Genomic DNA, 239,961 nt, shown 5'->3' on the forward strand with positions numbered 1-239,961 from the left:
ACAGGAGGAACAGTCTCCCTGCTCTCGGTACCAGTGCCTGGTGCCAGAATAGCCTCTGGCAGCCAGGAGGAGCAATTGCAGGGAAAGGTGTACTCAACTTCTGCAGCCTTCAGATGAAACATCCTCAGTCACTCTGTGGATATAGCACATGCACAGTCTGGTTGGTTTGTAGGGGTGGTGAGGAGATGAAGCATGCTCACTGCTTGGAGAATTTAGCTGCCAAACTCTCACATCTGCACTGAGCATGTGCAACTAAGATTTTTTGGAGGCCCTATAATTTGGCCAAATTATAACAGGAATGGCAAAAGGCATATCCCTGACACAATTGCCCCACCGCCCAATTTCAAGCCCTTGCTCCAAAGCATGGAGGCTCTACAGTTTCTCAATGAAACTTGTAATGTTTTTTAATGTGGGCAAAACACTATTTTTCTTGTTCTCAGAAACAGCTGAACCAATTCAGCAGGAACTTCCCCCAAAAAATCAGCCTTACGCAGACACCCAACATGCCCAAATAGTTTGGCAAAGTTATAAGCAAAAGAAAATAGGGTCTTATAATGGAACATGTTAGGCAACTTTAATTATAGGAAGCACTACCTGAGCTGCCTATAATCATGCAACACGTGATGGTGTGGTATAAAGTTTTAATTGGCAGGACTCAAGAATTGCTACATTGTTCACAAGTGGCAAAGTGAATGAGACCCAGTAGGATCTCTATATTACACCTCTCCATAATGTATTACGTATGTGCCACAGATTTTAAAGTATTGCTATTTTACAAAAGAGTTTCAAAAACCATGATTGGGTCTATTTATGTATCCCTCCTCTTGTAAAGCCAGATGCCTTAGTTACCCTTAGAAGGAGTCACGCAGAACTTCAAAAATGACCTAACATACCTCTGAATGTAAAATTGCCACATATTTAAATGTTTACATCACAGGCTCTTGCAGGTCTACAAATAACTCCTGTGTGTCCTATTGGAAACCTGGCAATCTCTCCCTCCACTAAAGTAAACATCCCATTTCTAGCTCTATCAGGAGTGGCAGAAGTGCCCTAAAAGGGGGGGGGCACAGTCGCCTGAACCCCAGCCCTGCCCGTTCCCGCCAACACCCTGCCCCCGCACCGCCTCGTCTCCTAAGGCTCCAGTCCCATGTTGCCTCTTCCCCCCAAGACCCCACCCTTGCATGCTCCTCTCTGCCTCCTCTCTCCGGTCGCTTGCCCTTAGGGCTGGTAAAAAGTGGCGGGGCCATGGCCTCCTGGCCATCCCCTCTCCCCCGTTCCAGTATGAATCTTGTACGTCCTGGAACACTTGGCCAATGTAATTTTTGCAGGGAAAAAAATCTGCTGATTGCTTTAAAACACAGAAACAACAATGTGGGGACTGTTTGAATCTACTCGGAGATTTAAAATTTTAGAAGTTCCAATAACAGGGCACGTCTACACTACCTGCCGGATCGGCGGGCAGCGATCGATCCAGCGGGGATCGATTTATTGCATTTAGTCTAGATGCGATAAATCGACCCCCAAGCCCTCTCCCGTCGACTCCTGTACTCCAGCGCCGCGAGAGGCGCAGGCAGAGTCGACAGGGGAGCGGCTGCAGTCGACTCACCACGGTGAAGACACCCCGGTAAGTCGATCTAAGTACATTGTGTGAAGTTGTGTAACTTAGATCGATTCCCCCCCCCCCTCCTCCAGTGTAGACCAGGGCACAGAGATGAATTCATTCACCGAGTGCAGGTGAGATAGTTTTATGCCAATATACATGTAAACTCTAGTAGAAATTTTAACTGAGAATAAATTATCTGACAAATGTATCCTTTTATCTGTTCACAAACCATTTGTCAACCTGACTTCTATGAATCTATTAGTTATTCATAAACAGTAACCAAATGTTTTCTTCAAAGCATTTCAGACAATCAGTTGCTTATTAATGCTCACCTCAACTGTTAACTTCACTTTATATTATTCCTGATATGTGGTTGGTCACCTAAGTCATACTGTATTGCTTCTGCTTCCTGAAACATTAATCACTAAAGAACAGCAAATAACAAACAAAGCACAACAAATAATGCATTCTCAGTATGACTTTTCAGAAGAGGTTATGCTAAAATTATCAAACCTTCAGGATTCAAACATTTTCATAAATTAACTAGCGAGCTGAATACTCACACAAAAAATATGACCCCATAAATAACTCACCATTATGAAAATATTATAAATCACTTTTTGTATTATTTGACCACTTCTAGCATATATGCACATGCATACACATGCATACATACACAAGCATGCACAGAATCATGGATAGACACATGAAGACACAATTGTGATTATTTTTGTTTGTTACATTATTTAATTTGTCTCAATTGCAAGAGTTCTGGGAACAGTCATTTCTCAAAATGTTAATTTGCGGTTAATTTCAGGTGGTGAGAAAATGTCATCCTCTTTAGGAACCCTCTTGTTGTCATCAATGATTGCTTCACAGTTCAGTTTTCTAAAATCTGCAGATCTATTCTGTGACTTATGCTCTGCCACACTGTGATGATTTTCAGGTGTGGGGTCATGAGCCCCAGATGGGCAACAAGGAAGAGGCCATGGTGTCACAGCTAAAATCTCTCCTTTTAAAAACAAAACAACATGCCTGCTTGCTGGCAAATTGTTGGACAAAGAGGGAGAGTAGGGGAGAGAAGGAAAAAATTGCTTCTTCCTGCTAATGATCTGCTCCTGCAGCCTCTCTAGCACCTGTTATTCATTTTCATCTCCTTGCACTGTACTAGACTCTGGATTCAGCTGCTGTCTATGGCCCCCCTGCTCTCAGTGCTAAGCCACTTTCTTTAAGCAGCTTCTTGTACAAGAGCAGAGCACACTGCAGAGGAGAGAAGTAAGCTAAGTTGACGCCCTTTCATCCAGTAGCACCTACCATCCTCCAGCACCCCTAACCCATTTTTAATTTTGCATTAGTTTAATTTGTGCAGGGGAAAAGGATAGAATATGACCCTCATACAAAGTAATTAGTGATGGACTTACTCATGCTGTTTACCCTGTGCTAGGACTAAATACGTTCCTACCTTCCCATCTCCATAACCTGTATACACCACCGAAAGAGAAGAAGTAAAACCTTGGGGCCAAATCCTGCTTCCACTAAAGTCATTAGAAGTTTTGCCACTGATTTCAATGGCAAAGGGTTAGGACCCTGGCCCCTTTCTACTCCCTGTAGGCTGATTGTCCACTCCCTTGCACCATGTGTAGTCATTTACAGTTGGGCAAAGTGAGTGCTTAATGGAGATAAACCACTTTCAGATTAGAATGGTAGCACTTTACACCCACTTTGCTGAGATGTAAATGACTACACAAGGTACAGAGCAGCAGAGAATCAACCCCGCAATATTCTCATTCTTTATAACACAAAGAGTTGTATACCTATAGGGACAAATCGTAGTCCTACTGAAATCAATGGGAAAACTCACAGTGACTTTAATGGGACCAGCTTTTGGCCTCTATTTATCCGTCTGTCCCTCTGTCTTAGATCTTTGTAGACATCCGACACCAGTATCTAAGTATTTTAAGCGCTGTGTGTGGGTTTAGTCACTGAATATCCTGTCTCCTCAGGGCCCTTTCCACTTTGAGTACTGAGAGCTAGAAAAGTACTGCCAAGTCATCAAACTTGGGTATCTAAACTTGGGCAACTATGATAAATCCATATTTAGACACTTAAAACAGGTATTTAGCCAGCAGGCAGTTAAAATGACTAAATGTGTATTTAGTCCCTTAAATCTGAATCTAGTTGCCTAACTTAGGCACCTAAGTTTAGAATTTGGGCCCTCAATTTATTGCTGCAATTTTCAAATTTTCAGATTTCTGGGATTTGTCTTTAAGCACAGTAGGTCAAGGATTCATGCATGGAAAACATGACTGTGCCTCAGGCGTAAATACTTTTCAATAGAAGCAAATCATTTCCCAGTGTCAAACAACAAAACAAAATCTTCTAGCTCAGCAGTTCTCAAACTTTAGCAACCCGAGGACCCCATTTTGATTTTAAAATTGTGCGGACCCCCAAACCCCCACTCAGCCCCAGGCCCCGCCCCCACGCCACCTAACCCATTTTTAATTTTGCATTAGTTTAATTTTTTTTTAAAAATGCGTGATGGGAAAACAGAATGACTAACAGGATTAGGGTGACCAGACAGCAAGTGTGAAAAACAGGATTAGTAATGAATTGAGATGCACATATCTCTAAGGATCTCTTCACTAGAAAATTACAGCAAGTTAGGATACAAGCTTGAGGAGTTATGTTAACTAACATGGCATTGACCACACCTTTGCAGTTGATATTTACCACCACCCAGTTGGCATGATGACAAATATGACTTGTCCATCTACACTGGCTGCAAAGTCATGGCCAGCATAATTTAAAATTGAATAAGTCAACAACCTAAGAGGGTATGCATCCAAGAGTGCTCATGGAGCGCAAGTATGAAGCACCTGAGCTGCTAACAATAATAAACAATATCTCATTAAGAAAAGCCACCCAAAAATTGGAAGGTAGCAAAATGTTGTATTTTAAACAGGGCTGTGATCCAGGACCTGTAAGCTGTACATCCTACCTGGTAAATTGGTTGGAACAGCAATTAAAAACAGAATAACAAACACCTGAAATTAGCATGGGTTCTGCAACAGAATATTATTTCTTACTCATCTCTTAGGAATCTTTGAACTTGTCAATAAAGTAGTAGATAAAGAAGAATCAGTTGACATAATTTATTTAGGACTTCCCAAAGGCTTTGTCCCACACACGAGGCTACTAAAGAAGCTAAGTAGTCACAGGGTCAGAGGCAAAGCATTGTTATGAATCAAAAATTGACCAGAAAGCAAAGAGTATTAATCAGCTGTGCAGCCTCATCTGGAAAACTGTGCGCTGTCCTGGTCACCACATCTCAAAAAAGGATATTTCAGAACTAGAAAGGGGTTCAGAGAAGAGTGACAAGAATGATCAAGGGCATGAAAAAATATGAAGAGAGATTGAAAAGAGGGAGACTGTTCACCTTAGAAAGGTGGGGACATAATAAAAGTATAAAAGTAAAGTTGGAGCCCATTTCAGAACCCATTAATCCCAGCTGCAAAACTCAATATTCGGTATATAATCTGCCCCAAACTCCAGTTTGTGCTAGCATCAGGGGGGCAGGATAGTAGGGCGGTCCAGTCCCACTAAGGGGAGATAAATAATGTGAAATGATGTATGCGTTTTTGGAGTGAGTTAGATGAATAGTAGATGGAAGTTAATTGTTAAGCAGTGTGAGCTGTCCCAGAGGGACATGGCACTGGAGTGTGAGTAACAAATAACTCAGTAGCTTGGTAGGAGGCCAGGTCCTAGAGGCTCCATGCAGCTACAGATTTGGCAGCATTTCCTGGCAGCATCCTGCATGGTATGAAGTCCTCAGAATGCTCTCCTATGTTTGCATTGTGACAATACACTATTACATGAATTGTGGGGATGCAACTTCATGATGCAAACATTTCAGCACATCAGCATGCTGTGGCGTTATTCTTTTGTGGCTTTTTCTGGTAGCATTTAATAAAGAAGAGGCTCTCCAACTCATCAAGATTTAATCTGAAGAAGTGAGGTTTTTACCCACGAAAGCTTATGCCCAAATAAATCTGTTAGTCTTTAAGGTGCCACCAGACTCCTTGTTGTTTTTGTAGATACAGACTAACACGGCTACCCCCTGATACTTGACAAGATTTAATACTGTTGCTAAGCTGTTATTTATTTGCTAAAATTATTAGGAGGTATAAATAAATGCTGATTGTGGGATTAATCCTACTTACATTGAAGTCAATGACAAAGATCACATTGACTCTAATGGTGCCGGATCAGAGCCTATATTTGCTATTTTTTCTTTACCAGAAAATAATGGCATGTGTTTAATAATTTTCAATAGATTTTCTGGTAATAGTATGCAATCTCCTCCTGTACCAAAATGCAAAAGGAAGTGCCAGTAGCACTTGCCCCAAACAGACAACACAGCAATATTATTTATAATTAACATTTATGGCCCAGAATCTCAGCTAGTGTAAATTGGTAAGGTTTCATTGAAATAAATAGATTTATACCAAGAAACATCAATGAGGATCTGGCCCAGATCTTTAAATTGCTATACAAACATTAATTAATCCTCACAACATCTCTATATGGTGTACAAGTACATATTACTATCCATATTTTCCAGATAGGGAAACTGAAACCAAGAGAATTTAAGTGACTTGACCAAGACTACACAGCACTTAAAATGTGAGACGAGAACTCAGGATTTCTTGTTTCCTAGTCTTGTGTTCAATCCACTAGAGCCCAGCAGATAATGAAAAAAAATCAAACAAGGAAAGTGAAAACAGAAAATGGATTATTCATGTACCTTATATGCTTTTAAAAAAAAGATTTATTGTAACCATATCTCTGTGGATAAAGTTGAAAAGCCCTAGAAGATATTTAGGGACTGAATTTAGTGCCTGTGACAACAAAAATGTTATCTCAGGACCTTAGATCAAAATTTTATATTTATCCACAGAACAGCTAAAATGAGTGCATTGATCCCCACGTTGTCTTGTCGACATGCCTTGCTCAGATCCACAGAGCACATAGATTTTTATACATTCTTTCGATGAGTGTACTCTGTTAGCGCTAGCCTTGAGCCTCCAATTTTTCGCAAAGAGGAGACCCACAACTCCACTACTCCAAGATTGATCCCCTTGGCTTCAGCACTGCTGTCTCTCACTGTGGCTCCTCCAGCAGGCCAAAATGAGTGTAGACCGCTGTCAAAGATTTAGGGCTGTCTACACATTAAAATTAATCTGGAATAAGGGAGAGTGTGAATTTAAAGTGGATTAATTCTTCCTGATTAACTACATGTGTGGATGCTCTTATTCTGGAATAAGACTACCATATTTCAAAAGCTTAAACCACTGCCAAAGCAGAAAAAAACTAATTTGGAATAAGGCACTCTTATTCCAGAATAGGGACATTCACACATGGAGTTCATCAGGAATAGTCAATCAGAAATAGCAATTCTAGAATAACTCCCAGCGTAGATAAGCCATTACCCTGCCTGGGAGTCATATAGCCAGCAGATATTTATAGTGACACAGGACAGCCTTTTCAAAACAAGCCAGCATTTATTAGTCAAGTAGGGTCTTTAGCTTAGAATGGAAAAGCAAAGCTTATATATATGTCGATGATGGTAGCCCAACCAGCCCCACTTGACCAAACTTCCAGGATTCAAATCTCTCTCACTGAATTGGGCAGCAGTCTACTTAACCCAGTCTGCTCATGCTTCTGGTCTTGTTTCAAGTTATAGTCATGCTGTTTTCATATGTTCTGCCTCCCTTGGCTGACAATCATGAAGTTAATGTCTGGTTATTGGTCCTGAGGCTCCATCCCTGGCCCCGCTCCTGGCCCAAGACCCACCCCCAGCTGCAACCCCAGCCTCAGCCCCCTTACCCCTGTCCACACACCCCCAAGCTGCTCCCAGCATGCAGGATTCCCCCTGAGAACTGGCCTCTGGGGACCTGAAAGCAAGGTCCCTCAGCTTGGCCCTTTCCTTCTCCTAGGTGACTCCCACTTTGTAGAGTTTTCCTGGGAAAACTTCTCCCAGCCAGGCTAAGTTAGCCTTCCATAGGGTGACCAGACGTTCCGATAAAATTGGGACCGTCCCGATATTTCGGGGTGTGTCCCGCGTCCCGACCGATCTTTGGTCGGGACGCAAATTGTCCCGATATCCGCCGGCAGCGCTTTTTTTTTGCTCTGCTGACAGGGACTGACTTGGCTTTTTTTTTTTTTTCTTTTTGCTCCGCTGGCAGGGACTGACTTGGCTTTATTTATTTTTTTGCCCCCCGCCCCCCATGTGTCCCGATTTTTTCTTTCCCTCATCTGGTCCCTAGCCTTCCAGCTCCCTACAGGATATCAGTCACCACATGGCCACTTCTGCTCTGGCTGCTAGTCCAGGGCTGCTGCCTGCTGTGAGTGTATCTGAGTGTTGGGGTGGGAGACTAAAGTTCAGATTTTAGTATAGTTTCGTAATCTGCACCTTGAGCCCTGCACCCCTAGGTGGTGAGGGCAGGGCCGGCTTTAGCAGGTGCGGGACCCCACGCCGGGACGCAAATTGTCTCGTGCCCCCCCCAACTCCGCCCGGCCCCGCCCCCTCCCTGCCCCATTGGATCCCTCCCCAAATCCCCGCCCTGGTCCCGCCCCCAGCCCCGCCCCCTCACTGCCCCAATGGATCCCTCCCCAAATCCCCGCCCTGGCCCCGCGTCTTCCCCAAGCATGCCGCATTCCTCCTCCTCACCCCTCCCTCCCAGGCTTGCGCTGATCAGCTGTATGGCAGCGCAAGCGCTGGAGGGAGGGGGGAGAAGCAGGACGTGGCTTTTATTTTTTTATTTTTTTTTCCGCTCCACCGGCAGCCCCGGACATTGCGGGGCCCTCTTAGGCGCGGGGCCCCATTCCGGGGAATCGGTTGAATCGGCCTAAAGCTGGACCTGGGTGAGGGGAAATCCTGGGAGCAGAAGCAGCCTGACTCCTGCATGAAGAGGATGCCGGCCAGCAGTGACCATCAGCCCCTCTGCCCTGACTGAGGAATCCAGAGTCATCTCTAAACCTGAGGATCATTCACAGAGTTTATGAGTGCACCATCTTTTAGTTAATTAGTCAGGGAAATTGTTTGGGAGACCCCTTACTCCCTGAACTGTGTCCTCAAGCCAAGGGGTCAGGGTTTTGGTATTTTATTACCTGCTGCCTATGAACCCTGAGGAGGGACGTACCACCTTATCCCACTTGTGAGTCCTTTGGGCTGTACTGAACCCAGTCGCCACATTGCTAACTGCTGCACAGACATGGTCATAGGTCCTCAAGGGCCCCAACAAAGTATATGTACCAACAGTTCACTAATTTTCCATTTGCTATATCAGGTCATGCGACTGGGGAAATGGATATTATCAGCATGGGCACTGGTGATCATGAGAATAGTGCTTTACCTTGTTATATTTATCACCTGTTTAATAAAATTATTGTGTTGAATATATTGTATGTATTTGTGTTATTTCTTGGGAGTATCCAACTATTTAACAAGTAAGCGGGGGTTACCCTGTGGTTAGAATTTTCCTCCCAAACTGCCCCGGTGACTTTGCCAGGAAGGAGCAAGAGGGATGGAGGCACTGCCACATAAATTCATATGGAAAGAAAATAAAGCAGGTATAGCCTGCCAAGTGGGTGGCAGGATCCAGAAGAACCCAGGCCTGTCCATCAAAACCTGTAAACAGATTGGCATTAAAGGAAGTAATCAGGTGGAGAGGGGGCACTACAAATATGTTAACAGTGCTTAATAGTTCATTCATACCAACCAATATGCCTCCTGCCTACATCCTACCCAGTTCCCTGTCGCAGGCAAGAAATTAACCCCTCCAATCCCAGCTGGTAACAAAACAAAAATGAGCAGGGAAAGCAAGTAATGACTATTTTTCCTAAAAATAATATAGAAATTTCCCACAATCTCCACAATGCCAGAAGGTGGCCAGGAGGGAACACCTCTTAAAGTAAGGAAATAAGTCTGTTCAGCTGTCCATTCAGTCCCTGGCCTCTCTGTTGAGACTGCCAATTTGTGCCAATTGTGATAAAGACACTTATCTCACTGAATACTGAACATATATGACTGAGCAGCCATCAGATGGTAATATCTTAATAGGCAGTGGGTTTAAAACAAACAAAAGGAAGCATTTCTTCACACAAGGCACAGTCAACCTGTGGAACTCTTTGCCAGAGGATGTTGTGAAGGCCAAGACTATAACAGGGTTCAAAAAAGAACTAGATAAATTCATGGAAGATAGCCATTGATGGACCTATTAGCCAGGATGGGCAGAGATGCAAAACCATGTTCTGAAGCATCCCTAGCCTCTGTGTGCCATGACGACAGGGGATGGATCACTTGATGATTACCTACCTGTTCTGCTCATTACCTCTGAAGCACCTGGCATTGGCCACTGTCGGAAGACAGGATACTGATCTAGAAGGACCATTGGTCTGACCCAGTAAGGCCGTTCTTATGTTCCGGTGACTACCAACCTAAATAGCCAGCAGGATAACAATTATTGTAGTGATAATGGAGTATAATGTAATGATAATATTGATTATGTGAATATCTGTCCTCTAGACACTGGACTGAAACCAATTAATTTCACAAAGCCCACTGAACAGCTATCAGATGGAAACAACTTCCTTCCAGTATCTGCATGGGGCTTCACTGATTCATCACTATATCACTAAGATTTAGAATGGTGTGACTCCACTGAAATCAACAGTCATACTGGCATACAACTGGCCTAATGGAGTGGTGAACCAAGCCCATGAGCTACATGTAAACTAGAGACACTGAGTTGGAAAGCTCCATAACATATTAACAATTCCCTGAAGTCTCCAGTCCTCCAGCTATATACACCTCTTCCTCAATATAACGCTGTCCTCGGGAGCCAAAAGATCTTACTGCGTTATAAGTGAAACCGCATTATATTGAACTTGCTTTGATCCACCGGAGTGCGCAGCCCCCCCCCTCCCCCCCCCCCCTCCCGGAGCACTGCTTTACCGCGTTATATCCGAATTCGTGTTATATGGGGTCGCATTATATAGGGGTAGCGGTGAATATACATATATGCATGTGTGTGTGCGTGCACACACACACATACACACTTTGACCAGACAGCACCTTTAATTTAATTAACAATCCTCAACACTAAGCATGAAATTTTCAAAAGCACCTAAATCAATTGGTGCGTCTAAGTCCCTTAGCTATTTCTGAAAATTCCACCCTATATTATATAATAGTTCTGGGCCCAATCAAAGTTGAGGGCATTCATCATCTCACAGAATCAATGACCACTGCTAATACCTATTATGAAAGGATATTAAAATAGAAAATACGTGAAAAAGGTATACCAGATAGAAAACTAATGTGGAAAAATCATAATACTTACCATCCTTGTCAAAATCTAGAGCAAATAAATAAATAACAGAAAATAAAATTGTAATAGTCTATGATCAGATATCCAGTAACTTAATTATAGGGATTGATCCCTCAAACCCTTACTTCTTCTGGTAAGCAATTATTCATGAAAATATTCCAATGACAGTGTGAGTGAGAGCAACTCAGATGAGTAAGGGACATAGGATTGTGCCACAAGTTATTACAAAATGCACTTTGCTATAGCAAAAGTATATAATGATGCTTATGTATTAGAAAATGAAAGACAACTTCCTGACATGGAGTCCTTACTCTCTTAAGTAATTCTTACTCCCATGAATAGGCTCATTTAAATCAATGGGACTAATCGCATGAACATAGTTGTATAAGATTAGGCCTGTGGGGATGACTATACTACTTTAAGTTAAATAATATTATGGGTCAGTGGTAAATAGCATAGCTCCATTGAAGTCAATAGAGGTAAGCCCATTTATACCAGCTGATGATCTGGCCCCATTTTTTAAAATAAACTTGGTATTATAATTGGAAATGTTTCTCTTCATGACTGAATTAGTAAGAAGAAAGAAGATTATTTGATCAGAAATCCTATTATTTCAGTCATTTATATTTAGTATAAAGTACATAAAAATCTTGATACACTACTGATCATCCTACTATCTCAAGGAGATATTTTTGCTCTTAAACATATACGGTTCATGTGTTTAATGATACACATACAACATTCTTATGTGACACTTAGGAGACTGTTTTCCATATTTCATTTTCTCTCTTGAGATTTGGTCAGTATTTTAGACTTCTAAAACCTTTAAAAGAATTGAAAATGTAAATGTAATTTACTCTCAGCTGTACAGAATGAAAGTCCCATCATGCAGGGGAAAAGGATAGAATATGACCCTCATACAAAGTAATTAGTGATGGACTTACTCATGCTGTTTACCCTGTGCTAGGACTAAATACGTTCCTACCTTCCCATCTCCATAACCTGTATACACCACCGAAAGAGAAGAAGTAAAACCTTGGGGCCAAATCCTGCTTCCACTAAAGTCATTAGAAGTTTTGCCACTGATTTCAATGGCAAAGGGTTAGGACCCTGGCCCCTTTCTACTCCCTGTAGGCTGATTGTCCACTCCCTTGCACCATGTGTAGTCATTTACAGTTGGGCAAAGTGAGTGCTTAATGGAGATAAACCACTTTCAGATTAGAATGGTAGCACTTTACACCCACTTTGCTGAGATGTAAATGACTACACAAGGTACAGAGCAGCAGAGAATCAACCCCGCAATATTCTCATTCTTTATAACTCAAAGAGTTGTATACCTATAGGGACAAATCGTAGTCCTACTGAAATCAATGGGAAAACTCACAGTGACTTTAATGGGACCAGCTTTTGGCCTCTATTTATCCGTCTGTCCCTCTGTCTTAGATCTTTGTAGACATCCGACACCAGTATCTAAGTATTTTAAGCGCTGTGTGTGGGTTTAGTCACTGAATATCCTGTCTCCTCAGGGCCCTTTCCACTTTGAGTACTGAGAGCTAGAAAAATACTGCCAAGTCATCAAACTTGGGTATCTAAACTTGGGCAACTATGATAAATCCATATTTAGACACTTAAAACAGGTATTTAGCCAGCAGGCAGTTAAAATGACTAAATGTGTATTTAGTCCCTTAAATCTGAATCTAGTTGCCTAACTTAGGCACCTAAGTTTAGAATTTGGGCCCTCAATTTATTGCTGCAATTTTCAAATTTTCAGATTTCTGGGATTTGTCTTTAAGCACAGTAGGTCAAGGATTCATGCATGGAAAACATGACTGTGCCTCAGGCGTAAATACTTTTCAATAGAAGCAAATCATTTCCCAGTGTCAAACAACAAAACAAAATCTTCTAGCTCAGCAGTTCTCAAACTTTAGCAACCCGAGGACCCCATTTTGATTTTAAAAATTGTGCGGACCCCCAAGCCCCCACTCAGCCCCAGGCCCCGCCCCCACTCCACCTCTTCCTGCCCCTCCTCTTCCCCATCTCTTTCTGCCCCCTCCCCCGAGCTCGCCCTGTCCCTGTTCCTTCTCCTCCCTCCCAGCGCCTCCTGCACGCCACGGAACAGCTGTTCCGTGGCGTGCAGGAGGCGCTGGGAGGGAGGAGTTGATCAGCAGGGCCGGCATCCCTGGACATGACTCGCAGAACCCCTGGAGTACCCTCGCAGATCCCCAGGGGTTCACGGACCCCAGTTTGAGAAACCCTGTTCTAGCTGAAAACAACTCTGGCTCTTGTAAGTCTGGCATCTTTAACATCAGCTTAAGCCGTATTTTTACTTTGTTTTGGAAACTAATTTAACATTTCTCCCTTCAAAGTCAGTTATGGCAATCTGAAAGTGTTGAATAATAATTGCACATCCTAGAGTGTTGCTTCCGCATACATTAATCATTAAATAAAAACTCGGACTAAATGAGAAATTTATATCATGCTACTAAAAATACAATGAATTATATATTTAAGATAGTGCTGCTTATTTCATATGCAAATAATTCAAGTACTTTTTCATCCTTCTTACTTTTAGATTTGAACAGCAACTAATGTGTTGTTTGACATTAACGAACATAATAAAAGATACATTTTATGTAGGACTGAGTCAAGTGTTTGACAACAAATATGGATTCAGGTGAGATTTGACAATTTCAGATTCAGATAAGCATTTGCTAATTTGGAAGAAAAGGTTTTGCTCATCTGTCTGTACAAATGTGACCACTAAAGACTTGGGGCCTCATTCACTACTGTTTTACAGGATCATCTTTTTGTTTTGTGTTTATATAATACCTGGAAAAATGGGGTCCTTGTCCATGAGTGGGACTCCTAAGCACTAATGCAGTACAAATAAATAATAATAGTTTTACACAAGTGTATCTCTATTGAAATCCAAGGATTAAGGTAGTGCTTAATCAGGCCTATACAGTTTTGATATGTCCCAAATTCTCTCAGATAGGTAAAATTCAAAAACCATGCTAAATGAACAAAATTAACATTTCACAGTATTTTATGTTAAATAAAAATCTGCCTCCTTATTGACCTGTAGGCCTGATTCTCATTTACACAAGTGCCATTTTACACCGCTCTGGCAGTGCAAACTTACAACAGAAGAAAAATATATTTATATCCACTTTAAGACCTTTCTACAGGTCTAAAGTGGCAGAAGGTGGCCTTAGTGTAGATGAGAATCAGGCCCTCTATTTTAAACAGTGTTCCTCATTTTACTGAAAAGTACACATGGTCATATACATTATTATGAAGTTTTTAACTAATATATAATTGTAATAAATAATTTTAATTGAAAATAGGTTTTTATCATTTAAGCAGAAACTGCAAATACTAATTCTGTTCTCAGCTTCAGTAGTGTTAATCTGGAGAAACTGTTGATCAGATTTACACCAGAATAAATTAGATCAGAATTTGGCTCATAATTTCACCAAAAAAATCCAATCCTTTGGCTGTTTCAGGTAAAACTCCTAATTACTCAAAGTGACAATGATATTGCTGTTGGAAATAAAATGTATTACTGTACTTAGAAACAACTGAAAGTTGAGTACACTGCACATACCCTTACCATTAATATGGCTGGAAAAGGGTAGGACTAATATGGTTTACATTTACCCAATGAATATTTAAAACTGTCTCCTTTTGTAACTGTGAGAAATACTTCACCCTGGAGAGAGCTTGTTTTGAACTGTGTACTTCTAAAAATTCTAGAAGAACAAAAAATTATTGTAGCACTATAGTTTTAATACATGCACCTTACGTCAACAGGAGTTCTACCAGAATGAGGATTTAATATTCCAAAAGCCGTTGTATTTAGATGATCAGAACTGTTTGCAGAAAAAGGGCACAATTCAAATTCAGCTTTTCAAGGTGGAGTATTTATCACTGTCAAAAGAAGGCAGTTTTACCAACTACACAAATGCAAGCCTACTAATTCCTACCCCTTATAAACATTACAATAAATAATAAATAACATAAGAGATTTTGTAAATATTTGACTTATTATCCCAGCAGCAGTTACGCTGTGCACAGGTTTACCTACATCGTTTACATAAGACAGGCTCCAATCCGCTACCTCTCTGATAAGTCTTTTATACCTTGGCATTTGACCTCCATGTAATTATCCTTGTTACAGCATCATAATAGCTGGATTGGAACCGTTGATTATCCAAAAATACAACTGAAGGCCTGATTTCCCTGGCCTTATTGGGTCTGATTCAAGTAAACATGCCCACCCTCCCCACGCTGCAAGACCCAGAATCCACAAAGTGACCTGACCTAAATGCCTACGCCATGCCATTCATGAGGGAGAGAGTCAAGGAAGTTTGGTTCCTCAGAGGAAGGACGGATAATGGGCCTGAGTCAGCACTCTCTACAGTGGATTTATACCAGTATAACAACTGTTATAATGGTAATGGAGTGGTGAATCAACCTAGCTTGCTGTGTCTAAAATTGGTATGTAAGGGGAATAATGGATGAAAGTTCCCTGTTAAAGAGGAAGGGAAGGGAACCTGCAATGTGTCCAAGTCATGGTTGTGGAAACTAATATCTGTGTAAATAAATGGAAAATTTTGATTTAATTATACTTTGCACAAGTGTAAACGACCACACACGGTAAAGACAGTGGAGACCAGGTCCCTGTTTCCCCCCACAGGGGCTCAAGTTATTACCCCACAGAACTTTCAGGGCTTGTCTACACTGGCAATTTACAGCGCTGCAACTTTCTCGCTCAGGAGTGTGAAAAAACACCTCCTTGAGTGCAGCAAGTTTCAGCGCTGTAAAGCGCCAGTGTAGACAGTGCCCCAGCACTGGTAGGTACGCCCCTCGTGAAGGTGACCGCACAAGCCATGTTAAAGCGCTGCCACGGCAGCACTATAGCGTTGCCAGTGTAGACTAGCCCTAAGTCAGCACAAAACAGCTCCTATTCCACAGCACTGAAGTGTATGCTGAGCAATAAAGAGCACCCTAGCAGTGATGGGCCTGAGCCACCTGCAGCCTCAGAACTAGTCTTAGCCCTTACCTTAACAACGTTTGCACTGGCTTCAGTGTGTAAAGTGTGTAGTTTCTCTCTCTCTCGCATATATTCCAACTTCAAAAAGAACTGTAAAACTGTGCCCTCAGAGTGGCAAGATAGTAGAATGAACCTTTTCCATCAAGCTCCATGGTTCTGGAATTCTCTCTCCCTACCTCAAGATATTTTTTATTTTCACTTTAATTTTGGTTTGTTGTTGTTGTGGCTTTGATTGTTGTTATAGTGCAGGCATGATGGGAGTTTATTAGTGGTTTTGCTCGTCTTTGCTTTTACTGGAATACGATAGTATGCTGCTTGTTTTTCATAATCAGTTTTTTTTTAATTTCATGCCTATAGGCCATTTGGGCAATGGGCTTTAAGAAATTTAAAATATTATAATATTCAGCATACTATTAGAGCATTCAAAATGCTTGGCTCTCAGGAGTGGAATTAGAATGAAGGAGGTGAACTAGAAAAGAATGAAAGTATCCTGTGTTGTGTTGTTTAGAAAACACTAATTTAGGCCCCAATCCTGAAGTGAAAACCATGAGAGCAGTCCTTTGTGCCCATGTGGAGCTCCATTAAAGTCAATGGGTATCTCACTGCAGGATCAGGGTTTCAACTATAAGAATAATAACTGCATAAAATAATAACAAATATGTTATTTCCAGTCAATTCTAAGACATAATTTAATCCTACATTCTTAGCTACTGATTTGGTATTATATCTGCTTCATTCTTCTGTATTAAATTAAATAATAAAAAAGATAAAAATAATATACTTTACCTTTTTAAAATTTGAGGGAATGTTAGTGTTCATGGAAAGATTGGTCTGATTGCACATGCTAGCAGAAAGAATAACAAAGATGGGCTGTCTGCTTTTTTTCCAAGCAGCTTTGACAATTTGCTTTAATCCTGACATGCAACATCTCTGCTATGTTAGGGGTCCTTGCCTAAGAAAACATTAAGGCACCTAAAGATAGGTTCCAAGTGAGATTTCCAAAAGCAACTAGGTGCCTAACTCGAAACCTCACTAGGCAGCTATCTACAGCTTTAGGCACCTAAATACCTTTGAAAATCTGGCCTTTTAACTTGAAGCAACTTTAAGCTCTAAAGTCAATGGGACTATTTATGTGTTTAAGTACATGCTTAAATACTTTGCTGAAATGGGGATTTGTGCAAAAACCTACAGTCCTAACTCTGCAAACTCTCATGGTCTTCAGCTTTGTTTGTGTAAAGGCTACTGGATCAAGCCCAGCAAGATGAAAAGAGTAATAAATAGGTTGCCTCACTTAGGCCTCTGGTGCTATCCTTTTGAATTATTAAGATAATAGTTTAAAACTGTAATTTGAACTATTCCTTTGAGGATTTTTTAAATAAATGTTTTATTTAAACTCTTTTGTGTATTAGCCAAGTTATATGGCATTTTCTATAATTGCTGGGGTCATTATCCCATTAAGATCCAAAGAATTTATATGCGCATCTCTTATTAACCATCTTAGCAATATGCCTCTAGACAAAACCCATATATATATATATAATCGCAATAGTTCTTGAAAATATATGCATATACACTTTTGTATGTATACATGTTTGTATGTATGTACACATACAATTTTAATGTAAAGCAGAGCTACTGGATTGAACTTCACAGGATTGTCCTTGAACCATTAGCTTTGTTGGATTTTTGCTAACTTTTAGCTAGAGCTGAGCGAATACTCTTTAGCAAATAATCTGTTAGATAAATTGAATCAGGGTTTGTTTTTTTTCTGTTCCTGAATTGCCTCACAGCAAATTTCAATTTTATTCAAGATTTATTCACCATTTGACATTTTGCTAGATAATTTCTATGAATAATTATTGGATAGTAGGTTTTTCAGGAGCAGTCAGTTATAAATATTCAACACAATATTGTAAATTCAAATTCCAAGATGTATTTAGTTTGATTGGATACCCAGATCACATGGGATTGTTTCTGTTCCATGACTGGATTAGCGTAACACTTAAAAGCAGATTTCTCATGTTTACTTGTTCAAAATAAATTTTCTGCAAATATTTTTTAACATTTGCCTAAAAAGTGCTGTTTCTGCAAACATGTCTGACAATACATTTATTGGCTATAATATCTGTGAAAATTGAACACAAAAGGGGGATGAACTCAGCTAAAGCAAATTCATATTTTATTTGAGTGAATATTTATAGGATTTTTTAAATTATTCATTCAAATGTTCTTTTAGCATACTTTATGTAGACTGCCACACAAGTGCATCTTGATTAGGAAGGAAAAACAGAAGAGCTCATTTGTATCACATTTTACATGTGGTAGCAAGGTGTTCAGTAGAAGAGGATTTAAAAAGACATTAATGAAAAGAGATAACAATATCAGAGAATGGTACAAGATAATGTGTTGACCTGAAATGACAGAGCCAAGGTGCAAATTGGATGACATAATCTGGGGTTATACAAGGGAGGATGTTCCTGCCATGGCAAATGTCCATGGTGTTCAATTTTTCAAAACTGATGAGCTCCCTCTCACAAATTGTGTACTGCTTGTTTACCATGATTACTATACTTTATTGGTCACCATGACAATCCCACTACTACATGAAAGATTCATTTTCCTAATCAGCTTGTGAAGAGAGACAGGAGATATATAAAGGGTGGTTTTACCCTCAGTCCTCAATGAAGGTGACACAAAAACATCAAGGAAAGGAAATAATGAAAGCATGCCGATAGAAGTCAAAGTTATCTTTGAGTTGTTTCAAAGACTATAATATTTGAAATCCCAATTTACTCAACTGTAGCCATGAAAATAACAGAGCTGTAAATATAGTATCCCTATTACTACTTATTTTGAGTGTAATCTTTCTGAAATAGAAAGGAAAGAATAAAAACAACTTTAGCTACTAGAAAATATTAACATTTACTTTTAGTATTTTTATTTCTTCAGCAGTTACAAAATTAATGTTCAAATAAATGGGCCCCAAGTTTCCTTTGCCTTTTGCCTTTAAAAATGAGTGTATTGTATATTAAATAAATGCACTGGTTATAATAATTATTGTATAGTGAATATTGTCTTATGTATCTTAACCTTCTCTACACTAGGAAAGTTTTGCAAAAATGTTTCATCATTGTTAATGCATCAGTTAACACACACATCAATTTCAATGCAACACTGGGAACTCTAGGATAAAGGGGCCACCGGATGCCATCACTGTTTTAAGGACCACGTTGATTAGAGCTGTTCTGAGCATGGTTTGATAATGCAGTGCTTAAAACACTGGCAATTGCCAGCAGGCCATCTAGACCGGGGTGGGCAGCGGGGGGACCGCTGGGGAGCTGGGTCTGGGGCATGCCGCGCTCCAGCCGGGGCTCTGGGTAGGGGGCCACACCACATAGTGCAGCCCCGCTCCGGCCGAGGCGCTGGGTTGGGGGCCGCACCACGCAGCGTGGCCCCGCTCAAGGGCGCTAGGTCAAGGTCTGCACCATGCAGCTCGGCCCTACTCCAGCGCTCCAGCTAGGGCGCAGGATTGGGGCCGCACCACCCGGCTGGGCCCCACTCTGGCGCCACTCCATGCGGCTCCCGGAAGCCACGGCATGGCCCCGCTCTGGCTCCTAAGCGCTCCAATGGGAGCTGCAGGGGCAGTGCCTGCAGATGGGGCAGCATGCAGAACTGCCTGGCCGCGCCTCTGGGTAGGAGCCGGAGAAGGGACATGCCACTGCTTCCGGCAGCCGCTTGAGGTAAGCGCCGCTCGAAGCCTGCACCCATGAGCCTCTCCCCATGCCCCAACCCCCTGCCCCAGCCCTGATTCCCCTCCCACTCTCCAAACCCCTCAATCCCAGCCTGGAGCACCCTCCTGAATCCCAAATCTCTCATCCTCAGCACCATCCCAGAGCCTGCACCCCCAGCCGGAACCTGTACCCCTTCCCGCACCCCTGACCCAGCCCTGATCCCCCTCCCGCCCTCCAAACCCCTCAGTCCCATCCCAGAGCACCCTCCTACACCCCAAACTCCTCATCCCCAGCCCCACCCCAAAGCCCGCACCCCCAACCTGAACCCTCACCCTCTCCCATACCTCAACCTCAATTTTGTGAGCATTCATGGCCCACCATAAAATTTCTATTCCCTGATGTGGCCCTCAGGCCAAAAGGTTTGCCCACCCATGATCTAGACTAAGGCTCCTAACATTGCTAATGATGGTAGAGCTGAATTGGAGTTGGCAGTAGTTGGGGAAAATTTTCCAAAATTTGATAGACAAGGTTTATTTGTATTGTGACTGTGCCCATACATTATTTGTGGCATTTCTGGATGCCATGTACTGTCAATTCAGGTAATGGGGTGAAGAATTCAAATCTAGTTTTGGGTCCTTAAAAGGAAAGTTAGAGGGATATGTGTTTTTTGTTTGTTTTTATTTGGGTGGGGGTGTTTGTTTTACATTTACTATTATGTTTAGCTTTAAGGTGTTCCTGCTCCCACTAAAGTCAATGACAAAACTTTCAAAACCTCTTCCACAGTTTATTTTTAGAGAGAAAGAGAGAGAGGGAGAGAGAGTTCATTTTGCAGGGCAAGGGTTTGAGTTTGGAGTCTTTTTCATTAGGTCTCATTTGCATTTGCTTTTAAGACATTATTGTTGAGCATAATGAAAACCAGAATTGCATGGGGGATAAAACTGCACTCCCTAGGAAAAATAGTTCACTTCATTAAAAATCAAACAAACAAAAAACAGGGCCTTATCCCCTAAGGTGCTCTGTGCCCTCACCTCCTATGGAAAGCAACAGGCCCCTTCATTTCAATAGGACTATTTGCAAAGTAAGCTACTACTCATCCTAAGGAAGGGGTGATGAGACCAGATTCCCACCCAATACTGCATGCACTTTGCACCTTGCAGGCTGCCATCCGAAGCATGCATCCTCAGGGCAGGTTTGACTAGCACTCAATAGCTGTTCAGAGATGGGAAAGCTGAAGGAGGACCTGGAAACCATTTGGATCAAATCTGATTCATTTATACACGCGCGCGATTGTCCAAATACTGTACTTTACATGTGGCCTAGAAGTCCCATGGAAAGTTAGAGGCGCAGGGGCAAGCGCAAGGCGCTGCAAGATCCCGTGCGGGCTATTCAAACCTTGGGGCGCAGAGAGGCAGGCGCGGAGCTGGCGGCTGCTGGGGCAGGGAGCAAGCTGCTCGGAGAGGAGGCTGAGGAAGAGCCCCGCGTGGCAGCCCCAGTGCTTGGCGCATTAAGATTACAGAGCGAGCCTAGGAGTAAACCCGGCTAAACGAACAAGGAGCTCGAGGGCTTTACTATTCTGTTAAGTTCTTTCCAAGGATCAGACTGTCAAGCAATTGGTTTGTGCGAGGCACAGCTGTGGCCACCCCGAGGGGAGGGTGAACCAGCCCCAGCTGTTAGCACCTCGCCACGATCGAAGTGCCCTGCCGGAGTGAGCCCCCCACAGCACAGCCGTGCCCGGGGCTTTCCAGTGCAGGGCAGAGGGAGCGTGCTCAGCCGGGGAGCCGCCGCCTCGCCATTGCTGCTTAGGAAAGGCAGGGGGCAATTTGTACACACACAGAGCTCTCTCACACACACAAATAAATACACACTCACAGAGCTCTCATACACACACAGCTCACACACACAAATAGCTCTCTCTCTCTCTCTCTCACACACACACAAATACACACACACATAGCTCTCATACACACACAGAGCTCTCTCTCTCTCGCACACACACACACAGAGCTCACACACAAATACCCACACACAGCGCTCTCTCGCACACACACACACACACACCCCCCTCAGCGGGGTCTCTGCGCGGAGCTCCTACCTGGGGGTGTCCGGCCGGCGCACAGGGGCTCCGCGTGTCACCATCTCCCCGCGCGCGGCGGGGCGGAGAGAGGCGCGGCAGCCCCGCGGTGCCCGGGCAGCAGAGCCTCAGTCGCTCCCGCGCTGAGCGAGCCCCGCCGCCGCCATCCCGCGCCGCTGCCCGGTCCCGGCTCACAGCGCCCGCCGCCGCGCTGCTCCCATGACAGCCCCGCCGCGAAGCCCGCTCAGCCGGGTCGGCGGGAGGCTCGCAGCTTCGCCACAACAGCCCATGCCGGGCGCGGAGCTCGCCGCGCTGCCCTCAAGCTCCGAGGCTGCGGGGCTCCCTGAGGCGCCCGGCTCCGGGTCAGCACCAGGGGCGGCGGACAGCTCCAGGCGGGGAGAGAAACCCGGCTCCCAGCCGCAACCCCAGCCTCCCTCCCCTCTGCCCCGCCCCGCCAATCCCGGCTCGGCGCTCACGTCCCTGCTCTTTAATCGGCCGCGGGAGCGCAGAGCAGAGCCGGAGCGCGCTGCCCGGGCCCAGCCAACCCGCCGGGGCTGCTGCGCGCTGCTCTCCGCCAGCAGCAACTCCCCTAGGCCGGGAGAAGTGAGTCCCCCCCCCGGCTTAGCGTGCGGAGCTGGGGCGCGGGAGGGGGCCTCTGAGGTGGGAGTGGAGCGGGTGTCCGGGGGGGGGGTCAGAAATTAATTGAACCACGCTCTGGCTGAGCCTCCCCTCCCCCATGGCTACAAACTCCTGCGATGCCGGCCCCGGCCCTGAGGGCTGGGGCTGCTTGGAGAGGGCGTCTCGCCGCCAGCTCAAGGGGAAGCTGCGGCACGGGGCCCACACTCCCCCTTTGCAAAGTTTCTGTGGCTGTCTGACGCGACAGGAAAGCCCGCGCACTGAAGCTACTTCCACGCTCTGTCTGCTAAGAAGAGAGTTCAGCCCCGGAGCTGAGTACGGGTTTCCCTGAAGACTTGGCACTCTTGCTGAAATCCTAAAAGGAGCCCCTCCGCCGCCTTGACTTTGCAAGTGTTTAGGTTTTCATGTTTGAGTGGCCGGCAGGCTTTCATGCTCCTCTATAAACGCTGGTTCTGCAACTTCCTGTCAGAGACATTCAAAACTACTTTGAGAGCCGGTAACAAACGATCAGAACATTAAGTACAAAAACTCCATACAACTAACGTTCAGGTTGGAAAAGGAGTTGACAAAAGCCACTCAATTCACCACTGAAATAGGCTTCGGCACAGCTGCATGGGTGTCAGCTGCAACTTCCTAGAGAATCTTAATTCAAATGGACTGAACATAAGGATGTGCCACGTACACTAGGGACCCCATTTGTTTATTTATTATGATTTAAATAAAAGGAGACTGCTACCCACAGCTCTAGGTACCCTGACACTTATTTTAAATAACAAAGACTAACTGCCCAGCACCATAACAAAGCCCCAACACACAATGAGATTAAGTTAACCATCCAATAAGTTAAGTAGCAAAAACAAAAATACCACCTACATCCTAAATGATACCTTACTTAAACCCTTCAGCCCTTTCCAAAAGCTCTAGCAAACAGATGGTTGTTGCAGCATGTCAAGCCAAGGTCAACAGACTCAGGCTATTCTGGATTAATATGAGGGCAGTTCCAGAAGCCTGGGGCATAAAATATACAAAGAGCATCTTTTCTTTCCATACCACTCCTCCTGGTAGTATCTTGTAAGTGATTGGTATTGTAACCAGCATTACTGGAGTTAAGGCTTAAGTGTTAGCCTACAGTTTGCTCTCAGGAGCTTGGGAGTGTTCGTAGACAAAGGTACTATTCAAAAATTCATGCTGGTGAATGCAGAGTAAGTGTAAAATCATCCATGATTTAATAAAGAACAAGGCCTGATCTTACATGTATTACTGATGATTCATAGGATAACACTGCTGCACTAATTTAGATATTAGAGGCCCCAACAGGAAATTTGGTAAAGCATGAAGCTAAGAGGGATAGCTGAAAAAGTACCATGGCTGTTCTGTTTGCATCCTACCTGTAATAAAGGAGATTGTCCAACCCAAAACTGGATCCAGGATGGTTGTTTGAACTTAGATTAGAGATGGGCAAGAGTAAATTCTGCCCATATCATAAAATGACCATTGTCTTCTGTGGTTTGAGGTTGGGTTGCACCTATTCTTACTGTTTGGATAATCCACATTAAGAGGTTCATGGATCCCAAGTGTTTCTAGAGGGTTCTGAAGGAGATTATGATTTCTCTGACAGACACTATTAATGGATTGGTTGGATTTTATAAAGATCTTTGGCCTTTAATCTTCAACATCTTGGTTCATGCAGAATCTGCAACAAGTGAAGTGAGCAGGCAGATGGCTAGAGTGCCCGTAGGAGTATCTTGTATAGTCTGACCAGCTCTGTCAAAGATTTTTGTTAAAAGATTTTATATTGTGCCTGTGTGGGAGGCAAAAAGATTTCTTTACCTCAACCAAAACCTTCATAAAATCTCAGCTAGAAAATTTGTTTCAGGTGGTAACATCCTGGTTAATCTGGACATTGTCCTCTGACTCAGTGGTTCATATGAGTCCTTCATTCTGAGGGAATTGTTTGTTACTAGATTCAGAGTAAATGTCTGTGACTATAGGAACAGAGCAGTATCTTCAGAGGATTAATACTAAGTCTGCTCTGCTTGTGCTCTCTGGACCAAAAAAAGAAAAAGAGAGAATTAAATATGAACGCCTAGTTAAAATGAAGTGGTTAAAAAAAAAGAAAATATTGTAAAGCATAGAATAATGTATTTTGAGACTTCTTGTTTTCTGCTAAACTCTGTTCTTTCATTACCTTGTCCTCCTACCTACACCCATTTGCTTGTTTCATCTACCTGTTGCATTCTTTCTAATATGAGATTGTAGGCTCTTTGGGGCAGGGACCATCTTCTTTTTTATTTGTCTGTACAGCACCTAATATAATGAGGCCCTGATCCTAGACTCTACAATAATCATGAACAAGATATTGAAAGGAGGCTGTTCATTTTGGATCCCTCCATTAAGAACATAAGAATGGCCATACTGGGTCAGACCAAAGGTCCATCCAGCCCAGTATCCTGTCTACTGACAGTGGCCAATGCCAGGTGCCCCAGAGGGAGTGAATCTAACAGGTAATGATCAAGTGATCTCTCTCCTCCCATCCATCACCACCCTCTGACAAACAGAGGGTAGGGACACCATTCCTTACTCATCCTGGCTAATAGCCATTAATGGACTTAACTGGATAAATTCATGGAGGTTCTCTTTTAAACCCTGTTATAGTCCTAGCCTTCACAACCTCCTCAGGCAAGGAGTTCCACAAGTTGACTGTGTGCTGGTGAAGAAGAACTTCCTTTTATTTGTTTTAAACCTGCTGCCCATTAATTTCATTTGGTGGCACCTAGTTCTTATATTATGGGAACAAGTAAATAACTTTTCCTTATTCACTTTCTTCACATCACTCATGATTTTATATACCTCTATCATATCCCCCCTTAGTCTCCTCTTTTCCAAGCTGAAAAGTCCTAGCCTCTTTAATCTCTCCTCATATGGGACCTGTTCCAAACCCCTAATAATTTTAGTTGCCCTTCTCTGAACCTTTTCTAATGCCAGTATATCTTTTTTGAAATGAGGAGACCACATCTGTACGCAGTATTCAAGATGTGGGCGTACCATGGATTTATATAAGGGCAATAAGATTTTCTCTGTCTTATTCTCTATCCCCTTTTTAATGATTCCTAGCATCCTGTTTGCTTTTTTGACTGCCGCTGCACACTGCGTGGATGTCTTCAGAGAACTATCCACGATGACTCCAAGATCTTTTTCCTGATTAATTGTAGCTAAATTAGCCCCCATCATATTGCATGTATAGTTGGGGTTATTTTTCCCAATGTGCATTACTTTACATTTATCCACATTAAATGTCATTTGCCATTTTGTTGCCCAATCACTTAGTTTTGTGAGTTCTTTTTGAAGTTCTTCACAGTCTGCTTTGGTCTTAACTATCTTGAGCAGTTTAGGATCATCTGCAAACTGTGCCACCTCACTTTTTACCCCTTTCTCCAGATCATTTATGAATAAGTTGAATAGGATTGGTCCTAGAACTGACCCTTGGGGAACACCACTAGTTACCCCTCTCCATTCTGAAAATTTACAATTTATTCCTACCCTTTGTTCCCTGTCTTTTAACCAGTTCTCAATCCATGAAAGGATCTTTCCTCTTATCCCATGACAACTTAATTTACATAAGAGCCTTTGGTGAGGGACCTTGTCAAAGGCTTTCTGGAAATCTAAGTACACTATGTCCACTGGATCCCCCTTGTCCACATTCTTGGCTGCCCTGCTGAAGACACTTTAAAGGGGCAATATTTTCAGAGTTCTGAACAACCACCATTTTAAAGGTACCTCAGGTTGGGTACCCAAGAATGGAGACATCCAAAATTACTAGCCCTTTGAAAATCTGGGCCAATAATAATAAGTCACTAAAAATATATCCACATGCCAAGTTACATTTCTAACCCAAATTCTCGGCCTGATCTTGCAGCCCTTACTCACACAAGGAACTAATTCTGTGAGTAAGGGCTGTAAGACTGGGTCCTCTGTCTCAAGTATTCTCACTTTGTAAAAGTTAGTAATGCATCTTCTATTGTTGGAATACTTGGACTCTATGACACTTACATATACATAGACTTTAACATTACTCATTCCATGCACTGTACAACGTTTGTTATTAAGTTCCGTGAATTCATATTTTTTCATTCCAAAATTTGCCTTTTTAAAAAATGGCTGAAACACTAAATATCCATATGTGTACATCCAGTATGCCTTAACAGTATTTACCTATTTACAAGGTTTTATGTTGGTAGTTTTCAATACTATGGCCTTGTAACAGGGTGCAGCCCTCACTGCCAGACTGGACACCTCCTCCTGATAGTGCTGGGGATTAGCTCGAGGCTGATGCCCACATCCACGGTCTGCACACTGGCACTCTGTCTTTGCTCCCACCTATGGCTCCTCTCTCACCTCCCAGAACCACACCATCCTCTTTGTGATTCAGCCTTCTGGCTAGTTCATCATCTGTATTTCCCCCTTCTGGAAACAGTCCAGCCACTTCCCCAGTGGCAAGTGGGGGGGGGGGGGGGACCCAGGCCAGCCCACTACTCTAGGTCCCAACCCCAGGACCCTGATAAATAGAATCCTCCTGCTGCTCCTCTGTAACCTCTGTCAATGTTGCTCTATTTTCCTGGGCCACTACCCCATGGCCCCAGAACCTTCTTTGCCCTCTCCTCAGGGCACTCAGCTGCTCAGTCCCAAGAACCAGCCACTGCTCTGTCCAAAGTGCTTACAGTTCTCTCTGCCCTCCATGGACAGAGTCCTTACTCCCTGGGCTCCCAGCAGCAACTCACCTTCTCTGCCCTGCAGCTCCCTTTTATCTGAGCTTGCCAGGCCTGGATTGGTTGCTCCCTGCAACTTCTTCCTGATTGGCTGTGCTTCATAAAGCTTCTCTGGGCTGCTTGGACGACTCACCTTTATTGCACTTTCTGGGGCAGGGCACAATTTAAAGAATTAATCGCGATTAATCGTGTGATTAATCACACCGTTAAACAATAATATAATACCATTTATTTAAATATTTTTGGATGTTTTCTACATTTTCAAATATATTGATTTCAATTACAACTCAGAATACTTTATAATTATTTTTGATTACAAGTATTTGCACTGTTAAAAAAAACAAAATAAATAATATTTTTCAATTCACCTAATACAAATACTGTAGTGCAATCTCTTTATCATGAAAGTTAAACTTACAAATGTAGAATTATGTACAAAAAAACCCGCATTCAAAAATAAAACAATGTAAAATTTTAGAGCCTGCAAGTCCACTCAGTCCTACTTCTTGTTCAGCCAATCGCTCAGACAAAGAGGTTTGTTTACATTTGCAGGCGATAATGCTGCCCGCTTCTTGTTTACAGTATCACCTGAAAGTGAGAACAGGTGTTCTGATGGCACTGTTGTAGCCGGTGTCGGAAGATATTGTTGCAGTGGGGGAGGTTTAGGTTGGATATTAGGAAAAACTTTTTCACTTGGAGGGTGGTGAAGCACTGGAATGGGTTACCTAGGGAGGTGGTGGAATCTCCTTCCTTAGAGGTTTTTAAGATCAGGCTTGACAAAGCCCTGGCTGGGATGATTTAGTTGGGGATTTGTCCTGATTTGAGCAGGGGGTTGGACTAGATGACCTCCTGAGGTCCCTTCCAACTCTGATATTCTATAATTCTATATTTATGTGCCAGATGAGCTAAAGATTCATATGTCCCTCCATGCTTCAACCACCATTCCAGAGGACATGCATCCATGCTGATGATGGGTTCTGCTCGATAACAGTACAAAGCAGTGCAGATTGATGCATGTTCATTTTCATTATCTGAGTCAGATGCCACCAGCAGAAGGTTGATTTTCTTTTTTGGTGGTTTGGGTTCTGTAGTTTCTGCATCAGTGTGTTGCACTTTAAAGACTTCTGAAAGCATGCTCCACACTCATCCCTCTCAGATTTTGGAAGACACTTCAGATTCTTAAATCTTGGGTCGAGTGCTGTAGCTATCTTTATAGATTCATAGATTCTAGGACTGGAAGGGAACTCGAGAGGTCATCGAGTCCAGTCCCCTGCCCTCATGGCAGGACCAAATACTGTCTAGAGACCATCCCTGATAGACATTTATCTAACCTACTTTTAAATATCTCCAGAGATGAAGATGCCACAACCTCCCGAGGCAATTTATTCCAGTGTTTAACCACCCTGACAGTTAGGAACTTTTTCCTAATGTCCAACCTAAACCTCCCTTGCTGCAGTTTAAGCCCATTGCTTCTTGTTCTAACCTTAGAGGCTAAGATGAACACGTTTTTTCCCTCCTCCTTATGACACCCTTTTAGATACCTGAAAACTGCTATCATGTCCCCTCTCAGTCTTCTCTTTTCCAAACTAAACAAACCCAATTTTTTCCTTCATAGGTCATTTAGAAATCTTACACTGGTACCTTCTTTGCATTTTGTCAAATCTGTAGTGAAAGTGTTCTTAAAATGAACAACATGTGCTAGGTTATCAGCCAAGACTGCTATAACACGAAATATATGACAGAATGCAGGTAAAACAGAGTAGGGGACCTACAATTTCCCCCCACATAGTTCAGTCACAAATGTAATTAACACATTATTTTTTTAACGAGTGTCATCAGCATGGAAGCATGTCCTCTGGAATGGTGGCCAAAGCATGAAGGGGCATACGAATGTTTAGCATATCTGGCATGTAAATACCTTGCAATGCCGGCTACAAAAATGCGCAAATATCTGTTCTCACTTTCTGGTGACATTGTAAATAAGAAGTGGGCAGCATTAGCTTCCGCAAATGTAAACAAACTTGTTTGTCTTAGCGATTGGCTGACCAAGAAGTAGGACTGAGTGGACTTGTGGGCTCTGAAGTTTTACATTGTTTTGTTTTTGAGTGCAGTTATGTAACAAAAAAAAAATCTACATTTGTAAGTTGCACTTTCATGATAAAGAGATTGAACTACAGTAACTGTATGAGGTGAATTGGAAAATACTATTTCTTTTGTTTATCATTTTTACAGAGCAAATATTTGTAATAAAAATAATATACACTTTGATTTCAATTACAATACAGAATACTATATATTTGAAAATGTACAAAAACATCCAAAATATTTAATAAATTCCAATTGGTATTCTATTGTTTAACAGTGTGATTAAAACAGCGATTAATCACAATTAATTTTTTTAACTGCGATTAATTTTTTTGAGTAAATTACGTGAGTTAACTGCCATTAATCGACAGCCCTACTATAAAGGCTCCCACCTCTATACTTCACAACCCTCCTGCTGCATTGGGAAGATTAACTCCCAGCGCCAACATGAGTATATTTTGTACAAAAAAACCCGCATTCAAAAATAAAACAATGTAAAATTTTAGAGCCTGCAAGTCCACTCAGTCCTACTTCTTGTTTATTTTAAATGTTCCAAATTTTCTTCTCACCTTCCTCTTCCACCTTGCCTGAAAATGAGTATTTATCCCATTTGAAATTATTTAAAAATAGAGGAATTGGAGAAAGGGACTGGATTTGCCTTTCATCAGTGCTGCTGCTAAGGAAGCTGAGGTAAAGTAAGAGCTGTTCTGGGTGGGGGGTGAGTGAGGAGAACATAAGCATGTAAAAAGCTGAGGGAGCCATGTTTGTTATAAAAAGAACAGGAGTACTTGTGGCACCTTAGAGACTAACAAATTTATTAGAGCATAAGCTTTCGTGGGCTACAACCCACTTCTTCAGATGCATATAGAGTGAAACATATATTGAGGAGATATATATACACACATACAGAGAGCATGAACAGGTGGGAGTTGTCTTACCAACTCTGAGAGGCCAATTAAGTAAGAGAAAAAAAACTTTTGAAGTGATAATCAAGATAGCTCAGTACAGACAGTTTGATAAGAAGCAAGTGTGAAAATACTTACAAGGGGAGATAGATTCAATGTTTGTAATGGCTCAGCCATTCCCAGTCCTTATTTAATCCTGAGTTGATTGTGTCTAGTTTGCATATCAATTCCAGCTCAGTAGTCTCTCGTTGGAGTCTGTTTTTGAAGTTTTTCTGTTTTAAGATAGCCACCCGCTGGTCTGTCATAGAATGGCCAGACAGGTTAAAGTGTTCTCCCACTGGTTTTTGAGTATTATGATTCCTGATGTCAGATTTGTGTCCATTAATTCTTTTGCGTAGAGACTGTCCGGTTTGGCCAATGTACATGGCAGAGGGGCATTGCTGGCACATGATGGCATATATCACATTGGTAGATGTGCAGGTGAACGAGCCCCTGATGGTATGGCTGATGTGATTAGGCCCTATGATGATGTCACTTGAATAGATATGTGGACAGAGTTGGCATCGGGCTTTGTTACAAGGATAGGTTCCTGGGTCAGTGTTTTTGTTCAGTGATGTGTGGTTGCTGGTGAGTATTTGCTTTAGGTTGGGGGGTTGTCTGTAAGCGAGGACAGGTCTGTCTCCCAAGATCTGTGAGAGTAAAGGATCATCTTTCAGGATAGGTTGTAGATCTCTGATGATGCGCTGGAGAGGTTTTAGTTGGGGGCTGAAGGTGACAGCTAGTGGTGTTCTGTTATTTTCTTTGTTGGCCCTGTCTTGTAGGAGGTCACTTCTGGGTACTCGTCTGGCTCTGTCAATCTGTTTTTTCACTTCAGCAGGTGGGTATTGTAGTTTTAAGAATGCTTGATAGAGATCTTGTAGATGCTTGTCTCTATCTGAGGGATTGGAGCAAATGCGGTTATATCTTAGAGCTTGGCTGTAGACAATGGATCGTGTGGTGTGTCCTGGATGGAAGCTGGAGGCATGTAGCTAAGTGTAGCGGTGAGTAGGTTTCCGGTATAGGGTGGTATTTATGTGACCATCGCTTATTAGCACAGTAGTGTCCAGGAAATGGACCGCTTGTGTGGATTGATCTAGGCTGAGGTTGATGGTGGGATGGAAATTATTGAAATCACGGTGGAATTCCTCAAGGGCTTCTTTTCCATGGGTCCAGATGATGAAGATGTCATCAATGTAGCGCAAGTAGAGTAGGGGCGTTAGGGGACGAGAGCTAAGGAAGCGTTGTTCTAAGTCAGCCATAAAAATGTTGGCATACTGTGGGGCCATGCGGGTACCCACAGCAGTGCTGCTGACTTGAAGGTATATATTGTCCCCATATATACCTTCAAGTATAGACACAATCAACTCAGGATTAAATAAGGACTGGGAATGGCTGAGCCATTACAAACATTGAATCTATCTCCCCTTGTAAGTATTTTCACACTTGCTTCTTATCAAACTGTCTGTACTGAGCTATCTTGATTATCACTTCAAAAGTTTTTTTTTCTCTTACTTAATTGGCCTCTCAGAGTTGGTAAGACAACTCCCACCTGTTCATGCTCTCTGTATGTGTGTATATATATCTCCTCAATATATGTTTCACTCTATATGCATCCGAAGAAGTGGGTTGTAGCCCACGAAAGCTTATGCTCTAATAAATTTGTTAGTCTCTAAGGTGCCACAAGTACTCCTGTTCTTTTTGCGGATACAGACTAACACGGCTGCTACTCTGAAACATGTTTGTTATAGACACAGGGATGTGGAGTTCTGAGGGCAATATTCAACCAGAGTGCAGGTAAATGAGACATAACTGTACAGTTGTCAGTCAGTAACTACAGTATCCCTCCCTCTTACTGATAAGACAATTTTCAGAGTAGCAGCCGTGTTAGTCTGTATCAGCAAAAACAACAAGGAATCCTTGTGGCACCTTAGAGACTAACAAATTTATTTGGGCATAAGCTTTCATGGGCTAGAACCCACTTCATCAGAGTGGAGTGGAACATACAGGAGCAGGTATAAATACATGAAAAGATGTGAATTGCCTTACCAAGTATGAGGTCAGTCTAACAAGAAAAATCAATTAACAGCAGGATACCAAGGGAGGAAAAATAACTTTTGAAGTGATAATGAGAGTGGCCCATTTCAGACAGTTGACAAGAAGGTTGTTGACAAAATTGACAAGAAGGTTGACTAATTTCCTCCTACTGTTACTCACACCTTCTTGTCAACTGTCTGAAATGGGCCACTCTCATTATCACTTCAAAAGTTAGCTCAGTGGTTTGAGCATGGGCCTGCTAAACCCAGAATCGTGAACTCAGTCCTCGAGGGGGCCATTTAGGGATCGGGGGGAAACTGTCAGGGACAGTACTTAGTCCTGCTAGTGAAAGCAGGGGACTGGACTCAATGACCTTTCAAGGTCCCTTTCAGTTCTATGAGATAGGTATATCTCCATATATTTTAATTTTTTTCTTTCCTGGTGAGGACACTCACCACTGACAGAAGGAGGGTAGCGTGGACATCAGCCAGACTTACAATATGGGAGACACTTTCATGTTTGTATAATCACTCAGGTGTGTGCTGAGCATTGGCACTGCATGTACCCATCAGGATTGCTTGTGTTGATGCAAAGTGCGGTGCACTACAGGTAGGTATCCCAGTGTGCCATGAGCCACCATCCAGCACAATGCCCTTTGGGAGATTTTTGCAACGAATTGTAAGATAGAAGTGACTCACCCAGGGATCTCTGGGAGCAGAGATCAGGTACCCAGCATGCAACTTTCTCCATCCCATAATGGCATCCATATCCCATAATTTCTGCACCATAAAATCCTACAAACCCACACAGCACTTTTCTGTCTCCATCATCTCTGACAGAAGCATAGAGTCCACAGAGCTCTGCACTATTCTCATGAATGTTACAAATACAGGATGCACAATTCTTCTGTATTTGCAGACCTGTGGGAATTACTGCAGCAATGGGGGACATGATGGTTTCTTTGAGGACAGTTTAAAAAAGGACATAGTGAAAAACAATTCAAGTTTGTTGGTGGTGTTCATGGAGCAGCTGCAAAAGGTGGAGCTCCACTTCTGGGCCTGAGACACTAGCACTGCCTGGTGGGATTGCATCATAATGCAGGCTTGGTACGACAAGCAGTGGCTGCAGAACTTTCAGATGCAAAATGCCATATTCCTGGATATGTGTGCAGCGCTCATCCCAGTCTTCCAGTGCCTGGACAACAGAATGAGAGCTGCACTGACAGTGGAGAATCATACTACAGAAATTTGCAACACTGGATTGATACCAATCAGTAGGAAATCATTTTGGAGTTGGAAAATCCACAGAAGGGCCATTATCATGCAAGTGTGCAGGTCCATTAGTCATTTCCTGCTATGCAGGACTGTGACTCTCAGTAATGTGCAGGGCGTAGTGGATGGATTTGCAGTAACGAGGTTCCCAAACTGGTCTGGGGTGAGAGATGGCATGCACATCCCTATTTTGGCACCAGACCAGCGTGCCACAGAGTACATGAACAGAAAGGGCTACTCTGCTATAAGAACATAAGAATGGTCATATTGGGTCATACCAATGGTCCATATAGCCTAGTATCCATTCTTTCGACAGTGGCCAATGTCAGGTGCTTCAGAGGGAACGAACAGAACAGGGCAATTATTGAGTGATCCATCCCCTGTCGTCCAGTTCCAGCTTCTGGCAGTCAGAGGCTCAGGGACACCAGAAGCATGGGGTTGCATCCTTAACCATCTTGGCTAATAGCCATTGATGGACCTATCCTCCAGGAACTTATCTAATTCTTTTTTGAATCCAGTTGTAGTTTTGACCTCCACAATATCCCATGGCAACAAGTTCTACAGTTTGACTGTGCGGTGTGTGAAGAAATACTTCTTTTTGTTTGTTTTAAACCTGCTGCCTATTAATTTCACCGTCTTTCTTCTGTTACGTGAAGGGTTAAATAGCACTTCATTATTCACTTTCTCCATACCATTCATGATTTTATTGACCTCTATCTTATCCCCCTTAGTCATCTCTTTTTCCCCAAGCTGAACAGTCCCAATCTCCTCATATGGAAGCTGTTCCATGCCCCTAATCATTTCAGAGTCAGAGCACTGTACTTTACCAACTTCTCTCCTACCCTCCTTATCAGGATATAGAGTTGCCCCTTTAATAATTTCATCCCTAAAGGATGTCTCCTGAACAGTGTGCTCCTCCGCATCGGTTAGCTTTCCCCCAGCCCTTAATTTAACAAATCCTCTGCAACCTTTTTAATTTTACATCCCAGCAGTTTGGTTCCAATTTGGTTTAGGTGAAGCCCATACTTCCTGTCTAGGCTCCTCCTTTCCCAAAAGGTTCCCCAGTTCCCAATAACCCTAAACCCTCCACCCTACACCATGGTCTCATCTATGCATCAAGATCTTGCAAGTCTGCCCATCTTCCTAGCCCTGTGCATGGAACTGGAAGCATTTCAGAGAATGCTACCATGGGGGTCCTGAACTTTAATCTCTTTCCTAGCAACCCTAATTTGGCCTCCAGGACCTCTATCCCTATGTCACTGGTACCTACATGTACCACAACCATCAGTTCCTCTCCAGCACTGCACGTAAGTCTGTCTAGCTCTCTTGTGAGATCCTGCAAGGTGCAAAGTTCGTGGGTATTTACCGTGCTGTTCTCATAGTCATCACAAACCAAACTATCTATATTTCTAATCCAATCCCACATTACTATTACCTGCCTCTTCCTGGGGTTCCCTCCCCAGAAGGGATATCCTCCATGCAAGAGGATACCATGACATGAACTGGAAGGAGGGTCCCAACTATGTGACTGTTTCCCTCCCCTTCAGCTTGCTGTTCTCCTTCCCGAAGACTTAACAGTATACAAGCTGTCAGACTGGGGTGGGACCATTCTATTGTGTCCCTAAAAGTCTCATCTCAGTACCTCACAGTCTCCTTTAGATCCTCCAGTTCAACCACTCCGGTATCAAGAGCAAGTACTGTGTCTCTGAGGGCCATGAACTGCTTGTACTGCATCCACACATGCCACTTACCCACAAGGCAGGTAACCGTACATGCTGCATTCAGTGAAATAAGCTGGATAGTCTCCACTCTGCTGTCCTAGGCGCTGCATGAACACCGAACAAAAAGACAGTCCCTGCCTCATAAAGCTTACATTCTAAGTATAAGACTACCTTAAGAGACAACAGATGGATAGAGACAGACTAATTGTAAGAAGATAGCCTAGCTTAGGTAAAGGTGATAAGCAGGTCTGTCCTAGATAAAGGAATGTGCATTTACCTCAATTTACATATTAGCCATAAATAAAGCTATCAAACAAACCAGTGGGGGTTGTCTTGCACCTGAACTTGAGTGACAGAGAATTAACATGGCTCCTGTACCCCAGAGACACACAAGAGACTGAATCCCATGGCGGGGGGCTTACTAAGTTTGAGAACAAAGACAATTCTTTGGGAAAATAAGGAACACCTAAGATGACAAGGGAAATCAGCATCCCTCGTACTTCTGTGGAAGGTGCTCACTGAGGGACAGTCAGCAATGCCGGACAAAGTAATTGGTGAGCAAAACCATCTTAGACAAAGACTGTGCCTTGCTAGATACATTTAGACTTTTAGATGTGTGTTTTCACTTTTATTTACTTGTAACCATCTGTAGTGAGTCCATATTGGTTGACCGGGAGGTGGGCGGGTTCACCCGCCCACTGCTAAAGGCCCCTCCCCCAACTTAGCGGGAGGGACCACTGGACCCAGAACCAAGTAATTCCGTGGGACAACTAATAAAAAAACAGGAAGTAAGGTGACAATCAAAGGTTCAAAATCAGTAAACCAAATGGGGACACCGAGCAAAGAACCCCGGACAGCGCCCACTGCTCCTCAAAGGAGGCAAGGGAGCCAGCGGACGCTGCCCAGTGGAACTCCGCTCGGAGACGTGAAACCAAAAAGGTACGAAAGTAGGCCTCACAGTCGCAGAGCACCCCCTCGGCCAACATCTTCTCCCTGGTATTATAGATGGTAAGCTTGGCTAGAGCCAGGAAGAGGTTGACGAGGAGGTCCCGCGACTTCGTGGGGCCACGAATAGGGTGAGCATAAATAAACAAGTGAGGGGAAAAATGCAGCCAGAACCTCAACAAGAGGTTCTGGAGGAGCCGGAACAGGGGCTGCAGCCTGGCGCACTCAAGGTAGGCATGCGCCAGGGTCTCCCGTATGCCACAAAATGGGCAGGCTTCGGGAATGGGGGTGAACCTCGCTAAGTACACGCCCGTGCCCACGGCTCCGTGAAGGAGCCGCCAACCAACATCCCCGGCGGGTCGTGGAACCAAGGTGGAATAAAGACTGGCCCACCGGGGTTTCTCACTCTCCACAGGTATCAAATAGTCCCGCCACTTGGTGTCGGGGCGGGACACGAGGGTGAGAAAATGCAACGTGTGGAGCACGAGCGTGTACAGGTGGTCTCTGGGCGCGGTTCGAAACCGGACCGGCTGCAGAGCATGCAGCTGGCTCGGATTATGGGATCGTGGGAGCTGGGGGGGCTCACGGAGCAGGGGCCCAATAAAAAGATCCGGAGGGCCCGGGGTGAGGGGTGGGCGGGGAACGCCCTCCCGCAGGGCCCGCCACAAAAAGCTGATAGCGGGAGGTGACAGTGCAGCGCCTACCTCCTGGAGCACACGCAGAGGGGTCGTGAGGGTGGAGAGCCCCATGCGCCGACCAAGCGCACGGGGATCCACCCAGTCCCCTCCGGCATAGTCCAGGAGGTCTCCGACCCTAGTGATTCCCGCCAGGATCAACCTCCGGCTCACCGAGGGTGACTCCGCCACCTGCACACGGAGAGCAGGATTGTGTAGCAGGGGCTCCGCGAGGAGATCTGCGCCCTCGGTGGCCACAGTGGACCTGGTCGCCGAAAAAAGCTTCCATGTCCGGAGAATGTCCTGGTAGAAGACCGGCAGCTCCGAGAGGTCACGCGGAAGACCTCTCGGGTGAAGAAAAAGGAGCTGCCGGTCGTAGCGGAGCCCTCGAAGGCGGCGGAGGAAGGCGTGCGCCAACGTGCTCCATGCCGGACTACCCGCACCATAAAGGAGCCTCTGCAGGGCCTGGAGGCGGAAGACATGGACCTGGCTACGAAGGCAGATCAGGCCCTGTCCCCCCTCCTCCAGGGGAAGACTCAAAACCCCCGCAGAGACCCAGTGCAGTCCCGGCCAGAAAAACTCCAGGGCTAACCTCTGGAGTCTGGCCAGGATCCCCGGGGCCGGGCTCAGGGTGTTGAGCCGGTGCCAGAGCATGGACAGGACGAGCTGGTTCAGCACCAGCGCCCTCCCTCGCAGGGAGAGACACCGGAGCAGTCCCGTCCATCTCCGCAGCCGCTCACCCACCCTGGCCTCCAAATCCTGCCAGTTCTCCGGCGGAGAAGGATGCGTGGCGGAAAGGTAAACGCCAAGATAAAGCAGCGGACCCGCGCTCCACCGGATGGCTTGAAGCGCGGGTGGGAGGGAGCTCGCCCGCCACCCGTCCCCGACCACCAGGCCAGAGCTCTTGACCCAGTTGACCCTGGCGGAGGAGGCCGCCGAATAAACGCCCTGGCAGGCCTCCACCCGCACCAGATCCTCCGGGTCCTGGACCACGAGGAGCACGTCGTCGGCGTACGCCGACAGGACCAGCCGCATCTCCGGCTCCCGGAGCACCAACCCCGCCAACCTCCGACGGAGGAGGCAGAGGAAGGGCTCGATCGCCAGAGCGTACAGCTGGCCCGAGAGGGGGCACCCCTGCCGCACTCCTCGCCCGAAGCTGACCGGCTCGGTCAGGGTCCAGTTGAGCCTGACCAGACACTCCGCCTTGGCGTACAGCACCTGGAGAAAAGTCACAAACAGGGGCCCGAAGCCGAACGCCCGCAGGGTGCCCAGGAGATACCCGTGGTCCATCCTGTCGAACGCCTTCTCCTGGTCCAGGGACAGGAGGGCGAACGACAGACCATCCCTACGCCCCAGCTCTAACAGGTCCCGGACCAAGTACAAGTTATTAAAGATACTACGGCCCGGGACGGTGTAGGTCTGGTCAGGATGGACCACGTCCGCCAGCACGGACCCCAGCCGCAGCGAGATGGCTTTCGCTACGACCTTATAGTCCGTGCTGAGGAGCGAGAGGGGACGCCAATTCCGTAAATCGCGAAGGTCCCCCTTCTTCGGCAACAGGGCGAGCACAGCTCGCCGGCACGAGAGAGGGAGGACCCCGCCCTGCAAGGACTCGGCCCAGACGGTAACGAGGTCCGGGCCGAGGACATCCCAGAACACGCGGTAGAATTCCACGGTCAGCCCATCCATGCCCGGCGACTTGTTAGTGGGCATGAGCTGGAGGGCTGCCGAGAACTCGGCTAGGGAGAGAGGCAACTCCAGCCGGTCTCGGTCGCCCGCGCCGACCGTCGGGAGCTCGGTCCAGAGCACCCTGCGGGCCTCAGCGTCGGTCGGATCCGGGGAGAAAAGAGCGGCGTAGAAGGCCCTGGCCCTGCCACGCATCTCCTCCGGATCCGTGAGGGGGGAGCCGTCCTCCGCCAGGAGGCAGGTGACATGCTTTTTGGCCCCCCTCCTTTTCTCCAGGGCGTAGAAGAAGCGGGAGCCACGATCCATCTCCCGAAGGAGACGGATGCGGGATCGAACAAACGCGCCCCGGGCTCGGTGATCTTCCAGGGCCCGGAGCTCCTCCCGCTTCTCCCGGTACGCCGCGCAGAGGGATGGATCCTCGGGGCCGGAGGCCAGACGCCTCTCTAACTCCAAGACCTCCCGCTCCAACTGCCCTATCAGCGCACCCCTTCGCCGGCTGGCGCCCCGGGTGTAGTTCCGGCAGAAGAGCCGCGCACGGACCTTCCCCACGTCCCACCACCGCCGCGCCGAGGGAAAGGCGCGCCGCTGCTCCCGCCAGGCTATCCAGAACACCCGGAAGGAAGCCACGAAGCCCACGTCCTCCAGCAAACTATTATTAAAATGCCAATAGGCCGGCCCCGGCCGCTCAGAACTGAGAGAGGCCGTCACGGTCACCAAATGGTGATCCGAGAACGGGGCCGGCCGAACGCTGGAGGCGTGGGCCTGGGCCAGATGAAAGCGGGACAGATAGATTCGGTCCAACCGGGAGTGACGCGACCGGTCGTCCTCCACCCGGACATAGGTGAAGGTGGTATCATCGTCCGGGTGGTGTTCGCGCCAGACGTCCACCAGGGAGTGATGGTCTACAATCTCCCTGAGGACGCCCGCGGCCGCCTGGGAAGTCTCAATCCCGGAGCGATCCTGGTCCTCGAGGGTGGTATTAAAGTCCCCTCCCAGGACCAGGCACTCGCTAGAATCCAGAGTGCCGAGGAAGGCCGCCGCCTGCTTAAAAAAAGGCACGCGCTCCGGGCCCTTGTTCGGGGCATAAACGTTGACCAAATTCAAAACCAGCCCCTCCACGCGGGCCCGGACGTGCAGCAGGCGGCCCGGCACGACCTCGGTGACCCCCAGCACCTCAGGCCGCAGCCCCGGGGAGAACAGGGTGGCCACCCCAGCCGAGTGGGCGCTAAGGTGGCTAAAATAAACCCCGTCACCCCACTCCAGCCGCCAGCTAGCCTCGACAGCCGGGGCCGCGTGGGTCTCCTGCAGGAAAATCACAGAGTACCCCCCCTCACGAAGGAAGGAGAGCACCTGGCTCCTGCGAAAACCCACCCTACAGCCCCGGGCGTTCAACGAAGCAAACGTGGTGACCGTCATGCTGAGGGCTGGGGCAGATCCTCACTGGCAGAGGGATCGACAGCCTCCAGCGGGCCTCGCAAGATTCCATGCTCGACCCCGAAGGCCAACAAGGAGTCGCGGAATCTGCGGGCCCGCCGGTAGGCCGCGAAGTCCCGCCGATCGGACCCTCGCCCCTCCCCCAAAAGCGCCCTCACGGCCTGAAGAACGAGATGGAAGTCCCCCCAGCGCCGAAGGGCCATCGGCACCTTACCCTGGGAACCACGGAAATCTGATAAAAAGAGGCGCAGCTCATCCCGCAGCGCGGAGGGGGAGGCAGCGGCCGAGCCGCCGCCGACCTCCGGCAGGGCCCCGGAAGGGTCCTCGCGGACGGACAAACAAGGGGCCGAGCCCCGGCGCTGCTGTGCCGGGCTGCTCGTCCCCAGTCCCGGCAGAGGAGAGGGCGGTTGAGAAAACAACACAGCCCCCACAGTGGCGGGAAGGGGAAAAACAAAAGCTGCTCCCCGAGGGTCGTCCGTAGGCAACGGAAACGCGACAACCCCGGGGGTAGCAGGGGGACCCGAGGTGGCAGGAGAAGACACCTCGGGAACAAAAACAGGAAGCTGAACAGAAGAGGGGGTAGGACCAGGGACCGGAACGGGCTCCCCTTCACCCGCTGCCAAACCAACGGGAGCAGCAGGGACAGGGGAAGCTTCAGGGGCAGGTAAGGTAGAAGGGGTGGGATCAGGGGCAAAAACCGGCTGCTCAGCAACAGCCGTCGCCCCAAGGGGCTCGGCGGCTGTGCACGAGACGGTAGGCGCGGCCGGACTAGCAGGCAGGGCAGGTAAGGTGGAAAGGGCGGGATCGGGGGCAAGAACCGGCTGCGTAGCAACAGCTGTCGCCCCTAGGGGCTCGGCGGCTGTGCACGAGACGGTAGTCGCGGCCGGGCTGGCAGGTAGGGCCAAGGGTTCCCCCAAAACTAATCCGGGGGTGGCAGAACCGGGAGTAGGAGGGGGAGGCGGGACTAAATCAACACCCGGATCGGGGCCCACCGGTGGAAGAGCGTCCTCCCCTTGGGTAACCGGTGTCAAACCCAGGGCCTCGATCTCATCAAAAAAGGAGGCGAAAGCGGTCCCCCCGGCCCCGGCGTCCTCCCCGCCAGACACAGGGACGAAAGCCGCCCCGGCATCGGCGGTGGTGGTGGGAGGCACGGACGAAGCAAGGACCGGGGAAACCGCCACTGAAGCCACCTCAGGTGGAGGCTCAACGATAGGAAGAGAAGGTTCCCTAGCCGCTGCCACGGCATCTACGGTCTCCATGGCCAGCGCTTCCTGCTGGGCACCGTCCGGGGGCGCGTTACCAGAACCAGCAACTGCGGCCCCCCGCAACATCTTTCGGGGGTTTAGCTCTCCCTCCTCATCGGAGGGAAGGGAGAGAGCCTGCGATCTGTGGGCTCTGCGCTTCCCCCGGACGGTCACCCAGCCCCCTGAGGTGGAAGAGGAGGTGGAGGGCTGGTCAGCAGGGGCGGGGTCGGCTCGGGGTGGTAGGGGCAAAGGGCCATCAGGGAGAGGGGAAACCTCCCCCTGGGGCGGGCTCCGCCCCGCGGCTGGCAAAAGCCGTCCCGCTCGCTCCCCCACATGTCTCGCCGATCCAGGGTTGTCGACGGCAAGGCCCGCCCGCTCAGCTGTCTCCGCGGCCAGAGCGGGAGTCACGGCAAAAGGAGGAGGAGCGGCGGTAGCAGCAGTGGCCGAACCGCTAGGATCGTCAGCGACGATAGGGCCGGCACCCGCTCGGGCCCCGGGGGTCTCGGACGCCCTTCCAGATCGGGCCAGGGGACAGTCTCTCCGGACATGCCCCGGCGCTCGGCAGAGGAAGCACCGGGCCTCCCCCGTCGAATAGTGCACCCGATAGTGGGCCCCGTGGTAGGGCACCAGGAAGGACCCCTCGAGCACCGCTCCGGCACCCGCCGCCGGCGGCAGCTGGAGCTGGACCTGCCGGCGGAACGACAGGATGTGACGGAGGGTGGGGTCTTTACAGCCCAACGAGAGAGGGTTTAAAATAGAAATGGGCTTCCCCATGGCGGAGAGGGCAGGCAACAGGGCGGCGTTGGGGAGGTAGGGCGGAACGGAGGTCAAGACCACCCGTACGCCCAGGTCCTCCAAGGGTTCCAAAGGAACAAACACACCTCCCACCGCCAGGCCTCTTTCCACCGCCTCCTGCGCGGCGGCCTCCGATGCCAGGAAGAACACGGCCTTCCCATACATTTTGGAAGCCGCCACGATGGCCATGGGCCCCACCACCCTCGCCAACGCCCGCACGTAGGTCTCGATATGGGGCGAGGCAGGCACAAGGTGGCAGCGGATGCCATGCCTCCTAGTTAGCGAGGGGAAGGGGCCCAGGTCGCCAGAGATGGGTCCGGAGGCAGCGGTCGGGGCGGAAGGTGCAGCGGTACGCGGAGGGGCGGCGGCCACCTGGGCGTACGCTCTGTGGGCTCGAGAGGTAGCGCTCTCAGAGCCGGTGAAAGGGACGGCAGGAGAGGGAGGGGCCGCGGCCGATGTCGAGGCCGTGGCGGGGATCGCAGCCCCGCCCGCAGGAGGCTTGGTCCCACGGGCGGGGCCCTTGCCCTTCTTCTTCCCCTGGCCCTTCCTGCCGGTGGAAGAGGCAGCCGTGGCAGCGGCGTTGTCTAGGGCAGGGCCGGCCAAGGGGCCGGTCACCGGGGCGGGCGGGGGCAACAGGGCAGAGGAAGAGAGCGGGACAGGGGCAAGAACACGGGCAGGGGCAGGGGTGGTGGCGGGGGGAGGGGCAGGGAATAAACCAGAAGCAGAGTCCCCCGCCATAACAACCTTCAGCTGCAAACGGGGCGGGGAAAAAGGGGAAGAGGAGGGGGGAGGGGCCTAACCACACCCTCCTAGAAAGCTACAGAGAGGGGAGGAGGGCGCCTCTGGGAGAATGCCGGCTCCTCCGGCTACACTGTTGGGGGGGGGGGAAACTATAACAACAATATAAGGGGGCAAAAACAGTGCAGAAAAGGGGGGGGCGACACGAGCGCGCGCGGGGGGAAAGGGGGGGGGGGGAAACAGAGCAGCGGCCCAGGAATATAAACAAATTCCCAGCCAACTGCAAAAACTTCGGCCAGCTGCAATTCAAGGACAAGGCCGAGAACACAGCCAGCAGGCTAGAAACCGTGGGGGGGGGGGGGAAATGGGGGAAGGGGAGGGGGGAAGAGCACCAAAAGAACAAACCGAAGGGGCCGAAAAAAAAGGGGGGGGCGGGATAAACGGGGGGCTACAGGGAGGGGACCTCCCCAACTAAACGCAGCAGGGGGGGGGGGAAGGTGCACCCACAGCGCTTGTGAAGCGGAGGTCCTGCCGCCCACTGCTGTAAACAAACAGTCCCGGACGGTGGAAGAGGGCGGGGGGGGCAAACAGCCCCGCCGAGGAACGAAGAGCAGGTCCAGGCGACACGCGGGACGGTGGAGGGGTTGTCGGCGGTGGGGGTGGTGGCAGAGGGGGAGCAGATGGACGAAGGGGGGGGGGGCACCGCGCCCCTCCCCGCGCTCCCTGCAATACAGGGGACGGGACAGAAGGATCCCAAGTCGACCTCAGAGTTTCTTGGCACGCGATGGCTCCCACTCCGAGGAATTACGAGCGGGAGGCTCAGTACCGTCCACACTCCACAGTCCGCTCCAGGGGACAGGACAAAAGGATCTCGAGCCGACCTCAGAGCGTCCTAGCACACGATGGCTTCCACTCCGAGGAATTACGAGTGAGAGGCTCAGTTCCGTCCACCCTCCGAACGCGACTGGAGGCAGCACCACCCCAGGAGCAAAGATGGCAAAGTCACTCAACAAAACACATTTCTTAAGCAATCCCCTCCACAATCTCCCGAATCAGGAACCTAGTCTCCTCCGACTCCGCGACGGAGGCAGCGGCTCCCACACAGGAACAGCAGTGAGCGTCAGGCGTCCGGCCAGGCAAACAGGCAGGCAGGTAGGCAGGCAAACAAGCAAGCCAGCAAGCAGGTGGGCCCCCAGATGGTGTCGGTGTTGGTGTCGGGGGGGCCGGTGCTTCTCCCTCTGGAGGCGAGGGGGGGGGCAGGCCGGCAAGGCCCCCCCCTCCGCACTCACTCACTCACGCAGCAGCAGCAGCAGCAGCAGCAGAGGGCCAGGGAGGGAAGGAGGGAGAATAGAGCAGGAGCTCCAGCACCAGGCGACCGATCCCTCCCTGTAGTGAGTCCATATTGGTTGACCGGGAGGTGGGCGGGTTCACCCGCCCACTGCTAAAGGCCCCTCCCCCAACTTAGCGGGAGGGACCACTGGACCCAGAACCAAGTAATTCCGTGGGACAACTAATAAAAAAACAGGAAGTAAGGTGACAATCAAAGGTTCAAAATCAGTAAACCAAATGGGGACACCGAGCAAAGAACCCCGGACAGCGCCCACTGCTCCTCAAAGGAGGCAAGGGAGCCAGCGGACGCTGCCCAGTGGAACTCCGCTCGGAGACGTGAAACCAAAAAGGTACGAAAGTAGGCCTCACAGTCGCAGAGCACCCCCTCGGCCAACATCTTCTCCCTGGTATTATAGATGGTAAGCTTGGCTAGAGCCAGGAAGAGGTTGACGAGGAGGTCCCGCGACTTCGTGGGGCCACGAATAGGGTGAGCATAAATAAACAAGTGAGGGGAAAAATGCAGCCAGAACCTCAACAAGAGGTTCTGGAGGAGCCGGAACAGGGGCTGCAGCCTGGCGCACTCAAGGTAGGCATGCGCCAGGGTCTCCCGTATGCCACAAAATGGGCAGGCTTCGGGAATGGGGGTGAACCTCGCTAAGTACACGCCCGTGCCCACGGCTCCGTGAAGGAGCCGCCAACCAACATCTCCGGCGGGTCGTGGAACCAAGGTGGAATAAAGACTGGCCCACCGGGGTTTCTCACTCTCCACAGGTATCAAATAGTCCCGCCACTTGGTGTCGGGGCGGGACACGAGGGTGAGAAAATGCAACGTGTGGAGCACGAGCGTGTACAGGTGGTCTCTGGGCGCGGTTCGAAACCGGACCGGCTGCAGAGCATGCAGCTGGCTCGGATTATGGGATCGTGGGAGCTGGGGGGGCTCACGGAGCAGGGGCCCAATAAAAAGATCCGGAGGGCCCGGGGTGAGGGGTGGGCGGGGAACGCCCTCCCGCAGGGCCCGCCACAAAAAGCTGATAGCGGGAGGTGACAGTGCAGCGCCTACCTCCTGGAGCACACGCAGAGGGGTCGTGAGGGTGGAGAGCCCCATGCGCCGACCAAGCGCACGGGGATCCACCCAGTCCCCTCCGGCATAGTCCAGGAGGTCTCCGACCCTAGTGATTCCCGCCAGGATCAACCTCCGGCTCACCGAGGGTGACTCCGCCACCTGCACACGGAGAGCAGGATTGTGTAGCAGGGGCTCCGCGAGGAGATCTGCGCCCTCGGTGGCCACAGTGGACCTGGTCGCCGAAAAAAGCTTCCATGTCCGGAGAATGTCCTGGTAGAAGACCGGCAGCTCCGAGAGGTCACGCGGAAGACCTCTCGGGTGAAGAAAAAGGAGCTGCCGGTCGTAGCGGAGCCCTCGAAGGCGGCGGAGGAAGGCGTGCGCCAACGTGCTCCATGCCGGACTACCCGCACCATAAAGGAGCCTCTGCAGGGCCTGGAGGCGGAAGACATGGACCTGGCTACGAAGGCAGATCAGGCCCTGTCCCCCCTCCTCCAGGGGAAGACTCAAAACCCCCGCAGAGACCCAGTGCAGTCCCGGCCAGAAAAACTCCAGGGCTAACCTCTGGAGTCTGGCCAGGATCCCCGGGGCCGGGCTCAGGGTGTTGAGCCGGTGCCAGAGCATGGACAGGACGAGCTGGTTCAGCACCAGCGCCCTCCCTCGCAGGGAGAGACACCGGAGCAGTCCCGTCCATCTCCGCAGCCGCTCACCCACCCTGGCCTCCAAATCCTGCCAGTTCTCCGGCGGAGAAGGATGCGTGGCGGAAAGGTAAACGCCAAGATAAAGCAGCGGACCCGCGCTCCACCGGATGGCTTGAAGCGCGGGTGGGAGGGAGCTCGCCCGCCACCCGTCCCCGACCACCAGGCCAGAGCTCTTGACCCAGTTGACCCTGGCGGAGGAGGCCGCCGAATAAACGCCCTGGCAGGCCTCCACCCGCACCAGATCCTCCGGGTCCTGGACCACGAGGAGCACGTCGTCGGCGTACGCCGACAGGACCAGCCGCATCTCCGGCTCCCGGAGCACCAACCCCGCCAACCTCCGACGGAGGAGGCAGAGGAAGGGCTCGATCGCCAGAGCGTACAGCTGGCCCGAGAGGGGGCACCCCTGCCGCACTCCTCGCCCGAAGCTGACCGGCTCGGTCAGGGTCCAGTTGAGCCTGACCAGACACTCCGCCTTGGCGTACAGCACCTGGAGAAAAGTCACAAACAGGGGCCCGAAGCCGAACGCCCGCAGGGTGCCCAGGAGATACCCGTGGTCCATCCTGTCGAACGCCTTCTCCTGGTCCAGGGACAGGAGGGCGAACGACAGACCATCCCTACGCCCCAGCTCTAACAGGTCCCGGACCAAGTACAAGTTATTAAAGATACTACGGCCCGGGACGGTGTAGGTCTGGTCAGGATGGACCACGTCCGCCAGCACGGACCCCAGCCGCAGCGAGATGGCTTTCGCTACGACCTTATAGTCCGTGCTGAGGAGCGAGAGGGGACGCCAATTCCGTAAATCGCGAAGGTCCCCCTTCTTCGGCAACAGGGCGAGCACAGCTCGCCGGCACGAGAGAGGGAGGACCCCGCCCTGCAAGGACTCGGCCCAGACGGTAACGAGGTCCGGGCCGAGGACATCCCAGAACACGCGGTAGAATTCCACGGTCAGCCCATCCATGCCCGGCGACTTGTTAGTGGGCATGAGCTGGAGGGCTGCCGAGAACTCGGCTAGGGAGAGAGGCAACTCCAGCCGGTCTCGGTCGCCCGCGCCGACCGTCGGGAGCTCGGTCCAGAGCACCCTGCGGGCCTCAGCGTCGGTCGGATCCGGGGAGAAAAGAGCGGCGTAGAAGGCCCTGGCCCTGCCACGCATCTCCTCCGGATCCGTGAGGGGGGAGCCGTCCTCCGCCAGGAGGCAGGTGACATGCTTTTTGGCCCCCCTCCTTTTCTCCAGGGCGTAGAAGAAGCGGGAGCCACGATCCATCTCCCGAAGGAGACGGATGCGGGATCGAACAAACGCGCCCCGGGCTCGGTGATCTTCCAGGGCCCGGAGCTCCTCCCGCTTCTCCCGGTACGCCGCGCAGAGGGATGGATCCTCGGGGCCGGAGGCCAGACGCCTCTCTAACTCCAAGACCTCCCGCTCCAACTGCCCTATCAGCGCACCCCTTCGCCGGCTGGCGCCCCGGGTGTAGTTCCGGCAGAAGAGCCGCGCACGGACCTTCCCCACGTCCCACCACCGCCGCGCCGAGGGAAAGGCGCGCCGCTGCTCCCGCCAGGCTATCCAGAACACCCGGAAGGAAGCCACGAAGCCCACGTCCTCCAGCAAACTATTATTAAAATGCCAATAGGCCGGCCCCGGCCGCTCAGAACTGAGAGAGGCCGTCACGGTCACCAAATGGTGATCCGAGAACGGGGCCGGCCGAACGCTGGAGGCGTGGGCCTGGGCCAGATGAAAGCGGGACAGATAGATTCGGTCCAACCGGGAGTGACGCGACCGGTCGTCCTCCACCCGGACATAGGTGAAGGTGGTATCATCGTCCGGGTGGTGTTCGCGCCAGACGTCCACCAGGGAGTGATGGTCTACAATCTCCCTGAGGACGCCCGCGGCCGCCTGGGAAGTCTCAATCCCGGAGCGATCCTGGTCCTCGAGGGTGGTATTAAAGTCCCCTCCCAGGACCAGGCACTCGCTAGAATCCAGAGTGCCGAGGAAGGCCGCCGCCTGCTTAAAAAAAGGCACGCGCTCCGGGCCCTTGTTCGGGGCATAAACGTTGACCAAATTCAAAACCAGCCCCTCCACGCGGGCCCGGACGTGCAGCAGGCGGCCCGGCACGACCTCGGTGACCCCCAGCACCTCAGGCCGCAGCCCCGGGGAGAACAGGGTGGCCACCCCAGCCGAGTGGGCGCTAAGGTGGCTAAAATAAACCCCGTCACCCCACTCCAGCCGCCAGCTAGCCTCGACAGCCGGGGCCGCGTGGGTCTCCTGCAGGAAAATCACAGAGTACCCCCCCTCACGAAGGAAGGAGAGCACCTGGCTCCTGCGAAAACCCACCCTACAGCCCCGGGCGTTCAACGAAGCAAACGTGGTGACCGTCATGCTGAGGGCTGGGGCAGATCCTCACTGGCAGAGGGATCGACAGCCTCCAGCGGGCCTCGCAAGATTCCATGCTCGACCCCGAAGGCCAACAAGGAGTCGCGGAATCTGCGGGCCCGCCGGTAGGCCGCGAAGTCCCGCCGATCGGACCCTCGCCCCTCCCCCAAAAGCGCCCTCACGGCCTGAAGAACGAGATGGAAGTCCCCCCAGCGCCGAAGGGCCATCGGCACCTTACCCTGGGAACCACGGAAATCTGATAAAAAGAGGCGCAGCTCATCCCGCAGCGCGGAGGGGGAGGCAGCGGCCGAGCCGCCGCCGACCTCCGGCAGGGCCCCGGAAGGGTCCTCGCGGACGGACAAACAAGGGGCCGAGCCCCGGCGCTGCTGTGCCGGGCTGCTCGTCCCCAGTCCCGGCAGAGGAGAGGGCGGTTGAGAAAACAACACAGCCCCCACAGTGGCGGGAAGGGGAAAAACAAAAGCTGCTCCCCGAGGGTCGTCCGTAGGCAACGGAAACGCGACAACCCCGGGGGTAGCAGGGGGACCCGAGGTGGCAGGAGAAGACACCTCGGGAACAAAAACAGGAAGCTGAACAGAAGAGGGGGTAGGACCAGGGACCGGAACGGGCTCCCCTTCACCCGCTGCCAAACCAACGGGAGCAGCAGGGACAGGGGAAGCTTCAGGGGCAGGTAAGGTAGAAGGGGTGGGATCAGGGGCAAAAACCGGCTGCTCAGCAACAGCCGTCGCCCCAAGGGGCTCGGCGGCTGTGCACGAGACGGTAGGCGCGGCCGGACTAGCAGGCAGGGCAGGTAAGGTGGAAAGGGCGGGATCGGGGGCAAGAACCGGCTGCGTAGCAACAGCTGTCGCCCCTAGGGGCTCGGCGGCTGTGCACGAGACGGTAGTCGCGGCCGGGCTGGCAGGTAGGGCCAAGGGTTCCCCCAAAACTAATCCGGGGGTGGCAGAACCGGGAGTAGGAGGGGGAGGCGGGACTAAATCAACACCCGGATCGGGGCCCACCGGTGGAAGAGCGTCCTCCCCTTGGGTAACCGGTGTCAAACCCAGGGCCTCGATCTCATCAAAAAAGGAGGCGAAAGCGGTCCCCCCGGCCCCGGCGTCCTCCCCGCCAGACACAGGGACGAAAGCCGCCCCGGCATCGGCGGTGGTGGTGGGAGGCACGGACGAAGCAAGGACCGGGGAAACCGCCACTGAAGCCACCTCAGGTGGAGGCTCAACGATAGGAAGAGAAGGTTCCCTAGCCGCTGCCACGGCATCTACGGTCTCCATGGCCAGCGCTTCCTGCTGGGCACCGTCCGGGGGCGCGTTACCAGAACCAGCAACTGCGGCCCCCCGCAACATCTTTCGGGGGTTTAGCTCTCCCTCCTCATCGGAGGGAAGGGAGAGAGCCTGCGATCTGTGGGCTCTGCGCTTCCCCCGGACGGTCACCCAGCCCCCTGAGGTGGAAGAGGAGGTGGAGGGCTGGTCAGCAGGGGCGGGGTCGGCTCGGGGTGGTAGGGGCAAAGGGCCATCAGGGAGAGGGGAAACCTCCCCCTGGGGCGGGCTCCGCCCCGCGGCTGGCAAAAGCCGTCCCGCTCGCTCCCCCACATGTCTCGCCGATCCAGGGTTGTCGACGGCAAGGCCCGCCCGCTCAGCTGTCTCCGCGGCCAGAGCGGGAGTCACGGCAAAAGGAGGAGGAGCGGCGGTAGCAGCAGTGGCCGAACCGCTAGGATCGTCAGCGACGATAGGGCCGGCACCCGCTCGGGCCCCGGGGGTCTCGGACGCCCTTCCAGATCGGGCCAGGGGACAGTCTCTCCGGACATGCCCCGGCGCTCGGCAGAGGAAGCACCGGGCCTCCCCCGTCGAATAGTGCACCCGATAGTGGGCCCCGTGGTAGGGCACCAGGAAGGACCCCTCGAGCACCGCTCCGGCACCCGCCGCCGGCGGCAGCTGGAGCTGGACCTGCCGGCGGAACGACAGGATGTGACGGAGGGTGGGGTCTTTACAGCCCAACGAGAGAGGGTTTAAAATAGAAATGGGCTTCCCCATGGCGGAGAGGGCAGGCAACAGGGCGGCGTTGGGGAGGTAGGGCGGAACGGAGGTCAAGACCACCCGTACGCCCAGGTCCTCCAAGGGTTCCAAAGGAACAAACACACCTCCCACCGCCAGGCCTCTTTCCACCGCCTCCTGCGCGGCGGCCTCCGATGCCAGGAAGAACACGGCCTTCCCATACATTTTGGAAGCCGCCACGATGGCCATGGGCCCCACCACCCTCGCCAACGCCCGCACGTAGGTCTCGATATGGGGCGAGGCAGGCACAAGGTGGCAGCGGATGCCATGCCTCCTAGTTAGCGAGGGGAAGGGGCCCAGGTCGCCAGAGATGGGTCCGGAGGCAGCGGTCGGGGCGGAAGGTGCAGCGGTACGCGGAGGGGCGGCGGCCACCTGGGCGTACGCTCTGTGGGCTCGAGAGGTAGCGCTCTCAGAGCCGGTGAAAGGGACGGCAGGAGAGGGAGGGGCCGCGGCCGATGTCGAGGCCGTGGCGGGGATCGCAGCCCCGCCCGCAGGAGGCTTGGTCCCACGGGCGGGGCCCTTGCCCTTCTTCTTCCCCTGGCCCTTCCTGCCGGTGGAAGAGGCAGCCGTGGCAGCGGCGTTGTCTAGGGCAGGGCCGGCCAAGGGGCCGGTCACCGGGGCGGGCGGGGGCAACAGGGCAGAGGAAGAGAGCGGGACAGGGGCAAGAACACGGGCAGGGGCAGGGGTGGTGGCGGGGGGAGGGGCAGGGAATAAACCAGAAGCAGAGTCCCCCGCCATAACAACCTTCAGCTGCAAACGGGGCGGGGAAAAAGGGGAAGAGGAGGGGGGAGGGGCCTAACCACACCCTCCTAGAAAGCTACAGAGAGGGGAGGAGGGCGCCTCTGGGAGAATGCCGGCTCCTCCGGCTACACTGTTGGGGGGGGGGGAAACTATAACAACAATATAAGGGGGCAAAAACAGTGCAGAAAAGGGGGGGGCGACACGAGCGCGCGCGGGGGGAAAGGGGGGGGGGGAAACAGAGCAGCGGCCCAGGAATATAAACAAATTCCCAGCCAACTGCAAAAACTTCGGCCAGCTGCAATTCAAGGACAAGGCCGAGAACACAGCCAGCAGGCTAGAAACCGTGGGGGGGGGGGGAAATGGGGGAAGGGGAGGGGGGAAGAGCACCAAAAGAACAAACCGAAGGGGCCGAAAAAAAAGGGGGGGGCGGGATAAACGGGGGGCTACAGGGAGGGGACCTCCCCAACTAAACGCAGCAGGGGGGGGGGGAAGGTGCACCCACAGCGCTTGTGAAGCGGAGGTCCTGCCGCCCACTGCTGTAAACAAACAGTCCCGGACGGTGGAAGAGGGCGGGGGGGGCAAACAGCCCCGCCGAGGAACGAAGAGCAGGTCCAGGCGACACGCGGGACGGTGGAGGGGTTGTCGGCGGTGGGGGTGGTGGCAGAGGGGGAGCAGATGGACGAAGGGGGGGGGGGCACCGCGCCCCTCCCCGCGCTCCCTGCAATACAGGGGACGGGACAGAAGGATCCCAAGTCGACCTCAGAGTTTCTTGGCACGCGATGGCTCCCACTCCGAGGAATTACGAGCGGGAGGCTCAGTACCGTCCACACTCCACAGTCCGCTCCAGGGGACAGGACAAAAGGATCTCGAGCCGACCTCAGAGCGTCCTAGCACACGATGGCTTCCACTCCGAGGAATTACGAGTGAGAGGCTCAGTTCCGTCCACCCTCCGAACGCGACTGGAGGCAGCACCACCCCAGGAGCAAAGATGGCAAAGTCACTCAACAAAACACATTTCTTAAGCAATCCCCTCCACAATCTCCCGAATCAGGAACCTAGTCTCCTCCGACTCCGCGACGGAGGCAGCGGCTCCCACACAGGAACAGCAGTGAGCGTCAGGCGTCCGGCCAGGCAAACAGGCAGGCAGGTAGGCAGGCAAACAAGCAAGCCAGCAAGCAGGTGGGCCCCCAGATGGTGTCGGTGTTGGTGTCGGGGGGGCCGGTGCTTCTCCCTCTGGAGGCGAGGGGGGGGGCAGGCCGGCAAGGCCCCCCCCTCCGCACTCACTCACTCACGCAGCAGCAGCAGCAGCAGCAGCAGAGGGCCAGGGAGGGAAGGAGGGAGAATAGAGCAGGAGCTCCAGCACCAGGCGACCGATCCCTCCCTGTAGTGAGTCGGTGTGGCTCCCCGCCGCCCCGGAGGGGGAAGAGCCCATCCGGAGGCCAGAGTGGGCGGAGCTAGGGAGCTCTGAGCCCACCCCTCAGGGAGTCAGGCGGCAACCCAGAAGTACAAAGGCTCGCCCTCAGAGCTCAGTCAGGCCCCAGCTGCCGGAGAGACCAGACGTCTCCAGCCTAGCTCGGGGCTGGGAAACCTCTGCGGCCTGGGGCGGCCACAGGAACCGCCGGGCCTGCCCTGCGCCCGCTACCCAGAGGAGCCGCCGGGCCTGCCCTGCGCCCACTACCTGGAGGAGCCGCTGGGCCTGCCGAACGATCCCTGGCCTGATGAACCCATGGTCCAGGATCTCCCCGAGGCCGACACCAGCCCCCAGGTAGGCCCCGAGGGGGAGTGTGGAAGTAGCCCGGGGGCAGCCGACCCCAGTCTGGCTGCAGCACTGCCAGAGCCTATGTCAGTGTGTTGCGGCCAGGATCCCCACTGACTAAGCAGCGGGCCTTCTGCCGCTGCTAGGGCCCTGGGCTGGGATACAGTGGAGTGGGAGGGCCTGCGTCCCCCCTGCCACCCAACCCGTGGGTGGCAGTCTCCCCCTCTCCCAGGCCTTTTGAGGCTTGGGCCTACTATTGTGTTGCTCAGCCCTGACTGAGGGTCTGAGCCTCTGACTCAGCGTTTGTTGCCCCGCCCTGACCTAGGGCCTGGGCTTAAATACTGGTATTATTGTTGCTCAACCCTGACTGAGGGCCTTAGTTCCTGACTCAGCGTTTGTTGCCCCGTCCTGACCTAGGGCCTGGGCTAAATACTCCTGCTTGCTGCTCAGCCCTGACTGAGGGCCTCAGCCCTGACATAGCATTGGTGCCCGCCCTGAGCCAGGGTCGGGCTTACTGTGTCTTCCAGGACCGCAAGGGCTGCCGAGGGAGACGCTGGAGCCGGACAAAGTACCCAAGCACCAGTGGGTAGTGAGCCGGTGTGGCTCCCCGCCGCCCCGGAGAGGGTCGAGCCCTGGCAAACTCTTGTACACCATCTTTACCTTTATTTCTTTTAGTTTGCATCACTTATGTCCTGTTGTTGATAAACTCATTTTATTTTAATCTAAACCAACTCAGTGCTGTGTGTGAACTGAAGTAATTGTTAACTCCAGTTAATGTGGCAAGCTACTGGGTATTGTCTCTTTAAAGGAGCAAACAAATCTTATTATTTCTCTGAGTGGTCCAGGAGAGGGCTGAACACATCAGGACAAACAGTTTGGGGGAAATTCAGGACTGGGAGTGTGTTAGGGTCACCCAGCAAGCAATTACCAAGGCTGGGGAAAACCAGGGTGGGGCTGTCGTATTGTAGGTAGGTTGCTGGGGTCAGAGAGCTGAACCAGGCTGCACAGCACAGATACTCATGGAACTGCATGCTTGTCTGCTGGCTGTTGGTGTCTCAGCTGTGAGCCACAGCAGCAGAGCATATAAGGCACCCAAAATTACTGGGGAGGTGGTGACAGCCCCTTACTGGTCTGGACTGCATTCCAAAATATGACACTTACCAAAGACTGTTTTAGTGGTTTAGGAATAAGGGCCCAATCCTATCCCATTAGTCTGTCTCTATCCATCTGTTGTCTCTTAAGACAGTCTTATACTTACTTTGCAAACTTTATGAGGCAGGAACTGTCTTTTTGTTCATGTTCATACAGCGCCTAGGACAATGGGGTCCTGCTCCAGGAATGAGGCTCCTGCGCACTACAGTAATACAAATAAGAAATAATGGTATATCCTATTGCACTTCTGTGGGCCTAAATTCTTTTGGATACTTTTACCTAATAGAAATTCAAAAAAACCTCAGAAAGGGAGTGCCAACAACACACACAGCCCACCTGCGTTACTTACCCCAGCTGGGCCAGTTGCTGTCGTTCCAAGCAATGGAACCTGGGCTCTGCAGCATAGATCTGTGAGCAAGAGAGCTTGTCCCCTTTTAGAGGTCTGAAAAATTAACTAGTTAAAAGATGATGATGTTGGAATTGATCTATTTGCTGCTGTAGTAAGCCATACAAAAAATGCTTGTAAGCACAGATATGCCCCAGAACTGAAACATGGCTTCTTCTTTTAATTTCAATCACATGATTTACATTTGACTTCAGTGGTGACTTATAGACCCAAATAGCAAGTCCTAAAGTTACTAATTGGAGCACCTGGGTTCAAGGACAAGTTTTAGGATTCCACTTGAGCCTTTACCCTAATAATAATCTTAATACTTGGCCCGTCTGCCCCACTTTTTCTTCAATGATCTGACAGTGCTGTACAAACATTACTCCAAAGGAGGAAAGGGAAAGGATAATATAGTCATCACTTCACCAACAACTGAAACCAGGCCAACTTCAGAGAGACAAGAGGGAGCTATATAATACCACACAGAAAACACAAATTACGCAATAATTTAGTAAAGAAAATTATATCAAATATTAGATCCAACTGAAACTGCAGGGAGGTAAAGTGTTAATATCCAAATCGGAATTTGGCCAGAAAATGGAGGTTAATCCCCATGCTTATGAAAAGTGTTATGGGATTGAGGAGCACAAATAGTCCAGAACTTGTTTTTACAGCTCAGCTGAAAGGCAGCTGCTCCAGCAGCAAAGCACCTCCTAATTCCATGTCAGGGCACTGGCTGTTTACTGACTTAAAAGGAAGAGTGCCACCTACTGAATCCCACTCCGTCTCCTTGATGCTTCCAAATCCTGGCCTGGCACAGGGAGAACCGATACAATCACAGGATGAGGAGGCATGGCTGCAAATCAGTCATAAAAGTGACGTGCTCATAATCACAAAGGAGAGGCCCACATTTTACTATATAACCTTGATTCCCAGAGAGACATTTGTATCAGTTCTGTTGCTAATAGGGTGACCAGATTGCCCCGATTTTTCACACTTGCTCTTTTTGTGGGGGAGGGGCATATGTAAGACAAAGCCCCTAATATTGGGATGTCTGGTCACCCTAGCTGCTAACTTGCTGATGGAAGGAGATGCCATTGGAACTTCATAACACCAATGATAATAAACTGCAATACATTGGCACTTGGGTAGTGACCATGATAGTTAAGTTTCCATTATAACCTTCTATTTATAGATGCTCAGGTGTTTCACAGTCACCCTCTAGGTTGAAATTTTCAAAGCTTGATCTCTGTCCCATGGTCATTTTATTTTTAATTGAGCAAAATCAGTGCTGTATTTTTGAGTGAAAATGTGAAATAAAACACTTTTGCCAATATACTGTGCATATAAAATCATAATTTCATTATGATGGCTACAACCAAGATGGCTGAGGTTGGTAAATTGCAATTTGGCATTGAGTTTGCTTTCCATACAATCTTGGTATGATGGTTAATGACAGCCAGAGGGCACTACTTATTTCCTGAATCCAGGTTGCTTCATTATACTCTATAAAATATAGTTAGCAATGAGAGGTAATTACTGATCAACTCCAGTGTTTTGTGGAAGAATAGTGAAAATAGCTTTCAAATTTGATTGATTCAAGGAGAAACAATTGCAACTATAGCAACAACTTGTCTGAAAAGATTAATCTGAAACTAAAAGGAGTAACACACTGAACAGTATGCTTCCATGACTTGCTGAAAGGACAAAGAATGACTCCAACTCAAATACATTTTCTCTCTGTAAATACCTCACCAACGAAAAGATTATTTCAGTGAATTGTACAAGGATACCAAGAATTATATTTGAGCCTTCTTGAAACATGTGATGTTACTTGTTCATGTAGCTATCTCTGAGGAGAAAGTAGATAAACTTCTTAAAGCTAAATTAATCTCCAATAAAATCTTAAATGACTTACTGGAGATGAATTTGGTCCATTGATTCAGTATGGGGTTGGTTTGATTGTACAATTCTTCTGTGACGAAGAAGAAAATTCAGTGCCCATTGAAGTGAATGTTACAAAATAGCACTTTCTCCAACAGCTCACATTAATTTCATTGGGTACTGATCAGGCCGCAGCTGGGAAATGGACATCAAATCTAAACTGAGAAAGTGTGCTTCCACACCAGATGGGTTTTAGGACCAATTTTTAATGTCAGACATCTGTGTACAGTGAACTGATCCTTCTCCCACTGGCAGTGGTGTGAATCACAATGCCATTGAAATCAATAGTGTCACAGTGTAAAAACAATGTGATAGCAGAATCTGTCTCTATAGGGAAAATTTTCAAGGACACAAATGGAAGTTAGATATTTAACTACCATCAACTTTCAATGGGAGTTAGGTGCTTACCTGTAATTTGTGCCCTTTAAAGTCTTCCCCTATATCTTTTAGGTGATTAAAGAAATAATCTGCAATATGTCCAAGAAGTAATAGTTTACCCTTTTAAGAAGGCCTTCTTGTTTATTACACTGAGTTCCAAATTCTCACCTGGTTTAAACTGATGTAGCTCCAGAGAAATCAACAGGGCTATGCTGATTTACACCAGCTGGGGATTTGCCCACACACATCTGCAGTAAGGAACATTTAAAATCATGCAAATTACTCTGGCAGATCTGCTATGGCTACAAAACAAACAAGATGTGTTGCAGAAGAATGTATCATGTTAATGGTTGCAGTTCTTTTCAATGTTTGCACTGGCACTTTGACCTTTTTCTTCTGATTGCCCCAGTTAGGTTGCTTACCATGAGCACGCACAGCCCTCTAAAATAATTGAACTAAAATCCAAAGCCAAGGAAGCTCATCTGGTTGCATTATCAAGTCTAAAACCTGGCCAGATTTTCCTAAATGGCCGCCAACATTCACACTCCTTTCAGTGAACCTTGGACAGCAGCGTTATCGTTTGGAAGCCAAGTGTCACTTAGTGGGTTCCACTGAATTTTGTGTTGAGATTGTGGGTCTGTTCAAACACAGAAATGCAAAGCAAAAAGATTACCAGGAACCTAAAGGACAGAGTTTTTGCACAGCTCCACTACAGCCTGATCCTATGAGGTGTTAAACGCCCTCAACTGCAGTGGGAGCTGAAAGTACTTGGTTTTTCACAAGATTAAACCCTTAGGGAGCAGGACAATATGCAGTTTCTGTTTACAAAAGGCATATGGAAATACTGTGTAATTTCAAAGGAAAATATGAGTTTACAAAGCTTTGCAAAAAATAGCAAATGAACAGCAGCTCGATCCTGTTCCCATTGAAGTCAATGGAAAATATCCTATTGATTTGAGTGGGCACAGGATTGGGCCTATAAGGTATAATTTAAAATCTTTTAGTAACTCTTGAAGTCATTCATTTTAAAAGTAAAGTCAAACAATACAAGCCACTGTAGGCTATGTTTTCAGAAAATGTATTTTAAGCATCTAATGCTGTGTGGTGCTATTGCTGACACATACTGCCAACACAAAAAGAGATATTTGCATAAGAATAATCTCGTGCAGTCATAGATCAGGAACTTTCAAGTAAGCGCTCAGATGTATTATCATATTATTTCTATAGCACCACCAGTTTGCAGAGCAATGTACAGCAAAGCAAATAAGAAGTTTCTGCTTCAAGGAGTTTACAACGTGAGGAGACATAGCAGTATACAATGGAATGGAGGGCAAACACTAAGTGGTGCATGGTTATTGTACAAAGAATAGTTCATAGAATAAGTGAGGGAGGGGGTGAGTTTTTGAAGGGAAGGGCGGGAAGGAAAGGAGCTTGAAGAATACTGATTAGGGGGCTTTTGTGAGCATGAGGGTGGCAGAAAGAATGAAGTCTTTGTTGGGTGATGGAGAAAAAGGGAGCTGTTAAGAAAGAGCCGGGGGAAGAGCCCAGAGGAGTGGGAAGGGATATGGGAGGTGCTCAGGGTGGAAAGGTGCAAAATATTAAACAAAAAAAGTGTGCCATTTAAAAAAAAATAACAAAAATGGTTTTTATGCTCATAATTATACACTGGTCAATGCTCTCTTTGAGAACTGACACACACATGTCTGCCCCCCACCCCACACCACACACATTTGCACTACATAAATGGCTTATAAACAACCCTGTTTTCTTTTCATTCAAACAATCATCAAAATCAGGGCTGGATTTAGGGACCAGCGACACAGGCAACCACCTGGGGTGTAGGACTTAGGAGGCGCCAGGCTCATATATTTACAGATCCTAGTGTACAAATTTATCGTCTTATATGACAGGGATAAAGCATGCATGTAAAACATGCATCCAACTTGTGAAATTGGCTACAAATGCAATAAAAAATAAGGTATTCAAAAGTTTAACAAATGCGGAGAAGGCACCGAAGATGCTCCTTGCCAGGGGCGCCATTTGGTCTAGGGCCAGCCCCGATCAAAATGACAGTTGCAGGAAATACTCTGGTCATTACTGATACAAGAACCAAAATGTGGATTTCTTTAATGCATCACCATGTTTGTTTTTTTTTCAGGGAAAGTTTCAGCAATGCTTTTTTTTTTTTTTGGTACTGTCTCACAATAATAGAGGAAAAGCTTCAGCCACTACACAGCAGAAAATTTAATTCTTTTTTATTCAGGAAAAAAATACCTTAAAAATTCCCCACAAATTTTGAGGGATTGAATAAGACAGTTACAGAGTTAAGATAGATTTTCAGGTGAGATGTCAAATGAAATGGAGATCTAGTTGACTGGTGAAAGAAAATCTCATTTTTGCCTAAAGGCTGACAGAAATTGTAATATTTTACTTATTAATTTTATGCTACTCAGATGTTGGTATTTAAGAATGCAAAACCTGTGCTTGTTTCTGCATGAGGAACACACAACACCTAGTTGAATGGATAGCTTGAAGGCTGAGAGGAAGTGGGAAGGGAAAAAATGGTTGCATAATTTTTAAACTTTACTTTGAAATTTTAAAAAGCACCTTTAAAGGTTTTTAAAAGTCCCATTTTCAAATAGGGATATCACAATCAAGCCTTTTGGAATCTTTTCAAGGCAGTAAATAAGACAAAGAAGAAGTGATCACAGACCAGGGTGTGGGCAGAGCGAGAAACTGAGCAGGGCAGGCACAGGAGCAATCACAGCTGCAGAAATCAGCACTGAGCAACCCTCAGCCTCATCTGCTGGGTTTAAGAGCCCATCTGCTGGTTCCTCCATCCTATTGGGTGGTCTGGCCAGGCAGGTGATTCAGCTGTGAGCCCTCTGTTGCTCACTAGGGAGGTGGAGCTAGCTAGTCCCCAGTTCAGCTGCAAGCCCTAATTCCTGACATTACTTCTGATAACACTTCTCATCTGTACATCTCACAGCACATTACAATAGAAGGTAGGTTTTATTATCCTCTCTTACAGATGGGGAAATGGAGGTGAAGTGACTTGCCCAGGACCACACAGCAGGTGGGTGGCAGTGCTGGGAATAGGGCTCCTATACTGCCTCCCTTGAGTTCAATTTGGCTTTTGTAAGCCACGTCAGCGTGGTGGTAAGGGCAATGTGACTGCACAATGAATTCCTCCTACTGTAAGTCCACGGGGAGTTTTTACGGGTGGGTTCTGCTGAGATTTTTCCAGACACATTCCACTAAGGACAGAGAAAGGCGTCTGCCCTGTGGCCTAATACAATGGTCTGCGCTGCCATGCTGTAAACATGAGTATCTTCCTTGTCTCAGGCTTTCATTCTATGGCTTTTCAGGGGTGCTTAGTGACTAGGGGGAGAGTGTCTTGGCTTGGAACCGTTTCCCCTCGTGCCCTCCCTGAGGGAGAGCAGGAGAGAAGTAAAGAGGAGTTTTCCTGTTTCTTTGTGGCTCTGTGCTTCCCTCCGATACTCAGTACAAAGGGAAGCAAAGTACAGTACAAGCAGAAGGGCACACAGGGACCTGAATCTGCAGACATGACATACACTTCTACCCTCAGACCCTGGGGGTACCTCCCGGCAGTGTGTGTCTGTGGATTTTGAAGGGGAGAATACTGGGAACAGTGAGTGGATGCTCCCAGTATTCACTCACTGTTCCCAATATTCTCCCCTTCAAAATCCCCAGACAGCATGTTCCCCTCCCAGTTTGGCACATTCCCAAGCAAAGATCTGTACAGGAGTTAATGCTGCTCATCCTAATCCACAGCTTTTGACCCTCCCCACAAAGAGCAGGTAGTGGTTAGCCTACGCCTTCCAATCTCCTGAGTGATTCATAGAGCCAGGGGGCAGGAGGCCCAGTGAACCATACAGAGGTGGTGAGAGTCCTTGCAGATGCCCACAGAGATTTCCCTGTGGATCCTCAGACTTCACAATTTGAAGGCAATTTGACTCCCAACAGTTCCCCACAGAGGAGAATGAGGCTTTAACTTGTGGAGTTTTCAGAAGGGGAATGAGGAAGACGTAGTCTCTGGAGAGGTCAGCAATGACAGACAAATATCACCCCGATGGGTTAACAATGGTGATTTCTAACAACCTACAATTTATGACTACTGTACCTCTCCTATCAACACAAAAAGAGCCTCTGCTGTTACTACAGCACCCCAGGAGCATGTTTATTTCATAACTTGCCGTTCGTGACAAACCTACCTCTCTCTCTGCAAAGACACCCATCCTGATACTCTAGGAGGTTTTCAGCAACATGCCAGTCAGGTCTGAGGTGTGTGGAGAGGCACAGAGTAGGACTGCTCCAAACAGAATAAATCAGCATTTAATTTAATCCACTTAACAGGTGGTCCATTACCACAAAAGCAGAAGAAGAAAGAAACAGAGCAAGGATAAAAGCTTGTTCCCTAACGCTCCAATCCATCATGTTTTATGAAGACAATCACTGTCAGCACCAAGCCTCACTAATGAGTCTTGGAAAATCCAGTTGACAATCTGTAGTCAAATGTTGCTAATCACAGATTAAAGTGATCTCCTTCATGAACTCATAAATTCCTTTCCTTGGCTCCAACAGTAACAACAACAGACTACTAGTTGGTTAGTGTCCTGACAGAAATATCTGCATATATGAATGGCAGGTCCCTAACTGCTTCCTATAAATACTGCACTAAATCTGGGAGGAACTCAAATAAGAAGGTATATTGGAAAGCTAAAGCGGGTTAATAAATCCAAGTAGTCACCTGCTGTATTCACCTCATTAGCAAACATTACAATAACCCATCTCAGCATTAAAACAGAAAGCTGTGATGTATGCCAGTCACTGAGCAAAGAGGAAATAGAAAGTGGACAGGATCCTTCCGTTTTGTTTTAGCCAATCCCATTTTATTTTAAGCTGTACATGTGTGACGCTCAGGGTGGAGATTATTTGTCACTAATAAGAAATTGAACTGATTTAGATCAGAGCCATCAGAAAGTTTAAGTTAAATTTAAAAATAACAGATACAGAGCACTCAACACCTAAATAAATAGCACAATCTTACTCTAGTGCCTAAAATTCCCTACTATTGATTACATGACAATACTTACATTTATTTGATTCCCACAAACGGAGCATGAAGTACAACAATGATCCCTTCTGGTTTTATAGTCTGTGACAGCAACAATCTGACTGCGGTGTCATACAGTCCGATTAAACACAGAGAGCACTTGGAATATAACCACTATATGAAATGACCAACCACTCCCCAAAAAGCTACAGAAATTGGATGATGTGAACTTGACATACTAAAGGTGCTAGAATGCCTTTTTAAAATGTACTGCATGTACTGAAATTAAGAGGCTGCCTCAAATGTACTACTGTATTAAATTACACTAGTGATCAACTACTGTATAAGAAACCATCTGCTGCCTTTCAAAAAAAATTGCATCAGCTCCTTACTTCATACTTTTCCCTGTCTTTCTGTGAATTGGATTTTTTCCCCAGAACATGCCCTCATTTTGCTTATTCTCTCTCTAATCTTGGTATTATCACATTCAGATGTGGGGGCAGAATAAGCCACTGTGGTGTTGTGGTACAGAGCTCTGGATTAGCAGCTTGCAATGAGATTGCTGATAATCTTCTGATACCTTTGGTAAGTCAAAGAAATGGCAGTGCAGCTACCTCTGGAGAGAGAGATTTCTCAGGGCAGTGCTGAGCTTTAAACAGAGAGGAACCCCAGTTAACAAAAGTATGTTGGACAGTAAACAAAAGTAAGACCCACATGTAAACCTAGTGAGTTTGAAAAGAGCTTGACCGGGAGGGGGGTGGTGACATGAAAGAACACAAAAGGCTAGTCCTGCGGAAAGCATGTTTAGCTGATAAGGATTAATCTCAACTGCACCTGCCTATGCTGGGAAGAAAAAACGCTGCCTCCTAGACTTACTGGGCAAGTTGGCTGATCTTGACTCTGGCTTTAGTCTAATGATGAGAATGGTTGTAAGGGGAAATTCTTTCTATGGAAAGGTCATTATTTTCCCACACATTGCCTAGAGCAAACTTTTCATTTTCCTAGAAAGGCTCAACAGGGGCAACCCTAAAACCTTCAGATCTCTGTTCCAAGGGAGAGGGGGTTTGTCTCAACACTGAAAGCTTCAGGCCAGGAGGCCACTGTACTATATTGTGCAGTTCCCACTTCAGCAACACTAAGCATTGATATAGTGCTTTTCATACAATAATTAATGGAGCTTCACACCACACTGACAGGCAATAGGTAGAAAGTAGTAGTCTACTTGTTTTTCTCTACAGATGTAGAGAATGAGGCAACAGTGTAGGTCGGGGTCGGCAACCTTTCAGAAGTGGTGTGCCGAGTCTTCATTTATTCACTCTAATTTAAGGTTTCGCGTGCCAGTAATACATTTTAATGTTTAGAAGGTCTCTTTCTAGAAGTCTATAATATATAACTAAACTATTGTTGTATGTAAAGTAAATAAGGTTTCAAAATGTTTAAGAAGCTTCATTTAAAATTAAATTCAAATGCAGAGCCCCCCGGACTGGTGGCCAGGACCCGAGCAGTGTGAGTGCCACTGCAAATCAGCTCGCGTGCCACCTTCGGGACACCTGCCATAGGTTGCCTACCCCGGTGTAGGTACTCGCACTGAAAGTTTACTGGTCATAGACTACACTGTGAACCACTGTCGTAGGTGAGATTAAAACTCATTGGTCTTGCTGCCCAGTCCCCTATTCAGTCCACTGGAAACACCTTTCTCCTGAAGCTGCTGCCTTTGCTCTAAGCCAGGGGTTACCAAATTTGGTTCGCGGCTTGTTCAGGGTAAGCTCCTGGCGGGCCGTGAGACGCTTTGTTTACCTGAGCGTCCGCAGGTACAGCCGCTCCCAGCAGCCGTGGTTTGCCGTTCCTGGCCAATGGGAGCTGCGGGAAGTGGTGGCCTGCTCTATGCTAACTCTCCAGGGGAGATATGTATGCAAAGAACCTCACAAACTAACAGTTCCATAGTTTTTAGTGCCTGTTCCCTCGTGCCACACCAGCTATAAAACAAAGTTTTGGTTTTCAGGAAATTCCATTTTCCTCACCTTCTCCACAACTTCACTCTCAGTGTGAATGGTACAGACAGATACATGTGGCTGTAGCACTGTATAAGCACTTTGAGAGAGAGAGAGGGAGAGATTTGTATGCAGGCTTCTGCCGTTCAGGGGTACCTAATCACTCAAAGCCCACAAGCCTATGCTATATGCCAATACAGATTCCTATCCATAACTCATTCATCTGGATCATTTTAATTCACTGAGGATGGAGGAGAAGTAAAAACTCTCACAAAATCTTTTTAAATTGGCTTGGATCCCTATAATTTACACAAACAATCATCATTCACAACTAGACTCCATGTAACTATCAACTGCTTTGATAAAAGGAAATTGTGAGCCAGATCCTCAGCTTCATAAGTGGCTGACTGCTACACCAAAGTCAATGGAGTTATATTGATTCATGCCAGCCAAGGATCTGGCCCTGTGGTTTCAAGAGTGGGTGCTTCTAATCTTCAGCAGCCAGAAGTTATGTGCTTGAATACATATTGCAGGAGGAATAAAATCAAAGCAGGTGGTAGGATTGTAGGCACATGGAGTCTTTCCACTGACTAAAATGGGAGTTGGATCCAACCCTTGCTAAGAATTTAAAATAAAGCAAACTCCTATTTAACTGGACTTCACTATGAGCTGTGGATGATCAGCACTTCTCAGGAACAAGCCCTAAGATTGTATTCTAAACTAGAACTACTTAAAAACCATGCCCTTTCATTCTACTTTTCCTAAAGAATTCACACAGAGCTGCTCAGCTCACTGATCACTGCCCTACAGGAGGGCTATTAGCCTTCAAAAGATTAATTAGGAGAGTTCAGTTTAAAAAAAAAAAAGTCCCTTTGCAGGGTAATAACAATTCAGGGGACAACAGCACTTCATGCAAGTCACTGAGCCTTTTCCATCCTGGCTAGATTTTATTTATGCATAACATACAGGAATGAACAGTAGAGGGTGTTAGCTTAAAGGAAAACTCCAGTGTACTAGAGAACATATTCTAGTCACTCTGACTAATTACAAAGAGTAAATCATTATAAAAAATTCTGAAGTACAATTTTACTCAGAAGTAGATCAGTAAAAATGCCACTGTAGAGTAAAAGGTCTATTTTATCTCAGTTCATGGATAGACGTGCTCCAGCTTAAAAAACAAATTCTTAACTGCTAACCCTACAAACTCACTGTAGCCTCTGAGAGAGTCAGACTGGGTTCTTTCTTTCTCATGCTTCTTCATCAATAATAAAGCTTCTTCAGTGCAAATTATGTCTTCATTTATACCTAGGCACTCAGTGACAACTGTGCAGCCTCTTTGCCTTCAGTGGGTTTGCACAGATGGGTCTGACTGGAACTTGATCCTGCAAAATACAGAGCTCTCCTAAAAAAGTTCTTAACACCCTCAACTCCCACGGCTCCAGTAGGACATTAGGGACAGATTTTTAAAAGGGATTTAGGCACCTAAAGCTGCAGCTAGTCACCTAGTTGGATTTCAAAAGCACCTACCACCTAACATCTATTGGGAGCTAGGCACCTAAATGCACCTATCTGCATCTTTAGGTGCCTAAATAACTTTGGTGCACAGAGCACATCACAAAGGAGCACTCATCACCTTGTAGGACTGAGCCCTAAGCAACCAATTCTGTTCATGTTATACAAGAAGAGACAGAATCCAGCTCACTCTCTTAACTGCATTGGTTTTGCTGCATTAATAGTAGCTAGGGTGACCAGATGAGAGACATGAAATATCAGGATGCGGGGTGGGGGGGGGGAGCAAAAACAAAAAAACCAAGAGCCGGTGGTGGAGGAAAAAACAAAAACAAAAAACAAGAGCTGCCGGAGCATAGGAAAAATTGGTGGGGGCTGAGCACCCACAGACAGCTCCACGCCCCGCCCCGCACCAGCTCACCTCCGCTCCGCCTCCACCTCCCCTGAGCTGGCTGCGGTGTCCTGCTTCTCCCCCCTCCCTCCAGCACTTCCGCCACCATACAGCTGATTAGCGCAAGCCTGGGAGGGAGGGGTGAAGAATGTGGCATGCTTGGGGAAGAGGCGGGGCCAGGGCGGGAATTTGGGGATGGATCCAATGGGGCAGTGAGGGGGCGTGGCTGGGGGTGGGGCAAGGGTGGGAATTTGGGGAGGGATCAAATGGGGGATGGAGGGGGTGGAGTAGGGGTGGGGCCAGGACGGAGTCGGGGCGGGGGGGGGCGCGAGCCCCCTCCGCCTGTGCACCGGAGCACAAAATATAGGGACAATTCACATCCCGACCGAACATCGGTCGGGACACGGGACAAACAAGTAAATATCGGGACAGTCCTGATAAAATCGGGACGTCTGGTCACCCTAATAGTAGCAAAAAGCAGCAAAGACTTATTTCTGTCACTAATGTAAGCAAATATGATTTGGAAATCACACAACAGGCATATCTGCTTAGTAAGAAGATATCATTTTTCATAGTATATTTTCAAAGTAAAATTGCACTGAAGAGCCTGATTCTCCATGCACTGCTGATGTCAGCCGTAGGAGTAGACAATATAGACTGAAGAGAATAAGTACTGTAAACAGCAAGAAAGAAGCCACTGTCTTTATAATTCAGCAATTTAACATAAAACTGAAAGAACTGGCTTTGGCATCAGAAAATTTCAAAGTAGTTATTCCCCGATAAGTTCTATCATTTAAAACCATTTTTAGGCTTGAATTGTTAAATTAACAATTACATTAATCCCTCAGAAATGTGTAAATAAAGAACTTTCCCTACAGCAGCTCAGTAACTTTCTGGAGTGTGATTTTCAAAAGCACTTAAGTGACTTTGGGCCCAGATTCTCAAACTAATCTAGGTGCCTAACTTTCATTTATTTTAGTGTCTGCGTATAAATACCTTTGAGGATTTGGGCTTTGTAGCAAGAGGCCTAGTAACTTTCAGTGAGAGACTTGTGCTTCTGAGGGCACATCTACACTGCAAAAACAAACTAACCAAAAAAAAAAAATCCACACCCCATAGCAGTGAGTCTCAGAGCCCGGGTCAAGTGAATTGGGTTCACAAGGCTCACGCAATGAAGCTAAAAATGGCAGCATAGAAGTTCCTGCTCTGGCTCTGAAATCTGGCGAAAGGGATGAGTCTTAGGATATGTCTACACTACCTGCCGGATCAGCGGGCAGCAATCGATCCAGCGGGGATCGATTTATCGCGTCTAGTCTAGACGCGATAAATCGACCCCCGAGCCCTCTTCCGTCGACTCCTGTACTCCAGCGCTGCGAGAGGCGCAAGCAGAGTCGACGGGGGAGCGGCAGCAGTCGACTCACCGCGAAGACACCCCGGTAAGTCGATCTAAGTACATCGACTTCAGCTACATTATTCACGTAGCTGAACTTAGATCGATCCCCCTCTAGTGTAGACCAGGGCTCAGAGCCCTAGCTCCACCCAAGCAGGAAGATCCGCTTGCTATTTTTAGCCTTGTAGCACAAGCCCTGCAAGCCCAAATCGGTTGATCCGGGCTCTGAGACTCACTGCTGCAGTGGTTTTTTTTTTGCAGTGTAGACGTACCCTAAGTCACTCAGGTGCTAGTAAAAACCCATCCCCTAATTTTCAAATTTAAAGGCAAAGCTGATTCTTTCCAATTCTTGCATAGTCATACAGGCCCTCTTCTTGTAATATTAACAATCTCCCTCTGAGATACACCTGCCTCATTCAATGGAGGGAGATGGCTGTCTCTGTTTTAATTCTGTAGCTCTGAAAAGAAAAGCTGTTTTAAAAATTCTGTAATATATATAGTACCATATTTCTATGATACTATAACTAGTCACTGAAGTTTCCCTTTAACTAGAATTAGAGGCTACAGTTGGATCCTAGATACACAGGCATTCATCCACTACAAGTCTTGCATGTATGTGGATATAAACACACACATTTCCCAGAGTAGCTAATACAGTATTAACTGTTCCCATGCATTTTAGATCACAAGTGGCATTTACATCACAAATAAGATACATTTTCAAATCAGTGGCAGGGATAAAATCACGGGAATATTATGGATGCTACTGGGAGTCATGAACCTGGATAAATTCCTTTCCACTACTTTTCAAATGTATCTCTAAATAATTATTTGTGGTCGCTGTGGCAATGAAGAGATCAAGATTGGAATGCCTTTGAGCTAGATACTGTACTAACACATAAGATGACAGTCCCTGCCCTAAAGAATTCACAGTATAAACTGACAAAACAAGACACAAACAGCTGTAGACAAACCAGGGCCGGCTCTAACTTTTTTGCCGTCCCAGGCAAAAAAGAAGAGCGCCGCCCCGCCGTAACACCCCTCCCCCCAGCGCCGCGCCGTGCCGGCCGCCCAAACCCCCGGAGCGCCGGGCCGCCGAACCCCTCCCCCCCCGAGTGCCTCGCCAGGCCGGCCAAACCCCCGCCCCCACCCTGAGCACCTCGCCAGGCCGGCCAAACCCCCGGAGCACCTCGCCGGGCCGGCCAAACGCCCGCCCCCACCCGAGTGCCGCGCCGGGCCGCCCAAACCCCTGGAGCGCCTCGCCGCGCCGGCCAAACCCCCGCCCCCGAACGCTGCGCCGCACTGGCCAAACCCCTGGAGCGCCTTGCCGGGCCGGCCAAACCCCCGCCCTCCCTCCCCCCGAGCGCCGCGCCACGCCACACTGGCCAAACCCCCAGAGCGCCTCGCCGGGCCGGCCAAACCCCCGCCCCCCTCCCGAGCGCCTCGCCAGGCTGGCCAAACCCCCGGAGCGCCTCGCCGGGCTGGCTAAACGCCCGCCCCCCCCGAGCGCCGCGCTGGGCCGCCCAACCCCCCCGAGCGCCGCACCGCGCCGCCCAACCCCCCCGAGCGCCGGGTCGGGCCGCCCAAACCCCCTGAGCGCCGCGCTGGGCCGGCCAAGCACCACGCCTCCCCCACAAGCGCCTCGCCGGGCCGGCCAACCCCCCCCCCAAGCGCCGCCCAACCCCCGCACCGCCCAAACCACCAGCACCGCGCCGCCCAACGCCCCGCTCCCTCCGAGCGCTGCGCCGCCCAATCCCCCCCCCAACGCCGCCGAAACACCCCCCGCGCTGCCCGGCCGAAACAAAAACAAAAAACAAACCCTCGAGCGCTGCCCCGCTGAAAAAAAAAGAAAAAAACCACTGCGAGCGCCCCCCGCCACCCCAACATTGGCCGCCCCTTCTAAGGTGCCGCCCCAAGTACGTGCTTGGTCGGCTGGTGCCTGGAGCCGGCCCTGAGACAAACATGCAGACAATTATACAGGGTATAATAGGAATTATCTTCAAACTTCTATTCCTTTTAAACAACACATTTATTTCCTGCCCTGTATTAGCCGTTACCTAACTGTTCTCAGAAGTGGTTATGCCAGCTTCTGTAGCTAAATGTGTCTGACCTCTTTTCGTTCCTCTGCATGGTTAGAAGCTACAGCGCTGCAGCTTGCCTGAGCATGTAAAACACAGATACAGACAGGTTCACATATAGGTTGGGAGCAGAGAAGTCTGGGGAAGGTATAGTCTGTGGGGGGAAAAATTAGGAATTCTGTTCAGTGTCTCTGAATGTTATGAATTTAAAAGCTTCACAGGTAAATGGCACAAGGATTATTTATGATTTAAACTGGTCAAAACACAATTTATAAAATATTGATTTCTTCAGTTTAAAAAAATACATTTTTGTTGGGCAGAAAAAGCTCTGCTTATTTGTTACCCACAAAACTCGTTACTGAGAAAGAAACTAAACAGATTTCATCCTGTGTAAAACACTGGGAGTCCAACGTGGGAGAGAGAGCCATCAAACTGCAAGGGATGGCAGGGCTTTTCACTCCTTGCTAAAAACAACCATTTCACTTTGCAGTCTAGGAAGTGTAACCCATTGCCCTGTTGCTGTAAGGTGCATGATCTCATCCCTGTTGTTCTGCTGCTCATATATGTTCAATTAGGCAGAGGATCAATGCCATGAACAAGGGAGAGGAGGAGGAGAAGGCAGCGGCGGCAGTACCCCGTTACAGAAATGTAGTGATGGATTATATGGGAAACTGGTGTGTAACCATAGATTTGCCATTAGGCCATGTGGACTGACAGAAAACACCAGGGACTCAGCCACTCACATCAGCCAATATGCAACATTTAGACATTTATTTAATAAGATTTTTTAAACACACACACAAGTGCTACAGTCGTATTCACAATTGAATTTTCTGTAAATACATACATACAAAAAAAAAACGTATGCCAAAAGACGTATAAATACCCAGACACTTGTTAAGAAGATTGTGTGGATTAAACACTTTCCTTTATCTGGTAGTTAAAGTTTATCTGAGTTTCCTAAACAAAAGCAGAGGGTTGATGCTCAAGCTCTATCCTTGAAGGCCATGTGAGCCCAGGGGAGAAGTTTTGAGCTAAAGGGCTTTCCCAGGTTTAAAGCTCAGGGACTGGAGCAGGAAGTGAAAACTGTACATTAAGCTATTGGTTTTGTGTGAGACCTGCGAGAGAATCTCAAGGCAGCTGCTTTTTAGGACAAGGCAGTAGTGCTTTACCTGAAGTTCCTGCAAAAAGCAATTATCGGTGTTGCTTGAACTTCAGTTCTCGGAAGTAGGACAAGTGTACAAATTACACCAAGAAAATAGCCTGACTCCAAGACACCAATTTTTCAACCTCAAATGAGAAACTGACCTGCAAAGTCATAAAATCTGCGATGCTCAACAAAGGAGCTACAATACTGCAATGTAATGAGGACTGTGTTGGAATTGTAAGTTATCACTTTATGAGTTGTGGGGTTTCCTGCTCCTGCTTGCAGGCTACAAGGCTCTTAGGGAAGTGTGCAATCAGAGTGAGTCTGGAAAAACCTGCCTTGAACAAGGTAGGCTGAGCTGTGCCTCTCTTCCTTGTAGGCCTGGCTTGACATAAGTAACTTGAAATAAATAACTTGACTCATTTCTTAGTGGGCATAACTAGGAAGGTGAATGGAAGGTTGAGTTGCCATAACCAGCAGTATGCTGGAGTCAGGATGGCTAGCTAAGATCAGCAGGAATAGCCTAGTATTAGTAAACAAGCCTAAATGTAAGATAAGGTAGAGGTCAGATTATGCATGGACAGAGCATGCTGTACAGGGATTGGTTCCTATAATGTAACCAAGCAAATCCAAAAATGTGTGATGCTATGTAACTGCAATGTAATGTGTAAATGTATATAAAATAAGAGATTTGCTGTGTAACGTTGAATGTGTGGTACACTCTACACCCACCCCCTATTCTTGAGTTTGACCAACTCAGCATAGCTTTGCTGTATGCCAAATAAAGATACTCGAGGGACAAACTCTGGAGTTGAACTGAGTTCTTGGGAAGCCAAGTGGAAAGAGGTCTTGGAGGCAATCCCAACATGCCTTAAGGAGCAGTCTGCTTTGTCTCTGTCTGTTTTGGGATTCTTTTACATTATCATTCTGAATTCTAAAAAATAAAGTAGTGATACTTTGCAGCCCTTCAGCAAGATAATTTGTTTATTTAATTTCTTTGTGTTTATGCAGTGAACATAACAAATACAAGCATTGAAATGTGTTACATACCCTACCTGGGTGGTTGGTTCATAACAGTACCACCTGTACCAGCTAGAAGAGTTATTCCTTTAGCTCAGAGCATAGGCAGTGGATGAACCCCCGCTTTGGGGAGGCTAACTTGCTGGACGCACCCCTTCTGCTCGATGCCCCGCCCCCCCGACCGCCAGGGTCCCAACCCCCCCACACACACACAACAGGAGGAGCCCTGCGGCCTGCCTACCCCAGCCATGCTGGGCTTTCCCCCCCACACCCCGAGCATCAGTCCAGTCCCAGTCATGCTGAACTGAGCCACTGTCCCCCCCCCCCCGAGCCGCCGGCCCCTCCGGGCCAAGCCACAAGCCTCCCCAGACGGGCTGAGCACCAGGCTGAGCCGTTGGCCCCTCCAAGCTGCTGGGACAGCCTCGGCCACGCTGGGGCCTGGGCTGAGATGCCTCCTGGAGGGGCCGAGCACTGAGCCAAGCTGCCGGCCCCCCCAAGCTGGGATACCAGGCAGATCCACCAGCCATAGTCAAGCCACTGCCCCCACCCCCCATGCCCGGCCAGCCCAGCGCATGTCCAAGCGAGCCGCCTCACTCCCCCACCAGACCCTCCACCCACCGCTGGCTTGCCGCGTTCCCTCCTACCGGGTCAGTGCTCTGGAACTACTCCATACAAAGCCAGTCAGGACTCTGGGGGACCATGCCTCCTCTCTCTGACCATACTGTCTCCAGGGCAAGAAGCTTACACAGCTTCGACCATCCTGGGTCTGACCTCAGAGCATTCAGCATCCCCTTCCACACCATGCACTTCCTGCAGCATGTCTGTCTGGGCGGGGCTCCTGGGGAAGCCAGAGGGTCCTGCACCCCAACTCCGTAGTCAGACGTGACTCTCAGCCAGCCGGTAAAACAGAAGGTTTATTAGTCAACAGGAACACAGCGTAGAACAGAACTCGTTAGCACAGAAATCAGTGACTTTCAGTCAAGTCAATCTTGGGGGATGGGGGCCCAGAGCCAAGGCTCTGGTCTTTCCCCTGAGCCCCAAGCCAGCCGAGACTGACTCGCATCCAGCTGCCTGGCCCGTTGCTCCTTCTCCAGCCTTTGTCTCGCTTCCTGGGCCAAGAGTCACCTGGTCGCATCCCCCTCCTGGGTCTCAGATTATGAAGGGGCAGCTATAGCATTGGTGCAGGCAGCTGGAGCAGCCTCCGCAAAAGTCACACCCCCTTATTCTCACCACCTAGACATTGATGCAATACACAGGGAAACTGAGGCACACACAGCATTCTTGCAAAACAGTAAGACTGACATAGGCTCACATACAACATAACAAGGGAAAATCCCCACTACATCACATCTCTCCCTCCTCCGAGACCGAACTGAGCGGGGTCACTTTAGCCAGTGACCTGGGGAAGTTCAGGCCCCCATCTCCAGGACAAAGCATCAGCTATAACATTTGCACTCCCCTTAACGTGTACCACCTCCATCTCATAATCCTGGAAGGACAGGTTCCACCTCAGGAGCTTGGCATTGGCCCCTCTCATCTGGTGCAGCCACGGCAGGGCGAGTGGTCTGGGTACACAGTGAAGTGCCACCCAAATAGATCCAGCTGCAGCCTTTTAAGAGCCCACTCCATGGCCAGGCACTCCTTCTCCATGGCTGCATAGCCCTGTTCCCGGGGCAGCAGCTTCCTGCTCAGGTACATGATGTGGTGTTTCTCCCCCTTTGCATTGGCCTGCCTCGGCACCGTGCCCAGCCCTGTGTGTGGGGCATCAGTGAACACCATAAGGGTCTTGTCAAAGTCTGGGTTTCCCAGCACCGGGCCCTTGACCAGATCCTCCTTCAGCGTGCAGAGAGCCCTCTGGCACTGCCCAGTCCAGACCCTTACCCATAGGCGTGTGCGCAGGGGTGGGCAAATGGCTCCACTCTCCCGGTGCAGCAAGCCCCGGCCCCTCCCCCACCTTCCCGGCCCAGCCCCCGCCTGCCACCCCCCCGTGGGTCTCTCCCCCCGCCTGCCACCCTCCCCCGCGAGTCTCCCCCCCTCCCCGGAGTGTCCCTTCCTGAAAAAAAAACAGCAGGAGCCTCTCCCGTGCCTGCTTGTGCTGCTGCAGCAGCACATTCCTGCTCAACTGTCTGCTGCCCCAGGGTCCTAGTGCCCCCCATTCCATAATGGCAAGGCAGGCTGCCCTTACCCTGCCCTAGCCCTGAGCCTCTCCAATGCCCAAACCCCTCAACCCCAGCCATCATCCCCCCGCACCCTAATCCCCTGCCCCAGCCCTGAGCCCCTCCCATACCCCAAACCCCTCATCCCGAGCCCTAGCCATCATCCCCCCGCACCCTAATCCTCTGCCCCAGCCCTGAGCCCCCTCCTGCACCGTGAACCCCTCAGCCCCAGCCAGAGCCCTCATCCCCTGCACCCTAATCCTCTGCCCCAACCCTGAGCCCCTTCCTGCATCATGAGCCCCTCAGCCCCACAGCCCTCACCCCTGCACCCCCTCCTATCCCCAAACTCCCTCCCAGAGCGTGCACCCCTCCCCCTTCCCACACACCCCCTCCTGCCCCCAAACTCCCTCCCAGAGCCTGCACTCCTCACCCCCTTCTATGCCCCCACCCCAGCCCAGAGCCTACACCCAAACTCCATCCCAGAGCCTGCACCCCTCACCCCCTCCTGCACACCCATCTCCTGCCCCAGCCCGGAGCCTGCACCCAGCACCCAAACTCCATCCCAGAGCCTGCACCCCCAGACCCCCTCCCCCACCCAAACTCCATCCCAGAGCCTTAGGCAGGTGGGGGGCAGAGTTGGGGGGGGCAGGTTCTGGGCACCACCAAAATTTCTACAAACCTGCCACCCATGCGCAGGGCAGTGTGTCTGGCTCTGTGTGAGCAAAACATGCTGCTAGGAGCCTCATGGTAAGGTGTCCAGGGCCGGGGGGATGGATAAGGGGTGGGGGCAGTCAGGGGACAGGGAGCAGGGTGGGTTGGATAGGGGAGTGGGATCCCGGGGGGGGTGGTTGGGGTGGAGGGTCTCTGGAGGGGGAAGTCAGGGAGCAGGGGGGGTTTGGATGGGGCATGGAGGGGGTGGGGGGTGGATAGGGGTCAAGGCAGTCAGGGGACAGGGAGCAAGGAGGGTCCTGGGGGGGCAGTTAGGGTGGGGGGGTCTCTGGAGGGGGTGGTCAGGGGACAAGGAGCTGGGGGGGTTGGATGAGTCGGGAGTTCTGCGGGGGGCCTGTCAGGCGGCAGGGGTGTGGAGAGGGGTTGGGGGCAGGCAGGGAGCAGAGGGGGTTGGATGGGTCAGGAGTTCTGGGGGTCCTGTCAGGGGGCGGGGAGCGGTTGGATAGGCGTGGGAATCCCGGGGGCCTGTCTGGGGGCGGGGGTGTGGATAAGGGTTGGGACAGGTAGGGGGTGGGGTCCTGAGGGGCAGTTAGGGGCAGGGGTCCCAGGAGGTGGTAGTCAGGGGACAAGGAGCAGGGGGGGTTGGGGGTTCTGAGGGGGGCAATCAGGGGGCGGGAAGTAGGAGGGAGTGGATGGGGGCAGGGTGGGGGCAGGGCTAGGGCAAGGCAGGGGCGGGGCTAGGGCGGGGCTCCCTGGGTGCACACCCTAATGAAATGTGCTGCACACGCCTATGCCCTTACCCTTCTTGCATAGCTCAGTGATGGGAGCTGACACAGAGCCCCGCCATCCCAATAAAGACCTGGGCCTGTTTTTTAGTTTCTTAATATGTTTTGTGAGGTATCATTTGAAAACTAATAACATACTGGTCAATAATATCATTGTGAAATAGCTGTTACAATGTTATATGAGAAGTTAAGTACTCTCTGTATAATGTTAATGGACCATGTTTAAGACCAGAGAGCCTAGCCTAGATAAAGGTGACCAACAGGTCTGTCCTAGAGAAAGGAAAGTGGGTTTACCTCAATTTACACATTAGCAGTAAACAAAGCCCTCAAGCTAAACCAGTGGGAGCTATCCTGAGACTGAACTTGAGGGCATGGCTACACTTGCAGATGTAGCGCGCTTTGAGTTAAACCAGCCTTCATAGAGCACAGTAGGGAAAGTGCTGCAGTCTGTCCAGACTGAGCGCTGCAAGCGCACTGGCGTGGCCACATTAGCAGCTCTTGCAACGGCCACAGAGAGCAGTGCATTGTGGTAGCTATCCCAGCAAGCAAGTGGCTGCAATGTGCTTTTCAAATGCGGGGGGTGGGGCGGACTGTGACAGGGAGTATGTTGTGTGTGTATGTGGGGGGAGAGAGAGTGGGTTTTTGGGGGGCTGAGAGCACGTCAGCATGCTGTCTTGTAAGTTCAGACAGCAACAGACCCCTCTCCCCCCTCTCTTTCTCACACACACGGCATTCCACAGTAATGGTTGCTTTGTCTCGGAGCAGACAAGCATGCCGGCTGTCAGAAACGGAGCTTTCAAAGGGCATATCGGCATGCCTGCAGTGATTCCAAAACAATGACAAGACTGGCCACTTGACTTAAGGGGATTAATGGACGTTTCCGGAGGCTGATCAGAATGCAGTAATGCAACACCTCGTTCACACTGACGCCCGGGCGTTTCAGCCAATGCACACCAAGTGTTAATCTTCTCGCCGAGATGGAGTACCAGGAGCGCTCTAGCCGTGGAGTCAGAGCGCTCTACATGCCTTGCCAGTGTGAACAGGTAGTGAGGTAGGGTGCACAGGGCTGCTTTAATGCACTCTAACTCACAAGTGTAGCCAAGCCCTGAGAGACAGAGAATTAACATGGTTCCTCCACCCCAGATAGACAGATGAGACTGAATCCCCACGAGATCTTCCTGAGTTTTAGGACAAAGACAATTCCTTTAGGAATATAAGGGACAGAGATTCCATCTTGAACTTTCACTTTAAGGAAACACATAAATCAAGCAATCTGATCTCTGTGGTGGGTCCTGGCCTGACCGGCCAGTAAAAAGCTGAAAAGAAGACTCGGAGTAAGAGAAAAGCCATCTTGAACAAAGACTATCTTGCTAGATCAAGTTTTAGGCTTTTATATGCATGTTTTCATCTTTATTTGGTTGTAACCATCTCTGCCAGTGGATTTTTTAAAGCTTGGTATCACTTAATCCATGCTCTTTTGTTAATGAACTTGTTTTGCTTTCATCATAAATCATCAGGGCTAGGTAAGTTCAGTAAAGTGTGTGCTTCTAGTAAGCAGGTTGGAATGCTGTATTGTCTCTGTCGAGGCAGCAAACCCAATACCTTTTCTGTGAGGATCCAGTGAGAAAGACTGGACCCTGCAGGAGGATTACGGTGGGGCAGATTCAGGGCTGGAAGGGTACTAGGATCAGCCTACAAGGAGTATCCAAGTTGAGCAAAGCCAGCCCAGGCTTGTTGGCTGCTGGCAGGCTATTGAGCTCAGAGCTCTGAACCAAAGCTGCATAGTCACAAGACACCCAGGGTCACAAGGCAGACGTTGATTAAACCCCTTACTGGCCTGGGTGAAGCCCCAAATGTCACATCTATCTAAACACACTTATTTTGGGCCAAGGAAAACAAGAAAGAATAAAATATGCCCCCTAGTGAGATGGCACAGCATGCATCACCTCTTCAGTAGGCTTCAGAGAACAAATAGCTACTATCTCTGCAGAGAGGCAGAGATCTGAAAAATTGAAGGTGCGGTATACAGAAAACAGAATCATTTTAGGCAACACGGCATAAGTAGCCTGAACTCACACCACACCACACCATTTGCAAAAGCCTTGGTAAACAATGCAACTTAACACCAGGCTTCTGCTTTACTGCATCCTGGAGGGTCATAAGTTCAGGAGCGGCAGGCCACCAATGAGAACATCCTTCTGCTAGATCCCACCAAACACATCTGGGAACTGCTCAAGTGTCCTAGTTAATCTCGACTGCTGGGCAAGAATACAGGGAGAGAGGCTGTCTCTAAAATACACAGGAACCCAAACCATAAAGGGCTTTATAGATCAAAACCACCACTTGCAATTGCACCAAGAGGGAAGGGGGGAGGAGGGATAGCTTAGTGGTTTGAGCATTGGCCTGCTAAACCCAGGGTTGTGAGTTCAACCCTTGAGGGGGCTATCTGGGGCAAAAATCTGTCTGGGGATTGGTCCTGCTTTGAGCAGGGGGTTGGACTAGATGACCTCCTAAGGTCCCTTCCAACTCTGAGATTCTATGATTCTATAAGAGGCCATGCACTCTCTGGAGCACAGGTGTAAGGCCCCGTTGTGAGAAGTACTCAGGCAGCCACCTTCTGCATCAGCTGAAATTTCAACATGTTCCTCAGGCGTAACTCCAAATAGACCATATTGTAACAATCTAGTCTGGGTAGACAGCTGAGCTTGACAAGTGGGAATCTGATAGTATTTACTCACCTTAGACACTACAAAACTTGAAACAGCTCACATTCATCTGGAATCATGTTTAATCATGAACACAAACCTCATCCCAGGACCATAGAAAATTTTGCCAAAGTTTGTGAATGTTTTGGATAGGGCTGTCAAGCGATTAAAAAAATTAATCATGATTAATCACATGATTAATCACACTGTTAAACAATAGAATACCATTTATTTAAATATTTTTGGATGTTTTCTACATTTTCAAATATATTGATTTCAATTACAACTCAGAATACTTTATATTTATTTTTGATTACAAGTATTTGCACTGTAAAAACAAAAGAAATAATATTTTTCAATTCACCTAATGCAAGTATGGTAGTGCAATCTCTTTATCATGAAAATTAAACTTACAAATGTAGAATTATGTACAAAAAAACCTGTATTCAAAAATAAAACAATGTAAAATTTTAGAGCCTGCAAGTCCACTCAGTCCTACTTCTTGTTCAGCCAATCGCTCAGATAAACAAATTTGTTTACATTTGCAGGAGATAATGCTGCCCACTTCTTATTTACGTCACCTGAAAGTGAGAACAGGCATTCTCATGGAACGGTCATAGCCGGTGTTGCAAGATATTTACATGCCAGATGCGGTAAAGATTCATATTTCTCTTCCTGCTTCAACCATCATTCCAGAGGACATGCTTCCAGGCTAATGAGAGATTCTGCTTGATAACTATCCAAAGCATTGCAGATCGACATGTTCATTTTCATCATCTGAGTTGGATGCCACCAGCAGAAGGTTGATTTTCTTTTTTGGTGGTTCGGATTCTGTAGTTTCTGCATCAGAGTATTGCTCTTTTAAGACTTCTGAAAGCATGCTCCACACCTCCTCCCTCTCAGATTTTGGAAGGCACTTCAGATTCTTAAATCTTGGGTTGAGTGCTGTAGCTATTTTTAGAAATCTCACATTGGTACCTTCTTTGCGTTTTGTCAAATCTGCAGTGAAAGTGTTCTTAAAATGAACAACATGTGCTGGGTCATCATTGGATACTGCTATAACATGACATATATGGCAGAATGCGGGTAAAACAAAGCAGGGGACATACACTTCTCCTCCAAGGAGTGCAGTTACAAATTTAATTAACACATTTTTTTAACGAGCATCATCAACATGGAAGCATGTCCTCTGGAATGGTGGCCAAAGCATGAAGGGGCACATGAATGTTTAGCATATCTGGCACATAAATACCTTGCAATGCCGGCTACAAAAGTGCCATGCAAATACCTGTTCTCACTTTCTGGTGACATTATAAATAAGAAGTGGGCAGCATTATCTCCTGTAAATGTAAACAAACTTGTTTGCCTTAGCGATTGGCTGAACAAGAAGTAGGACTAAGTGGACTTGTAGGCTCTGAAGTTTTACATTGTTTTGTTTTTGAGTGCAGTTATGTAACAACAACAAAAACTACATTTGTAAGTTGCACTTTCATGATAAAGAGATTGCATTACGGTACTTGTATGAGGTGAATTGAAAAATACTATTTTTTTTGTTTATCATTTTTACAGTGCAAACATTTGTAATAAAAATAATATACACTTTGATTTCAATTACAATACAGAATACTATATATATGAAAATGTACAAAAACATCCAAAATATTTAATAAATTCCAATTGGCATCCTATTGTTTAACAGTGCAATTAAAACTGTGATTAATCTAGATTAATTTTTTTAATCACAATTAATTTTTTGAGCTAATCGCATGAGTTAAGGGCGATTAATCGACAGCCTTAGTTTTGGAACAAACCGGGATCCAGTTCTGAATAAACCTGGTCTGATTTATGGTTCTACTTCAAAACCTGCAGAGATTTGGCAATCTGAACTGAGTTTTGCCCGAGTTTATGGGATTATTTGAACCTGAAATTCATAACAAAACTCAGATTCCTGATTTATTTTGGACCAGACCACCCTGAAAGGGGTAGAACTGAAGATTGTCTTGGCTGGAGGGCCAACACACACCTCAGACTTTGCAAGAAATGGTGACCTAAAAATGGAGAGCTGCAGCTGAGTGAGTTGTGCCCTGATGCACCCAGTCACGTTATCCAGATTAAATTTTAAATTAAATTAATGGAGATATCCCATCTCCTAGAACTGGAAGGGACCTTGAAAGGTCATCGAGTCCAGCCCGCTGCCTTCACTAGCAGGACCAAGTATTGATTTTGCCCCAGATCCCTAAGTGGCCCCCTCAAGGATTGAACTCACAACCCTGGGTTTAGCAGGCCAATGCTCAAACCACTGAGCTATCCCATATTGTAGGTGGCCCACTATCCACATAAAGAACTGCTCAGAGCAACATCACATCACTTTCTATGCTATGTGACTCCCATTAGAAGGGTCAGGCATGTAGCTAATTGGAGTTCAGTCACAGATAGTCAGCCAGTTAGAGCTTAGCAAACAAGGTGGCAGTTTGCCTTTTGCTGGGGATAGGGAACTGAATGGAGTATGGAGGGAAAGACCCTCTATATATCTTCAGGGACTGGGTCAAAGTTTCCTGCAGATCCCTCTTTCATGGAGCTGCCACTTTTGCATGACGGAAAGAATACTCATTTTAAAATCACAATTCTGCAAAGTGAATGCCAGGCTACTGGTAAGCATTTTTCTTCTATGCCTTTATGGTTCTACAAAGTAGCCTGGTGTAATCTTCTTATTTTTTCCCCCTTCCTTTGAAGCATCAGTAGATGGTTAGTGCCCAATGCCAGAGGCACTATCACTGACTTAAGGATCAAAGGTCTGATCCAGAATGACAAATCCTGTAGTATGTTCCAGGCAGGTAGGTTAATGTGACAGCTTCTTTCTCAGATTCTCTTTTCTTACCAGAGAGAAACAGCAGGGGAGGAAGGAGCGTACACAATGAGTAACATCCTGATGGTCAGCAGGGAATTACACAAGGGAGATTGAGAAATATCTTACTGACAGGGCACCATATTAACACTTGCCTTCTTATCACAGATCAGTAGAAAGAAGGTGTCATAACTATAAAGGGAAGGGCAACAGCCCTCCTGTGTACAATACTATAAAATCCCTCCTGGCCAGAGACTCCAAAATCCTTTTACCTGTAAAGGGTTAAGAAGCTCAGGTAACCTGGCTGACACCTGACCCAAAGGACCAATAAGGGGACAAGATACTTTCAAATCTTGGTGGGGGGAAGGCTTTTGTTTGTGCTCTTTGTTTTGGGGGGAGTTCGCTCTTGGGACTAAGAGGGACCAGACATCAATCCAGGCTCTCCAAATCTTTCTGAACAAGTCTCTCCTATTTCAAACTTGTAAGTACAGCCAGGCAAGGCGTGTTAGTTTTATCTTTGTTTTCTCAACTTGTAAATGTACCTTTTGCTAGGGTGTTTGCCTCTGTTTGCTGTAACTTTGAACCTAAGGCTAGAGGGGAGTCCTCTGGGCTCTTTAAGTTTGATTACCCTGTAAAGTTATTTTCCATCCTGATTTTACAGAGATGATTTTTACCTTTTTCTTTAATTAAAAGCCTTCTTTTTAAGAACCTGATTGATTTTCCCTGTTTTTTAGATCCAAAGGGTTGGATCTTGATCCACCAGGAGTTGGTGGGAGAGAGGAGGGGGGATGGTTAATTTCTCCTTGTTTTAAGATCCAAGGGGTTTGGATCTGTATTCACCAGGGAATTGGTGAAGAGTCTCTCAAGGCTACCCAGGGAAGGGAATTAGCACATTGGGAGTGGTGGCAGCGGACCAGATCTAAGCTGGTAGTTAAGCTTAGAAGTTTTCATACAGGCCCCCACATCTGTACCCTAAAGTTCAGAGTGGGGAAGGAGCCTTGACAGAAGGTGACAAATGAAAACATATCCTCTTGTACATGTTCAGTGCTGTGTGAATCCCAGTTCAGAACTCAAAACATGCAGATTAAATTGGCCAGAACAATAAAACAGTATAAATCATGTAGACAGTTTCTAGACTTTATGAGAAATAATGAAACAAAAACGTTTAACTAAATTGACAGAAAATCCTTCAGGGGTCGCAATAGGTAGAATTATCCCATGGGAGGTGATCTGAGGGGTCACACTACAGACCCAGAAAGGAACAACAATGTGGACCCTTAAGACAAAAACAGGGAAGATAATCTATCACTTTCCATATTTCTACAATAAATGCATTCTTAAAAACTAGCTTCTGTCTAAAGTGCCAACAAAGATCTATGAGCAGCCCTTTATGAACTATGATCCCCCAAGCACATTAATTATACTTCCAGTTCTAAGACTCCGGCATGGTAACATTTTGATGTATATTTCTCACACAGTAGGATCACATCCAGTAGAAAATTGTAGTTTCTCCCTGGGCCAAGTTTTCAAAGCGGCTTCAGCTTTTGGTTGGTACATAACTTTGTATATGCGAGTGTTTGCATGTGCAGTTATTTTACACAGTATCATTCAACTATTTATGACAAAATGTGCGTGCAAAACTCATGTGTAGACAATGTTTGTATGCCATAGGGTTTACACATATTGGGCCAGATTTTTAAAAATGCTTAGTACCCACAAATGGGGCCCACTTTTCAATAAAAGAGCTCAGCTCCCATTTAAGCACCTAAATGTAGTGGCCAAATTTTCAAATATGGCCAGCACCCCCTAGTTCTCAGGAAGACTTTTCTCTCTTCGATAGCCATGGGAGCTGCTAGGTTCTGAGTAGGGCTGGCGAAAATTTTCCATGGGGGGAAAAAAATGGATTTTCAGTTAAACAATTTTTCTGTGAAAAGTGTCTGTTTCAATTCCATCTCTTTTTGTAGAAAAACTGAATGCCTGAAAACCAAAATATTTTGGCTGAAAACAAAATATTGATTTGGATATGGTACTGCAGTGCATCATGGGAGTTATAGTTTGGTGGTTTCATATCCCCATTCTCCTCTATGGACCAAACTCCCCAGCTGGATTACATCTCTTATGATGTACTATGTCTGGGGACTCCCATGATGCACCACCTCCCCTCTTCAAGAGGGGAGGTGAAGGTGCATCATGGGAGATGTAATCCGATCAGGGAGCCCCGCCTATAGAAGAGCATGGGAGCAAGAGGTATCTGAACTACAACTCCCTTGAGGAAGCACAATAGCATTTCTGAGCTGAAATTTTTTGGTTTTGAATTTTTACTGAAAAATAAAAAAAAATTCCATGCAAAATTTAGATGAGAAGATTTTTTTTCATTTTCATCAACGTTTTCCACAGAATCCCTCCTCCCCACAATCCATTTTCTGAGTAGCTCCAGCAAATCTGACCCATAAATTCCACCTACTGCAGGCTGACGTGATTGCAGGTTCAATGCGGTGAATACACAAATAGAAACCACATTTTGAAAATTTGGCCCTTCAACTATAACTTAGCTATTTCTAAAGATTGGGGTCTGTAATAGAGTCTAACTCCTTTCAAACAAGCATCTTTCACAGGGAAACTCTGCACCTATCACATGCACATACATGCAGGCAGGCAATCTGTCACACACACACACACACACACACACACACACACACACACACAGTGATGGCATTAGGTCATATTCAGATTTCATATATGCTGATTAATATATGAAGCAATTCCACTGAAGCCAAAGGTATACAATACTCTAGATTTACTGAGATCAGAATTGGACATCTTGATTTTTGTCACACCTGTACAAGGTTTTATCAGAGAAATTTAATTAAATTGTTTTGTGATAAGAGATTTTTCCCAAGATCAACGTAGTTACATCAGTGATTTGTGAAATTCCCAATGGGGCAAGCCACACAAAATTCCTGAAGCTACAGACCAAGATAAATAGTAAAATGTAGTGTATTTAACAAATGTTGATGAGAATCATGGAAAAATACACCTAGGGCTGTCAAGTGATTAAAAAAAAATAATCGCGCTGTTAAACAATAACAGAATACCATTTATTTAAATATTTTTGGATGTTTTCTACATTTTCAAAAATATTGATTTCAATTACAACACAGAATACAAAGTGTACAGTGCTCACGTTATATTTATTTTTGATTACAAATATTTGTGCTGTAAAAAACAAAGGAAATAGTATTTTTCAATTCACCTCATACAAGTACTGTAATTCAATCTCTTTATCATGAAAGTTGAACTTACAAATGTAGAATTATGTACAAAATAATAACTGCGTTCAAAAATAGAACAGTGTAAAACTTTAGAGCCTACAAGTCCACTCAGTCCTACTTCTTGTTCAGCCAGTAACTAAGACAAACAAGTTTGTTTACATTTACAGGAGATAATGCTGCCTACTTCTTGTTTACAATGTCACCAGAAAGTGAGAACAGGCATTCGCATGGCACTATCATAGCTGGCGTTGCAAGATACTTACGTGCCAGTTGCGGTAAAGATTCATATGTCTCTTCATGTTTCAATCATCATTCCAGAGGACATGCATCCAGGCTAATGAGGGGTTCTGCTTGATAACTATCGAAAGCAGTGCAGCCCGACGCACGTTCATTTTCATCATCTGAGTCGGATGCCACCAGCAGAAGGTTGATTTTCTTTTTTGGTGGTTCAGGTTCTGTAGTTTCTATATCAGAGTGTTGCTCTTTTAAGACTTTGAAAGCATGCTCCACACCTCGTCCCGCTCAGATTTTGGAAGGCACTTCAGATTCTTAAACCTTGGGTCGAGTGCTGTAGCTATCTTTAGAAATCTCACATTGGTACCTTCTTTGCGTTTTGTTAAATCTACAGTGAAAATGTTCTTAAAACGAACAACATGTGCTAGGTCACCATCCAAGATTGCTATAATATGAAATACATGGCAAAATGCGGGTAAAACAGAGCAGGAGACATACAATTCTCCCCCAAGGAGTTCGGTCAAAATTTAATTAATGCATTTTTTTTAATGAGTGTCATCAACATGGAAGCATGTCCTCTGGAATGGTGGCTGAAGCATGAAGGGGCATACGAATGTTTACCATATCTGGCACGCAAATACCTTGCAATGCCAGCTGCAAAAGTGCCAGACGAACACCTGTTATCAATTTCAGGTGACAACGTAAATAAGAAGCCGGCAGCATTATGTCTCGTAAATGTAAACAAACTTGTTTGTTTTAGCGATTGGCTGAATAAGAAGTAGGACTGAGTGGACTTGTAGGCTCTAAAATTTTACATTATTTTGTTTTGGAGTGCAGTTATGTAACAAAAAAAATCTACATTTGTAAGTTTCACTTTCACGATAAAGAGATTGCACTACAGTACTTGTATGAGGTGAATTGAAAAATACTATTTTTTTTGTTTATCATTTTTACAGTGCAAGTATTTGTAATAAAAATAATATAAAGTGAGCACTGTACGCTTTGTATTCTGTGTTGTAATTGAAATCAATAGATTTGAAAATGTAGAAAAACATCCAAAAATATATAATAAATTTCAATTGGTATTCTATTGTTTAACAGTGCGATTAAAACTGTGATTAATCACGATTAATTTGTTTTAGTTAGTCGTGTGAGTTGACTGTGATTAATCAACATCCCTGATACCTACCTTATTGTTCTTTGTATCCCATTTTGGATAGGAGAGTATTTTTATAGAATGTGTCTTAATCAAAATACCTTTGAAATACACAGTGTAAACGCCAGACTTCTTAAGGCAAGTTAGCATCATTAACCTCCAGTGCAAACAGAGTGTGATTGTACTTCCAGTGCTGCTGAATTCTTATTTAAAAACTAGTGCTTTCTAAGGGGTTAGCTCAGGAGACACAAATGGAAATAAGTGTAATAAATCCACTATTTACTTTGAAGCCGTGCTTTTTAAGAAAATACATTGGAAGAATTGTTTAAACATCTTTGGAGTGGACCAGAAGAAAAATTGGATATTTCGCCATTGCAAAGGTCAGAGAAGAAAAGCCAGCAGAGAGAAACCCTGGACGGCGGGGGGGCCCGCCGGAGCAAGTGCTCAGATGGTAGAGCAAGCCAGGTGCCTTCTTCCCCAGATCGGAGGTGAACTCACCCAGATGCACCTCTGAACCCTGGGTCCTCACGGACCTAGGACAAGCACTGTGAGTGGGGCATGGTGAGGGAGCAGAGAGGGGCACAGAAAAGGAACTGCTGGTTGTAGAACTCAAGAACATGAGGCAGATGACTCTGCCCCACACACGCTGGGGTGGGTGTCCTGCTCACAGTTTTAGGATTATGAATCCTGCTTGTGGCATTTTCCCTAATTAATGTTGGTGATTTCCCTCCTTTCATTAAACGTTTCTTTTCTACACTCAGACTCTCTGCTTGCGAGAGTATTGCCTCTCAAAGGTGCCCGGGGTGGTGTGTAATTTTCGCAGGTTACTGGGTGGGGGCTCGAGCTGGTTCTGTGTTGTATTGTTGAAAAGGAACCCCTAGATATTGAACCCAGCACGGGTTGCTGCCGGCTCCACCTGGCAGAAGGGTTACATAAGAATGAGTCCCAGTTGGTCAGTACTGATTCTGTTCTAAAAAGGGAGTGGTCCATGCCAGGGCCTCCCCATTAAGCAGGCTCAGTATTAGCCCCACCTTAACTTAGTCTCTGATGTACTCCTGGGGCTGGAGCATAAACAGGAGTCTGCATTGAGTAACGAACCCATGTAACTTACTGCAGGGACCAACATATCTTTCCGGCAAAGGAACTCTGGAGCCAGTCACCTGAGCCAATAGGATAAGAGAAGCTGAGTGGTCCCTCGCAGCTGCTCAGAGTGCTGTAGCTTGCTCCTGCAAGGAATGATTTCCCATCTGCAGCTGTCATATTTGGTCCCTCAGTTTCTGGTTTTCTGCCTGGAGAGAAAACCCCTGGTGGTGTCCATACTCAGCCCAGCAGTTAAACAACGAGTCCCTGAAAAGACCAAGATTGATCCAAGCAAGCTGCCAGGACCCATAACGTGGGTTCTCTCTGGCAGGCTGCAATAAAGTTATTGTTGTTGATGCTCGCAGGTGCTGGCTGGCTCTGTTGATCTGTAGTGACAGAGCAAGAGCAATGAAGATGCTTTGGTAACCCGTGAGTTGAAGTGTTTAGGAGACAGCCAAGATTCTGATCTCGATGAAGTTGATGAAATGCAGTGAGTAGAGGAGAGAATACATACTATTTAGTGAACCAAATTTTTTTTATACCTATTAGAAATATTCAAAAAATAGATAAAATCATAAGCAAAAAAACCTATAGCTCATATCATGCAACATGTTCTGCTAGAAGCAGGTGGGCCAATTGACCCCAGGACTGTGATAGTGCAAAACTTCAGTGTAAAGGGGAATCTTCACTGCTCTCAGCACCCTCAGAGGTCTAGTCACAATTCCCTTAATGTATTAACCTATAGCTTTCTCTTAATGTATTATCATTTCCTACATACGTATCTTAATAGGTTTGCTATTAATAGGAGTGTGATGTTAAGGATAAATAATTATTTATGAAGCCCTGGTGTTTTATAGCTATATAAAATACCAAGGTCTCTACTGTCTCTGCTCACAGTATAAATTAGACCACTAACACAATGAATTGATGGCGAGGAAAGAGGGACCAAAACAGTCAGAATACTATTTTCCAGCTCAGAATAGATTGCATATATTTTTTTGCTTTTTCTTGAGTGGAGACAGTGGGTTTTAAAACAGTCATACCAGCCAGGTGCTGGAGTGGTGGAATACCAGCTGAAAGAAAGCTGTTTTAAGGAGATATTTGAAGGAGGAAATTTAGGTCCACGAGAAGGAGGAGCTCTAAGCTTGACAAGAAAAAGAGATACAGAGTAATAAGTGGAAGAAAGAGGGAAAAGAAAAGAAAACACCAACTGCTCCAAGGCATGGAACATTCATAGTGCAAACCAAATGTGCAAATCCCTCCCCCCACACAGGTAACGGCACTCAGTTCCGCAGACAATTACTTGTTTTGTGCACTTCTGCACACATTTACATGCAAACACACCTCAGTCACCAGGCAGCAAGCACCTGCTTTTTTAAAATGGTTACTTATTTTGAATTGCCATGGAAACATCATCACACACTTTGGCATATTTTCTAGATTTTTAGAATACATTTTAATAACTTTATTCTGCATCTCCCAAATCCTTCATGCATACCGATCAGTGGCACTGAGTGATTGTGAAGATATGAATTTCTTCTCCCTCCACAACCTACAGAGGGCCCATTGCATGTCCCAGTAAAGCCAATGGAAGACTCCAATTGATTTCAATAGGAAGTGGATCAGACCCGTAGACACTCCATCTCTGTAAATCTCCCTGTAAAAACCAGTAGCTTATAGTTTACTTTCTCCATAAAGCATGTTGTCCTCTGTAGGAGGGTTTCCACAAATACATTTCTCTGTATACAATTTATTTTGAGCTACAGCAGTATTCTTCAAAAGTATCACAAAATACTTCATAATGAGACACACCATAGATATATTATTTGGGGTTGGATACAGAAGCTTCTTAGTGAGGCAAAATAGAAAGTCATAAGGAATATAGAGAAGAATAAAAGAAAAGAAAATATATTGATTTTTTTATATTATTAGTTACTTTTATTAAAGTAGTGCCTAATGGCCAACCGAAAACTGAACCCCACTATGCTTAGCTCTTTACAAATACAGAATAATAGACAGTCCTTGCCCCAAAGAGCTTACAATCTAAATAATGATGCACATCACTAAAGTTTCTGAGCACCTCAACATGCAAGTATACTTGCCAACAAATTTAAGTGATGGGTGCATACAGGACGTGGACAGACGCACTAATGGGGAAAGAAAGGAAAAAGTGACTGTGGATTAGGGTTAATTGTAGGCTAAAAAAATATGAAGGTAAAAATGGAAAAGAGAAAGCATAGTAGCTTGGGAGATGGAGTTCCGGTGGGGGAGAGAGAGGACATCAACATGCAGGGCCAGATTAACCTTCTGTGGACCCAGTGCCACACATATTTGTGGGCCCCTATGGGAGCAATGGAGCATGGTGTGGGGAGGTGGGTCCCCGGAGCTAGGGGCCAGCCAGGGGAAATGGGGCATTGCATAGCGGGGGTGGCCCCGCTCTGCCCAGCCCTGTGCAAGGGCACTATTTACAAACCAGCAGACACTGGCCTGCCCAGCCCTGAGCTGCCAGCATGCCAAGTTCCCCTGGGGGGTGGGCCCATGCCACACCACACAGCCCCCCTGCCCAACACCCCCCCCCCCCGATTCCCTATGCCCAGCGACCCCCCGGTCCCGCTATGCCCAGTGCTACCCCCCAGAAACCCCACCAACACAAATGCACAGCGACCTGCACACCACCACCCCTGCCCAGTGCCCCCCTGCCCACACACTACCCCCACTCCCTAGCACCCCAACACACACAGATCTCCCCCACCCAGCCCTGCCTGCCTAGCGCTGGTGCCTGCAGCGGTGGAGGCGTTTCTTACAGAGGCGTGGGGGAAAGGGGGCGCGGGAGCCGCCGACTTTCCCAGCCTGCTGCTTCTGCAGAGCAGCAGGGAGAAGCAGGCCCCAGGGGGCCTGAAGTGGACAGTCACTGGAGCGGCAGCGGCTAAGGGCTCCTCTCTGCCTCTGGGTGAGGGGAGGGGACATAGGGTGCGGAGGAGCCGGCGGGCAGGGGCAGGGGGTGGAGAGAAACCCTGGGCTGGCTGAATGGCCGAGAGGAGTCAGCAGCTCAGGGCGCAGTGCAAGTGGAGTGGGCCAGGCTGCGGCCGCTTTTGAGCATGGGCCCGGTGCCATGGCGTCACTGTAAAGCCGGTACTGTCAACATGAAGACTGAGTTCATGGCAAAGAGGAGAATATATGACATATATGGCCCTATTTTCAAAAGTGCTGAGCTTCTGTAGCTCCCACTGAAGTCACTGGAACCGAACCTGTGGGAGCTCAGCACTTCCGAAAACCATGCCAATATATATACCAGGTCACCACCTAGATACACAAAATGGCCATTTTGATTCTTCTTGGGAAAATGTAAGATAAGAGTCAGGAATCTGAAGCTCCACCGTGTGTTGCCATGAAAATATCATCAAGTGAGAGAAATAACTGTACCCTTGAAGTTGAAGGCATCTGATCATATAGTGCAGTTTAAGGAACAAAGTTTGTTGGTAAAATAGTGAAAGCCACCGCAAGCATGCTGTTATCTTGAAAAAATTGAAGACATGCTGTCAAATCTATATTCCCTATGATGTATTATTCACAGACATCGTATTATTTTCCAGAAACCTTCTGAAAAAGTTATAAACAAGCCATTTGTCTCTTGCTACCTGAATCTGGACAGAAATGAGACTGGATAAAACTCACATTACTATATCAACTGACCTACACTTTGCTCCACGGCACAGCTGCCTTGTCCACTCTCTATGGCAAAACAGCTGACTACTGGTTTAACACACTTCTTTTTCAGATGAATAAAGAGCCATGATGGAGGTGAGAATATTTTTGAGCCGTTAGCCTATAAACAAAATCTCAATCCAGAGGCCTCTCAATAGTCCTTTACTATACACAGCTGCACTAAATGACAGATTCAAGCTGAGATGAACTGACATCAACTGCTAATTAAACAAGCCGTGACCAACAGATGGGAGCACTCTGCTTTATTACAATGACATTATCCAAATGCTAAATGAGCTATGGGAAATGAGAAAGGGAAACAAGTGTGTCCCTGGAAATATAAATAGCTAATAGGAGGGAAACAAGTCCACTAGCTTGCCAGTTGTCACAGCTTCCCTCTTGAACAGTTTCTAACATGCTTTAAGCAGCTGGATTTGTTGTGGAAGGGGATAAACAATTAGCCTTTTCAAAGGTCTCCCAACTACTTCAAATAGCTTTGCTACATTACGTTAAATCCCACCCCATTACAAAATAAAAAGGAGCATTTTTGTCTATAATTCACTAACACATCACTTATTGCATCATATATTTGCATTCAAATGTATCATTTCATATCTATACTTCTCTAGAAAGTTTCTCTCTTATTTTCTATTTTCTCCTTTCCTGCAAGTGACTTACCAGGGCACCATTTGAGTTAATTCACATGAATACCACATGAAATTGACAAATAATTCTAGGCATTTTTGGGGGTGGGGAGGAGAGAAAAAAGGTAGTGGGAAGACAGAGATAAGCATTTTTCTGTGGAAACAAATGCAAGCAAATAGCTGCATGTTATTTTAAAAGTGTTTATAGAAGCAATCACAGTAATAATAAGGGTATGATTATATATTTGTGAATCTTGTTTTATTATTTATATTATTTTATTTATTAAATAGTTTAATAAAACTTGGGTTTTATTGGTCATATTGAGTGAAATCATGGTGCCATTGAAGGTTGATGGGTGTTTTACCATTGACTTGAATGCCAGGATCCCACCCATACTCTATAAATATAGCAAGAGAAACTAAGGAAGAGGAATGAGAGGAGCATATATTAAAATAAGAATGTAGTGAATACAGTTTTGGTATAAATAGGAACAAGAGGCATAGTGGAGTTCAAGACAGAGGTTGCAATAACAGTGGTGCATAATATTATACTCTAACTTATACAGGACTGTGATGGGTAGGGCCCTATCAAATTAATGGCCATGAAAAACACGTCACGGACCGTGACATCTGGTCTCCCTCCGTGAAATCTGGTCTTTTGTGCGCTTTTAGCCTATACTCTACAGATTTCACAGGGGGAGACCAGCTTTTCTCAAATAGGGGGTCCTGACCCAAAAGGGGGGGGGGGGGTCACAAGATTATTTTAGGGTGGCGTAGTATTGCCACCTTTACTTCTGCACTGAATTCAGAGCTGGGTGGCCAGAGAGCATTGGCTGTTGGCCAGGAGGCCAGCTCTGAAGGCAGCGCCCCACCAGCAGCAGCGCAGAAGTAAGGGTGGCAATACTATAACATGCCACCCTTACTTCTGCACTGCTGCCTTCAGAGCTGGTGGCTGGATAGTGACGGTTGCTGACTGAGGGCCCAGCTCTGCAGGCAGCAGTGCAGAAGTAAGGGTGGCAATCCTTACATCTGCGCTGCTGTTGGCGGTGGCTTTGCCTTCAGAGCTGGGATCCCGGCCAGCAGCCGCTGCTCTCCGGCTGTCCAGCTCTGAAGGCAGCGCCACCACCAACAGCAGCACAGAAGTAAGGGTAGCAGTACCACAACCCCCCCCCCCCCACACACACACACAATATAACTTTGCAACACCCCCCCAAAACTCCTTTTTGGGTCAGGACCCCTAAAATTACAACACTGTGAAATTTCAGATTTAAATAGCTGAAATCATGAAATTTACAATTTTAAAATCCTATAACTGTGAAATTAACCAAATTGGACCGTGAATTTGGTAGGTCCCTAGTGATGGGGTTCACTCACCACTGCAGTGCCTCCTGCTGGCTGTCCCAGGGATTAGCTCTGCTAGCCAGTGCGCCCTCTTCTGGTGCTATCTCGCCCACCATCACTTCTGCTCCTGGAACGGTGTCATTCGAAGGACCACAACAACTTCTGCAGGACACAGCCCTTCGGCCATGTCACACTCTGTTATCTCCCCTTCTGGGGGAACTGCAGTCCACTGTCCAACCACTTCCCTCAAAGGCAACTGCAGCCAATTGTTTGGCCACTTCCTCAGTGGCGGCCGGGGGGCAGGTGGAGACCCAGGCCCACCCACTACTCTAGGTCCCAGCCCAGGCATCCTGTAGATGGCTGTCACTTACTGCATCCCCTCCAACTCTTCAGTTCATTTCTCTGGGTCATTTCCCCATGGCCCTCAGCACCCTCTTTCCCCTTGCCTCAGGACCCCAGCCTGCAAATCCCTACAGCCAACAAGGAGCCGTCTTTTGCTTCCCCGTCCCCTAGTGGTTGCTAGCAACTCTGCTCTGTCCAGGGTGCTGGCACTCCTTCCTCCTGCTAGGAGCCTGACCTTTCCCCCTTGAGCTCCAGGCAGCTACTGACTTTGCTCTGCCCTGCAGCTCTTCTTATATGGGTCTACCAGGCCCTGATTGGCTGCTCCTCACAGTCCCTCTCTAATTGGCTGTCTCCTGCGCAGCCTCTCTAGGGCTCTCTCTAATTGGCTGCCTGCTGTACAGCCTCCCTAGGGTTTTATTAACCCCTTATGGGCCAGTGTGGGCCAGATGCCCCATCACAAGGCCCAGTCATGGAGTCCATATTCATTCAAGTCAATGGATGTTTTTCATGAGTAAGAACAGGCCTGGGCCACTGATTACATGCAATCAGGTAACGGTCAAGAATATTTTAGCTGAAAGTATGCTGGCTTGTAGAAATTTCAAAATCCTCTAACAAGTTTGCTTTAGTACATTCATACAGTACCCAAAAGCAGTAAATATATTAGGCTTCATCAAGTAGATTTTTCCAGTTGAATAAATTTACCTTGCTAGCTAAGGAAATTAAGAACTATATTGTGCAACCCTTACTCATGCTAGGGAGCTCCTACTCCCTCTAGTAATCCCGCTGAAATCTATGAAATGTTGAAATGTATGTATGAAATCTATGGGACTTCTTATGTGAGCAAGTGTTCACCAACACAAGCGAGGGTTGCACATTCTGGCTCTATGGGTGATCAACTAAAGCCAGACATTTCAGGACTGGGTAGGCTAGCTACAAAGACACACTGAAAGCGTATCTCAAGAAAACTGATGTGGACATCTCACGTTGGGAGGCGCAAGCACTAACCGACCCCAATGGCGCCACAGGAGGCATCAGGCAGTGGCCTGCTTTGAGGAGAAGCGCCTTGCCCTTGAAGCTGAAAAGAGAAAGAGAAGGAAGGAAAAAGAAATAACTCCCAGCAGGCAGCTGATGCACCAGGAAACGTCTACGCCTACTGCGGGCGGATCTGTGGTTCCAGGATCGGACTCCTGAGTCATCTCAGGACCCAGATGTAAATTCATGGTAGAGATCCTCCTCGAATCGAGGGATCGCCAATGATGATGAGGCTAGCATGGTTTTTAAAAGAAGGCACTTTTTCATGGTGCCAAATATTTCTCCCATATTACACAAGTGTGAAAGGGCTAGAGAAAATATGCTGCACAATTATGAACAAGAAGTTCTCATACTACAGGCAAACAATCAGGAATATCGAGTAATTTGTTTTTATACAAATGAAAAGACATTCAAATTACTCAGGTATTAGAAACTATGTGGGAGGATTATAAACCTTTTAAATAAACCAATGCCCAATTCAATAGACTGCCTTCAGAAATCAAGCAATAAGTGTAACCTCATTACTGTAGGATGTATTCAGGCTATTATACGTTATTAGTTTGTTTTTAACTATTAATGGAATTTACAACTATTCAAAAAATTTCTTTTGAATTGCTGAGATGTTGAACTCCTTTTTAAATCTGCCTTTAACAAGAACAATTAAGAAGTACTGAAGGCTTTGAAAAATAATGGCAAACAGCACTGAAGAGCACACTTGGAAAGTTTGAACATATAAATCAAAGGCTTTTGGGTGTATAAAGGTCATCATCTTAAGGTGCTAAGGGCCAGATTTTAAAAGGCATTTAGCTGTCTAAAGATATAGATAGGCACCTAGTGGGATGTTCAAAAGTACCTAAGCAGATTGGGTGCCTAACTAATAAAGCAAACGTGGTACTGAACTTTAAAAAAAGAAAGCAGAGTAATCCTGGGAACTAGTATTAGGTAAGTTTAACTTTAAACTTTAGTAAAATAATGAACAAATATTAACCCCCTAACACATAACAGACACACGTGATCCATTCTTCATGAGGTAGCAAACAATTCCAGAATGAAAGGGTTAGGAAAAAATGTAAATATCTAGGACCAGATTTTCAAAGGTATATAGGGCACCTAAAGATCCAGATAAGCACTTTTAAAAATCCCACTAGGTGCCTAGGAAATCAACAGGAGTTTAGGCCTTTAAAATCTAGTCTCTAGTTAATGGAACAACGCATTCATAGGACACAGCTCTGCAATCCTCACTCATGTTGCTGAGTACTTACTCATGCAAGTAATCCCACTGGTTTAAACAGGAGCATTTGTCTAAGTGCTCATCAGTATGAATGAGGGTTGCAAAGATGGGATCTCAATAAGCAGCACATATAGCACCAGACTGTCAACTACTGTAAACTGCCAGATTACACCAGATGAGGATCTGGCCCATGAGAAAAAAATTATACCAGGCAAACTTGGATTTTTTAATATTTATTTATTTATTTAAATAGCATTAAAATAAATAGTGGATGTATGGAATAAACTACATGCAGTATGTCTGGCATTTAGTAACATATTGACACTGGCTCACAAATTTTTATTTGCAAAATTAATTCAAATTTTCTTGGCTATGATAAGCACTATCATATACACTGAAAACTGACTGAACACCTGCAAACAAAGAGTAACAATACTCAACAATGTGTCAAGTTGTGGGAATGCATTCAAAGAAATCCTGTAGGGATCAGTGTAAGGACCGGTTTTATATAACATCTTTATTAACTGTATGAATATCAGAGGTTCTCCTACACTTCCATCCATTCTGAGACACAAAGGGGTATGCAAAAAAAAAAATGGTAAAGCCAATGGTGCCATAAAAAGGGGACTCTGCAGCATGTTCCACCTCATGCCACCTAGAAGAATCTCCTTTGTGGGACTCAGATGGCCAAAGCTCTGCAGATCTGGGTAAGGCATGGCCGGGATGGGCCAAGGTGATAGCCACTCTCCTCAGATTCATCCTTCCTTCAACCTGCAGGGAATTAGTAACAGAAGAAGCTAATGGGATCTCATGTTCATTCACCCTCTGCACACTGGAATACTGGGGAGTTCAGAGACATCTACCGGCAGGGAGCCAGTCATGATGTGGCTCCTGAGGAAGCTGTGCTGCTACAAGGATGGTGAGAAACCTGGGCAGTACTGCAGTATCATGCTACTTCAGTACCAGACAGATGTAGACAAACTGGATGGAATTGACACAAGAGCAACAAAAGATGAGTACTGATTTATGAGGAAAGATCAGAAGAGCAACACACAAATAGCTTGACTTAATGATGACTGAGGAGTAAACATAATAAATATCTGGAGGGTCTAAGTAAATACCCAGGATGTAGAGAAATTTGCTTAAGACTGATACCAAGGGACGTAACTAGTATAAATAGATAAAAATCAAGAAAGCAATCTCATCCTGACGCTGAGATTAGCTAGTCTGTGGAATAGTCTCCCAATGAAAATGGTGAAAACTTCATCATTTGCAACATTTGAAACTAGACTGGACAAACCTCCAGAAAATATACTGCAGGGACCTTTCTGTAGTGGCAGGGGAATGGACTAAATGACCCAACAGGTCAGTTCCATCTCTAATCTTTATGAGTTTATGACTTGAATCAAATAATTTGTTCCCCACTTCTTTACCTTCAGTTGCCTCTTTGTCACTAGGCAGTGAATTCATTTCTTTGTTTTTCACTTCCCTCCTGGAGATAAATAAAAGATCATCAGAGTCTGAAGTCTTCTCCCGGGGATGCTTTTTGCTTTCTACTTTCCCTTTTTTCTTCTTTTTTCCCCCATCTTCTTTCAATTTTTCCCCCTTTTCTTCTTCTTCTTGTGGAGATGAGTTCTGGATGGATTTCTCAGCCTGTACATTTGGGCTAGAAATCAGAAGAGAAGATTCACTGATATACATCTGTGTGTGTAAATGTGGTATATCATGCTATTTCAAAACATTCATCTTTATTTTATTATTTTAACACTTTGTATGTCATCTTTCCCCACCTCCCACTGTGTTGATAAGAAAAAGACTCATTGTGCTGACAGTAGCCTTGTGAAGTTGCCAGAGTTGGAAGAATGAGCCTGAAGTTAAGCATCACAGTGCGGATCTTTTTAGAATGCCTCACATAACAAGTTTCAGGTAGGAACACATGATTGACTAAACTCCCTGAAAACAGGGGCTATAATAGAAATGTTGACACAATCTTTATTCAAGCAATGCAAATGGCACAGCCAGCATTAGTACTGATTAACGTGCAGCTAATGAAATACAACTGTCTAATGATTTTTAATGCACAGTTTTTCATAAAAGAGGAAAACACTCATTAGACACTGTGTGCTAGACTACAAAAAGCGATGAATATAAAGTAATGTCATGGACAGCGTTGAATCTTTACGATTCAATCAGTGAATTAAGTTAGTCAGTGCCTGGAAGAGGACAGGATGCATATCTACATGACATAAAAGTAAAGTGTTAAATAATATGGGAGAAACTGTTACACTTCCATGAGAACATTATTCCATTTACAAATATCTGAATGGAAAACAATAAAATACTGTAGCTGAGAGCTTACTCGCAAAAGGGGAAAATTCTGCACTAGTAATTGTGTTCATCTGAGGCCACCTTCTCCCATCATAGAGAAAACAATTCTATAGAGATGTAAAGCCCCAGCTATCAAAGAGGCAGTGTTGTCTAGTGGATAGAACACTGGACTAGGACTCAGAAAATCTGGGTTCAATGCCCTGTTCTGTTATTCATCTGCTGGGTGACCTGGACAAGTCTCCTCAACTGCTATACGCCTCAGTTTCCCCATCTGTAAAATGGGGATTATGATACTGCTCTCTTTTGTAAATCACTTTGAGATCTACTGAAGAAAAGCACTGCATTTAGAGCTAGATATATTACCAAGAAGCAGGAGGAAAAAACACAACCACAAGAGACAGATCTAGCCAGGCTCCAACCCGTTCATAAAACAGACTAAAAATGCAGCAGAATTAGAGATGCGTATAGAAAAATATAGATTATTTAGGCGGGATGGACAGATGAGTAGCATGAAAGAAGAGCAAAGACTACAACAAATATTATTGCCAGCACATAATTTTCTTTTCTTTTCCCATCCTAATCTAAAAAGCAAAATTCAATACAGCCAAGCAAACAGGAGTGGTGAGTAGCAAAAATATGGAGGTGCTTAGGAGTGCTTGTGGCTGGCTGGCTTAATGACTGAGCCAGCCAACTCAGCCAGCCAACTCAGAGTGAATGACTGAGTGGATGTGAAGGAGAAAGGGATGGAATTAATGATGTTTACGGGGAAAGACAAAACAGAATTCCATAGGATTCTTGAGTGGAATCCATGATCTTTTTATCCATGACAAACAACCAGCCTTAAGGGAGGCAGTGTGGCTTAGTAGTTAGAGCACTGGACTGGGACTCAGAAGACCTGAATTCTATTCTTGGTTCTGTCACTAGCCAGCTGGGTGATGTTAGGCAAGTCACTTCACCTTTCTGTGCCAGTTTCCCCATCTGTAAATGGGGATAATTATATTAATCTCTGCTGTAAAGTGCTTTGAGATCTATGAATGAAAAATATACAAGAGTTAAGTGTTTTTGATTACTATAGCCAATGACCACAGCCAATGGGAGCTGCGGGGGCGGCACCTGTGGGCGGAGGCAGCGTGCAGAGCCACCTAGCCACACCTCCACCTAGGAGCAGCAGGGAGATATCGCTGCTTGTGGGGAGCCACTGAGGTGAGCACCGCCTGGATCCGGTACCACGAAATGCCAGTTTCTAGAGTTTTCCGGTTTATAAAGTGCTGGAAAACACAGTTTTTACTGTAACCATGTTCTTTATCAGCAATGTCACTGTGGCCTTGACCAGAGAGGAGATAAAGATGGAATCTTTGGGTTCTAGAACCCTATATAATATGAGGGATAGCTGAGTGAGCCTCTTCCCGTCTCTGGGTGTTTCCGACTCCGCCCTAAATAACTTCTTCAAAGGAGGAATGAAGGGGGATGGCAAATTCTGTTCTGGTTTTGGGTGAGAAGTATTAACGCTTTGATTTATTTGGTTTCTCCTCTTTCTCTGGCTGGATTTTGATGGGGGTAACCACTTTCCCCCAAACATATCTGAAGCCATAGGAAAGAAGGAATCTCTCCTGCTTCATTAATCAGTTTTATTATATTCCATAGGGCTTTCATGTTCCCTCTTTTTTGGAGAGGGGACAGTAGGAGCTACTGCCTCGACCTTAAAGCCCAGAAGAAGGATTTCGACCACACAACACACGGCCTGCTAATAAACTCTGAAATCTATCACTTCTCAGGGATACTTCAAATGGGTTCATGGCTCAGGCTATGTAAAGGCCAAACAGAAACCCAAATTTACCTGGAAACCAATATAAGTTCACATCCTATTCTAATCAGCAAACATCAGCCGAGGTCTACAGAAGTTCACCCTCTCCAAGCCATTCCCCAGACTCAAGCCCAATAAGACACTGAGTACTCTAAATACATTTCATAATTTGAAGCACAAGTTCAAATCACAAAACACATCTTAAAATAAAAACCAGCCCATCACTAACACTATCTCCAACTTCCAGCGTTTTCTCACTTCGAACTTCCTGTTATTAAGAACCAAACTAGCACCTCCCACCAGTCCTTCCCAAACTGATACAGTGCAGCTCCCTGCCAGGGAACAAAAGCGTGAAGTAGACAATTAACACCCTTCACATCCAAACACTTAGTGGATCAGTCACACATGGTGATGTGTCCAGGACCACCCGACCTGAATGAACCCTGTTCTAGTTTAAAAAGCTACTTGTTATTGTATTAGATATGGAAAAACTAAAGCAAAAGTGAATACAAAATATGCTTCTCTTCCCCCCTATATTTTAGAATGCACATAACCAAAAGTTTACATATTTCAGTTCAAACATACTCACAGCAGGCAATCCATCATATGGGCCATTCTTATATAACGGCAGGAACAGGCATACTTTGTTTGGCTGATTTTAATAAGCCCACTTCGTATACAGTGTTTCTGCAATAACACAATCAAATTCATTCAGTTTAGATCAGTGACTTCTAAACCTCAGAAACAGCAGTTAAGAATAAAGGAACGCATTAAAAAAAACAGGCATTTTGGTGCAACCGTAAGAAACATCTGAAAAACCAAGATGACAATTTCCTAATGATAAGTACAATTTCTTTATAATACACACTGAGAAAAAAAAAGATAAAATTACCATAATAATCTCCAACAAACAAAGGTAACAAAACACACTAAAAATAGATTTATTTTATCCCATGAAAAACAATCCTTATTCTTCACATTTGCAGTCTGGAGCCTGTGAAAGCCAATAAATAGATTATGGAGAGTAGAGTAATGTTTCTCTACACTCCTTATCAGTTTGTCCATTATGTTGGCCCATTACTTGGCTCTGAAATTTGATTTGATTTTGGTCAGCTGGAAGGGTGAATGGAACAATGTGCTCTTTAGCCAGGCCAGTTATTTCTGCCTCATCAAAAACAGAATTATAATAATGCCATGGCAAACTTCGTATCCTTTCACGGGTCTACTTACTTTCTTATTGTTGTACTTCAGAACTGTGTAGAGTTTATCATCTGCTTCAACTCTTTTTGGTGTTGCTATAACAACAGCAGGCATATAATAATCATCTCCTGTTTGTGTCCCAGTTCTGGCGAATACATAGTCTCCAATCTGTGTACCAGAAAAGAATTAGGTTGCAAGAGCTTCATAGCATACCAGTTTTAAACGACGGTTTGACTGTACAAAACAACATGCTAATCCATTCTAATGGCTTAAAATGGAACACTAGAGGAAAATACAAAGGTACCAATCATGCCATGTGCTGACTACTCTCAACTCCCACTGGATCAGCACCTCACAGGATCATGCCTTAAATCAGCATCCTACGGAAACGTCCTACAAAATTTCAGAGGGATCAAGCTAACAGGCTACTAAAGAAATTATTCCAACCCTTTATCCCTTAGAATTTAATAGAGAATTATATTTTTGTTTATGTTTTTAAACACCACATGGAATTCTATAATAGGAATATATTTTTAATTGAATTATATAAGATGATTTTTAAAACCCTATAGAAAGATTATAACTTTCTATTAAACCTGACAGGACACTTCCAGAATTGGACTCTCCACACAGAATACAGAGACATACTATTAATATCAGCAGGAGTTCCTTACATTATATAGGGAAAGAATCAAGTCCCTGGTTTTAATTGTAACCAAGGCAGGGTAGACCATTGCTTTTTGTACCCATCATCCCTGTCTCTGCTAAAATAAGCCCCATTTGAAAGAAGAATTGTGATAATAGATGATTAGCTAGCTAACTTAAATACAGAAATGGAATATGATTTTTTTTTCATTATTGTTCTTTGGGATTAGTAAAAGGTTTTTTGTTGTTGGATTAAGCACATACAATGAATAATAAATGGCTAGAGCTTGCTGTAAGTTACAGTGTGAGTAAAAGGGTTTGTTAGGTTCCTATGCTGTGAGTGTAAATTAATTATGTGTATTGTTGGGAAACAGTAAGACCACTTGTACTGAGTGACCTGCCCAAAAATACTATGTGTGATTTTAAAGAGCAAAGATGCTAAACTCTTATCACATATCATGTAATAACAAATGACAAACAGAAGAAATACTGGAAATAGCATGGAACCAAAGGAAATTTCACTATGAATGGAGAATCTTCTTTAACATTTACAAATTTATCCAAAATACAGAAATGATCAAACTATTACGTATCATCGTGCTCATATGTGAACTGCAGAATAAAGTTAATGATGCACATATGCTGCCTTAAAAAGTAATAGTTTTTCACCTGCAGTGATGGACAAGGCATAGCACCCCCGACAGGTATAATGAACTGTATTGGTACAATCTGTGTCTCTCCATGGCTGAAGTCAACAAGTGCCTGGGAGGAACTGATACTCTTTATCACAGTTCCTAAGAGAAAAACATGAAAAATATAATATTAAAATTACATATAGTATGTTTACCAATATATAAGAAGGCTAAAAATCCTGTAGCCTGTAACATGTCCCCATATTTCCTGCAGTAGAATCTACAATATTTGCACTGGCACTGACAATGTACATTGTACTGTACAAGTCACACACAAAAAGAAAGTCACTGCCCCCAAAGAATTTATAATATAAAGCCCGAGTTCTGCAAAATAATTATGCAAAAAAGAAAAAGAAAACAGGAAACCCACCTGGAGATCATGTAAGAAACCCAAAGCAACTATCAAAACCTGCTGACAGCCATTCAACACAAAAAGAAAAAGTGGAACCAGTTACAACAACTCCACAACCCACTGAACTTCAACTCCAGGATAAACCATGACACCAAGACCCAGCACATGGACACTAAATGACACCCCAACATCATCAATATATCCAGAGTACCTCTTACCGGAGCTGAATTATCTGTACTCTCCAAGGAACCGAACTTCTGCCCCACCATAGAACCTAATACTAACACACGGAGAACTTGAAGAATTCTTTCACTGACTCCTCCTCAAAGAATTCTTTTACAATAAGGACACCACCACCCACAACCACCACCTCCCCACCAACAGTCATAAGAAAAAAGAATCATCAGACTAGACACTCCACAATGGACAAAACAACACACTTAATCATTACATTGATTGCTTTTGGAAAAAAAACTGACTGTGAAATCCACTACAATCGCTCAACCACCAAGATGACAGCTATACAGTCCCTGAAATCCAACTACCAGATAGGGATCAAGCCAGCAGACAAAGAGTGGTGTCACTGTAGTTTTCAACTGTGATGACTACATCAACAAAACCAACCGATAACTCTCCAACACCACTTACTATAAAGAACTCAAAGAAGACCCCACACCACAATTTGCCTAGGAATTAAGGATATCATCAAATCCTTGCCCAAATAACCCCAAAAGAAACTCTACAACCTCATCCCCCACAACCCCTCTTCCCGCCACTCCAGGACCTTCTACATGCTTCCCAAAACATACAAACAAGTGAACCCAGGCAGACCCATCATATCAGGCCATAGCACTCTTATTGAAGGAATATCAGGACTCATAGAAACCATCTTCAATGACTCACCCACAAAGTGCCAGCTTCCTCCAGGACACAACAACTTCCTCCAGAAACTTTAAAATATTAACCACCTCCCTCAGAACACCACGCTTGCCACCATAGATGTCACCTCCCTATACACCAACATCCTTCAGAACGATGGCATTGATGCCTGCCTCAAATATTTACAAGATAATGGACAACACTCAGATATCCATCCCAAATACATTGCTACACTCATCTATTTCATCCTCCTCACCCATAGCAATTTTACATTCAACAACAAACACTTTGTCCAAACCATGGGAACAGCCATGGGTATTAGGATGGCTCCCCAATATTCCAACATCTTCACAGGACACCTTGAGGAAGAATTTCTGGACAAATGCACCATGAAACCAATGATATATCTGATACACATTTATGATATTTTCATCTTCTGGACAAACGACCTAAACTTTCTTATAGATTTCCATCACAACTTCAACAACCACCACGCATCCATCAAACTCTCTCTAGAACACAACCGTACCAGCATCAACTGCATGGATACCATGATCAGCTTCAACAATAGAACCCTACAGACTACTATATACAAAAATAACAGGAGTACTTGTGGCACCTTAGAGACTAACAAATTTATTAGAGCATAAGCTTTCGTGGGCTACAACCCACTTCTTCGGATGCATATAGAGTGAACCATATATTGAGGAGATATATATACACACACATACAGAGAGCATGAACAGGTGGGAGTTGTCTTACCAACTCTGAGAGGCCAATTAAGTAAGAGAAAAAAAACTTTTGAAGTGATAATCAAGATGGTTCAGTACAGACAGTTTGATAAGAAGCAAGTGTGAAAATACTTACAAGGGGAGATAGATTCAATGTTTGTAATGGCTCAGCCATTCCCAATCCCTATTTAGCCCTGAGTTGATTGTGTCTAGTTTGCATATCAATTCCAGCTCAGCAGTCTCTCGTTGGAGTCTGTTTTTGAAGTTTTTCTGTTTTAAGATAGCCACCCGCAGGTCTGTCAAAGAATGGCCAGACAGCTTAAAGACCCTACGCTACCAGCACTCCTAGCTATCTTCGAGATACTACTGACTTCCTGAGGAAACTAGAATCCATCGGTGATCTTCCAGAAAACACCATCCTGGCCACTATGGACGTAGAAGCCCTCTACACCAATATTCCACACACAGATGGACTACAAGCTATCAGGAACAGTATCCCCGATAATGTCACAGCTAACCTGGTGGCTGAACTCTGTGACTTTGTCCTCACCCACAACTATTTCACATTTGGGGACAATATATACCTTCAAGTCAGCGGCACTGCTATGGGTACCCGCATGGCCCCGCAGTATGCCAACATTTTTATGGCTGACTTAGAACAACGCTTCCTTAGCTCTCGTCCCCTAACGCCCCTACTCTACTTGCGCTACATTGATGACATCTTCATCATCTGGACCCATGGAAAAGAAGCCCTTGAGGAATTCCACCATGATTTCAATAATTTCCATCCCACCATCAACCTCAGCCTAGATCAATCCACACAAGCGGTCCATTTCCTGGACACTACTGTGCTAATAAGCGATGGTCACATAAATACCACCCTGTACCGGAAACCTACTGACCGCTACACTTACCTACATGCCTCCAGCTTCCATCCAGGACACACCACACGATCCATTGTCTACAGCCAAGCTCTAAGATATAACCGCATTTGCTCCAATCCCTCAGATAGAGACAAGCACCTACAAGATCTCTATCAAGCATTCTTAAAACTACAATACCCACCTGCTGAAGTGAAAAAACAGATTGACAGAGCCAGACGAGTACCCAGAAGTCACCTCCTACAAGACAGGGCCAACAAAGAAAATAACAGAACACCACTAGCTGTCACCTTCAGCCCCCAACTAAAACCTCTCCAGCGCATCATCAGAGATCTACAACCTATCCTGAAAGATGATCCTTTACTCTCACAGATCTTGGGAGACAGACCTGTCCTCGCTTACAGACAACCCCCCAACCTAAAGCAAATACTCACCAGCAACCACACATCACTGAACAAAAACACTGACCCAGGAACCTATCCTTGTAACAAAGCCCGATGCCAACTCTGTCCACATATCTATTCAAGTGACACCATCATAGGGCCTAATCACATCAGCTATACCATCAGTGGCTCGTTCACCTGCACATCTACCAATGTGATATATGCCATCATGTGCCAGCAATGCCCCTCTGCCATGTACATTGGCCAAACCGGACAGTCTCTACGCAAAAGAATTAATGGACACAAATCTGACATCAGGAATCATAATACTCAAAAACCAGTGGGAGAACACTTTAACCTGTCTGGCCATTCTTTGACAGACCTGCGGGTGGCTATCTTAAAACAGAAAAACTTCAAAAACAGACTCCAACGAGAGACTGCTGAGCTGGAATTGATATGCAAACTAGACACAATCAACTCAGGGCTAAATAGGGATTGGGAATGGCTGAGCCATTACAAACATTGAATCTATCTCCCCTTGTAAGTATTTTCACACTTGCTTCTTATCAAACTGTCTGTACTGAACCATCTTGATTATCACTTCAAAAGTTTTTTTTCTCTTACTTAATTGGCCTCTCAGAGTTGGTAAGACAACTCCCACCTGTTCATGCTCTCTGTATGTGTGTGTATATATATCTCCTCAATATATGGTTCACTCTATATGCATCCGAAGAAGTGGGTTGTAGCCCACGAAAGCTTATGCTCTAATAAATTTGTTAGTCTCTAAGGTGCCACAAGTACTCCTGTTATTTTTGCGGATACAGACTAACACGGCTGCTACTCTGAAACCTGTTACTATATACAAGAAACCCATGGATCGCCACACCTACCTTCACAGATCCAGCAACCACCCCAAACACACCAAAAGATCTGTTATCTACAGTCAGGCCCTCATATATCACAGAATATGCGCTGAGGAAAATGTCTGGGATACACACTTAAAACCACCTTCACCAAACAAGGACACTCCACCAGCTTCAATACAGGGGAAAAAAAAAAACCTCTCGTTGACACTTACCACCCCACACTGGAATCCATACAGGATATCATGAAACAGTTACAACCCATACTCAATGGGGACCACATCCTTAAAGAAATCTTTCACAAAACCCCTCTTCTGGACTTCAAACAAGCCCCCAATCTCATGAAACTCATCATCAGAAGAAAGCTCCCCACAGACTTGTGTTTGGAGGACAGGGGTCAGAGGCAGAAACAGAGAAGACGACATACACTGGGTGACCCATAGAAGGGAACAGCTTAGAAGATGCATTAAAAAAAACACGACAACAACATTATTACTATTTTAAAACAATGCAAGTACAGAATAACTACTAAGAAAAGAAAGATTCTAAGATTAATAGAAGCTTTTACTTTGGACCCTGATGCAGCAAAGTACTTAACTATAAAACTAACATCATCACCGATGATTTCAATGGGACTACTCACATGCTTAAAGTTAGGTACATGCTTAAATACCTTGCTGAATTGGAGCCTTGATGAATGTGCAAATAGTTCATTCCCATTAGAAATAAAGTTTGCCTTTTTTGTGGGGCTTGTTCAGAGATACTAAAATTATTATTAATTTTACTGAAAAGGTAAATATAATTCTTTTTAGGGAAGCAGCATTGCCTAGTGATTAGAACAGATGACTGGAAGTTTGAACTAAGTTCTACTCATAAAGGTGCTGACTTCCCAAGTGACCTTGACAGATCACTTAGGAAATAAACACAGAAAGGCTCATTTATAAAATGGTGATTATAATACCCATTTTGAGATCCTAAAAATATAATAAATTATCTGCATGTGGGTAAAATGATGCAACAGTATTCTCACTGTGTATAGTGTCTGTCATTTGGGGTCTGGCACATGATGCAAGAGATCCTCATGCATTTTGTTATTTCATTTAATGAAAAGGTCAAATATTCAAAAGAGTGTGCAATGAGCTAGGCAGGCAATTACCCAAATTGTGTGCACAATAGCTATGTGGTTCAAGCAATGGCAGGATTTTCTAAGGACACTTTTGCAAACACATCCATTGTACTCGTCCCTGAAAATCTGGTCCAATATGTGAAAAGTAGCATACCAAATTCTAAAGAGATTCAGTACACTGTTATTACTGTACCATTATTACTGTACCAACTGCAATATCTATCTTATGTTTTGAAGCATTCTGAGAAAAAATAGTAAATGAATATCTCAGTAAATTTATACTGTACAGTCTTATTCATGTTAGGATAGGAAAAAATTCTCCCTTTTAGACCACTAACCTTTCACTCATTTGATGTTTTACTGAATTAGCATTTGGGTATAGGATAGAGAAACTTTTAACTATGTGACCAGAAAAAGAATACACAGCAGCATCAGACCATTCTCAACACTAACAGCTACAAAGCTAGATAAATAGCAAAATGGTTTTCTGATCCAACTGTAAAATTAAAGAATTCATCCTGTGATTGTTAAATTGAAAACTGTTATCAGGCAATCAAAAAAGTACAGAAAAAATAAGCCAAGCTAACAAAAGCAATGAACTTATCTCCATATTTTATCTGTACATGAAACAGTACTAACAATAAATATCCTTAATTTGTTAGAATATCCTTAATTTGTTTTAATTGTAACTGATTCAGTGTTCATGAATGTGAGGAACTAACAGCACTGGCTGACGAGCCAGATGTAGTGTAAAGAGGCACAGAGCAAGCTTCCCCACAAGGTTTTGCCAATGCACTTCGATCCTCAACACCCCAGCTTTTCAATTCTTGCACCTCTCCTGAGAACAGACTTCCAATGATGACAAATTACCTGTGAGATGTTCTCTGATGTCAGAAACTGTCCTAGAATACTTTGTCAATCATACAAAAAAGGTATGGGATTAGTTAGATTTGTTCCCCCAATACCATATCATGGGATACAAATTCATACTACAAATATTCTGATTTAGAACTCAACAACACAACAGAAACATCTAGTGAATATTCTGCATATAGCAGATGGCTCAGCCTTTGCTAAATCCTAAATGGAAATAAGCCAGCCTAGAAAGAAAAAGGAATAGATTGACACTGTCTTCCATTTCAAAATGTACACCATTTTATTCCAAAACATTTCCCACCACTTTCTTCTTAAAAAAATAGACCTATCAATAGGGTGTCTGCAGAGCTTTCTGTTCCTTTCTAGAAGCATTACGATGAGAAAAGATTAAAAATCCAACAATATATACAGTAAACCAAATTAAAACTGAACCAGGTGAAAAAGATTAGATAAATGTTGCTCTTTTTTCAGCAATCTTTCTAAAGATTTTAAAAAAACATTTGAAATATACACAAAAACAATTTACCTGGAAAATAAAATCCTGTGATGTCAGATCTTGCAATCACCTTTTGGCCTTTGAGAGTCTCAAACACTTTTCCTTTCTGTCTTTTCTTAGACTGTGCCTTTACATTCTCTTCTGTAAGTTTCTGTAATTGGGAAGATAAAAAGATATTGCTCATAATGATAACCCAATCAGCATAGGTCTATCTTTTTGAATGAATTAAGCATTCATGTAATTTCATGCTATGGATTAGATGTATTAATACTGTTGCTAATCAACAATAAACTGGATGATTGTAAGTACTGGGAGTCTTCAGAGAATATGGTGAACTATATGATAGAAAGAGCTGGCAACAATGCCTATCATTAAGCCTAACTAGTACTTTGTATGGAAAGATCCTGTTTTCAGCTGCTCACAAACTGCTAATCTTTAATTATCCATCTGAAATTTCCCATGCTGTGTGTCTGCCTCTATATGAAGTATTTTGGAAAATCTCAACAAAAAACAGTTCATTTATTTCCAAGAACAAGTTAGGGGGAAATGACGGTTACTCACCTGTAACCAAGGTTCTTTGAGATGGACTTTTTACCCAGGGTTTTTAAAACCCAAAACAGTGGTAATTTAACTGTTTTATTTTAGGTGGTGTTAGGAAAAAATTAATGGGAACTCAGCAATTTTTGTTTGATAAATAATTAATACAAGTAAGCGTGCTTTTATTTAAAACTATAATTTATTAGATATTAAGCATGTATAGGTTTAAAATATTTTAGATATAGTTACTTACAGTTTGAGATGGTTTTGAGTAATCGCCAGCGGGATTTTTAGGGGCTTTGGATTGTTTAGCTAATGGGGTGTTTAGATGTTAGGTGTGTTTTTTTAAGAAAAGTTTTTGTGGACTGCTTTGAAATATTTATTTTTATGTAATTTTTATAGTTAATTTTAATAAAATATATAATTTATAGTGATTTTAGTGGGTAAATATAATAATTTTATTGGGTTATTAATCTTTTAAATTTTAATAAATTATTTTAAAATATTTTCAGTATTTTTAGTTATCATATGTTAGGGATATTTAAAATTAAGGTTATTTAATTTTTTATATTTTTTATTTTAATTAATAAACTGCAAATATGCAGGTATTTGACCTTGTTTTACAAAGGTTTAAGATTATTTCTATGTGATGTTTGTTTTTTATCTAGCAATGGCTGCACATACAAAATGGCTGACTGCAGTACTGTCAAGTGCTGGGGTACACACAGAAATGTCAAATTCCGGGGCAACTCTCCCCTCCTTGCAGATTGTATATTTTTAATATTAAGACCTGCACATACACATACACAACGAGTTCAGTGGATTACTTGCCAGCCATCCCAAGGCTGTGCTCTGGGTTAAAGGACCAACCAATTTTCCTGCCACTCTAGTCAGGTCGGGGTGAAGGGCCTAACCTCTACCCATTCTTCTCCTCCTTGGTTACCTTCGTGGGGATCAATCTTTCTTACCGTGGGGGCTATGGGTGCCTGCAGCTCTTCCAGTGTTTCGAGCAAGGGACTATACGCGGACTGCCCAGAAGAGTCCAAGGGAAAAGGAAGCTCACAGGTACCATCCCTCTCATCCTCATAATGAGGATACAAGTAGAGATTCACCTCTGACTCACCCCTCCTTCTTAGGGGATGACTCCCACAAAGCACAACCACTATTCCTTTCTGTTCTCTCAACATGGCTCTGAGAGCACAACTTCGTCTCTTACATTCCCCATGATCTGTCTGGGTCTTATCCTGAGAATCCTTTAGTAAGACTCTAACAGCAGATTCACACTCAATTTTTTGTTGTTTTAATCCAGACACTTTCTGCTCCAGCCTGTTACCCTCTCGCTCACTGTTGCATTCCTGCTTCTGCGGTGCCACTATCTGAGCTGCCCTCAGGCTGGATATTTCTGTGTCTTTCTAAATTTTATTTTTTTTAACTTCTTTATTTCTGCCTTTAATTGCTTTATCGCTACCATCTGCTTACAGAACCGCAAGAATGCTCCAGGACTGGTAGAGCTCCGAGGCTTCCAAAAAAACCATTATCATGCTCCTGCATGAAATCTGCCAAGCTGTTATCCAAATCCATTTCCAGCTTTTGTTTCTTGCCAGATGTTCCCTGTCCTTCTGACATCCTTTTACTCAACCAGGCTTTTCAGCCTGAGCCCTAAATCAACAACGGAATGTGACCATAAATCAACTCATAGGTTGTGACCCTGTTCCACTGCCTCCCTTACCTACTGCAAAACAAAACAAACAAACAACTTGTATTAATCATTCCCTTCCTCTCTATCACTCCTGGCAACTGGCTCACCAAATCTGTTATTTGGGGTTTTCAGAACCCAAAACAGTGGTAACTTAACTGTTTTACTTTAGGCGGTGTTAGGAATAAATTATTGGGAACACAGCAATTTCGGTCTGATAATGATTAATACAAGTAAGCGTGCTCTTATTTAAAACTACAATTTATTAAATATTAAGCACAAACAAACATAAGCAATAGGTTTAGGACATTTTAGATATAGTTATCCACAGTTTGAGACGATTTTGAGTAATTACCAGCAGGACTTCCAGGGACCCTTTTTTCATCCAGCTGATAGGGAGTTTAAATATCAGCTCTTTTCCCAAAGAAAGGTTCCCTTGGACTGCTTTGAGGTATTTACTCTTACCTAATTTTTTATAGCTTACTTTAACAAAACACATAACCTAACATAACTCCTAGTGGGTTAACATAATAACCTTTACTGGGTTACTAATTTTTTTAATTTTAAAAATGTATTATTTTAAAACATTTTTAGAATTTTTAGACATAAAAATATGTTAGGGACACTTAAGACAAAGGTTGCTATTTACCTTTTTTAAAATAACTTTTCATTTTATTTTTTATTTTGATTAATAAACTGCAAAGCTATTTGACCTTGTTTTACAAAGGCCTAAGATTACTCCTAGCTATGTGATGTTTGGTTTTCAGCTAGCAATGGCTGAGCATACAAAATGGCTGACTGCAGTACAGTCAAGTTCTGGGGTACACGCAGGAATGTCAAATTCCAGGGCAACAGACTCTGCATATTCACACTCCCCTCACAGAACAATGAATGTTCCAAGGCAAGGGTATAAAAAGGGCATGGAGCTCCAACTGCCTTAGTTCTTTCTCCTGTAACTCCAAACTTTTTGATAAATAGCACTCTGAGGTGAGGCAGGCAGGGAGTGTGAATATACAAGGTACATCTCGAAGAAGCTCTGTTACAAGCGAGTAACCTTCATTTTTTCTTTGAGTGTCCTCTGCATATTCCCACTCATGGGATAGATTGATAAGCAGTATCCCGAGCAGGATGATGGGACACAAAGACCTAATTAAATAAGGATTGCAGAACTGCTTTACCAAATTTTGCATCAGGTCTAGATTCTACGTTTAAGGAATAGTGTTTAGTAAACACATAGATAGAAGTCCAGGTTACGACTCTACATATTTCTATTAAAGGAATATGCCTAGAAAAAGCCATAGACACTGCCCTAGCAGAATGTGTCCTAATTCCTTGAAAAAGGACACCTTTTTGATTCAAAAGTGACTTTAATACACAATCTAACCCATCTAGAGAGCATTTGTATAGAAACAGCTTTTCCCTTTAGTTTTTCTGTCATAAGCAATGAACAATTTATGAGATTGTCTAAATTATTTGGTCCTGTCTAGATAAAAGGCTAAAGCCCTTCTAACAACTACAGTATGTAGTATAGTCTCTCCATCATGAATATGAGGTTTAGGAAAGAAAACCAGCAAAAGTATAGACTGATTTACATGAACAACTGAAACCATTATAGGCAAAAATGTATGGTGCATACAAAAAACTACCATGTCTTTATGAAAAATTGTGAATGCTGGGTCAGCCATCAATGCACATACTTCACTTGCACATCTTGCAGATGTAATGGCTATCAAAAACACAGTCTTAATAGACAAAATAAATCGCAGCTACCCAAAAGCTCAAAGGGAGATCTCATCAACTGCAAGAGTACTGTATTCAAATCCCAAGATGGGATAGGGTGTTTTATTGAAGGGTATAAGTTATTAAGGCCTTCAAAAAACCTTTTAACTATGCTATTAGTAAAAACTGATTTTCCCTCCACAGGTACATGATATGCAGATATGGCTGAGAGATGAATCTTTACTGAAGACAGCAAGAGATCTGCCTTTTTTTTAGTACAACAGCTATCATAAAATATAACTAATTGGTACTGTACATGAAACTATAGAAATCCACAATCAAAACCTTTTTCTTTTGTGACTGTCACATTGTCTTGTGAATTCCTTTCTAGAATGTAGCAATACATTCTGCATCTCCAATGAGCAGAGTTTCTTTAACTTCCCAGAGTCCTATCTCCCATGTTGTTAGGTGGAGAGACTGAAGATCTGAATGATAAATCATGCCATGCTGCTGTGACAAGACCAGGGCCAGAAATAGAGATTCCATTAGATCTCTTGACAGGTGAACTAAATCCAAATACCACAGCTGCATTAGCCACACTGGCACTATTAAAATTACGTTGGCCTTGTCCTGTCTTATTTTATGACTTTTTGAATGAACAAAATCAGAGGAAATGCATACATCAGGCCCTGACCCCAATGAATTAGAAAGGCATCTGATATTGATTCCCTGTCACTGCCTGATCTCAACCAAAAATTGACACTTTTTGTTGTTGCTGGATGCAGAAAGATCTATTACTGTACTGGATTCCCCCATGAACTGAAGAGGTATGTTATTATGTCCTTCAAGGACCATTCATGCATCTGACACTTTGACCTGCTCAGATGGTCTGCAAGGGTGGATCACTATTGGATGAAAACACTAGAATCTATACTCCTATTTCAAGGCTCTTTGCCTGCATGCATAACTGTAGAGAACAAGCCCCCTCCCTCCCTTGTTTGTTCAGATAATAACGCTGTCATATTGTCTGTTGCTACCTTGTGTTGTACCTGAGGTAAAAATACCTTTTAGGCCAACCTTTTCTTTTGGTGACAATGAGCTCTGATAAATAGCTTATTGTTTAAATGGCCCCACCAACCCAATGTACATGCATCTGCAGTAGGTATCAGTGATAGAAAAGGAGAACTGGAGTGTATACCCATCATTACATTTTGAGCATTTGCCACAACATTAGTGTTGAAAACACTTGTTATGAAATTATTCTTCAGTGCACGCTTCCTAAACCTGGTCTGTAATTTATTGCCAATCAGTGCTGGAGGTCCGTCATCTGAAGACGTGCATATGGTGTCAATTATGTGGTTGAAGCCAATAGACTTATCAGCCATAGAAAAACTGGTATTGGTTGTTGTGGGGATTGATAAAGGAGATTATGGACAGCTTTATCTTTATAAACTTTTCTTCTGGAAAAAAAGCCTTTGCCATAGCCAAATCTAGTATTGCCCCAGTAAAGCAGATCTTCTGAATTGGGATCAAAACTGACATCTCCTGATTTATTTGTAGTCCTACATTGGCAAAAAAATATATTTGTTTTACATGCAAGATAACGTCCTTCCTGGATAACACTTTTATTAACCAATCATCCAAGTCTGGTTATACAAACAGCCCTTGCTTTCACAGACACACTGCTATTACCAATAGACATTTTGTAAAAACCCTGGGTGCTGTAGACAACCCAAAAGGGAGGACCTTGTACTAAATGGTCCTTCATCAGCACAAAATGCAGGTATCTCCAATGACAAGGTCTTTTTGAGAAATGGCAATATGCATCCTTTAAATCCAGAGCTGCAAACCAATCCTGAGAGGAAAGAGAAGCCATTACAGATGCTAGAGACAACATGCGGAAACAAATTTTTTTTACATGGGTGTTTAATTTTCTTAAATCCAGGGAGAAGATACCCTTCTTTTTTTTTTAAATTATAAAATAATGGTAGTAAAAACCTTTCCCTCTCTGATCTAGAGGGACCAGTTCTGCCACTCCCAAAACTTATTTACAATTGAACTTTTGCTCGTAACAACTGGAGGTGAGCTGAATCCCTGGTCAGGGATAAAGGAGACGGATTGTTTGGGGGTAGAGATTTGAACTGGATTGTGTGTAGCCATGAGCAATTACTTTCAAAACCCATCTGGCCTATGTTATCAACTCCTATTCATGATAAATGGAACAAACAATCCCCAAACAGTGGAAAACCAATGTCCAGTTGGCCTGGCCTGAAACTCCCAACACTTATTTCAAATCTGAGACCTCCCAGATGACAAAGCTGTAGAACTCTTCCCCCTGGCTTATAAGACTTTTTTCTCTGTTGATGATACTGAGAATTATGTTACTGAAGTTGAAGGCAATAATTCCTCCTCCTGTACTGAGAAGACATCAATGTAGTAGGAAACTGCCTTTGGTAGTTAAACATGGCAGCTGTAGATGATCTCCTATTCATGTTTTTTAAAAAACCTAGCAACCTAGCTGTAGATCTCAAAGTTTTCATATTCTCTAAAGTTTCATCTCTATGTACACTAAATGAACCTTCCCCTTCAAAGTGAAAACGCTTGATCCTCACTTTTGCCTCATGAGGTGAAACTACTAATCTGAGCCATGCACGCCTCCTTAAAGTGATGGCTGACACTATTGTCCGAGCTGAAGCTGAGTCAAATGTTCCTCTCAATTGGTGTTTGGCAACATTCTGCCCTTCCATGACTAGAGCATTCACTAATCTCTTATGCTCCTCTGGTAGTGTATTCAAAAATGATAACCTCTTTCCCCAAAGATGGCACTGGTACCTTGCCATGACTGCCTCATAGTTCGAAATACGCATGGCAGAAGTGGTGGAAGAAAACATTTTCCTCCCAATGGTATCCAGTCTCTTTCCTTCTTTCTCAGATGGAGTAGATGCACCTTTGACTGCTGTAAAGCTAATTCTATCACTAAAGAATTTGGAGATGGATGGGTGTGGCACGTCGCCATACATTCCTGAGGAAACTGGTACAATTTATCAGCCATTTTTGATAAAGGTTGAGAAGATGAAGGATTATCCCAGACTGATTTTGCTGGTTGGCACAATCCCTCCAATAATGTATCTAGTTGCTGCTCCCAAAATACAAAAATTGGTTGAGATGATTCCTCAATTGAAACTGAAGGAATGTCCAGTGTTCTCGCCACGCGATCTACTAACTCATGAAAAGCCACCTCTTCTTCTGAAAGTGACAAAGCTGACTTATCTCCTACATTTTCATCCAGGGATGTTATGCCCCCAGAGTCTGGATCTGACTCTCTCAATTCCATTAGTTCTTTCTCTTCCAGCAAAAATTCCTTCCGTGCTACAGGACATTTACCAGAGTTCATCAGATTCTATCAGATATGTGTCTTTCAGGTCCAGATGTTGCCCCTCACTTATACACTCGCTCGGAGACATCCTATTTCCATATATCAGGAATTGTTGATAAGGCACTAGGGAAGGCCAATGAGGCCAATTCATCCACAGTAGTATTTGCTAATCTAGCCAAAACCCCATATTCAGATCCAGATGCATATATCTTTGTCCACGTGGACCTGCTTCATATAGGTGTCTTTACTCATAATACTCCTTCCATGAGTCTGGTCTGCAAATCAAATTCCTTCTCCAATCCAAAACCACTCTCAGCTCTGACTGAACTGACGACAACAATATCCTTGCCTGAACAAGGGATATTGGAGAAAAGAGAGGGTTACTCACCTTGTGCAGTAACTGTGGTTCTTCGAGATGTGTGTCCGTATGGGTGCTCCACTATAGGTGTATCCGTGTCCCAACATCTCAGATTGGAGATTTTAAATAACACTGTCTGTTTGGCCCACACATGCACTATCCCCATCTCATGCTCTGCTTCGAGGCTATCTACCACTGCGTGGACAAACCACCGTCAGTTCCTTCTCTACTGCAGAGCCCATTGGTAAGAACCACAGTTACTGCGCAAAGTGAGTAACCCCTTCTTCTTCTTCTTCTTCTTCTTCGAGTAATGTCTCTATGGGTACTCCAATGTAGATGACTCCATAGCAGTATCCTGATGGAGGGGTGGAGCTTCGAAGTCAAGTCTAATGTTGATAATACAGTGGAGCCAAATATGGCATTGGATGCTGAGTCATGGGTGATTGCAAAATGTTCAGCAAAAGTATGAGCAGATGACCAAGTTGCTGCCCTACATATTTCTGTGATGGGGACATTTTTAAGGAAGGCGACGGAAGGGGAAAGAGATCTCATGGAATGAGTTTGAACTCTAGAGGAAGGTTGGAGATTGTGAGTGCGATAACAATAGGTAATGCAGTCCGATATCCATGTACAACGTCTTTGTTTAGAGATTGAGGATTCTTTTGATCTCTCTGCAATAGAAAGGAATAGTCTAGGAGACTTTCTGAAAGGCTTAGTTCTATCCAAATAGAAGACTAATGCTCTCCTGACATCAAGTGTATGCAATATTGCCTCCCTCGTCCCAGTGTGGCTTGGGAAAGAAGTGCGGGAGGGGGATAAGTTGGTTTATGTGGAAAGCAAAAGATATTTTCAGGAGGAATTTGGGGTGTGGTCAGAATGTAACCTTGTCTCTGAAAAAAACTGTAAAGGAGGGATGCTCCATTACAGCCCCTATTTCTCTAATCCTCCAAGCCGAGGTCATGGCTACGAAGAGCACCGTTTTCATAGATACATGTATAAGTGAGCATTTGGCCATGGGTTCAAAAGGTGGCCTTGTAAGAGACTTGAGGATAAGCCTGAGGTCCCACGCTGATGTAGGATGTCTGATTTGTGGGGAAAGGTTACCCATATCCTTGTGAAATCTTTTCATTGTAGGATGTGTGAATATGGAGTAGCCTTCTATCTTATGATGGAAGATGGTAAGGTTGCAAGATGCACTTGTACTGAACTTAGAGAAAAATCCTGACTTTTTTTTAGATCTAGAATGTAGTCTAGGACAAACAGGAGGGGAGAGGGTATGGGGGTAACATGTTTTGAGGCACACCAGAGTTGGAACTTTTTCCACTTTTGGATATGTGTGTGATGAATGGTTATTTTTCTGCTATGTAATAGCACCTCTTTTACATCCTCTGAAAAGGACATCTCTGTGCTTTGGAATCACTGAGCAGCCATATGTTGAGCCAGAGAACCTGCAAATTGGAGTGATGGATCTGACCAGCATTCTGAGAAAGGAGGTGAGGAAGGGGCTGAAGAGTGATTGGCAGGCACATCACTAACTCAGGTATGGAGATGTGGCCATGTGGGAACTATGAGAATAAGCCTTGCATTTTCTTTTCTTATCTTGAGCAGGATCTTTGATATTAGAGGAATTGGATGAAAGGCGTAAAGAAGATCTGTGTTCCACTGACAGAGTAAGATGTCTCTGAGAGAATGATGACCCAGTCTGGCTCTGGAGTAGAACTGGGAGCATTTCTTGTATTTGACTTTGCCAAACAAGTCTATCTTTGGGATTCCCTGATGCAGAAATATGTTGTGGCGAATAGCAGGGTCTATTTCCGATTCATGCTCCACAGAAAAATTCCTGCTGACAGTGTCCGTTGTAATGTTCTGTATGCCCGGAAGGTAGGATGCTGAGATGTTGATGAAGTGTTGAATGCACCAACTCCTTAGTTTCACTGGCTTGGTACAAAGGGAAGGTGACATCTCTCCTCCCTGGTGGTTTTTGTAAAACACACAGGCTAAGTTATCTGTTATAATCTGTTATCTGTTCACCTTTGATCAGTGATAGAAAATGCAAGTAGGTGTTCCTGACCATTCTGAGCTCTAGCAGCTTCATATGCAGTGTAGATTCAAAGGGGGACCATTTGCCTTGAGCCATATGCTTGTCTAGATGAGCTCCACAGCCCAATAGAGATGAGTCTGTTGTCCATATCAACTTCGGAGTTTGTTGAGTGAAGGGAACCCCTGAGCAAACATTCTGTGGATCGTTCCACCATTCAAAAGAGTTTTTGACAGTCAAGAGCATCAAAAGCAGTTTGCTCAGTCAGTGTTTGGTGAATATACTGTTTTGAGCCATGCTTGAAGGCAATGCATGTGGAATCTTGCGTCACTTGTTACAAACGAGCTTACCACCACGTACCCCAGTAGCTGAAGACAATTTCTGGCCAACGTCTGGGGGCTCTCCTGGAAGGTGGATATTAAGTTGGTTAAGGTGTTGAATCTGTGTAATGGGAGGAAAGCTTTGGCCTTTACTGCATCTCATTACACTCCTATGAATTCTAGAAGTTGTACGGGAGTCAGAGTTGACTTTTGAACGTTTAGTTGTAATCCCAGCTGCATGAATAGATCGATAGTTTTTGCGTGACTGTCAAGGTGTCATCAAAGGATCGTGCCTTGAGCAGATAGTCAGCTAGATACAGCAATATCATTCCTAGTTTGCGAAGATGTGCTGCTACCACAGAAAAGACCTTCAAGAACACTCCGGGTACAGATGATAGGCCAAATGGAAGCACCTTGTATTGAAAACAGTCTTGAGTCATGGTGAAGCTTACAGACCTCCTGTGGGATGGGTGGATTGTGATATGAAAATAAGCATCTTCTAGGTTGAGTGCCAAGAACCAGTCTCCCTGGTCCAGAGATGGGATTACTGCTGCCAAAGTAACCATCTTGAATCACTGTGTCTTTGAGCGATCTCAGATCCAGAATGGGTCTCCAGCCATCATTCTTTTTCAGTATCAGGAAGTATTTGGAATAGAAACCCCTCTCTCTGCATTGAGTGGGAACTCGTTCTATAATACCCAGGTTTAGGAGATAGTTTGTTTCCTGATGTAACAGGTGCTTGCGAGAAGGGTCCCTAAAGAGGGACGGGGACGGAGGGTGGATAGAAGGGAGGGAGACAAAGTGGATTGAATATCCTTTGGAGATGATCTCCAGTACCCACTTGTCTGTTGTTATACATTTCCAGTTTTTCCGAAAAAGAATAAGGCAGTTGCTGAAAGGATGTAAATGGTCCAATTTTTGCAGCAAGTGATGGCGGCAGTGGTAGCTCAGGGCCTCGACCAATGCATCAAAACTGGTGCTTTGATGTGAATGGTTCTGAAGTTGAGATTTGAGAGGCTGTTGGTCTTCATTTTTGTATTCGTTGTCTTTTCCATTGCAATCTGTAGTGTCTCTGGGGTGGAGGGAACTGAGCAGGCTGGGATCTTTGTGATATCTGAGATTTATTGTATTTTCTTTTCTATGTAGGTGTATAAATCCCCAGAGAATGCAACATGGGTCCCAAGTCTTCTAGTGTGTGGAGGGATTAGTTTGTTTTTTCCAAAAACAATTTAGATACTGCGAATGGAAGGTCCTCCACAGTAGCTTGAACTTCTCTCTGGAGGCCAGAAAGGTGAAGCCACAAAGCTCTCCACATTACTACTATGGAGCAGACTGCTGTGTCAGCAGCATCTAACATGGTTTGCAATGATGTCCTTGCAAGAAACTGACCCTCAGTGACGATAGCCTGGTATTGCTCTCTCTGACCATTTGGGAGATGTTCAATAAAGGCGCTGAGCTTAGAGTAATTGATGTGATTGTATTTCACCAAAAGGACCTGATAATTAGCAATCCTAAATTGTAGGATTGCTGACAAGTATGATTTCCTGCCAAGTAAGTCCAGTAATTTCTGGTCCTTGTAGTAGGGTGTTGATTAAGTATGGCGCTGTCTGCCACATTCATTTATAGGATCTATAACAAGCGAATTTGGGGATGGGTGAGAAAATAAAAAGTCCATGTCCTTAGAGGGACTTCATTTGCTGGGTCTAGCTGGGCCTTTTTGACAGGGAGCTGATGACAAAGTATGCAAGATGTCAAGCAGTTTGTGTTGCAACTCCTTCACTTCTTCGAGAGGAATCTGTAACGAGTCCGCTACTGTCATAGTAAGGCCCTGGAATTGTTTGAAGTCGTCTGCCATGGTTGATGGTGGAGGCATAAAGACTTCTTCAGGAGAGGATGAGGAGATGTTTCATGTTGGAGTAATCTCCCTGTCCAGCCTTGCTTCCTGTTCTCAAAAGTCTCCTCTTGAGGATCAGGAGGTCTAAAGAGGAAAGCTGAGGGAGATGGTTTTCCTCTAGCCCTATGCGTAACGCTTAAGATCCTGGATAACTGGTGTCCGTAAGCTGCCCATGGATCCCATACAGCCATTGAGGTGACACAAAGAGTATGGGTGGAGGCACCCAAGGATGTGCATATCAACTGGGTGAGCCTTGTCTCTCATGGCAGTAATGTGGCTCTGAGACTGTTTCCAGGTGAGTGGTTCCTTGATATTGTACCGGGAAACCTTTCATTAACAATGAGTATATGTCATTCTTGTTGTCCTTTTCCTTGTCGCTCAATAAAGGTGGAGCAGTCAAGGATGCTGATAGTGATTGTTTCAGTACTGGAGGGAATTCAGGGGACCGAGATGTAGTCACTACCACAGTTGTGTTGATAACGAGTAATGGGGATTCTGGTGTCTCTGAGACCAATAGGTCTTTGGAGAAACAGAATTCTTGTGGTACTGTGGTAGCAATTAGTATCTTTAAGGTCAGCTGATTGGGGGCCATTGATGTAGAGAGAGTCAACGGAACCTGCAGTCTTCTGCGGTCCAATGAGTGGCCAGAAGATAATGTCCTGGACTTTTGTGAGGTTGAAAAGCTTGGTACTGAGGCCCTCACCGTCTCCAGTGGTGCTGTTTTAATGGAACTAGAATGCTCCCTACCGCTCCTTTCCCCTGACAGTACCGATGTCCATGAGCCTGTACCTCTCAGGTCTTTACGCTTACTAGTGGTACCAATACCTTTTGCAACTGAGGAGCCTATAGCCACATGGGTACCCAGCCATAGGTCAGTTAGTACCAATGTGGTCGACCTTGTTGGGGATCTTTTTTTCCTGGTCAATCTTTAATCTGGGGACTTGTAGCCCACCTTTTTGAACTTTTCTCAGCGAAATCACCAGATTTCCTCTTTAAAGCCACTGGAGAGTGCTGCACCGAGGACACTGATGCGATTGGTCTCGTCAGGGACTGTTGCACCAGGGGGGTCACGGGACAGAGGCTGGCCTAAGTGAACTTTCCATCATGAAGAGTCTGAGCTTCAGTTCATGTTTTTTTTTTCTTGCCCTTGATTTTAATTTCAGGCAGAAAGTGCACTTTTGTGGTATGTGGGACTCTCCGAGGCAGTGAATGCATCATGAATGGCCATCATGACTGGAATAGTGTCTCTACAGGAGAGACATTATTTAAACCTTGGGGAGCTGGTCATACCCTTTTCGGGTTTTACTTCCTGGGCTCCCTGTCACACTCTGCTGCTATGACAAGCTGCAGGCAGGCTCCCAGTCCTACACTTCCTCCAGCATTCACACAGGTATGGACACACCCAGCTGCAGTCACATGCAGGCTCTCTGACCAGCCACTGCATAAACCAACAATAGAGAGGTTACAGCCAAAATAACCACCAGCTTCTCAGCCTAGGACCCCCCCACTGGAGTATAAACCCAAAATTTTACAGTCTTGCGCTGCACAGGGAACTGTACAGTGTAAGCTCAGAGAGTTTGCCCCTCCCTCAATGTGAAGAGGAAATGCAACAGCCCCCTGAGCTAAGATTCCCAAGCACTTCACTCCAAACTTACTGGTTTAGATTAAAACATAAAATAAGTTTATTAACTACAAAAGATAGATTTTAAGTGATAAGTGATAGCAAACAAATCAAAGCAGATAACCTAGCAAATAAACAAAAATGCAAACTAAGCTTAACATACTAGATTGCTAATTCATATCCAGTCTGTTTCTCACCCTGAGAGATGGTACAAGCAGGCTTGCAGATTCTTAAGGTACAAGCTGCACTTGCTTTACAGCTTGGAATCTCCAGGTTTTTCATATATAGGCTAGAAATCCCTTTAGCCTGGGTCCAGCACTTACCCCAGTTCAGTCTTTTGTTCCTTAGGTGTTTCCAGGAGTCCCCTTGTGTGGGGAGTGAAGAACAGATTATGTCACTCCCTGCCTTATATAGCTTTAGCATATGGCGGGAACCCTTTCTCCCAAACTCAGTTTGTGGAAAAACACTGACATCCCAAGATGGAGTCCAGAGTCATGTGGCCTGGTCACATGACCTTGTGGAGTCATAGCAGCCATTACTTACAGGCTATCTGGAGCATTCTCAGGAAGGTTCACCAGGTGATGGATAAGCTTCTCCTAAGACCTATTGTTTTCCCTAATGGCTCATTACCCTGAATAGGCCCTTCCCCACCAGCTATCTGGACTGAAAGCATCTTGCCTAGTGGGCATCACCCAGGTGTAACTACATTTGAAATGCAGATACATAGTCAATATTAATTACTTCAGATACAAAAATGGTACATGCATACAAATAGGATAATCGTATTCAGCAAATCATAACTTGTCCAATGACATCTTACATGACCTGTCGTGCATAAAAGGCCCCATAATTATGCCATAATCATATCATAATAAAATCACTTGAAGAATATGGGGTGCAGTGTCACAAGGGAGATAACTGTCTTCAAAAACAAAATGAAGAAAAGGAAGGGTTTTTTTAAGAAAAAGAAAAAGGAGAGTATTAACCTAATGAAAACTCAATGAGCTACACTATTAACTGGAAATAAAGTTCAGAAATGAAATTGTCACTTGGACTCTGCTAAGGTTCCATCTCAGGCTAAAGGCGGTTAAGAAGGAACTGAGGGCAGTTCGCCCGCGCAGTACTAGATAGCCTAGAGGAAGAGCACAAGACAGGGAAAACACAAGTGCAGGCTGAACGGACACTGCTACCTAAAATCTCCAATCTGAGGTGCAGGGACATGGATACACTTACAGTGGAGCACCCACAGAGGTACTACTCGAAGAAGTAGTTCTTTTCTAGGGATCTAGAAGGTGTCTTTGGAGGTAAAGGAAGAGGAGAATCCCCAAATTCCTCTACATGTCCTTTCCCTTCTGGAGACAAACATATTTAAGACTGTTGTAGTATGGTGTCTCCTTGCTCCAATAACAAAACTGACCCCATACCCAGTGGAGCTGAGGTCTGATCCAATCTACGAACCTGTGCCTGAACAATTATTCACTGCAATACTGTACTATCAGTCACCAGTGTCGCAGTATGCCCTTGTTTCACCAGCTCCTTAAGTCTCTTTTTTGCAACTGGCTCGTCCGGATCCGAGGGCAAAAGACCCAAAGAAGGAGGATTCCTCACCTTTCCATGCAGCTGCTTTTCAGTACCTAGTTCCTTAAATTAGGTTTGTATAACGGATTCCTTCACTCATAGCTTGTCTCTCTTAAGAAAGATAGACATACTCGAGGGCTTACTACTGAGGTCTATCTGGGCCGATAAATCATTATGAAGAACACTGGCTCTTGATATAGAGGCTAATACTGCAGAGGTTTCGCTCTTTTTCTGGGTCTTGTTACCAGGCCACTAAGAGGCCAACGAAGATTACGTATCTTTTTGACCCGTAGAACCATCCAGGGCCAACGATGGTCTATGGATCATCTTAGGAGCCTGTTCCTTGCCAGTTGCAGATGGCTTTGCCACCAACACTTCTTTCAACAGGATAGATTGTAATCTATTCTCTCTTTTTTCTTTGCTCTCAAGATGAACGTAGAACAAATTTAGCACTTGGAGGGTGAGTGTCCCCCTAAGCATGACAGGCACCGAGCATTTGTGTCAGATGCCAGGAACATCGCTGGACAAGATATCTTTCGAAACCAGGTTTCTTTTTTGGTTCCATCAGAACTGAACAATACTATTACTACCTATATTACTAAACTATTTATAACTACAGATACTAAGAATTAAGATTTTAAACTATCTAACTAAAGACAGCTCTGAGAGGATTCCTGACCTCCACACAAAATGTTCAGCTGATCGCAATTAGAAGGAATTAGAAGGCAGCTGGAGTACCACACCTCTTTTATACCCTCGCTTTGGATGTTCAGTGTTTTCTGAGGGGAAGAGTAAGGAAGGAATGGGAGCGCTCTAATGACTACTGCTAGTTAAATCTCTACCATTCAGATGCACCAGTCCGGAGGCATCCCATGAGTGGGAATATGAAGAGGACACTTGAAGAAGAATATGTTGTTTTTAGGGCTGGTAAAAAATTTCATTACAACTATTTTTCTATGAAAATTGGGTTTTCAAAAAAACAATTTTCATGAAAAATATCTGCTTTCCATATAAAGTTTTGACTTTTCATCAAAAATTAACACAAAAACCTTGAAAATTTTGACTTACAATTTTAATCAAACCAAAATATCAATTCAGAAGTGTCTAAATTTAAATACCATCAAAACAATTAAATCAAAACAAAATGTTTCAATGTTCTTGAATAATTTCAACTCAGTTCAACATTAAACCTCTTTTTCCTGAACATGTCCCATGGGAGTTGTAGTTCTGCTACCTTATATGCCTTCATTCTTCTCTATTGACTGGACTTCCTGGTTGGACTACATCTCCCATGATGCACTATAGATGTGTTACTCCCATGAGGTACTGCAGCAGGGCAAGTGGACCGATTTTAATGGTGAACTGACCCAAAATTAAATACTGGCTCAACAAACTGAAATATTTTAATTTGGGATGACCTGACCCAAAGCAAAATATTTTATTTCAATTTTTGAGATAGAAACTTTCAGTTTTTGACCAAAAGTTTTTAGTGTTCAGGTTTTTGAAGAAAAGTTAAAATTATCTGTGAGGGAAATAAAATAATCCAACCAGCTCTAGCAATTTTTCCAATGTTAAAAAATTCTTACAGCTGTTTAGTTGAGAAAATGTAGCACCTTAATGCTTAGGCACAGGGACTTGATATTTCACAGGAAAAGTTGTCCTGAGATCAGAAGATATCTTTTGCTGACCCTGTGAAAATCCAATCAAAACTTGCCAAATCATAAGCCTTGGAAAACTGCTGTTTACACATGCTTGATAGAAGTTTGTTATAGGTTGGTAGTAAGAGTGTCTAAATATTCCGTCTGTACTGAGCATGCTCCACCCCCACAGAGCTCACTGAGTATGGTCCAGCATAGGTCAAGCAGGACTTTTCCTGAATTTGCTCCTCCCAGCTATTGGGGAACAGAAGTGAGAGCAGGTAGATGGTTCCTCCCATACAGTGTGGAGTAGGAGGAAAAAGCTGCTTATCTAGGATGTAGCATGGTGAGGAGTTGAATGGGCATCAAGTGCAAGCTATAGGGGGACAGGAATTGAGGGAGGAAACAGGACAGGAATAGACAGATGATGGGGGCAGGGAGAGAAGGGTCTTTAACCATGATAGTATACTCACCTCCATACTCTGGAATTGAATCAAGGATTCCCAGGTCTCAACATTCCTCTGATCATGTCAACAAATATTTGTGAAGCCCATTGGCAAAGTCTCTCATACCCCTCTTGTGTCTGGTCCACAAAGAGGATAACAGCCTCTACTGCTACCACTTAATCCATTAGCTCAAGTGGTAGAGGTCTGTTTTGTAAATCTAAGGGCTCCAATCCTGCTGATGACCTATCAATATGGTTCTATGTGAAGTCAATATGGTTCTATAGAATGGAATTTTTTTTTTAGTTCACTTTCTTAAAAAAACTAGGAAATTACATTAAAAACGTACGTTAAAAGCTGTTAAGTTTGCATAGTCAAGCACTCAAAAGTTAGGAATTGCCACAACTAAGGTTGCCAGTGCCACATTAATTTGGTCCCCTTGTGTATATGCATTATAAAGCTTATGCTCTAATAAATTTGTTAGTCTCTAAGGTGCCACAAGTACTCCTGTTCTTTAATTACATGATCACATTCCATTTTTTCCACAGAACTCCTGCCTTATTCAGTGCACAGATTGGATCTGTTCTGGGGATGAATCAGGGTTGTGAAGTATGCTGTTGTCTGTAGGACCCTTGCCTCAGAAGGGTGCTGCAGAAGTTGGAAGGTTTGTAGTGAATGAAGAAGGGGACTGGAGGAAATGAAAGGAGGATCTGATGGTAAAGGAAGTTGAATGCCACCCTTGAGAATTTGATTATATTACTGCCTCTGCCAAACAGCTCCTTTGTCATTCTGGGCAAGTCACATTAATCATTATTTTCACAGCTGGCCCCTGTGTGCTCCTCATTTTCTGGGAACCAACTTGGGACACCTGGAGTCTGAGAAGTGATGAGCACACACAGCTGCAATTGAATTCAATGGGAGCTGTGCTATGAATATATAAACATCTATAAAATGCAAAGTACTCTGAAAAATTAGACCTCTGGCTTCTCAAATTTGGCTCCCAAAATTAGTGGACACTTAACAATTTTGTTCTCAATCAATTTGTGCCCCAATTCCCTATTTGTAAAATGAGGCTAATACCACCATCTGATGTCACAGGGACTGTGAATATGCTTGTGACGCACTAATAGGCTATGATGAGCAGCACAGGCAATTGAATTATTCTGGATGCATTGCAGGGTTTGAATGGTGTACTGTAAATAAAGTCTAGGGCCCTACACTGAATGATGAGGATAAAAAGAATTACTGATCAAACTCCCGCTAAGATGGTATTTCCTGAATTCTGAGTTCTCAATTTTGCAATATTAACATTCTTTTGAGATTAGGGTTTTTTATGCAATTATAGATAATTTTGTGAGGTTTAGGAGTCACCCCCTTTAAGGTAGCTGTATCCTGGAGGAAAAAAAGGGAAGATGGGGAATTAGTTTCTCAGTTTCCTCCCACCAAGGTCTCTCTCCCCCAAGACAGAGAGATTTTGGGGAAAGATGCTGAGATGGGTGGCATCTATGCAGGGCCGGTGCTACCATTTAGGCAAACTAGGCGGTTGCCTAGGGTGCCAAGATTTGGGGGCACCAAAAAGCGGTGCCCCCAATTTTTTTTACAGTCCCCTCCCCGAGCACGCTGTCACCGCTCCACTTCTCCCGCCTCCCAGGCTTGCAGCGCCAATCAGCTGTTTGGCGCCGCAAGCCTGGGAGGGGAGGAGAATTAGAACAAGGGTGGCGTGCTCGGGGAGGAGGCGGAGCAGAGGTGAGCTGGGGTGGGGAGCTGCCGCACGGCTCCCCGGGCCGGGGGTGGGGTGGGGAGCTGCCGTGGGGGTGCCTCAGGGCGGGGGGGGGGAACTGCTGCAGGGCTCCCCACCCCAGCTCACCTCTGCTACGCCCCCTCCCTGAGCACACCGTCGCTGCTCCACTTCTCCCGCCTCCCAGGCTTGCAGCACCAATCAGCTGTTTGGTGCCGCAAGCCTGGGAAGGGAGGAGAATTAGAGCGGGGGTGGCGTGCTCGGGGAGGAGGCGGAGCAGAGGTGAGCTGGGGTGGAGAGCTGCCACACGGCTCCCCGGGGGGGCGCCTCAGGGCAGGGGGGGGGAGCCTCAGGGCGGAGGTGGCGGCGGGGAGCTGCCGCAGGGCTGGGGTGGGGCGCAAGGTGGAAGTTTCGCCTATGGTGCGAAACTTCCTTGCACCGGCCCTGCATCTATGAAAAAACATGGGGATCCCTGGTCCCGGTTCTTCAGGACTTTGGAAGTGTCAATGCTTGATCCAGCGCACTTCACCCCAAAACCTCACCATCTGCCTGGAGTAGTTCTCCCTGTCCAGCAGGCTCAGCAATTGGTCTGTTTGCTCCTGCATATCCTCACTGCTGCCATGAGGAATCACTAATGTTCTCCTATCTGCTAGTATTCAAATTAAACATTCAGTTTTTTGTCTCCTGAAGAAGTTATGAAAACAATATTTACAGACAACAGAAAAAAACAGCTCTCTCGGATATTGGAAATCATGTAATCCAAATCAATTATTTTACAGGTCAATTTTAATAATTGGCAAGAAAAATTCACCTACATTTAGTACAATACGGAACTCTCTTGAATTGCAATGTATACTTCTCTCCATACTTCTAAAGCTAATGCACCTGAACACAAATTATGGGGAAGTGTCAGATTATAAAAAAATAAATGAAACAATCTCTCCTGCCCAATAATTCTTAAAGCACTAATTCATCAGCACACCTGGCAAATAACAATATGCAAGGTCCCTTTTCCAACATCACAAAAATATACTGTTTGAAATCAGCAAGCTTCTATTTAGGTTCCCACAGATTTACACTGTTGTAATACATTGTATTTATGCACAGAAATATAATCCACACATTCCTACAAAATACTGCTGAGAAGGGAGACCATTAGCTTCCTCCTTCCTATCAGGACCTGATTAGTTTCCGCCCCTCCCCTTATAACCAGGGCTGCCCAGAGGATTCAGGGGGCCTGGGGCAAAGCAATTTCGGGGGGCCCTTCCATAAAAAAAAGTTGCAATACTATAGAATACTATATTCTCGTGGGGGCCTGGGGCAAATTGCCCCACTTGCCCCCCCTTCCCCGCCCGGGCGGCTCTGCTTATAACAGTACATTTGTCATTAATGTCAACAATGCCCTGGAAAACAGTGGTGGTACAGAAGACAGGCATCATTTTTTGTTGAATTGCTCACTCAGGGTTTTCCTGTAATTGTCATTAACACTTCCCCTCTCAATTCTTTCATAAAGTAATGCTGAAAAAAACCCAAACAGGCATGCTTTTCATTAAAAGCCTGCTTTCTAATTTTTCCCTTACTAAAGAGCACTCAGAAAACACAATACAAAATTAGCTTTATAAACATTTTTATTTTTCAGATATAGTCTATAACAAAAGAACTTAATTGTCTGCTTGCAAAGTAAGATAACAAAGGCTAGTTTAGAAGACGGGAGAGGGGTTATCACTCCACTGACATAAATAGGTATTTAGACACTTTGCATATTTTTTCCTTCGGTGCCAAATGGACAGCTGCTGTTGAATATTTATTTTTAACTACAGTAATTTGTGATGCATGACTAACAATTTATGCAGCTTTCATCATTCTACATTAATCTTAACATTAAAGATGGACTAACTGCACAAATGGGGATTTTGAACATTGCAGAATTCAGGGGATTCAGAAGCACATTTTCAGTTCAAGCCTGTCTCTGCTGAATACCATTAATAGTGGCCTTGTACTGTATGTTCATCTTCGGCTCTGGCAAATTTAAGCACCTATTTGTAGGCTGATGATCTTTTCCATCAATTTTTGTCAACAAAATTATGAAATCTCTCTCGTTATAACATATGTGAAATATTTCAGGCTAGTTGGACATTGAAAGATGGGTGTGTTTCACCTCTATTGGGATTCATAAGGCCTTATGTGCCTTAGTGAGAGGTGTCTTAATTACAGTGTATAAGTCCCTTCACATGGAGAAAGTACCCAGTACTAAAGGCCTCTTTAATCTATCAGAGAAAGTCATAACAAGAATCAAAAGGCTGGATTCTTCTTCTTCTTCTGATGGCTGATGTAAATGTAGAGCAACAGCTATTTTACATTTAGATGTTTAATCCAGATAATTGCATCTGGAGTAGCAGAGTGTATTGCTGTGATGCCTCCTTCGTATTTGTCAATTGGGCATTGAGTTGTTGTATATTCCATGGTCTGTACTGGGTGACCACAGTCGCACACTGGAAAGTCTTTAATTTTCCATTTGCGCAGCAAGTATCCGCATCTGACATGGCTTGCGCAGATATTGTCTAAGGCTGCCCATGAACTTCGTGGGAGATTGAAGACAGGGATCTTCTGTGTCTGGTCTTTCACCAGGTGTTTACTTGTGACTTCTTGTCAACTCCATTCAGCTTTCCAAGCTTCGTCAGGGTGGAAGTCACATTGTTGAAGGTTAAATGCCTGGGTCCAAAATGGCTTATGCTACTTCAAGAGGTGGTGAGGGACGTTGTTAAGGTCCTGGTGGATGAGAAGACGTTCATTTTCCACGATCCTCTGGAATTCCCAAAGGGTTGTGGCATCTCGGCGAATGGATGGGGGAGCAATGTGCTGTCTAAAGGTTGGATGTTGAAGCCAGACAAATTTAAACCAGAAATAATGCACAAATTTTTCACAGCGAAGGTAATTAACCATTGACAAGTGATGGATTCTCCATCTCTTGATGTCTTCATATCAAGACTGGATGCCTTTCTGGAAGATATGCTTTAGCCCAAACACAGTTTACTGGGCTCAAGGCAAGGGTAACTGAGAGAAATTCTATGGCCCACCCTATACAGGAGATCAAACTAGATGATTTAACGATCCCTTCTGGCCTTAAAATCTATGAATCATTAAAAAGATGTTTTAAACATTGCCCCTTGGCAAGGTCATCCAGGGGGACCTTGGGATCACAGCATAAGCTTCTCTATTGCCAAAGCTAAAGAACCAGATCCATCAGCTTTGAGGCAGTAGCACACTCAAACTTTGATGCACTGTCTAGACTTTAGAAGGGGACAGAAAACCACTCTGGTTAGTGTGGATTAGATACTTAGCGCTTTGTGTAGCGGAAGTCTGACCTCTGATACCCTATACAAATCAGTCTCAAGCCCTGCAGAGTTTAAACGAGGTGTCACTAGTCAATACTAGCCAGCTACCAGAACTACAGTGTCACAGGCCAATTCTCTTCCACAAATACAGGTTAACCTAGCATTTATGTCACAGGAGTGATGGCACTTGTACCAAGGTTTAGATCAGATATGTACAGGGTATTATGCTAAAATGTACACCAAGGGAACAGTTAACTTGAATACAGGGTCAAATCAGTGACAGCTCAATCCAACAGTGATCTTTGTCTCAGATACAGACTTTCCAAGGACAAGTTTCTTTTGAAAGAAGGCTTAATTCCAGTTTTATGAGGCTACCATGAAGTGTATAAATTTGCCCAGGCAAACGTATACTAGTGAAAATTCATGCAGCAAATGCTGTGCATCTGCTAGCAGTCCATTTAGAAGCATTTATGGTGGACAATGGATGGGCCAGACTCATCATATTCCTGCTTGCTGATCCACATCTGCTGGAAGGTAGAGAGAGAAGCCAAGATGGAGCCACCAATCCAGACAGAGTATTTACGTTCAGGTGGAGCAATAATCTTAATTTTCATTGCCTGTTAAATGGCTTCATTACCACTTGAATGGCTCTTTAACAGTTTCAATGTTGTGCTAGTAGATCTGGCAGGCTGGAAGGCTTTTTGACTTTTAAGTACTAGATCCCCTCTGGAGGAAGACTCACCAGGCTGCAGGAACCAGCTGTGGTGGGAGCCTGCAGGAAGGGTCAGAACAGGGATAGGAAGAGGCAGGAAGGTGGACACTAAGACCCAGGGGTGCCCCAAATTTTCAGGTGCCCTACGCAGCCACCTATGCTGCGTATGCCTAAGGACGGCCCTGCCTGCAGGACCCCACTCGATATGCCCTTTCAGCTTGACTGATAATTACTCTGAGTACGGTTTTCCAACCAGTTATGCACCCACCTTATAGTGGATTAAATCATGTGAGATAGTATCAAAAGACAAGATATATCACATCTACTGCTTCCCCCCATCAACAAGGATTGTTACCTGTCACAGAGCGATATTTGGTTGATATTTATTCTTGACAAATCCATGTTACTTATCACCTTATTATCGTCTAGGTCAGGGGTGGGCAAACTTTTTGGCCCGAGGGCCACATCGGGGAATAGAGATTTTATGGAGGGCCATGAATGCTCACAAAATTGGGGTTGGGGTGCGGGAGGGGTTGTGGGCTCTGGGATGGGGCTGGGGATGAGGAGTTTGGGGTGTAGGAGGGTGCTCTGGGCTGGGACCGAGGGGTTCTGAGGGTGGGAGGGGGATCAGGGCTGGGGCAAGGGTGTGGGAAGGGGTGCAGGTTCTGGCTGGGGGTACGGGCTCTGGGGTGGGGCTGGGGATGAGAAGTTTGGGGTGCAGGAGGGTGCTCCGGGCTGGGATCAAGGGGTTTGGAGAGTGAGAGGGGAAATCAGGGCTGGGGCAGGGGGTTGAGGCGTGGGGAGAGGCTCAGGGGTGCAGGCTCCGAGTGGCGCTTATCTCAAGCGGCCCCTGGAAGCAGTGGCATGTCCCTTTTCCAGCTCCTACGCTGAGGTGTGCCCAGGCAGCTCTCGACACTGCCCCATCCGCAGGCACCACTCCTGCAGCTCCCATTGGAGTGCGTAGGAGCCAGAGTGGGGCCATGCCGGGTTCCGGGAGCCGTGTGGTGCGGCCCCCAACCCAGAGCCCCAGTTGGAGCGGGGCCAAGCCGCATGGTGGGGCCCCGACCCATTGCCCTGGCTGGAGCACCGGAACGGAGCCGAGCCCCGTGATGCAGCCCCCAACCGAGCGCCCCAGCCGGAGTGCTGGAGCGGAACCGAGCCGCGTGGTGCAGCCCCGACCCAGTGCCCCGGCCGGAGTGCTGGAGCGGGGCCGAGCTGCGTGGTGCGATTGGGTGGGCCAGCTTGATCTGGCCCACGGGCCGTAGTTTGCCCACCCTGGTCTAGGTGCTGTCCCCTGCAGGGCCGGCTCCAGGCATCAGCTTGGCAAGCAGGTGCTTCGGGTGGCCACTCCGGAGAGGGGCGGCACGTCCAGCTGTTCGGCAGCAATTCGGCGGACGGTCCCTCACTCCCGCTCGGAGCGAAGGACCTTCCGCTGAATTGCCGCCGCAGATCGCGATCGCGGCTTCTTTTTTTTTTGGCTGCTTGTGGCGGCCAAAACCCTGGAGCCGGCCCAGGTCCCCTGTCTCCTTAGCACAAATAGTGGTAGACAAGAGCACAGTACAAATAAACATAATGGTTTAAGCATACTGTAAGGATTTTCGGGTCCTGAATCAGGCCCGAGGGCTCAAAGGCCGCTGCAGCATCCACAAACACCATCCGACAGCTCTATTAGTAACTGGAGAATTGGGAACCCTAAGGCCTTACACTCCACTAAGGGTACCACCCACAGGGACTTGATTAGTGGAGCTCTGGAGTCCCTGATTGGGCTGGGTACACTAATTAAGCCAGAAAGACACAAGAAGTTGTCTGTACAACAAAGTGGATCCTGGCTTGCTGCTGCTACAGACCCTGCCTCCACTATCTGATCTCACCTGCTGCTGGTTCCTGCCTCGTTCATGATCCCTGCCCCTGGTCTCCAACTCTGGCTCCAACCCTTGGCTCTAGCGTATGGCCTTCAACTCTGACTTTAGCTCTGACCCCTGATTTCAGCTCTCACTGCCAGCTCAACTCTCGACTCCTGATTTTGGCTCTGACCCTGACTCGACTCCCAACCCTGACTCCTGCTCCAACCACTACGTCTGACTGCTCAAGTCCCACCTGTGACACATACAGGGGGTTCATCATCTCAAACAGACTTAAATAAATTGTACATAGACAGATTCCCCAAAATCATTACACCATGTAACCAAGATAAATTGAAATGGATCAACTTTCTTTTCAATGCATTTGGCCAAAAAAATGGCCACCAGTCCTACATTTCACCTAACTTGCAATAGAGCTCATACTCTGTAATCTTCTACTTTCATACAGTTTATTCATTTTTGCCTTGTAAACTGAAGTAATAAAATGTGTCTGCTCATTTCCCCAAATGATCTACAGCCGACATAGCTAGAGGTTTTCAATATTTCCATAGTTCTATGCAGATGTCTAATCCGTCCCCTTTAAATAAGGCATACTTTCATAGATACCAACACAGTCGCAGCATGAATACAAAACCAACAGAAGGTCAAAGCACAGAGTGAGAATAACCCACACCATTAATTCAGTTGCAGGCTTACACAGAAAGCTGCTGTACCAAGGACATCCAAAAAGGATTACTACTACTATTAAGTAGCTGTCAAGGTACTTAGCCATGCTTAAAAATTTAAATTTTAGCAAGAAAGCATCAGACTATTTGTCTATTTGCTGAACAGACTTTAAAGAAGGTTTTGCTTGTCCATCATTCACAGTACTTCCTACTATGGCAATTTTCATTCGGTACTACACAAGCTATTTAAGAACAGTTGATAGTTACCATCATATATTTCAACTGGCAGTTAAAATTATTTACATCCATTTAGTGGATTGAAGTCACAACTAGGAAAAAAACAGCAACCTTTTGAACAGTTTAAAGACTAGAGGCTTTATACTTCTTTGCATTGCATAAATGGAATTCTAATTACATCTGCATTTCTGCCACTCACTCGTAAAGCTTTTCAGCTGCAGATTAGCAATTACTGAAGATGGTGCTCTCATTAGGCCCCTAAAGCAGGCTGACTCAGGATAAGTGATTGCACAATGTTAATCATACCATGGGTAGCAACGAAGACTGATACTTCAAAACAGCAGAAAAATTACTCAGAATGAAACATGTTTCTGTTACTGGTCAAGTATGCATTCATGTGGAAGGAGGTGAAATAATAATCTAAACAGCTACATTATCAGTTTAATATTTCCAGATAAAAATAAAATACATAAATCTAAGTCTGTTTTTGAAGACCTGAAAAGTTTTTTAAAACAACATCCAAGACTCTGATAACTATGTTACATTCTCAGAACAACATTCCCCAACATTTATAGGAAACTGATTGTGATCCGCCTATTAGAGTAATATATATTCCTTGTTCCTTAAAGTCTTATGTGTTCTGAGATACAAATATCTGTTCAAACCCAAGTGCCACTTCATCATGAGCACTAACACAAAAGAGGTAAGATAAAAACTGCTTGGTCCTAACCTCCCAAACACTTAACACAAATGTGAAAATATGAAGTGAGGCATGTACTATTGCAGCTTATTGCCGCTACACATTTGTGTACTGCTCACAGTGCTATTGCCATTAACAGTTCTTGTGTAACATCCTGAGGACATCACATCCACACTCCTGACCAGGCCTTCAGAACATCCAAAGAATAAACTGCCCCCATCAATTCCAGCTCAGTTTTTATGCTAAGCTTTATGCATGGTGGAACAGGATTTTGGGAGTTCATACAGCATAGACATGCTCTATAAGACACAATAATGTATCACGTTATAGAGTCTCAATGCCTTGAGTTGAAGTGCCCCCAGTGAGTGAGGACAAAACAACTTGTTTCAAGAAAAAGCTCTAGTCTGTTTCTGGGCAGTCCTTTAAAAAATTATAACAATTTTGATAGCTATCTTACAAATCATAAATCTCTCCTATGCCAGGATTATCATCCAAGGCAAAAATGAAGAGTGAGAAACAAATGAGGACACAATACATTTTACTAAATTAATTCTGAATTATGGAAAAACTGCTCTCTGAAATAGCTTTGAGATCCATACTGCACCATCAATTCGTTATTTTATGGGCCTATGTTATTATATGAAGCCAATTCAATTTAAACATAATACAAAGAGCTCTTTGTATCTTAAAGTTATACTATGAAAAAAGCCAACAACTCAGCATGAAACATATGGGGATTACCTTGTACTGTATTTTCTAATCTCCACAAAATAGTGATCATAGGCCAGCTGCTGCTCCTACTGAAGTCAAAGGCAAAACTCCCATTGACTTCAATGGGAGGAGGAGGCATACGTTCCATATATCTCTAAACAGAGGGCTGTTGGTTAAAACTACAGGTTTGCATTAACAAAGAAAATGGCATTATTCATACATTCATTATGCATCAGGAAGAACGTGCCACTACCTGAAATACTTTACAAGGAAAAGACATTTCAACTATGAAAATGCCGATAATTCACAGCTGTGCAGGTACCCTCACAACACCCACATTGGTTGGAACCAGTTCACTTCATCATATAGATTACTACAACCAGAAGGGACCATTATGATCATCTAGCCTGACCTCCTGTATAACTCAGGCAACAGAACCTCATCCAGTGACTCCTGCATCCAGCCCAATCACATTATATCAATGTTTCATTTAAAATTTAACTTCCCTCACTCATAAAAATAAAGCAATGAAAGAGCAGAAAAATAAAATATGAACTTGAAGATGATTTCTCCTCTTTTTTTTAAAGCATATATTCTGGTTGTGCCTAAAGGCTCGCAATCAGGATTTTCTTACTTTCCTATTCATTTACAGTTGAATTTAATCTAATACTAACAGTGCAGCTCAGCTTAAAGAATTTACGGATCTGCTAAAATTTAGAAGTCTGCTGCTGATCTTCCGATGTCAGCAGCTCCATCAAACAGTAGAGCACTTTTTGAAGCTGATGTGGATTTTACAGGAAAAAGTTGGTAACTCACTTAGGAGAAATTGTTTGCATTTTAAAAAGTTCTCATTTTGAATTTTAAAACAGCGGTTCTAACCTCACCAATGGGCATGGAAACATCTTTCATAGGAAAAATATTAAAGCACTTTTAAAAAACATTCTTGATATCTCCAGGAAATCTCTCAAATACTCTACTGTGAGGCCTGCATAATGTCCTATGCTCTACTGAACCCTATGTCAAAGAACCTAAATGGTTCATAGTAGGGCCGGCTTTAGGCCGATTCCCCCGATTCCCTGGAATCTGGCCCCGCAGGTAACAGGGCCCCGCGCCCGCACCTAAGAGGGCCCCGCGCCTTAGGCTCACCCGGCGGCGGCCCACTCCGGCGGCATTTTGGTGTCCGCTCCGAGGTCTTCGATGGCATTTCGGTGGCGGGGGGTCCTTCAATGCCGCGGAAGACACGGAGCGGACCCCCCGCCTCCGAAGTGCCGCCGAAGACCCGGACTGCAGAATCGGGCCCCGCAGGTCCTAAAGCCGGCCCTGGTTCATAGGGTATGTCTACACAGGGATAAAAAACCTGTGGCTCACCCAGGTCAGCTGACTCAGGATTGCAGGACTTGGGCTCCAGGGCTGAAAAATCATGGTGCAGACATTCAAGCTTGAGCTGGAGCCCAAGATCTGAAATCCTGCGAGGGTGGAGGGTCCCAGAGCTCAGGCTCCAGCCTGATCTCAAATGTCTACACAGCAATTTTTAGTCCTGCAGCCTGAGCTCTGCAAGTCTGATTCAGCTGACCCGGGCCAGACATGGCGAGGCTGCAGGGCTTTTATCCCTGTGTAGATATACCAACAGAGCCTTATAAGAGCCCCCTGCACTGGAGTGAATTTCACCTAATGGGCTTTGCCTGTTTCAGATGCACCATTCTCATAGACTAAGCTGTCAGCAGGGAATATGATTTTGTCACAATAAGTTTATGTATAATTCACGGCACAGTCATGGTAGAAGATTGGTAATTTCATGCTATGGTCACAGCAACCTTCTGGTCCCTCCTGTCATGCAATATTCATTCGTTAGTTCACTTTGATGTAGTCCTCTTCGCATTGGGATTAGAACAAAGCCACTTAACTGTTAATCTGCGCCGGGGGGCTTGTGGGAGCCTGCCCTTGCCCCCATTTGTCCCCACTTCCACTCTGACCCCCACCCCACAGACCTCTGCCCCCAGTGCAGAGATCCTAAAAGCGGCAGGTCTGGGTCTTTGCAACCCTCATGCCCCAAGTCCCCAGGGGTGACAGCTCTTGTTCTCTACCTTTTTTCTGTGTTGTAGGTCCCCCAGTCCTCAACATACGTACCCATCCCCCTCAACCCCCAGCTCACTAGATTCCCGACCCCCCTCTCCCCGGCTCCCTCAATCCCTGACCCCTCTTTTACCGCCAGCTCCCCAGATCTGCAACCCCCTTTCCCATCTCTCTCCCCAGCCCATTGCTGGAGGAGGGTTGGTTGGAATCGGATGTGACAGGCTTGAGCTGATTTCCACCAAGCAGCTGGCCAGTGCACTGGGCAGCTCCTCTCACTTCCCGCTGGGAATGAAGGGGTTTCTCCAGATTGGGGCATCGGAGCCTGGCATCTGCCAGTGAAGTGCTGAGCCCAGCAGCAGACCCCAACAATAAGTGAGAGAGAGAGAGACAGCAAAGGGTATTGGCGGCAAGGAAGAGATGGGGGCAGGTAGAAGGCTGGGCGAGCTGGGAAGATGGGGAAATCAGGGATCCAGTGAGCTGGGCATTGGGAGGGAGTATGGATCAAGAGAGTCAGGCATGGAGTAAAGAAGGAAAGAAGGCAGAAAAAGGGAGCTGTCACAACAGGGGATCTGGGGGAGGAGGAAGGCAAAGACCCAGCCCTGTCCCTCCTAGGAGGTACGCACTAGGAAGAGGGGTTTGTGTGGGTAGTCAGAGTCAAAAGCTCTTTGCTTACTCTAAGAGAATGCTTAATTAATCCATGCAAATTTAAGAACATGCACAATACAGCCATTACAAATTTCTCACATTATAAAAGAACGATGTCATAATGGGTTCTTCTTCATAGGGATAAAAAGTCTGCAACTGGCTTGGGTCAGATTACTCAGGCTGGTGAGGCTCAGACTCTGGTGCTGAAAAAAAATAGCTGTGTAGATGTTCGGGCTCAGGCTGTAGCCTGAGCTCTGGGACACGCCACCCTGCTCAGGCTTGGGCATCTACGCAGCAATTTTTTGCCCTGCAGCCCGAGCCCTGCAAGCCCGAGTCAGCTGACCTGGGCCAGCCGCAGGTCTTTTACCTCTGTGTAGAAGTACCCTGTGTGGCTTGGCAAATAGTATTTATACTGGCTGTCAATCCAAATCTTCCAAAAAACATGCCAGCATATGCTGATTATGATTGATCAAGATACTAAAAGCATATATGTGCTGCTTATTTCATAAGATCATAGAGACCAGTGAAGTGATTCCCAGCAGACTCCCAGAGAGAATTTTTCTTACAGCTGCACAAGCATTCAGTTTCTGCTCCCCAGTGGCAATCATCCTATGTCCATTCACAGAGCTCCTGTATCTCGAGAGTTCTACATACAGGATGTATGTTATGATTCACTGAAGATGTCTGTTACACTGCAGTGACTCTAAAGCTAGTATACACTGTACTTGTATGTTCAATAACATTTCAGAAAGCTGTAACTTTGTATATTCTCATGAGATATTTCTTTGTCTTACTGACAGCTTAGCATTAAGGTTAAAATCACAGGGCCAGATTTTAAGACAGTGTAAATCAGCATAGCTCCACTGAGGTCAATAAAATTGTGTAATTTTACATGAGTGGAGAATCTGGCTCAAATGTTGCAAGCTGTCTTAGCAAAAATCTGTAAGTTTATTAGTACAAATAAAGCTTTGAGGGACTTGAGATATAAACAAAAAAATTGTGACAACGTAGCATGATGCTTCTCAAGACTATGCACTAGAGCAGTGGTGCACAAACTGGGGGACGCACAAGTGGTACTCGGGAGGGGCGCAAAAGAACTGGGTCCCACAGGACCCGCTGCCATAATAGCAGAGGCAGGATAAAAACAGAATGGGTATTGCAGGGCGGGACAGGAGCAGGATTAAAAAAAATAGTCCTCCCACCCCGCAAACAACATGAACACCCCAGCCAGCAGCTACCACTCTCCAGCTGCCCAGCTCTGAAAGCAGTGCCACCACCTGAAGCAGCAAAAAAGTAAGGGGGAGACAAATTCTGTGAATGATAAAGGGGGGCATGACTGGAAAAGTTTGTGCACCACTGCACTAGAGCATTTTTAACTTCAAATTTTATCCTTACTCTCCACGGTCAACAAACCAGACCCTGTTTTCATGGGTGTATGCAAAGATACTGCTAATTGAATGTACTGCTGAACATAAAAAAAAAATAGAATACACAACAGCTTTGGATTCATTCCAGCCTACAAACATTTAAAGTGGATCATATTGTCTATAATTGTGTCAACATCCCTGGCATGCAACACTACCCCTGGTCTTTAGGCTCTTTCTATACTCAGATCTAGTGGCTTCTCCAAATCTTTCTGGCATGCCCCTCTTCCACCACCGCCGATTAGTGCCAATGCCTTTGCTAGAGCACTCAGTCTGGTACCTCAGACTCCCATCTGCCTCCTCTGAAGGCAGAAATGGATTTCCTTCCTCTGAGAACGCGCAGCAGCATCTGTCACCCACTAGACGTCCACAATTCCAATTTGCATAAACAAAAGAAGGCTTATTTAAATACAGAAAATAGAGGGGGGAAATCAAAGTAAATACAAGAAAAGAAGAACTAAACAAGACTCAACTAAAGCTTATGCAATTCTGAAACTTGTAGATGCCTTACTGCTTAAAAAGGTTTTAATGTATTACACTTCAATGTTCATTTGGTTCCATCCCTGCATCACAATCTCTCAAAGTATATAGTTCTTGCATCCTTTAAATGAGAGAGACCGTTAGTTCCTTGATTATGGGTCTATCTCTTGACAGCAAGAGTTTTATCAATTGTCAAGGTTACTGGGAAGGTTGTAGTGAGAGTCTATTCTGGCTTCACCTAAAGTCTTCAGATTTCCTTTATCCCCTTCAGTCTGATTTTAAACCTGGGTATGCTATGGAAACTGAATTAGTCTCATTGGCTAATAACTGCCTAGCTATGTACAAAGGTCTGGTATCTTTATCAATTTACCCTTGATGTGTCAACATACACCAATAGTATAGGTGTGCTTAAAAAAAAATCAACATTTACCACACTGCAATACTTTCAACTTTAGTAAACTTCCTAAACATGCATTTGGTAAAAACCCTGGGGGCAGAAGAGAGGCTGAATGGAAGCACTGTGTACTGAGATTGGCATTCAGCCATGACAGTATCTTTCTGTGGCTCAGTAAAATCACCACATGAAAGTAGGCTTCCTGTTGGTCCACAGCAGCAAACCAATTATTCTGAGACAACATGGGGAGGACAGTCTATAGAGTGACCATTCGGAACCTCACGTACCTGATATATTTGTTGAGGTCGCAAAGACTGAGGATGGGTCTTATCCCTCCCTTGGATCTGGGTACCAGGAAGTACCGGGAGTAGAAACTGTGACCCTGATGTTCCTGCGGAACCTTCTCCACTATTCCCAAAGCCAGCAGAGAGTGGACCTGTTCACGAAGCAGTGTCTCGTGAGAGGGGTCTCTGAAGAGGGATGGGGAGGGAGGGTAAGGAGGAGGCCTGGAGAGGAACTGGATGGCATAACCTGATCTGATGGTGCTAAGGACCCAGCTGTCGGTAGTGATCGAGCCCCAAGCATTGTGAAAGCAGGTCAGCCTGTCCCCAAAGTGGGGGATGACGAGTGAGGCGCAATGACTGGAACAGTGCTCTGGACCGAGGAGTCAAATGGGCGCTTGGAAGGCGTTGGGGGAGGGAACGTAGGCTGGCCGAACCCCGAGCCCGACTGCTTTCTCCTGTGGGACCTATCCTTCTTTCTGGGGTAGTCTCGTTGCGTCAAAGGAGGGAAAGGCTGGCCAAACGTGCTGTGGTGGGCACTGCTGCTGCTGTTGGACACCATAGTGGTGCATCTCCACTGGCAGCATGTACACCTCCAAGGACCGCAGGGTAGCCCTTGGGTCCTTGAAGGGGTGCAGCATCTCATCAGTTTTGTCTGAGAACAGTGTGTGGCTGTTGAAGGGCAAATCCTCAATGGCTTACTGGACATCAAAGGCAATACCTGTATTATGCAGTCAGGAACCCCTCCTAGTGGTGACCATAGAGGCCATCACCCTTGCTGAGGTGTCCGTGACGTTGAGTGTGGACTTCAAGGACACTGTAGCCACCAAGCAGCCCTCAGTGACAAACACTCAAAATTCCTCCCAGGAGGCCTTGGTCAGTTGGTCTGCAAACCTTGACACAGCTGTCCAGTTAAAGTTATACACGGACAGCAAGGCTTGCTGGTTAGCAATTCACATCTGTAAGGAAAAGGAGGTATAAACCTTCCTGCCCATGGAGGTCCAATCATTTAAAGTCCCTATCCTTAGGGGTAGACTTAAACCTTCCCTGCCTGGCTCAGTTGCTCATCGCAGTTATGACTAGGGAATTTGGGGATGGATGGAAGTAAAACCCCTCAAATCCCTACATGGGAATGAAAGAGCGCTTTTCCAAGTTCTTAGCCACAGGCAGTACCAAAGCTGCCATGCTCCAGAGGGCCTTAGCCAGTTCAAGGCACGCATAGTTTATAGGGAGGGTGACTCTCCCAGGGGCAGTAGATGACTGTAAAATATCCATCAATTTGTGGGTGTTCTCTTGCAAGAACTCCGCTTTGGTACCAAGGGAAGCATCTACATGCCACAAAAAGTCTTGATACTCCTTAAAATCCTCCGGTACCAAAGGGGAGGATAAGCCAGTCAGCACAGCATTGTTCGGAGATGAAGACGAGGACCTTAACTGATTAAAAACCAGCTCCTGTTCTACGGCTGACAGACCCAGACAGGATGGCTCTGGATGCTCCACAGGGAGAAGGACCACTGGTGCCTGGGCCTGCAGCAGATGGACAGTCACTACCACAGACTTGGCTGGCGATCTTGCCTTTAAGTGAGACCTCCATGATACAGACTAGGCATTGGCAGCCAGGAGGCACCAGGCCAGGGACCTCCGTCGCAATCATGAGATGTGTACCAATCCTGGTTCCCATAATGGTCCATCAATGGCCCTTGACACTGGTCGGGCGATGGAGAGCAGGAGGATGACCCCGACTCAGATGCAGAAAAGCCTTGGGATCCTGGAGACAGCAGTACCAGAGTATCTGATGGTACCGATGTCAAGGGCGGTGAAAGCTGTCACAGAAGCATTTGTGGTGCCGACTGCAGGGGTGCCAAGGAGGTTCCTGGTACCAAAGTCCCCTATACCGATCCCAGTACCAACCCCACTTCCACAACCTGTGGAAGAGAACAATGGGGTGCAGTGTCAACAGATCCGAGGGATCAGCGGCTCTATCAGTCAAAGGGGCTATAGTTGACGCAGCCTGGGAAAAGTCCTGGGCCAAAGGAGAGATTGGAACTGAAAGGAGGAGGAGGTCTGTAGCTGCCTGGTACGCCACCAAAGTGGAAACAGTCAGTACCAGCATCTCCCTCATTGTCACCGGACTCAACAGTCGCCCGGAGGCCAGAACCAGGGTTTCTAACATCCCTGCTAGGTCCTGGGGAAGGGCTAGAGGTACCCGTACATCCTGCATGTCAGCAACAGCTCCATGCAGGCCCATGCTTTTCCTGGGGGAGGTGGAAGAGTCACTCTGAGACCTGGAGCAGTCTCAATTGGTTTTATGAAACCTTTTCCTCAGCACAGTCAAAGGGGAATGGCTCCTCCATTTCTTGGAGAGGCGTCTGCTTTGGAACATGAAGCAACAGTGCTCTCTGAGCCCAAGGGCAATCTCCAACCTGATGAGTGCCTTGGTACTGAAGCAGGCCACATGACCTGTTCAAACAGATGCTGCTTCAGGTGAAGATCTTGAGCCACTTGAGTCTGTTTCTTAAACAATCTGTAGATCATGCAACACTCCTTGACTTGGGCCTCACCAAGACAGAGCAAGCACTGTGAGTGGGGAATTACTCTCCCAGACGAAAAACAATGTTTAAACCCTCATGAGGGCACCACCGACACTAACTAACTCTAACAGTATTACTAATTATATACAAGAGAAAAAAACTAAACTAGTTGAGAAGTTGTGAGGTTGAGACCACACAGAGCTCTGGGGTCGGCACCGCCTCATGTAACCAGGGAAGGGGCTACGGCCATGAGACATGAACACTGCCCATCTAAGAGTACTGCTAGGCAAATTTCTCTGGCTCCTGTGTGCTGGGCATGCACACACCTAAGTGGAATACACAGCTGCATCTACTCGAAGAACCGTTTTTCAGCAAACCTTCTCTTGGTACTCTATTCTTGCAGTTGAGAGTTAGTTGTTTATGCTGTTTATTCGTAGATTTGATTTCTGAGTGGTCTGGAGGCAGGGCATTCACAATGAGGGCCCTCAACTCAAGAATCTGTTTCCTTGATTGATTCAACAGAGCAGACATTTATTGAACAGGCACATTACAAGGTCTAGCTATTCATTTAGGATAAAATGTACCCCAGTGCATAAGCCACGTCCAATGTCCCATTCATTACTTAAGCTCCACTAAAGTCCTGTGTTAAGAGTTAAAGTGGTGCACAGGGTCTTATGTGGGCCCTCTGCACGTGAGTGAATTTCACCTTCAGGCTCTTGCCCAAGAAGGTGGTTTGATCTGTCTTTCTTCTTTGGCTTGGGGCATTGTCTTTTAATCAAAATTCTATCAAATTTAGTTATGTTTTTATGTGTGTGGTTGTAAGAAAAACATGTAGAGATTTTGATAAATGAATTTCAATACACTGAAAAATAACTAAGTAAATGCTCTTGGACTGTCAAAAGCTACAAACACAGAAGCACACTAAGAAGATGTGGCTTGAGAATCCCGATTACAACCTTCCACTAAGGACAAGTTATTGCTCTTTGAGGACTTTTTTGTATTCACGCTGGCACTAATGGTAGTAAGTATATTTGTGTTCCTACTGGGAGAGAGCAAAATTCTACTTTGAAGCTGACATGTCGTGCACCTTGTTGTTATATCTTTAATTGCATTCAAATGCACTGAACAAGGATCCTTTTGAAGTGGAAATCTGAGCTAAGTATGAACCTTTGTAGAGGACTGAGTCATTTAGAGATATTTCAGTGCACTTTATGTTTCTTTCTGAACGGGTTGCTCACAGCACTGGCAACACATTGAATCTTTGAGCTGTCAGGTTTCAAACAGCATTTGACACACTGAGCATTCTCTGTCAGGCAATCAAGATTGTCATTCATCTCAATATCTTTCACCTTCCACTTTCAACAGGCATTGTGATGGTCAAAGAGAGCAGAAACATCACAATCAGTGCGGCTAAAGTCAATCTCTGAGTTTTTTATTTAAAAAGCAATATTCAAAAAAGTCATATTGTACCTGTGGATACACCCACATGGCTCCCACTGAAATCAAAGAGAACCACATGTGCACATCCAAGGGCAGAATTTGCCTCATCAGCTATCCCTTATATCTTTGGACAAGAAAATAAAGTAAAATCACCATTTTCTTTGGAAGTGGGAGCCACTACAAACTCAACAAATACAAACTTCTTCTCCCTTGTCATCCTCCATTTACTAAAAGCAATTTGATTTTTGAAGCCACAAATGGCAATTAGGTGTCCAACTCCCATGGACTTTTAATAGGAAATAGGTGCTTAACTACCATTCATATCTTTGAAAATCTCCCGCTTAACTGCAGTCATAAGACTTTTGGAGGTGAAAAGCTGAACTGTTTATCTGCTAGAGACAGAGAGAGATTGGGCAATACCTGTTCCTAAGATTCTAGATGAGATTCTTGATGTGCTGCTGGGTGAAACAGTACAACCCAACTGTCTGGATTTCCATATCTGAAAACTATCAGCTCTCCAGTACAGGAAATATTGCTGCTTTTTATTAACAGAATACTAATATGAACCGTGTGTTGGTTATGTTAGAAAAGAAATTATTCAGCGGTAGAATTATACTGATTTATACTGATCCTGTGAGGTGTTGAGCACTCTCAAATCCCACTGAAACCAAAGGGAAGTGAAAACACTAAGGGCCAGATCCTCAAAGGTATTTAGGCTCCTAATTTCCAATCTGGGCCTAAGCACCTTGTAGCACCAAGCCTTTGCATTGTAGTTACTATGAAAATGAGAGAAACTTAGGGAAATGTTTTCAATAGCCATTCTAAAAATTGTGATCACTAGTGTCTCTTGATGTTCAGCCACAGCCTTAAGTTTATCCTTAGATTTCATACTATGCAATTGTTACTAAATTAAGTAGCTGTCTTGGATCAATAAATATTTCATCACACAAGTTATTTTGAATCTAAAGCATTAGATCAATTAAAATTTTAATTAATTTAAAAATCTTAATTGGAGAAGGAAAATTCTTTTCCAAGAAATACTCAGAGTGATAATCAGTTTAGCCTTGACAATTATTTTAAAAAACTGTTTATGCATTTTTATAAAAATTAAAAAATATTTATATTTGCAAAGAAATTCTAAATTAAAACAAAACAAAAAACAAAAAGAAAACCCACCATACACACAGACATACATACACATGCACACATTTACTTCAAGGCATTTTGTAAGAAAATACTAAAAAAACATTTCCATATTCGAAAAAAAAGAAAAAACATTTAAGACTAAGGCCAAAAATGTATTTACCTATCACATAACTTACAAAACGAAAACAAGAAAGAATATGTAAGCATATCATAAATATTACACTCAAACAAATAAATAAACTATTCTTGTTAAGCCTAAAAAAATGTAACATGTCACTACATCCTTAACTCTGACCCAGAGGGAGATATGTACTTTTGTTATCTCAATTTCAGCATTCTTTTTTATGGATACTGTTAAGTGGTAAATATTATCTGTTAATAAATATTGTCAAACCAAAATGGAATCTGTTGGCAAGTTATTCATAATTGCTGTTTCTTAGAAATAATGTTCATTGATTTATGGTAAACTTTTGTATGTATGTTACCTGCATTTGGGGCTGATTAATTTGTACAGGGAGGGAGTATTGATTTGGAGTTCAAATCTACTTCCCTCCATCACTGTAAAACTGTAGGAGAGCTGAAGGCTTGACACTGTGCCTCTTTCGCAAGGGTTGGCACTGTGCCTCAGCATGGGTTGGCATACTGAAAGAGTAAAATCGTGAAGCTTAAGTTTGGACTCTTCCTACAGCACAAGTATGGATACCTGTATTCTATACTGGAGCTGCACCCCCCACAGGTACTTACAAGGAAGTGATATACCAAGTTTGCCAGCTAGTATCTCACCTGCATACCACACCAAAACCAAGCCCCACACACATTCAACACTTCAGAATAGTTGCAAGCCCAGAACTTGCCTTCTACAAACTGCCCTCAAACACCCGCTAAGCAGGGGTCTCAAACTCAAATGACCACGAGGGCCACATGAGGACTAGTGCATTGGCCCAAGGGCCGCATCACTGACACCCCCCCCTCGCTGTCCCCGGCCCCACCCCCACTCCACCCCTTCCATGAGGCCCCGCCCCTGCCCCGTCTCTTCTCCACCTCCTCCCCTGAGCACGCGGCTCCCTGCTCCTCCCCCCTGGAAAGTGGTAAGCGCCACCAACAGTAATGCACCTCATTCAAAGGACAAAACACGCACTTAGTTAGATTTATTTCTGTTAAAGCCCCCCCACTGCACTGGGCTGCACCACCACTCCACCCCTGCTCTGCCTCTTCCAGGGGTGGCAGGTTTGTAGAAATGTTGGTGGTGCCCAGAACCTGCCATCCCCCAAACTCCACCCCCACCTGCCTAAGGCTCTGGGAGGGAGTTTGGATGGGGGAGGAGGTCTGGGGTGCAGGCACTGGGATGGAGTTTGGAGATAGGAGGGGGTGCAGGGGTGAGGGCTGTGGGGCTGGGGATGAAGGGTTTGGGGCATTGGAGAGGCTCAGAACTAGGGCAGAAGGGAAGGGGAAGGGCAGCCTGCCCTGGCCAGAGTGGAGGGGAGCACTAGGACCCTGCGGCAGCAGGTGATGCCGGAAGCCGGCAGAGTGGAGTGGAGTCAGCATGAGCTGCAGGCTCCGGGCAGTGAGGGGGCAGCACGTGAGCCCAGGGGACACTCAGGGGAGACGCATGGGCGTGGCAGGCGGGGCCGGGGGAGAGACCCAGCCCCAAACATTGGGGAGCAGCGAGCAGGGAGCTTAGCTGCCACATAAAATAACTTGGGGGGGGGCACATGGAGCTTGGCGGGCCACAGGGAAGAGCGGCCCGCGAGCCTCGTGTTTGAGACCCCTGCTCTAAAGAGCTGGAAGAGAGAAATGGTAACCATAAAGTTATTGCAATGGTCAACAATCTACAAAGCAATGAAAGTTTTAGCTTACCGAAAAAACATTTAAAGAATATGTTATATGTACATACAGATATAGAAATGTCCTACAGGAATCTCACTAGTATGCAATAGTAAAACTCACCCAAAGGGTGGAGGGCCTGCACAAAGCCCACTTAACCACTTAAGCTCTCTATTAGCCTTGTGTTTAGGAGGATCACAGGCAGAGAAACTGCCAGGGGGAAAAGAGGATATGTTTAGGCTGTGACTCAGGTTTAAGCCGAAGCTCTGCTTCCATTTACTCACAAAGCAGTCTCACTCAGGTCAGCAAGCACTCAGGACCAGGTCCTACAACTCTGCTAGGGAGATGGGTCAGGGCCTGAATCACTCAGACTCAGGTCCAACCTCTTTCATTTTACAATGTGGACACAGTGCAAGATGCAGGCCTGAGCCTGAAGGCCTGTGTAGTGCAGAATGGACGTGTTAGCATGGCTGTGAGACCCAGGTCCAGCAACTGTAAATCCAGATTTACAATGCAGTGTGGATGCTAGAGCCTGGGCTTGGAAACAACAAGTCCACAAGCCCAGATCCCACAGAACTGGGTTTACAATGCAGTGTAGATATACCCAGAGAAGGGCTCAAATTTGCTGCACTTACATGGCCCAAAAGCACCTCGAATGGAAATGAGGAGGTGCAATCGCCACTATTTCAGCCCCATAGATTGGAATAATGGTGGCAGATAGCCAACAGATTGGGCTGGTGGTGGATTCTATCCAATCCAATCCCTATGAAGTTCCCTGCACAAAATCTAACTACTCAGGCTTAGTACGATGCAGGGGCATGAATTTCACCCTAAATGATTACATTTAAGTATTCCTTTTCAGAGGAAACAAATCTACCTTTTGTTAATGAAAAGAAACATGAGGTATGTGTGTATGCATATATTTTTATAGGTGTGACTCCAGATGGCACAGAGCTATAATATTTACCCAAGAGGTGGCATGTAATATATCACTGGAAAACTAATAACTCAATGATCATTAAAATTTTCATGTGATATATGTATGTTTAACCCACAAAGAACTTTACAGGTGTGCTGGAAATATGTGATTAAAATGTGTTTAGATCAGGCGTGACAGGGGAGTTAACAAATGGGTTTTCTCCAGACAAAGGAAAGAGGCCAACACCTCAAACCAGGTGTGGACAAATTCAACAGGCTACTCTATTGTATTGGCGGTTGCAGGAAGAGATCATTTGCTTTGTCAAAAACCACCAGTGGGGAAGGAACCAGCATGGAGTCTACACCAGACAGCCTATCATCTACACCCAGCAGGGCAAAGGAACTTTATCTAGGGATATCCTTCAAAGAATACATTTCAAAGATTTACTAGACTATAAAGAGAGAGGAAGAAAAACCCTAAATTATCCTTCATCTGAAGAGACAAAGGAACCAAGCACTCTGAGCTCTATGAAAGGTCCTGGCCAGAATGCCTGGTCAGCCAAGTTGGAAAAGAGACTTGGTGAGAAACACTTATTTGAACGAGTTAGTTATATCAGGTTTTAGTCTTAAAAGTGTATTTTCACTTTTGTATGCTTGTAATCCTTTCTAGCTTTATTCCTTATACTTGGTATCACTTAAACCCTTTTTGTTAATACACTTTTTTTACTTTTACTATAAACCAATTTCGTGCTTTGATTCAAATACAGTGATTACCTTAACCCAAGTTAAGCTAATAAGCTGCTGGGTACTGTCTCTTTAAGGAGCAATGAACTTAATACCTTCTGTGAATGTTTAGCAAGAGGGTTGGGCACTACAGGTCAGACGGTTTTTGGAAAATTCAGGACTGGGGAGGCATTGGGGTCACCCTGCAGAAAGTAATTGGGTGGTGGAAGACAGGGTGTAACCTGTGGCTAGGTCTACACTACAGCGGGGGTCCGACCTAAGATACGCAACTTCAGCTACGTGAATACCGTAGCTGAAGTTGCGTATTTTAGGTCGGCTTACCTAGCGGTGAGGACGCGGGAAAGTCGACCGCTGCCGCGCTGCCGCCGACTCCGCTGCCGCCTCCTGCCGAGGTGGATTTCCGGAGTCGACGGCAGAGCGATCAGGGATCGATTTTACCGCGTCTTCACTAGACGCGGTAAGCCGATCCCCGATAAACCGATTGCTACCCGCCGGATCGGCGGGTAGTGAAGACAAAGCCAGAATGCTTGTCTGCTGGCTGCTGGTGTCTGGACTGTGAGCCACAGCAGCTTAGCATTTAAGATCCCAGAGATGCAGGGCAGGCAGTGACACAACCCCTTACTGGTCTAGTTACAATAGGGAAACAAACTTTTCTACAAAATAGCAGGTGATCACTACAGCTTCATCTCTTTTTAGAAGCATGATTAGCAACTCAGTCTGCATGTTCTTCCCCAGTTTGTATAGAGTTATGGTTAGTGCCAACCTATCAAGTAGCTAAGTGACAGGTGAAATTATCCTAGGAGCACACACTGAAGAACATTTGAAAGAAAATGTTTGATTGCCCTGCTAGTACAACCTACCATTTTACTGTGGTTGATGTGCGATACAGAGGTTCTCTGAATCTCCTTTTTGGCAGCTTCCTGAAGATCAGAGGCTTGTTGGATGTATGTTAACCCTGCCAGAATCTCATCTTCCAAAAGTGTCACATCATCATAAGAAACAGGCCAACCAAGATTTTCTAAGGCCTGTAGCAAAGCTTCCTTGTGTTCCATATACGAGACTGACTCCTCCTGCTCAAACCTTTAAAAAAATTACAACGGTTTACAATTATACGTAGTAATGTTTTTCATTTTCAAGACACTTTACAAATGTTAAGTAATTAAGCAGCACACTGCCCCTGTGAAGTAAATAGGTGCTAACTTCACTGCTCTTAGGGCTGTTCTACATACAGTTTTTGTACCATTCTAACTATATCAGTTTAAAACCCAATCTGATTAAAGTGCTACAAATCCCCAGTGTAGACGCAGTCATACCAGTGTAAAGGTGCTCATAATCAGTATAGCTTATCCCCTCACAAACCAAACCTTGGAGTGCTAGTCACTGGCTAAGCAGAGAAGGGTTTATGCTGATGCCAAAGATGATGATGTCCCAGTCCTCCCAAACCCTTGCCACTCACACTGAGCATAGATTAACACTGTTAAGGGGAAGTGCTTATTCTCTTTTGTAAAAGTGAACAGCAAGGGGGAGAAAAAATCCTCTCACTTTGTAACTCAGTCAGGAGCTCCGCCAGCTTTTTTGCCGCACTAGGCGGTGGAAGGTCCCGGCCCCCAAATACCGCCCCCGACAGAGGTGGCGGAAGGTCCCGCCCCCAAAATACCGACGACGACTGGGGCGGCCGAAGATCCGGCCGCTGCGGTCACCGTCCCCCAAATGTTAGCGCCCTAGGCAACCGCCTAGGTCGTCTAATGGGTTGTGCCGGCCCTGAACTCAGTGGGTGGCAAACCAAAACCTGAAGCTTATATGTTACCGTGTCACACATAACAATTTTTACCAGTAAGGTGTAGACAGGAAATACTTGAAAGTAAAATAAACTGGCCATGACAAGAGCAGCCAAAAAAGTGTGTTAAATATTTATGGCCTGATTCTCAAAGGTGCTGAGCACCGTAGCTCCCATTCCATTAATAAATGTTTCAAAAATTAAATTATTGAGACAGGAAGAAGGTGAAAACTTACTTGTCTCTTTCCTCTTGAGATAGTGCTCTCCAAATAATTAGATTTAGGCGCCTATTAAATAAAAGAAAACAATTCCTGAGGGAATGAGGTCAGTGTGTGGCTGATTATCATAATATCAATGAGTAAACCAGAACACGCAGTTCTAAAGATCTCTACCATGATTTGTATTCTGAAAGCACAAACTGTGTTCTTATCATTCAACTATGAATTTATCATCTGCAAAAGGATATAGGAAAACAGCATCTTCCATCTGGTAGCAACATGATTATTTCAGGGTCACTGAGAGATTAGTGGCAATCACTAATGTTTCCTGCTGGAATTTTAGTGGAGAGTTCAGTCTAGCACCCAGTAATCTAAACTGAGCAACAGCGCTGATTTAATGTCAGCCAAGAGCGTGCCCCCCCCCCCCCCCGGACAAGTTAACAGCTTCAGCATGAAAGCACTTGAGAAGCAATGTTAATGATTTTTTTCCCCACTTAAAAATCAAATGCAATCTCACCATTTCAATTTCTACTTCATTCCACTCTGCCCATTAAGGAAAGCTGCTGTGGTGAAAACAGAACTGCCTACCCAAAAGCACTCAAGTTCTGTCATTTTAAAAACACTACAGGTATTTTCCCTTTGTTGCAGATTATTTGTCTTTTTTTTTTTTTTTAGGCATAGATTACAAGTTTCTACTAGCCAATTTAAATTTACAATTGTATCCCTAAATGTCAACATCCCAACAATTAAGCCATCACATAACTATCTCTTATTTCACAATGCAGAAGCAAATCTCTGGGGGTCCTAGCTGCCATCATATAGAAAAGTGAACTCTGCTATATTATTGTTTACAAATGTCTGAGCTGGCATCAGTTCATTTCAGAGAAGACTCAGACCTTTCCAAACACTTGTCTTTTTCCAATCTTGGTGAATTAACTGTTGCACTTAAAAAAATCCCCAACAGTCTATACAAAATTAGATTCTGAACATGGGTTTCCGACTGATTTAGTTCATCTGCCAAGGAAAACAAGAACCAGCTCCTTCAGAATGTAAATGACTAGTATATTCATATTCTGCATTCTTAGCATGCTCAGCTGTCTATTTCACACTTCTAAATTCTACCCATTCATAACTAGCTCATTTGTAAATGTCTGTAACTATTCAAGATCACACTCTTTGTAGATCCCAGCTTTTTCTCCTTTGTTGAAGGATATTTCTCTGTGGAAACATGAAATTATTGCCATCACTTCCCCCCCTCTTAATTTTATGCTAATAATCAATCTAGGTATGGTGAGGTTATTGTCATGGTTTCTTCTATTCTTGAAACAGGCATGTACTAACATCTTGTCTAATTTATAGATGTCAAAATAAATTTGCGACTATTCACTAAGCTGAACCCTCGCAAACCTTGCAAATTCAATTATCAGAAATGTGATACTGTATTCATAGCACAAAAGACATGGTTAAATTGATGTTTCAGATGGAAATGTGGAGCTATAATTTGTCACTTACATCCACTATAGGTCGAAACTTGGCATCCACATATTTAGGCAAGGAATGATTTCACCTTTCACATGTACCCCACCCCCATCCTCAATGATATTTGCTGAAACTGTTAAAATCTTCATTGCAGCCTTGCAACTGCAATGCTATAGTTTAATTATACCAGTGTTTCTATTTTATAATCTTAGTTTCAAGGATTTATAGTTTGAGAATTTGGGATTTTAGAAAACTGCTTTTACTAAAAATTGGTACATACAGTAGAACCTCTGAGTTAAACACACCTCAGGAATGGAGGTTGTTCATAACTCTGAAATCTTTGAAACTCTAGTAACTTTGAACAAAACATTATGGTTGTTCTTTCAAAAGTTTACAGCTGAACATTGACTGAATACAGCTTTGAAACTTTACTATGCTGCTTTCTCTTTATTTATTTTTTTAGTACTTTACGTTTAATACAGTATGGTGCTCTATTTGCTTTTGTGGGGAGGGGAAGGGGGTGTCTCTTCTGCCCGATTGCATACTTCCGGTTCCAAATGAGGTATGTGGTTGCTCAGTTCAGAACTCTGGTGTTCGTAATTCTGATGTTCTACTGTATATGCCTTTTCCATGGTGAACTCCATGGTGCAAAATTCCATAAGCAATTTTTTTTGTCTCACGAACTAAGAAGAAACAATATTTTTGGTTTTGAATAATTTTTCACTCACTTCTAAAGGAAAAACGGCTAAAACATTCATTTTGAAATTTTCATTAGTATTAATGCTCATAACAACTAATGCCTTCAAGCAGTTTTATTTTTTACACATATTTGTAAAAATATTGGGCCCAGTCCTGCAAGCTCTTATTGATGCTAGTAACCCTGACTCACTTTAGTCAATGGAACTAGCATCAGTAAAGACCACTCATGTCAGTAAGTTTCAGAGAGACCAGGCATAATACTTTAAAAGTCAGGCCTGTGCTCTAGCTCTTCAGCAAAACACTCATAATAATCAGAAGACATTTTTCTCCCCCTTAGAACTCCACTGAAGTCAACCAGGATTATTTTTCAATACATTCCACAGTAGTGAACAAGATGGAAATAGTTATCAAAACCTCACCATTAAAATCAAGGACAAAATTCCCATTGACTTCAATGAACATTGGATCAGGCCCCCTAGAACCATTAACATTCAATCTAGTGAGTGCAAAATAAAAACAAATATATCTTAATTGATTTCCATAAATATTATACAAAATAAACAGTTTCCAAATCAGTTTTTACGTTAAGACCATGAAAGACAGGGCAGATCTACACTACACCAATGTAGCGCATCTGGTGAAGACGCTTTAAGTGTTAAGGTTGGTGTAACTATGTCGCTCAAGGGTGTGGATTTTTCACACCCCTGTGCGATGTAGTTATACAAGAGAAGTATTTAGTGTGGATCAAGACACAGACTTGGCAACAAAAAGTGGGAATGGAAAGGGGATTTGTTTGTTGTTTCACAAAGGATGGAATCAGACATTGAGATCTGTGAAGGAGAGTAAGACCTTGCCTACACTATAGTTTTGTTGATAAAAGTTATGTTGACAATCAAAAAGCGCTATAATAAAAATCGGTATTCCATATTCACACTCACTCCCTCTGTTGGCAGAGCACATTCACACTTGGGGCACTACCATCGACAGTGTGAGCAGTGCACTGTGGGTACCTATCCCACAGTGCAGCTCAACACCTTCTGCCGCTAGGTCTTGTGGGAAGGTGGAGCAGATCGCGGCTCATCTTGGGACCAAGCTCAGTGTCCCATGATGCATTGTTTTCCATCCCAGCATTCCATGGGCTTCCACCTTGCGACGGAGTACATAAATAGGAAGTGGTACTTATCCATGGTGTTGCAGGCACTTGTGGATCACCATTGGCATTTCACTAACTTCAATGCGGGGTGGTCCTGGAAAGTGCATGACACACACATCTTCAGGAACACCGGCCTGTACAGAAAGCTGCAAGCAGGGACTTTCTTTCTAGACCAGAAGTTTACAGTGGGGGATGTTTAAATGCCCATATTGATCCTGGGAGACCCAGCATACCCCTTAAAACCATGGCTCCTGAAACCTTACACAGGAAACCAGGATAACAGTAAGGAGTGGTTCAACAACAGGCTGAATAGGTGCCAGATGACCGTGGAATGTGCCTTTGGCAGATTAAAGGCGCGCTGGCGATGCCTTTATGGCAGGTTAGACTTCAGTGAGGATATTATACCCATGGTCATAGCCGCATGTTGTACATTGCATAATATTTGTGTGGCTAAAGGTGAAAGGTTTGCTCAGGGGTGGAGTGCTGAGGCAGACCGCCTCACTGCTGATTTTGAGCAACCAGATACCAGGGTTATCAGAGGGGCCTATTTGAATCAGGGAGGCTTTGAGGCAACACTTCGAAAATGAGAACCAGTAATGTACATCTCTGTGATTGGTACTGCAATGTTACATTACATCTAGTTTTCATAGAAAGCAATTGTGAAATTAGAGCCTTAAATTCCAGTAAGCAAATGATTAAACTGCCTGTGTATGGCTTGGTAGTGCCTGCTATCTCAATTTGTATGACACAAATAAAGATTAGTTATTGTTCAAAAATTTGCTTTTATTTCAGAAAAAACAACACACGCACAAACACACAAAGATGCTTGGTGGGAAAGGAGGAACCAGGGAAGGGCAGACTTTCAGAGCTGTGTGTAGGTCCAGCTATCATTTTGAAAGTTGTCCGAGAGGGTGCAGTGAATGGGAAACTGAGAACTCCTGGAAAGCAGAAAGGAACGTGTGGATGGAGTTTGGGGGGGCATGGAAAAAAGAGTTCTGAATGTGCTGCAGGGGAGGGCGGGCACACATTTGCTCAATCTGAGGCATTATTAAGGACTTCAGTATCTGTGTTTGCTCTTCCATGACTTTAACCATCTGCTCAGTAGTGTCCTTAACAAACTCCTAATTTTCTTTTCTGTCCTGCCTTTCGGCTTCCCTCCACTCCCTGCATTCCCTTTTCTCTTCATTGGAGAACTGCAGTACCTCTCGTAACATGTCTTCTTTGTTCCGTCTTGGGCACTTTCTTGTCTGGCAAAGACGCTCTACCCATGTGTGTGGGGTGTCCTTCAAGGCCACATCTGCAGAAGCACAAGAAACAATGCACAGAAATGTGATTGTTAAGTTCACGCACAGCATTGAAACATTTCAGTAAAATACACCTCTGGTAACATAACAATCACTTTCTCACTGACCCTTGGTGAACATCCCAAGCCTGGTGAGTGTTGGCTGGAAGCGGGGGGTGCTCTACATGGGGAAAAGAGTGCTCTGGAAGGGTTGCAGTGCAGCCAACTAGGGAAAAAATTCTAAATTCTCCCACACTTTTCCACAGGTATGCAGGGCAGGTGCTACCATTAAGGCAAACTAGGCAGTTGCCTAGGGTGCCAAGATTTGGGGGCGCCAAAAAGCGGTGCCCCCAATTTTTTTTTACAGCATTCCTACGCCCCCTCCCCGAGCGCGCGGTCGCCGCTCCACTTCTCCCGCCTCCCAGGCTTGCAGCGCCAATCAGCTGATTGGCGCCGCAAGCCTGGGAGGTGGGAGAAGTGGAGCAGCGACGGCGTGCTCGGGGAGGGGGCGTAGCAGAGGTGAGCTGGGGTGGAGAGCTGCTGCACAGGGGGGGCGCCTCAGGGCAGAGGGGGGGAGCTGCCGCGGGGGGGGGCGCCTCAGGGCAGAGGGGGTGGGGAGCTGCTGCAGGGCTGGGGGGGGAGCACAAGGTGGAAGTTTCGCCTAGGGCGCAAAACTTCCTTGCACCAGCCCTGCAGGTATGGGGTCATTGTAGCAGATATCTCACTGCTGAGGGTAAGCAGGGAAGTAAGGGCACATCTACTACACACTTGTGGATTCCACCCTGGTCCCTATGCTGCTTGCCCATGTGCTGCTCTGGTACCTGCACAAGTGATTGCTGAATGGCACGGGAAAGTTTCCTACCACTGGGGAAGGAACAAAGCTGTTCTGCCAAGGAACCTTTAGCAGAGGATTGCCGAGTACCTCCAGGAAAGGTTCCTAGAGATCTCTCTGGAGGATTCCAGTGAGATCTCCGCGTGCATCAACACCATGTTCCACCATATTGATTAGCCGCACAGGGAAATGTCCAGCACACAGAAACACAGCAAGCCTTGTTCATTTCTATACCCTGAACCCACCTCTGCACTACACAAACCACAGCCACTTACCAAACGTCTCATCTCCTGCTTCTTGCTTACTGAAGAGCAACTGCTTAAACTGGCTAGAAACCTCTGGAGTGATAAACAGTTCCTGGCTGCATGCCCCACCGGACGACCCCACCTGGAGCTCCTCATCGTCATCTAACACCACCTCTTCATCAATAACTTCATCCTCTGGGTTAGGTCCTCTTTCCGTTGCCTCCAGGCCCACCGAAGTATTCATGGGGCGGCTCTTGGAGGAGGAGGTAAGGTCACTGCCAAGGATAGCATCCAGCTCCTTATAGAACTGGCAGGTCTTGGGTGCAGCACCAGAGCGATGTTTTGCCTCCCTCGCCTTATGGTACACCTGCCTCAGCTCCTTTATCTTCGCTCTGCATTGCACCGTGTCCCAGTCATCGCCCTTTTCACAAAAGCCTCAAGAAATCTGCCCGTAGATATCAAAATTCCTACAGCTGAAGTACAGCTGGGACTGCACAGTCTCCTCTCCCCAAATACTGAGCAGATACAGGAGCTCCACAGTGGTCCAACCAGGAGAGCGTTTGCTGTATGAAGCCGCCATGGTCACCTGGTAAGATGCGATGAGACCTCTCCACGCCGAGCAAACAGGATATGGAATTTCAAAAATTCCCAGGGCTTTAAAGGGGGAGGGGCAGATGGCTGTTTACCTGGCTGCAGGACAGCAGACTTCAAACTGCTTACCACCGCAGTCAGGACGGGCATCGTGGACACCTCCCGGAGGCCAATTAAAGCAATAAAAGCAAGCGTGGTGGCTACACTGCCACTTTATCAACAAAACTTTTGCTCAAAAAGCCTTATGCCTCTCGTCAGGGTGGTTTTATTTTGTTGCCAAAGAAGGGCATTTTTGCTGCCAAGAGTGACATCATCGTGTGTGCGCATCCATTGTTTTGTCGATAAAAGCTGCCTTTTGTTGACAAAACTCTGTAGCATAGACAAGGCCTAAAACTTGGGAAGCCAACACAATTAGTCAAGAAAGGAAGACTCAGATGTCATAAATTTATTAGTCATTAAATGTGTACATTTAATTAGAATAAAATTTGACTAGACATGTAGTTTATTAAAGTTTTTTGTCCATAAAATCCTGTTAAGATTACTAATCATCACATAATTTTCAAAAACCACAAACTTAAAAGCCAAGAAATAAATAGTTAAGATTTATAAAATCCTTTCAACGTCTACTTCCTATCTGATCCTGCAAACAATAAGCACAACACAACTCTTCTGAAAAAAAACCCATAAAAATAAGGCCCAATATCTTACAACACAGGTGCCTAAAGTGATGCTCCTAAACCCATAGTTAGCCTAAATAAGTGGTCTGATTTTCAAAAGTGCCAAGCGGTCAACAGCAAAACTCAGGACAATTATTTAGGCAGCTAAATATGGATCTAGGAGCTTAATGTTAGGCACCTGTTGTTTATTGCCTTGGCTATATTTGTATTATGTTTCTATTTCAGAAAAGGTTTTGTTTTACATTTAACATTTTGAGATTACAGTTGAGATTAAAATGAATTTTGGTTACTTAAAAAGAATAATATGTGTATTCTGTGTGCAGTGTAATATTTATGGTGTCCCTGACTGCTCATTTACTTTTAATGCCACACTTTTGAAAAGAAGAAAACATTTCTCTGGTAGGATACATTTTTAGACAATGGTGGCTGTTTGAAAATGCTTAAATGTACAGAATGTTAAAATACAACTTTGAGGAGATGGATTAGTGAGCAAAGCACAGGTAAGGCAGTCAGGGATGTAAAATGAACCCAATTCATCGTATGAGTTAGTCTGTCAACATGGAGAAAATCTGAAGAGCAGACTTACCTTTCATAGGATTTAATTGCTTGTTCCAGTTTTTCTTTATAGGCATCAAGATTCACTGCCTGAGGATTAATTAGTGTGATCTGCTTCTTGTCATTGCTAACATGGGCCAGGGGTAACACCTACAACACAAAAAAGTGCAAAGATTTCATTTATCGTGTTATTCTTTATCTACCAGAATACTGGAATACCCCAACCTTACATACACAAGGCAAATCTCAAAGGAAAAAAAAGGAAAAGTAAAGAAAAAGCCAAGCACTTGATGTGAGTGATCAAGTGTTTGGAGACCCATGAGACTGATCCCGATCAAAGGTAATGAGGTTGAAACATAACATTTGTTTCTGAATTAAGACATCATTTTCTTGTACTACGTGTACACAAGTCTTGTAGCTACTGTGACCCCTTTAAATAAAATGTTGGAACCCTGCAAATGAATTCTTATGAGGCAAGGGAAATTAAGCTAGCTAAATCTCTATTTAAATTCTAAATGGAATGAGCAGCACTCTCTCTAATCTTAATCTAATAGCTAAAGGGCAGCACAGAAAGGATGCAAACAGGATCTACAACATGAACATATTATATACTGTATTATTTTAATACAACATTGTATATTTCTGTATAGAACACCAGCTTGTTGCCATCTATTTTTACACAACATGCAAATAGGGAATTTACTTATTTAAACATTTTAAATGTCATATCTTATACTCTAGGGGCAGATTCCACCAAGATATTTAGGTTCCTAAAATGCAGATAGATACCTATTGTGATTTCAAAAGATCGAAGTAGGTTAGATGCTTAACTCTCACTGAAACCAATGTCATTGATTTCAATGGGAGCTAGACGCCACACCTGCATAGGCACTTTTGAAAATTGCACATGGTGTCTATCTACATTTTTAGGTGTCTAAATATCTTTGAAAATTTGGCTCTAGGTGTATGATCTACAGAAGCACACTTCATTACAAAAATAGCACAGCCAGACACCCTAATAAGGGATCTTAAAGAAAAGAGGGGAGCGAGATCTCCCACAACTTCCCAACCCCCAAACAACAACATTACCCAACCCATCTTCCCAGAACCCTTCAAACAACTAAACTATTCCAGGGTAATTCTGGAAAAACTCCAGTGCACAGTACCACAAGGAAACATGAAACATGGGGTACAGGAAGAAGGTACTACTGTGTTCAATGTACCAACACAGATTCTGCAAAACTTCTTTTGTCTCAAATGGTGCATTTAAATCTCTTTCCCAATGTCCATCTGAGTTTGGAGCATGGATGACAGAGAGCTAGCTGAAGTTCAATCCTGATGAAACTGAAGTAATGTTGAGGTGTTACAGAAAACGATCAGAAGATGCAATAAAAAAAAAAGTGCCTCTAACTGAAAGTATGTCTCTGCCATGTGTTACTTGTGTCTCTATCATGGGAGTCTGGCTGGATTTCCAGTTATTACTAGATGATCATCTTTCAGCAGTAGTCAGATGACTTTTTCTCTATCTGCGGCTGGCTCCAAGGTTGCCATCTTTTCTTTCTGAGAACGACCTCTTCACTGAGATTTATGCATTTGTGTCACCTCACTAATAGACTACAGCAAATCACTTCACAATGGACTACACCTTAAATCCATTCAGAAGCTAAAGCTAGTGAGAACGTGGCAGCTCAGTTGTTCATAAGTGGAGTATTTTGTCCAAACAGATGAGATCAGTCTTTGCTCAGGGGGAAATACTCAACAAGCAATGCCTGCCTCTGGATTTCCGGATGGAGTTCAAGCCCTAAATAGCCTGGAACCTGCTTACTTGAGACATCACCTGTTTTCCAATCCCATACTGCCATAGTTGAGATCAGCAATTTTGCTCAAACTGCGGTCTCCACATAGGCTCCCTTTTCAATGGAATGCGTCCCCCCAGCACCACCCTTTATCCCAACAGTACAATACATTAAAATTCAATATAACTTCTCAAGGAACGGGTATAATAGTCTGAGTAGTACTCGAAGGATAAGCAAAAATACACGCATTATTATGGCATTAAACTTATTAAAGACACCACAATCTGCAAAGCAGATACACAAAAGAATCTACAGAGAAGTATTCCTCCAGAACTACTAGAGGGGGACTATACATTATGCTAAACAGCCAGAGCGCCTTTTATTCTGGATATGAAACTGATGCATTGTGTAATGAATTAATCTCTTTGAAATAGCTCAGGTGAAACTGCCAGGGCACACAAAAATGAAAGAGCACATGAGCATGATGTTAATGAAGAATTGCCATGGCAACCTTTTTGCTTGCTTCTCTATTTCCAAAACAATAAATCTGATGTTAGTGCATTAATGTTTGTAGAGGATGAAAATAAAAATAATGTCCTCTAAAAAAATACCAACAATTGTGTATGTATTTATGATTCTGAATGGAGCCTTTTCAAGTATAGAAGCATCCAAGATTCTTAACGCAACCTCATAATTCCTGCTCAAGCTTTATAATTAGGGTCCTACCAAATTCACGGTCCATTTTGGTCAACTTCACAATTATAGGATTTTTTAAATAGTCAATTTAGTGGTTTCAGATGTTGCCATCTGAAATTTCACAGTGTTGTAACCATGGAGGTCCCGACCCAAAAGAGAGGGGGAAGGGTCACGGGATTGCCACCCTTACCTCAGCGCTGCCTTCAGAGCTTGGCTTCCAAGCCAGCAGCCACGGAGCTTCCTGCAGCCAGGGGAGGTTCCCAGTGGTGAGTCTGACCTGACCCTGGGAGCTGCCCCTGCAGGGGAATAAGAAGTCCTGTCTCTCCCCAGCCTAGCCAAGACTAGCAGCTGGAGATCACCCACCCCTACAATAGCCAAATTTCACAGGGAGATCAGATTTCATGGTCCGTGATGCATTTTTCAAAGCCGTGAATTTTGTAGGGCCCTATTTATAATTAAAGTCACACCCTATTCTCAGCTTTTCCTTCAAGTGTTGGCATGGATTCCAAAGGAGATTGAGTTCCAGGGCTGATAAAGGTAATTCTGTTGACTCCACTTATTAGTAGTTCTAGTTCCTTTCCTTCCATTACATACAGCATATTCGTGACCTGCAATAATGCAGGCTCCAGCATTTCAGGCCATAACCTACCATTGAGCTATTCATTAGATGTCTTAATGAAATCTGTGGGGAAGTTCTCTGTAAAAATAGTTGGCAGGACAGGAGTGTTCATTTATAACTGCTTCTAACTAGAGCTGGGCAAATAATTGATTTTTTGATTCAGCCAGCAAACTGAAAGATCAGAGAAAATCAGTTCATTTCCAAAAAGGTTTAGAATTTGTCAGCAAATTGGAAAAGTCTGTTTCAGGTCGGGTATGTGTGTTTCCCTTTATAACCTTTAGTTCAGTGGTTAGGAAAATGGTATGTTGGAGACCTAGAATCAAATCCCCACTCTGGAGCAGGGACTTGAATTCAAATCACAGCCCTGCCAGGTAAGCATCTATCGACAGGCTATAGGCTACTCTGGGTGGGTTGCTCTCAATCTCTCCTGTTGAAGCTGTTCCACTTTAACTACTTAAATATTCAGTGGGCCAAAGTGAGAGTGACTCTATAGCCTCGTGCTTAAGGCACTGACCTAGGAGATGTGGATTTAAATCTTCCCTCTGCCTGACTAAAAGGAGGAGTTTGAATCCACATCTCTTACCCCTCTCTCCCCAAGTGAGTGCTTTAATCACCAGCTAAAGAGTCACTCTCACTTTGGCTCAGTGAATATTTACGTATTTATACAAAGTGGAACAAACTCACTCTTACCTCCCTCAAACTGACCCTGAAAAACTTTCCCCCAAACAAAACTATCAGGCCAGATTCACGAATAGTTTTGCGTCGACCAAAACTGCATTTTTCAGCAAATAAACTATTTTTTTCTCATAAGAAAAAATTTTGCCCATCTCTATCTGTAATTATGTCCCCAAACCCAAAAATGCCTACAAATATTGCATTGTTTGCTAACAGCTATACCACTATATTCATTTCAAATATAATGGCCTACATTCATCCCTGTGGATGAATTTGGCTCAATAATATCTAGATAAAATATTTCTCTAAAATACCGTTTGCAGAGGTGGCTCAAACTATTCTAGAAGGCTTTTAGTTTTTACAAGGTGCTTCTTTCAAGCAGCAGTTATAACAAATTTTCAAGACTATCCTGGAAAGATGCAGGGAGTGCTTGGGAAACTCTCCATGGGGAGACCTGAAGAGAACAGCTGGTAGGAAAGGGCATAGGGAGCGGTGACAATTGCCTGGAAATAGCCCATTAGAGTTGTGTAAAATTCCCAGTTTCTGTTATGTGACATTTCATACCCAAATTCACTGTTTTGCGCAGGTTCACACAAGTTTTGCTTTATTCGGTTTTGGCAAAAAGGCTATTTTCACATATGAAATATGAAAATGTGTACATTTATGTAAGTTTTTGAGGCAAAAAGACATCTTTCTTTTAAAAAATGTCGCTCCCCCTTTTTTTAATATCAGAAACAAGCTTGATTTTTTGGTGTGGCTATTTTCACTAAAATAGTGAGCCTATTTTTGTCTTTAAAAATCTGAATATTACAGCAAAAATTCCCTTAAAAATGCACTCAAGTTGGAATTTAAAACTGAAATTTAAAAAATCTTAAATTGTATGTAGGTTCACATTTTGTTATGAATATTTCACTCAGGTTTACATCATATCCCATTCACAAAGCCTTTACCTCCTCATTATTCAATTTAAGCTCATGCTCTCCAGCTTTTCCACTGCTGTGTTGTTTTTGTAAAACATTTATTGTTTAGAATGAACTGCAACAAATTCTCAGCATGTATAGAGAGAATACACCAATTTAAGAATTCCTCCAGGGGTAACCTTCCACAACATGGATTGCCCTTTGGGGAGGGCATAGGTTCACATTTCATGACAAATAATTCAGTGGGAATTGTTAACACTCAGAACCTTACAAGAGGCACCTATCAAGATGGGATCCTAGATCATTTCATTCTGTTCTTTTCTAAAAGCACTCTAGAGAACATGTGTAGCTCTGAGAACTCAGTGATCCAGGAAAGCGTAACCAGTTTACTAGCTGACTAACAGCCCAAAATTCAGAACTCCAATGATTTAACAAATATCATTAATGACTATGGCCCATGAACAATTTTTGAACACCTGGTGGCTGCATGCTGGCACCAACTGGTATATAGGCAAGAAATGCAACTAGCATTAAGCTCTATTATCTTGTCACCCTGCAGGAAACAGAATTAATAAATTTGTTTTATCATTATTTGTTGTGAATAAATATTTCCAAATGTATACAGTACATTTACTGTGAATAACCCACATTCTGCTATGGACACTTGAGGACATACTTATTCAATATTTATCTAGATGAATAATAAAAAAAATAATGAATAATAAAAAAATAAAAACAATAGTAAATTTTAAGTTTCCCCTGAAACAGCATAAGAGTTTTACCTCATCAAATACTTTAGAAACAACATGTTTGTCTAAAACCGGGATGTATTTAGTGCTGTGAGGAACAGCTGTAGGGGCTAAGGCATCCATTATGGTGAGTCGTCTAGCAACCAAGCCATGAGTCTTTAGCCAATGAGCTGAAGATGTATCTAGAGAACTAAAAATAAGAGATTGTGAGATTTATTCATAGATTCATAGATTCTAGGACTGGAAGGGACCTCAAGAGGTCATCGAGTCCAATCCCCTGCCCTCATGGCAGGACCAAATATTGTCTAGACCATCCCTGATAGACATTTATCTAACCTACTCTTAAATATCTCCAGAGATGAAATTCCACAACCTCCCTAGGCAATTTATTCCAGTGTTTAACCACCCTTACAGTTAGGAACTTTTTCCTAATGTCCAACCTAAACCTCCCTTGCTGCAGTTTAAGCCCATTGCTTCTTGTTCTATCCTTAGAGGCTAAGGTGAACAAGTTTTCTCCCTCCTCATGACACCCTTTTAGATACCTGAAAACTGCTATCATGTTCCCTCTCAGTCTTCTCTTTTCCAAACTAAACAAACCCAATTCTTTCAGCCTTCCTTCATAGGTCATGTTCTCAAGACCTTTAATCATTCTTGTTGCTCTTCTCTGGACCCTCTCCAATTTCTCCACATCTTTCTTGAAATGCGGTGCACAGAACTGGACACAATACTCCAGCTGAGGCCTAACCAGCGCAGAGTAGAGCGGAAGAATGACTTCGCGTGTCTTGCTCACAACACACCTGTTAATGCATCCCAGAATCATGTTTGCTTTTTTTGCAACAGCATCACACTGTTGACTCATATTTAGCTTGTGGTCCACTATAACCCCTAGATCCCTTTCTGCCGTACTCCTTCCTAGACAGTCTCTTCCCATTCTGTATGTGTGAAACTGATTTTTCCTTCCTAAGTGGAGCACTTTGCATTCGTCTTCGTTAAACTTCATCCTGTTTACCTCAGACCATTTCTCCAATTTGTCCAGATCATTTTGAATTATGACCCTGTCCTCCAAAGCAGTTGCAATCCCTCCCAGTTTGGTATCATCTGCAAACTTAATAAGCATACTTTCTATGCCAATATCTAAGTCGTTGATGAAGATATTGAACAGAGACGGTCCCAAAACAGACCCCTGCGGAACCCCACTTGTTATACCTTTCCAGCAGGATTAGGAACCATTAATAACAACTCTCTGAGTACGGTTATCCAGCCAGTTATGCACCCACCTTATAATAGCCCCATCTAAATTGTATTTGCCTAGTTTATCGATAAGAATATCATGCTAGACCGTATCAAATGCCTTACTAAAGTCTAGGTATAGATGTAATATCAAACAGAAATATATGTGGTAATATAGCAGTTATGGAAAATAAAGAAATATAAACTACTACCACTTGTGTGTGACACATGTACGTACTCTTTAGATGTTCTTTTTGCCACCTTTTGTGTATTCACCTCTGTGGAAAAACATTTACAAATTTACAAAGGCATCATGTAATGGTTTTGCACAAACACACACACACACACACACACACACCACAAAGTAATTAGCATCGGCTCTATCTGAGCCTATTAGAAGTGCTACTAAGGCTGTACAATAATGCTTATTCCAGCTACTAAATTTATTCACGAGAATTAATCTCTCTTGTGTTTCAGTCGTGGTGCCTGACCACTCACACTTCACAAGAACTAATAAAAACAAAAAATGTAAAAGTACATAAGCACTAAGGCTATGTCTACACTGTGTAAGATATCTACACTGTGCAACTTACAAGGGCATGGCTGTGTCGCTGCAGCCATGCCGTTGCAAGGTGCACTGTGTGGCCACTCTTTCTCCCAGTGGCAAAAGAAAATCACCTCCAACAAGGGGCCGGTAGCTTCATCGCCAGGAGTACGGCTCCCACCAATGAAGCGCTGTCCACACCAGCGCTTTTCGTCGCTACAACTTTTGTCATTCACGGGGTGTTTCACACCCCCAGGCAATAAGTTTTAGCAACGAAAGTGCCAATGTAGACAAACCCTAATTTTATCATTTCAAAATTATTTTATACTTTGTTTAGATTTATAGCCTTTAACTCAAGAAGGAAGATTCACCAAGCTTGTTCCTCAACTCAGGCCATAGTAACATAACATGGTGTCATTGCCGTCTCATTAAGCTAATATACAATGTTCATGTTTCTTTGATTACAATGAACATATCTTAGATGTGCACCCTTTTCAGGAAAAACAACTGTGATTCAGATGTGCCTTCAGCAGTCTTCTATGAAAGTATTCTGCACCACCTTCATGGAAAATGACCCTGCCAAAGAGACAGTGTATAGACAGTGTGCAAGGATCTTGAGGTCCTTCCAAAAAAACCAGACCCTTCTTTCCTTTGCAGATGATGCTAAACTGAATGCTATTTACAGATGTCTGAAATTGTATTCAATTTTCCATCAGTATCCATCATATTTTAATATCTCAAATTTACCATCCTGCTGAAAATGCTTCCTTGACCAGGTCAGTGAAACCCAGTCGGAATTCTTTTTACTGCAGTTTACAAGCTCATCAACAACTCAGCTCTGTCTTAAATGTGGTACCACAAGATCTAAACGAATTAGAACAAGTGACTTCAATTCCCCCAGTTGTGATAACTTGCCTTTAAAAATAGTGGCAGATTTCAGGCTATTTCTGAGCAAACAACCCTTTCTTTCAGGAGATATCCTCTCATCTGGTCTTTCTTCACAGGACCTCACTCGATGGCCCAGGGTCCTGAGCAGACTAGTCTTTGTTTGCTCTGCAGGTATTCAGACAGAGAGAAAAGGACAACTAATCTACAAATCAAATGGCTGCCTGCAATTCTTGAAAACATAATACTTCTTTGGTTTTCATCCCATGTTCTTAAATGAACTGTCTTAGACAAGCCCTCACAGGTAACAATACTTCAGCTCCAATTGGTTCTCTGTACTTTCCCAAGGTTTTTTTAATTAATGCTGTAGCTAATAAAACACACACACAAGGTCTTCACAATAACCACAAACAATGATTCATTTATTTGCATTAAAAAGAGAGAGGGGTTAGATGCCTACTATTAACTGAACTGCTTACACTGTATTTTTAAAATTTCAATCAAAATAGTTTAAATTAGGCATTCCCTTGCAGGGTGTGCAAACCAACCATCACAACACTGTACCAGAAAGTGCAAATGACTGGACACTGACCAGTCTAGGGTAAATGTCCAAGATGAACAAAATGCAAAAACGATGGAAGATAAATTAGAGTTTTAAGATAATGTTTTGTTTAAATAATCAAATGTTTTATTTGCAACAGAGATGAGGAATTTTTATTTTATTACTGACAGAATCACTTCACAGTGGATGAATAAATTCTGTTGAATAATATCCATGCTTCATTTTAGATAGTTACCTGCATACAGCGCTGTCTTCCTTCTGACTGGACTGTCACAACGAGTTTGCCATACATCTACTGTACGCTGGTGTGAAGTCAGCAATGGCTCTTCTGAGGCACAGTATGGCCTACTGATAGGAGAGGTGTTCAGCTCCTGAATGTGTGTGGTTACAGAGGATGCAGTAAGAGTCTGCTTGTGATGCCTGTTTATGAGTGATAAAGACAAGAAACAAGCAAGTGAATAACCTTCAAGAGTATAAATGCATTTGTAAGGAACCACTTTTCAAACGTTAAGTTTAAATACATGCAGCACTTAAATACTGATTTCAAATGCTCTGTAAGACTACAAAATGATTCATATTATTTTACTACGGTCTTGATTTCATAAATAGGTTAAAAAATGTTAGTTTTACTTTCAAAGGTTCATGTAAAAAACCCTGATACACATGTAAATAGTCTATCCTTTACTGAGGCCAGGCTATTCTATTATAGCTGCTTTGAATTCCCAAGGGTGGAGGGAGGAGAGTGAGCCATCCTATAAATAATAAGTGATATAAACGTCTCTACTAATGTTAACAACAACAACACGCCCTGAAATAAGCACTTTACATATTTTTTTTCTACTGACCTGCTGGCCGTTCCTTCCATGCATCTTAAATCATTCTGCACATCCTCTATAACAATAAATCATGAACTTTTGCTTGTATTCAGATATTTTTTTTAAGGCAGGAGATGGTTTTCATTAATTGTTGAAATCCTTTTTTGAGAAGTAATTTTTTTGTTTTTGTATTTGTAGTACACAAATGAAGTGGGCATCAGTTGAAATAATTTCCTCCTTTTTGTTTATTTAGTGCTCTTGTAAGGTATCCAATTGATATACCTGGAGATCTAAGATCTCTGAATTTCTATAAAATGGAAACTGCGTAATCAGCAGCGGTGAAAACTTCCCCCAGTGCCCTAAGAATCTGCCTCCATCCACCATGACCTAAAGGACATCTCTAGGGACATTCATTCTTCATGCACATTCACTCTTTGTCCAAGTAGACTTTCAATGAGCTTGTTAATTGGTGCTGAATGTAGTGGTATTTGGGGGTGGGGGAGAACTGAACTGAGACCATAAGGATCAATATGGAATGAATGTACAAACGTGTTCTGTGGGATCAAACTGAAGGGACAAACTGTTTTTTTCCAAGCATGTACTGTCTGCAGGAGGCAGAAGAATACTCACACTATCTGAACTGGTTCGTGTTACTGCTGCCACCTTGGCTCACACACCATTTTGTTCCAATTCCCAGCAATACATTTTTATCATCTTTTTCTTCCAGACTTGTTTTTTTTTTCATAAAGATTCTTACAATAGTATTAATTAAAGATTTTTCCACCTTTCTTTGCAAAAGGAAAACATCTTAAGGAGAATGTCAGATGTGAAAAATGCAAAATGAAGACAAGACAAGAAATGTAACAGGTAGCTTGCATAACCTATAGAGCACTCTGAGGCATAAAGACAGTTTGAGGACATACTTATTTTCACAATCTTTTTCTCCATTATACCAGTTCATCATCAGGCATTCAGTGTGAAAGGTCTGCACTTTCTCAAGATCGCTTTCCCCCTGTTCAATTTCTCTTTTTAAAAGGTATATATCTTCACTCTGCCAAAATAAAAATCAAATGTGTTACTATAATTACACTTAAAACATGCTTCATTTCTTAACAGAAACAATCCAATAAATAAGTTTGGGTGTAGAAAAAGGGAATGACATTTTGGATGATTTTGATTTTTTCCTCAAAGAGTTTCCCTCATTTCTAAAACAAAGTTTGCTTTGGTCACTCACCAAACATAGACTGACTATTAGCATAAAATTAAGAGGGAGGAAAATGATGATGGCAGTAATTTCATGTTCCCACAGAGAAATATCCTTTAGCAAAGGAGAAGCAAGCTGATGGCAAAAAATAGCACTAAAGTGTATTTGGCAAGACAATGTAAGCTTTGTAATTTTCTTAAGAAGAAGACTGCAATTACCTAACAAACCAGTTATCTCTTTGAAAAATTTTACATACGCCAAAAAAAAAACCCCCACATGGATAGCCCTGTTGCTCCAAGCTTTTAGTTACACACCTTTTGCTTCCCTTGTCCGTGTTTAGTGGTGGTATTATATTACAGCTAAGCTCCAGTAACTGACGTGGTTTCCCTTTTACTGTTACACATTAAAGATACATTTTTTTATTTTTCAAACAATTACAGCAGCATATCAATCAAATAGGCATGATTCTGATCTCATGCCAGTGTTACACCTACTACTGAGAGTAAGGACTAGCAGTATAAATAAGGCTTTTAACTTAAATTAAGAGATTGTATCAGAATTAAACATGTCAGGAAAACCATATACAGCACCCACAAGATAACAAAAAGAGGTACAGGGAAAAGTAGAAAACCTGTACTTCATTGACCCCGTTCATATCCACTTTGGCACTTTTCACCCGCATCTAAACATCAGGTTCATGTTTGATAATATTTTTAGATGCCCCAAATACCCTAATATATTAAGGGCCTAATTCCACAATGTGTTGTGCCTGTTGTAGTAATCTCACCTGTGCAGAGTGAGTGAAAACTGGATGTAAAAACATTACTAGTGCAGAATGGTAGCATTTTACACCAACTTTGCACAGGGATAAGTAACTACAACAGGTACAAAGCAGTGGAGAATCTACCCTAAATGATTACTGGAGAAAAGTGCCACTATAGTCACATGCCCATCATTTACTGATGGCAATAGTACATTGTTCCATTTCTTCAGAAACATTTTGCATCAGCTCTATTGACAGCCTTTTTTTAAAAAAATGGTTGTATTATGGATATATTCTCTTAACCAGTCATTAGTATTATTAGACAGTCCTTAATATTGATTATTGTTTATATTTAACTAATGTTCATGGGGGGAAAAGCACTCATACTGATCTTAAGGTGCCTTTGATTTAATTAAATATACAGTAATATAAAAGATAAAACCAGCAATTTTCCTCAACTTTAAGACAAGAAAATAAGTAAATAACCTACAAGAGATTAACATGAAACCAAACTAATACCCACCACACCCAAAATACCATCTTTATCATGTCCCTGCTTCTCCAAAACTTGGGATAAAGAGGTGCACCTCAAAGCATGACTGGAAGGTGAACAGATTTGGGCTCTTTTGGACAAGGGATGGGATAGAGAGTAAATTCTAAAGATGGCTCTAATGTTTGCCCCACTAGTGCAAGAGCACAGAATGCGAATGAGACAAGCTTCATCCTTCCAACCTTTCCAACACATTCTGGATTCACATAATCCACATCAGCTGAGCTATAAGGGCATCTAGTACATCCTATGGAATATTTTGAATTGCATTATTTCTAGTCTTGCTTTTCTGAATTACTGTCTGTGATGTCCAAAATTTCATTCTACTCTCTTGTTCCTAATTATGCTAGTTCTTATTCCACTTTTCCTTGTGTTTGGGGAACTAATTAATTGGTTGTATGCTTTAATTCAAAACAAGAATATTAAAAAAAACCCCATGATTATTTCTGAAAGTCCATGAAGAAATTTACTACTGGGGATTTTTAGATTGAGCTTATTAGTTACACTTGGTAGGTCTGTGCTGTTTTTGTAAATTTAGTGCTTATGGATATGGTTTTATTCCCTCCTGTACCCTCTCCCCCCAGCGGCAACTGTATGTCAAAATGTTAGGCATGAAACTCTCTTTAGCTATATATGCTCACATTAATTAACAGGACATTTATTGTTGAAGTAAAAAATCATAGATCAATTTCAGTTCAGGTGTAAGCATAACTCCCATTTGAGACACCAGGAATCACACCTGCTTTTTCCAGGGCAGAATTTGACCTCCATATTTTTTTAAACTAACAATAACCATATAAATATATATTAAATGATATTTGTGATTTAGGTTTGTTATGGCCTAATAAAATTCTATCACTGAGCAATGGCAGGCCTGGTGCTTTAAGATCACTTTAGCCTGACTGTGATTAAGTGATTAGACTCTTTCCTAAGTCACATACTTATCAAATTGCATATATGTAAGCTCTGTTGCGCCTTAACATGCCATGAAGATTCATACTCTCATATTTAGTTTGAAATACTCACCACAATAGGCTCTGGAGCTTCAGGATCCGTCACATAAATATTATAGTAATGAAACCGCCCCCCTGTTTCAGTTGACAGTTCATGCAAAAATTTATTGGCCTCCGTATCATCACAGTTGAAAGATATGGTATGAATAGGAACTTTATGACGAAGTAGGATTTGGGCCAGAATTGTTTTTGGTGGCTGTAAAAATAAAAAAAATATAATAAATAGTGTTAAATATGCTGCAGATAAACAACTATTTAACAAACACTGTACAGAATTTCATTAGCCATGGGGCTGCTTGTAGGACCAATCCCTTCTGCTTAAGGCACAAAGAAAAAGAAAAATATTTGCACTTTTTCCTAAAGATCCAAGAGGATTCTGGTTTATAACACTACCTGAATCACTGATTTATCATGTGAGCTTGAACAATTCACTTCAGGTATCATTCAACTCAGTTTTTAATCTAAGTAATATCCAGACTTTGCTGAATGCCAGATGTTGCAACTGAGCTGAATTTTCCTCGGTAAATGAATTATTTTAAAAATGCCCTTATCAGCATATTGGCCAGTTTTCACCATGTACTATAACTTAAATTTTCAATTTTGTCTCTTTTATAGCACTTGTAGGTGAACAAGAGGGGCTTTCCTTTCAGTTTTTGTTTGCTACATTATATCTTCTCAAACCTCAAGCCATTTTGTGTTAAAATAACACAACTTCATCTGCTATAAACATATTGGGACAAATTTTGATCTCACTTCCACCTTATATTAACCAAGAGTCCGAAGTTATTCCAGAACTATACCTTGTGAAACGAGAATCTGACCCAATGTGATCAATAAGAGATGTTTTACATTAAACAAACAGCAGTTTATGATAGCATAGATACTTGAAAAAAATCTAAGATAAATTTAAGTCAACAGCTAATTTTCTGCCTACAATATTTACTACAACATCAATTCTCCAGAGATAGAATAGCCCTTATGTGCTTCCAGCAAATGGATGGGAGAGGATCTACATGGCTACTTTGTATGTGTTATTTGGGGGTGGGAGGAAGTATTGTAGCTGAAGGGCCATCTCTTTATCTACTTACTAGTCATTTCCACTTTCTGGTTCTCATGCAGTGCACAAGACTGCAATGTTTCAGTTGTAACACTGCAGGGGAATCTTTAAATCCAAATATATTGTTGGATTTTCAATTTTTCTGCATTTTTTTAATTCATGAGAATTTTTATCTTAATATTATCTTATATACAAGTTTTACTATTTAATCTTAGATTTTCAGATATCCCTTCAGCCTTTTAGCCAACCACCAGCTGGTTAAAAAAGCTTCCTATAGAATTAAATTAAGTGCCATACATCAGATAAAACAGGGTTGGTATAAGAGAGTTCAGGATATAAACCCATAACCCCCACTACCACTAGTTTAGAGATAGAATTCATCAACTTTGCAACAGACAGCCACACAAGATTGAGCCTGCTGGATATTTTATTCATTCCTATAGCTGTGCTTTGGCATCCTACCACCACATCATCACACTACCCCATCTCTGTTTTCTTGTTTCACAAATACCTGGTTAGGTCTCCCATCAGTAAGAAGATAAATGGCTTGAGTGTCACTATCAGCAAGTGCAATTTGAAGTGCTTTGAGTGTATTTGTAGAACTTCCAACCTAAAAACCCAAATGAGAGAGAGAGAGAGAGGTATACACAAAATACTGTTACACTGCTAAAAATAGACCATCAGCTCTTTTCTAGCAATTACAGGAGCTAATTCATGATAAAGCAGTGACATGGTGTAAATTACATGTTGAGTGTCAGCTGGTCAGAAAATTGATCGAAGTGGTAAAGTAGTAAAATTTGCACTAATTCAGTATTCAATGGCTGTGCAAACAAGTATAACTTAAATATCAAGGGGCTGGAAGAGAGGATTACTCACCATGTGCAGTAACTGAGGTTCTTCAAAATGGGTGTCCCTATGGGTGCTCCACTTTAGGTGAATCTGTATCCCTATGCCTGCGATCGAAGACTTTCAGTAGCAATGCCCGTTTGGGCCGCACATGCTCTCTCCCAGTCTTACGCCACGCCTGGCAACTACATAGCGCTGTGCAACCAAACCGCCCTCAGTTCCTTCTCCACCACAGAGTGCATCTCTGAACTCTGAAGTAGAAGGGAGGAGGGTGAGTAGTGGAGCACCCAAAGGGACACCCATCTTGAAGAACCTCAGTTACTGCACCTGGTGAGTAACCCTCTCTTCTTTGAGTGCTATCCCTGTGGATGCTCCACTTTAGTGACTATACAGCAGTGTCTCTTGGTGGAAGAAAGGGGCTTTTAAAATGAGGATAAGACAGAGTCCTAACAGAGCATTCGAAGTCAACTTGTTCAATTGGGTAGTGCTCCATGAACGTGTGGGCTGATGCCCTAGTGGCTGCTTTACAGAGTCCATGATGGGTACATTGTTTATGAAGGCTATCGAATTGGAGAGCGATCTGGTGGAGTGTGCCATTGCCTGGGGGGTGGGTGGCTTGCAGATCATGTTGGCCGTAGCAAAGGTGAATGTACCCAGAAATCCATTTTGAGAGCCTCTGCTTGGATATGGCAGATCCTTCAATCTTTCCATAACAGAAAGGAATAGCTTTGGTAACTTTCTGAAGGGTTTTGTCCTTTCAAGATAGAATGCTAATACATGTCTAACATCTAAAGTATGGACCATTGCCTCGTTTGTTCTCATGAGGTTTAGGGAAGAATGATGGACGGTAGACAGGTTGGTTCACGTGGAATGAGGAAAGCATTTTAGGTGGAAATTTAGGATGTGGTCTTACAGTAATCTTGTCTTTGAAAAAGACTGTATATGGGGGGTATGCCATGAGAGCCCCTAGTTCTCCTACTCGTCAGGCAGATGTGATGGCGATGAGAAAAGCCACCTTCATCGATAGGTGCACAAGTGAACATGTCATCAAGGGTTCAAACGGGGGACCAGTAAGACAGCGTAGTACTAGGTTAAGTTCCCAGGGTGGGGCGAGGGCTTATATTTCAGGATAGAGGTTCCAAATACTCCTGAGGAATCATTTAGTGATAGGATGGATGCAGATTGAGTACCCATCAACTTTGTGATGGAAAGCCGTGATGGCTGTACTCTAAGTGAGCTCGAGGATAGACCCAATTTCTTTAGCTCCAGTATGTAATCTAGTACCAATGGTAAGGGGGAGGTAATAGCCATGGTTTGCTCATTCTGACACCATATGTGGAATCTCTTCCATTTGTGCAGGTAGAGTATAACATGTAGTCTACCTTCTGCTGTTTAATAGTATGTCCCTTACATCTTCCGAACAGGTCATGTCATTGTCCTGGAACCATGAAAGAGCCATGCCTTCAGGTGGAGGATCTCCAAGTTTGGGTGGGTCCTGCATACTGAGACAGGAGATGTGAAAGAGGGCAAAGAGTGAGTGGTGGGCATACCGCCATCTTCAACTGGTAAGGGAACCAAGTTTGTCTGGGCCACATGGGAGCTATCAAGATGACTCTGGATTGTTCAGTCTTTATTTTGTATATCACCCTGGATAGGGGGAGCTAAGGGAAAACACGTACAGCAGAGGCACATCCTATTTGATGAGGAAAACACTGCCCAGAGATCAGGGTCCCAATCCTGTTCTTGAGCAAAATTGTGGACACTTGGCATTCTGGGCTGTAACAAAAAGGTCTATAGTCAGGAAACCCCAGCATCTGAATATATTCTGTAGGACCATGGTGTTTATTTCCCACTCGTGGTCCTGAGAGAATTTTCTGCTTAGTGTATCCACTGTGGTGTTCTGACATACTAGTTGATAAGTAGCTGATATGTTGATGTTGTGACGGATGCATCAGCTCCATAATCTCAGTGCTTCGGTGAATTTGCTCCCTCTTGATGGTTTATATAAAACATGCAAGCAATGTTGTCCGTCAGTACCTTTATGGTCTTGTTCCTGATCAGAGGTAAAAAGCATGAGCATGCATTGCAGACTGCTTGTAGTTCCTGTAGGTTGATGTGTAATGTTTACTCCAAGGGGGAATACTGGCCCGGGATTGTGTAGTTGTGCAAGTGTGCTACCCAAACTAACAGAGAAGCATCTGTTGTAAGTATCATTGACGGAGAAGGCTGTGTGAAGGGAACTCGTTGTGGGGTTGAGTCCACCAGTGTAGAGTTTTTGAGAGTGACTTCGTAAGACACTTGTTCAGGCTGTGACTGTGCAGAATGTATACCGTCCTCAGCCAGCACTGATGACAATGCATATGTAGCCTGACACGCCTTACAACAAATGTGGTTGCTGCCATATGATCTAATAATTGCAGGCAAGTCCTGGCTGATATCTGTAGGCTGTTTTGTGTTGTGGCAATCAGATTAACTTGGGTGACAAATCTGTGTAGTGGTAATGAAGCTTTGGGCTCCAGTGCATCAAGGTGGGCCCCAATGAATGCTAGTTTTTGTTCAGGTGCCAACATTGATTTTTTGCATGTTTATTTGTAGTTCTAGTTGTGAGAAGAGAGCCAGTTTCAAAGGTGTGTTCCCGGGAGGAGACTTTGAGTAGACAGTCGTCCAAGAAAGGGAATACCACCTTGCTTGCAGAGGTGGACCGCCACCAATGCGAGAACCTTGGAGAACACTCAGGGAAACGTAAAGACGCCAAAAGGCAGTACTTTGTACTGGTAGTGATCTTGTCCCAGAACAAATCCGAGGAATCTCCTGTGTGATGGGTGTATGGTGATATGAAAATATACATCTTAGAGGTCAAGGGCCAAGAACCAGTCGTCCTGTTACAGTGCTGGGATTATCATTGCTAGCATGAGCATCCTGAACAAACTTGTTGAGTTTCCTTAGGTCGAGAATGGGCCTTCATCCCCCCGTCTTTTTCCTGGTTAAGAAGTAATGGGAATAAAAGCCCTTCCCTTTATATTGTGTTGGTACTGATTCTATTTCCTGTTGTAGAAGGTGCTCATGAGAAGGGTCCCTGATGAGTGACAGGGAGGGAGAGCGATGAGGAGGGAAGGAGGTAAACTGAATTGAGTAACCAGTGTTGATAATTTCTAATACCCAATTTCTCCGAGGTGATCATCTGTCATACTGGGTGGAATGGGGTCAGCCAGCCTGTGAAAGGATGGACAGTTGTTGATGGTTTCAGCACTTGGAAATGGGAGAGGCATCTCGGACCCTTGACCAAACACTCAAAATTGCAGTTTTGAGGAGGGTTGTTGGGATGTTGATGGCTGAGATGGGAGTGGTCTACGTCTATGTAGGCCTCTGTCCACATTTTTATGGGTCATATTGTTTCTGTGGTTGGACGTATGGTGCAGGCCCTGTTCATTGTGCTGAGTGGTATTTCCCTGGCTTCCTTCTTTGTGCAGATGTGCAAATGCTTGAAGACCAAAGAGTTGTCCTAGAATTTTTTAGGGTATGGAGGGATTCATCAGTCTTGGCTGCAAACAATTTCAAGCCCTCAAAGGGAAGATCAACAGTAGATTGTACTTCTTTCAGAAAACCAGAGAGGTGGAGACAAGAAGCCTGTTGCATAACTCTGGCTGTAGCAATGGATTGTGCCGCTGTGTCTGACGCATCCAACGAAGCTTGAAAGGCTATCCATGCAAGAAGGTGACCCTCCAAGATGACTGCTTTGAATTGTTATTTTTTGTCATCAAGGATGCAATCAATAAACTCAGACATTTTAGAATAATTTGTTTGTATTGTAAAATGATTGTATTTGGCCATTAGTGCATCGTAACTGGCGATTCTGAATTGCAGAGTCGCTGACGAACAGGCCTTGCGCCCAAAGAGGTCTAACCACTTCCAGTCTTAATCATACGGGGTGGCTCTGGAGTGGTGTTGTCTGCGTCATTCATTCATGGCCTCTACCACCAAGGAATTCGGTAGGGCATGTGAAAACAAAAAATCCAGATCATTAGAGGGAACTTAGTAATTCTTCTCCACAATCTTACAAGTGGGCGGTATCATTGGGTGGTATGCCAGATGGTTTTGGCTGGATCCATGAGTGCCTCATTTATGGGGAGCGCAATCTTCAATGAGGCTGATGTTTGCAAAGTGTCTAACAGCTTGTGTTGAGATGCTGCAACTTCTTCCAAGCGTATCCTGAGCGAGTCAGCAATCCTTTTAAATAGCTCCTAGAATGGTTTAAAGTCATCAGCTGTTGTGGGTAGTGGAGGCATGATGGCTTTGTCCAGAGAAGATGAAGAGATATTGGTTGGTGGGGTGACTTCTTTTGAAATGGATCTTTTAATTGCCCACGGCTGGGCAGATGTTACCGGTATCAGTGAGAATTCGGAAACCAATATGCTTATGCACAGTAATTTATTTGAGGAAGAATCACACAAGCACTTAAGATTACACAGTACACATCTTTTCCTATAAGCCTCAGCTCCCCAAGCATAAATCCTCAGTAACTATGTTAGCTCTACACAGTATCCTGATTGTCAAACAAAGCAGGTATATCTACCAATTCTAGATGGAGACGTCTTCTCTTCTCATCTTTTCCCTCTCAGGAACTTGGTCTGTCAAACATCCCACAAAGCAGGGCCTAGGTCACCCTGAGCCCTTCTGGTTCTAGAAACCCACAAAGGTCCCTCGAAGCAGAGTCTAGGTTACTCTGAGGACTTCTGTCTCACAGTCTTGAACCCCTTCAGAGGTTAATTGGGGAACTAATCTAACTAATTTACTTTGCTTAGCATTTATACCTTTTGTTCTCAAAGAAGTCACATGTCCCAGAAATATGCCTTGTGGATGTTTATTACTGGTATACGCTAATTAATATTTTGGAAGGGACTGCAAAGCAGACACCGACACAGCCCAAAGCTCAATCATCATTTACCCTCTCACCCAGCATGTCCCTGCAGCCCGTCACTTCCCGCGGCTCCCATTGGCCAGGAACGGCGAACCGCAACCACTGGGAGCTGTGGGGGGCCGTGCCTGCGGACACTCAACGTTAACAAAATGTCTCGCGGCCCACAATCAGATTACCCTGATGGGCCGCATGTGGCCCACAGGCCGCAGGTTGCCCACCACTGTTCTACATCCAGGGTTTTGTAACAGCAAGTGGGCCCATCAACTCCGCACGGGGATATCTAGCTGGAAATTCTGGACTTTTCTTGTTACCTCGTATCAGTCAGCTTCTGTTATTTCCAGTCGATGAGAAGTTATGACTACTCCTAATCATAATTAACTAACTGCCTTTGTGTTACGTATGTCAAGTATATGTAGTGCTTTTGGGAGAAGTATACACAGCCACTAATATTAGGGGCATGTCAATCCTAAATACACCATGTTTAAATTGTTCATCTTTTGGTTCTTTTGGTTAATGGTATGTGTTTTTGACCTAATTTGAAATAAACAAAATATGCTCTAGTACATCATGGAAAAACAGATTTGCTTGGTAATCCAAGTGATATGAAGAAAACACTTGAAGTTGTCCCATCTAGTTTTCCATCATCTCAAGAACTCTGAAGCAGTACTGTATTCAACACATCACTGATATTTTTATCTATTAGTTCTAGCAAATTTGACATATCTTGTATACAATACTGTTATCATTTCAGATAATATAAGTGTTGCCACTTGTAAGGGAATTTTCCAGGAACTGTTACTGTTTTACAGTCCTGTCTCCTTTTGAACACCCCCTGAAGGGGATCCAAGTGCATTACATGATATCAAAGAATTTGTTTTGATTAATATTCCTAGTGATTTGCTGTTCTCTAACTTTCTTCTTAAAGCCACCTTCTAATCTCAGACTTATACACATGCTCTTTTAAATATACTGAAGGTCAGCAACAGATGTCATGCTTGGCAGTAGTTTAAAAAGCACAGGGAATTGCACAAGAACAAAAAGATCTAGAGCTGAGTGCATGACAGGAAATCCATAAAGACAACCACTTAGCCAGCCCTACTGAATAACAAAGAAAATGGATGTTCCTCACTGACTGGCTGAAATTATGCCAAATGGATGTCTTTTCAAGGTATTCCCATTCTTGCATGATATTGTATTGCATACGTGGCTTAAGTAAAGCGGTGATTTATTTGCAGGGAATGGAGGAAGCCCAGAAAATTCAATTTCATACCAATTAAACTATCTGTTCCCTGATTCTAAACATTCAGTAACTCCCTACCCAGAGCTTAGCAATGTTTCCCCCTCCTCTCTATATTCTTCTGTGATTTCTTACCATCTACTAAATATATTAAGACATTCTCTTTATATTAGTTCACAGCATCAAAATCCTTATGTGGCTTCTTCACCTTGCCCACCCCTCACTCCCAGGAACTCCACAAATAAATCACTGGACTAGGAGATATACAATGATATTACTAAAGAATTTTAATATCATAAGCCTATGAATTTCCACTAAAATCAAATACAAACTCTAGATAACTACTGTATATGAGTGCCTTCTAGAACTCCTCACGGTCAAACTTTCCACATTACTAGTCAAATTAACTTAATTAACTGAATAATATTATACATATAGGGGATGTAAGTGTAACTTAGTTCATACATGCTTCTTGATATGTTACTCTCTATTTTACCTCCAGTTCTTTTATCCAAAGCCAAGCATCTTGCAAATTCTCTTCATTAACTTCAGCAAGTTTCTCTTGCCAAGCTACTGCTTGAGCATCAAATTTCACAAAGTTAAATCTGCGTTTGTGTCTCAGTTGTTCCTGTAAGAGATAGTCAGTTGCATTTTTCTCAATATTAAAAAAAAAAAAAAAAAAAGACCAACCCATGTTACGTTTGGAGAGCAACATACACAAGAGTAGTTTTCATTCATGTATAATTGGTAGTATAATCCCAATAAATAATGACAAGTATTCTTTATACATATATGTTAGGAGGGAGATAGTAGCATCACCTATTATTAAGTTTGCCTGACATTTCCCATTATAAGATCCTTCAGTTGCTTATAATTTTGTCATGAATGACTATGAATTGCCACTTTGAATGACAATGAATAGCCACTTGGCCAGGGAAAGAGAGTAAGAATGACTCTATAGTCTGGTAATGAGGGCATTTACCTAGGATATGGAAGATCCAAGTTCTAATCCCTTTTCTCATCAGGCACAGGGGGGAATTAAACTTGGGTAAAGTAAAGCGACAAGTCAGTCATGGATTCTGTGATTTTACGTGACTTCTGCAACTGCAGCCTCAGGCAGCTGTCAGCCCTGGGCAGCGGGGATCGGGCTGTCAGCAGTAGCGTAGCTAATGGGGTGCAGGGGAAGCAGCCGCTTCCCCTTAGCACATTTTCCAAAAGCGGAGCCCATGCTCCGCTCTGAAGCTTGGTCTGCCCGGCGGCGCTGGGCTCCTGCAGGCAAGGGAGGGCAGCACGCCTGGAGGAGCCATGGGGAGGGGGCGGCACGGCCGGAGGAGCGAGGGGGGTGCAGCATGGTGGCCCGCAACTTCCCCCCCCTGCAGACAACTTTGATGCACTGACCGGGTCCCGGGGCGCCCCCGGGGCAGGGAGGGTCTCCCCCACCTCCTCGCGGCAGCCACACCGGGCGGACCCGCAGCTGGTCACTCCCAGCAGGAGCCTCGGCGCCGCCCTCGGCTCACCGGAATAAAGCTCCCCCAAGGAGGGGAGAGCGCTTCCCCCCTCCCGCCGCGGCCTGTCAGCGCGACCCGCCCACAGCCAGGCTCCACCAGCAGCCCCGGGCAGGGCAGTGCCCCCGGGCTGAGCGGGCGAGCCGGGCTGCAGCTCACTCGGACCGCGCCTGGCGGGGCTCGCTGCCTTCTGCCCCCACCCCCCAAGGGGTAGCGCCAGCGCTGAGCCTGGGCTGGCACTGCTCGCGGCGAGCCCCTCCGCAGCAGTGACAGCGGGGTTTGCTGCTCTCTGCTTCTGGCTGGGCCGGGCCTAGCAGCCGGGCCCCGGAAAGAAGCAGCGGAAGGGCAGGCAGCGGACTCCCAGGCTCTCCCGGTCCCGGGGGCAGCTCCAGCCCCCTCTGCACAGAGAGCCCCGGGGACCCCAGCCCACGGCACTCCCATCCCCGGTAACCCTTCCCCAAGCTCCATACCCCGTGTACCCCTCCCATGTACCCCATGCCCCTGCCTTTCCCTCCCCTTCACCTCCCCTCGTACCCCCGTCCTCTACCACCCTACCTACATCCTCCCCTCCACCTTCCCTCAAGTCAAACCCCCTGTCCCCCTCCTTCCATATCCTCCCCTTCACCTCCCCTCATACCCTCTTCCTCTGCCACCCTCCCTACATCCTCCCCTCCACCTCCCCGCAAGTCAAACCCCCTGTCCCCCTCCCTCCACATCCTCCCCTTCACCTCCCCTCATACCCCCTTCCTCTGCCATCCTCCCTACATCCTCCCCTTCACCTCCCCTCAAGTCAAACCTCCTGTCCCCTGCCATCCTCCCTCTACATCCCTCCCCTCCACCTCCCCTCAACCCCTCTGTCCTCTGCCAGCCTTCCTCTACAGCCCTGGGGGGGCAGCGTGGCCGGAGGAGCGAGGGGGGGCGCAGCATGGCCGCAGTGTGGCCGGAGGAGCCAACCAAGGGTGGGGCACGGCGTGGCCGGAGGAGCCAGGGGGCGTGGCCAGAGGAGGAGCCGAGGGGGCGCCTTTTTTATGTTTGCTCCCCCTGCTCTTAGAACCTGGCTACGCCACTGGCTGTCAGCTCCAGGAGGCGGGGCTTCAGCTCCAGCCCCACACCACAAGGCTCAGGCTTCCGTGATTTACTGTTTATTGCCCGCGTCCTGCTTGTGACTTACTAAAAATACCCGTGACAAAATCTTAGCCTTAAACATGGGTCTCCCACATTCCAGGTGAATGGCCTAGCCACTGGGCTAAAGATTATAAGGAAGGCAGTGGCACCACAACCACCTTCTTCTTCACCACCAGCTATTTCTTGAATTCTTTGCTTTTGTCAAAATGCCTGAGAGTCCAAAAGAAATGTTACAGGTCTAAATGAAAGGTTTCATTTCAACATTACCAAAATGTTTATTTCATTCAGTTCAATCAAAACTATTCAGTGAACTCAACACAAATTCACAAACTGTTCTGGTTAACCCCCAAATGCATTTTTGGTGAATAAATTATTTGTCTAAAAACTATGTCACCCAGCTCTAGTTACAAGCCTTTGGGGCGGGGGGGAGGAATCACAATTCACACATGCTCAGTAGAGAGTTGCTAGAGCTTAGCTAAAATCTCCAAAGATTCTATCTGCAGAGGGCATGCTCCAGCCCAGGGCTAAGCAGGACTTTCTCTACAACTGCTGCTCTCTGCTGCTGCTGGCTGAGATTGGGCACCTGAACTGACAGCATTTTTAGGAAAATCAAATGTTTTTGCAAAATGTTTCATTTTTTTAAAAATGGCTACTAATTTTAACTGAAAACAATGTGGAGGGGAAAAAAAGCTTCAATCAGCTCTAAGTGCTAGTACTGCTACACATATCAGGTTTCTGGAACCCCCCCATTTTATCTAACCTGAATGAGCTGAAATATTTTCTCCTTCACAAGTGGAAGTTTGTCCCTCATAGACTGAGATGTATCAATGAGAATATAGACGTGATCTTCAAGCACATTCCCAAAGAGACCTCTGCTCCCTCGCTGGAGCCATTTAACCCTGCAAAAAAAATAAAAAAAATAAAGTCACCTGAACATGGTGTGAAAGGCAACATTTCAATAACATTTTGGAGCTAGACAGGCAGCATAAAGCAATATGGTAACATTAAAGCCAATAATCTTCCAGATTGAACTAGCTGTCTCTGTGAGCGACCAAGGTGTTCCTACTGCTCAGTGACTGTACTCCAGACCTAATTCAGGAAAGCATTTACACGTGATAAAATCCATCCCCATTCAGGGAAACACTTAAGGCTCTGATTCAGCAAGAAACTTAAGCACTTAAAACAACTTTAATGTTAGGCTCATGTTTAAATTCCTTACTGAACAGGAGCCTTAACCACATCGTTAATTTTAAATTAACTGGATTCAAGCACAGGCTTAAAGTTAAATGTGTGCTTGAGTGCTTTCCTGAACAGAATTATTTTCCTGATTCAGAGCCTCTAACTGGTTCCACTTTAGGTTCCCCTGGTGAGCTCTAACAACCTGCGTACATTGCAGTGTGGGATATTAACGAATAGTGCAGTGGCTTTGAGATAAAGATTACTCACCTTTGTACAAGTTAAAAGAGAATGATGCCATAAAAAAATAAAAGAATCATGTCACATTTTCAGCTGAAGGACATTTTCTCATGAAGTATTTCACAAAAGCATGCAAAGTACTCTACCAAGGTTTCATGATGACTGGACAAGCCATTCAAAATAGAAAAATCTATGCTGGTGTTCTCGGATTTGAAATATAAAATTTGACTCTCTAATCTGTCCTGCTAGGAGCTTTCACCGGCATGTGAATTTCAACCAGAAGAAGACAAAGATAGGATAAACCAAGGAAAAATAACAAAACCCTGGATGTTGATAAATATATTCAGGCACTGATACCCTTGGTGGGAAGAAACATGAAAAACTATGAAGAGAAATGCTTGAACACAATTGTTTCTGTTACATTGAGAACAATCCCTAACAGACAAATATTATAAGGGCCAGGTTATGCCTATTAATTGCACGCCTGAGGTCTGGGTGGGGCAGAGCCGCACTGCACCAGCAGATGTTCTTGGAAGGATTATGCTTTAGGGAAGCAAAAGGCCTCTTGGAGCTCCTGGGGAGCTCCACTGCTGAGCCACCCCTAGGATTGAGCACCATGTTCTCCTCTCTATGGCCAGCCACCAGATCTAGTTAGGGTGGAGAGGAGGGTGTGACAATCAGGGTCCAGATGCCCCAAGGAGGGTACAAAAGGTCTGAACCCCAAAGAATAAGCAATTGAATCAAACGGTTGTATACAATGTTATTGTGTATAAATATATATCAAGAAAGGTGTTTTATGAAAGCTTGTAGTGTTCTGACATTGACGGTCATTAGGAGAGGTGTTTACAAGTTATGGCTATGAATATAAGTATGTATATATGTTTAGAACATTGTAACTGTTGTACAACCACACCACCACCTCACAACACAGGGGTGAAGCAATCAGGCAGCAAAAGACAATAGTGGAATTAATGGGGAAACTTTGAAACAACTTGAAATTGAAATGAAAACCTCGGTCTTGGAAAACTAAGAGAGAAAGGAATTTCCTCTACCATGTATCACCATAGTCTGAGAGGGGGAAAAAAATCTGCAAATCCTCAAAAGAGAGGGGGTTTGAAGTGAAGGACATCCAAAAACTGAGAGCCAGCATCTAGGCAGGGTGCTGTCTATGGAACACTAGATCCCCTCTATGACGGGGCACACTGCAAAACTGTTCAGAGTCAGTAGGTAACTTATACTAGAAAAGGGAATTTAGCTAATATAGAAGCAGAAAGCCTGAGATTGAGCTTTATGTTTATTTTCTGTGTGACTTGTATGTGTTTGCTTTTCCTCACAAATTTGTCTTTGAATCTCTGATTTTTCTATTAAATAAACCTTTTGTTTGATTCTACTCCAAGCAGGTCTCTGTTGTGCAAACTGCCTGGAGTGTGTGTGTCAAAGTGAACTGATAACAGGTGTCAGTTTTCACACCTTCAGGGATGTCATACCAGAGGGGAAAAGTTCAAGTGTCTGGTAGTTAAGAACTCAGAGAGATGGATTTGGGGAGAGTTGGACTAGATGCGCTGTTGGGGGCACCCTGGCTGCAAGGAGTAACTAGGCTCTGAGTCATAGCCGCATACTATTAAGGCACCCAAGATTACAGGGCAGATGATGGACAGAACCCATTACTAATCTAAGTGATTCCCAAAATGTCCCAGAGGGCCTTAGGCTAACCCCCTCTCCACACTTTTTGGGGTGGGTACTACTAACTGGGAGCAATCTGTGCACAGGGATTGCAATTGTTGCTGGCTCCTCAACAAGGAGATACACTTGTGATTCTCAGATTGAAGATGCTATACATGTGCAAACAATTTTGAATTATGATCTATCTTACTTAATATTTATTATTGTAGCATCTGATTTGAACAAGAAACTTTAAGCTCATAGATAAATAGAGTAAATGCCTATCTAGTTTCATTGTAGATTCTAAAAGTACCTTGGTACCTTTTACTAAAAGGCAATTTTTCAACTTCTTACATCAATGCTCCTCAGTGATCAATATCAGGCATTCATACACTCCTGGTTGCAGAAAATAGACGATTTTTCCTTCCACTCAAACAGAAGAATGCAAGGTTACAAAACTGTGTTCAATCCATACATCAGTCTTTCCTAGTAAATGAATACTAAGAGGTCCTACACATAAAGGTCAGACTTAAAAAAAGGTAACTAACTTCTTTATAACTTTTATTGGGTGTTTACCACCTGCTTCTGTCTGCCATGGCTGTAAACTTAAAACATTTCTGCATTAGAGCACAGATCTGAACAGATTTCATTTGAAACCAAACTAACCTTCTTTCCATTTGTCCAAGAGCATTCTTCATTCTCTCTTCATACTGCCTGTACTTCTCAGTAGAGACATACACATGAACCACAGACCCATCTTTCCAGTAAGTGTGTACAAATTTATCACAGTATTTTGCGTGGATTATTTTCTTATTCGTCTCCTACAGGGGCAAGGAATTATGAATTAAATGTTTTTAAATGTGATCTTTGCAATGTGCTGTAACAACATTTGGAAAATACACTTAAAAGGCAGGGATTTATGCCTGCTTCAACTGCATAGCTGCAGAAGTAGCCACAGATTATAAACCTGCTCAGGACATTGGCTCCTGATATGAAATCAATACAAACTGTTTCCCTGTCCTCCTTGACCTGCTCTTAGAAAGAACAGGCGAAGTATAGCGAAAAGTGCTCTGGTGGAGCTTGGGAAGAGCAAGCAAACCACAGAATAATCCAACCCTTCACACTTTGCTTTAAAACCTGGTAGTATTAGAGCATCTGGGGCCTCTACATCTCCTAGACCATGTGGAACAGAGAAGAAACTGACAAACATTCCTTTGCCCCATTCCACTGAGTCATAAAGATGAGGAAAAACAAGTTGTTGCTGAAACCATCCCCACATCCTTGGCGGCAGATTCCATGGTGAATGCAGGAGGCTAGGCAAAGCTGTCCTTTCAGGGCAAAGAGAGGGTCACTTCCACTCCATTTCACTTATGAACCTCTTCATCCTGTTCCATTAACAAGATTTTATTATAATCCTCCAAATAAGAATGGGGTTACAAACAGACCACATGCTGTACAAAAGGCTCATCTATAAAGTTTCATTGCAAGTCTGAAAAGCAGAAAAGCAGACAGAAGCCGAAAAGGACACAGCATTCGAGGGAATCTTAGCAGTACTTACAGCATCAGTTTGTAAAGATTCATCCTCTGGCTTGGCTTTTATGTCAACCACCCCGTCAGCGTGCCGAAAAGTACAGTCAGCAAGTGCTTCATACAACGTCAGCTTCTGAGCTTTCAAGCCATTCTTCTGCAACCACTCCTTAGAACTTATATAATCCTCGGGTTTTGGCTCAGGCACTGGAAGATCAGTTTTGGTTGCTGATTTGAAAATATACATAACTAGTTGTACTTAACATAATTCACCAAAGAGTTTCTGTAAGCTATTACAAAAGAAGACTGATATATGGATAACTGGGCCAAAATTTACAAACCTAAGGCCAACCTTGGGCTCCTAACTCCATATTTAGATACCTAAATAAAGAGTCTGATTTTCAAAAGTGTAGACAAATCATACTGACGCCAATGGGAGCTGCGGGATGCCCAGCACTTTATAAATGAGGCCAGCAATTTAATTGCCTAAGTATGGATTTAGGAGGTTAACTTTAGGCAACCATGTTTGAGAATGTTGATCAGAATTCTGAGTAGAATCACTGAATAATTATAGTTCTAGAGATCTGACTGCATGCATGAAGTTGCAAGAACAGAGCCTTATCATATGAAAGGAATTGCCTTTTGACTGGCCTTTCATAAACTCTGCTAAATCATGTTTTAAAACAAGTCTATTTGCATTTTTTTCCTTTGCATATACTTTATGTAAAGGCCACAGCTTAGTGTGTATACATAATGTATTATCTGAAGAGTTAATGGAAAGTAGACAGCCTCTTTTTCATTTCACTAGAACAGAACAGAGAAAGGATACAAGAGTTTTAAAGAGATCAGGAAGACAAAGAAAGAAATGTAGACAGACAGGACAACTCCAGTTATCTGAATCACTGAGAGACAAAATAGATGGGCTGCCCGAGTTCAGCTATTAATCACACTGGAATTTAACATTTTCTTTAATTCAGTCTAGTGTATGATCAGAATATTTTAACATTTTATACAGTGATTATACAGAATATGAAAAAAATACATTAAAACAACATTAAGGTTGCAAAGTCAAGCACTTATAAATTAGGAAATGTCAGAATTAAAGTTGTCCATGTAACCTTAATTCAGGCCCTTTGCACATATTTATTATGAAAGTCTTGCCCAACATCATATAGGAAGTATGTGGCAAACCCAGGAATGGAACTCAGCTCTCCGGTACTACTCCAGAGAATGTCCTTTCTCTCCCTGAATCCCTCTGTCTCATTCATTGCCAAACCTGTGTACTGAATGAAGCAGAAGTTCTGTAGAACAAATAATACGTGATTGTGTAATTATAGATTGTACCATAATGCTTACACACAAGGGAACCAAATTAAGGTTCCACATGAAGCCTTATTTCTGACATTTCTTAATTCTGAATGCTTAATTTTGCAACCTTAATATTTTTAACCTGTATTAATGTAATTTCCTAGTTTTTTTAAACAAGAAAATTGAAAAAATAATGGAATAATACTGACACACACACCTCACCCATGGATCATCAGCAGGGTTTGAATGTAGGACCTTTAGATCCACTGTACAGATCTCCAACTTGAGCTAAAGTATTAACTGGTAGCAGTAGTAGGTTATTATCTCTAAAAGGTCCAGCCACTAGATGGGGAAGGTGACACTTTGCCAGTGGCTTACACACTATTTGTAAGAGAGCAGTGAAATGTTGGGAATTAAGAATTCTGGGTTCTATTCCTGGCTCTAGAAGGTAGTGTGATCCAATGGTTACAAACAGCACAGCCAACCATATAGATATGGCACAACTATTCTTAAAGGCAGAGTGGCTAAGTAGATCAGACTAGGGTCTTCCATATTGGAGGCATGGGTTCTCTTCACAGCTCTGCCAGAAGCAATCTTGTGTGACCTCTTAGTTACCCCTTCTGTAGAAAGGGGGGGGATCCGAGGTCAGAGGCCTTGTCCAGAAGTAATGACTATGAAGACAACTGAATAGTTTTTGCTGAAACTTTCCAAAAGGCAGAAAGCAAACATGGAAAAATTTACCCAAGAATTGTTAAAGTTTAACAAAGTTAAAGCAACTGTAAATAGAAGCTTATAAAGGTAAGTGTATGCAACCGTAACTATAGATGTCGTATCTTGGTCTTAAAATGGTCTTAAAAAGAAAAATCATCCCTAAGTTGGCAGTTTATCAAAATTGCCCACAAATGAAACAAATTAATCATGAACACAATGATATCTTTCTAGAAAGAACTATAAACAATACCTTTGCCAGATATAGGCTGGTCAGACTCTGATAAAATATTCTGAAGTTGTATCAGCGCATTTCTGGCCTCCTCCAACTCCTTCCAGATCAGGAAGACATCTTCTCTGACACCAGCTACTGTGGGAGGAATAATGCACAGACTTTAATGCTTTCAGACAAATTCTGCTTTCACCTCTACACCTACTCAACAATCCTAAAGTCAATGGGGTTGCCTGGGTAGGTACCATTTTATTACTTTGTCCATAGGGTCCCTTTGCAGTGGGAACTCCTCTCTCTAAAAGGGGTTCAAGGAATATACATGAGCAGAGAGGCACCAGCAACGAAGCTTCACTTGAGATGCGTTGCCTGGGCTTAGGGGTCTGGGCCCTAAAACAGAGGTAACACAGCCTCCTGGGTTTGGGGTGGTGGGTTTTGGTTATAGCCTGTCCCATGGTGAAGGGCAAATCCTCCTTCCCAGCATGGGAAACTCCACAAGGAAATTCTCATAGAATTCCCCTATGTATTTTAATGCAGAAGTGGGAAATCCAGCCCTCTGTTCTTTTTTTTTTTTTTAATTAAAACTGGCCTTTGCATGAGAAAGCCCAACCCTGAAATCTAGAAAAGCTGACATTTTCAGTTGCTTCAAATTCCTACAACTACTGAGCAGATGTACTTGTAACTTTAGCAGTCCCTTAAGTATAAGTGATGTGATTTTAGCAATATACATTTGCCCTCCTGCTACAACTAACCAAAACCTTAATGATACTAATGACACCTAAATAATTTGTAAAATTGGTTTCAATTAGGCAGACAGGTGTGAATGAAATAGATTATTCAGTGCAAACCCCAAAGTTAGAGTAGATCTAAGACCATTTTAAAAATTCAAGAGATACTTTGCCCTTGATTAAAAGTTTAAAATTGGTCTTTAATAGAATTAAAGTATACAAAAGCTGCAAGTTCAAAGCTGAAAAATAGAGACGGCATGTACTTCTGTTTCAAGAAGTCTACACAATGCTGTGAATAAATTAGGTAGCGTGGTCTATGAGAACTTAATACTGTAATATGGATCAGAAGGAAGAATGGCATAATAGAACAATACGAGATGTAAAAGGATTGAATCATAAGTGCTCCTTTCTGTAAAACCAGATTAGTAGCCTAAATGCTGAATTACATATTACAACACTGAATTAGTCCAACTATATCTTAACATCTGTTGATGCAATCCAGTGTACCCAAAACAATTACAGGATATGCCATACTTGATAATATACTCAACATATCTCTACTAAAATAAACCATCAGTTAACCTACACCAAACAAAACCCGCTCACTTTGCCTGTTCAATAAACATTGTAGAATTGCCTTAAATGAACAATACATATATATTTTTTAAATACATCAACACAGTTTTAAATGTGAAATGCAGTTAATTTTCCACATAATCTTTTATAATGTGTTATTGTACACTGCCATCTCCTGGTATCTTCTTGTATTTCAAGAGTTCTGTTTTAGCCAATACAAGTTAACATGAAAATCAATCTCTCCAAAATCATAAAAAGTTAAAGCAAAATGGAACATTCCACAGCATAAAACTGAAAAGGAAGAATAAAAGTATAAGTTTCTCATTGACCTTAGAAGATCAAGAAAAATATTCTGACCAAAACACTTGATTCAGTTTCATTTTAAGAAACACCATGCTTAAAACATGACAATTGGCAAAACTGTAGCAGAGTTATATAAGAACAAAAATTTGCAATTATATATATATATATATAAAATCAAATAAATTACAACTACCAGGCCATTGAACATGTACCAGCTACAGTGATGTGGAAGTAAAACCACCAAATATAAATCAATCATATATGTATTATCGAGGTATTGAACATAAGGTTGTGCTGACGAATGCAATTCAGAAAAAAATATTTCCTTCCCAAATCATCATCTCCTACTAAAAGGGTTTCAATTTTGTGAAGGTTTTAAATGTTTCTGTTGAAAAGTTGAAAAATAGAAGCATTGTAAATGTTCTGCTGGTTTCTCCAGGTCTTTCTAATTTATATGTTTTGAAAACTTACTGTATGTACTGATAATGTATCCAGTATGGGACATGTATTGAATTCAATATTACACAATAAAACATTTATTGACATTTTTCACTTTCTTTTATGCCACAGCATTGTGAAATCAAATACCATACCCGTTTGATAGCAGAGGTATTTGGTGACAAATCCTTTAGATGATAAATGCATTTTACTACAGTCAAGCAACACAATATTTTTTTACCTAGGTAACAACCAGGATTTACAAGACCAAGGACAAGATGTCAAAGCAGGTCCTACCTGGGGTCTAGTCCCCCACAGCAGGCCAACCTCTCCAGAGATTGCTCCAGCATCATCCCCAGCAACTCCTTTTTCTCCGACTGAACGGTTCGTCTCCCCCTTTTTTCTGCCCCACCCACTACATCCAGCACATCCTCACATCCACAGTCATCTTCCTCCACCTGAGAAGCCACAGGAGAGAAAAACTGCTCCTTAAGGCCCCCTGAGAATCCCCACACACACACACAAATATAAAAATATAAACATCAATATCCTTTATATGTCCCAAGTGATCTCAATCATACTGTCCTACTCCTCATCCTTCCTTTCTCCTGCCCCCCTCTCCGATGCTGGCTCTCCTGTTGACCGTGTCTTAATATTCATTTTTCCACTAAATATTAACAGCCCTCAACAGCACTGCTGCTGGTGCCCACTTTTATTGCAATTACCTAATTTTCGAGCATGGATGTAGTATCTCTACTTCGGGGGAAATCAAGCACTGACCCACTCCAGCCGAACAGCTTGTCAGTTTAACTGTCTCCTTGGATCTACCTGAAGAACTCAACAGTTCCATTTCATAAAGGGAAAAGAACTCAGTGATGTCCAGTGGGGTTACAATGGAAACAGGCAATACGCTGGATAAATATGCCTAAAGCTTTTATATTTACTCTCCACTAGCAGCAAGAATGAAAGTTGAGCTTAAAGTTTGTTTTCTTCTGCCTGATTCAGCACCATGTTGCACTAATTTTGTGCCTATGTAACTCCACTGATTTCAGCAGAATTACACCAGCATTAAGCAAGAGTAACACAGTGGTAAATCAAGCCCCTTATTTCCTTTACACAATAAGCTCCTATTTTGTGCCTAGCTAACATTTAAAATTGTATGACTGACTCAATGTTAGAAGGGTAAAATAGTTATTTAACTGTGTTCAAACCCTTACAATGAGTAATGTTTCAAAATTATTAACAGAATTTTAGAATTGGGTTCCAGACGTTTAAAACCTTTTACTAAATATGTACTACCTATTATAGTACCAGTTATGTACTTCACAATACAAATAAAGATGGATTTCCTGCCTGGAGAGCTTGCAATCTAAAGTAGTGATAGCTAAAAGGCTGAAAAAGAGCAAGAAATAATAACTAAAAATTTAAATTGCGAATGGAGCATTTTAACTTGGTAGAATGTATACCCACTTTGCTGTACTGAATCAAACCATGTCTCTGTGTGTGTGTGTGCGTGTGTGTACACATACAAACTACAACTAACATACAACACCCCAACAAGCATCCCTTTCCACCTCCCAATTGCTGAACATCCTCACACACACACACACAAAATCAATCTGTCCCAGTCTTACCTCCCAGCAGCTATATCCATCCTGTAGCCTGCTTCAAAAACTACTCCAACCCCATCTGATTTCACAACCAAGATACCAAACTAGCTTACAACCACCAGCAAACTAAACAAAGCAAAACAAAAAAACGGAAAACCAGCACCAACATTTCTAAAAGTCCAAAAAAACGCAAAAAAAAAGAAAAGGAAGAAAATTAATTTACAGAAGAGACTGGAATATTAATTAATTCTGTGATCATTTGACTCAGATCAGGCTTTACAAAGGGAGAACAGACAAATGCAAGAAAATTAGACATTTTAAGTTGCTCAGACTTATTTTGCATACAAGCCAAGATGGGGAATTTAACTTCTTCCTGCAGAACCCTGCCTCCGCCACTGTGTGGCAGTAGAATACAGTAGCATTCTTTAAAGTGCTGCTGTTTAAAGGCAGCACTTCAAAAATTAGGTACACAGGGTAGCACTGGAGATGTATTTGCCTGCATACCTGGAATGTTAGATAACAGAGAAGCAAATCCTGATCTCCTTTCCACCGGGGGAAAGGCCAGTGGGATGCTATGCAAGTGAATTCTGCAGCCGATGCACTACCATGGAGCAGGGCTCCATGGGGGTTCTCTCCATAGAATAGGAAGTGGGGTTTGGACAGGGTTTCCAACTTTCTAATCGCACGAAACTGAACACCTTTGCCCCACTCCCTGCCCCACCCCTTCCCCAAGGCCCCAGCCCGCCCCGTCCTTTCTCTGAGGCCCCGCCCCTACTCATTCCATCCCCCCTCCCGCACCCTCACTCACTCCTCATTTTCACCAGGCTGGGGCAGGGGTCTGGGGTGCGGGAGGAGGTGAGGGCTCTAGCTGGGAGTGCGGGTTCCAGGGTGCGGCCAGAAATGAGGGGTTCAGAGTGTTGGAGGGGGCTCTGGGTTGAGGCAGAGGATTGGGGTGTGGGAGGGGGTATGGGCTCTGGCTGGGGGTGCGGGCTCCAGGGTGCGGCCAGAAATGAGGGGTTCAGGGTGCAGGAAGGGGTTCCAAACTGAGGTGGGGGTTGGGGTGTGGGAGGGGGTGAGGGTTCTGGCTGAGGGTGCAGGGGGTTGGGGTGCAGGCTCCGGGAGGCAGTTAGGGTGTGGGAGGAGTGGCGACATGTCCTCTGGCTCCTAGGCGGAGGCGTGGCCAGGCGGTACAACTTCTCCTACCAATATAGCTACTGCCGTACATGGAGGTGGTTTTATTATGTCAACAGGAGAGCTCTCTCCCATCGACACAGAGCGGCTACACAAGCAATCTTACAGCAGCGCAGCTGCATCAGTACAGCTGTGCCACTGTAAGCTCACTGGTGTAGACATGGCCTCAGTTTCCAATTATTTCCTTTTGTAGTTTATTCCACATATGCAAGAAACACTTTCAAAACACATTAGAGGCTAATCAGCATTTTTATTATTATTGCCCTCTGCATCATTCAAGAAGGCACCCTGAAACAAGAGACATCAGACATGGAAGAAAAGAGTAATCACGGCAATATATTTTCTGCTCTGAAAGGATTTAGAATCTAGACACAACTGGAGTTTTCTGATTGGTTGTCAGTGATGTCATAACCATGGCTATAATGCTTAGTAATTGCACAAGGCTAATTGTCTTCCTTTTTAACTTGTAAATTCTAGTCCATAATAGCAATAAGACATACCACACAATGCATTTCAAAGAGATTACTGCACTTTTAGGTAATTAAAGCTACTCATCATTCACCTTTAGAAACAGTGGCATAGAAGTAATTTCAGATATGCAACATCTACTGAAATGCTCCCACCACACCCCTAGCATATATACAGCAACACCCTTCCCTCTTTCCAAACAAAACGATCTTGTTCTTTTCTGTGTATCTCTCTCATACACACAAAGCTCTGTCCATTTCTCAACTTCTTCCTTCCCCCTCTGACCACGTACATGGTATCCACCCTTTCCCACTCAGAGGCCAGCCATTTGTCCTGCCCCCTCTCCCAGATGGTGAAGTGGGAGCACTGCTCACGCTTACGTTTATTAACACTTGGCTACATTTCCTAAATTACACTGTTATTCTGAAGGTTTTAAGAAAGAACATGCTTTTATTATTTTTACCTAAAGGCGCCTTTCCTTTCAATTTTCTTGAATTCTGGGTGGCTAGACTTTCTCCATCCTCTTCACTCTTTGGTATAGGTCCAATTATATCTATGTAGTCAGTTCTCTCAGCAAACGCATGGAATCTGTAATATAAAAAGGGGTTTCATCTCTAAGTAAAGTATGTAAATACATCCCTAGTTTATCCCTTCATTATGTACCTCGAACTCATTGATTTCTGTTACTGTATATTCATACGGTGAAGAGGCCAGAAATTGGGGTACTTCAGAAGAGGGAATACCATTCTTCAATATGAAGACACTAGCATAAATGTTCTGAATCATTTCCTTACCTATTTCAATGCATCAAGCATACTATTAGCTCTTAACTGACGTTGCATGCTGATCAGGAATATTTGTTGAAGTGTCCAAGACGACCCTGGAGTCTTTTTAATCAGGGCATCCTGTAAGTTCAGAGCCCCACAAGTGCCTTTATTGAACTACTGATATACAAGCCAGGGAGACAGGCAGAGCTCAAACATCCACCTGAAAATATTCCACAGGAGGAGACAAATTATTCCAAACACACTGAGGGTGTATTTCCATGGTACTTGAGCCGTAACATCTGATTAATGCAGGCCTCGCAGAAAGGGAAAGAAACAGGCCTTTCCAAAACAGGGATGTACAAGAAACAAAGGCACTAACCATGGGGATCCGATGGATCCCTGACTAGAGCTGTGGAACAGCTCGGCCTACACTTTCCTCCAGGCTCCCTTCTGGTTGCACAGCCAGCTACCCAGCTGCCTGCCCTGCACCTGTGCACAGCTACCCAGCTGCAAGGTGTTATTGCTGGTCCACCGAGCATTAACATTCACACTAGATATCGGCAGAATTATTTAGGGCTCAGGAGGGATCATACCACATAGAACGGTTCTGCCCAGCTCCCCAGTGCCACTACCACAGTTCTGCAGAGCCTCCACAAGATGGCATTCCTGAGGAGGGACTGCCACCATGCCCATAATTATTATTATTTATTTGGATTATGGTTGTGTCTAGAAGCCCAAATCAGGTTTGAGGACCCATCAGCCTAGTCACTGTACCAAAACAGAGCAGACCTTGCCCCTAAGAGGTTACAACCTAAAAAAAAAGATAAGACAGACAAACAGAAATAGATAAACAACAACTAAATTAACGTAATATAAATATATACAACTCCTTAGTTTCCACCCTCCTCCCCCCCCTCTCCCACCACCATCACCCTTCTCCCTAAATCTACGGCCACTGTTCAGGACACAGCCAATCTGCATGTCACTGCCATTGCCCACCCAATGGGCCCTCCTTCCACCTTCTCCACCCCAAGGGAATACATTCAACCTCAGTCAGCTGGGGGGAAAACCCTGCCCAGTGTCTGAAGGCTGATACCTGCCTCTTCTCCCTGTGGAGCTGGTCACCTAACTGCTCCCCAGAAGGACGGGGCAGGTTGCCTCCCTCCCATGTATCCAGCAGGGACAAAGCAGACTCTGGGGAGGCATGGTACAGTGCGGAAACTCCCCTCTATAAGGGCTGATGGATAACATCACCTCTGCTTCTTGTTGTCCCAAGACCTGCCTTAAATTAGGTAACATTGCAGCAGTTCTGACACTTCCTTTTGTGTGTTACAAGTCATCTAGCCAGCCCTCTGTACTGAGGCAGGACCACGTATACCTAGACAATCCCTGACAGGTGTTTGTCCAACCTGTTCTTAAAAATGTCCAGTGATGGGGACTCCACAACCTTCTTCGGAAGCCTAGTCCAAAACTTGACTATCTTTACAGTTAGAAAGTTTTTCCTAGTATCTAACCTCAATCTCCTTTGCTGCTGATTAAACTGATTACTTCTTGCCCTACCTTCAAGGGACACAGAGAACAATTGATCACTGTCCTCTTTTAAACAGCCCTTAACATATTTGAAGACCGTTATCAGGTCCCTCCTCAGTCTTCTTTCCTCAAGACTAAACATGCCCATTTTTTTAACCTTTTCTCACAAGTCAGGTTTTCTAAACCTTTTATCATTTTTGTTAATCTCCTCTGGACTCTCTCCAGTTTGTCCACATCTTTCTTGAAGTGCAATGCCCAGAACTAGACAGAGTACTCCAGCTGAGGCCTCACCAGTGCTGAACAGAGTGGGACAATTACCTCCCTCCCGTATCTTACATATGACACTCCTGTTAATAAACCCCAGAATATTAGCCTTTTTCGCAACTGCATCATATTGTTGGCTCATATGCAATTTGCAATCCACTATAATCCCCAGATCCTTTTCTGTAGTACTACTACCTAGCCAATTATTCCCCATTTTGTAGCTCCGCATTTAATTTTTCCTTTCTAAGTGTAGTACTTTGCATTTGTCTTTAATAGATTTTATCTTGTTGATTTCAGACCATTTCTCCACTTTATCAAGGTCGTTTTGAATTCTAATCCTGTCTTCCAAGGTGCTAAAAACCCCTTCCAGCCTGGTGTCTTCCAAAAATATTGTAAGCACACTCTCCTCTCCATTATCCAAGTCACTAATCAAAATACTGAATAGTACCGGGCACCCATGACAGACACCTTGGGCACTCCTTTAGATATTTCCTCCCAGTTTGACAGCCAACCACTGATAACTACTCTGAGTCTGGTCTTCCAACCAGTTTTTCACCCACTTTATAGTAATTTCATCAGAACACATTTCTCTAGTTTGCTTAGGAGAATGCCAGGTGGGACTGAGTCAAAAGCCTTCCTAAAATCAAGCTATATCATGTCTGCTGCTTCCCACATATCCACTAGGCCAGTAACCCTATCAGAGAAGGAAATTAGGTTGGTTTGGTAAAATTTATTCTTGAAAAATCCATATGGGCTATGAATTATTGTTGGCCTCTCCAGAAATTTTGTTATATTATGGGTGGAAACAAGGTTAGTGTGTGTTCAGTTCATGCCCCCATTTTGCACTTGCTCAGCCTGTAGTTGAACAGCTCCTGACTCCTGTCCAGGCTGCCTGTGTATGGCTTCATGAGCCATGGCATTAAGGGGTAGGCTGGGTCCCCAAGAATAACTATTGGCATTTCAACATCCCCAACGGTTATTTTCTGGTCCGGGAAGTAAGTCCCTTGCTGCAGCCCTTTAAACAGAGTAGTGTTCCTGAAGACGCGAGCGTCATGAACCCTTCCCGGCTAGCCCACGTTGATGTTGGTGAAACGTCCCTTGTGATCCACAAGTGCTTGCAGCACCATTGAAAAGTACCCCTTGCGGTTTATGTACTGGGTACCCTGGTGCTCCAGTGCCAAGATAGGGATATGGGTTCCATCTATCGCCCCACCACAGTTAGGGAATCCCATTGCAGCAAAGCCATCCACTATGACCTGCACATTTCCCAGAGTCACTACCTTTCGTAGCAGCACCTGAGTGATTGCTTTGGCTACTTGCATCACAGCAGCCCCCACAGTAGATTTGCCCACTCCAAATTGATTCCCGACTGACCGGTAGCTGTCTGGCGTTGCAAGCTTCCACAGGGCTATCGCCACTCGCTTCTCAACTGTGAGGGCTGCTCTCATCTTGGTATTCTGGCGTTTCAGGGCAGGGGACAGCAAGTCACAAAGTTCCATGAAAGTGCCCTTACGCATGTGAAAGTTCCGCAGCCACTGGGAATCGTCCCACACCTGCAACACTATGCGGTCCCACCAGTCTGTGCTTGTTTCCCTTGCCCAGAATCGGCGTTCCATGGATAGAACCTGCCCCATTAACAACATGATCTCCAAAGCACCGGGGCCCGCGGTTTGAGAGAATTCTGTGTCCGTGTCCATGTCCTCATCACGCTTGTCGCTGCGCTGCCGCCGCCGCCGCCTCCTCGCCTCATTTTTCTGGTCCTGGCTCAGCATAAACTCCATGAGAACACGCGAGGTGTTTACAATGTTCATGACTGCTGTCTTGAGCTGAGCAGGCTCCATGCTTGCCGTGGTATGGAGTCTGCAGTGTTCACCCAGGAAAAAAGGCGCAAAATGGTTGTCTGCCGTCCGTTGCTTTCATGGAGGGAGGGAGGGGTGAGGCTGTACCCAGAACCACCTGCGACAATGTTTTTTGTCCCATCAGGCACTGGGATCTCAACCCAGAATTCCAATGGGCGGGGGAGACTCCGGGAACTATGGGATAGCTATGGGATAGCTACCCACAGTGCAACGCTCCAGAAATCGACGCTAGCCCCGGTACATGAACGCACACCGCCGAATTAATGTGCTTAGTGTGGCCGCATACATTCGACTTTATACAATCTCTTTCCCAAATTCGAATTATATAAATTCGGATTAATCCCGTAGTGTAGACATACCCTGTGTGGACGGGTGCAGGGTTAATTCGATTTAACGCTGCTAAATCCGAATTAAAGTCATAGTGTAGACCAGGCCTTAATAAGACATGGATCTTTCCTATAGTACTAGCAATACCAGTGGCCACAGAACTAAATAAAGCATTAACAGTGTATAGCATCCAGTTCGTAGGTATGTTGGAACCTACCCTGGCAGGTTACATCTTAAAAGAACATGTCACTCATGTTACTGGTAAGGAAGGGTGGGGGAGTCTGGAAAGCCCCGGATACCTCATGTTGTTCCAAGAGGCATGGTACCTATTTATGTTGTTGTGATGTACAGCATGTGGGTTCACCTTGGATGAAGAAATCCAAAACAACACATTACAGATGAGGCAATGGGGACAAGGTCAAGCCAAGATTGCAAAAGCTGGAGAAGGCAAACACCGTATAACCTTGTGGGTTGGACATTTTCAGTATGGGACACAAACGTTATTACGACTTGCCAATGTTCTGCTCATTTTGTGTTTTAGCCTTTATGATTTTGTCCCTACATGCCTGTGCTATTCTTTTGTACTCATCCTTAGCTATTTGTCCACGTTTCCACTTTTTGAGGATTCCTTTTTGATTTTCAGATTATTCAAGAGCTCCTCAGGGAGCGATTTTGGCATCTTACTATTTTTCCTATGTTTCTTTTGCAACAGGATAGTTTGCTGATGCACCTTTAATATTGTCTCTTTGAGAAACTGCCAGCCAGTGCTGGAATTACAGGGTAGCTTGGGGGAATGGGACCCCTTACTACTTTTAGGGGATACCTCACTTCTGTCTTACAGCCCCCTTACTTCTCACTACGGTTTAAATGAAAGCAAGCCACTTGACATTCAGGGGCACACAACTTTTCTCCTATAATTTAAGCATTGCTACAAGCTCTCCTGAACGACTTTTTCCCTTAGATTTTCTTCCCATAGGACCTTACCTACCAATTCCCAGAGTTTGTTAAAGTCTGCTTTTTAAAAAAAGTCTATTGTCCTTATCCTGCTGCTCTCACTCCTTCCTTTTCTTAGAACCATGAAATCGATCATTTCATGATCGCTTTCACCCAAATTGCCTTTAACCTTCAGATTAACAACCAATTCCTCCCTTTTAGTTGGAATCAAGTTTACAATGACTGTCCTCCTGGTTACTTCCTCCACCTTGTGAAACAAGAAATTGTCCCTGGTACATTCCAAAAACTTATTGGACAGTTTGTATTTTGCCGTATTAGTTTTCCAACACATCTCTAGCACGACTGCTAACTATAAACATTGCAGCCTCTGCATAAAGCTATAAATTGTAATTAAGTCAGTAAGATGTTTGCTTTATGGTTACCTCCTCCTCCAACCCCACTTCACCCATTTCATTGTCTCATCCACCTGCTGAGTCTTGTCACAACTTTAACTGTGAATTATCTGGGACAGAGGCTGTCTTTTTACTGCGTGTTTGTACAATACCGAATACAACAGGGTTCTGAATTCCTTATTGTTGCCCACAAGTGTTACTGCAATACAGTATATAAAGCAATCAATCATCTGTTTCAGCATATTTTTGTGTCCATCTCTTTTCGTTGCACTTTTTTTTCTGCAGACCCAAGAATAGGTGGAGCTGACAGATTGTTTCTCATTTACATAGTAAGATGACTTAAAGAGAGAGACTGTGAGCACGTGTGTGGAGGGAAGTTTGGTCTGAGCACAGGAACTCCTGAGTTTTAATCCCAGCTCTTACAACAATTTCCTCTGTGACCTTAAGAAAATTACTTAACCTCTTTGTCTCAGGTTTATCATCAGTAAAATGGGAATAATACTCACTTATCTCCCAGGTATGTTGTAAGGATTCACATGTTTCTATCTGTATAGTCCTTCAAAAGTACTGAAATCATGTAGCAGTAGTAGTAGTATTCCCCATACCTTCCAGAAGTCAGTTGGCTCAGCTCCTTTAGGAAAAGAATGGTTTCTTCCTCCTTTGCATTAAAAGATACTGTGTGGATTGGGTACGGGCTGTTAGAAACCTTCTGCAAGAGTAGCTGCTTCATGTCCTTTGGAAAATCACCCACAGTAAAGTAATAAACAGCTTCAACCTATGGTAGATACATTATGCATATTATTAAACAGAAAACAATAGGAAGACTTATTTTGCATATAGCCGCTTTGGATTTATTCTAGCAATGCATTATGCTGACATGAGGAAAGAAAAATCAGTAGAGTTGACTCATTACTCAGTGGAGTTACACTAACATAAAACTGGTTGAAGTGACAGGAGAATCAGTCCCACAGCTATCACAGCCTAGTATCTGAGACAGAATATGGCAATAACTGCAGTACCTCAGGCACTGTGTAAGTATTGATAAATTATCACTTTTAAAAGAAGCCACTCTCCACATACACAGTAGGAAGCTCTGGAGCACCCACTAAAGAAAATAAGAGAAGATAAAACTGGTTGAGCCTGAGAAGGTATTAAGGAACCTTGAAGGTATTAAGGAACCACGTCCATGCCTTCATTCTCCTGTGAGGTACAGTCCTACAGTAAAGCAGATTCAATCCTCCATTAGACCCAGTGAGTGTTTCAATTTTTGCCTTCTAAAGGGTATGTGTACACTTTGAGCGGGGGCTGTAATTCCCAGTTCAAGGAGACATACCCGTGCTAGCTCTGGTTGAGTCAGCGTGCTAAAAATAGAGTGTAGCCTCAGCAGCAAAGCAACAGGAGGCTAGCCGCCCCAAGTAGATACCTAGCATCTTGGACTGCTACATGTAGTTGGGTGGCAAGCCTGTCCCACCACTTGTACTGCCAAGGTTACACTATTTTTGGTAACCAGTCACTCACCCAACCTTACACAGGTATGTCTCTTGAACTAGGAATTACAGCCACAGCTCAAAGTATAGACACAACCTTAATGGATCTTCATCTTAGTCCCCTGAATCCCTGATGAGCTAATAGACTGACACATGGGCATTTTTACCCCAACTTTCTCTGCATGCACAGAGGAGGCAGGATTCTCCAGCTACCCCACACAGTTAGTAGGTGTTGGGAACTGCAGGTTAAATACTGCTGACTCACTGGGGAAGGTGTGATTCATTAGATTCCACCTTGAGTGTAAGGGAGTGACGACTAGTCCTCTGGGAGAGTGACCTAGGATTTGAGACAGGTACGTCCTGAGGAAAGGAGCCCTAGGGAGTAGCTATGCCTGAAGTGAAGGACAGTACCAGGTTTACAATGGCGCCATTGCGCCGGACCCACATGCAGAAGGTGCCAATTATGGTTGCCAAGCAGAAGCGCTGGAAGCTCTCTAGAAGTGGGGGGGCCACTGGTGCCTGGACCATGGCCCCACCCCCCGTGCTCTACCCTGAGGTCTTGCCTGCGCTCCACCTCTCCCCTCTTGGCCCCACCTATGCGCCGCCCCACAGCCCTGCCCCGCTCAGCCTCTTCTCCCAGGCCCCACCTGCCACTCATTCCTCTCCGCCCCCTACTGCCAGTCACTCACCCTTAAGGCAGGAAAAAAGGCTATGCCCTCCCACTTTTAAAAGTTATGGGGCCCTGTTGCCTGCTGTCCGGTTTTCGACTGGAAAGTTTCGACTGGAAAGTCCGGTCGAAAAGCAGACCTGGCAGTGTCTAGTCAGCAGTCTGGGTGCAGGAGAACCCGCAATCAGCCTCCCCGCCAGGAGGGCGGGAAAAGCAGCTGCTTCTTCCTGGAGGAGCTGCAGCTCAGCTGGCAAGAAAGAGAACTGGCTCCCAAGAACCCAGCTCTGGTGGAGAGAAGTAGATACTGTCTCCGTGCCAGCCCAGGGGGATCCTGTCCACTCCGCCCCCCTGCCCTGCTGGGCTTGTCCCTGGCCCCTGCCTCACTCCAGGGACCAACCCTCCACCCTACCCTGCTGTGCTCTTGCCTCTGACCTCTGCCTCACTCGGGGACCAACACGCCCACCCCACCCAGCTATGCTTTTGCCCCTCCCTCGCTCTGGGGTAGGGTTGCCAAACATCCGATTTTTGACCGGAATGCCTGGTCGAAAAGGGACCCTGGCGACTCCGGCCCATTAAAAGTCTGGTCGGCACTACAGCAGGGGCCGAGGCTAAGGCAATCTCCCTGCCTGCCTTATCTGCACGCAGCTCCCGGAAGTGTCCGCCAGGTCCCTGCAGCTCCTAGATGCATGGGCGGCCAGAGAGGCTCCACGTGCTGCCCCCACCCCAATGCTGGCTCCGCAGCTCCCATTGGCCGGGAACCGTGACCAATGGGAGCTGCAGGGGAAGCACCTGCGGGCATGAGGGCAGAGCACGAAGCCTCACTGGCCACTCATGTGTCTAGGGGCCACAGGGACCTGGCGGCCGCTTCCTGGGAGCCACATTAAGCGCCACAGGAACCCCGTACCCTGAACCTCCTGCCCCAGCCCGGAGCCCTCTCCTGCACCCAAACTCCCTTCCCAGAGCCCACACTCCGCACACACACACCCCAACCCCCTGTCCCAGCCCTAAGCCTCCCGAAACCCTTCATTCCCGGCCCCACCCCAGAGCCCACACCCCCAGCCTGGAGCCCTCTCCCACACCCTGAACCCTTCATTTCTGACCCCACCCCAGAGCTCACACCCCCAGCCGGAGCCCTCATCCCCCTCCCGCACTCCAACCCCCTGCTCCAGCCTGGTGAAAGTGAATAAGGGTGGGGGAGAGTGAGCGACAGAGGGAGGGGGGTTCAGTTTTGTGCCATTAGAAAGTTGGCAACCCTACTCTGGGGACCAACCTCACCATGATGGCCCACAAAAGGTTAATCTGGCCCTGATGAAGGTTTAGGCTAAGTAAAGAAACCACAGGAGCAGCCAAGTCTGGGGAAACAGTTTAGCTACTGTACGTTTAATGTGGAATTATTTTTTTGTTAACAAAGCCAGCCTCCAGGAGTGAGTCACTTTATGACTCTACAATGAAGGTGTAGCTTTTGCCTGGAGCCAAGTGGGGACTCCACTAGTTTAAACTACACTACACTGAACATACACTAAATGAATTTTCATTGATAAGGTAATAGTTGTAATTAAACTCTGTTCCATGATGACCAACAGCCAAAAGAAAAGAACAGGAGTACTTGTGGCACCTTAGAGACTAACAAATTTATTAGAGCATAAGCTTTCGTGGGCTACAACCCACTTCGGACTCTCCTGGATGGTGCACTATCCCACCAGTGTGTTGAAAAATAATAATAAGGCATATGTGTGAGGTTCTCTACCAGTTGGCTGGATTTTTTAACATTCTCTTCAGACCCGGACCTACAAGGCCTGATAAGCCTGGTTTTTTTAGCCAGACAATACTGCAAATTGGTAATGTTTTCCCAAAAAAGCAGTGATTGTCACATTGCTAAAAAAATCAGACATAAGAAAATGTCACCCTTGGACAAATTAACTCCTCACCCAATTTAATTTTAATATCAAATCACACAGGGGTCAAGACTCATCCACCCTGGGTAGAGAACCACAAGGCCTAAGCACCACCTTACATCCCACTTAAAATAACTTCTCAAAGTAAGACTTAAGTGGAATCTTGCACTGGCCCTCTGCACATCCCCTGTGTAAACAGATAACTCAGTCCAAACACAGAGGGCCAAATTTACTATTGAATTTAGCTTTAAATGAGTTGTACCTATTTTCTCCAGCAATAAGTTTGTCCCAATGTGTCTTTGCTGCCAAAGGAATGGAGTGGCTGGCTAAAATTATGGTATATATTTTTATATCCTTTGGCTTTCCTTTAATGAGTAATGTAATATGGCCCTATTAAAAATAAACAGAATTTAACTGCAAAAATACTTGGTATGCTTTGGGCACTACTACTGTAAGAGAGTTGCTCAACCAGCTGGTGAGGCTACAATTTGGATGTCACATGAGAGTTTACAGAATTCCTGGAGTCAGCTAGTGCTAAGTTAAAACAGTCTTCACATATATTTTTGGATTTTCTTGCATATTTCAGTAAGCAATACAGAATAAAAATGACATCCTTTTCTTGAGTAATATTTAATATTAACATTTTCATTAAAAATATTTTGAAAAGTATATCTGGTGAAGACACTGGAGGGAAAATATTTATCTTACCCATCATGACTTCAGAACATATTTACCTTTCATGCTCCACGGGAAAACAAAACAAGTTTCTGCTTTCAGAACCTGATACATTTACATACGGTATTGGTAAATATGGGTTGTAACTGTACTGGAAAGAAATACCTTCTAGACAGCCACAAGTTCTCTCTTTAGCCCTGCACAATTCATTAGGATAAAACTTGCAATCCAATTCTCCACTGGATATTCTTGGGTTTACTGGAGACTTCAGAGGAGATGTATAAACTTACTGTCTCATCAATTATGGCTTCCAAAAGAGCCTCGGTGGAGCTGGTGGAGCTGATGGCTGGCATATGGTCCAACTTCCAGAGCCATTTAACAGCAGACTCTACAGAATATTCAGACACAGGAACGGCTTTCTGTTGCCACTTCACAAGATCTTGTGCAGTGCTGAAAATAATATTAGTGATTATTCAGGAGTAATGAGGAGCCACTGACAACACACAACAGCAGAGCTCAAAATATTTCTACTGTATTAGACCTTTAATAATAATAAACCACCAACTCTTGAGGTTGTAGTATTCCATTAATAGGACAGTAGTTAAAATACACATTTCTAAAACCAAACTAGTAATAAGATAAAGAGGCAAAATAAAACCCTCATACGGCACCACACGTTTGAAAATTAGTTTCTAAGGCAGTTGTTTCCAAGACAGAATTAAGATGACTAAAGAAATATAGCTGCTTTAAGAACAATTTCTAGAGCATATTTCCCCTTAAACATGCAAGAAACAATATAAAAGACCTATCTGACTATACAGGCTGGTGGGATGTGGTGGGGAGGGAACAGAAATATTCCAAGAGTAAGAAATAAATAATCAGTTTTAACAGTGTTGCCAAGCTAAAACAAATGACCATGTTCTCTAAAAACTGGGGAGACAGCATGGTCCAGTACTTAAAGCACATGACTGAGTGTCATAAAACCTAGGTTTTATTTCTCCCTTTACCCCTGACTTGCTGTGTCACCTTTGTGACTAATGAGTGATTTTTAGCCACTGTGTCATCTGTAAAATGGGATTAATACTTACCTACCTACCAAACCAGAAAGTTGGGATGTGGAGTTCATCAGTATTTTAAAAGTGCTTTGAAATTTTTGCGTTGAAGGCACTACAGAAGTGCAAAGCATGTGCGCATGTGCATGTATACAAAAAAAGAAGAAGAAAAACAAAAACAAAAACAAAAAACAGGTGGTTCTAGTCTCTGTGACATTCCAGAAAGCATGATTCGGAGAACTTCTAGCAAACCTGGGAGAGTAGTACTGTACGGTCACAGAAATATTTTTAAAAGATAAAATGTATTTTTGTCCTAAATCCCCCTCCACTGCCTGATAAATTCAGCAAATACTTAACTTTACTGTGCCTCAATTTTGATATAACTTTGCAGATCATCTTTAAAAAAAAGTGTGTGTGTGTTTTTCAAAGGCCACGTAAGCTCACTTCTGATCTTCAAACCTCAAGTGTATTGGGAGATGGGGAATTAAGCACTTCAGGGCACTAGAATCAAAACTATGGCATAAATCAGGGGCAAAATGACTTTAGGAGTCACAATCTAATTTTTAGTAGACTTTCTGAAGCCAGTTTTCAAAACAGTATGCATTAAATTGCTCACAAACCTTTGCGTACACATGACTTGCATGCACACAAACTCCCATCCTGACATGAATGTAAATCCTGTTTTGTGTGTGCAAACATCTATATGCTTGCATAAATAAAGGCTTGCACATGCACATGAATTTGAAAACCTGGGCCTATTTGTCACTGAATACGAATTAATTTACTCATATTAGGAAAGGAATACAGTCGTTTTGTTAAGGCACTGGACTGGGACTCAAGACATCTGGTTTCATTTCTCAGCTCTGCTACTGTGTGATTTAGTGTGTGACACTGGGCAAATCACTTTCTCTGTGGCGTAGTGGCCCACCTGTAAAATGCAGATAGCAATACTTCCTACCATGAAACAATACACGTTGGGAGAAAGGAACAGTACAGATGTACGATGCCTAACATAATGAGGCACTGAACTTGGTGGGATCCTTTAGGCACTACCATAATACAAATAATAATAACGACCATTGCTACTGCAGTAAGCATATCATCAGAATACAGATCTATACTCCACAGTACTTCTCTTCATCTCATTAACAAAAAGTAGAAAATAAACACCATTTCCCTTACCGAATGAGGTTAAACTTGTCAAGCTGGGCCACTTGCTGTGAGAGGACCATAGAAAGCGCATCACGGCACAGGTCAAATTCAGTTCTACACACAGTGCCAAAGTCCAGAACAATGGTGATGCACGATTCCAGAATCACTCCAAATATCTGCCGACTTTCACTGGTTACCCATTCCATTCTCTGCTTGTACAGCTCTATAGCTCCAGTTAGACAGTCCACAAAATGAAGAATTAGCTCTTTTTTGGCTGTCAGCTTTATTTAAATACAAGAGAGAATGAAAATGAAGATCGAAACAAATAACTCAAAGCAGTCCCAAGTCCAGCAAAGCTACAATGACTGATTTGTAGTGCCAGATATGCCAGCCAAGGTAGCAATGGAAACAACCCATTTTTCTTCCACTATTTCAGCAGCAAATACTTGACAAATGCCTCTGAGTCACTCACATATAATGAAAAAGCCACTGCACTTTATCCTAACTGCATTCCACAATATTTAAGCAAGCATAGGGCAGTGTCAGCTAGTTTGCATGACTTGTTTGTGACAAGATCAGAGCAATGTAAGCGACTTAAAAGAAATGGGGGCTTTGGGTGTTGGAAAGGACTGCAGAGCAGATGGATGGATATATTGGGGGCACTTGGAAACTAGTTATTAAGTTAGGGCAAGATTGTGACTTGCTCTTAAAAAGCTGTGCAGGGGAATAAGGGGATGTACAGTTCTTTCCTGGGGCAATGTAATCTCAATCTTGTCCTTAAGCAGCAGCTGAAAGGAAATTAAAAATGTTACTTTGTATTTTTGTTCAGGATGCCCAACATTCAGTATCTATTGGGCCTAAATATTTGTATTTAGGTATTTGGTGCAAATTAAAAAACAACTAACATCCCATAAGCCCCAGCCCCATCAGTAAATTAAGCAAAGCCAAGGCCTACCCCTGGAAAGAAAAATAATTATAAAACAAAAGAGAAATATATCTAAGACCTTCTCTGGACCTTATGACATTCACCCCAGGGTTCTAGGCAAAGTTATAGGCATTACCCTGACTCACGTACATAAGAATGGCCACACAGTATCAGACCAATGATCCATCTAGCCCAATACCTTGTTTTCCAACAACAGTCAGTGCCAGATGCTTCAGAGGGAATGAACAGAACAGGGCAATCAGCAAGTGATCCATCCCCTGTCATCAAATCCCAGCTTCTGGCAGTCAGAGGTTTAGGGATATACAGACCATGGGGCTGCATCTCTGACCATCTTGGCTAATAGCCATTGATGTACCTATCCTCCATGAACTTATCTAATTCTTTTTTGAACCCAGTTACATTTTTGGTCTTCATAACATCCCTTGGCAACAAGTTCCACAAGTTGACTGTGCATCTTGTGAAGAAGTACTTCCTTTTATTTGTTTTAAACCTGCTGTCTATTAATTTAGTTGGGTTACCCTGGTTCCTGTGTTATGTGAAGGGGTAAATAAAGAGCAGATGTTGTGAGAGAACTATCCACAATGACTCCAAGATCTCTTTCTTGAGTGGTAACAGCTAATTTAGACTTCATAATTTTTTAAGTATAGTTGGGATTATGTTTTTCAATGTGCATTACTTTGAATCCACATTGAATTTCATCTCCAATTTTCTTGCCCAGTCACCCAGTTTTGTGAGATCCCCTTGTAACTCCTCTCAGTCAGCTTTGGACTTAACTACCTTGAGTAATTTTGTATCATCTGCAACACTTTGCCACATAACTGTTTACCCCCTTTTCCAGATAATTTATGAATATGTTGAACAGTACTGGTTCCAGTACAGATCTTTGGTGGACCCCACTCTTTACCTCTTTCTATTGTTAAAGCCGACCGTTTATTCCTACCCTTTATTTGCCATCTTTTAACCAAATACTGATCCATGAGAGGACCTTTTCCCTCTTAGCCCATGACTACTTACTTTGCTTAAGAGCCTTTGGTGAGGGACCTTGTCAAAGGCTTTCTGAAAGTCCAAGTACACTATATCCACTGGATCAGCCTTGTCTACATATTTATTAGAATTCTTTGAGGGTCAACAGATTGGTAAGATATAATTTCCCTTTACAAAAGCCATGTTGACACTTCCCCAAAAAATCATGTTCCTCTATGTGTCTGATAATTCTGTTCTTTACTATATTTTCAACCAATCTGCCTGATACTGAAGTTAGGCCTACCAGCCTGTAATTGCCAGGATCACCTCTAGAGCCTTCTTTTAAAAACTGGCATCACATTAGCTATCCTCCAGTCATCTGGTACAGAAGCTGATTTAGCAACAGGTTACACACCACAGTTAGGAGTTCAGCAATTTCATATTTGAGGTCCTTCAGAATTCCGGGGTGAATACCATCTGGTCCTGGTGGCTTATGTCTCTTTAATTTATCAATTTGTTCCAAAACCTCCTCTATTGACACCTCAGTCTGGGGCATTTCCTCAGATTTGTCACCGAAAAAGAATGGCTCAGGTTTTGGAATCTCCCTCACGTCCTATGCAGTGAAGTCCAATGCAAAGAATTCATTCATCTTCTGTGCAATGATCTTGCCTTCCTCGAATACTCCTTTAGCATCTCAATTGTCCAGTGTCCCCACTGATTCTTTGGCAGGCTTCCTGCTTCTGATGTACGTAAAACAAATTTTTGCTCTTATTTTTTGTGTCTTTTCCTAGCAGCTTTTCACATTCTATTTTGGCTGCCTAATTCTACACTTTGCTTGCCAGAGTTTATGTGCCTTTCTATAATCCACCCTAGGATTTGACTTCCAATTTTTGAAAAATGCCTTTTTGCTTCTAATCACCCTTTTTACTCTGCTGTTTAGCCACAGTGGCTTTTTTTTTTTTTTTTTTTGGTCCTCTTACTGTTATTTTATTTGGAGTATAAACTTAGTTTGAGCATCTATTATGGTGTTTTTAAATAGTTTCCATGTGGCTTACAGGCATTTCACTTTTGTGACTGTTCCTTTTAATTTCCAGTTAACTAGCTTCCTCATTTTTGTGTAGCTCCCCTTTTGGAAGTTACATGCTAATGTGGTGGGTTTCTTTGGTATTTTTCCTCCTACAAGGATGTTACATTTAATTACATTATGGTCGCTATTACCGAGCAGTTCAGCTAGATTCACTTATTGGACCAGATCCTGTGCACCACTTAGGACTAAATCAAGAATTGCCTCTCCTCTTGTGGGTTCTAGGACTAGCTGCTCCAAGAAGCAGTCTTTAATGGTGTCTAAAAATTTTAACTCTGCATCCCATCCTGAGGTGACATGTACCCGGTCAATATGGGGATAGTTGAAATCCCCCATTATTACTGGGTTTTCTGTATTTGTAGCCTCTCTAGATTCCCCGAGCATTTCACAATCACCATCACCATCCTGGTCAGAGGGTCGGTAGTATATTTCTACTCATTATTCAAGCATGGAATTTCTATCCATAGAGATTCTGTGCTACAGATTGATTCATTTAAGATTTTTACTATAAATTAACTCTATGCTAATTTATGTAAGGTCATTTGCATGCTACTCCCCCATCTCCCACAGGTTCTCCAATAGTGAACATACATGCTTGGAGACTAGAAGTTTTCCAAATAAAATTCCATCAGAAGTAGAAACTTTGAGCTCTCCCTTAGAGTGTCATTCTACAAACCTTCTTTGTCTGGTTCCTATCTTACACTATCTATTGATGTTATCTGATTTGCATCAATAGTTCTGTAAACCATTTCTCAGGAACAAATAGCAGCCAGATGGGATAACCCAGGATTAGATGTTAGAAACTGAACTGGTTGCAGAAAAGATGATGGAATAAGACTCCCTGAAATTGTATTTTTCCCCAGGTTTAAACCTGATGCCTGTTCTGGATGCCTGGGAACTGGGGAGGGAGTCTGAATATCAGAAGATGATATGCTATTTGTTTTTTAAAGTCTTTACTCTTATGCATTAGCTTTTTTCTTATTCGCTGATGCACAGATCTCTTCAATCAGAATCCATCTTTTCAAATAATGGGACAGATAGCAGCTACTACTAACATGCTCCTTAGAGCACAAGTCTGGGCAGAGTTCCATCAAGCTTTATTCACAGACTATACTAAATCCTTTGTGTCCTGTTGGCACTAAATGATGGGTTATGACAGTACATTATATCTCTTCATTTGAGTACCTCCATTTGTTTTACTGGTAACCACTCTATTAAACTCAGTTTAGTCCTATTCCTTTTTAAGCCTTCTCACTTTCATAATAGGGTAAATCTGTTACTTAGAAATTTCAGCCTTCTCTTGAAAGCTTTACTCCAAGCTTCATACGGACTAATGTATCATTAGCCCTCAGAAAATAAACCCAACTTCTAGATCATTAATCATCTGGCGCAGTAGAAATAAAATCATCAAAAGATAAAGTTCCCATTTTGGAAATACATCAGTTTCCTGTCAGCATTTCTTTAGAAGAGGAGATACTTCAGTCACATCATTTTGTTACACTGATATTATCTTTTAAATAGGGGGAAAGTTATTACTCTATTGAACCACAAGTCAGTCGCACTTACATTATATACTCTGCCGTCTTGTGCTCTCAAGTATTGAGGAAACAGACCGTCTGCATACCGAGAAGCCACAAATTTCCCCAAGGTGGACACATAATCTACATTCAAGATTATAAATGGTTGCCAGTTATAGGGACTATTTTCATTATGAACTGTTTTTCTAAATCATATGCAACAGAAGAGAAGATAAATGGCACTGTCATTAAACTCTTTTCTTTTGGTAAGCCAAATAACATTTTTACAGCAACCTACAAACCAAATTCAGTAACGCCTCTATAGAAGGGACAGTAAGGTTCTTTGGATAAAAGGCGGAATTTTTCCACTAAGTGATTGATACATGTTGCAGGACAGATCCTAAAAAAAGTTACTGTCTGAATTTAGGTTCATGCAGCTGAGAGGGAGGATTTGTACTATCTATGTGATGTTAGTGATCTTTAAAAAGGCCGAGTTGTAGAAATCTTTAAAAAGGTTGAGTTGTAGAAATTATTCTCATCTCCTAGAACCATGTCTAGTTATATCTAATGGGGAATAAAAAAAATCTATCATCTTGCTTACTGGTAGCAAGCTGCTTGTGACTTTAGATTTCTGCAATTCAACTTTTGTATTTTCCATTTACATCTTAAAAGCAAGTGCAAGTATTTGTCAGTCAAAAGAGAAAAAAATCATGGATGGATGATGCCCTCCCATGACATATATGGAAAGGAGCAAAAGTGGATGCAGCTGAAGGCATGTCTACACTGCAACGAAAGGTATGCAATTTGCAGTACAGGTAATATAACTGAAGCGCTAGCTTTAATCTAACTAGTGTACTAAAAATAACAGTGAAGATGCGGCAGCAGGAACTTCAAGCATGTGCTAGCAATGCGAGTTTGTCCCTAGAGAGGCTTGTACAGCCTGTGTGAGGCTGGTGCCACTGCATTTATGCTGCTGTTTTTATCATGCTAGCTAGATTAAAGCTAGCACAGGTATGCCTACCCGAGCTGCAAATCACATCTTCAGTTGCAGCGCAGACATACCCTGAAGAAGGAAAAGCATGTTCTCTGCTCCCTTGACAACAAAAGTTTCTTGACAGTAGCTCTGCATAGCTGGGACTCCACTGACCGGAAAACATAGGGCATGTGAATATTTAACAGCCACGGAGCAGCTATTCTATGCAGCATGTTCCTCTGCTAACCCAGTGGCTTTTTGCTGGTAAAACCATGCTATAAGAAGTATTCACTCCTCTCAGCATCGTATACCTCCTTAATCCAGAGAGGAGTGAGTGTGCAACCTCTAGCCTTCTAGTAATGAAAGCAAGGCTCCTGGCAGGGGAGAATAGAGTATTGCTGGATGTGCAGTGCTAGACTCTCAATTCCCCATGGCTCCAAGCCAGCTGCGTTCTTAAATTAAACAGCATAAAACAATTATTAATACATTACAACTACTGCTTCTTAAACTGTAAATTCTTCATGTCAGGGAATGCCTTACTGTGCTCTGTAGAGCGTTATTATGTAAATGATTTATAATTATTATTTCTCACAAACTCTCTCCTCCAACTGCTGCACAACTACAAATTATAATTTGGCTTTGATATTGCAGAGTTTGACTTTGCAAGAAAAACAGCCTGAGTTTAAATCTGATATTGAATTACCTGTCTAAAAATTAGCAAAATGTTCAACTAGAAGCACAATAATAATTTACGGCAAGGAGCTCAGGAGGATCTTCGTGTTTTCAGTCCAGGAAGGACAGGGTTCTTATGGCAGTTACATTTTCGGGCTCCACGAAAAAGGTTTTGCATGTACTGATTCTGGAAAATTCAGTATCTAAAGTTATTTCACAAATGTAGCTAGACTGAGATCAAGATTAAAGTGAGGAACATGATGGTACAGATTAAAAAGAATAGTCTGTCTCTCTCTCTCCCTCCTTGAGAGATGAGCAGCCATGTGGGATATGTTCCCAAGCTAAGGTGAAGATGCGGAATGTGACTTCCCTTTCTCTTTTCTAAGATAGCACCAAAAAAAGAAACAATTTTAAAGGCTCCACACCATATACTGTGCTGCTAAAAAGGAGCATGGAGCTCTGGACTATTCCAAGTCAACTTTTAGCTTTTACCACTGGCTTCCCTCCTACCTTCCCTGTGCTGAAATCCAATTTGTGATAAAATCTGAGAGAGGGACAGTTTGTTTCTCTTGAGTCCGTGACGCTGAAGCCACTGAGAGGATGAGATGAGAGGCTGTACATCCAAGTCCCACAAAGTGCGTTTCGGTCTCCTTTCCTTCTCTTTTGACTTCCCCTTGTGGGCAATGTTGGAATCTGACTTTTCTTGCTCTCTTTTGTGTTTCATATCAAAGGTAACCTCTATCAAGAGAAAAAAACATGAATGTTTACACTTACCAAAAAATTGTTTATTCCCTCCTGCCATCACTTGTCTCACCATTCCTTTTGCAAGGCATTTTTTATATTTATCTCTCTACCTTTTTCTCATTCTACTGAAAAGTGTGCTTAACTATGGAAAGTCACCTTCAATTCCAGGCGTTTACCAGCTATCATGTCCCTCTCCCTCTTCTATGCACATTCACTTCAGTAAATTGGATTTATCACCAAAAATTGCTCTTTGTTTTGAAACCCAAGAACTGGGAAAGCTACATCCAGTCTGCCAGAAAGCAACCCTTCGAACCCACAAGAGACTTCACCCCAAATACTGGGACAAATAATAGGCAATCATAACATGCACATCAGAAGCTTTCTATTGTAAATCATCCAAGAATACATGCAAAATATTTCTACTTCTTAAGATACTCACGGTCACTCCAGGCAACTCTTTTACACAGATTTCCGGTCATTCTGGACTTCTTGATTTGGGATCCTTCTTTGTTTGCCTCTTAAAAGCCTGAAGAATTAAAACCAAACAAACACTATTCAATATAGTACCACTCAGAGGCCCGATCACGACTGAGACCTTATTGTTCTAGGCAATTACAAGTATAAAATAAAAAAATAGCTTGTACCACAAAGAATTTACCATTTAGAAGGCCAGTCTTAGAAACACATGCATAACTTTAATCATGCAAATAGTCCCATTAGATAACATTATGCATGTGTGAGACTGCAGTATCAGGGCCTAAATGTGGAAAAGACACAACAGGTGGGTGTAGAACAAAAAGGTAGCAGGTGAGACACGTGAAAGTAACAGGACCGCACCTACTGGCTGAGTGTGCAATTTTGAGGCTTCAAGATTTTTAACTTTAATTTGATTTTTTTTTAAATAAAATGAATGAACAAGAGATATTTATGTATCACTAGTAGGCCACCTCCCTAACTGTTGTCAGCAGGGAGTTTACCATGGACATTACTGCAGAGACAGGATAAATTACCATATAATTAATCTGTAACAAAAGAATGACTATTCCTCCCTCTTTGCCAAATCAATAGTGTTATTTTTATCTCTTGTATATTAATCTATCAACTATTATAATCTAGGAAGACACTAACAACACTAAATGCAAATGCAACCTTAGTTCTTAGCAGGGTGGATAAAAATCAATGATTTAAAAAAAATAATAATAAAAAAACGGATTTTTTTAATTTAAAATTGGCTTTTTTGATAAAATGCTTTTTGACGGGAAAAAACCTATCTAAAGATAGTTTTAATTAAGACACATTATAGCTCAAAGATATCTCATCATGGAATAGGGATTATAAATTCTAATTCTATAGTATGAGAATATATTCATGTAATGTTTAAGAAAAGTTTTGTAAATGAGTTCCAATAGTTCGTGGATTAGGGACAGGAGCGCCGCCAGCTTTTCTGCCGCCCTAGGCGGCGACTGCGGCGGTATTTCGGCGGCGGGACCTTCCGCTGCTTCTGTGGGGGGCGGCATTTCCCGCCCCGAAATGCCGCCCCCCACAGAAGCAGCGGAAGGTCCCGCCGCCGAAATACCGCCGCAGTCGCCGCCCCCCAAATTGTAGTGCCCTAGGCGACCGTCTAGGTCGCCTAATGGGTTGCGCCGGCCCTGATTAGGGACCCAATCTTATGGGGTTCCAGAAGCTTCTGCATAGATTTTTTAGGTTAATCTTTCTATCTATCCAATGGGACTCAGTGCTCAGTCTAGAAGATACCATCAGAGATGCTTAGTTTTGCAGTTCTCAAACTGTGGATTTGTGTCTCCAGAGATAACGCTTGTTAACAACAAAAATGTTTTTAAATAAAAATAAATAAATATAGAGGAAAGAAATAACAGACCTCAACCCTATTGTCCCTCTGCAAATTTGTGTACACAGAGTCAATCCCTTACCTCTCTCTCCAAGTGCAAAATTTCAAAAAGTTCAATGAAGAGAAGATTGTTGGGGGCAGAATAGATCTGGACAAGGAGAAGAAGTCTGGAGATAAATGTGAGAAGGGAGGGACAGCAGTAGAAACAAAAGTGAAACTGTTTGAGCAGTATATTCCAGAAGTCTTGAGGTCTTTCTGAGTGTAACCTTCATTGATTTGAAATCTACCATACCATTCTCTCACTAGAAGGGAAAACCTATAATGGCAGCAGGCCGTAAAAGAGATCCAGTTTGGGAATATTTTCATGAAGTTCCTCTACCTGTGAGTAAGACAGGCATGTGTGCAAAATGCAAACAGTGCAACAAAGAAATGCAAGGCCTGGTTGCCCGAATGAAACAACATCATGAGAAGTGTTCCTTCTCAGGAGGAAGCTGCACTGAAGATGATGAAAGGAACACGTCGGAACAGGCAGGATCTTCAGGTGAGTAAACTTTTTTATTTCATACTTCTTTCTTAAGGACTACCTGTCTTCCTTCTGGACTATTCTTTAATTCTCATGTTTGAGCAAAAAATATAGTTGTTACTCTATGGTACTATCATTTTAGATGCATTTGTGATACAAAAAAATATCTGAAATAGGCAAATCTTCCCTTTACAATTTCACCTTTAAAGTAGTACTGAGTGTCAGTGAATACAATGAGTGATACTAACTGAGCAGTATGGTAATAATAATTAAATAACTGCATTGACTTCTTTTGTTTAGGAGAATCCATCCTCCACATACAGGATTCTGAAGACTATCCACCTTCAAGATCACCATCATTTCTATAGTTTCAGAGTTATCTGCCAATGATAGTGTTTCAGTCACATCATGTATGTCACATAGCCACAGTCCATCATCCAGAAACAACCATAGATAAATTTGTGATAAGAACCAGCAGATTACAAAAAGAGGTAATTGATGAACAAATTGCCTGGTTTGTTTATGCAAAAAATTCTCCTTTCCGTATGATTGAGAACCCACACTTCATTAACATGGTTCAGTCATTAAGACCAGGATACAGTCCACCCAACAGAGCAGATGTCGCAGGCAAATTGCTGGATAAAGTGTATGAAAGAGAAATTGAGCCGTGTGCAAAAGGTTTAGCGGGTAAAATTGTTAACCTGAGTCTTGATGGGTGGAGCAATGTCCACAATGATCCTGTTGTATGTGCTTGTGTGACAACAGAAGAAGGGAATGTCTTCCTTACAGAAACAATTGATACAACAGGAAATGCACACACACAGAATACTTACAAGAAGTAGCAGTAAAAGCTATAACAAACTGTGAAAAAAAATTCAAATGTCAGACAATGCTACAAATGTATCCAGGATGAGAAGAAATTATTTAGAAGAGAGTGAAGAGAGTTCCAAGCTAATAACATACGGTTGCAGTGCTCATTTGATGCACCTCCTAACCAAAGACTTCAGTGTTCCAGAAATAAAGGCTAATGTTGTTGAAATTGCAAAATACTTCCATAACAACCACTTTGCAGCAGCTGCTCTGAAAAAAGTAGGAGGAACCAGGCTAACTCTCCCACAAGACGTGCAATGGAACTCAGTAGTGGACTGTTTTGAGCACTGTATCAAGAACTGGCCTAATCTGATGACAGTTTGTGAACAAAATCGTGAAAAAATAGATGGCACTGTCACAGCCAAAGTTCTCAACATTGGACTCACGAGAAATATTGAACACATGCTGAGTGCCCTGAAGCCTCTTTCTGTACCCTTGAACAAAATGCAGGGAAACAGCTGTTTTACTGCTGACGCTGTTGAAATTTGGAAGGAACTAAGTGAGATCTTAAAAAAAGAAATGTGAAATGACAGTTAAATTACAAGCATTAAAAAAACAAATGGGACAAGCACTATCTTCATCTCATTTTCCTGCAAATATTCTCAATACTCGGTACCAGGGTCAAACCTTAACTGCTGAAGAGGAGGAGTTGACTATGACATGTACATCCAGCAGTCATCCCTCCATAATGCTAACTATAATAAACTTCAGTGCTAAGGGTGAACCATTCAAGAAATGTTTGCTGATGATGTTTTAAAGAAAGTCACATTGGTGAATTGGTGGAAGTCACTTAAGCACTTGGATTCAGAGACTGTTGAAGTGATAATCTCACTTTTAACAGCAGTAGCTTCTTCTGCCAGTGTAGAAAGAATATTTTCTTTCTTTGGACTAATTCATTCCAAATTGAGAAATTGTTTGGAAGCTGAAAAAGCAGGAAAGCTTGTTTTTCTTTTCCAGATTATGAACAAACAGGAAAATGAATGTGAAGACAACTGAATTAGCTGCAGAAGCCAATATTTTAAGTTTCTCGTGTTGACTTGGCTGACATAGTCGATTTAATTTTTGTTGTTTTTTTAAATATTTCATTTAAATATTTTAGTTAAAAACAATTTTAACAAAAACAAACCTTTTTTTAAAAAACTTGAATGTTTAACTAAATTCAAACATTTATATGCTTGTTTTGTTAAAATATTATATGTTTGCTGTTGAAGAAAAAAATCCAGAATACATATCATTGTTTTAGTTAAATAAAACAATTTAAATGTCTGTCTGGTGATGTTCTCCTCCTAATACAGCATGGCAAGAAAATCCTCCAAATATTAATGATTAACCTGTTGAACTGGAGATACTTCACCTCCCAATGACTTCATAAATATCTGCTTCAATTATCTTTGGTAAATGAAATAACCAATCAATCATTCATTTTCTGATATAGTTGTAAAACTAATCTGAAAAGTTTTCAAAATAAATCACTTTAAAAATTTATAGTGTGTACCTTCTAAAAATGAAACCTACATCTATCTCTGAGTTGTGAAGAATACGTATTAAGGTTATAATAACCAACAAGAATGCACTTTTATGTAGAAATCCATGATTAAATCGCGTCTTCCTGACTAATGGTTTAAATCAAATCCACCCTGGCTCTTAGGGGCCCTGGTAAGAAAAAAAGCAAGGAGTCCTCTTTGCAACCTGATAATATATGTTATGTCTATAACATATGTACTATATGTACAGAATAATTTTATTTTAGCTTAATAAAATTACTCATTATTAGCAGGGTTTAACTGTCCATATAACATCCAAAGAGAATACCTTTTATTGGGCAACCAAAGGAGATGTGTCTGCAGGGAGCAGCTTTTTGTGATTTCTAAGCAGAAATAGACAAACTAAAAGGTTCATTATCATAGCAGCTTCACATTACCAACTAAACTGAGCAATATTTTGAACAGTCTTCTGCATTTAAGTTGTGGATCCCAGAAGCCATCTCATTTTTGCAGCTGCCCAGAGTTTGACTATAGATTTTCCTTCATTTTAAAATATAAATGCCACTCCTGCTCACCCCAGCTGAACAGCATCTGTATGTGAAATGCATTTTAAGAGGGAAAAAAAAGTTTCCTACAGTAAGAAATTTTGACAAGAACATGAAATGGCGTCAATATAAATATCAAATTAACCTAAAATCTAAGGAAAGGCAACCAGCTAACCTTGAGCCCAAATTCTGAACCAAAACAGATTTTTATAAATTCAGTTAAAGTTCACCTTTATCCTTTCACTCTGCCCAATAAAGAAAGGTCTCCTGCACCCTCACTTACTGTGCATCTTGAGTTTTTAATCTGTGCTGGGAAAACTAGACTATTTTATAAATACAAGAACACAGCCTGGTGGATTTCAAGATTGGAATAGAACTGATGAGAGCCCAGCAAAAGTGTGAAACCTTGGCATGGAACATGTATTCAGAGGGCTAAGGTAGAAGGCTGTTTCATGTGAAGGAAGGAGTTGGGGGGGAGGATGAGATCTGGAAGGGGTTGGAGGATTATGAGGAGAGGGAGAACACAGAAAGGGTTGTCAAAGATCTGACACCTACCCATGCCTTGGGGAGAACAGCAAGTTACTTAGGACATTTTTAGAAGTCAAGAGCCATGCAGAAGAGTAAAAGCCACAAAACTGAAGTAACAGATGGATCATGAAATACAGCAAATGATAATGCAGGAGGGAAGGAAAACACATGGGGGGGGGGTTATTGTTCCATAGCTTGATTTTCTGAGCATCCACCACCACAGCTCCCATTGCAAACCAGGCATGACTGTGGCTACACTATCCTATCCTCACCTCTCTCCTTCTACAGGAACCTGGGTGTTTTAAGGGTTGCCCAGCAATGGTGCTCAGGGGCCTGGGGCTTTAGGGGTATTCGTGGGGAAAATAATGACAATGAACATTTAACTCGCTGGGGCCCCTGGGAGCTGCACCCCTGTGCTGGGGTCAGGGAGAGGGCTCCAGCTGCAGGGTGGGTGGCGGGAAGGAGATGTGGATTTAACCCCTCAGGGCTGGCTGGCGCGGTAGCTCCGCTCGCCACGTGGAAACGTGACATTCCATCCCGGCCACAGCGGCGCCCCCTGCCGGCCCCCCGCTGGCTCCCCTCACCTGGCTCCGGCCACTCCGCCGCCGCTTCCATCCCATTGTGACGAACGCGGCGGGTTCTAAGGCGCGGCCGCCCCAGTGTTGACGCTGGAGACAGCTGGGTTGCTAAGGCGGGGCCAAGGGGAGGGGTGCTGATGCAAGCGCAGGCCCCGGGCTAGCGCCACGCCCCCAGCACCGACCAGCCCCTTGCCCGGGTGGCAGGGTAACACAGTGCCTATGTGTAACCCTCTCTCCGTGCAGTGGGACCGTGTGTAATCCTGGGGGCGTGTTTACATGGCTAGCCGGGTGCCCTGATGGATTTTGCTTGCTCAAGCTGACTTCCAACAAGCGCTGGTCATTTACAGGACGCAGTGCACTGCGTTTTAGCTGTTTCGTTGCTCGCGTATCGCCGGGAAGACAAATAGTTCTTGGTTAGACGGTTCGAAAAGCACCAGGGAATTTAACACCAGAACTAGGAAGAACTTTCTTTTATGGGGGTTCCAGATTAAACTGAATTTGCTTCCCACCCGTCCTTCTACGCTCCCGACACAAGTCATCGTCGCTGATTGTATTAGTGTCAGTGCAGTTGTAGCCATGTTGGTCTCAGCATATTAGAGAGACAAGGTGGGTGAGACCGCCTCCCAGCATGACACTCACCCAAGCCCCCCCAGGCTGCTGCTCAGGCGGTCCAGCCAGGATAAGCCCCCCCCCCCCCCTTGGAGTCGCCTGCCCAGGGGGCTGCCATGCGCCTCCTCCCCTTCTCCCTCCACAGGCACAGCAGCCGCCTCAGCCAGCCCCTGGCGCTGCTCCCTTGTAGCCAGCAGCAGATGGGAGGGAGCGCAGAGCTGAAGGGGGCAGCCACCTGCTGCCCAGGGCAGGCAGGGACGTTCGGGGAAGGCACACGGGGGTGTCAGGCAAGGCCAAGGGACGCTCTGGGGGAGGCGCACTGGGGTGGCAGGCGGGACCAGGGGACGGTCCAGGGGAGCCATATGGGGGTGGCAGGCGGAACCAAGGGGGAGACCCGGCCCCAAACATTCGTGGAGCTGGGCCCCCCGGGCCCTGAATTTGCTGGAGCCCGGGCACCATGGACCCATATAACTCGCCGTCCCTAAAGGTGGGTGAGGTATTATCTTTTATTGGACCAACTTCCGTTGGTGAGAGAGACAAGCTTTTGAGCCGCACAGAGGAAGAAGAGCTCTATGTGGCTCGAAAGTTTGTCTCTCTCACCAACATAAGCAGGTCCAATAAAAGATATTACCTCACCCACTTTGTCTCGCTAGTATTAGTAACACATTTATTTACTTAGTAACACATCAAAGTGTGGTAAGATCTGACGATATACTACACAGTCCAGGAACAAAAGGGCCACAAGCACATATACTTTAATATATATAAATATAAAAGCCAACAAAGTCACAGTAGCTTTTGTTACCCCTGCCATGGTTGCTTAGTAAACAAAGATGGAAAAGAGAAGCTCTTTATAAAGTGTACAGTTCAAATATGTACACTACCAGTCTCTTAGTTGGAAACTATGTTTATATTTCTCTTCATATATTTGGAATTGAGAGTTTAAAGACTAGACTGAACATGCTAAGTCATTCTTGATGACACAACTGTTCCCCAGGGGGCAGAAAAGGTGCTCAGCCATGGAAAAGTTTCCCCTTATGTCAATAAAAGAAATAAGTACTGAATGTTCTGTGGATTATTTTAGGCACTGGGATTACCATAGTATAAGGTTTTTCAGTGGGAAAAATTTTGTTTCCGTTTGAGCCATTCTTTATTATTCTTGAAAGTGCAACCTCTGATTGATCTAGAGCAGTGGTGGGCAACCTGCGGCCCACAGGCCACATGACCATTCACAGGCATGGCCCCCCCCCCCCCGCAGCTCCCGTGGCCGCAGTTCGCCATTCCCGGCCAATGGGAGTTGTGTGGGAAGCGGCGGGTTGCAGGGCCGTGCTGGAACCACGAAGCGCGGCCACTGGGAGCTGTGGGGGGGCTGTGCCTGTGAATGGCCAACGTCAGCAAAATGTCTCGTGGCCCGCAATCAGATTACCCTGATGGGCTGCATGTGGGCCGCAGGTTGCCCACCACTGATCTAGAAGCACAAAAACACATTCTGCCCATTCTTCTGCTTTGCTTTTGCGGCCTTCAGTAATGGAAGTCTCTCTTCAAAGACGTAAAATGAAAGTTTATTGAGGTCATTTTCCCTGCATTATACCAAAAAGTAGTCATAACTACAATCATGCCTATGTAACACTGACAGACCCCAGTCATCGGCAGGCGGGATCTAACCTTGGACCTCTGGAGCTAAAGACAGGTGCCTCTACTGTATGAGCTAAAAACCATATGCTTATTAGCTAAGGCTGTAGAACAGACTCATTAATCTCTCTCTCTAAGTGGTCTCTCTGCCACTAGATAGGATAGAACACCACACTGAGGAGGTGTGGGGGTTACATACTTCCCCTACCTGAGGAAATGCACCCCAGGTGTCAGAGACTTCCCAATTGATATCCTGGATGAGCCTCCCCTTGAAAGGCTGACAAACCCCCGTCATCAGCTGGCAGGGTTGAACCTGGGGCTTTTGGATCTTAGTGCATGAGCCTCTACCGCATGAGCTAAAAACCATCTGCCTGTTAGCTAAGATTGTAGAGCAGACTCATTAACCTCTTTCTCTAAGTGGTCTCAGTGCCACTAGATGGGACAGAACACCACACCCAGCAGGTGTGTGGGTTACACCTACCTAGCTATACATACAGTGATTGCAGGATAGAAAAAAGTTTAAGTAAACATTTAAATGTGCTTTAATTTTCCATACTTGTAGGCTGCCAAAACCCCTAAATTTTGGACATGGCTACACTAAACAAAAAAGAGCATGCTTTGAGCTTGTAGTGTGGGGGGGATAGCTCAGTGGTTTGAGCATTGGCCTGCTTAAACCCAGGGTTGTGAGCTCAATCCTTGAGGGGGCCATTTAGGTATCTGGGGCAAAAATCAGTACTTTGTCCTGCTAGTGAAGGCAGGGGGCTGGACTTGATGACCTTTCAGGGTCCCTTCCAGTTCTATGAGATAGGTATATCTCCATATATTATAGTCAGGGTATGAGAGAGAAAAGGGCGGTGAGGTAATACCTTTCATTGGACCATCTTCTCTTGGTGGAAGTTTGTACCCTCCACCTACACAAGTTCGTCCAATAAAAGATATTACCTCACCTACCTTGAACTTGCAAGACTTTTACAACACGGTGACAGAGTGCTGGGGTACTGCCTGGTGGGATGCTAATTTGAGCTAATCCTATGTTCCATGGTGACAGTTAAAATCAACTGGGAGATTCTGGCTGTCAATTCCTAGGTAAAACATTCTAAGACCAGCAAAAAAGACATTCACTGCACACCAAACAAACATGAACATGTCCTAATTCACTACACATCCCTGCTTCATTCACAGTACACCATCAAACTTGTGCACAGAATGAGTCGTAGTGTCATAAAATCTAAGGTCAGAAGGTATCACCAAATCATCTAGCAACCTCCTGTATATTACAAGACACTAACACCACCCAGCACTCACACACTAAACCAACAACCAAAATTAGACCAAAGTATTACAGCCACAGGAGACTAGACTATTATATGTCAGAGACAGAAAATAGGAAGGACTGGGGTGCACTAATGCTTGAAGCCTCCACAAAGGCAGCAACATGATTATGTGAGATATACCCAGATAATCCTGGCAAATGACCCACACCCACACACTGCAGAAGAAGGTAAAAAAACCCAAGGTCACTTGCAATCTGACTTGGGGGGAAATTCCTTTTTGACCCTACAAATGGCAATCAGTTAGACCCTGAGCATATGAACAAGAACCAGTCAGTTCAGCACCTGATAGAAGGAATGCTCAGAGCCACCTCAGAGCCCTGGCCCTCCCCGTCCAATGTCCCATCTCCAGCTGTTGCCATACCTGATGCTTCAGGGGATGGAGATAAAAAAATCCCTTCCTCACCCCTGCGGGTGGCCAGCTGAAACCCTGAAGCATAAGTTTTTGGGCACATAAAACATAAACTGGAAGTAAGCCCCAAGGTTGAGCAACCCTGTCATATAATTGTCATAAATTTGTCCAGCTCCCTCTTGACACTAATTTAGTATTTGCCCCCACAACTCTTACTGGGAGACTGTTCCAGAACCTCACTCCTCTGATGGTTAGAAATCTAACATCCAACAGTCTGACTTTGTTCCTGGTTAGTTTATATCCATTTGTTCTTGTGCCAACATTGTCCTTTAGCTTAAATAACTCTTCACCATTCCTGGTATTTACCCCACAATGCATTTATAGAAAGCAATCAATATCCCATCTCAACCTCCATTTTGCGAGACTAAACAAGCCAAGCTCTTCCAATCTCCTCTCAAGGAAAGGGTTCCCCAGATGCTGTCTAGTGAATGTAGCAAAGCTCAAAATGGTGGGCAGTGAGTGAAACAGGGGTTCACTCATTGAACAGAGAGGATAAAAATAAATATTGAACAACTCTTATCCGACCTGTGCACTGAACAAGGCAGGAGTCCTGTAGAAAGAGTGTTTATAATATCAATGGCAAAATCATTTATCTTATAATTCAAAAATGTATTATAATGCATGCACCTAAGGGGCAGAGTTAAGGCTGCACTAGCAACCATAACTTTAGTTTGTCCTGATTTTTTAATGTTTTACTTTGCAACCCACATTTTTTAGCATATTTTTGTATAGCTAAAACTTGGCATAGACTGCTTTTTTCCTGTAGCTGTTTGCTTTTTTCTTTTTTAGTGAAGAATATTTTTCAACCGCAGTGAAAGCATACTCCACTTTCTTCCCTGCTCCCAAAATTTTGTTCTTTAGCAATTTCTCTGCCAATATTTTAAGTAAAGAAATCAGGACTTAGCATATAGTATAGTGCTTTATGTATGCCAAGCATGGCACATGGCACAAATATCAGGCCATTACTATTTTATGAATTAAAGAGACAGATTCTTGTATAATAAAACTTCAGACACTGTCTACTAATTACTATGCTATGAACAGGTAAGCTTCAACAGGAAGTTGAATGTTGACACATCCTGCAAGGCACTGTGCAGTGTCACACTTCCTGTTGACTCAGACACATACACTCACAAGAACAGGTTGCATACAGTAAGGCTGAGAAAGAAGCCAGGAGACATTACAGCAGCATCCATTCTGTGTTTACTTTATAAGTTATTTATAGTGATAGTTTAAAAATATTATCCTAAAGGCTGTCTTAGCACCGAAATAATACATTTTTCAGTGTGTGAGCATAAAGAGAGAACCAAAATAATGCAGTAGTCAAGCTTTATTCCTTCCTCACATAGACAGTCCTCTCTCATCAAGAACTTCCTGAAAAAAAGAGTTCTAAATTCCCAGGCATTCACATATACATAATCATACTATACCGCCCTCTGTTGGGAAGTGTTCTGTTGTAACATACATGCTACCACAAGGAAAATGGCTGACAGATCCATCTCCCCATATTACAAAACGGTCTGCTATATTACAGTGGTTCTCAAACTTTTGTACTGGTGACCCCTTTCACATAGCAAGCCTCTGAGTTCGCCCCCTCCCTTATAAATTAAAAACACTTTTTAATATATTTAACACCATTATAAATGCTGGAGGCAAAACGGGGTTTGGGGTGGAGGCCGACAGCTTGCGATCCCTCATGTAATAACCTCACGATGACCGCCAGTTTGAGAACCCCTGTGCTATAACAATAGATGTGCCATTCCCTGCTACTCGCTGAATATTTTTTCCCATTTGTCCCATGATGTGATTGGCCTCAGTACTAGAGCTGGGCAAAATTATTCAATTATTTCAGAAAACAGAGTTTTTGCTGAAAAATACATTTTTCAAAACTCAGAAACTATTCACAAATTTTGGTCAAACTTGACAAATAGGTTGGGCCAAAAATAACCCTGGCTTTTTAACTCAAAATGTTTCTTTACTTTTTTAAAACATTTTGTTTCAATTTTTCCACTTTGAAACATTTCATTTACATTTTTTCATTTCAAAAAGATATTTTGTTTTCAAATTTGGCAAATTTAAAAAAAACTCACAAAAAGGACTGAATCAAAATGAAAAGTTTGAAAAAAAATTGTTTTGAATCAACCCAAAACATTTTGGTCAATTCAAAATTAATATTTTTCAAATTTTTAGTTCAACAAAAAATAAAAATAAAAATGGTATCAGTTCAAATTGAACCCAATTTTTTCCCTCAGATATTTTGTTTTGGCACAAACTGAACAAGCAAGTATTAGTTCAGCTCTACTCAGGAAAGATATATTGCAGATGAACCAGGCACTGTTCCTTCTGAGCTACATGCTTGCACAACCATGCACCTTGCTGGCAGGCACCACATGCAGATAAAGGCTGGCTGCATTGGAGACAGTCCCATCACTCAGCAGGAGACATCTGAGTTAAGAGGTGTATAGAGATTCTTCCTGGCCACCTGATCAAACAGAGAAGGGGGTCCAACATTATGTTCTTCTTCCACCCCTATGCCACTCCCGTTCACTTAGTCACTCCAGCCACAACCAGTTCTTGGAGGGGAAAGGGGGACTCCTGGACTCTTCCTTCCCCCAATCACTCCTGGTGCTTTTGGTTCTCAACTGGGGAAAGAGGGAAGAGGCATTGGGCTCCCCATCCCTCCACTGAGGAGAGTCAAAGTAATGAGTCATCTCTTTCGTTATCATCTCTCTGTCTTCCCCTGTGTCTATTCTGTCCATCTCTGTGTCTCACACACAGGGTGAGCCTAGATGACTGGTATAAAAATTCCCTACTTGTTTTTCCCCTTCCCCTAGCCTCTGTCTACCTATCCATCTGCCCTTAGGCTGTGAGCAACCCAGAGCAAGGAATGTCCCTGCTTGAAGGTCTGGAAAATGCTTAGCACATTGTAGGCACTACCATAAGAAAATCAATAGTACTAGAATGGGGGGTGAGAGATGGAGGGAAAGGTAATGAGACAGTGGAAGAGAGAGCAAGTGATGAAGATGAGATCATAATGAATGCAAGATATAGAACAAATGAGGAAGGAGACTTAGTCAATGGAGAGAAAGGAGGGAGAGGGAAGGAAGGAAGGCGCATTTAGATGAATTACAATGGGAGTAGAAAATTAGGGGGAGAGAATGGGAGTGAGATAAATTGAGCATATTTAGAAAGTTTTAAATGTTAAGCTCTAACGGTCACTCATTCCACATCCACACGCAAATAAATAGAGGAAAAACTGATTCAAGTAGGGGTATCCATGGCATAAATGATAATAGGTAGTGACAGTTTGGATTGTTTGTGTGTCAGAAAGGGCCCGAGACTTAAAGAATGTGCTTCAGCAATGGTCACAAGTTACTGGGTACGTTAACAGATAGTAAAACAGAATAAAATAAAGTTAATATTTCACCATTTCAAGGAAACAAAGGAATTGAACTGTGTTCTCTGGGGTGCAAAGATTCAGAACATCCTAGGCATTGGGAAACAAGAGCTGTAGTCCAAAGTCTGAAACATGGAGACCAACTGATTCACTTTGGGGAACCAATAAAGCTACAATTCTGCAGGTTGAGACAGTGTTGTCAAGGACATTGAAATACACACTGGCAGCGTTGGTTGTGAACAAATACAGAGAAGCTGTGCATGACAATGTCGTCAAAATATGCCAGTGCTCCTGGCATGCCAGCCAGGATGAAGGTGATAAATTTCTGAAAGTAACTAGAGGCAGAATCTCATCCAAAAGATATTCATTGGTAATGAAAGAAGCCTGTATGGGAGATTATAGCAATCAGGTTGTTTTATGTAAAACATAAAAGGCTATAAGAAAAGATTCTATAAACACATTAGGCACAAGAGACAGATGAAGGAAAGTGTAGGTCCACTACTTAGCAGGAAAGAAGAGCTAATAACTGTGAACATGGAGAAGGCTGAGGTGTTTAATCCCTATTTTGCTTCATTCTTCACTAAAAAGCTGATTTGTAACCAGATTCTTAACACAATTAATATTAACAACAAGGGGGAAGGAATGCAAGCCAAAAGAGGGAAAGAATAGGTTAAACCAACCTAATTTCCTGTAGCTGTAGACATGATATATCTTGATTTTAATATGGCTTTTGACACAGTCCCGCATGACATTCTCATAAGCAAACTAGGGAAATGTGGTCTAGATGAAATTACTATAAAATGCATGCAAAACTGGTTGAAAGACCATATTCAAAGAGTAGTTATCAATGGCTTGCTGTCAAACTGGGGGAATGTATCTAGTGTGGGGTCCTGCAGTGGTCTGTCATGGGTCCAGTACTATTCAATATTTTAATTAATGACTTGGATAATAGAGTGGAGAGCAAGTTTATGAAAGTCGCGGATGACATTAAGATGGGAGGGGTTGCTAGCACTTTGGAGGGCAGGATTAGACTTCAAAATAACCTTGACTAATTATAGAAATGTCTGAATTCAACAATATGAAATTCAGGAAAGACAAGTTCAAAGAACTACACTTAAGAAGGAAAAATCAAACGCACAACTACAAAAATGGGAAATGACTAGCTAGTCGGTAGTATTGAAGAAAAGGATCTGGGGGTTATAGTGGATCACAAACTGAATATGAGTCAACAATGTGATATAGTTGCAAGAAAGTATCATTCTGGAGTGTATTAACAGGAGTGTTGTATGTAAGACACGGGAGGTAATTGTCCTTCTCCATTCAGCACTGGTAGGCTTCCACTGAAGTACTGTGTCCAGTTCTGGGCACCACACTTTAAGAAAGATGTGGAGAAATTGGAGACAGTCCAGAGGAGGGCAACGAAAATGATAGGCAGTTTAAAAAAACCTGACCTGAAGAAAAGTTTAAAAAACTGGGCATATTTAGTCTTGAGAAAAGAAGACTGAGGGGGGCAGATGAAAAATATTACATTAAGGGCTGATATACAGAGGGTAGTGATGAATTGTTCTCCATGTCCACTGAAGGTAGGACAAGAAGTAATCAGCTTAATCTGCAGCAAAGAAGATTTAGGTTAGACAGTAGGATAGTTAAGAACTGGAACAGGCTTCTAAGGGAACTTGTGGAATCCCCATCATTGGAAGTTTTCAAGTACAGTTTAAACAAACAGCTATCAGCACAGTGGGCTGGACAAGATTACCTCTTCGAGCCCTACATTTCCATGATTTTTAAACACTTGGAGCTACTCTGCATTTCCATTATAACTTAGCCAGGCCATACCACTGTTATTCACACGTAGATTAAATATCCTTTCCAGCCATGAGGAATTAAATCATTACATTTTATTTTCTCAAGTATTTACCTTTATGTTACCTATATTTCTGTCATCTTTGATTTATTTTTATATATAAATATATTTAAACTAAAAATCCAGGTTGTGGTAACTGATTCTGTGTGAGTAGTGAATGCTGGAGAGTAGATTATTGATTGCTAAGGGTGAATAATACAAATTCTCTACTAATATTGTGTAGTAGACCACAGAAGAACTTTTCTATGATAGAAAATTACACTGAAGCATGGGATATCTCTCTCTCTCTCTCTCTGTATATATACACTAGACCGATTTTTTGCATGTTGTTACATAACTTCATGTATGTATTATTTCTCCAGGACTAAAAATATATTCAGCACTTTACAATACACAAACTAAAGACAGTCTCTGCCTTGTCCACACTGGAAAGTGACACCAGCATACCCTGAGGTGTGACTTTAAACTGATACAGTTAAACCAGTGCAAATCCCTCTGTGGACACTTTTATTCCTAATAATAACAGCTTTTTGCAATATAGCTTAAGATGATTGGGAACAGGTTTATTAAACGGAAATAATCAGCCCTTAGACCAAAATAACAACATCCACACAGGGATTTGCACAATTTAACTAGATAATCTTTAAAATGATTTAAATTAAACTGGAACAATTTACCCATATATAGTACAAAGTCTTAGAGTAAAATGAAGGGACACCCAAAAGATGAGACACAAAAGATGGGTATTGTTTATTCTTGTTATTGTTATATTTATTAAAATTTTAATCTCACTTCCTCTGGGCCATGCCAAAAATAAAGGTTTTAAAAGGCACTTAAACGAAGAGCTGGGATTAGCTCAGCAAACTGGGATGGGAAGGGCATTTCATGCTTTAAACTCCTTCTGGTATACTGTGTGACTACTGCTAAGAGAGAGTGAGCTGGATTCTACTTTTCATGCACCATCAACAGACTTAGATCCTGATCCCAGACAATGAGCTGCAGTGTACCGTCACAGAGCTCATTGAAGCATCGGGACCTTATTCGCCACACTCCAGTCACATCTGTGCATAGTATACCCATGGAAGGCAATGGGAGTGGAGGGGGGCACAGGGTCACTAAGCACATAATATGCAACTAATCACATAATTTGAGGTGAATGGGGCTGCACAAGTGAAACTGAGAACCCAGTTTGGTTTGCAGAACCTTTACTAGTGGTGATAATGTATCAAAAGAAAAGAACCCCAGATGAAATCCTAAATGGAGTTCCAGGACTAGCAGTTCGGAAAATCCCTTCCTTTTACTTAAAAATTGGGCATAATTGACCCAGAAATTATGGCCAGATAATAAATATGGATCTTTACAACAACATTTATATTGAGTCACTTTTCAGAGTGGAACTGCACTTTAAGTAACAATAAATTAATCATGATGCATTAATTCATGCTAACACAGTGGTGGGCAACCTGCGGCCCACGGACCACATGTGGCCCATCAGGGTAATCTGATTGCAGGCCACAAGACATTTTGCTGACATTGACCGTCCACAGGCACAGCCCCCTGCAGCTCCCAGTGGCCGCAGTTCGCCATTTCCGGCCAATGGGAGCTGTGGGAAGCGACAGGCCACAGGGACATGCTGGCCATCGCTTCCCGCAGCTCCGATTGGCCAGGAACGGTGAACCGCAGCCACTGGGAGCTGCGGGTGGCTGTGCCTGTGGATGGTCAACATTAGCAAAATGTCTTGCGGCCCGCAATCAGATTACCCTGATGGACCGCATGCAGCCCGCTGGCCATAGGTTGCCCACCATTGTGTTAGGCTCAAAGCCAACAGCAGTGTGTCTCATAGATTTGATACCCAGTAGGTTCCATGCTGGGCTAGTTTATATCATATAGAAAATGTAACTAAAATATTTTTGTAAATTGTGCAAGGTAATTTGGGGATCTGTTTTCTCTTCAGCAGGAAATGTACAACTCTTTCATGTAATATGAGTTATGTGTGGCTCTGGGAGAGAGATTATCGCTGGCCACTACATTTGTAATTATTACATTGGGTTTTAGCAGCATAATTCAAATAGGATTAATGTAACATTTTGATAATGTAGGAGGAAAAATTATTTTTAAGCAATTGAATCAGGTGCTTTCACTTGGCATTTACACATTTCTTGCCTGTGTTTTTGTTATAGTAATTGCTTATAATATTTTTAACAAGGCCATTTTAGGAGCCAAAATGTGCCTAAGTAGCTTTAGTATATTCATCTTAAAAACTTTACTTAAAGATATTTTGGCTGAGCTCATTAAAGGAAATATTAATAACTTCACTGTACTATCCATACTTACCCAGTGTTATACACTTAAGATAATAAAATTACCTCTTCACATCAAATTTTAATAAATACTGTGTTAAATTATAGATTATAACCACCATGAAGCATTTATAGACAATTTATTTTATGTTGTCATTGTGGCCAGCACAGTTGTCTAGCAGCAGTGCAGTAAACTTCTATACAGCAGGTCCGTGACTTTGGCTTGTTCTCTTCTTCCCTGGTTATCAGAAACTGTACATGCTGTGGAAGTAGTGAGCTCAACTCCTGCAGAGAACAGAGTGCAACGTGTCATTAGAGTAAGAACTCTGGCTGATTTGGGAGCAGTGATAAAGGCTAGACATAAGTGAGAGCTGCACCCAGCCCTCGAAAACCTGATGATGTTCAACTACATGGGTTTAGGATGAAGGGAGAGTAAAAAGGGGTGGAAGAGGAGAGACTATTCAGTGTCATCAGGCTGCAAGGCGATTGGAGACATCTAGGAAGAAAGTGTGCTGTTTAGTGTTGATGGTGGAGACCCCAAGCCAAAGGTTTAAAGCTTGGATAGAGATCACCCTGTCACTCTGATGATGCCTGTTCTGAACATCATATTTCCTCAGTCCTCCTTCCGTCACATCAAAGTAGGGGGCAGGGATGCTTAGAGCTATTCCATCCTGCAGCTGACAGGAGATGCTGATACAGTGGTGAAACCAACACACACCCTGCTTTCAGAAACCAAATGCACATGTATAATTATTAAACTAAATGCCCATGTATAATTATACTAACAATTACTAGTGTTTTTCCTCCTCCCATCATATCCAGATGCAGCATTTTTATTATAATTGAACCAGTATTAAGACATATCAGCTTTATTTTTCCGTAATACAACAACAGTTAAATCATATATTTATAATTTGGGGTTTATGTCAAAGACAATCCATGTAATCCTAATAGCTCCAGTTATTAATTTCTTACAGTGTTGCCTGTAATTGCAGCTATTTACAAAGTTAATATCCTGCTCCCAGGCTTAATAGCAGTGGATACTCATATTATTCACAAATTCAGTAAAATAGCTTGAAGGATTAGTGATTTCCAATATCTAATGTTTTGTATAACACAGGGTCATAGCATTCTGTCTGGAATATCAATGGGATCTCTTGTCCAGTGTACCTAAGTGTGACACAGAGGCCCACTGGTGGTTCACTATTCTGTGTCAGCAACTCATCAGGCCTGATATACTTACTACACCTCACACACTGTTGTCATGACAAAAGGTGGCATGTAATATATCATTGTAAAACTCATAACTCACTGATCATTAATATTATTGCATGGTGTATGTACGGATAACATATGGAAAATTACAATGTGCTGAAATGTTTGGCAAGCAATGCATAAGTCCAGTCTGCCCAATACAAAGGAATGTGTATTTGTTTATCTGACCAGTTTGGTCATCAGGCAGAGACAATGAAGGTATATTTACATAAAAGATAAATCAAGCCCTCAGCATAGCGAGAGAGAGAAATAGCCTCTTGTAGGGATCTGAACCTCAAATGATAAGCAATTTAAGCAACTGATTGTACATAATATTACTATATTACACAAATGTATCAAGTAGTGTCTTTTATGAAAGCCTGTGACACACTGGTGATTAATATTATTGTGAAAAGTATGTATTAGCACTATCTGAGGAATTAGGAATACTCACTGATATTATGCTTTAAACTCTGTGATCAAAAACAGAGAGAAACAGGAGGGAAGGTAGCATTGTGGAATCAAAACAATGGAAGCCCCATTTACATACAAATCACCAAGGAGATAGGCAGTCCACAGGAAGGGAAGAACAGTAGGAGGTCATTCTGCCTTTTGGAACAGGGCCAATGAACTCTGAGAGATATAAGGGGAAACAGAGAGCCATTTTGGCAACTAGGACAGTGGTCACCAACTGGTAGATCGCAAACAACTGGTCGATCATGGAACCTCTGTCAGTCGATCGCAGTCTCCGGCCGCTAAAAGTCCAGCGGCACAGTGGAGCTAAGGCAGACTCTCTGCCTGCCCTGGCCCCGTGCCGTTCCCGGAAGCGGCCAGCACATCCCTGCGGCCCCTGGGGGTGGGGTCAGAGGGTCTCCATGCACTGCTCTTGCCTGAAGGCACCGCCTCCACAACTCCCATTGGCCAGGAACGGGGAACTGCGGCCAATGGGAGCTGCGGGGATGGTGCCTGCAGGAAGGGGCAGCGCGCAGAGCCACGTGCCCCACCCCCAGGGGCCAAAGGGACATTCTGGCCACTTCCGGGAGTGGCAGAGGGCCGGGGCAGGCAGGGAGCCTGCATTAGCCCTACTGCGCCGCCACCTGGCAGACGCCCGAGGTAAGCGCTGCTGGGCGGGAGCTCGCACCCCTCACCCCCTCCCGCACCCCAACCCCCTGGCCCAGCCCTGAGCCCTCTCCCAAAGCCAGCACCCTGTATCCCCTCCTACACCCTGAACCCCGTCCTGTACCCCAGCCCCCTGCCCCAGCCTTTACCCCTCTCCTGGAGCCAGCACCCCATACCCTCTCCTGCACCCCAACACTCTGCCCCAGCCCGGAGCCCACTCCTGCACCCAAACTCCCTCCCAGAGCCCGCACTCTGCACCCCCCCACCACCCAACACTCTGCCCCAGCCCTGAGCCCCCTCCTGCACCCAAACTCCCTCCCAGAGCCCGCACCCTGTAGCCCAACACTCTGCCACATCCCAGAGCCCCCTCCTGCACCCAAACTCCCTCCCAGAGCCCACACCCTGCAGACCAACACTCTGCCGCATCCCAGAGCCCCCTCCTGCACCCAAACTCTCTCCCAGAGCTTGCACCCCTCACCCTCTCTTGCACCCCAACCCTCTGCCCCAGGCTCAGCCCAGAGCCCCCGCCCACACTGCAAATCCCTCGGCCCCAGCCCAGAGCCCGCACCCACTCCTGAACCACAACCCCCTGCCCCAGCCCAGTGAAAGTGAGTGAGGGTGGGGGAGAGCGAGCGATGGAGGGAAGGGGGATTAAGTGAGCAGGGCGGGGCCTCAGGAAGGGGCAGGGCCTTGGGGAAGGGGCAAGGTAGATCCTGGGTTGCACTTAAATTCAAAAAGTGATCTTGTGCTTAAAAAGATTGGAGACCACTGACCTAGGAAGAGAAGGGAAAGCAGCACCTTGTACTTCTGTGGAAGGTCCTGACTGACAGAAAATCAGCCATGGCTGGGAAGAAGAAAGATTGGTAAGAAATCTACCTTGAACAAAGACTGTAGCTTGTTAAGTTAGCCTTAGGTACTAGAAAGCATATTTTACTTTTATTTGCTTATAACCATTTTTGTCTTTATCCCTTGTACATGAACTCACTTAAAACCTATATTTCTGTTAATACATTTGTTTTACTTTGAATCGAAGCCACCCCAGTGCTGTGTTTGAATTGCATTGATTTTTTACTCCAGTTAAAATAATAGGTTGTGCTTTTGTGTCTTTAAAGGAGCAGCAAAACTTCTTATTTCTCTGAGTGTTCCAGGAGAGGTCTGGACACTTCATGGCATATGGTTTTGAGGAAATTTGGGACTGGGAGTGTGTTGGGGTCACCCAACAAGTAGTAACCAAGGGTGGTGGGAGTCAGGGTGGGGTTGTTGTGAGGTCAGAAGCACTGAACCAAGGCTGCACAGCACACAGACACTCAGGGTATGGCTACACTTGCAGCTGTACAGCGCTGTGAGTTAAACCTGTCTTCGTACAGCTGAGTAGGGAAAAGCGCTGCAGTCTGTCCACACTGACAGCTGACAGCGCACTGTCGTGGCCACATTTGCGGCACTTGCAGCGGCATTGGGAGTGGTGCATTATGGGCAACTATCCCACAGCTATCCCACAGAGCACCTCTTCCCATTCTGGCGCCATGGGTTGTGGGAGGGGGGGGTGCGGGGTATTCTGCGTCCTATCCCAATGCCCCGTGATCATAGAATCATAGAATCATAGAATATCAGGGTTGGAAGGGACCTCAGGAGGTCATCTAGTCCAACCCCCTGCTCAAAGCAGGACCAATTCCCAACTAAATCATCCCAGCCAGGGCTTTGTCAAGCCGGGCCTTAAAAACCTCCAAGGAAGGAGACTCCACCACCTCCCTAGGTAACGCATTACTGCAACTTGAGACCATTGCTCCTTGTTCTGTCATCTGCCACCATTGAGAACAGCCGAGTTCCATCCTCTTTGGAACCCCCCTTCAGGTAGTTGAAGGCTGCTATCAAATCCCCCCTCATTCTTCTCTTCTGGAGACTAAACAATCCCAGTTCCCTCAGCCTCTCCTCATAAGTCATGCGCTCCAGACCCCTAATCATTTTTGTTGCCCTCCGCTGGACTCTTTCCAATTTTTCCACATCCTTCTTGTAGTGTGGGGCCCAAAACTGGACACAGTACTCCAGATGAGGCCTCACCAATGTCGAATAAAGGGGAACGATCACGTCCCTCGATCTGCTGGCAATGCCCCTACTTATACAGCCCAAAATGCCGTTAGCCTTCTTGGCAACAAGAGCACACTGTTGACTCATATCCAGCTTCTCGTCCACTGTGACCCCTTGGTCCTTTTCTGCAGAACTGCTACCTAGCCACCCGGTCCCTAATCTGTAGCAGTGCATAGGATTCTTCCGTCCTAGGTGCAGGACTCTGCACTTGTCCTTGTTGAACCTCATCAGGTTTCTTTTGGCCCAATGCATCGCTTCACATCCCAGCAATCCCTATGTTTCCGTCCACATTTGGTGCCATCTTTCAACGGTTTCTGTGCAGTGCGATCTGTGTTCCGTTTCGGTCTGCGGGAAATGGAGCCCGAACTGCTGAGGAGTATGCTGACGAGTCTCGCCAGCACATCACGTTTGGCAGTCGAGCTATTCCTTAAGATCCAAAGTGACAGTGAGGAGTCCGACGATGATAGCGAGTCGTGTAACGCGTACGACACGAAATTGCTTGTGGCATTCACGGACATGCTCAGCACCGTGGAATGCCGCTTTTGGGCTCGGGAAACAAGCACTGAGTGGTGGGATCACATCGTCATGCAAGTCTGGGATGACAAGCAGTGGCTGCAGAACTTTCGGATGAGAAAAGCCACTTTCATGGGACTGTGTGAGGAGCTTGCCCCCACCCTGCGGCGCAAGGACACGAGATTGAGAGCTGCTCTGCCAGTGGAGAAGTGGGTGGCTATTGCAATCTGGAAGCTGGCAACTCCAGACAGATACCGATCGGTCGCGAACCAGTTTGGAGTGGGAAAGTCGACCGTTGGAATCGTGTTGATGCAAGTTTGCAGGGCCATTAATCGCATCCTGCTCAGAAGAACCGTGACTCCGGGTAACGTGCAGGACATTGTGGATGGCTTTGCACAAATGGGTTTCCCTAACTGTGGAGGGGCGATAGATGGGACGCATATTCCTATTCTGGCACCACCCCACCTAGCATCCGAGTACGTTAATCGGAAGCGGTATTTCTCTATGGTTCTCCAGGCGCCTGTGGATCACCGTGGGCATTTCATTGACATTAACACAGGCTGGCCCGGAAAGGTGCATGATGCACGCATCTTTCGGAACACTGGCCTATTCAGGAAGCTGCAGGCCGGGACTTTTTCCCCAGAGCGGAAGATCACGGTAGGGGAAGTCGAAATGCCCATTGTGATCCTTGGAGACCCCGCTTACCCGTTAATGCCGTGGCTCATGAAACCCTACACAGGGAGCCTTGACAGCAGCAAGGAACGGTACAACTACAGGCTGAGCCAGTGCCGAATGACGGTGGAGTGTGCTTTTGGCCGTTTAAAGGGCCGCTGGCGATCTCTGTATGGGAAGCTGGACTTGGCCGAAAACAGCATCCCCGCAGTTATATCCGCATGCTGTGCCCTCCATAATATTTGTGAAGGGAAGGGTGAAAGATTCAGTCAGGCATGGACCTCCGATGTTCAACACCTGGAGGCTGAATTTGCACAGCCAGAGAGCAGGGCTATTAGAGGGGCCCAGCGCGGGGCTGCAAGGATTAGGGATGCCTTGAGGGAGCAATTTGAGGCTGAAAACCAGCAGTAATGTCTGGTGCCCTGCACGGGAGTGAAGTGCAGTGGTTACAATGTCAGAAGGAATCTGTGTTTGCTAAGCTGATTTGCAGTGCCTGTTTCTTTCCTGGGCTAAGGTATCTTTTACTTTATGCAATAATAAAGAACGTTTTCAAAGCCAAAAAATCCATTTATTGAAAAGAAAATTAATTTATTGAAAGAAACACAACTGTTTGGGAATCAGAAAGGGCAAGGGGGTGGGGTGGGGAATGGTACAATCATAGATTTGCGTATGTCCTGTCTGGAGTGCTGTGCAATGAGTGCTGCACTTCAGGATGGCTATACTGCATGGTGATGGGGGTTGAGTGCAGAGGGTAAGGGTCGTAGTTCTCAGGGCTGGTTGGTGAAGATACAGGTGTTGGAAGCAGCTGGTGGCAGTAAGAACCCGGATGTTGGAGAAAGTGGGTTGGAGGTGACATGGGGGCACAAGGGAAAGAGTTTTGGGACAAGGGTTGCAGGGGGGGCGGGCGCGGTAGTGCTCCGCCTGCATGGCTACGAGCGCCTGGATAGAGTCCGCTTGGCGCTCCATGATGCTTATCAGCCGATCCGTGCTTTGCTTCCAGTGCGCTGCGTTTTCCTTGCGGATCCTGCTTTCGCTCTCCCTCCACTCCTGCACTTTTTGATTCTCTGTAAGAGGTTGATGCATCACTTCGTGCAGCATGTCTTCTTTGCTTTTTCGCGATCTCTTCCGGAATTTTTGCAGTCTCTCAGCCGGTGATAACACGGACAGCTGAGATCTCAAGGTTGCGTCTGTAAAGGCAAAATGCAACACTTAACAGAGGCAGCATTGTTTATACCAGACAGAGTAATGATTCCCCCGCACTTAAGGAGGGCACACACAGTCTACACAATAGCATAATTTTCCCATCCCAAAGAGAGTGCACATAACCCATGGGAGCCCCAAAATGGTGAGTAAGGGGGACTGATTGTTTCAGGGCTGTACTGTCCTCTGGGTTTCCGTGCCTTGGGGAGAGCCAACAGCTGCAGGGGGCACCTACACTGAACACTGTCCCAACATTTTCCACAGGAGTTTATCCTGGAAAATATCTCGCTGCTGAGGGTGACCTGGGAAGCAAGGGAGGGTCTTCTACTGCAATCCGGCTTCCGCCCTGGCCCATATGCAGCTTGCCTATGTGCAGCTGTAGCCGCGGAGATACAGCGCTGTACGTGCCTTGCCAGTGTGGACGGGGAGTGAGTTACAGCGCTGTGGGTGGCTTTATTACACTGTAACTCTCAAGTGTAGCCAAGGCCTCAGGGAACTGCATGCTTGTCTGCTGGCTGTTGGTGTCCTGGCTGTGAGCCACATTTGCATAACATTGAAGGCAGTCAGGGTTACAGGGCAGACAGTGACACAACCCCTTATTGGTCTGGGTTAAACCCCAGAATGTCATACCACATTAGTGCCTTCGAGCCAGATTCTAACACCCTTACTCATGTTGGGTAGCAAATTCCTCCATGAGTAGTCCCAATGATTTCAACAGGATATTTGTGGAGCATGGTGTGTCACTGGCAGACCAGGTGCCAGCTCATGCCAAAGCCCAGGGCCTCATTGAACACTGACAAATGCATAGCTGGAAACCAGTCAGGCTCACTTGTGTGTTAGCTCTGGTAAAACAGATATTATGTTTATAAGAATGTGTTTAGTGCTTGGATTTTATGAAATGCTTGAGAGTTGCTACATGCATTAATTTCGTCCCATCACAATTTAACCTCTGGGGGAAGGGAATAAAAATCCCTGACCAGGAGGAACTGTATCACTATGCTGCTTGGAATTTGGAGTGGGAAATGTTTCTAAGCTTAAGCAAGGGATCCCCAAGCTGCT

At 44.6% G+C, this 239,961-nt stretch overlaps 1 protein-coding gene across 1 annotated transcript; it reads right to left on the bottom strand.

The window, feature by feature from the left end:
- Positions 1–72,839: 72,839 nt before the first annotated feature.
- On the bottom strand, positions 72,840–214,616 carry VWA3B (von Willebrand factor A domain containing 3B). Its single transcript, XM_065423482.1, has 30 exons — positions 214,577–214,616; positions 213,904–214,131; positions 211,798–211,892; positions 207,269–207,519; positions 205,325–205,484; positions 200,916–201,085; positions 194,681–194,805; positions 188,928–189,044; positions 186,690–186,886; positions 185,798–185,952; positions 182,814–182,952; positions 179,920–180,051; positions 172,934–173,032; positions 171,379–171,561; positions 168,759–168,886; positions 167,256–167,440; positions 166,489–166,626; positions 165,268–165,307; positions 163,833–163,989; positions 158,376–158,494; positions 150,850–150,900; positions 149,697–149,916; positions 107,790–107,910; positions 101,150–101,274; positions 99,866–100,003; positions 99,225–99,322; positions 95,937–96,169; positions 94,910–94,916; positions 93,246–93,315; positions 72,840–73,166 (listed from the first exon to the last, which is right to left on the bottom strand). Exons 1-30 carry the CDS (start codon positions 214,614–214,616, stop codon positions 72,840–72,842), a joined length of 4,248 nt encoding a protein of 1,415 aa, XP_065279554.1.
- Positions 214,617–239,961: the final 25,345 nt, after the last annotated feature.

The sequence above is a fragment of the Emys orbicularis genome, chromosome 1 (genome assembly GCF_028017835.1).
Source record: "Emys orbicularis isolate rEmyOrb1 chromosome 1, rEmyOrb1.hap1, whole genome shotgun sequence".
In the NCBI taxonomy this organism is placed as follows: domain Eukaryota; kingdom Metazoa; phylum Chordata; order Testudines; family Emydidae; genus Emys; species Emys orbicularis.

Bases quoted from the DNA above. Each gene is read 5' to 3' on its own strand.
- VWA3B (XM_065423482.1), bottom strand. From the start codon at position 214,616: ATGACCGGAAATCTGTGTAAAAGAGTTGCCTGGAGTGACC. The intron at 173,033-179,919 runs GTAAAATAGAGA...TTGGGTTTTTAG, and splicing joins TTTGGATAAAAGAACTGGAG to GTTGGAAGTTCTACAAATAC. The intron at 101,275-107,789 runs GTAAATTGTTTT...TTTTTCTCTTAG, and splicing joins CACAGGATTTTATTTTCCAG to GAACTGTGATAAAGAGTATC.